Raw genomic sequence first — 258,535 nt, 5'->3', positions numbered from 1 at the left:
ATATTAAATACAACACTGATTTTGAACTTGCAAAGCATAAGAAAAATGAGCTATAGCTCTTATGGGGCAAAAGAGTGTCTGGAGAATCAGACTAGTCTGCACCCCAAAATTTTCTCTGATTTTCCCTGTCAGCCTAAGGAAAGACACCAGGCATTTCCTTTTTCTGCATAGAATTGATGGTTGTGAAAAATAACTGACATCTGTGAAGCCCTAACATGGGAGAATGATGACTTTACAGCAAATGTTTTTCCTGTGCTAGGAGGAATCTGGCCTCTACCTGTGGCCCATGAGTTCCCCTCTCCTGACAAGGGACTGCAGGGCAGCAGCAGCTCAGCAGCTGTCTTGGGGTGGCCGCAGCCCGCAGACCAGCCTGCACTGTGCTGCAAAGCTCTGCAAGATTCTCTGGAGTATCTCTACCACAAGGGCAGAATTTATTCCTCAGCTGGAGATATAAAAGAACCAACCTCTTTCCTTGCACATTGTATCACATCAAACACATCCCACCCACGAAACAACACCCACATTGTTTGGGAAGAAAATAAACTGAGAGGCATCTTCAGACTTTCGAAGAAAACGTATTGTAGCTACTCTTGTCTCTGTCTGTCTCGGGGAAATTCTGGAGGCTCAAAAGATTCGCCATGTGTCCTCTCCCAGCCTGGAAGTGAAGTGTTGCCGCAGGGAATTATTTTTTGTATAAGATTCACACCATGTGGCTGCAGTTTAAAAAGCTCCCTTTTTCCTCTCGGTCTCAAATGAGGCTTTAGCTTTATGACTTACACAATACCCAGCCTCTTCAGGTTCAAAAGCATGTTCTAAGACCTAAATTGCAGTGGAGTATAGATGAAATGTTCCTGTTTGTGGGAGCAGCCAGTGTTGAAGTGTTGAAGTTGGAACCAAACCCCTGAAATACTTGAAGAGAGTGTGATATTTTTGAGACTGAGCTGAGGGCAGCTAGAGCAGACTTGGGCTCAGGGTCAAAAACCATTCACTGAGACAGTGTGGTGGAGAGGGCAGAGCCTGGCTATCAACAGTAGGAGTGTCCAAAAATCATGAGATTATCTGTATTGTGAAAGAATCCAGTGTGTAAATTAGCTGCAAGAGGGAAACGGAGGCAGCTGTTCGGCAATGGCTAATTTAGAATCTATTTAGAACCCTAAACGATGCCGCAAAGGGGCTGTGACTTTAGCATTGCTCTTTCAAGACCTTGGATTTTGAATTACTTTTATGTGAAAGTTTTGTCTAGCGTGAAAAGTTACTGCTACTCTGAAAAAAAGAGCTTTTATTTCTCATTAGCAATTAAACCAGTTAAACCCCACTAACTGCATAGCCTTAAAAAGCTGGATTAACACTCTGGGTCTTTTAGGTTTTGATGCAGAGGGGCTGCTCTGCAAAGGAGGCTGCGAGCCCCGGGTCAGAGCAAAGCTGATGCAGCAGCTGGGTCAAGCCCATCCAGGTGAGGTCTGAACAGTCCTCTACCCTCGGCTATCGGCGGGGCCTCCGCTGCCGCTCATCACCGTTATCTTAAAAGTTATTGATCCTGGAACCAACGGGAACAGCGCTAAGTCTCCGACCCCGCAGCCTGGTACAGCACCAGGGACACGGCCAGGGCTGGCGCAGCGGGGTCCGGTGCGGAGGGGATCGCAGGGGATCCCCTCCTGGGAGGGGATCGCAGAGCCCACCCCGCCCCCCGGGGGCAGCGCTGCCCCGGCGCCCGCCGCCCACCCGGGGCTGCCCTCGGAGGGACCGCTGCAGGCTGGGCCGGGGGCCCCTCGCTGCCCGACCCAGCCGCGGGCAGAGCACCGGCCCGGCCCCCGACGCTGAGCGAGCCGCCGCCACCGCGCCGAGGAGCGGCCGGGCCCCCGCGGCGCGGAGGAGAAAGCGGAGCGGAGCGGAGCGGAGCAGGGAGCGGCGGAGCGGAGCAGGGAGCGGCGGAGCGGAGCAGGGAGCGGCGGAGCGGAGCAGGGGAGCGGAGCGGAGGAGAAGCGCAGAGGGACGCGGGGCGCGACGGAGCCCGGCCGGGGCCGCCGGTCCTCAGGGCGGGCGCTGCCGGGCCGGGGGGAGCGGACGGCGCGGACGCGGGGTGAGTGCGGACGGCCGGGGCGCGGCCCGAGCGCTGCCGACGGGGCGGGCTCTCCCCGCGGAGCCCCGGCTGAAGTTGGTTCCCGGGGACGGATTGCCTAGGGCTTCGCCACTGTGGCCACGGGAGAAGCCCCAGGACCCGCCGGCGGAGGAGGGGGAACGGGGGCGAGGGGCAGGAGCTGGAGGCCGGGGCCTGCGGCTGCATCGCCCCGGCTCGGCGGGCGCCGCTGGGCGGGGCGGGCACGGCTCCCTCGCGGCGCTGCCCTGCGGGGCCCCGGCCAGCCCAGAGCGGGGAACCCCCCGGCACCGACACGGGCGTTTGTCACAGGACCAGAGGATGGCTTGGGTGGAAGGGACCTTTAGAGGTCAACTAGTCCCTCCCCTCTGCCACGAGGGGCATCTTCAACCAGATCAGGCTGCTCAGAGCCCCGTCAAACCTGACCTTGAATGTTTCCAGCCACAGTCTCTCTGGGCAGCCTGTAATGACCCTTTATGCCGTGTATCTGAGAGGGAGGCTTTGCTCTCATAGGCGATTTAGAGCTTTAAATGTGTATTGCAGGTCTCTTCCTCCAAGCACAGGGTGATCCTGGGTAAATGAAGCGACCACTTTAAAAGTGTAATTTTATGTGGATCGAGCTGGGGAAAGCTTTGGTTTACTACGGCTTGGATATTTGTCTTCTTAGGGTTATTCCATCATTATACCACACCGTCCAGGTTTGTATTCTGTGAGTGACTCAGCTACCTGGCTTCTTCCTCACTCCTGCTTCAGGTATGATGGTGTCCAAATGTCACTTCTGATGAGGTGCTAGCACAAAGTTAGGAGTTGCTGTAATGTTGTACTTCTGGAATCCTCACCTGTCCATGTGTATGTACCTGCTTGGATGCAGGCCAGGCTTTCCAGGACAGAGTACACTGTTTTCTCACATGAGCCAGTGGACCACCTGTCACTTGTTGCAGCAGTGATGAATGTGAACCACTTTTGGGATGAGTTTTGGTCCTGCAGCAAAGAGCAGGACACAGCCAGGGACAAGGACTGCATTGCCCTCCAGTCATGAGATAATCCTGAATTTTTCAGGATACTGCAGGCAGCAATGCTTGAGACTTGAACACAGACTTCAAGGAGAATAATGCTTCCCCAGACGGACAGTCCCTTTCCTAGCAGTGAGCCTGATGTAAACCCCAAGGAAGAAACTCCCTTTGCAAAACTAAGTGGACAACTGACTTCAGAGAGGTGGGACTGAACATGAGCCAGAGTGTGCCCAGGGGGCCAAAAGGCCAAGGGATCCTGGCCTGGCTCAGGATCAGTGGCAGCAGGAGCAGGGAAGGGATTCTTACCCTGCACTCAGCACTGGGGAGGCCACCCCTGGAGTGCTGTGTCCAGCTCTGGGCCCCTCAGCTCAGGAGGGACATGGAGGGGCTGGAGCAGGGGCAGCAAAGAGCAACCAGGCTGGGGAAGGGACTGGAGCACAAGTGCTGTGAGGAGAGGCTGAGGGAGCTGGGGTTGTTGAGATTCTATGATTCTGTGATTCTGTGACTACTTTGCTGGTAATTGTAACTTCCTCCTCACAGGAACTGTTGTCAGTGGAGTGTTACATAGATTATTCCAGAAAGCCATGCCTGGGATGTGTGAGGTTTCTCAAGACAAACTTGCTTTTGTTTTCATGTTCTCCCTAAAGTCAAGACAACATCATAACAAAGGATTTAGGCTGTACATCACACATGCTTCTCAAATAGTAAAGTTAACAAATATCAAACAAATAGTCAACCTGTCGTTTTTCATGTTGCTTGTAACATTTTCTGGTTTTCCCATTTACCCCCAAATCTGGATGATCTCAGAGTAACATCCTCACCAGTCATCACTCATTCATTTTCTTCTGATGTTATCGCACTTCTGATGGGCTGGTAATTGAGCACATGTAATGCAAGCATGTGTGAGTAAATGGCAGAGAATAAGGAAATTAAAAATCAACCCCACTGCTGGTTTGCAGCTTCCTTAGAAATCTGGGAAATGTATTTCTTAAACTGAGATGTCAAAATGTAGGAAGATGTGATGGGCCTGGCTACTTTCACCATCTAACACAAAGTTAAGCATGATGGCAGTGCACTGTCCTCACCTAAATGCAGAACAAAACCCAGTGGCAAGTGTCACTGTTCTGGCATGTACACGGCAAGTGATGCAGCTGTTTGCCTGGCTAGAGCTGTCCTACATACAGCTTCAAGGGGAACCAACCTGATATCAAAAGTCAGCATAAAAATTGACTGTTTTTTCCTCTGTCTTTGGAGTAGAGATTCCTTTGTGCCCTTTGGTGAGGCACTCAGAGATGCATGTAAAGAGAGATATCCCTCAGTGTGCACACAAGCCACGATCCATCCTCTGTGCCCAGAGGCACAGTGCAGGACTCAGGTTCCTTCCTGCCCATTATTGACCCTATATGAGCACAGAGATATTGTGCAGATACTTTCCCATCTCTAAGCTCATTGAAATTGGGGTGACTAGGGGAGTTTATTCTAAACCAGGGACAGAAATAACCAGCATCGTGGCCATAAACACTGCGGTCAAAGCAATAACTGTTCAGCCACTTTGCCAAGGCTGGAGAGCTCCTAACAGGGCATATGGGGGAATGCTATTTCATAGTGCCTTACAAACATTCAGGAACCAAAGGAACAAGCATTGCACTGTGTCTGCACCCTGGAAAGTGACCCTGAAGGCAGAGGAGTAGACTAAAGCTCAGAGTGCAGCGAGAGAGAAGGGCAGACATTGGTAGGGAGCAATGCTCAGAAAGCCAGTGGCATGTAGGAAAAGCTCATGGGGCTGAGCACAGTAGGGAGGCCATAGATACTCCCTACTACCAAAAACCCAGGCACCTGAACCCATGACACCTAGTGTGTCAGGAGAACATTCTAGTGCCTCCTACCTGGCACATTTATGGGGAGTTCCTTCCTCCTGTTCATGCTCTGAAATGGTGGAGATTGGGGGCTCTGTTTCCCCAGTGACATCCAGTGATGGTTGTTATAAGCAACTGTGTCATTTCCCACCACTCTCTGCTTGAAGGCAATAAAAATTATCTTAGTTCCTCTGCCCATGTGGAGAACCACAGCACCATAATGCTGAGTCTTGAGCTAGTTCCAGATATGAACTGTAATGTCTGCAAAACTTGCACTGTCTTGGGATTTTGTTCATTTTGAATTGGCTAAGTTTACACCATATTGCAGGAAACAAAATTTCTTCTGTTTTTTACCATCTTACACAGGATAGACCTGTCTAGGTCTTCTTTCCTGCTGCTTTGTTGGTTACAGGAAATCACACTACAGAAAGACTGTTTGACCTGTCCTTGTGACTTTCTGTGATGAACATTTCACAATGCCCCCAAGCAATACTTTAGGTTTCACTGCTCTTACTATCTGCAAGGTTTTCCTTATGGCTTAGTGTTCCTTGCTGTAGTTAAATCCCTATCCCTTTCATGGTACTAGTCACAGCTATGAGGAACAGACTATTCTTTACTGTTCTGCAGGCTTTCATGCATAGAAAGACTGTTGAACCTCTCCTTCAGCCGTGTCCTTTCATACAGTTTATTCCCATACATTTTCTTTTCTGACAATTCCTGCTGCTTTCCTCTGATCTCTTCCTACATGGTCCATGTGTTCTTGGGAACAGTGCCCAAAGCTGAATGCAGGGCTGTCATTTGGCCTTGTTCAAGGTGAGCAGAAGAAGATCTATTCAAGGCCTTATTCCTAGTTACACCCTGCCAGGGTCTTTGCCATTTTGCTCAGGTGCAATGTCACTGGCTCTGCTGATGGTGCAGGTTGGTCCCACGCTATGCAGAGCTTCTCCTGAGCTGTTTATTCTCCATCCCCTGAGGTAGCTCCACTGGTTAGAGCACAGTACTAAAAACACTGAGGTTGTGCATTTGATCCCCACTTAAGAGTTGGACTTGATAATGCCTGTCCCTTCCAGCTCAGAATATTCTGTGATTCTGTGATCACACAACAGGGCAGCTGCTCCTTTCTACCTGAACTAAATACCCTGCTCTTGTTCTTAAACTCAAATTTAACCTTAATTCTGTTTTCTAGTGTTCTAGAACCCCAGAAATGTCATTCACCCAAACCATTACTGAAAGTACCAACTACTGGTCCTCCTTGTTCCCATCACAGTAGAAATTGCCAGTAGAATTGTAGAATTGCATGGTAGAATGTTTCATCCTCCTTGCTTGTAGGTAAAATCCCTATGTGTTCCCTCACACACTACCTACATCTCAAGGTCATTCAGGCAGAAGTTCTTCTCGTTTTCTTCCTGAATTGCCTGCAGGACAAAGGGTAAAATGACACAGGGTGCTTCTTTCAAGAAGTGTAAACCCTGTTTCTGCGAAAGTGCATTTTAAATTTATTTACCAGGTGAGGAAGTGCTGCAGGAAAGGTCAGTGTGCTGCCTTCCGAAGCTGTCTCACATCCTCTCTGTTGGCAATCAGGGGTACACGCTGATTCAGTGTCTATAGTTAGGCAGATCAATTGGGATCTGTCATCATAGCTTGTATTTTTAAGGCTTGATTGTTGCAAGTGCAAGTATTACCACATCAACCAATGCCTTTCAAATCCTCTACAGGCAATCCTGTAAGATCCTTTCTGGAAAAAATATAATTCTTCTTGACTTCTGGACTGGAGAAGAGGTCAGGTAAGGAATAATGGCCAAAATGTAAAAGTGAAACTTGATTTATATGGATGGCCCTGAAAAACCTTAGTGGACCACTGTGCTGATGGATAAAGTCTCATAGGAAGGGCTGAGCATGCTGAAACAAAATTAAATAAAGCATCAGTGGGAGAGCCACAGAGCACAGTGGAGTGCTGAACCAAGCAAGGACAATTTGGATGAGACTCGCAAGAAGTTTTTCTTCTTTGCGTGTCTTTCCAGCAGCTATCATTGTAGATTCCAGCTGATTTAAAAAATACCAAGGTTTGAGCACTGAGGACTCCTTGAATGCACTAGGGCTTTTCCAGAGCACTAAATATGAGCCTTATTTCCATTGCTCCACTGGATGAATGCAAATATTTTGTTGACTTAGGAATAAAGGTATTAAAACATCATTAAACACTTGAGTCTAAACATCATTAAACCTGAGTCTAAAAACAGTCTAGAGATGCTCTCTAGGAATTTGTAACAACCAGTCCCCATTCTTTCCAGTACTTCAGTATTTTGGAGACCCTGACTGATTTCCTGTCCCTGCTCCAGCTCTCCTGCCATCCACCACTGCTTCCAAGCTCCAGGCAAGGCTGATGGGCTCAAATTGGGCTTTTACAAGGTGGGATCACTCCAGGCTTCCTTTTTCGGAACTGAAAAGAAATGGGCACCATAAGAACAGCTTCTAAGACATGAGGAGAAAGTAATTTCCACAGAGGGAGCCTGAGATGATCAGCCACTCTTCAGAGTTTCTATATCAGTTAGCCCATCCAGACCAATCGTGTCGCTGCCTGTCCCAGATCCCACCTTACAGGCACCTGGACGCAGCTGGCATTACAATCTCACACCACCTTGTATTTTTTGGCACTTAAAATTCCACTGTTTTCATGGCACCAAATAATAATGGAAGATGAAAGAAAGAATTAATTGGAGATTTTGCACTGTGTGTGTTTGCATTGTGTGTGTTTGTTTATGGCTGAGGGAGTGAAGTGCTCCAGGCAGTGCTGCCTTCAAAGAACTTATGGTTACCTACTGTAGAGTCTGGTTTTGCAATGTAGTATTTACCAACATTACTGCTCCTAAATCCCAGCCTGTCTCTTTGATAGGTAATATTTAGTTATAACAGCATTTGTAACTTGGTAGTTAGCAATGAGTCAATTGCTAATCCATGGTAGCTGTGTATAAATAAAAGTAAGAGAGGAAAAATACCAATACTTCCTTGAAAGCTGAGCAGAAATAGAAGGTGGGAAGAAGGCAGCAAAAGTGTTAAACATTGCCAATATTTGCTTGCCAATTACTGTAGTTGCTTATTTAAAATGAGAAATGTTTTCTCTCCAGTTTCTCACACAGAGTGCTGTTCTCCATGTCAAAGAAACAAAATGCCTGATTTACCTGGAAACAGTCAAAATAATCGTGTCATTAGAGGTTCAGCCGTGCTGCAGGAGCCGTGCTGGAGCGAACACTGCGGTGTCAGGTGCACTTCTTCAGAAATATGAACTCTTCCCTCGTGTAGCAGCTCCCCTCACAGGCAGGAAAGAGAGATGCTCAGCTCTAAAGGGCCTGGCTGCTGCTGGGGCTGACCAGAAATTCAGGTGCAAACAGAATTTACAGACTGTACCTCTCATTTCTTCAGTGCACTATGGCATTGCCTGGTTGTTCTGCCCGGAGCTGCATCCTGATGTGATTGTGATCTGTGGATGGGCAGATTCCTGGAGCTAATTCTAAACGTATTTCATGATATTTGAACCGGGCTTTTGTCTCCAAGCTGGACACCACAGCTACTCTATTCTCCATGCTTGAGTCAATTGTCCCAAGTCTGCAAGAAATTATTTAAAACTTGCTCCCTTTTTTGAGTTCTGCTCTGAAATGTGCCTTTATAGGGGTGCCTCCTGGCTGGAGTGCCACCTCCTGTCCCAGGGGGTGCCTCCTAGCCACCTGCTGTTAGCTCACACTGGGAGCAGCTTCATTGCTGGTCGTGCTTTCAGCATGACAGAATAGACCTGGTCTGTTTACGTAGGATTGCAAATTCTATGTGCAAAAAGTGATAATCAGTTACAAAATGGATTTTCAGTAGTTTGCTAAACTTTAGCTCTGTTCTCAGCCATCCCTTTGCAGTTCCCCAGCTTCAAGGAAAGAGAATGAATCTCCTAATTCCTCTAACTTTGGTATGAACTTGAGGGAAATGTGCAACATATTAAGGGACATTTTATCTTGTTCTCCTTTTTTTTATTGTTCTATTTAGTGAAAGAGTAAATTTCTGTATTTTCATTTCAAATACCTACTTTGTACACACTATTTACCCCCCTCCAGCCCAGTTCAGGGTGCACCAAAGCCTTCTCTTTGCAGCCCAGCATCCTCAGAAAGTGCATCAGCAGTCTGTGGGAGTCGCCCCACTCTCCAGTAATGGCTGTACTCCAGAAAGGACAGAAATGTGCCAGGACTTTGTTTACCCTTGGGATTGAGCATCCCTGGCAATCTGAGTGGTCTCTGCAGCTCCTGCCTGGATCCCACACGATGGCACTCATTGCTAAGGAGCTCGTGGTGCCCCCCAGCTTCCTCCTGCCTGCCAGTGTTCTGCCTTGGCACACCCACAACTCAGTTTTTCCTCCTAGGGACCCTACCCTGCCACCTTGCCCTTCCTCTGTGAGTTTAACTGCAGAGCTGGGATGCAAAACACCTTTTCTTAAGAAGTACCTGGTTTTAAGTGAGGACCCTGAACAGTGAAGCAGTCCCAATGCTATCACCAACAACTAAAGTGTGTCTTCTTTTCACATTGCACATGATCTTTCTTCACCTTCCAGCCCCTGAGCTGAGCTTTCTGCTAAGTTAAGTAGCACTGCACTGTCTGAAATTGTCTCTCCATTTAAATGCTCTTTCCTTCTTTCTGATTAATGAAAAAGAATCTCTCCAGGTTACCAAGACATTATTACACATCTCCTTACCTCCTGGACCTTCCAGGAACTACTGAGTGTGTGGACACCGGGATCAAAAGGTCCTTCCCATGCAACTTCCTATACTGTTGGTATATACTGAGGTATATAAATGAGAGCCACAATCAGCCCAGATCAAATTTGGGATGCAGGAGGGAGGCAGCTGCAGAGGGCAGTCCTGGTTTCTGTGGCCTTGCAGTCAGGACGTTCTGTTCTGTCCCTGCTGGTTACAGAGGAGGCTCTGGTGACTGTGCTGCTTGCTGTGGTTGTATCATCATGTTTCTTCACCCCAGGGTCACTCTGTGCCTTGGTTTCTCATCATTCTCACTGCACAGCTCTATAGTTGCCCAATCCTCCCTCAGCTGCCACACCTGCCTGTTGCTCAGTGCAGGAGTGTGGACAATCCACGGGAACAGTAGTGGGGATAAACTACTGGGGACACCAGCATGGATAAACTGAGGACAGGCGTGCTCTCCTTTGCTCTGTGTGGCTCCTGACTGCTCTTTAGGAAGCCTCACCTGCAAGCATCTAAGACAACATTTTTTTGCTCCAGCTAGGCATTGTCGTCACACATGCTGTGCTGTGAAAACCTCACTCTGGTTGGCTCTGACATCATCTTCAATTTATTTCAGAAACTTTGAAGTGAAAAAAATGCCCACAGTCCATGGCCAAGAGCACCAGGTGAAGTCCAAGAAAAGATGAACCAAGGACAGTGCTGATGCAGCCAAAGCATCTGAGAGGATTCCCGTCCTGTGAAATGTGGGTGACAAACCTGCCATGCCCTGCCCGGGGGGAAAGGGCCAGAGGGCTGGCAGGGGCTGATCCACACTGTGCACACAATGCCTGCAGGCACTGAGCGCTGGCCAGGCTGGCTTGGAGACAATAGTGCTGTCTTATCTACAAGTGATAACATCACCAGTATTAAGGAAACTTCCCTGTCCGACCTTCCAGGAGCCCCCCTGGCACTCACTCTCACCACCTGAGCTGGGACTCAAGGCCCTTCACAGCTGCTCCCCCATCCTCACACAGTCAGACCTGGTTTTCTCACCGGCTCCCCCCCAGGTTTCCCATTGTTGAATCTCAGAGGTCTCGATCCTAAAAGTCATTTGATCCTGGTGCAATAGCAAAATAACAGAGCTGGTGCCTCTGAGGAGGGACCAGAGCAAAGAAACCCCTGGGCTTTTACCCTCTCACAGTCCAAGCACAGGAAAGTCTGGGGGTTGTTGGCTCTGAGTGTCACCTCCTCTGGCTGGGACAGGTCCAGGGCCCTTTGCTGTCCAGAGGGTTTGCAGTTCACAGCCTTTGGCCTTGGGCTCCTGTCCCACGGAGCACAACCTGCAGCACCACTGCAGCTGCACCCCGAGCTACTGGCACTGGATGTATTCCCCAACAACCAGGTTCTCCCAGTGCTCCCAGTGCTCCAGAGCCCTGGAGCTCTGCCCAGGCAGCTCCTCCCGTCCCTGCTCTCAGGGAACTTGCCGGGCAGCCTTTTCCTCCCCCTGGGCTCTGGTGGTTCAGGGGGTGTGTGTGCATTTGTGTTCCGCTGTCTTTAATAGGCAGTTATGTGCAGGGCCTTATACTCAATTTAATGACTGCTCAACATCTAATGTTAATTTTTCAGTGTCTGTAGTTTATGCAAATGTTTTTCTTTTTTTTTTTTTTTTTTTTTAGCAGGAAAATTATTTCCCTCTGTTCAGCATTTTTTAGTTGAGTAAAAGATAATTTAATTGAAATGCTAAATTATTGGGAGTATGTTCATTTTATCTAGATGGTAGCTTTTTCTGAGTACAGGATAAATACCTGACTTGGAACATTATTGTAAACAATTTGTTCTGAGACATCACTTAATTAATTCACTAACTCAAGATATGTTAACACATTATTTGGTTTCAGTAAGACTTTCTCCCAGTGTGGGAGTGTCCAGTTTACCAGTATGTTAAAGATTAATAATTCATTTGAACTCTAGACTAGTTCATTTCACTGAAAATGCCATGTTTCACATCAACTTGTTTTTTTCCCATGGTGATTGAGAGGTGTTGGAAGCAGTAGGACTACTAATAGGCTTGTTCATGTACAGGTGGGTGGGTGAGATGCACTTCCCTTTAGTTCATGTTGCTGGAATTATTCTAACACAGAACAAAGGCTGATAACATTATATGGAAAAGGCTCGATAACACTTTTCTCAGTAACTGAAATCAAGATTGGCTTTAGTTTTTAAGAAATACAGTCATTGTCTTTAATATTGCTAATCAGTCTGTCTGGTGGTTTTGGTTTAACTTTTCTCCTGTGTGGGATGTGCAGTCAGCCCAGTGTTCAAGTAAGAGATTTCTTAGGCTCTGTAAGATAGCTCTGAAGTGAACCATTACCGTGTCAGAGAGTTAAAGGGATGCTAAAGCTGTGGAACAAAATAAACCCAGAGAAGATAAAGGAAATTTCTCACAGAGAAACTAGATTAACTTCAGCATCCCTGTTCACTAAAGAGAAACTGGGGTATATTTATAAGTGGATTCTTTTATTTCTGGCCAAAGGGAACAACAACATAACTTCACTATGAGACAGTGCTCAGCTAGAGAGTTCAGTGCAACTCCAGATCCAAAGTGCAGTGGGATCAGTGGGAGCCTCAGCCTCTACTTCAACTCCCTTTGCACCTGCCAACTGCAGGACAACCGCTGTGGTGTCACTTCCCAAAGGGATCTGGACAATGCTGAGCCGTAACCCAACATCTGTACACATCTGTACACATAGCCAGTTGGCAGCAATTACAATGAACAATAGTATTACTGTGCACATAGTAAATATGGTGTTCTGGAGAACAGTCAAAGTTCAGGTTGTAGTGAAGGTAAGTTATGTCTCACCAATCTGTTGAAGTAATTAAGAAAAGCAGATGAGTATATGGAGTGAGTGAAGTTCAACCAGTATAATTACTTAGACTCTCAAGAGACTTTGAGTGATCTGGAAAGTACATGAATAGTGGGGTGATGACATGTGATGATGAAACGAAGGTCTTCAGAGTAATAAAGACAAGGACTGGCTGTGCAGAGTTGCAAAGAACCTTAGTTAAAAAGTGGGAGAAGAAATATAGTGCTCATAGATGTGAAAAGTGAGCTGACAGGGGAAAAAAAGCTGATATTACCAGTCAGGGTATTTGGAATTATATTAATTGGGACTGCTCTCTGGAAATGTCAGATCAGTGCCATGCAATGATTCAAAAAGCAAAGTAAATTTCAGGAATCATGAGGAAAGAAACTGAGAACACACCATTATGCTGCAGTATAAATCTGTGGTGTATCCACATCTTCAGCAACTGTTTGTGGTTCTGGTCTCTGTCTCCAAAAGAACATATCAGTGTTGGCAAAGTGTCAGGAAAAGGCAACGAGGTTGAGCTGAATGTATAGGCCATTGTCAGAGACAGGATTTGATGGACTTCAGCCACCATAAGCATTTTTATGTTCAAAAATTCTTGTACTTGCACCTTTGCTCAGTGTCACAAAAATGGTTGTTAGGAAGGGATCTTCCCCTTCCTGGAGAAAAAAAAAACAAGAAAGTAATAGTCTATGAAATAAGAGACTCATGTCCGACTGGAAAAGTACACCTCAAAAGAAAAAAGCATCTGTAAAAATCAATTTAACTCACAGAAGGTGGTTGTTTATAAAAAAATCAAGCACACCAAACTGAAAAGTGTTGTTTATGTTAGGATTTGGGAGCTTAAGAGAGGCTGTTTGACATCAAAGTGCTAATGATTCATGTGGAATATATGCTGCTCTTGCTCCACAGATTTCCAACCAACCGACTGTCCGTTCTCTGCTGGATGCACGAATCTGTACCAGTGATGACTGAGAGACGCATTTCTCCTGGAGGACTGGGAGAAGGCTGGCCTGATGATTACCTGCTTGGAGAAGTTGAGTGTCTCTCTTTGTAGCACTCATAGCACACTGCAAAGCCATTCATGGCCCACATTCAGGATGCCTTTCAAGAAGGGCTGGGCTGGCACAATGTAAGTAATTCTGGTACTCCTGGGTGGAAGTGAGTGAAAGGCCTGAAGGAAATCTGTCCTAGGATGTTTTCTTCAGGTTTGTAAAGACTTCAGGTTACACTAAGTGAATCCAAGGAAAAGTATGGAAAGCCTGTAGATTGCATGCTGTGCTATAATGTGTGCCAACACACTGAGTTCTGGTACCTAACATCTGACTTCAGCATTCAAAGACTAAATGTTGAGAGAAAACTGAATGGTCTGGAGAAATAAATAAAAACAAAGAGCTGTACTCTTCAAAAAGAAGTCTTGATTTGCAAATCTGTCAGAAATTATATCTACAGAAAGAATCCACACTGTATTGTTTTGTATCTTGAGTACTCTACTAATAAAGTGTCCCTTGTAAATACCAAAAACATGACAGTCAACTATTAGAAAGGGAAAATACTCTTGAGGGCAGCTTTATCCCAAGCAAAGGGACATTAACTACGTGCCCAGATGTTTGTGTTCTGTCTCTCACCCTTCAGTATTGATTTGCAGCTTTGCAGAAGGTTAGTTCAGAAAAAAAGACAAAGTCATCTTCAAGATGAAAATGAAACCCACCTGAGTTCTCGTCACTTAATAGTACTGCTGGCATTGTTGTCCACCAGATTGATATCTGGATGATAATGTTAACATTTTGCTTTAACAATGATGTCATTGATGTGATGTGATGGAAGATCTTGTTTCAGAGAATCCCTTGTGCTGTGTCAGCTGAAGTTTTCAACATGTTAATATTTCTTCAGTGTTGGACTGAAGTATGAAAAGTTCTGTTCCATCAAAAAAAGTGAGCATCTTTCTTCATTGTCCTAGAAAGATTACACTGGAAGGTGAAATCAGAGCAGAGGATGACTCAGTACAACCATTCAGCAGAGTTCTCTCTCCAGAGCTCAGCAAATAAGTCATTAAATTTCACTGAAACACCACTGGCTTGGGATGAAAGGACACTCTTAGGGCTGAAGATTTCCCTGTCAATCCTTCTGTCTGTTATAACTTTGGCAACAATCCTTGCAAATGTTTTTGTTATTATTACAATTTTTCTAACTAGAAAGCTCCACACACCTGCAAATTACCTCATTGGCTCCTTGGCAGTGACTGATCTTTTAGTGTCTGTCCTGGTCATGCCCATCAGTATTGCTTACACTGTCACCCACACGTGGGCCTTTGGCCAGGTGCTGTGTGATATCTGGTTGTCATCAGACATCACCTGCTGCACAGCCTCCATCCTCCACCTCTGTGTTATTGCCCTGGACAGGTACTGGGCTATCACAGACGCTCTGGAATACACCAAACGCCGCACTGCTGGCCGAGCAGCCCTCATGATTGCAGTGGTCTGGATGATTTCTGTCAGCATTTCTGTGCCCCCATTTTTCTGGAGGCAAGTGAAAGCTCACGAAGAAATTGCAAAGTGTGCTGTGAACACAGATCAAATTACCTACACAATCTATTCCACTTGTGGAGCTTTCTACATCCCTACTGTGCTCCTCCTGATATTGTATGGTAGAATTTATGCAGCAGCTCGATCCAGAATTCTGAAGCCACCCTTGTTATGTGGGAAACGTTTTACCACTGCACACCTGATCACCGGCTCTGCGGGCTCTTCTCTCTGCTCCATTAATGCCAGCCTCCAGGAAGGGCATTCCCACTCAGGGGGATCCCCCATATTTATCAATCATGTTAAAATAAAACTTGCAGACAGTGTCCTGGAAAGGAAAAGAATTTCTGCTGCAAGAGAAAGGAAAGCCACCAAAACTTTAGGCATTATTTTGGGAGCTTTCATTTTCTGCTGGCTGCCTTTTTTTGTCATGTCCCTAGTCCTACCCATTTGCCAAGATGCCTGTTGGTTTCATCCCATCCTACTGGACTTTTTTACCTGGTTGGGTTACCTGAATTCATTGATCAATCCAGTCATTTATACAGCTTTTAATGAAGAATTTAAACAGGCTTTCCAAAAACTAATACTTTTCAAAAAGTGTTCATCTTGAGGCTCTCCCCTCGTGTTACTGACCCTTGTGTAATCTCATAGCCTACCTGAAACTTTCCATGCTTTTATTCCTAAGGAACAGAGTGGTAATTGCCAGCTCTGCTGCTCCCCCGTTCTGTGCATGTAACTGGGAACTTCTCGCCAATTCAAGACTCTCTGTCTGGAATTCTGCATCCCATAACAACTTGTCCGTGGTCTCTGCAGTGATCATGTGTGTATATAAGATCAACAACACATCAAATAAGCTTTGTAACAAGGGAAGTGCAAACAAGGGAGCTGGGCTTGTGTGAGGAGGTGACACATTATCCAATTCTACCATGCTTTGTAACCTGGTGGGAGGAAATTGTGCATGTGTTTGCAGGATGTCAGTATTTCTGCTGTATATTATTAATCATGTATGTAGGCTGAGAAAGTTTCTGGAGAGCAGGATCTGATATCTACATTTTCTGTGGCCTGTATCATATCCCCATGAAGCTGATAAGAGCTGTAACTTTTTCAGAAGTTGTGTGACACAGCCTGGCTATAACCAGCAGCAGGGCAGAGAGGCATGTAAGTTATATGAATATTTCACAACTGCTGCATTTGAAGCTATGTTTTTGGTGCACTGCAGAAAGAAGACAATTTATTTGAGGCAATTTTTACACATTTTATCATTAGTAGAATAGCCAGTGCAGAAATACTACAAAATAAATAGCATGAAAATTATTGAGAAGTACCTCGATCTTATATTTTTATTTCATTTTTTTGCATGCACAAACTGAAACAAGAGAATATGGTTAGTGCCAGTGTGGAATGAAAACCTCAGAAAACATCCAGGAGCTTTGCTCCTCGGTGACAAGAAATGGGAATTTAGAGAGGAGAAAATGAAGTGACACACTAAGGAAAATTTTCTTAGTAATTAAGGTTGTTGGAGTGGATGGACCATCACTGTCTCTGGAAGACTTTAAGTAGTGGTCAAACAAACATCTGTCAGGAATCATCCTGTCAGAACCCTCTGCTGGGGCTGCAGAGGGTGGAACTTGATTTGCCAGATGGGAAGCACACATTGCTTTGAAAGTTATCCCATACTCCTTCTGACTGCCCTTCAGTCTCTCAACCTGCCCCCGTTCATCTCCACCATCCACTGCTGTGGCCATTCCAATACACTCCACCACAGCCCAGGTCCCCCACAGCTTTCAGCCCCTCCTTTGATTTGAGGCACAGCCTCACAGCTTCTCCCTGTTGCTGGTGCCTCTGCTGAGGACTGGACCACAAAGTGATGGCCTGGGACCACCTGGATGCTGCAGAGACAAGCAGAGCAGTTGCGTGGTCACAGAACTGTAGTCTTCTCCCTCACAGTATTCACCAAGGGCACTTAAGGCTGCCCTGTCTGGGACACAGCTCCTCTCCCCTCCCAGAAGGTGTGCTGATCTAGCTCTGTCCAGCTCGAGATTTTGGTGGTCCTGCTGCCTGGCCCTGCCCACACAGTTTGCTTTTAAGGTGTATCCAGAGTGCCCAGTGGCTGTGGTGGTTCTTGCCTGTGCTCGCTCCTTGGCTGTGCTGTTGCTCTGCCAGGGGACACATGAGCTGACACAGGCACAGCCACGCAGGGGAAGGCCTGAACCATTAACTGGTGTTGCCAGCTGAGCTCTCACACCTGGCACTATTCAGTCTGGTGTTACAGCAGTGTCCAACTGGGAGCTTCAGTCTCCCTCCTCCTTCTGGGTTGCCATCCCTGTGTCCAGGCCACTCAGAGCTGCTACCGTTCAGGGACAAGCCAAGATGGCACTACCAGTCCAGTCTTGCTCTGGAGGTATCTGAAATATGGAGGCATCACAAAAGGTTGGTGTAACCATTCTGCTAGAAAAATGGGATATAGTTTCATACTGGGCCTGCAACAGGGGACCAGTGTGACATGAATTCAGAGATACAATTTCAGAATCCTACAGGGCCTTGTAGAAAGAACCATTTGTGGAGACTGGAGAAAGCTCTCCTAGCTTAACATAGAACATTGCATATTCCAGAACACTGGCATCTTCTGGGTTCCTCGGGGACTTGAATAAGAGAACTAAATGTGGTTTCTGTGCCTCCCCTCCAGCAGCACCAGCACAGTGCTGGTGCCTCCTGCTTTGTACCAGTCTCTGCTGAGATCCAGTCTGGCCTTCCCACCATAGGGCTTCATGTTGCCTGAGGCAGGGCTTGTCTTCAGCCAGGTCACTTCTGAACTACTGATTCTGTTCCTACCTCATGTTTCAGGATGATGTGCTAGCAGTGAGCCCTTGGGACATGGTGCTCCTGAAAAAACTTGGCATCAAGACTCTCACTCCATTGTCTAAATAATGCTGAATTTTGGTCTGCACATCATTTAGGGACCTTCTCCACAGTGTCCTTTGGGTGGCCTCATGCCTGGTTCTAACCTTGAAATCAGAGCCTTGGAGCATCTGATGGCACATCTCATTAGAAATAGGGGGCAATGAGAGCAAGTGTGTGTGTCTTCCTTCTCAGATCTAAGGATGTACAATACATAGAATGGGAGTAATACAGGTTGGAAGGGACCTCTGGAGGTAGCTAGTCCACAATTCTGCTCAAACCATGGGCATCAGCTTTGCAAGGATAAGGATGCACAACCTGGGTAACCTGAGCCAGTGAAAAAGATTGTCATAGGTTTGGTGAAAAGATTGTCATAGGTTTGAAAAGAGATGTTGGAATTTTTTCCCAGTGTAGCCTCTCCCCTCTCCCCCAGCCTGTTTGGTGCGGGAGGGGGGAGTCAGGAGGAGGAGTCAGGAGCGGAGCGGCACCCGCTGGGCAGGGCCACGCCTCGGGAGCCCTTTTGCCCGGAGGATTGGGGTGTTTTCCCACCGACGGACAGAGCGGGAGCTGCTTTTCTTTTGGGGGCTTTTTTTTTTTTTTTTTTTTTTCCTTCTCCTCCTGCTGGGAAGTTTTTTTTCTTTTCCCTGCGGAGCAAGATGCCCTTGGGGCGTGGGGGCTGCATTATCACAGCTGCCTGAGTTCAGACTGCGCCCGTGGGACGAAGGACTCTTTCTACGAAGCCATCGGCCGCTCCCGTGGCTGCGAGCAGATATTGAGCTGCCAGGGACAATTTTGCCATCAGCCCTCCCTCCCACCCCAGTTTGCCGCGGGTTTTTTCCCCCCTGGGGAATTAGGACTTTGTTTTGTTCCTTTTGAAAGTTTTGATTGCACCATTGTTGTTTATTCAGATTTGTTACTAAAGAGCTGTTCTTTTCCTTTTCTGCACTTTCTCTTGCAGACCCTAAATTTCGAAGTTGTAATCTTGTTAGACAAAGATTTTTCTTATACCAAGTTTGAACCTCTCTTTTATCACTTATGTCTGTTGTCTCTCCGTCTCCCACCAATCACTTCCTCCAAGGTCCTGGAGAAACTGCTGTCAGGTTTGCTCACATCATTCTCTTCTCTAGGCTGAGCAAGCCTCGTTAATTCAGCTTCTCCCTCTGTGTTCCTGGGGCAAGTTCTCTAGTCTCCTGACCATTCTGGTAGCCATCCATCAACCTCACACTGCTTTAGCTATGCCTTTCTCGTACTAAGAGGCCCAAAACCGGACACAGTTTTCCAGATGTGGTCTAGCAAGGGCTGAGTAGAGCAGGATAATCACTTCCCTTGATTTATTAACTATGCTTGTGCTAATACAGCCTTCTCTGCACCAGGTCACACTGCTGGCTCCTGTTCAGCTTGCTGTCTACCGAGACACCCAGTTCCTTTCCAGCAGAGCTGCTATCCAACCAGTCTGTCCTTAGCCTGGATCATCTCAAAGGGTTCTTCCTTCCCTGGGGTAGGACTTTGCATTTGTCCTTGTTGAATTCTGAACGTTCCTGTTAGCCCAGACTGTCTAGGTCACTCTGAATAGTGGTTCTGCCCCTGAATGTATGCACTGAATCCCCCAGCTCAGTGTCAGCTGCAGACTTGAGTGCACTCCATCACTTCCTCCAGGCCATGGATAAAGACACAGGATAGGTCCTAGGACAGTCCCCTCTAGTACTCTGCCTGTTATCACCCATATAGACCCCAGCATCCCAAACTGGATTCAAGGATATTGTGTGAGTATTGAAAGCCTTGACAAACTCAAGGCTCATGTACAAACCCAGTAAATGTCTCGTACAAGGCAATCAAACTGGGCAGACATGGTTTACCCTCTGCAAATCCATGCTGACTGCTCACTTTGTTCACTGGGCTCTTGGCTCAGATCCAGACTCCCAAGGCATTACAGATGAGGGCCAGAACTTTGCCATTCTTTTTTCAGACCACGTTGCAAGAGAAAATGGCTGGACAGGATGGCACAGATACAGGAGCCCCAAAGAGGTCAGTCTGAGTGACTGTGCAGCACCTTTTCACTTAGACCACAGCCCACAGGGAAAGTGTCTCAGAGAACAAGAGAAAGAGGAGAGCACATAGTTTATGTCTGCTATGTGAGGAGTTCTGATAAATAATGTTTTGCTGATGTAACTTTAGGGCTGGCTCCAGGGGGTCGCTGAACTGAGATTTCTTCATGCTTGCAAAGTCCCAAAGCAGATGGTTCAAATGGATTAAAGACCAGTGGGCAAATGGAGGCAGAGTACGTAGAAACCCAGTTCTTAGGAAAGCCTTTAAAGAGAAAGGCCCCTTCTTCCTCTCACTGCTTTGGATTGAAGGATATTACCTCTGCTTCCATGACAGTGTTTGTGCCTGTTGTTTGGGAAGGACCTGGCATCCTCTGTTTCTTCCCACCACTCAGATGGGCATAGAATCAGAGAATCATAGAATGTTGAGGAGTTGGAATGGACTTTAAAGATATCTAGTCCCAACCCCCCTGCCATGGGCAGGGGCACCTCCCACTAGACCAGGTTGCTCAAGGCCTTATCCAACCTGAACATTGCCAGTTTTGGGACGTCCACAACCTCCTTGGGCAACCTGTTCCAGTATCTCACCACCCTCACAGTAAAGAACTTCTTCCTAATATCCAGCCTAAATTTCCCCTCATTCAATTTGTACCAATTACTCCTTGTCCTGTTGCTGCAGTTCCTGAGGCACAATCCCTCTCCCTGTATGACCCCTTCAGATACTGCAAGGTTGCTGTGAGGTCTCCGTTCAACCTTCTCTTCTCCAGGCTGAACAGCTCCAACTTTCTCAGCCTGTTTTTGTAGGGGAGGTGCTCCACCAAATTCGTGGCCTCCTCTGGACTTGCTTCAACAGTTCTGTGTCCTTCTTATGTTGGGGACAGCAGAACTGTGCCCTGTGCTCCAGGTGGGGTCTCATAAGAGTAGAGTAGAGGGGGAGAATCCCCTCCTTTGACCTGCTGGCCACGTTCCTTTGGATGTAGCCCAGCACACAGCTGGTTTCGTGGGCTGTGAGTGCACACTGCCGGCCCACATTGAGTTTCTCATCAGCGTTATCCACAAGTCTTTCTCCGCAGGGCTGCTCTCAATCACTTCCCCACCCAGCCTGTAGGTGTGTCTGGGATTGCCCTGACCCAGGTGTAGGACCTTGCACTTTGCTTTGTTGTGATGAGGTTTGCATCAGCCCACCTCTCCAGCCTGTCCAGGTCCCTCTGGATGGCATCCCTTCCCTCCAGCATGTTGACTGCACCACACAGCTCAGTGTCATCAGCAAATTTGCAGAGGGTGCACTCGATCCCACTGTCTGTGTCTCCAACAAAGATTTTGAACAGTATTGACCTCAGTACTGACCCCCGAGGGATCCACTTGTCACTGGTCTCCACGTGGACAATGAGCCGTTGACCACAACTCTTTGTGTGCAATCATCCACCCAGTTTACCCACCAAGGATCCATCCATCAAATCCATGTCTCCAATTTGGAGACAGTCAAATACTGTGTGTAAGTCCAGGTAGATAATGTCCATTGCTCTGCCCCCTCCAGCACTCTGCAGCCCCATCATAAAAGACCAAATCTGTCAGGTATGATTTTCTCTTCATAAAGCAAATCACCTCTTTGTTTTTCATGTGCCTTAGCATAGTTTCTAGGAGACTCTGCTCTATGTTCTTGCCTGGCACAGAGGTGGGACTGATTAGTTTGTAGTTCCCAGGGCCTTTTGCCTTCTCCTTTTTAAAAATGGAGGTTCTATTTTCCTTTCACCAGTCATCAGGGACTTCACCTGACTTCCACAATATCTGAAACCTTTCTACCCACTATCCTTCCCATAACTCCCAGATCATGAGCCAATCAACTTGAAATTATTCCCCTATTTGCTCCCATGGTTTAGGAATGGTGTTCTCCAATTTAGTACTCCCATTAACACCACACACCACTTCTCCCCACCTCCAAATGGAGGTACAAAAGACAAAGATCAGGACTGAGATAAGCATGATTTACTGGAAACAGTAATGAGAGAAGAAAATGAACAAAAACTCCTGGCAATAAAAAATACCGGACTGTTCTGTCTGCCACATTCACCGGATCAGAAGGAACCCCTCCTCCACTGAAGAGGGAGAGTCTCGTTTTCCCTACTCCCAGCAATGAGATGAAGTGGTGAATCACCTTGGGTCCTGGCCATGCCAAAAAATTAACTCTGTCTTGGCTGAAACCAGGGCATTATCCACCTCTTATTTTATACCATCTACGCCATACCCAGATCCTACACCCTCCAACTATATCCATATCCATATGGAGATATATTTATATAAAAATATATATTTTATATATATACATATAAATATACACAAGCACAAGTATAATTTCTATATTCAATGGCTGTCCCTCCAAGATGGCTCTTGAGTTCATTTAGTCCATAATTCCAGGTTTTTATCTGTCATAGATGTCCTCCAGGGCAGGAGGACTGGTGTGCTGTTGGCTGGTTGCAAGCTGCATCAGGAGCTCACAACTGATGAATCTGGAGAAGTCCATCCTCATTGTCCATGGTAGTTATGGCAGACAGTGGCAGTGTCATTCAGCAACCAAAATTACACAGTTCAACATTACAGACTGATCTGACCCAAAAATCCAATCCCCTTGAGGTAAACATCATGTTTCCTTGTCCCTCAGCGTCACTCACCAAGTGAACCCAGGTCCTTGAGCAAAAACAATCCCACGGATGGGTTTGCCTTTGCTTGAGGCTGGACTAGTCCAAACTGTGTTCCCTAACACATTTTTTGTATGCACCATGGGGACTTTGTCTGCAGTACATGGAAGTTTTGACTGGGCAGGGCCAGCTCAATTGGTAGAGCCTCTACTGTTAACTAACCAGGTCGCCTTCACTAAATGTAGATCCCAATGTTTGAAGTCCCACCACCCACTGCCTTCAGTGTTGTTCTGAACAGTCCATTGCACTGTTCAACTTTCCCAGAAGCTGGTGCATGACAAGGAATACAATACACCCACTCAATCCCACAGTCTCTGTCCCAGGTGTCTCTGAGGCTATTTTTGAAATGTGTCCCATTGTCTCAATTATGACTCAGTTCTCTCTGGGGGCCATGTTGGCACAGGACTTGCTTTTCAATGCCCAAGATGGTGTTCCAGGCAGTGGTGTTGAGGCACAGGGTACAAATCTCCAGCCATCCAGTGGTTGTTCCCACCACTGTCAGCATGGAGCACTTGCCTTGGTAGGTGTGCTGGAGTGTGATGGAATCAATCTGCCAGGCCTCCCCACATTTATATTTCAACCATCATCCACCATCCCACAGAGGCTTTACCCCCTTGGCCTGCTTGATCACCAGCACGTTTCACAGTTATGGATAACCTGGGAGGGAGATAGTGTTGATGGTTAAATCCAGCCCTTGATCATGAGCCCATCTGTATGTTGCATCTCTTCCCTAATGACCTGAGGCATCTTGGACCCAGCAAGCCAGAATTAATTCACCCTTATGTTGCCAGTCCAGATCCACCTGAGACACTTTAATCTTGGTAGCCCGATCCACCTGTCCATTGTGACGCTTCTCATTAGCCTGGCTCTTGGGTGCCTGTGCATCTACATGACGAACTTTTACAGCCAGCTCCTCTACGTGGGCAGCAACATCTTGCCACAGTTCAGCAGCCCAGATGGGTTTCCGTCTGCACACCCAATTAGTCTTTTTCCATTGGTCCAGCCAGCCCAACAAAGCATTTGCCACTATCAGTGAGTCAGTGTGGAAGTGGACGGTTGGCCATTTCTCTCTTTCAGTGATATCTGAAGCCAACTGGATGGCTTTCAGCTCTGCAACCTACTTGATACACCTTGTCCCTCAACAGTTGCTGTGACTCACCATGTAGGACTCCACACAGCAGCTTTCCATTTTCCACGTATCCCTACAATACGGCAGGAACCATCAGCGTGTCTTTTGAACCTGTCCACAGTCTTGGACAGTCTCTCCACAGTCGAGGTGCAGGTCAGTAGGAAGGACCTGATCTTCATATTGCCAGAGTCAGGCAGTCACATGAAGCACTTTGTTCTCTTTCTTTCCATGACATCAATGCCAATGGGTTGGCGTATGATGATGGCAAGCCCCATACCAACTTCTGCCACGTGGATGGTGTGCACTGGACCTCATCTGGATCTACAAGGACTGCTTGCTATTTGAATCCCTGTAGATTACCTCCAGCACAGCTAATTCTCTCGGGTACTGGATGCCTTTCTCCATGGTGTTCCACCTGCTTGGATGCACTACTAGGTCATCCTTTAGAGAATACCTTTCCCTCACCCTTGACAGGAGTCCCTGAGAGTTTCTGTCTTCTTCCCAATCCCTTTGTCAATGCCCTCATCCCATGACAGGGATCTCAGTTGCTGGCCTTCACTCCCATCTAGTTTCATATTATGGGCTGCAGTATCCCAGCATTGGAGCGGCCAGGTCATGACTGGTGACTGAAATCTTTTCTCAGGGATAGGGATTGGTTGATTATCTCTGGCCCTGCCTCTTCCTCCTGCTCTGAGGGCCCTTCTTCCTCTTCATCCCTCACTGAGCGAACTGATGTCTTGAATGTGTAGGAGTGAATGCTACCAGCACAGGTTGTTCCTCTGGTTCAGCTGCAGTTTGAGTGGTCCCAGTGCCTGTTGGGCTTCTTTCCTCCTCCCTCTGAGGGTGCTGTCAAATAGCAAGCAGTGTCTGACAAATAGTAGCCAGGGCCCAGCAAACTGCAGTAAGTTGTTCCTCTGGAGTTGCCATAGAATTCTCCTTGCAGATTACCTCTCATTTTACCAGGGTCCTGTGGTTTTTCAGGGGAGAATTCCTAAATCATTGGAGCAGAGAATTTATCTAAAAACTGGCCCATTTTTTTCCCACATTCCATGCCACTCACAACTATCCACCCTCATGGCAGATACCTGAATGAACTTCCTAGAAATTTCTTTCTGGACTTGAAATGTGGTGTAGACTGCACTATGGAGACCTGGCAGGCTTTGCAACAAGAACATGTTTTCCTTAACACCCAAAGGAAATTCAAAAGTCTCAAAAGCTGTTGTAACAGGCCTGAAGGAGGAAAAGGGGGTGAAAAGCTGGGGAAAATCATCCTCCCCTGTTCCCCCACAGGCTGAGTACAATTATTAATGGATTCCCAAAGGTAGTGCCCAAGGTAAGGACAGGACATCGGCATTGAATAACCCTTACATCAATACCACACAGTACAGCAATAGAACAATCCTGATCCTTCTCCTTGCTCTGAAACAGAGCATCATGGTGGTCACATGGTGTATATATGCAAATATATACAGGGTTCGTTACCGCACCCACACGAACAGACCGAGCAACATTGTGACCAGTGGCTTTGTACCTAATACAACAAATGCTAGATCATATTTGTTACCAGCACACTCTGGGCAGATCTGTTGTTGTCTCAACCCTTCAAGCCCCACACTGTGTGCCAATTAAGGCTGTCATGGTTTACCAATATTCTCCAATTTAGTACTCCCTCTAAAATAATGCTCCACTTCCCCTTCCCCTCCAATTGGAGGCACAAAAGGCAAAGGTCAGGGATTGAGGTAAGAAAAACTTATTGGAAACAGCAATGAGATAAGAGAAAGAACAACAGCAACAATATTAACAAAAGGTATAAGAAAAAGAAACTATTTACATGGAAAGCCCCCAACAATAAACAATACCAGACTATTCCATCTGCAACATTTACGCGACTAGAAGGAACCCCTTTTCCTTGGGAGAGAGTCCCTTTCCCCCACTCCAGCAATGAGGTGAGATGGTAGAGAATAACCTCTGGGTCCTGGCTACGCCCCCTCCTGGCTACTGCAAAAATTAGCCCTGTCCTGGCCAAACCCAGGATATTTGTACATATACAAATGAAGCTGGGAAGAGGGAAAGCAAGACCTTGGCAGTACAGCCCACTGGTTAGAACACACCTAGAAAGCAGAAGACAGAGGGTCAAGTTAGTTCTCTAGTAAGTAGTAGAGGGTTTATGCACAATAGCAGCTGAAACTGTGAACTTTGTCCTTCAGTATCTAGGGAGTGATTTTGTTTAAAAACAGACTTCCCATCAGAGTATGTTGGCCATTGCCTTAGGACGCTGGCATTTCCAGGAAAGAGCTGGGTTGGCATCAGTACTCAAAGTCAAGGAAAGTTCTCAGCTGAGAAAGCTGGGACAGCAAGTACATGTGCACAGGGATCTAGAGGCCAAATGTCCCCACAGAATTTCTTCTGCTGGTTCCCCTGCTCGGTGTGAAACATAAAACCATAGATCATGGTCCTGGAAGTGCCCTGGAGAGGCTGGCGAGTCTATTCCCACTGCTCTGCCTGTATCAGCTATGCTTTTGCCCTTTTCCCACCTGTCCTACTCTTGAAGATTTCCAGTGATGAACAGAATGGCAAAATACAGCATAGGAAGATGATCCACTACTCTTCTTTGGGCTTTTATGACACTGTTTATTCAAGAATAAACAAACTAGGAACTAGGCCCTTTCTTTGATTAGATTATATGCTAATTTAAAAAGGCACATGGTCTAATATTATACCATTCTTAATGTTGGTAAATATTTGATATAGTGCTTCAGGAACTCATATTGGAAAAAAACTGATATGGAACTGGCAGAGGAAAGCACTTGCTAAGGATCATAAATGAAAGCTAAGTAACACCCCATAGTCTCTGAGTTGAAAGGACAAGGCTCTCATGTCACAGAGATCAATGTCCATATTTACCATGTTTTATAATGCTCTGTGAATTGCAGTCTAGAGCATACAAATGCATTTCACAGAAGGTACACAAGGGCTGTGTGATTTCTCAGTACCTCTCCAATGAAACTCTTGCAATATTGAGCACACAGGTAAGCTAAAACACATTTTATGTTTGAATTGAAGTACATCTTATGATGTCCCAACAGATAGTTATTTTAATTATAACATGGAATTTATTGGAAACTGAAGAAATAACTAAATGTAAGTCAAAGCATGTGTGTTCACTGTAGCACCCTGCAATTAAATTCCAGTGCAGGTTATTCCTACAACCAGGGAAGAAGACAAGCGTCAGCTATGAAGAGTCACCATCACTGAAGACTGGCAGGACAATGAAAATGAAACCTGATCACTCCTCCCAGGACAAGCCTGAACCTTGCATTGTGAAAGAAAGACGGTCGTGGAAAGCCTGTGGGTTGAGGGAATCCTGCCATGCTTACCAATCTGAAAACAGTTCCCTGTGAGGGGGTTACAGAGGAACAAATGCTGTATATGTGTCTTGGTTTAATGACAATATGTTCAGGAGGTGGAATCTCCTATGAGATTCCCACTTCTCTTTTGTTTATTTCCTTCCCCAAATATTGACAAATTTTGAAGTTATAAGGAGTCTGAATAAAGATAACAATTCCACTAAAAAATAGAGAACAGAACAAAACAAAACCAAACAATAGCACAAACTATGTTACCTAGCCACTCCCCCTCCCCCTTGGTGAAAATGTGAAAAACCTGGAAGAGTGTTTCATTCAAAGAAAGAAGTCTTATGCCACTGAGACGGCAGCGTGGATCCTGATGGAGCAAAACCACGTGAGGTGACAGTGATGGAGCGGCGCTGGGACCAGATGATCATGAGCCACGTGGTGGCAGAGCCCCTACAGCCCCTACAGCTCCCAAAAGGACATTCCCAGGCCTTTGGCAGGGCTGTGGCAGCGGCTGGCAGTGGCGCTGGAACCCCTCAGGAGTTGACAGCAGTTGCCACGGTGAAAAGCGCCGGTGGCGGCTTGGCACGTTGGTGACGGATGATGGAAGACAACCACTGATGAAGCAGGTTGGTCCCCGGGGAGAAGGCTCCAGTGAGCACAAACACAGGTACCAAGAGAGACAGTTCCAGAAGTGCTGGAGGCTTTTATCCCTTTTCCCTGAGTTCTCGTGATGTTTCACTTCAGGACCACCCCACTCTTCCCAGCAGGTCCCAGTGGTGGGAGACAGTCCCTCCCTGGTGCAGCCCCGGTAGTGCAGAGGTGCCCCCCTGTGCTTTGAACTATGTGATGATATAAAAAATTCAACAAAAAAGCTTTTTTACTTAACTAGTACTATAACATTATGTTATATTTACATATATGAAGCCCTATTGATGAACAGATCACATCTTCACAAACCAACCCGGCAAAACAATCCTTTTGAAATGACTGCTTTGTAAATGTAACTAGTATATGAGGTGATGGAAATGTGTTTGCACAAGACATTTTGTAACACAGTGTCAAAAATGTCTTCCTTGACAATTATGATTTCTCCCACCCTGATAATCTAATGCAAAAAGGTATTTAGATACCATGAAGATATGATGGCTCATATTTTCCTGGCTATTGTGTAGCAGTTAATGATGGATAGACAATTTCTGCTGGTTCAAAATTTGAACTACCAGTTGTACATGGAAACTACTTCTTGGTAGTTCTTGCTTTTCCTTTGTGAGTTTACTACTCCCTCTGCTGTAAACCTTGTAAGTCCTTGAAGGAATTCAGAAATTGTCTATCCATCATTAACTGCTACACAATAGCCAGGAAAATATGAGCCATCACATCTTCAGAATATCAGGGTGACAATTAATCATAATTGTCAAGGAAGACATTTTGATTGTTGCCTGGATCCTCCTTCTTGCCATTTTTGATGGCAGGTATGATGACATTTGTCTTTTTTCAATCACCAGCATCTTTCAAATATGACAGAAATCAATCTTGAAATTATATTGGCAAACACCCTTGGCATCCTCAAATGCTCCATTCTGGCCCCGTGGGTAGACCTAATTCATCTGACATTTTTAAGATGTCTGCTCCAGGAATAGATGAAACATCCCCCAAACTCAACTGACTTTGAAGACATTATTTCCATTTCCACCTAGACTGGACGACTGAAATGAGACTTGTGTGGAAGAATCTGTAGTGGAGATGTCTCATGCATGCAAACCCTGCTCTTAGTGTGTACAAATCCTGTTTATTATTCCCAGCAACTCCAGCTGCCCATCCTGGTTGCTGTTCTTGGTGTTCTCCAAGTACGCCAGGTTATAGCTCCTGGCGTGCCAGGTTGAAGCTGCTGAAGACAGATATGAAGCCCTTCAGTCTGAGGGGAGATAGTGTTCACTGTAATGACACAGCATATGCTTTCTGACTGAGAGGAAAACAGCAGTGGTACAAACTAACAAGACATTGACCTGTCTCTGAAGTGCCTGTTTGCTTCTCAGCGCCTTTGTTACCGTACCCTGGCGTGGCTGCAGGCTCCTAGGGGAAGTAATGGTGGCACCTTGCTGATTCTAGAAAAGAGGAACAGTTGCACACACAGAATCCCAAACTCAACAAAACTTACATTGTTTGCCATCCAGAGTGCTGATAATGATAATAATGATAATGACGCTTCTTTTTTCTCCACTCTCTGTGTTTTAATAATATTCCTAAACTGTGTGGCACTCAGGACAGCCAAGGCTCCAGCTCTGTCGGTAGCTTTTCTAATATCAGGATCTTATCAAGACTCTGATGTTCTAAATACTTAAAACCCGAACACCTGGAATCAAATAATAACAGAAGAATCTCCACTTCCATTAAAAAAAAAAAATCTAATCTTACTTTGCAGAGAGAAGCAAGAACCACTGGCTTAGAAAACAGTGGACTAATTCAGCTCACTAAACAGGAAGAGAAGTATTCACTATGAGTTAGTTTTCTGCCAGTTTAATGAACTGAATAAATCCCAGAACTGGTGCAGCAGAAGCAGCACAGATGCACAAGTACTTTTAGGAGGGATGCAGAATTGCATATATCATCAGCAGCAAGCTGTTAGATCAACTCAGACACTTCACTCAAATTCACCATAGAAACAGAGCGAGTATAGAATAGCAAGAATATCTGAAGAGTTAGTTCAGGGACTTCAAGAATGGGAAGATGACTCAGGTAGACATTTTTAATAACCCCTGAGAAATCTGCTCTCTGTGAATTTGGCTAATCCCTTTTCAATCTCATGCCTCTGATGTTCATGGCCTCCTGGAGCCATCCACTTCTCACGTTACCAAGCCGTGCATAAACTGCATGAGCTGCTTTTGTTTGTTTAAAGTTACTACACCCATATGGGTCCTCTGTTGTCAGAGGACAGCTTCTGTTGCTTCCCCATATTATTCATCATTTTATGGGTGTTGTCATCTCCCCTCGCCCATCATCTCTGGTCACATCTGCCCACATTACTTATACCCTGCTCCCTTGGAACTAAAGAGCCTTTCTATCACGTACTATAATAGGATACCATTCTCCAGGTACAGGCTTCCAGCTAAGGAGATCACATCTTCCCTCCACCTTTAACCCACCCTGCTATCCATATCTGCCCACAAGCAGAGCAGTCTTCTCTAGCCCACCCTAAGCAAGGGCATACCGCCAGCAGTGCAACCTCTAGTGCGCCTCTTCCTCCACTCCCCTGTGCCTCTGCCCCCTCTTTCTGTTCCAGCCTCTGTGTCATTTTCCCCCTTCCTGGTCCCCTTTACCCTTCAGGGTGAGCTGGGCTTCCCTCCTTTGCTCCCATCTTCCCTGCCAACTGGATACCTTTTGTTCAGCACCTCCCCAGCCCAGCCATGAGCTGGAGCTGCCTCCTCACCTTGTTAAATCTTTCATTCCACTTTTCCCTTTCTGTCCTTTTGTCTGCAGCTTCCACTGCCTGCACAAAGTCCTCATAAATAAAAGCACTTAAAAAAAAAAAAAAAAAAAAAATTGCTCCTTTCTCTCAGAGCAGCCAGAGCTTCCTTAGTTTTTCTCTTTTCCTCTATGTCATTTCCTTTCCCAGGACAGAAATTTCTAAGTTTCTAACCTCATACGACTAAGTTTTTTTTTGTGGGATATCAGATTGGCAGCCCTGTTGCCACAGGCACTGTACCACCAGCTGCAGCCATGCTGCTTCTGCACCACACACAGTGAGCAGGGTGTCTCCCACTTGGATCTAGAGATCTGACATTTGTCATTCCCTGGCTTTGCATTCGCTGTCTCTTCCTCAAGCTGCAGTCCCCACTCAGCAGCTGGTTCAGTTGCTGCCTCAGGGAAGGGCTTCTTTCTCCCTCTGTATCAGCTCAGCTCAGTTTGTTCCCCCTCACCTCGTTCATCTGCTTCCACCACTCCTGCTGGGTGGGTCAGGACTTTACCTTTCACCTTGTGCTTTCCCACCAGCAGCAGTTCACTGTGCCACTGCTGCTGGCATCTGATGGCACAGGAGGCTGAGGAGTATCTCTTCCACTGAGTCCTTGAGTGAGCACTCTGCTCTTGGTTGCACTGCTGCATGATGAGGACTCGCCAAAGACTAGGGCATGGCCACAATGCTTGTCCTCTTGGCTTGGAAGGACAAGGGTTGGGTTTCCAAAACACAAAGCAGGGTGCCAGCACCACTGGCAGAAACCTCTCTCCCTAGATGTTTCCTCAGTGGCTGCTAAGCAGCCCCCCCCGGTGCCAGAGAAGACCCTGCAGAGCCTGCTGCAGCCAGCAGACACTGATGGCCACAGTGACCAGGTGAAATCCACACAGATGGCATGAAGGATACACCGAGTAGAGGGCCTGCCATGGGGAGACACATTCCTTCTTCTGTCCCTTCTCATCTCATCCACTTCTAAATGTGGTCCTCTGGAGCCCATGAGTCCATCCCAGCACCCAAAATTCCATCTTCATAATGATGGGGACTGAACTATGAACACATGCAGCTGTTTTCCCTGTGGAAAGCAATGTGGACAACAACAAGGAGATTATACCTGAGGAAGGATGCCAAACAGTACTTTCTTAACATCTCTTCAGGTTCTTCTTTAGTCAGAGGGAGGTATTGTTTTGATCCCCTGGCAGCATCTGGCAGTTTTCTTCCCCTCATGTTTCATGCTTATTTGAAACACTTGGCACCTTTGGTGCCAATAACATGCTTCGGCAATGAGTTTCACCATAAAACATATGAAAAAATATCCATGCACAGCCCCATTCCTCTTGCAACACAGCAAATCCAAGAAGCACCTGGAAGACACTAGGCTCTAATGTACCCAACTCCTGACAAGTCTGAGGCATTTGCATTTAGCACTTGCTGAAATAAATAAATACCTTTTTTTTTTATTATTCCGCTTCATTTCCCAGTTATACCCAGATATGCCATTGCTAGATGGGTATCAAGAGCTGGCATTGTTTTAGTAAACCTCCCTCATATCAGTTCAGAAATTAGAAGTAGCATCTGTAAAGTGGAGAGCCAAAAACCACTGAATGTGGTTGCACTGCAGAGCACATGGAGCACATGCCTCTGCTGCTGCACACTGGTGCACAGGTGGAGTGTCAGGAAGGCAAATACTTTCCCCAGCAAGAGTGACTATACAGCCTTCCTCAGTTTGCCTGCAAGCAAGGTCTTGTTCATTCTGTATCTTCATGTGAGCTTGGATTTTAGCTGTAACCTAGAGAATTCACTTAAGTGTTGACACTTCATTCAGAACAAGTGTATTTCAGGCTGTGCTTTGGAAACAGGATTAGAGTGATATTTAAAGTCGGTGTGACAGCAAGGACAACACTTTAGCGAAACGTTACAAGCAGGTCACCTGTCACTTGAAGCATCTTCCTTTGGTATCGTCTAAAATAAAACAATACTGGAGAGACAACTTTAGTTAAGGATACACTGGCCAAAAGGGAACAATGCCTTTGGAGCCTGTCCTGTCTTGCTGACTGGCCAGGAGGCTGTGGAACTGCTCACCAGCCTCTCACCGTGTCAGAGCACCAAGCCATGGTCCCCGCTGTCCCTCACCGTGCCACCCGGCCGGGCAGGAGTCCTTACAGCTCAGGAACACCGGGAGCAGATTTTCCCGGTTAGTGCTGGGGGCATCTCTTGTCTCTGATCCCATCTCAGCATCTCTGGGCTGCACACGCCAGACGTAGAACAAACCACAGCTAGATTGAACACCAAGTTCCAAACTTTCCAAGAGAAGGCACTGAAGGGGGAGATGCAACGACGAGATAGGGCAAAACCTCGCTCTGCCACCTGGCACGGGGCTCTGCCCTGTTCTGAGGGAGCCGGCACTGCCCGTCTCGCCACCGGCCCCCAAAGCCCCAAGGCAGTGGCAGCCCCGGGCCGGGGCTGGGGAGTGGGTTATCCAGCGGGTTCTGGACCACGAACCCACCGTGAAGCCAACCATGGGAGCGCCTCGCCTGCGCCCAACAACGCGGCGCTCACAACACCCGCCTGGCCCCGCTTTCTCCTGGAGCCCCTCAGAAAGTTCCCTCCCCGCCCGAAGCGCAGCCCGACCCCCCCAAAATGGCGGCCGGTGCCTCCCCGCCCTCCCCAGGCTCCGCTCCGCGGCCGGGCCGGCCCGCTAGCCCCCGCCCCGCTCCCGCTGACGTCAAGCACCGCCCGGCACCGCGTCCCTCCCCTCATTGTCAGCGCCCGCACCCGCCACCGAGCCCCGGAGCCCCCCGCGGGCTGCGGCTGCCCCAGCCCGGGCTGGGAGGGAGGGAGGGAGGCCCGGCCGCTCCCGCTGCCCAGGTAGGCAGAGGTGGGCGATGAGTGGGCGGGCGGGGGGTGCCGCAGACCGGCGGGGCGGGGAGGAATTTGAGGCATCCGCTTTGTCTTTGACCGCCGCCTTCCCGTCCCTTCCTGGGCGAGCGGGTGGGCGCTTGAGGGCCGGGTCGCCCGCGGGGGGACCCCACCGGCCCCGCCACTCCGCGGGCGACCCGGCCCTCAAATGCCCGCCGGGGCCTCGGCTCCCGCTCGGAAATGGAGCCGCCGTCGGGCTCCTTCCGACGGGACCGGAACAGCCGCTTTCCTGAGCGGAGAGCGGCTCGGTCCCCGCCCGGGAAGGGCACAGTCTCTCCGGGGCTGCCGCGAGCTGCCCTCTGGGAGGGTCCTAAACCTATAGCTGGGGCTTGGTGGAGTTGAGATTTTGGAGGTTTCCAGGCGCTTAACGCGATTTCTGTGGATAACCATTTTTTTCCTTGCTGCAGCCACATACTCCCTTTCCTGATCCTTATTTTTCCTGAATTCCACTTTTTTCTAGCCTGCCCACACTTATCATATAATTAATAACGTTCTTTTATATACATGCTTTTCTGACGCTCTGCCTTTGTTAATCACTTCAATCTTCTTTGCTCCCCCGTCCTGAAGGAATTAATTGATGGAGCATTGTGAAACTTTTCGTCTTCCTAGAATTCCTCAGACGTACCCCATTTGGCTTTGTCAGGTGTCCCACGTGCCATGTGAAGCCAGCAGCACAGCAGACCTTTGGTGGTTGTCCTTGGTCACCGCACTTTCATTGCAAATCTGCATCATTTTTCCCTTCTAATGCTACATCTGAAGCCTTTAAACCAATTAAACGCAAGTTAAAGTGACCATCCCAACTAATCAGCACATTCAAATTAGCTGCAGTGGGATTAAATTTTAATTGGTGCATAAGTTCTGTTAAAATCTTCACAAAAATCATGGGAAGGAGTGCTCATTGTTACCGTGTGTTTTGGGGTTGTTGCTTATTGAGTCTCTCGCTGAAATCTGCTGGGGTGGGCAAACCGTGCTCTCTGAGTGATACTACAGTGATGACAGTGGGAAGGAGCAAGTATTTTTACAGCCCTGGAGTAGTCTCAGGCATTCAGAATTTAGGGAAAAAATGTAGCAACTTACTGCATGCCTCCAGTCTCTTGGCAGAGATATGCATCTCCTGGCCTTCAGGATGGTGAGGGGAGACAGTGTTCCTCAGTGTCACAGTTTGTGTGAGTACAGACCAGCAGCTCTGTGCTCTGGTCAGGGTGTGCAGCCAGTGGCCAGCTGGCTGGTTTCGGCAGGGGCAGTGTGCTCCGTGGATGGTTTGCGTTTGTGGCACTCACAGAAGTATAATTCCTCCATTGTGTTGGCTCTGCAGTGGCGAGGATGGCAAAAAATGGTCGGCACTGCCTGCCAGGTTGTCTCCCCCACCCTGGGGCTCCAGGAGGCTTGAGGGAGTGATGATTGTGCGGGAGCCCTGAAGTGCAAGACCCTTCCTGGGCATGGGCCCCCTCACCAGGATCGCACCTGGGCTATCTAGGGCTGCTCAGGGCAGCCAGCCCTCTGTACCACTGCAGGGAGGAGGAGGAGGAGGACATGGACAGCTGTTTTCTTTTGGAGTTGTGGCTGAAAGTTCTGTGGAAAGAAGTGAATCGGGGTAAAGAGTGTGGGAGAACAGTGCAATTCAAGAGTGTCCTGGTCCCCCCGTGTCTCCTAGTCTGAGTAGCACTTCAGCCCCAACTTCCCTGTAAGCCTATAAATGGTAAAGTTTCTGCACTCCAGTACAGGGCAGCCTGACCGACTTTGACTTCCTAGGAAGTAGAAATAAGTTACAACAGCATGAGCTTTTCGCTAGCCCTCAGGCTTTTTCCGTGTTCTGAAAATTTGACACAACTGAGAATAAGTTTAACTGATTTTCATTATTTAATGTGAGCTAGGAAGTATAGGCAAAAATAACTCTTGTTGAAAAAGAGAACTCTCAAATGTAGCTATTACCAGAAATGATAATGTTTAAAAGCCTGGTATGCCTTGCAATCAAGACTACGTAATTTTGTGTATTCAAATAAGTTGGTGATTACCTCTTTGAGCATGACCTTACCAGAGTATTGTACACAGGCACTCTGAGGTTGTACTCGTTGTCCATGAAACCTTTCCTTCCCACCACAGGCTGTGGTCTGTGAGGAACCAAAGGCTTCCTTCCTCATGGAAGTTTTTCAAAAAGTGTAGTTGGCATGACTGAGCCAAATGACAAAAAGAACAATTTTGATACAATTGTTACACTAAAAAGAAGCAAATAATCTTTTTAGGAGGCCATTTGGGTTGGAAGATTGATGCGAAGGTGATGAACTGTAGATGATTCATAGCAGTGATGTGTTTTGCACTGACTAGTTCAGTGCGGGTCACAGGAGCTCTTAAAACGTGTTGGAAGGGAGAGCCCTCATTGTGATGGTTATGGTATGATTACTTACGTTTTTGCAAGTCTAAGACCTGATATACAGACTTTTTGCCTTGGGTAATGGTTGGATCCACTCATGTGAAGTAGAAAGCATGAGTGTTTCCAAATACTTGATGATAGCTGATGAGCAGGTGTTGCTTGCCAGCACTTCCTGCATTCCTGGTGCTGGTGGTTGGCTTCGTCCTTCTATTCTGTTATTCTCTGCTTTGGGCTGAATCTTTGGCAGGCTTTAGCCCTTTAATTTGATGTCCTCTTCTCTCCCTAGTCACCAAAGGTGGGATTAATCTCCGTGTCCAAGCTCAGCTGTTTGCCAGGGTAGCAGGGGCTGGCCGCCTGCTCCTGATGGCAGCTGTGGCCATTCACTGCACACACTGTGGACAGTCACATCTCTCCAGATTTGAGGGTTTAGAGCTGGTGACAGCATCAAGTTTAGTGGAAAACCCACAAACCATTTGCCTTTAATAGTCCAGATTTATGAGCTTTCATAACCACCCTGACTCTGAGACTCCAGGCATGCTATTTCCATGAAGTCAGTAGGGTTTTGGTTGATTCAGCAGCCTGAAAAACAGTGCATTTTGAGATGATCAAATATGAAGTGTGGCATTGGATAACAGCCATAAGAATATGGCAATTGAGGCTTTAATGTTTTTGTGTTTCTGGCATTGTCTTAGGTTTTGGCAGAGATGTTCCCCTTCTAAGGCCCTAATTTTGACAGATAAGGGGTTGTAAGGACCAGCTCAAGCCCTGCGTTCTTTAACCCTTGCCAGAGTGGAGTAAGCTATGCAGGTGCAACACATAGCCTTTAGCTAAGTGTGCTGTCAGCATGCACAGAAACATGAACACCATTCACAGGCGGTTTCTGTTTCCTTCTATGTAAAACAAAGCTGAGGATATTTCTGTACTTTCTTGCAGAAGTTGTACAGTGAATTTAACACTTGCATTCCTGAACATTTGAGTTTCTCTTAGAAACAAAATCCAGAAAGGTGAATGCACTATCAGAGTGACAGGCTGAAAGGAGAGAGGGTGTTTAGAAAAAGATGAATTTTAATGTTACACTCAGCACTCAGCCTGTTCTGCAGCCTTGGGCTATGAGAGTTGGAGAAGTTGTGCACATCGTGGAACCGCTTAGGATCCACACCAATAGGAAATCCACCCAGGAATGAAATGGATCATTTCTTCGCTTAGGAACAAAGTTGCCGAAATACACAGCTGTAAAGTGTAAGGACACATCAACTGGTAAGTTTGTTTCTGTGTGACAGTGCGAAGATGAGAATGGCTGTTTGCTGCTACAGCTCTTGTCTACTTGGAGGAGAGACAGGGATTTTCACATCCTATCCAGTCATGGATTTGGGAGGTGGTACATCAGTGCAGGTGGGCACTGCTGCTGGAGGAAGTGGGCTTGCCTTTCCCTTTGTTCTGACCGTTTTCTCCTCCAGGGGCCCTTTCTAGCCCTGCTCCAGCTGACACAAACTCCATGCAGCCACAGGGAGCAGTTGATCTGGATGAAAATTAACCATCAGCCTCCCTCCCGCCCCCTTTAGCCCTGCCTGATTCCTAGCCTGGCTGCTAGGGTGCTTTACTCTGGTTAAGGAAGGGAAGCATGGGACTAGAAGGAGGCAGGTGCAGTGCAGTGCCACCTGAAAATGACTATAAAACTTAAGTTTGAGGATCTGGTCCAAAGTCTGTGAGGTCACTTGTGCAGTGATAGCATCCCTTAAACATACTAAGCATCACTGTCTCCGTTCAGATCTCTGCCACCACCTTGCTTTCCTGGTGCTTTCACTTTGGACATGCTGCCTTTGCAAAATTCCTGATTGCACAGAGCGCTGCCCAGGTTTGGGCAGAGGAGTAGAGACACCGTGTTTAGAGTACTTCAGTGGAAAAGTTCCTGTATTTATTAAGTCTCAACAAGTTTGGCCCTGTTTGTCAAAGCTTCATTGGACTCAGCTAACCTCAAATGTCTTCCTTGCAAAGTAACTTCTGAGCCCTGTTCTCTGGGGTCTGATCAGCTGTATTGAACTTGGGCCAGCAAAGTGCACTGGTCTCATGTGTGTAAATACTTTGTGTGAGCTGGAAACTTCTGTGTAGCTGCTCCTCAGCCCTCTGCAGCGTAACAGCTGCCATCCTGAGCTTCTCTGGCTGTCCACAACCCAGCCACGCTTGGTGCCCGCTCTCGTCCTCCCTTGGCGGCAGGCACAGGCAGGCTCTGCTCTGTGGGCAGCTCTCACTTCTCACAGCTCCTGGGTGCTCAAGGATGAAGCAGGGGAGACATGCACTGCCAAGTAGGGGTGCTTCTTCACCCCTCACTATCTGCCCTGCTTTGGGAGGAATGTGGTTTTGCCCCTTCAAGTAACAAAAGGGAAAGTGTAGGCTTTAGTGATTTTTAATTAGTACTGGGTGGATGAGCCCCTGCATGTAAAGATTTATAGTTCTGAATTTACTTAGCTAATTGGTTTTTAAGCCATAGATTAAGTCATAGTTCGACCTACTGTACAGCTGAGGCCATAGTATCAAGCCTCACTTAGTACTGAATTAACTCATTAACTCAGTGGTTTTGAGGTTTGCAGTTTCAAGTTGCAAACTTGATGGTTGAGGGGGGTGTTGATATAAATAAGATTTTTTTTTCCACAAAACCCCATGTTACTTAGTTGGATTTGTGATTGTCTCAGAAATAGCAAGACAGATTTCATTCAGGCTCCCTGCAAACAGTGTTGTGGCCAAGACCAGGCGTGCATCCTGGAGTGTGCACCACACACCTCTGAAAAGCAGAGCAGCAGGAGATGAGAACTGAGACCTTCTTAGCCCTGGTAGGATTCAACTTTGATGGTTAATATTACAAAACCACTGGAGCTTGGGCTCATGTGTCAGGCTGTGGCTGTAGGCAGGTGATGTGAGAGGGCTGCCTGACCTTGTCACTGCACAGCAGTGCTGCGGGGCAGCCGAGGAAGGTGCCTTCTGGTGACACACATCACCCCTGCGGCAGGACAGCACCCCTCCCCTCAGAGAGCCAGGGAGCAACATGTAGCAAGGCATCCCCTCTACTCCGAGGGGGCAGGAGCAGGCGACAGCAAGCACACTGCATTGGAAGTGTAAATGCTGTGGTAAGAAAAGGTGTAGTGGGAGTGAAAGAGGGAGCACGTTGTTGCATGGCATGGTAGGACCTGTGTTTGTACTTCTCATATATGTTGCAGTGTTCTAATTGACCTCTAAAAGTGGTAGCTTCATCATAAGAAAATGTGCCTTTCTACATGACTGATCATGATGAACATCAGCTCAAGCAACTCTTTAATTAACTCAAGAATGTTTTTCTTTACCTTGGATGTTTACTTTTTACGTTTTCCTCTGTTGTCACGTGCAATGCAGATGCTTGCAGAAAGCTAGAACAGCTCTGGGCTGTGCAGCAAGGGCTCCTGGCAGTGTGGCTCTGCTGCTTGGTGTCGTCAGCCCTGCCAGCCTGTGCTGCATGCTGTACAGCTCCACACAGCTGGGAGTGACAGCTTTTGCTGCAGTGCTGCAGCAAAATTTGTCAGACTTTGTTTTCACATTTATCCTCAAAATTGCCTTGGTATAAATTGCTTTTATATACACCTTATCTGGGTTTTAAGCTCCAAGACTGGCTTTTGTCTTCCCTGGTGGATTGGTTTGAAAATTGCAGGACATGTTTCCAAAGCTGAAAAGAGGCTGCAGAGGCTCCAAGGTTGCGCCTGCTGATCATCTGATTCCACTGCAGCACTTTCAGCTGCTTGTGCCTTTGAGGTACCTATGCCTCACGTGGGAGTGCAGTGGGTTACCTTAAAGGGAAAATCTGATGAAACTGCTCCAAGAACTTGTTGTTACATGTGCTATCTTAGTGGAATTTACCAGAATAGAAAGGAGATTCCTGACCTAGGATCTGGAACAGAGCTGCAAAGACATTAATTCCTCAGGTAGCGTGAATTATTTGGAAATATGTCTGTTTTACTGAAAAACAATAATTCCTGGATGATAGTAAATAACTGCTAGTACTGCACTGTGGTGAGAATTTGAACTTGCAGCAATTGAGAATTCCTAATGAAGCTTCTCACTCTGTTGTCTGTATCCCGTTCTGCTCTTTGGAATTGTTTTTGTGCTGTTGAGTGTGATTAATGTCTTTGCATAAAGGTATCCTGTGTGACATGGTTGTTGATGTTTCTATTTGAGATTTGGCTGTAGTATATTGTAAACTGTCTGCATATGCTCTGAAATTCTCTGGATGTTGCCCTTTTGCATTGGGCAGAGTGTGGCAGTGAGAAGTTTGGAATAGGGCTTTTCCTGTAGCGTGTAACCACTGTCACAGAGGCGCTGTGAAAGGGCGAGAGAGTCTCAGCAGGGCTTTGGGGGAAGCCGTGGAATTGTGTGTGAAGGTGACTGTGACCAGCTGTGGAGGTGGAGGGCTCTTTTCCTGCAGTGATGGGAAGATGGGGGGCTCTCTGGCTATGTAGTGTCTGCAGAGCTTAGACAGCAAACGCTGTTTGATAGCTGTGCTGACAGGCTGGCTTGAGGCAGTGACACAGTAACTGCAAAGTGCAGGAAAATGGCTGTGCCCTGCTGACTGCCTTGATTGCCAGGTGGCACTCCTCGAGCTTGGGTCACCTGCCCTACATTTCCCTTCCTCAGCCCCATCCTCTGGCTTGTTTTCTCTCACTGTCTTAGAACAGAAACATACTCCCAAGTCCTTACCCACGGATCATCTCCATTCAGTTTTTCCTCTGCTGCCTACTCTTTGAGCTGATTTGCAGAGCAGGGTGGGTTGATTCATTTCGGGATTTTTTTCTTTTTTTTTTTTAGTAATCTCTGCCTGTGTGCCTCCAATGACTGCTGTGACTGCTGCAGCATGTGGCTGAGAGTGTTCAGCACAGTCCTTGTTTTGGAGCCCAGTTGTGTGTGACCTGGTGAGGCACACCACCTCTCCTCTGCAAAAGCAAGAGTGGTGTCAGCAAAGCATTGTAGCATGGCAGTGACTGAGTGTTGGGCAGATCAGAAGAAAAGGTTGTTCTTTTCTGCCCAGTGCTAGTGAGGTGGTGTCTGAAGTGTCATGAGATTCAGGTAGATCTTTCACTAGACCTTTGGGTTGCCTAAGGCCCCATCCAATTTGACTTTGAACACTTCCAAAGATGGAGCATCCGTAGCTTCTTTGGGCAGTTTGTCCCAGGGCCTCACCACCCTCAGAGGGAAGAATTTCTTCCTAATATCTAATCTAAACCTACTCTTTTGGTTTGAAATCATTGCCCCATGTCCTGTTGCTACAGTCCATGGTAAAGTCTTTCTCTGTCTTTCTTATAAACCCTCTTTCACTGAAAGGCCATAATAAGGTCTCCCCAGAGCCTTCTCTTCTCCAGGATGAACAACCCCAACTCTCTGTCTTTGCACAGGAAGTGCTGCAGTCACTGGATCCTTTTTGTGACCTGGTGTGAACCCCTGTAGTGTTTCTGAGGACTCCAGAACTCCAGATGCAGTGCTCCAGGGGGAGTCTCATGAGAGAAGAGGGGGAGAATCACCTCCCTTGGCCTGCTGGCCATTACTTTTTTGTTGCAGCCAAGGACACAGTTGGCTTTCATGTCGAATTTTTCATCCACCAGTACCACCAAGTCCGTCTCTGCGGGGCTACTTTCAATCAATTCAGCCCCCAGTGTAGCTTGATTCTGCAGATTGCCCCATTCTAGGTGCAGGAAATTGCAACGTGGCAAATTCTGACTGATCATAAAGGAAAATAATTTTCACCCTGAGATTGGTCTGATTCTGAGATTCTGGGGGAATAGGGCCCCAAGGGTTCTGGCATTTCTGACCCTGGAGATTTTCACAACTTGATGCAGTCCTCAGCAACCTGCTCCAGTCTTGGACACTAACCTATTTGGAGTGGGAGCTGGACTAGGGTTAACTTCATCCCCTTACAGGCAACCAAGATGAGACAGAAAATGTGAATTTCCTATTCCTTCCCTCCTTTGTAGAGAGGAACAGCGTGGTGGGGGAAGTGCTGTGGTCCTGTCTCAGTACAGCCACGCCAGTCCTTCCTTCCTATGAAACATCCTTCCTTCCTTCAGTCCAGAGAGTACAGGGGGAAAAAAGATAAGTAAATAACAGTGTGAGGGAGCAAGGTTAGACAGCCATGCCCGAAAAAGTGCTGCTGCCATTTGTGCCTTATGCTCTATTCTCACTCTCCACTTAAACATGCTATAAGAAAAGCACACACCCTCTTGTCTCCAATCTTCATTTAGGATGGGATTCAGATAAATTAATGCTTGGCTTTGAGGCTGCAGATTTCCTCATTAGCATCTTGTGTAATGCTTGCAGGAATACATGTGCTTTAAGAGCAGTAGAATTTGTCTGTGTTGTCCATTACCTACCAGTGGACTTAAGAGCAAATGCAGGCTGCCCTGTAGAACTGCCTCTTTCTTGTTAATACAGGGTATTTCAAGATTGTTGGTTTTCTAGCAGCATGAAATGGAGAATTTGGAACAAAGGTTTCCCTTGATAGTCATGAGTTGGACGGTAACTTTAACTCTTTCATGCTCTATGGACAAGAGGCTGGTGGGAGATGGATGAACTTTGAAGTTGGTAATGTTACTCCCCCTTGTCTGTGGGAGAAGTATGCAGGACCTTCCTGATGGAAATCCTGTCCAACACTTCTGACTTAAAACAGCTTCTTAGCTGCTTACTGAAGGAGGCAACTGGATGCTAAGGATGATCTCTCTGGGAAGTTATGGCTCTTCTGTGTCAGTGCCCTCCCTAGTCAAAGGAGACACTTTATAGAAGCAAATGGGGAATTGGTCTGGCCCATTTTTGGGAAGAGGGAGCAGAGGCCAGGTATCCCTCTGCTATCTCTTTCTGCATTAAGGAGACTCCCAACAGTTCTTGCCCAGAGCAGTGTCTGTAGCACAGGGCATGCAGCTGGTCCTTTTTGCCCTGTTTGCCTCAGTCCTGGCGCAGTGTGTGAATTGCCTGTTGTCCTTTTGAGAGTCTCAGCCTGTAAGTGAACATATCCATAAATTCATCAAGGGTTTTGAGTGGGCAGTTTTCAGTGGCACAGCTGCCCAGTGTCATGACACAATCCTGGCAGCTTGTGTTGGAGTCTTCCTATTGTCTATGGAGCATTAATTTTGAGGGTAATGTGTTTAAGTCCCCATAGCTACAAACATGCTTTCACAAAGGCAGTGTTCCTTTGAAGTTCCAGGCTGTGATCTGTTTGTAAGTGTTATTTTAGTTATTTTTTTTGATACCTGAGGATATTTTCAGCAATAAATTGAACACAAAGACTCCTGTTAGGATCTTCCAATCCACCCAGCTGTCTTCGTTGAGTAAATCACATTTGAAAGAGTGGCATAAATTCCTGAATACTTCCTTTCGTTGATTTCACACTTGCCAGTGAAAAAAAGAGCTGCAGGTTGGGAGCTCAGAGGGAAAAAAAATGCCACTTGTTATAAGGGAGTCCAAAATCACAGTTAATATTTGTGGTACAGCCAGGGGACAGGGTTAGCAACAATTTGTGTTGGGGGGGCCATGAAGGATCTGGAGATTACTTGCAGTGTGTTGGTTAGCCAGCCTTCCTTTATGCGTACAAGTGGTTGTGAGTCGCTCTACCTGAGGTCCACCTGGGTCACATGGCTTAGGGAGGAATCCCAGAGGCTTTGGTTGCGCTGCCTGTGAGTCAGTGCGTGCAGTGGGTGGGTGGGTACCCGCTGACGGCAGCGCCTCCCGCTGCACCATCGTGCCTCGTCTTGCCTGCTGGCTGCCCCGGACGCTGCTCCGCTCAGCTGCGGCTCCTGCAGAGCACCTGAGCGGCTCTGGGAGAGACGCAGAGCTGGCAGTAGCGCCTTGGTTGGGTAACAGCACCCAGCGTCTTGGTTTAGAGTGTGTAGATTTATGAATTGCAAAAGGAGCAGATAGGAGACAGTCTCCTCCCTGTCCCAGAAAGGTTTGCCTGGAGCCAGAAGTGATGCTGTTGGTGTAACCCAAGCTAGCCACCCTTCGTGCCAGAGGCATTTCAAATGGCTGACCGATTCCTCCTGGCCTCTTCCCCAGATGTTAATCCCTGCTGTTCCCCAGGCAGCTGAGCTGAGGTACGCTGCTAGTCTCTCCCCCATCTAACAAATGCTTGTCCAAAAGCTGCAGAGTGGCGCAGCTGCAATGGGCTCCAGCGTGTGCTTGAGCTACTGCAGTGCTGCTGCTGCCAGCATGCCTGCACACTGGGCATTGCAGCTCCTCCAACACACAGTTCAAGTCTAAATTCTGGTTTGCTCCAAGAACAGCAGCAGTGGCACCGGTAACCTGAATCAAATTCCCTGTATTCCTCAGGGCCCCTTGCACAAGTCTGAGTTCATATTCATTTGGCCCCGAGCATTTTGGCTGCAAGTACAGCTCAGGCCAGGCTGCTGAGCATGCCTGCAGAAGCACTGCTGTCCATCCATCCATCCATCCATCCCACAGCAGGGTCCTGAAACAGTCCCAGCAAATTCATCTCCTGCATCTGCACTAAGCACAGCAAGTGGTGGATTTGCACAGGGAGCTGTGGTGGGTGTCAGCCATTCTCGCAGATGAGTCCAGGGAAGAGCAGCATACCCTGAAGAGGGATCCCCTCCAACAAGAGCAACTCTACATAGACTCAAGGCAAAACTTTTACTGATTTGGGAAATTTCTGATGATCATGTTTTTTTCTAATGGCAGGGCTGTTCTGTTCAACGGGTGGATGGCAATGATAATGGTTTATAAAGTAAACCTACAAGAGAGCAGTTAAAACTGGTTTTATGCTTGAATACTGAATTTTGTCAGAGTAGTTAGTCCTAGAAGTCGGCTGAGAATTATTGAGTTAAAGGGCTCTTAGTAGGGTTTAATGAAAAATTAAAATTTAGACACTTATTGAAATATGAATGATCATTTTTAATTCAGGTCACATTTTATTTCCTTGTGCTACTGTGCTGTTAGTCTGAGAGTCTGTCCAGTGCCTGCTGAGCCTGCTCAGAATGAGTGTCTGTGTGAACAGAGCAGAAAGAAGTGCAGGGCAAGGTGTGCAGAGAGGACAGGGAACCTCTTCTGAAATAGAGCTAGAAGTTGCCCATTCCCAAAAGATTTTCCCTACTAGCACTAAGGATTTGGGGCAATCCTGAGCCATGGATCACCATCATCAGTGCTGCTTTGTTTGTACAGTTCTTGGCATGTCTTGGCCTGGACCTTCCCAGACATCTCCTGGGGATGGATCAGGATTTAGCAAGGTCTGTCATGTTTGGAGGCAAAGCAAGTTTAAAAGGGCAGGGGGGCTTGTTCCATGCCAGTTGGCCTTGGCACAGAGGACAGACCTAAGCTAGTCTCATGTACTGATACAGGTGTACCCTGAATGCTCTCTTTGGTCAGTGATGACAGTGCAGTCTCCAAGGGGCCATTCATCCACATGCCTTAGGCAGCAAACTGGGATCAGGTGAAAGATTTTGTGACAGTGCTGTCTACTTTCTTTTTTTATCTGTGGAGGGTGTTGGTACATTTTTATATTGAATGCACAGCTCTAGCAGCTGCATTTTTGGGGATGCAGGTACCATCCAAGGAGATGGAGTGTTCAAGCAGAGAGCTAAGCCAGGTTCTTTCCTCAAATCATACAGCGGTAGGTCTGGGTAGGACCTTGGGGTCAGGCAGCTGGACTTCCCAGCACAGGGAGCTGGGAGGGATGCCAAAGGGCTGTCCTATGCACCTTTGGTTTTTCAGCAGCTGTTTTGGTACCTGTGATGGTGGGGCATTGCAGCTCTGCTGGGTACTTGGTGCTGAGGTTGTGCTCCACCCTGCAGGTGGCTGAGCCCTCCATACAGGTAGTGAGTGGGACATGGGAGGGAGCCAGCAAGGAGCAGAACAGGCAGGTTGTGAGGAGAGCTGTGCCTCTGAGCCCCTGTGACACCACAGTTGCATCTTCAGTGCAGCACAAAGCTGCCTGCTGCTATGACTGATTCCCGGATAACACATCGATGGCTTGGTGATCCCTTTATGTGGTCATGTGCAAACCTGTAGCCAAGCCCTGAAGACAGTATTGTGCCACCAAGATCTTCAGGGAAAAAAATTACTTCACTTGCTGTGTATAAAGCTCTTCTCTTAATGTGTCCAGAGCATGACTTGCCTTTTTTGCACAAGATGGCCTTGTAGGTAGGTGGAAGAACACTTACCTCTGCTTTCTGCTGTGACTCCATCTGTTCTCTGTTTAGGTGCTTCCCTTGCCATCAAGGGACAGTTTTAGGGAGTCCTGAGGTTTCTGACTCATCATAATTCCTCTAGACATGTGTTTCCCTACTATGCTTATGGGAATCCACATGGAATGCACTATCAAAAGCATCAATAAAGTCAAGATTCCTTATGTCTTCTGCTTCTTAATTTTTTGAGTGTGATTCTTACTCAACTTTAAGAAGGGTTAAGGAAATTACCAGCACGGCCATGAATTTGAATGTTCTAGTTCTTTCTCCATTTTCACAAAATAAGATCCTCATACTTCAGACTCTATGTTTGGCTTGGTTTTAGAGGTGAGAACCTCCCTGAACTGGGATCAGTCTCCGTTATCAGAGTTTAGTCTACTTAGGATTATATGTTGCTCTTGACAATGAGCAGTCTTGTTCATTGAGGCTGGCACAAAACACCTACTTAAAAAAAATAAGATGCAAATTAGATTGTTAAATAATCTGTTGACAGCTCCGTCTTGAGTTGTGACATGAGATCAGAACATTCCCTCAGTGAAATTGTGTGTTACTGCCTCCTTGCAGGGCCTCTACCTCCAGGCAGTTGTGGAACCAAAACGCTTCTGAAGCAACAGATGCTGAACAGCACAGAAGCGAGTACAGAGCTGCCTATGTCCAGCCCACAGCACCCTTCTGAACAGCCTAGTGCAGTCAATTGGGATTGAAAATACCGAGGGCAAGAGTAGGTCACCTCAGTCACCTTATGTGTCAGCTTCAGGATTAGAGGATTTGGCAGCAGACCTGGATGATGGGTTTGCTTCGGCTTCACCCGAGCATTTTGGCTGCAGGTACAGTGCAGGCCAGGCTGCTGGCCATGCCAGCTGCCTTGGGTAGCTCTGGCACCTCTGGGAGTGTGCTGGGGCTGAATTGTGGGTGAGATGAACCCATTCTTTACTGTCACTGTTAAGCTGTGCTTTTGTGCAGTGTGGCATCCAAGGTTTTTAAATCTTGTTGAAGTCATAGCTGCTGCTTTGCCTGGCCTTCCAGAGAGGTCAAAGGCCTGTCTGTGAAGAGGCACTGCCCGTGGTTTCTATCTACCATAATTCTGGTTTCACCCAGCTGCTGACACAAGTCTTAGCAGGACGGATCCTCAAGCTGGGCTTGACTTTCCTACCCAAGGCCATTACGTTTGTCCTGGATCACACCACAAGTGTATCTAGCCCATTATTTTTGCAGTGGCCAAGAACAGGGCCCTAGGAAAGATAGCTGAAACAGGGAGAATCTGTGGTAAGTAGTTTCTGTGTGCTCTCCCAGCACCCATAGAAATTTCTAGTATTTACAGCATCCTGTGGCAGAGTCCAACAGCCTACCTGCATGTCATGAGGAGCATCTCTCCATGTTTGTTGTGTCTGCACAGAGAGAGCAATTGATCATATCCCTCTTCTCCAGACTACTCATAATTTTATAGAACTGTCACATTCCTCCTGAGTCATTTCATTTTCCAGGCTAAATAGTTCTTGTTTCTCAGGGTTTTCCTCTTCAGAAATCATACTTATGACTAGCTTTGTTGTTTATCTGTTCTAGCTGGCAGCAGAGGCTGAGGTGGCACTGGAATTGCAAACAGCCTTGGAGATGCTGGCACGCCATGGGTTGATGCAGTGGGAAATTAGCATTCTCTTCTTTTTGTGCCGCACTTCTTTACTAGAATCTCATAGTGTTAGACTTCATTTTTGACCACTGTGGAACAATGAGCTGATAATTTCCTGAATGGTTATGGTAAGTTGAAAGCTTGTTATTTTACTTGTAAAGTTAGGATACTTCTTTCTGTGTCTGTAACTTAATGCTGATCTACACTGAACATCATCTGTCATTTCCCGCATGAGACTTGGACGGTCCTTCCGTAGATCTTCAGTTATCCTTTGCCTCTATGACCCCAAGCTCATAGTGTCCTCAGCTGCTTTCACTAATGTGGTGGAGAAACACGTTGATGCAGGGTGGCAGCGAGGGCAGGTCCCCCGTTGCCGGTGTTGTGTGCGGGCACTTACTCCTTCAGGAAGGTGTGAGTTCAAAGTTGAAGTGCAAATCTGGGAAGCTTTCTGGAGGTAAACCCATTTCTCCTGAATTGCTTATGTAGGTAGGAGCTAATAAGAGCTCTGCCACTGTTTTCCTTAAGAAATGCACCTGGCAGCTGTAGGCAGTTGGAAGTCTCACTGATGGAGAAATGGTGCCTTCTTCTGCCTATGCCTGCCTTGTTTCTGTGTTGCTCACTTTCACCCTTGTTCATACTTTGTACTCCTTTGTGTTGGGACAAACATTTTTCTGTCCACTATTTCTTACCTTAATGAGGTTAGTTTTACCGCAGAGAAGTCCTGTGTGAATTCGTGGGATAGGAGTGTGTAAGTGTGCATAGCGTGAGGGAATATGCAGCTGGGAGTGAGAAGGCATCAGATCCAGCTCAGCAACACTCCAGAGCTGCAGTCAGGACAGTTTGGGACATCCCTGAACAAGTGGTAACAGACCTAGTACTTGTTTAAGTGGCTGAAGCAGAGCAAAGTGCAAGAATCCAAATTGCAACGCAAGCAAGTAAACTTGTGTTTTCATCAGAGCATGGACCTCAGCAAAGATAGCTTATAAACCTTTTTGCAAATGGGCAGCAGAAGAAAGAGGACCTGGGAGAATCTTTGACCGAGTACTGTCAAAGGGTAGACTATCTCAAAAAAACCTGAAGAGTGGCAGCTTCCTCCTGGAGCATTATTCTATATCTGAGGGCCAGAGAGCCATCACTGGAACAACAGATTTATTTCAGTGGGATGTCCAAAACAATGTTGAAAATAGGCCATGGAAAGAGCTGTGCAGGAGTGCATCAAGAGACCAGTCAGGGCTGCTGGGGAGGCTCAGCAGGGATGGGTTAGGGCTCAGTGTGATGCTCTGTAGCCTTTTTTGTCTGAATCAAATGTGCCTCTGCAGCTTTCAGAGTTGCTCCCTGGCAGCAGCTGGCAGCCTGGGCCCCTGCACCTCAGGATGATTGGCAGAACTGCTGCTTTCTTCTGAAATGCACTTAAACTGTGAGGACAGCAGCCTTGCTGGGCCAAGAGAAAATACAGCTGGGACATGGAGTACACACTCTCACGTTGGACACCACTGCTGGGACCGTGTGAGTGGGGAGGAGAGGCACATCCCACCGTTTGCACTGTTGAACAGCATGCTGGGAGATGTTAGGTACTTGTCTGCTTACTCTCCCCCCATGGCTTTGCCCTGCAGCCACATTGCTGCCTTGGTATGTTGTAGAGCTTCTTTGGGGCCTGTACGCTTCCTTTTTCCAAAACTCAGCTCTGTCCTAGCTTTGGACATCCACTGAAAGTTTGCTGAATTGCATTTCTCTGTCCAGGCTGGGCAGGCACCCATGCACAGACTGGTTGCCTGCCTGTCCTTTGATTTCTGTCCAAGGCAGAAAGCAGATGGATTGGGAGCTGCAGCAGTGCAGGACAGACAGTAACTATGGCAACTCCTCATGCTGTTCCTGTGTGTGTAAGGGAGCTGAAAAACTTTCCTTTTAGTACTTATAAACTTCATTGATTGAGTTCTTCCAGGAAGAAAGTCACAAGGGTAACCAGTTGTCTGTGCTACTGAATTGATGAGCTTATTTTTTTGAGAGGACTTTTAGAGCAATCCCCATTTCCTGCAGAGTTTGTAGGGATCCATGTGGAAACCTCTGAATGCCTGAGCCAAGATTTTTGCTAGAAAAGCTCACAGCAATCAAAGGAGTGTTCCTGCAAAGAAGCTGACTTGGATGTCCTTCTAGTACTCTGTTAGGAGAGTGGAATGTGCCCTGTATTAGATGGGGTACAGAGAAACACACAATACTCTGTCATTTTCATGCCCACAGGGATCTATTTGTTACCATGTGGCTCTTGGATATATCACGTTAGGAAGAATGTGAAGTTCAGAGCTACCTATGCCTAATGAGCAAAATTATTCAGAGATGGTTATGAGTACTTGAAGTTAATCTTATTAGATATATTCTACCAGGAAGGCCTTTCCCAGCTCTGTAAGTGTTGCTGGACAGTAAATTGTGTGTGTTTATGCTTTTGGGTATGTAGCCCATTTGCAGTGTGGCACTTGGCAGATGTGCAGTGCTAGTCCTGTTTCACCTGGACAGATGTTTGGGATGGGACAATACAGGAGCCCAAGAATATAATAAGAGCTCTGTGGATGAGAGCAATGGCTAGAAATGGGCTCCCAGGAAGGAGGATGGGGACGGGGGAAGTGTGCAACGATGCAGGTCAGAAAATTCTTACAACCTCCAAGTTTTGTCTCAGAGGGCTTGGCTTGCTGAACTAGGATTGGGTCCCTTTTCCTGTATATGACCTTGAGGGATTTTTCTTCCATGAATTTATCTAGTTGCTGCTTATGAAACCACGAGGGCTCTTAACTTCCACAACATTATGCAGCAAGGAGTTCCCCAGCATAACACCACATGCAAGCAGAAGTAGGGCGCTGAACAAAGTGAGCCCAACCAGAGATAAGCAGAAGGTAACCGGATGTGAAAACAACAGCAGGAACTGGGACTAATAGCATTGGCCTAGCCTTCAGCATGAGCATAAGAGAAGAGTGGAGGGAACAGAGTTGTGCTCAAAGGGTAAGATTTGTGGTAGCCAGATGAAGAGGTTAGAAGAGCAAACTCAGGAGTCCAGCTTATTAAAGTGACAGTGTGGAAGATAAGTCTGAGAAGAGCTTTTACTGTATGCTAAATATCTACAAATAATGCAAGTTTGAGAATCAGAGAAGATGCAGTGATGCAAGAGAGAAGAAAAGGAACAGAGGAGAGGGCACTGCAGGTCTGACTGAGGTGCCTGTCTCCTCAGCATCTTACCTGCACCAGTGGCCAAAACCAGATGTTGGGTTGGGGAGGAACATGAGAATAGCGAATATGATTTTCCCCACTGTCCACTTCCAGGGACTCCCTGAGTCATAGGACTTGGTGTTCTTCACATTCAATAATCTTTGAAATATTCTTTCATTAATTTTCTAACAGTTTTCTGGATCTTGCTTGCTCTGATCTCCTCTGAATCTTTTCAATTAGTCCGAAGCTCTTGTAAAGTTTGGTTCCTGGGGCTTTGAGCCAGCCTGTGGGTAGCTCAGGTCTAGGAGGTGCCTTCATGCTAGCACATGTTATAGGAGTGAAATGATGGTGACTGCCATGGTCCCTGAATCCTTTGCAATGCTGAGCTCGATGGGAGGGAGGGATGGAGGGTGAAGGAGGTGGGAGACGTCCGTGTCCAGTAAATATTACAAAGGCACCACTGAGATGGGGCTGCTTTTCCCATGCCATCTGCTGGATGCTGCCAAGTTTGTGACTTGCTGGAGAGATGCCTGCATAGTGTTTGTGAAATCAAATGGGACAGTAAAATGTGCATCTGAGGACAGTACAAGTGGCAGGATGGGAAGAAGAAAAACATCTTTCTCAGCTTTGATTCCAGTGCAGAATGGGGCATTTTTCTTGAAAGAGCATGAAGAAGGCAGAAGGCCTATGATTTTGATGAGGTCCCCAGCTGTCCCACCAACTCTTCTGCTTGCCTACAATATGTAAAAATGTGTTGCTGAATTCAAATATAAGCTTGTCAAAATAGTAACTTGTCTGCTGCAGGTACAAGGCATTTTTGATACCTGGCACATAGGAGTAACGTGCTGAGGGGCTTTGAAAGGATCGATCAGTTTCTGAACAAGAGCTCTGCAGTGTGGGTAACACCCTGCTTGCCATGGGGCTCCCAGGGCAAGGGTGCCACTGGCTGCAGGGCCTCGATTGGCACTTGTGCAGGTTAACATTGCTGTGTATTTGCTGGAAGGAAGATGCTGCACCTGGTCACCAAGTGCTCAGACCTGGTCTCAGTGAGCCCTTCCAGTGTGAGGCAAGCAGTGAATTCAAGGGGGAGCCAGAGTGAAGCAGCTTTAATAGAGCAAAACAAAATCTCTGCTATGCACAGTAAAGCAACAGCAACTGCTCAAACCCCAGTGCTGCTCAAAGCATCTGCTGTGAGCAACCAGATGTGCCTTTGTGCTCTGCTGCTTTTGCATTGGCCCTGACACCTCAGCGTAGAGAAATTCCTTTTATATTGCTGAGAGAAGAGCAGCACTGAGCAGTTTGCTGGATGATTGAGTGTTGACATAGGATCACTGTGACTCAGGGATGTGCCAGATCCTCTCCTACATCTGCAGAGCCTGCTGTAGTGTCTCACACTTGCTGTGGATGCTGTTTGGTGTCTTCTTGAAGGTTGTGGTTGCTGTGGTTATTTTTGGCTACTGTCTCATTATTTCAAATGTCTCTAGTCTAGCATTGTATTAGTCAATGTTCAAACCAGTTCCAGATTGCTGAGCTTTTTCTGACTTTGAGAATTTCCTCTCCCATTAGATGCAGACGTTTCTGAGACAGTTCATCCCTCAAAATAAACGCATCCCAAAAAGTCTCTTGGCATTCTACCTTTGTGTTCAGGGGCTCCCCGTCCCCATTCTGTGTGAGCAAACACCTTGTCTTCCTCCTCAGCTGTCCCAGGAGGTTGTTACGTGCCTGCACGTGGCATGCAAAGTTGATGTCACGTAGCGGACTCTGGCTGTTATTTAGTCTGTCTTGTTTTACACCCTTTTTCTTTTCTTGAATGTTTTTCTCCTGTTCCCATGACTATGTATCATTGTGTGAGGTCAAGAATAATGTGCTGAAAAGAGATCACAAAAGGCAAAATCAAATTAAGAAAAACTTTCCTTCCTTCTCTCTTTAAGTGACTGAAGGCTCTGGCCACAGTGTTGCCCTTCCTGCAGTTTGTAACACCCATGTCCTTTTTCTATATAAACGGCAGAGAAATTTTTCTTTACAAATGAAGAATGACATGCTGGACTCCTCCCAGCACATTCCACCCTAGGGCAGGGAAGAAAAGTCCCACTGATGCTCTCACCACATTGAGCTGCAATAGAAGTGTGATTCGTCAGCGTGTTACCGCATGTGAGCATGACATGTTCGCTCTCCCTTGCATATGTGTGCAACACCAGAAACCCTTCAAATAAACCTGCAGGTGTATGTGCACATGGGGGAGGATCCAGCCGACACACCTAACCTACTCTGCCGGTGGAAGAGTATGCGTTAGAACAGGAGCAGAGTTTCACCAGTGCCTTCCTAACTGCTCAGAGGAAACCCCTTGCTACCCCAGGTTTTGCTGATGTACATTCCCAGAGCTGTCCTCGTGCCTGAAGTGACTGTCAGCTACCTAATTCAATTTGAATCCATAGTTTGGAGACCTGCATTGCCTAAGGCTCCCTTTCCCCAGATGTGTGCACAGTGCAGAAATGCAGTTCCCATGGGTATTCTGAGTAATAATTTAACAGAAAATAGAACAGGGAGGATTGAAGTTCACCCCACCATTTGCGGAAATGGAGGGAGTAGTACCATCCATAAGAGCATGGAAAATAGCCCCTCTCTGCTCCTCACCTGAAACTGGACTGCCTGTGAGCTGAGGAATGCAAACCTCAGCCTCACAATGCAGGGGAGCCCAAGGACTCCAAGCTCTAATGGGACAAATTGCTTTTCTATTCTCTGATTATAACTGTGCTTGAATCTATTGATTTTCTATTGCTTATGACGAAGAATCTATGGGAAACCCTGACAACTTTAAGAGCAAACAAAGAAACTAATAAAAAGAGTCTGCAGGCCAAGCCATTAATAATTCTCATTTATCTTTATGATTGGGTAAGGCTGGAATATCTATACTGTGACTCTTTAGGTGATGAGTGCTATGGCAGGCCAGCGGCAGTGTCAGTGGGAGCTCAGACTCCCCTGACCACAGTGAGGGATGTTGCATTGTCAGAATAAAAACACAGCAAAAAGATTAAAAACCACAAAGATTAAGTGCAAAATGCGCTCGGGAGAGATATCCAAGTGTCCCAGTACAGACGTGTGGCAGCTGGCCACATTTTTATCTTGGCATAGCAGAGAGCACTGTAGGAGTGGCTGCTAACAGTTGTTCCCACATAAGCCTGCTGGTGACATCCTGAAACCAAGAGCCGTGGGTGCTGACAGGACTCTTGCCAACAATCAAACCAGAGCAAGGAAGACAATGTGTAGGGTAAGGTGCTTCCGTGCCTCTGCAGAGGAACAGCATCACGACCCTGAGGAGCTCTGGCAGAGATGATCTATGCAGATCTCATGGAGTAGTCATTTAATTGCTGCCCCTGAAATAGATGATACTTATCTCCCAATTCATGAAGTGTTTAGCTAACACAAATGTTTCTGGCTGGAGGTTTTTTGCCTCCATGCTTAGCTGTGAACTGACTGTGTATGTGTTGTGCAGGCAAGATAAAGTGGTTCCAGGGGAAGGTTATATCCAATGATGCTGTAAAGAAACATTTTCATAAAACTGTAGATAATGATGAGCAAAAGTGAGTGTGCAGAAATAATTAAATTTAAGAACATGAAGGGTAATGGAGAGTTATGCCTCTAGTAAATGTCTTGAACAGGGAATTCTCACAGCTGTTTAACAGGATGCCATGGACAAAAACCACACAGAATCAGAAGAGCTGTGAAAAGTAGTCTGTCCTAAGCACTGGGAGCAGACAATTGGTAATGCTAGTTAGGAGATCCACACACTTGTTGAGGAATATCAGAAAACTCAATGACAAATCCATGAGGAAGAATAGAATCAGAATGAGTCATTGAAATAGTGATTCCTGGTAAATTCACTGCAGTGTTTGGTACTACATTACTGCTTTGAATTGGTTAAACTGTGTGGAATTGGGGTTTGGCTCAGTGTGCTCTAATAAAGGGCCTTTTAGGTCAAACAAAATCTTTTTCCCCTAGATAATTACTGGCCACATAGTTTGCCTTGATATTTTCTTTGAATAACAGGTAATTGGAGATCTCCCAGGCTTCCTACATATCTCATCTGAAGACCATTTTTTCAGAAACTCAAATCCACAGGGACGTTATTGTGGCTCTTGGCTTCACGCAGGATTATCCTTGTTGTTGAGGTGAAATCAGGAATTTCTGAGAGTTTTAAAGAGTAAAGAAGCATGCCTGACTGCTTTTCTGAGCTTTCCCAAAACTTTCCTCAGCTTTTCTGAAACTTCCAGTTTATGTTTTTGGTGTATGGCCCTTGGAAAAAGAGAGGCATCATTCCCAAGGGGACAACTGCCAGGTGTCTGTGCCCGAGCCCATGCCTGGACTCCTGTTGTTGTCAGTGGGGAAGTTCTCCTGTAGAAAGTCCTGTTTCCCTGGTAAGGTCAGATGAAGACACCTGAGCATCTTTTTCTCTTTGAATCTAGTTCAAGAGCATTTTGTAGGTGTGTCTGTGTATTTAAGCAAAGTGAGATGCATCAGTCTTGAGTGTGTACATACACAGTCCAGTACCATGTACAAAACAATGTCATCCCTACTGTTGGACTTCCACTCAGTATTTCCTCTGGTACAGCCAAGAGGAGCTGCCTCTGAGTTGCAGCACTACATCAGCTGATGCTGGAGGTGAGATTGTTGCTTCAACCAGTGAGCCTTTTGAGTGTGTGCAGGACACAGCCCATCAGAGTCCTTGATCTCACTTTATTGGTGACTCACATGGCTGAACTCTCCCTTACATTTGCCCCTTCCACAGTTTACTTGCTCTTTGGGAAAATGATCATCCTCTTTTCTTTCTGTTGGTTGTTTTTTTGTTGTTTGTTTGTTTTGGTTTTTGTTTGTTTTGGTTTTGTTTGGGTTTATTTATTTTTGCTTTTGTTTTGGGTTCTGTTTGGGTTTTGGTGTTGTTTGTTTTCCCAAAATGCTGAACTAGAACTATGCAGAGAACTGCTTCCTTTTCAAAAAATGAGAGCATGAGAAAGAAAAATCTGAACTCCATACATCCATGTCAGATTGTTCAATACATTTACAAGCTTTATCAGATTTATTTAAATTTTTTTAATGGCCAGTCTTCGCGAGCAAAGATCAGGGGAAGGTCTTTACACCTTCCAGCCTGCGCATTGGATTTTTTAGATGAGACACAGTGTGCGCGGAACTGAGCCCACCCTTTAATCCTAAGGTTCATCTGCCGGGGCCAAGCAAGCTTGGACGGTGGCAGCGAGGTCCTCAGGACGTAGATGGATTGCCTATTAAGGGCTAACGAGCTCCATCAGCCCGGGAGTGGCCCTGACCGGATCGAACCTGGGTCTCCGCGGTGACAGCGCCGCGCCTTTACCACTAGACCACCAGGGCCTCCAGATTTATTTAACAGCTCCTGTTAAACATCTGACAGCAGTATTAATTATTAGCATTAACAATAGTCCCAGTGTTTGAATTCCTTCTGATACTTTGATATCGGTGACAGACTGGATAAGAACCATCATGAACAGCCAGAATAGTTTAGGTTGAAAGTACCCCTAAAGGTCTCTAATCTGAGCCCTAACTCAAAGCTTGACCAGCCTTAAGTGGCCACTACATCTAAGATAATATTTTACAATACCTGATTCCCCTCAATCTTATAAGTGTGCTATTTATTTTAAAACTGATTTGTTCAGGTTCTGTTTCCAAGCACTGAGGTTACTTCTGTCTATGCCAAGAAGTTAAAGGGTCTTCAACTGGGAGACATCTCATGGATCCTTCTCAATATTATTTTTTTGTAGAAAATGTTGCTTTACATCTCTTTCTTCTCCTTGTTAAGCTAATTAGATTGAGCCTCCTTCATCTCTGGCAGTAAATCGTGTCAGCTGGGAAGGTGTTGGCAAGTTCCAGGGCCATCTCTAGTAGAGCTCTGAGTCCCTCGACCTGGTTGTGCATGTGCTGACACAGCCTGGTCTGTGGTTAGCCTTCTTAGTCAGAAGAACACACTGTTGACCTCTTTTCAGCTCCTCGGGACTTCCCAGATCCCTTCCTGTGAAGCGGATTTCCAGCCATAATCCCCAGCCTGTCCTGGTGCCACAGGGACAGGACTTGGGCTGTATTTTGCTGAGGTGGCTGTCCATCCCTTTCTTCTGCCTGCCAAGGTCCCTCTGAACAGCAGCCCTGCCCTCTAGCATATCAGCCATGCTCCCCTTCACCTCCCAGTCCAGTATCATCCACAAACTTGATGAGAACATGCTGCATCCCATCATCTCTGTCGTTAATAAAGACATTGAACTTCATCAGCCCATGAGGGACATCTCAGGTAATTCATTCATACCATCAACTGTTGAGTTCAATTATCTGCATCATGTGAAAACTTGAGTGTTTCCTCCTAAATCAGGTTCTCCTCTGAGTAGCCTCTGACATACACAGAGATCAGTAACTTAGTCCCAACATCCCTCTCCTTCTCCTTACGACCCATGAGCTGGGACAACGTAGCCAGAGGGTCTAAATCCTGACCCATGGTCCACAGCCAGGTCTTCACTCAGCTTTGTCCTGTGCAAATACAAAAGCGTGTTATAAGCCGTGGTCCAGACTCTGTAGGAACCAACTTTAGGAGCATGGTTTGGTGGAGCAACAAGATAGGTGGATCACCAGCAATACCGGGTCCCATCCCAGGGATCTGTGCCCATAACCCCTTTCCTTCTTGGTGGAGTCTGTGTTGGACCACCCCAGGTCACCTCCCAGGGTGATTGTTTCTTCTTATCTGCAGAAGCTTGTTGTTTTCAGGACAAGGTCACTCTTCTGCACCCAGTTGCTCACTGAGCTTGAGCCTTTACTGGCCTCCATGGTGGGGCTTCCCCCCAAGTGTGTGAGAGCAGGGGTCCTACTCCATCCGAATGGCAGCTGATGCTGCAGGATTATTTGGAACTGAGAAGAGGGAGGAAAGGGAAGAACAGCCCCTTTGCCCACCTGCCTGTGGAGGTAGCTCTCTATTTCCCAGCCTTTGCCATAAAGTGGGCTGTGGGACTGGTACCACTGGCAGAGCTTGCTGAGCCACCATGGTCTGTTTGGTGAGGAGCCTGTTGCTTGGTAGCCAAAGTCACCCTGTCCCAGCTGGCAAGACTCTTGTGGGCCACATGCATCTCTGTCCCCTGAGCTCTGCAGAAATGACCTGTGGGAGCTGTGGCCTGAAAGCCAGTGCTGCATACCAGCTTTGGCTGGAAACCAGCCCTGCACAGCTGCTCAGCACACCAGCACTGCCCCAACGCCAGCATTGCACACTGATCTGCACACCTACACAGCCTACCAGTGCTGCGTGCCAGCTCTGTGTGGGTCTGCCTCCACCACACTCCTGCCTGTCCTCCCTTCCCAGCTGGTAGCTGATGCCAGGTTAACCATTAACTCCCAGCTCCTAGGCCTGCTTTGTTTTCAGGGCACTGCGAAGCTGCTCACCCTGGCCTTTCCTGTGCCGTGCTGGTGATGTTTCTTGTGGGGTTCTGCTGGCTCCGAGCAGCCTTTCCTGCCTGCAGGCAGCTGCACAGTGAGCCTGTGGCCCACGAGGCCTTCACAGTGTGTGGACAGCGTGAGAGAGGGTTGTCCAGGAGCAGGACGTGGCTGTGGTGGTGGGGGAGGGGACAGACACGTGGCCAAGGCTGCGCACAGGACGCCGAGGTTCCTCTCCAGGTACTCTTTGGAGTGCTCCTTTCAGGTAGGTACCTGAGGAGCGTGAGATCAACCAAATAGGTTGGTGACCCCCCCGCCCAGAGTGAGGGAGGTTCTTCAGGAGATGGGTCAAAGGGTGCCTAGTGTGCACCAGGAGTGCCTCCATGGCCTGGATGGCAGGTGCCTGTCTGCAGCACAGGCCCCTCTGCCTGTCTGGAAATGGATCATCTCCAGCCCAAGGATATGTATTAGGGCACTGCTGCCTCCCTTACTGGCCCTGTCTCCTCCCCAAATCCTGCTCATTGCTTCTTGGCACTGTGAAATAGGAAACTCCTGAGTGTTTCCTCTGCAGAGAGCTCCACAAAAATTCTGGAGGTCAAGTCCCACTCCAAGGCATCCAGCCTGAGCTGATGCAGTCACCCTTCCTTTCCTCACATTTGCAGTAGCCCTGGCACTCACTGGGGCTGTGCCTCGGGCACAGGACAGGATGGTGGTAATGCTGATTGCCAAAGGGGAACTTCATATCCTCCCAGTGGTCATTCTGATATGGCCAGGGCCCCTTCCCTGCTGCTACCTGCCAAGCACAGAGGGTCTGTTTAAAAAACATCCTACCAGCTCTGAGCTGAGCCAGGAAGAGTTCACACTGAGTACACCAAGAGTGTGCCAGTGTGTTCTAATCACTGCTTGCTCTCAGCAGCAGCAAGGAGAGGTGTAAGCAACTGCTCGTCTCCTGAGTGGGTGAGTGGGTGGCAAGCGAGGGCAATGACAGCTTTTGAAACAGGAGGGAGAAACTTGAAACTCACTGGCATAGTGTCCTTGGGATGTGACTACAACCCAGGGGAAGATTTCTGCTGAGCAGCCAAGGATGCAGGAGAAATCCTGGCAGTGATGGGCAGTGCTGAATGGCAGCAGCTCCCAATCCCTCCAACTGCAAGCCAGCATGGGGGGCTTGTCCCCTCCTCAGCGGTTACCACATGGCTGGGGCTTGCATTTTTCTGGTTCTGAAATCCTGAATCTCCTTCAGCAAGGTGTCTTCAGGAGGCTGGTGCCGTGCTGAAAAGAGAGGTGTCTGCTGCATGGGCATGTCCATGTACAGGGACATGAGTCCTGCGTGACCCTCTGCAGCCTGGGACCTTGCACATAGGCAGCCACACTGACTGTGGAGCCCTGGATGAGAATCCACTGGTAGTGCACAAACTGCCTGTGCAGACCAGCAGAGGAGGGCACTTCCTACCCTCAGATATTGGGAGCAGGCTATTTTTGGAAACCCTGTATAACCAAAGTAAATGGACTGTGAGTCTTCTCTGCAGTTTCATTTCTCTGAATTCAGCACTCAGAAATATGTTTAATTAAGAAGTTATTTGTATGAACATTTATAGTCGAACTTACATACTGAGAATATTTTATATTCTGAGCTCTTATACTGATTTCAAACATTTTTTCTTTCAGAGTGAGATTGCCTCTGTTCAAAGGAACGATAACATACCAGGAATACACAAGGTCTATACTGTTCACCCAGACTAAGCAAAGCTTTCACCTAAAAGAAATAAAATAAACATGGCAGAATTTACAGGTTACAAGGAAACCTCAAATCGGCACCTACGTTTCAAGTTGCAGAGCCTCAGTCGCCGCCTTGATGAACTGGAGGAAGCAACCAAAAATCTGCAGAAAGCAGAGGATGAACTGCTTGACCTCCAGGACAAAGTTATCCAGGCAGAAGGCAGCAACTCCAGCATGCTGGCTGACATCGAAGCCCTGCGGAAAAGAGTCCTGAAGATTGAAGGCAAGGATGAAGAAATTAGGAAGGCTGAAGAACTTTGCAGATTAATGAAAGAAAAACTTGAAGAGGAGGAGAGCCTCACTCGAGAGCTGAAGTCAGAAATTGAACACCTTCAGAGGAGAATGGCAGAGCTGGAGAAGCTGGAGGAGGCCTTCGGGAGGAGCAAGAACGACTGCACACAGCTGTGTCTTAGCCTCAACGAAGAAAAGAACTTGACCAAAAAGATATCTACAGAATTAGAAATACTTAGAGTGAAAGTGAAAGAACTGGAAGCATCTGAGGACAGGCTGGATAAAACTGAGCAGAGCTTAACGGGTGAGCTAGAAAAGCTGAAATCCTTAGCTCTGAGCTTTATCACAGAAAGAAAACATTTTAATGAAAGAGAAAAGCAGAATGAAAAAATAATCCAGGAGCTAACACAGAAACTAGAACAAAACAATAAACTAAATAGAGCAGATCAAACTAGAAATGCATCCAACTTGCTAGAAAGGTCATCCAACAATCTCCTGGACAGAAATGATTTGAGAATTGAAGATGACTTGACTTCTGCACTGCCTTCGAAGGAGACCAGGAGGAAGGGAAGTGTGGATTACCTGAAACATGTAGAAAATGAAACCAGAAATAAATCAGAAAACCAAAAGAATAAAAACCAGGAAGACAACAAAGTGAAAGATCTCACCCAAGAAATTGAGAAACTTAAAACTCAGATTAAACGTTTTGAATCTTTAGAAGAAGAACTTAAAAAAGTAAGAGCCAAAAACAATGACCTGCAAGACAGTTACTTGAGTGAACAGAATAAAAACAAACTCTTAACAGGTCAGCTAGAAGAAATAAAAATGCAAATAAAGAAACAGAAAGATCTGGAGAATGGAGAGGTTGAAAATGAAGATACAAGCTTTTCCAACAGGGGAAAACATGACCGACCTAAATACAGAGGTGTCCCAGCTGATTTGACAGCGGCCAAGCACAAGCCAAGGGAGCTCTCGCCACAGCAGCGCCGGGACAGAGCACGGAACAGAGACTTCTCTGTCAGTAATGACAGCTACAGCCATGGTGGTAAGCAGGTGCCCAGTTCCTTAATGAACAGAAAAGTGGGAAAAACATCTTGTGCATCTGCCCTTTCAGACACTGCTGTCACAGATACCAAAAGACTGGAAGATAAATCTTTAGTTTCCACTATTTCTCCTGGTCAGAAGGAAGGCAGCGTCATGCAGAACGAGGGGAAGAGATCCAAAGAGCAGCCGTCTGTCCTCAGCCGATACCCTCCTGCTGCACAGGAGCAGAAGTCTTGGAAAGCGCCTTCTAAACCTGTTGGTGACACAAGCCTGAGATCCAAGGCTGAGAAGCCATCTCAGGTGCTCCGTGGCAGCTGCCAAAATGGAGCTGACACACGGGATGAAAAGTCAAGCAAAGAAGAATCAATGGTTTCTTTGGCTGAGAAGCTGAAAACAAGCCAGGCTGAAGTCAGTGACTGCATGGGGGACACGCAGCTCACGAGGGGTAACCACACCTCTTCCAATGGCACAGCTTCGGCATACAGGTACCATCTGTCCTCCCATGTGTCAGCCTCAGACTCTGCTGGCTCTAAAGTAGAAGCATTGAACACTTTTGCTGCATCACACAGACAGCCCTTGGAGGGGAGGGCTAAAAGGGCAATAATCTCCCAGGAAAAAGAAGTCACAAACACATCACTTGAAGGTGTGAAGTTTTCAATGCTAACAAAGCGTTCCCATTGCTCCAGGAGTCAGGAAGACATCCTGCAGATTCTCACAGGTCTTGATAAAGAAGACACAGAGCAGTCTGCAAGTTCAGCAACAGATCATGTGAATATGGGTTTAAAAACTGACTCCAAGACCATCCAAAGTAACCAGGAAAAGCTTAATTCAGATGAAGAATCAGGAAGAGGCAAAAAAACAACCACTCAGTCAGATTTTGAAACAAGAAAGAAAGTCAGTTCCAAGCAGATCTCCAATTCTAGAGGAGTTTTTAGAGCATCGCTTTTTGAGAATGAGAAAAACACTGTAAATGATGAAGACTCCACCAAGTGTATAAAATCATCAGATGCCAGCACTGGAGGATTGAAATCCAGAAGGTCGTTCAGCCCGAGAGAAGCTTTGAGATCAAAAGCCATTATTAAACCTGCAATTGTTGAGAAGGATATGAAGGCAGTCATGGGAGGGACTGTTTCGGAGGCAGAGTCAGAAAAACAGAAGTCTGTTTTTAAAATGGTAACAAATAAAATGACAAGCAGCATCACAATCTTCCCTTCTGAGCCAACAGCTCCAAGGACCACTGCAGATATAGCAGGAAAGGAAAGGCATGTTACCACCAGCAACATCAGAGCAGCCTCAAATGAGCCTTCACCATCAATAACAAACAATGTCCCCACACCCTTCGAGGTATCGATTAATAAGCGTGCTCTGAAATTATCTGAGGTGGACAGAAGTGGAGAGGCAGTGCCGAGGAGTAAAGCCGAAACGGTGGTCTCCAGAAGCAGCATTATGCTAAAGACTTCTGAACTCACAGAGAGGAACAGTGAACTGCCTGCAGAGACAATCAGCTGGAAGAGCCACGGCTCTTTAGATGCAGCTTCATCTGAAACAAAGCATGTCGCTGTGAGAAGTTCCTGGAGAACGAGACAAGGCTTACAGTCCCTGGAGGACTCTCAAACTGAAGTGGAAAAAGGTGCAGCTTCCAGTACAACAAACTTGTGTAGGTCCTCAGTGGACCTCTCCGAAGTGGAAGGGAATAGTGCAAGAACAGACTCCCTGGAGCAGACCTCAGCAAGGACCCGTGCCACGGCTAATTCTTGGAGTGCCCCTGAACTGGGGTCCCGAAGGACCAAAAGTAACTTAAGTGCACCTGAACTGCTGACACGCAGGAGCTGTGCGAGCGACCCTACAGCAGCAGCTGCTTGGCACCGGACTGCGCTACCTGTAAGTGTCCTGGGTTCAACACTCTTCTCTTTCAGTTGATGAGGTTTTCCACATGGCCTGGTAGTTGTAGGAAGCGTGATTTGAAATTCTTACAGCTTAGTTCTTAAGTGCTGCCTCTCCCAGCTCCTGCTGTCTTCAGTGCAGCATCTCATATGTGAATTACCAGATTTAGCCGTACTGAAATTAGATCCATCTGCTTTGGGTCTTGTAATGCCATATGAATAACTACATAGTAGCATTTGGTCTTGCCAAGATTAGAGAAGACATAGTTATAGCTTAAGTAGGGCATGGTATGCTTTTCAGAGTGGCTTTGCATGGCATTTTTGACTTGAAATAGCAATGAAAAAATGCTGGAAGTGAGCAGATTTGAGTGGGGTTGTGCCTCAGGCAGAGCTGTAGCTCTAATGGCAGCTGTAGAGATAGAGCTCTTTTTGGTAAGAGCTGCATGGTTTCCTCACGTGAAACCAGACTCTGGTCTGGAAATGCTCCCCAGGCATCTCCTAAACAGATTGGGTGGTAGCTGGAGGCTGCTCCCTCCTTTGTCTGTGCCCATATTCTACAAGGATGGCTGTGCTCTTTTCCTGTTCCTTTGGCTGGTACCAGTGAGGGTGTCCCTCAAAGCAGTGACACGTGTAGATATCTGGTCTGGTGAGCTGTGTTTGCTGCTGGAGCCGCAGGCTCTGACAGATTTCTTCAGGTGCTCTCAAGGTCACTGTCAGATCAGATTTGCCAGCTATGTGGTGTACATTCACAGCAGCTGAAGTTTACCTCACAGAGCAACCTGAGCTCTGTGTGGTTATCCCAAGGTATCCCAAGGATTAGCTGGCTTCCAGCCTCGCCCGTGTCTCCAGGGACAGGCAGTCAGGAGAGCAGCTGCGTCGTTAATTCACGCAGGGCTGGTAAGGGTTGAGCTCAGTGTCTCTCTCTGCACCAGACTTTACAATAAACTCACCCTTGACACCACGTAGGCACAAACCTGAATTCTTGGTCATAAAGTAAGCGTGTTTTTAGCTTGTAAATGAGGAATATGAAGTTAACCTAAAAGACCATAGATACATAGGTGTACTAAATATAGCAAATGGTATGTATTTGGGCAACTTAAATTATTGCATATGCTCTTGGAAAAGAACCCTTTGGATGGTATCTTCAGGATTATAATATGCCTCATATCACAGCAGCCTGTTTCTGCTGGGATTTATGTTTCATTTAAAGATGTAGTTCTTTCTCTGGCAGAAGGCTGGGCACTGATCTGTGCTGACATTCAGCTGCCCTGTGAAGGTATCACTGTCATCTCTTTCCAGCTCCTCTATCCACAGTCTGAGATTCGCTTAACAATCTTACATGGAAAACATGAGACCTGTGCTGGTTTTTCCAAAATCCATGTTCCTCTCCTCCATTGCAGCCTTCCCTGCCTTACTGCTGATGTAGGCAAATGTCCCTAATGAAGCTACAGGAGTTATTGACAGTCCTGTGCAATACCTGTGCTGCAGAAGCAGCAGTTCTCTGGAACACTGCTTTGGGAGCTCCAGGGAGCAGGATGGGTGCTGCAGCCTGGGGACCAGCTCCCTCTGGTGCTGGAACTCTACCTCCTTGAGTTCCTTAAAGACCTGAGGCAACGCAAGACCTTGAGCAGTCATTCTGTTGGGCTTCATGGTTCAGATAGTGAAGTCGGTATTTCTCTGATCTGATGTTTGACTGATGAAAATCAGTGCAAAGGCACTGGCAGGCAGTGAGCAGATGAGCAGCAGCAATGCCAGATGAATGCATAGTTTTCTTATGCCTCTGACATTAATACAACTGGAGCTGGGCTGTGTGCTTGCACATATTAGACAAAACCTTAAAGGCAGCTTGCTGTCAAAGGAAGCCATCATATTATGGTAGGTGGCTCTCCTAGAAGAGTCTCCCTGACTGTGTCCAGGGATGTGCTGCCTCTCGCCCCTTCTCTCCCCTGCTCTGGGGACTAATGTGCAGTGCAGCTGTGGTGGGTTGACCCTGCCTGGATGCCAGGTTCCCACCAAAGCCCCTCGGTCACTCCCCTCTGTAACTGGACACAGGAGAGAAAATATGATGAAAAGTTCATGAGTGGAGATAAGGTCAGGGAGAGATCACTCGTGAATTACTGCCACAAGCAAAAAGAGACTTAATTGGAGAAATTAATTGAGTTTATCACCAATCAAAATTAGAGCAGGATAATGAGAAGTAAAACAAATCTCGAAAACACCTTCCTCCTTCCTGGACTCCCCTTCCTCCTTCCTGAACTCCACCTCCTCACCCCCAGCAATGCAAGGAGATGGGGAATAGGGGTTATAGTCAGTTTGTCACGTGTTGCTTCTGCCACTGCTCTGGGAGAGGAGTCCTTCCCCCTCTCCAGTGTGGGATCCCTGCCCTGGGCTACAGTTCTTCATGAACTGATCCAACATGGGTCACTTTTCCATGGGGTGCAGTCTTTCAGGAACAGGCTGCTTCAATGTAGGTCCCCCAGGGGGTCACAGATCCTACCAGTATATGGGCTCCTCTCCTCACAGGTCAGCAGGACCCTACTCCATAGTGGGCTTCTCACATGGTTACAGCTTCCTTTGGGATCCACCTGCATTAGGTGCTCCTCCACAGGCTGTAGGTGGATCTCAGCACTCCTGTGGACCTCCATGGGCTGCAGAGGGACAGCCTGCTTCTCCACAGTCTTCACCATGGGCTGCAGGAGAATCTCTGCTCCGGTGCCTAGAGCACCTCTTCCCCTTCCTTCTGCACTGACCTTGGTGTCTGCAGAGCTGTTTCTCACATATTCTCACCCCTCTCTTCCCTGGCCAAAATTACTTCTGTACAATGCCTTTTTGTCATTCTTAAATATGTTATCACAGAGATGCTGTTACTTTCTCTGATTGGCTCGACCTTGGCCAGTGGCATGTCCATCTTGGAGCCAGCTGGCATTGGCTCTAACAGACATGGGGGAAGCTTCTAGCAGCTTCTCACAGAAGCCAGCCCAGTAGCTCCCCCCACCTACCAAAACCTGGCCATGCAAACCCAACACAGCATCCATCTCCTTTTCACTCCTGCTGACTCCTCATAAGCTTCTACTTAAGCAGCCAGCCATATCACATCAGTGGTTTCATCTTTCCTTGGACCTCAGTAACCTTGTCCATCTATTCTGTTTTGTGATTCTGGACCCATAACTTGGGTTAAAATTACTGGACTTTTAAAAAAATCTTTGTGAAATAGTACATAAGTGAGGCCATGCCATAGCTGGTCTGGTGCCCTAAGTCTCTCCTTGCCAAAGGGACTCAAGGCAGTAGCTCACACTGCCAACCCAGGACGAGAAGCCCAGCGTTATTCCAGACCCTTCATGGTCCTTAGGTCCCAACCCTTTTTATTTTCCTTTGCACAGGATGAAAGCAAGGATTTTGTGTCCAGTTCCAGAAGGAAGCAGTACAGCTCTTCTGAGTACCTCTTACAGGCTGACATTCCAGGGAAAAGGCCAGCCACCAAGGTGGAGCTGCAGGACCCTGAATCCAACTCCCCTGCACAACCAGGTCTCCAAGCAGAGGAGCAGGTATGTGAGGGAAGGTGGTTACAAAGCAAGAAGCCAATATCTGAACTGACATCCCAGTAACATAAAGAACTTGTCCAAAAAGAAAGTATACCTTGTAGAAGAAATCCAGTCTGAAGTTAGCACTTCCCAGGGATGGAGTGGCTGCTGTATTTTCTGTTATAAACTTGTTTCAGCTAGCTTTATGGCTAAAAATATTCTCCAGGGACTAAGAGGCACTGCATCTAGTCATGCTGTGGTACATGAGTCAATCAGGGATGGAAAAATACATTTGGAGAGACAAAAGCAAAGTCTCTGCTTCAGCTGGCTGCTGGAGTGCTTCTCTGCTGCTACATACTTGCTGCTCTGCCTCCTAAAATACATCCTTCTGGACACACAAAGAAATGCAAAATGGCCCACATTATAGTGACTATGACTTATGGTCTGAAATGTGAAAAAAAGTGTGTCTTACAGCCCCTTCACAAGGGGCCTCCTTCTGAGGATATAGAGGTCCAGGCAGACTTTAATTCTCAGGTGCACAGGCATGCTTGTGTCTGCACAAAAGACTTCCTTTTTCTCCTGGCATTCCCTCTTGGCCTGTGTAGCTGCCCAGAGCAAAGTGTATCTTTCAGTTTATGGGTCACCTACAGCAGGGAATCTGTCAGACCCCAAGCCCGTTGCCAGTGTCTGGCACTGGACACCACAGTTGCTGAGTCTTGCTGTGAGAGCAGCAGGACTGCAGCAAGGCAGCTGAGTGCCCTACAGAGCACCTTATGGTGAGGGCACAGAATTAAGATCCCAGAGGTCCATGGTCCCAGCTGACCTTCGCAGACTGGCATTTGAAGAAAGATAGTGTTGGCAGCAGAGATCAGTGAACTTACACTGTCCTTGTCGGTAGCTGAGGAAAGAGGCACCCCAGCACTGCTCTTGTGTGGTCATCAAGGGGTGATACTCACAGTGGTATTCCCTGGCCCGGGGCAGTCCTGTACCTGAGACTGTGTTGTGCTTTCTTTGTCTGCACAGACTGGATAAACAGCAAATATAAAATTGGGTAAAGTCATCCCTGTAATGTACACACAATCATCTGGGTCTGGTGCCTTGCCCAGACCGCCACCAACTGTAGCAGGAGCCTGAACACCACAAAAGGTGTGCTCTGACATTAAATCAACACCAGTGCCTCTATTGTCAGGTGTTCTGCATCTCACTTGCAGGACCCACATGTTGGGTGTGGAAATGGGTACAGAGTATGCTACAGCATGAAAAAAAGCCTTGTGAGGCAGGGCTGGGTCCCTTTGCTTTGGGCTTACTCCCAGCTGGCAGAGCCTCTGTCTTCCAAACTCATCCTGTCACTGCTCTTTCCCACCCCACCATTGGACTGGGATCCTGGTGGGATTTGGGGTGGTTGCCAAAGGCATTTGCAATCCTTGTCTGCAGAGTAGAAATGCCCCGGGGAGCTGCAGGTCTGGCCGGTCTGTGAAGCTGTGGGTTGTCTCTTGCAGGGCACTTCCCGGGCCTGCCGGACATCTCGGAGATGAGCTGCATTCCCTTCTGCTCAGTGAAAACAGTGGAGCAAGAGGCAGAACAGTACCAAGCTCCCAGGCATCACACCTGTTTGTAACCTCTCCAGAGGCTTCAGCTAGTCTGAAACCATTTTTGTAATGCGATTTGAAAGGTACAGGAGCTTTACCAGTGAATTCTTTTTCTTCATTGCTGAAGAGGCAGCTGCAGAGACTTTGCTCAGGGGACTCCCTTTTCTCATCTCTGTACCTGCAATCTTAATCTTCCATATAGGATGATAAGTCTGTCTCCATATGGAAACTCTGACTACATAGCCTCTCTGAACAATGGTACCCCCTGGACAAGAGAGAATTTCTTGTTAATCACTTACATTCACACAAGATCCCAGCAGTGTCCCTGTGACTATGTCCAGCCCATGACAGCTGTCCTCCACAACTGAAAGCTTTCCGTTCCTTGAGACATTTTGCATTGTCCCTATACACCCTTGTTGGCTGGGGTAGTGGTCACATCACTACCTGTGTTCCCACCACCCTCTCTCTCTAGGTAGGAGGAGACCATTCGTCACTGGTTGCTTGTTGCTTTACACATTGAGAGGGAAGGAGAAGATGTTGTTTAGAAGCAGTTTGTTTCCTGTTGCTGTCAAGTCTCTGCAACAAGCCTTGCATGACCTACTCATCACCAGTTGAGATCCCACACCAAGAAGCCATCCAGTGAGCCAAACAAACCAGTGTTGCAGCAGCAACACTTCCTCCTGCTGGAAGTGCTGGAGTGCTATTTACCCAAAGCTTTATGTCTCTCACACTCTGCAGGCAACAGCTCTGCAGTTCATTCTCAGCAATTGAGCCATAAGAGAAAAAGAAACAAGTGCTTTTCCTCACAGACAAGCAGAATGTCCTTGTTGCTTCCCAAAACAGAGTGGAGTCAGCAGGATTGAACCCTAAGCTGATTTCCAGTATAGTTACAGCCTCCATCTGTGCTCTATCCCTATCTACTGTGCCTGGGACCCAGGTGTGATCAGAGACTGCTTCAAATATGGAGATGTGTCCCCCTGTCAGTGCTCCCAGGCCACGGAATGCAGTTGGTGTCACTGTCAGGCAGAGAGACCGTCCCTGCAGCTCCAGGAGGGGGGCAGGTGCTGGAGCAGCATCTGCCCTGAGCAGGGTTATTGCTCCTGGCTCGCACATGGCTTGGCAAGTCCCTCCTTTCCATTCCACCCCCCAGCTGGTGGGCTGGCCTGTACACAAACAGCACTGACCCCCCAGTGCTTCCTGCTGCTTGTGATTTTCTGCGGAGGGACAGGGATAATGTGCCAGAAGGAAAAGGTCCCTGATGTGTTTCAGAGGTCCTGTGGAAAGAGCTGCACCCCACACTCATTCCCATCTCCCACCTCCAGAGAAGCAGGTACCACAGCTGGGTGTCTGCACATCCCTGTGCTGCAGCTCCTCCCTGGCTGCAAAATAGCTATGAAAACACAAGAGGTGTGTTTCAGTGATATGATTATTTTTTTATAAAGATTGTTTGGAGGAAGGGAAAAGTTATTTTTGACAAAAAGTGTTTCCTTTTGCAATTTTAAAGATGTTTTTCCAAATTCGTATTTTTAACCCTTCGTTTTATTCTTTTATATGTCATGACGTGTGAGTCTCAAGTTGCCTAACAAGATAAAAAGATAATGCTTTTAAATTAGTACTGAGTGGCAACTCTAATAATCTTTAAATTATATTAAAATAAATTATATGAACCACTCTTTGTTACCATTGGTATGGCAGTGCTAGTAGAACAAGATAACAGGAAAAAAATTTAAATTCAAAATCCAAACTAAAATGAAGTGAAAATCTGAAGCTAAATTCAGATTTCTGAACTGCTTCCCCATGTGTTTATCAGGAAGGATTGGAAATCCTTGCAGATTGTGCAGTCTGAAACCACAATTTCTTTGTAACAATCCTGTGCAATGGTTGTGTCCCTCCTAAGCACCCTGCTCTACTCAGCACTCACCGTGTGTCAGGATCACTGCCATGCCCAAAATCAGATGCTGCTTGAGCAGCAGCAGCTTCCCTTGCCTCCCTGTGCTGTGCTGCCCCCACAGCAGATCCAGCCCAGCAGCCTGCCCGGCAGTGCCCAGCTCAGCACTGCTTCTCAGGGCTGCTGCCTCTTGACTCTTTACCCCTTCTTTTCATGTTCCCCTCAAAACTAAAGCTGCTGTCTCAGCAGCCCAAATGCCTCACAGTACCTGCTTGCTTAACCTGGGGGCAGCTGGGAAGCACCTTGGCATGCAGCTGCCTCTGCAGTTGTCACAGGGATTATTATTTCCCTCTGTACATTCCCAAACCTGCTGCTAAGCGGCTCTGCAGCTGTATAACCTGTACCAGTCACAGTCACTGGTTGCTGCTGGGCGTTGCTGCTGTGCCCCCAGACCGCTGGCACACTGGGGGCTCCCCTGCCCTGGGTCACTCTGCCCAGCTTGTTGTACAAACCAGCAGACAGCCTGCACTGCACTGCACAAGCATTGCTTTGGGCAGCAACTGAACGGCTTTCCTCCCAGTCCCAGCCCCATCCTGCTGCAGGGCACTGGTCCACATCCCACAGGACACCCCTACACATCTACCAGCCCTCTCCTTGTCTTCCTGATATGGATCCAACTCAGCATGGTGCTCCCAAGGCTTCATCCAAGGGAACTGGTTGCAGTCCTGGCCAGGAAATCTCTGCATCCCTGTGACACAACACACAGAATAAACACAGGTTTCCCTGTACCTTCCCACAAAACACTGGCTTATCCATCAGCTTTTCTACCCCACAATTCACCCCAGGAACCCCTGTGTCTAAATTGCAAGGAAAGAACCACCAGCAGCAACAGCTGTTGGGTTTTCCACTTGTCATCCAGGACCAGGCTTTGCTAGAACAACGAGAGGGCTTCACCTGGCTGCTCAACTGGCTTATCCCCAGCTACTGCCCCAGCAATGCAGAATTGCTGGGCACTGTCTGCTCTCCTCAAGTGTTTCTCACAAGGTGACATCTCTCCTTTCTCCAGCTGCCTCAGTCATTTGTTCAATATTTTGCAGCAGATATGGTGAACTCCTGCTCCGGACTCAGTCTCACTGCTTGTAAATACTGGACACAGATGTCACACTGGTGGTTTTTACCATAACTGAGATTAAATCTGAGAAAGAAAACCCTCTCTAGAACAGAAAGGGGCCATGCCCTCTGGTCAATGAGTGCAATAGGAGCTGATTGTATTATTAACCTTATAGCAATGACTTCAGGAAACACAATGTGTTTACTCAAATTGCACACTTTTTTTGAACAGCTGTAAAATAGAGTGTATGTGTAAATATTGCCATCACTGAAGAAGTATTTGTAATTTTAGCATATAAATATAACCGGCTTTTCAATAGGCTTGATGATGCACAAGGCCACACATCAAGCCCTTGGGTAATTCCAAAGTTGTAAATGTATTTGCTGTACAGAGGAAGTGTGTCAGTGCTTGCTGCTCCCACAGACACTGAGCTGCTGGTCCCTTTTGGAGAGCCAGTGGCTTTCCCCAGAAGGGCTGGTGCCAGCCCGAGGAGCAGCAGCTTGCTGCTTCACAGAACGGCTTCCTTCATGCCCAGGAACAGCTCTGCAGCCGCAGAGCTGCCTCTCCATGGCTCGGGGAGTGTGGGTGGGACAGCTTGGCCACGCGCCCACTGGTGCTGTGCAGTGGGCCTGGCTGTGGGGAAGCCCTGTGGCCCTCCCACAGGTGGGACCTCCAGCAAGGGGAAGGGCAGGAAGCACAGGGTGGGTGAGAGACATCTGACACAAGCACATTTCCTAACTCCGGATCGAAGCAATAGTCATGTTGGTGTCACCTCTAACGTAGCAGACCTTATCTCTGCCACCCCTGCACAGCGTTGGAGTGATCGGGGCCCTGCTCCAGGCCAGCCTCCTGAGGGCTGTGCTGTGTGCAACAGAACACGAAGCCATTGTTTGCAGATGCCTCTGATGATCAGAACCCAAGTCCCAAAGGATCATCCTCCTGGGCTGCCCCATGTGCAGTCCCAGCTCCTGCCTTGGGGAAACAGCACTCCAGGCTGCATGGAATGTATTTTTAAGAGAATAAATCTATTTTTTTGTATTTGCAAACATATATTTGGGCTAGGGCAGCTTAGTTAGAAGACGAATAATGCAGGAAATCTTTTCATAATCACAGATTCATCTAAGTTAAGCAAATTTTCCGGGGTAACATTATTGCCTTTTTCCCTAAAACAAACTTTTGTGTCCAAAATAGAGCTATCAGCACTGTTCCACCCTTTCAGAACTTGCCTGTCTCAGCATGCTGAGTAGAGGAAAGCCAGTGCTTTCCTCCCTACGCTGCCCATGCAGTGGATACTGATGGTGCTCACCTCCTTCAAGTGACACAGTGCTCCTAGTCTGCATGCCAAATGTAAACACACACTTATCTGCATGTCTCTCCTGACAAACACTGTCAGTGCTACAGTATATAACCAATAAACACTTCTCTTTTTACGTGTGTGTGATGTGGTGTTTCCAGCTGGACCCCTGCAAGTCCTGTTGCTCAGGGGTGTCGCTGCCCCTGGGTGAGGTGTTGAGGCAGCCCTGGTTGGCAGCAGGGTGTGTGTGTGTGGGTCAGTGCAAGAACTGAGCACCTTGTGCTTCATTCCATGCCTGTGTTGAGGTGCCCCTCACACACCCATTGCAGGCTGAATTCCAGGCCCAGTTCAGTGGGCAGGGCACACACAGCACAGCCAGTTGACACAGCCACTCTCCACTGTGGCTGGAGGAGCTCAACATGGCACTGCTGATAGCAAGGGTGTTACTACAGAGGGAAAGAAGCCACCACTTGGTTAGAGCTTTGTCAGTATTGATTGCAGTGAAACCAGGATCTGTTTGTCACCTGGAAGGCGCTGGAGGATACAGAGGTCAGTACAAGTACAAATCTCATGATTTCTAACTATTTCTAATGTGCAGGTACAGTTAGCACAGATACAGGTACAATTAGCACCTGTCACATTCAGGATGAGCCCCTGTGACTATAACTTGAAATACACTGAGTTGTAAGGTGGGTACCACACTTCATAGACAAAATTATTTTCCTTGTCTCTGGATTATTCTGTTTGCAAAACAGGATGTGTTTCCAGCAGCTCTATAAAATGGTTTGTTATTATGGACAGACATTTTAGGAGTCATCCATAGCTGTCTCTTCAGTTACTGCTCCCTGGGTAGAACCCATTAATGCAAGGTGAAGTCCTACAGAGATACCCTCTGTTAAATATTTGTCCAAGAAAATGAACTTCTGTCTTGGTTGAGCCCTTTCTGTCCCAGTTCACACAGGCAACTACTGAGCATCGTTAAAGAGGTGGTTGTTTAACTGTAGCTACAACACAAATGCTGCTGTGTCTGGCCTGCTAGGAGCAGCAGAGATCTGTAAACATGTTAGTTAAACATTATTTCCAAAGCTGCCAAATCTGGTGCCAAATCTGGCCTTGTGGTTCAAGGCCAGGCTCACCACTGCTACGTGGGGACACTGAAGAACGTGAACTCGACCAATGGCCACCCACCATGGCATTGCTGCTTAAAAGCCAGGAAACTTTACTTTTTCCAAGGCCTTTTTTTACTGTGATCTTTTCGATTAGTCACATCTGCTTGTTTTGGTGGGTTTAGGTGATCCTCCTGTTGCCTACAAATGGGTGTACTCTCTTGTTACTTCAGATGCAAACCTCTCTGCTTTAGTCACACCTGCGAGAAGGTTGCTGCTCTGTTTATTGGTGAGATGTTGAGCCAGACTCTGTGTTGCCCCTGCCCAGGTCATTGCTGCTCCTGCCCTGGGTTCCTGATCAGCTGTTCACAGAAGGCAAAGTGCACATTTCCCTCGGCGTCACACCCAGAGCAGTGTGTACCCACGCTGCAGAGGCAGCTGACAGCTCCCCTTCACTGTGATTCCTGACCTTGGAAAAGAGCTGTTCAACATCATTACCACCACCCCAATGCAAAGAACAAGCCTAATGCTCACAGCCCTGTAGAGAGGTGGGGAACACCCAGCGGCTCTGGAGCCAGACCCGCTGCCCTCCAGATGCCTTTAGCGTGCAAGGCTGCTGCTCACCAGCACAGGGCCTTCTGCCTGCCTGTGTCCAGCCATCGTGCTCCCAGCATCCCCGTTAGTGTCTTCAGTAAAATGATTTTCAGTCCAAGGATCTGAAACCCAGACTCGTTCCTTGCTTTTGGCAGTTGCACAGATGGACATACTCAACTGTTTTCAGTCTCTCATCACAACATTGAGACAAATAATACATCCAAATGATTCCCACTTCCAATACTGATTCCAACCACCACCTTACTTGTGCTGAAGCTTCCTGCCATCCCCTCTGCTGTCTTTTGGAATGTATTCACACCACTTGTAGGACATGGACCCTTCCTTAAAGACAGGCCATGGAAAGGGCACAGACAATTTACAGGCTAATCCCTGAATAGTTGCAGATAATCAGGAATACAAGTGTCTGTCAGAAGTAGGTGAAGATTCTTGGAGCAATGGATGGTTGCCATGAGCCTGGTGTCACAGATGCCAGGTGGGCAAAGGGTGTCATTGGCTCTGCTGCACATTAAGGCAGAGTGTCACAGCCAGCCAGTGTTACTGCACTGGGAGTCAGCCCTGTGCCAGAGTTTTCCAGGGAGGAGGAGGATATGACCTTAATGAAGGCATTTTACCTATGTGCCTACATTGAATAGCAGCTCCAATCCAGGCTAGGGATGTCCTATCGTTCCTCCCATCCCAACTAGCATTGCCTGTTGTCCTGGTCCATGAAAAGTTTGACTGACAAGCCGTGGCATTTTGGTTACATGCACTGGGGCAATTGTTGCTGTCTCCTTTAGGGAGTTAAACACAAGGAGGCGTTTGTTGGTTTCACGTACTGCAACAAGTAGGCAGCAGGATCCCAGTGGGTGCAGAGTTCACCTCGGGACTCTGAACACAGTTCAGTGCCTTCCAACTCCAGCCTGTCTCTGCTGGCAGGAAGAAAGATGGAATCCCAAACTTGCATCGCAGGCTGAGCTGTGTTTACCACAGCTGGTGACCAGCTACAGGTAATATGGTGCAGTGAGTTGCCCCTGGTTGGATGCCAGGTACCCACTAAAGCCCCTCTCTCACTCCCCTCTGCAACTGGACAGAGGACAGAAAATACAACAAAGGATTCGTGATTTGACATAAGGACCAGGAGAGGTCACTTCCTGATCACCATCACGGGCAAAACAGACTCAAAGCGGGGATATTAATTAGATTTATTACCAACAGGATCAGAGCAGGAGAGTGAGAAATAAAATAATCTTAAAAACACCTTCCCCCAACCCTCACTCCTTCCACATTGTACCTCCTCCCCTCCAGCAGTGCAGGCAGATGGGATTGGGGTTATGGTCAGTTGTTGTTTCTGCCGCTGCTCAGAGAGAGAAGCTGGAGTTCTTCCCCTGCTCCCTGTGGGGTCCCTCCCGTGGGAGACAGTCCTTCACCAACTTCTCCAGCGTGAGTCCATCCCACAGGCAAGAGTTCTTCCCAGAGTGCTGCACCATGGGTCACTTCTCCGTGGGGTGCAGTCCATCAGGAATAAGCTCCTTCCAGATGGGTCCTCCACAGGGCCACAAGTCCTACCAGAAAAACCTGCTCCAGCATGGGCTCCTCTCTCCAAGGAGAGTTTTCAGGGTTTGTTTCATCATCTGAGCAAACCCTACTGTTCTCTTTGCTATTACATAGCCCTTCAGGTCCTGGTGGTTGATGCTGGACACTACCCTGTTGCCAGCAAAAACATGAGGGTGACCCAGGTCTCCATGTCCTGCACTTGAAGAAAATAAATCCAGACCTCAGATGTCTGAAATTGGGTTCAGAGGTAGAAGTCAGGGTTCATCCATCAGGCACTAATGAGATGGGTCTTCCCATAGCCTTTAGGGCTTCCCAGGACTCACAAGCCCCTGAGTTTTGCAGGATCACAGGCACAATGACAATAGAAGGCAATTTCAACAGAATGGGTTGTCCCACATGTGTCTTCAATGGGAATTGATCCCTTCAATCGTAAAGGTGGCACCTGTCAGTGGCCCAGTAGGAAAAAACTTTCAAATCTTCAGGTTTCCATGAATTCCTCAGCAGTTACTGGCAATGATGACTGTGTGTCTCAAACACAGATCCCAACTGTGCCATGAGACATCAGCATGTCCTTTGATCAGGCCATCAGCCTGCTCTATGGTATCAGTACTTGCCTCAAAGTCTGTCAGATTCTAACAAATTCCCTGTATAAGGGCTCAGAGCACAGCCATGAGTCATTTTTCCCCGGGTAGGCAGAGCTGAGGTCAGGTCAACAGGCATTACCCCTCCAATATTTAAAGCTTTCCTTGATGGTGTAATTCCTAATTCTCTGCCTGCCTTTTATTCAAAACTAATTTGGGCCCTTGTATCAGGAACATGTCTTGTGCAGTTCCTAATCAACAGACCACTGGTAAAAATTCACCACACTGATCTGGTGGCCTGAACCCCAAACCTTGGCTTCCAGTTTTTCAACTTCTTCAGGTCCTATTGGAAAGATGCAAAAGGGTTAATGGCACACAGCTGGAGGACACCTGTGTCCTGGCCCCTATCATCCCTTTTGACAGCTCTGCCCCTTGCCTGTAGGCTTGGAGGGCAGCTGACTGTATGTGTGACTTCCCTTGGGCCCTCCCAGCCCTTGGGCCCTCCCAGCCCTTGGGCCTTTCCCGAGGGATCCTTCATCCCCTGGGTGGGCTCCATTAGCTCTGCCTCAGGGAGTTGAGGCTCTTGAGGGGTGGAGTGGGGGCTGCTTGGAGAGGTTTCCCACTAGTCTGTTGAACCCTCTTATTCTGCTGGCCCCACTGCCCACAGCAGCTCCCCCCCATGCCTGCAGGTAAGTGGGCTGTGCAGCATCTGCCCAGGTCACTGGAGGTGCAGGTGGAAGCTGATGGGGTTTGCTGATTCAGTTTAAGGTGGTTGGGGCCCACTGGCATGGCCATGGCATGCTGTTGTCCCATCTCGTACATACCAAGATCTTTCCTGTGTTCCCACCCCACTTCTTGGGCTCTTTGCCCATGATTAATTTCAGCATTTGGACAATGCGCTGGGTTGTGAACTTTGTTACTGGTGCCAGCACAATTTTAATTTTTTGTTCAACAGAGGTGTCCACTCTCTTTCTTTTCAGTTCTTTAATACCTTTATCTTCAGCTGTTTCTTCAAGCTCCCTTGTGCCTGCACAAGGCACACCCTGAGATGCACACACAGCTCCTCTGCCTTTCCCATCTTCCTTGCTTTCTTGGCATTGATGCTGTGGGGGTTGAACTTTGCCCTTTCCATTCCCAGAGGAAGATGGGCACAACGCTGCCTCTGTAACAATTCCCTGCTGGCATCCTGCTGATTTGCCAAGTAAGAAATTTGTAAGTTCAGGCTTACAAAATCAAGACAAATAATATATTCAAGCAAGATTTATTTTATAAACTGTGAAACCAAATATACCAATTAAAATTCTGCCAACACTTGAATACAGATCATAGAACCATACAATCAGCCAGGTTGGAAAGGACCTCTGAGATCATCAAGTGCAACCCTTGATCCACAACTGCCGTGGCTACCAGACCATGGCACTAAGATTCATGATGCCCAGTGGAATTCACATGGCCTGGGATAAGAATTCCCAAGATATTACAAGAGTAACCCAAAATGTGCTCTCACGAAGGCTACTGACTCTGAGGAGCTCCCTTGAGTGGATCCCAACCCCCGGGAAGGCCCCAGCCCCACCTGTTGCTCTGAGGGCTGACTCAACTGGCAGAGCTACAGCCCACTATGATCTGCATCTGTGGTCAGGTAAATTCACATTAACCCCTCTGGCCGGGGTCTGACCTTTTGCCCCACCACAGCTGCCAGGCAGGGGTGATGGGGTCAGCCTGCAGAGTCAGCACCACACACCTGATGCCAGTCACAACACAGGTCAGTGGCAGGCACTGGCTGGAGGACTCAGTTCCTGCTGGAGCGACTGCACCTGCCACAGTTCTCTGCACTCAGCTTCAACTGGAATTCTGTGTGGTGTCATCAGGATATGCAAAGGAGGTTTAAGGATATGCAATGCCTTCGGTCCCCAAAGACTCTGTTAACACACTACCCAAGCTCACAGACAGCACCAAGTCAGGCACGGCAGCCACAGCTCAAAGAAAACCCCCAAAACCCCAGATAGAACAGTCACGTTTGTATTGCGTGGTAGCCTTGACTCCACAGGGAAGGGAAGGGAAGGCCTGTTCATTCTTTTCAGACTGGAGCACGTCCAGGGAAGGGCAACAAGGCTCGGGAAAGATCTAGAAAAACAAGTCTTATGAGGAAGGGCTGAGGGAGCTGGGTTTGTTTGCTGTGGGGGAGGCTCAGGGGGGACCTCATCGCCCTCCACAATCCCTGACACGAGGCTGGGGTGAGGGGGGACCGGTCTGTTCTGCCGTGAGAGCACCACAGGAAATGGCCCTAAGCTAAGATGGGAAATTCAAATGGGATATTAAAAAAAAATTGTTTCACTGTTCCAGCAGTCAGGCATTGGAATAAGTTGCACGGGGAGGTGGAGTCACCATCCCTGAAGGTGCTCAAGAGGCACCTGGTTCTGGTGCTGGGTAATGTGGTTACACATTAAAGGGGTTACAGTGGTGGTGCTGGGTGGATGGTTGGACTGGATGACCTTTGTAGGTCTCTTTCAACATTAATGATTCTTTGACTCTGCAATAAAGCCAAGTAGGCCTGAACATGACTCCTGGAGGGAGATGGAGGCTCAGACAAGACCACCCCTTACTGTTTCCTTCATGCTCTTCTACTAGCTCCATGCTCTCAGGTGGAGCTTTTCCAAGTGCCCTCAGGCCTACCAAAATCTTACCAGCTGCAGCCATTCCCATCCCAGGCCAGATTCCAGGTCCTCCTTTAAGGAGCAGCTTGGCTATCCTTCCTCCTCAAATGGTCCAGCCACCTCCAGAACTGTGGTGAGTTGCCAATAAATGGTAATTTGTTTTCTTCAAAAGCTGCAGCATCTCAGCTGCTTCTGAAAACAGGCAGAGTCTGCACACTTCAGCCATAAGGACCTGCAGGTCACACCCAACCCAAAATCCAGGGAAGTGGTATTTTAAATCCTTACCCATTCAACAGGCACGTTACCTCTGCTGACCCAAAACGAGCACGAAGCGCTGCAGAGATCGGGAGATTCCAGTCCCTCCGGGCCAAGGGGCACACAGGAAACATTCGAGGGGGTGTGCAGGGCTTCATGAAGGCCAGCAGAGCACATGGGAGAACTGCAGCCACACTCCAAACTGCATCCTCCACCACCCACAGCTCAGAAAGCACTGGCTCCTGTTGCTGAGCAGAGATTCAGCAGTCTGATACTTACGGAGTAGCTGCAGTGACAGTAACTCACACACTTCAGACCATGCAGAAGCAGCCTGGCATTTGTCTGGAAAAAGACACCTTTGACTACAGTAAGTTCAGGACTATTTTATTTTCTAGCGGGCCTGAAGTGCTTTTAAGAGTTTCTGACACTTTGCTAGAGCACACAGGATGTCATGACAGAGACAGCACCATCATGAATCCCAACAACAAACCACCCTACAAATATGGAGACCCAATTACATCGCATATGTGTGGCACAGCACCCCAATTCTTTTCCCATCTTCAGTCAGAGTAGCCAAGAGGACCTCAGCTGCTGGTGGATTTTAAAGGTCTGTCACATCTGTCATCCTGGAACAAGTTTCCCTGGATAGTGGTGTTGATGAGCATAAGGCAGCAACTCTTGAGTTTCAAACGACTCCCTATTTACTCTCCTTCACCCCTAGACACTCCTCCTCCATGCCTTGCTGGACTTTCAAGTCCTGCCCCCCTTTAATGGCACTTTTCTAACCAACCATGACAAGTCTCTCTTGTCCCTGGAAGGCATGGCAAGAATGAGTGGTGTTGCTCAATACTAACCCTTTTCATCAAGGGCTCAAGTAGCAACAACATTTGCAAAGTCAGAGACCTGAGGAAGGTAACACTGATTTAGATGGAGATTTGGCATAAAGGGTCTCTCCAACCACTTCCAATGGGTTTAGTACTTGACACCTCTAATCTCTGTCCCCTTCACAGCCCAATACCCTGGCCACATAAGCCCTTTCTCACAGACCTCAACATGTCAGGAGAAAGCAACCAGAAGACATGGTCAGGAGGATGAATGATATAAACAAATGCTAATATTTTTTTCTCATTTTTAACTTAAAAATATCCAATTCTGAAGATTTCTTTTGTTGAAAGTATTTAATAAAACAGTATGCTTAGCATGCTCAATGATACCAACTTACTCTCTACAACAGGATGCAGATGGTGTAGCAGCCAATGGACTATTTTGAAAGGAATGTGATTTGCTGTTACTGATAGGTAAACAGTTGCCCCAAATTCTCAAAACCAGACAGGAATAGAATTGGTCAAAAATATTAGTCTTCAAAACAAAACCACAGAAAAACCACAAAGAAGTTTACATAAATTCTACACTAAGTTACTATTTGTAGCAACCAGCTTTTAGAGGGCTTTGTGCAATTACCAAATTGTAAATACACACATAGGTAGAAAAAAAACCCATCCTAAAAAACCTCCAGCTATAAGCTTGACTTTCAAAAAGTATCTGCAGAACCAAAGTCCCTCACCAGCTTCACAGTAAAGGATTCTGTTTACACTGTCCCTTCAAACAGCTCTAAGGTTTTTAGAAGGCTGCCAAGCCCAGGGCTCAGCGAGCTTCTGTAAGGCCATTCTCACACCAGCGTTGTGCAGTAACTCAGGTCCTCTCCCAGACTCTGCCGGGGACTGTGGGAGTGTCTCCATCCCAGATCCACAGCAGCAGCACCGTGGGGTTCTTGTGCTGAGGCTCCCTGCCCTCACAGGCTGGCCGCCTGCTGCGGGGGCGCAGGGGGCGCGGGCTGGCGCGGCAGGGTGTACATGGCCCCCAGGAACTGGTCTGCGATGCGCCCGGCCTCGCGTAGCCCGCTCAGCAGCGCCCCGTGCACCGTGGCGGGGTAGTTGCGGATGGTGTGCTCTCCCGCGAAGAACAGGCGTGGAACGGGCTGGGGGACAGAGGGCACGGTTAGGGGTTGCTCTTGTGCTTTCGGATCCTGCAGCAAATGATACTTTAAGGACGTTAAAAGCCCTCAAATCACAACACAATCTCCACTAACATGAAGGTGGTGCATATAATGCAGTCCCTAATGAAACTATTTTAACCCGTGTACAAATTACCAAGAAAATAAAGCTCTACTCAATAAGCAATGTTTGCAGAGCCAGAGAAGCAGAGAAGGTTCATGTCCCAGTTGTACTGAAACAGCATTTGCACGTTGTATCCGTAACTCCACAGCCAAACTGTCAAACGTATTTAGGAGGAATGGTTTCTGATCCTGGTACGTGGACTCCAGCACAGTTAGCAAACAAAAACTTTAGCAATTCATTAAAATCAGCTGTTTCTCTTTAAACTGAGACCTAAAGCAACTGCCCACAGAATCATAAAATGTAGGAGAAAAACAAGTACTCACGTATTACATTCTGCAAGGAATGTAATACACTTTATCCAAAGCTAGGTGTATTAAAGACTTGTATCATTAGAACAAGAACCCAAATAAAGCTAAAGCTACAAACCCTTTTCTGGCAGGGCTTTCAGAGTAGATGGTGCTTTCAAACTTCCATCCACTCCACATGAACTAGAGATAACTCCTGCCTTCATTGTGTTTGTCCCCCATTTGGGACAGACCTTTTGATTCCTGGTCCTCTCACTCTGGCCTTTTCCCTCTTTCAAATCACTACAACTCACTTAAAATGGTGATGGACAATAAAAATACAGAGGATGAAACACATGTATAATATTAAAAACTCTGTTCAGACATTACCACACTGACTTTCTGAATAAAAATCCTTTTTTTTTTTTTTAGCAAACAAATGACACCAGAACTCTGTGAAGGCAGAATTCATAAGTGGAAAAATAGTTTTACAGGATTTAAAAATTTATTGTAAAATGCAAGTTATCTAAACTTGTGTTTAGATATGTATGCAAATTACTCAGAGAAATCATCCTATTTTTTAACTTTTTGTAAAAATAACTGAAACATATTCTCACCTGTGGAGCACCTGGAATGGCTGGACCTGGAGTAATTGGCTGAGCCATCAAATCATAGTCATTTCCAGAGGATCCAGCTGCTACATAGGAGTATGACCCCCGGGCCCAGGGGTCGGCTCGCCAGCGGGACACCACGGTCTCTTTAGGCTGAGACAAGACAGGAACTTCAGTTGTTGAGACAGTGCAAGTTCTACGGCTTGTGCCAAATATGAATGATGCAAATTGCGGCATAAGGAACAAAGTCCTTGAGCTGATGTTAATGGTGGAACTTCACATTTATATTCAAACACACATTAAAGTAAATCTTTCATGGTGATTCCTTAATCCCTCCCAATATGTTACCAGACCCTGCTGCACATGCCTTCTCAACTGGAACTCACACTTTGTACAGCTGCACACACCCACTGTATTATAGACTATTCCCTCTGTTTCTTCTCCCATTATCAACAGGATGACAATGCACCTTCCCACTCCTTCAGCCCCAGCTGCCGCCTGCACTGACCTGGGGCACAGCACTGCTGCCAAATATGCCCTTGAGGATAGCGAGGCACCGACCAACGATGACATCATCACTGATGTTCTCCATGATCCCCGCTGCTTCTCCTGCTACTAAGGCCAACAAAATTGGCGCTGTGGGGGGGTAGGGAAGGAGAGAGAAAAAAACACTTCAATTGCTGAAACTGAACATTTCAGTCAGACAAGTTGGACTTGGCTATCCAAGATCTGCAGATAAGTCACAAGGTTAGAAACTGAACAAATCCAACAAAAGTAGTCCTAAATCTTCCAGTATCATGCCAAAATAACAAAAGGAAAATGTATTTATATATGCCATGGTACTATTTAGAATTATCAAGAGAACTGATATATTACAAAATAAATACACGCATCAGGAAGCACAGCATGCGGAAGAGGGGATTTCTTCAGTTCAGATGTCACTTATTCGGCATAGGAGCATGTTAAATCCACTGGGATTTAACACCCAACTGTGCTACATTTAAGGGAACTTAGTACCTTCCAAACAATCTAATTTAGGCGTGATTAACATCAGCAGAGCAGTATAAGTACTCCCCTCATACATATATTTAGATTTCCTTTTTACCAAAGAACATTCAATTAAATAATCTCAATGGAGTGAAAACAACGAGCAGTAGAACAATTTCCAGAAAAGCAGCAATTCTGAGAAGAATTCAGAAGTCAAATGGACAGGTATCAAATAACTCAGCAGCCATGAGATGCTGTGGTTAACAGTGGTAATGTGATTCTAGGATACACACAAAAGAGATGATGTTGTTTTCCTTCTGGCCAGCTGTGGTAAGAATAAGTTCGCATTTCCGGTAGTCATAAAGTCATGGAAAATTTTAGGTAAGTACTGAAGAACCACCAAAATAACTCAAGGGCAAGAAACAGGTATTTACAAGTGATTCAGACCTCAGCACTGTTAATGAAAACTCTCTCAGTTGATATTTCTCCTTCTGGAGGTATTCATGAACTCTTAAATTTAGCAAAGAAAATACTACAACTAGAAACAGACATCAAGCATGCTGAAATGGAAAATAAAGTCCCTGTTAAAAATTTGGCTTTAACTTTTGTATAGGTTTCCAAAGTGATCAGTGAATTTGTTCTGTCCTGGTACAGACGAAGATCTCCTGGTGTACATTTCCATCAAGTCCTTAAGGACAACTGGGTGAAGTTCAGATCCAATACACAGGTAGAAATAGCCAATAAAGTATTCTGGTTAAAAACAAAAGCCTTTGAAATTCTGATAATTACACTACTTAAGACACAATTAAGACACTTAAATAGGGACTAGAAGCAGTTTATTAAAGAAACAAGATACAGGATCGCTCCTTTAATTTAACTCAATTATTATATTATTGAGTTATATTATATTAACTCAAAGATTAAGGCCAGTCATCCAAACAATTGAAAGAAAGAACAAAAAACTGGTTTCCTATCATCCATAGGTATTGGGGATTTTTTTGGTCATTTCAGCAGCCAAGTCTTTCCTAGTTTGCCATCCCTGACACAATGAAATCCCTGAACTTATTAGCAACTATTCAATCAACATATTTTTTCTTAATGGAACAACTACATATTCAAAATGCAGCTTCCAGTGAATTTGTCACTGAAAACTTGTATCCAGACAACCCCAAAATATTTCTATGGAAATCCTTCCTTTTTTGTAAGCATTTACCTAGACCTGAAAATACTGCCACTCAGCCACCTGGTAAATTCAGAACTGTAACAGAAGGGCAGACAGGTGCAGCAGAACAATGACTATTTTGCGATGCAAATACCCAAGTGCTGCTCAGAGAAGCTTCTGGTATGACGAGCATGTGTCACTGCTCCCCAAGAAATTCTCTCCTTGAGGCAGTGATGTTTACTAAGCCTTGATACCAAACACCAAGCAGAGAATGTGGTTTAGCCAGAGATCAGAAATCACAGAGATATGATGATGAGGACCTTTCTCTATCTCATCTCCAGGAAAAACAGAAGAGTCAGGCAAGAAAACAGAGACTGAAATGTTACTGGACTTCCAGAAAACACTGAGCATTTCTGCCAGGCATTCCTCTGCCCTGTGGATAATTTCTCCATCTTCAGAGCTATGACAGTAACCCAACAGTGTGGTGGAGCAAGAGGCACCAGCAGCACGGGTCAGTTGCCCCAGGCTAGCACAGCATTCCTGAGCCCACAGGTCTTCTCAGCAGTCATTACCCTGGGCCAGACTGAAACCACTGGGAGGATTCCTGTCTGACCTGTAACAGGTCACCCAGAACAGACAGGTGCAGTCTTATTCATCTGATCCATTCCCCCACACATCTTTAAACACTTCTCAGAGACCAACTGGTCTCTGACAACCCAAGGAGTTCATGCAGCATAGGCTGCAATAATTCTATCTTCTGCTACACTTCTTATTTCTGCAGTAATAACTTCTTCAATCAGTTTACGGAGTTTCTGCCTAAAATACTACAGCTACACAAATGCAGAATATGACAGCAATAAACAGCAGCTTCTCAAGTTCAGTCAGGTCTACTTCAATATTTCAGTCTAACCACGTTAACTGCCTCCCAACTATCCACGATAAATGGTAACTGTTCTTTTGACTTCAGCCACCTGACTTGTGTTTCAGCATGGGGTTTTACTGCATTGCTGTTTTATTTCTACCTGCTCTGCCTATTTTCATGAGAAAGAAGGCTTTGATCCTAGCAGCAAAACCTTTCTGTAACATGGTCTTTCCACCTCAAACCAAAAACCTCCACGCTACTTGTTAAGTATGTAATAAAGCAATCCTAAAGCCACAAAAGCCACATGAACAGCCTTGCTATCCAAGTCTCATTACTTGTATTTCTCCAGTGAAGTCCTATCAAACATTTTTACAATTCAATACCCTAGAAAGGCATTGTCCTTGCACAGCAACTTTTTGCAGTCAAAAGAAAAATCTGGCCTGCCTATGACAGAATGGCATTAGTAGTTTTGGTTTATCTGCAGCTGGTGCTGCCACAATAGATTGCCATGAGATCTCTGCAGTAAGCATACTGGGGGTTTTACTGCCATATACGAGACGATCAAAGCAAAGGAGTATATATATAGTGAGCCCTATTAAATGAGAGATTTGTCTTGCAGATGACCAGGGGGTTTTCTTCCAAAGTTCATCTGTAGAAAAAGGTAGAGCATTTTCTAAAAAAGAGTTCTGAAATTACCTGTCAGTCTGAGACCCACGGTCTACAGTCACAGACTGTTTGCTGCTCAAAACAGGAACCAAGGTCATCCATTCAACAAACTGCAGACCCCACAGCTTGCAGGGGGGGGCACACATCGATGGGCCTGCAGCTCATGAAGCTGGAATGGCATTGCTCAGCAAAAGGAACAGAGCCATCCCAAACCCTCCAGTCTGCTCCACTGAAATCCAGGTGTTCAATACTCTAAAGGCTGCACTGTACTCCCCAACAAACTGAAGGAGGATAACTTGCAAGTATTGAGTTCTGCACTCAGCCACTTAAAGGAATATACAGATCAATAGAACCTCTCACATCCGAAAAAAGTGTAATTTATCTTGGTCAGTTCCTACACACTCTGGTGTGGAATCCTAGGCAGCAAAGTCACCTGAACCGGAAAGGACTTGAGGTCAGAGATAAAAGGAGCTCATGTATATTTATCAAATCATCCCAGATTAGATAGACAACCCCATGCAAGAGGTCTGGCTTCAGACTGCCAGTTCAACTTAAAAAACATCCAGGAAGATGATGTTTTGAAAACTAAATTGGATGCCAGTCCCTTCTGGCACCAGAAGTTCAGTGAGAGGGGAAGAGCTCAAACAATGAGCCAGAGAAAAACTCAATTTCAAATATATGTACGAACTAAGAAATGGCTTTTAATTAAGAGACGCTGCAGTGACAAATCACCTTTCCTTGGAGAACTCAACACACCCTCCTGACAAAGTAGATAATCAGGACAACACTGGAAATTGAGTGGTTCCAGAATACCAGTGGCAACTAAAGGATGATTAATGGAAGCAAACAAGGTAACACTGAGTAGGTCACAGGACAACTCCACCAAGGTGTAAGACAATAAAGTGGCTATAAAAGTGCGTTACAGTAGATAGTAATAATGCAATTTAACAGGCACAGCCTGGAATCTAGCATTAGTAAACTCACATTCACCTGTGTGCTGCCCTAATTTACTACAGAAGTGTTTGCAGTCAGTGCTGCTCTCTACTTCCATTTGCCTTCCTACAAATACTATCTTCTTATCATATCCATATGTGAACATTGACAGCATCTTAAAATGTCTTTTCTAGATCTGAAACTACACAAATGAGACACTGGCAAAAGTAGAGATGCACCACAGATACCTTTGTACAGGTTCCAAAAGAGGAAGAGTTCTCCTCTGCTTGCAGTAGTGCTCCCAACATGGCCAAACAAATTGACACTCGGATCCCAGAAGACACGATCAAAACATAACACAACCTAGAAAGAAAGAGTGTCAACAGCTAGGAGAAGCAGATGGAAGAAATAAAAATAAAGACAACTGCCTTCATTGATGTTTATATCACTGGACAGGTCAAGAAAGGGAAATCTGGTGAATATATACTGCATATACATAATAAATAGGTGTATAATAGGTGTGTGCCTACACTGCCTTCCCATAGGTTAGTGTGCTCTCATAGTTTACCAGTTTGCTGGTTAACAAGCTCCAGCAGACCTACTTCTGCAATGTACCTCTTTAAAACCTGGAAAATAGAGAAGAGGCCCTTACAGTTCTTGAGACAAATGTCATTGAACCCTAGCAAAACAGCCATGGAAAAGACATTCTTCCTCTTCCCCACCACATATTCCACCCACATTTCAGATTTTTAACCCTGAACTACAGCAGTTTCCCCAGTGACAGCTCACCTTGTTCAGGTTGCCAAATCCCATACGCTGCACTGCAGAAGTTTTCCACTCTGGAAGAGGGGGCACAAACTGAACTGCTGGAGGCTGCTGTTTCAACACTCCTAAGGGCAGAGTGCACAGCACAGCATCACACTTATAAATGAAGGTCTGGCTGGTAGATCGTGTATTTACAGCTATTACTTCACAGCCTGCAAAGGGGAGAGAAAACCAATTTAATAGGCCGGGAGGCAAAAGCCTTGGATTAAAAATTAAAGAAACTATCACATCAGAAAATATTTTGTTTATGGAGAGAGCTTTACACTAACAACTGATTAACTTACAGGCAAGTGAATGTTACTGGCCATTTAGTTCCACTGCAGAAAAGGTAATTAATACAGCATATGAAAATGGCCTTAACTGGGATAAGCCTAAACATTTATTCAGTAAATGATATTGAAATATATGCATAAATAAATGCAAGTAGAGAGTGAGCCTCTCATTGCATTGTTCTCCCAGCTCAGTTTCGCAAGCCTAATAATTTGAAGAACAACAAAAAGATACATTCCTTTCATTATATTAATTTATATTTCTAATACCAGATCCTGTGGCACTGAGCCTTAAGCAGTCCCAGGCCAATTACTCCAAACACTTTGACTGATGAAGTAAAGAAATAAGAGAATGAATGTGAACAATCAGTAAATTCAACTGAAATGGACTGAGTCAAATGAGTCATAGAAATAAGCAAAAAACCATTCAAGACAAATAGAACTCTAACAACTTCCTACAGAATTAATCCCAACAAGAACCACATCTGTTTATCTACCCCCATGTGTATAACGGAGGTTTCACACACCTGATGCTGTGTAGCGAACCTGTCGAACTGCTGTGTTTAATTTGATATCCAACCCTTCTGCCAAGGCTACAGGCACACAGGAATATCCATTCCTCACAGTCAAGTGACTGCCTGTGAATTCAAAATCATCATCCTAAAATAAAAAGGCACAAAGTTACAATGAAGTCCCCTAAATCAACAGAAAATAATCAACAACTCTACACAATGGAAAAATCTTTTCAAAATCTTTTTTTAAAGAGTCAAACAAATGTGAAATTCCTTCTGGTTATTAGTCAGGTAACAAGTATAGAAACTTTCAGCAGACTACCATTAGAGATTGGTTTGGCACTAACAAAAAGCTGTTTGGAATTTCATCGGCAAATAATAATCACGTAAGAATTCAGTATCTACACAAAAGCAGACAGCACTTAACAGTTAGAAACTATTAACATTGAGAAACTTTCACGAGAATGAAATAAAATAGCTGAAACTTTTAGTACATTGCTGAATAAATACACTGATTACCTACCTGGTCCCAGTGCTTCAGTGAAAGTGTAGAGAGGGGTGTAGCATTAGCAAATTCTAGGTTTGCAAAATGCCAGTCAAGTATTTGTCTGTCTCTTGATGACAAATAAACATCACTAGAAAAAACAAAGATAACACATTCAGTTTGCTAGAGCAGGATGTTGCAAATGCATTGCTTCTGAAAATTTCTCCTCAAACAAAAATGATTGTGTCCCTCCTTAGTGAAGAAATAAAAACATTAACAAACAACATAAGCAGATTCTGTTTCAAACATCTGGACCTCCTTCATGAAAGCTGAGGATCAAACCCCATCAAATTCAGATTTTTAAAGTAGAGTTCATACTCTAAGGGGAAGCTAGAAACTTAAATTTAAAAATAAAACAGGTTACATAAATAATGGCTTAAGTAGTATGCATGAAGACAATGACAAAAAAATGAGTAAAAATCACTCAGCACAGAATAATAATACTCTGCCAAAATAAGTAGGATTGTATGCTATCATTTCTGACAGGGATTTCAGATCTCAAAGGCCTCTTGAGGTCAGGCACTGGCTACTGTCAGGATTCCTGCTGAACCACCCTAGCTCAGAAACACCTTTTCTGCTCAGGTCACCTCTAAAAAAAGAGGAAGCTGAGTTCTAAAGCTGAGGGAGCTCAGACTCCACGTTCATACCTTCCTAAACCCTTGAGTTACCATAATTAAAGTATACCATAGCAATTTTTGAAACTCAGGGAAAAGTAGTAAAAGAACTGCTTTACTGAGTTTTTTATTTTGTATCTTTACCTTGGTGGATTTGCTTCCAGTTCTTGTAATTTCTCTTCCAGCTTTCCTTGTGTTTCTGCCAATTCATCATACTCCTAGTAAGATTAAAAGCTAACATTAAAATCAGTTGACATGATTTGAAGACATCATGTAGCATCAGACTGGATCTAATCTCAAGAGAAATTACTGTAAGATTCACAGATTTAGTGGAAGCTAAATCACGTTTGTTATTTTTTTCAACATTTAATCCAGCATATTTTTGCTCTTCTGCTGTTTGAATATACAGAACTCTGTACCACACTGTAGAAAATATTAGTCTGGTGACATTTCAGGAATTTAGACACTCAGATTTGAAGGTCCCTTACAGTCCTGATATTTTAAGGGTTCCTGTGGTATTGAAAGCTTCATATTCCACAAAATATTTCTTCTATTTTAATTTTCTCTCCTAAAATATTATAGCTAATCTTGAACATGGAGATTTCCAAAGCAGAAGTAATCATGCATAAAAGATAAAGACATGGTCTAATTCAAGCTTCTTCCTGATTTTAAAAAACTTTAGTAGAACTAGGTATAAAGGCAACTGCCATCTTCCTTCAAGGCAGAATAACTTGGAGTGTCCAACAAAAGCAACAAGAGGACAAAGCTGTTCACTGGTGACAAATTAGGAAAGCCACTACTTATGTATACACACACACACAGAGCTTCCAAATAAAGGTACATATCTTATGTTGAACAAGTATCTGAAAAATGATCTTTGGTTCTACCTGCCCTGAGATAGCAAGAGGTCCATCAACATCTATCTTAGTTACAGGGGCTGAGACCAGTTCATCACTATGTGGGTATAACCAAAACTTGTATTCTACATCCTCCATGTCACTTCTGATGGACCCTTATTAACTGGATAGTTTGCAGCAGCTGCCCAGGGCACACCTAACACCTCAGGCTACAAGCCCAGTATTAAAGAAACCCTGCGAGGCAGAGGAGTGTTCTTTTGTTTGCATGCCAGTGACTCAGCTGTAATAACTCCCCTGGGAAAGGCATTAACACCTTCACCCCCAGCCTGAGGAGTCATCTCTGCTAATGGGCCACCACGGGCTGGCATAATGGGCAGCTGCAACACCTAGGCCATCGGAGATTCCAAAAATATCCCACGACTCACAGAGTTAAATCACCCACGGTGAAAGTCTCTGCCCTGGGGGAGGTACTGGGCATTTCCACCTGAACTTAAATATATATAAACTTTGAGTTTTGGGACTTCTGGTAGGACACATTCGATCGAGAGGAGGACCAGAACTTTGGCAGAACTGTGACCATTATCTGGACCAACAGGCTTTCTTTTCCTTTTACTTTGCACCCGGAGGGACCATGTGGAGCTCAGCACAGGGGCTAACGAACACTGCTCTGTTCTTGTCCCAGGGTGCTGGGTTATATGTCTGTTCTTGTGAATTAAAACCAGTTTTTCTCTGTATCATTGTATTTATTGTTATCTTTTTATATAAACTGTAACTCTGACTTGTAATCTCTCTTGAGTTGGGTTCATTTCTCCCAACGGTTTACTTTTAAACTGGCACAGTATCATAGAAAGAACAGTTTTTAAGGTTTCCTTTTTAAGGCACATTTCTACATCAAGATATCCCCAGAGAGGGGCAACTAACTCTGCTTGTCAAGATAGAGCTCTGTACATTATAATCTTTGGATAGAAAGAAGTCTTTTATTCAAGAAACCACCTTTTTTATCTTAGAGAAAAGGTATTTCTTTTCAAATGCAGATTTCATTTCCAGATTATTGTGAGACCCAGCTGTACTAAAAGATCACACCTGACATAAAATTTCACCTTCAAAACATTAAGTGTTGTCTGACATGAGTCATTGCAGACTGTTACCCAAAACTGAGTTTTCAGCATGCTAATACTCCCCACCTAAAAGTACTCAATGCAGCCCTATCAGTGTTACAATCCAGAGTTACTACCATATTCTCTTGAAAGCACTGCTCAGAGTGAGAGATGTGGAAACATTTATACTGGCTAATTTTACCTGGCTGCTGAAGTCCTCAGAAAGCAGACTAATATGCTATACTTATGTCATCCTTTACCTTGCAAAGTGCAGTGAGATCTCTGTGTTTGCTTTTCACAAGGAACTCCGCTGTAATATCCCGAGGTGGCTTCACATCTGATGCTTCCTTGTACTGCTGATGAAGTTCTTTAATCTTCTCTTTTAAATTCACCATCTTTTCAGACAGAGCAGGAAAAGGAAGAAAGAAAGGGGAAAAAAATATGTGGAAAGGTAGATTTCAACAAGTTACTGTGTAAAATGCATATTCACCTCAAGCTATGCCATTATACTGAAGAGATTTCCTGGTTTTGGCAGATGTTACTTACATGCAATTCTACCTCCAAGAAACCATAATAAACATCACCAACCCCCAAAACAACATCGCTTAAAACCAACATTGATTTATTACTAAATATGTTGCAGACAACTTAGTATGAGAGTTGTGCACAAAAATTTTTCATTGGAAAAAATTCCACAGAGAAGAAAAGATGTCATCTACCCCAAGCAAAAGTATCGGAAGGTCTAACCCACTGTTTTGTACTACAAATTAGATTTGTAGTAAAGACAGTACACATTTTTAAATAACCTCTCAAAAGCTTCAGTCTGTACCAGCATCTCTAAAGAAAGCTATGAAACGTCACAATTTATCAAGTCTGTCCTCTTCCTTTCTTTTCTTGTATTTATGTTTTATGGTTTTCTGCCTAATCTGCCTTATGTTCCTCCTCAAGAGGAACATAAATTCAAGGGAACTAAATTCTGCCTTATGTTCCTCCTCAAGAAGGAAACACCTTTGTCCTAACAGGGCTTCTAAGCAGGTCTTAAGCAAAGATGTATTTTAAGAACAGCATTAATAGCAACTTTCTGACATTTTTCTTTGGACATTTTTGTACATTTTGGCACTTTGTCAGAAACACAGTGCTATTGTCTTGTTCTAAATGTCATCATCTGACCTTGTTAAGAAGATCTTTCAATTCTTCCTGTGTTTTCACAATTTTTTTCCAGTGTTCTATCTGTTCATCCTTCACATGCTTCTCCTGCAACCTGAAAAAGGTGAAAAGTGAAAGTCAGTTCAGCAGAAAATCCTTGTGTTAAAGAGAACTAATTATCACAATCAAATTAGTGGAATGCAATAAAAGTACAGGTAATGGGATATTCTGGTAAATATTTTTATGACAACTGGAAAATTATTACAAGTTTCTGTAAATAAAGGATATGTGACTACCTAATTGTGAGTTTGAAGTCACCTGCTATTATCAAAGGCCATTACATTTGCCATTAGCTTTCAGGTAGTGTAAGTGGGCTGTATGCACACTGAGTCAAGTATCCACTATTCATCACTGTAGCAGCGATTTTCAGGACACTTTCAAGAATAGAGGTTTGCTCTGTGGCATATTTTTCTTCAATAAACAAGAAACACATATGCAAACGAGCTCAGCTGATACCCACCAGCTGTATTAAGAGGGTAATGCTTATCCTAGGAGCATCACAGTTGTTTCAGGCATTTTTGGAAATTCATTCACAAAACAGGAAAGTCTACCACAAAGAGAAAAGTCACTTACTGTATGACAACCTCCAGAGCCTGACCTAGAGAGACAGGTTTATTATTGAGAACATTAAAATCCAGCTGATGACTGAGATAGGATGTGGCTTCCAGCAGACGGTTAAATTCTTGCTCCACCATTTCATCTTTCTCTTTGGGAACCTAGGAGACAAAAGAACAAACATTCTTAACTTATTCATAAATAATACAGTTACTGAGACTAGCCCTTGTAAAGAGAAATTTAATAACCTCCACTCTCTCAAACGGTCAGACACCAAGGTCTGTACAATACAGTGTCACCTTGTCAAAAGTTTGACCACAGGGTCAAACCACTCTGACAACAGACTTCTCTTGTAAGAGGAAACTAAACTAACTTATGGGTTCACAAAGATTTCCTTATTGGAAGGAAGATGTGTTCATCGAAGATACAAAAGCTTGCCAAAAGACCACTCTGATGGTAGGATGGCTCTACACAATCACAAGTCTTTACAGGGCTTGGCATAGCTCAGTGAAGTAGATAGGCTGTAATTTATCTTCTGGAGTGGTCAGTGTGACTAAGAACTACCAATCCAGCTTTTCTAGGACAATGAAGGAAGCAGGACTCTTCCAGAATGACAGTATTTGATTGTACTGGTGATACTCAGTTAAACAGCGTGTGCTGCCAGTGTGGAAATATCTGTTAGATGATGAGAATTCATGTGCTGGAAAGAGTAAACCTCACATCTGTTAAAGAAAGGATAGAGAGAAAACACTAATGAAGAGAAAGAGCAGCATGAGGAGGAGAAAAAAGTACCCTGGGGCTGAGGATGGTTTTGTCCAGGTGGATTTCCAGAGAAAAAGCCAAAAGTTCCAGTAATGCCTTTGCCAATTATATATTTAAGAAACAGAAGAGAAGGCGGTTGTGCAGTTGAAATTGGCAGCAGTAGCCATGTAGGAGAGGCGGTAGGCCCCAAGTGGGGGCCAGGCCTCCCTCCTTCCCCAGCCCTGGGCAGGTGTGGCACTGAAGCCCCCCTTCTCTCATGTAAGAGAGTAAAAAACCCAAAAACTTTAGAGGACTGACTGCTTGGATGAAAACCACTGCAGAAGAATTCCAGCAGAGAGATAACGAGGTGTTCAAGGCCAAAGTTGCAGCAGGAGAGCGAAGTTCGAAGGGGGGGGTCTGTTTCTCCCCCCCTTTCACTCTCTCCCTTCAGCAGGGAAAAGACTGAAAAATAAATCCCTGCTACCTTTGAAAAATTGTTGGAGTGAGGAGCCTCCCACGCTGCTCGTGGAAGAGTCTACACTGGAGTAAGTGGGTGCATGAGAAAGCCGAGACTTTATGAAGAGACCTGAGGTGAGGCAGAGTCCTGTTGAAAATCTGTGACCTTGAGAGAAACCTACACTGGAGCGAGACGGCCCGGGTGGGATGTTGGGATCCGCGTGTGGGATCCATGCTGCTGCTGGAAATTTGTGACCCTAAGAGAGATGAAACTTATGCTGGAACGAGAACGGCTCGGGTAAGATGTTGGGATCCAAGTGAGGGATCCACGCTAGACCCACGTCGGACAGGTCTATCAAGGAGTGTTCTCCCGTGGGGAGGGACCTCCACAAGAAACAGGGGTAGACTCAAAAGCCATTATCCCCTGTGACCCTGTGGTGAAGATCCATGGTAGGCAAGTGTCCCCTTGCAGTCCATGGAAGAGAAGACCTTCAGGGCCTGGGCCCCCAGCCTCCAGTCTTAGTCCAGGAGGGGGGTAGGCCCAGCCTTGGAGCCAACAAAGAGAGATAGAGAAAGAGTTCCAGCTGCGACGAAAAAGGAGTGTCATCTGAGATAACAGAAGAGCTTTAGAGCGCTGCAGAGTTATTGAAAAGACCTGGAGCTCCGAGAATGGAAAATGATACTGCTTCTTCTCCTTGGACTGATAAAAGGGGGAAGAGGTATTTCTGTAAATACATAGCACTTTTACTTAAGTAGAATTGTTGTGGATATAGTTCTTTAGTTTTATTTTGTTAATAATAAATGTTAATATTATTTTTCCCCAATCAACTCTCTTTTGTCTGCATAAACCTTCTCTCAACTTACAGTAATTGTGTGGGGGGTGAGAAAAATTGACCCAGAGCAAAACCACCACAGTTGACCACTTCTTTGTAATAAATATTGGATTTTTTTGAGCTTTCAACAGTGTTTTGGTTTCCATTTCGGCATCTCTTTGAACTCTCCCTGGAACACTGTGATACACCCACTGCTGACTTAACCTTGGCATTGCAGTACCACACCTGAACACCAGGATCTGCTTTAACAGCATGAGTCTGCACTACTGTGACCTTCTGAGTTTTTTAATGATAAAAAAGAAAAAGCTGGAAATGAAAAGGCCTGATTTAAATGACTTGGTTTCTAGAATACTTTCTTACAGTCAATCCACAGGTAAGTGATTCTGCTTCTGAAGAGAAGACCCTGCAGACAGACACGATGATGCTACAGCTTCTGTCTTACGTAAAAGCCCATCTTTGTGGGCCATGCCTTAGTGTATGCCCCCAGGAGAAGACTGTGAAAAACAGGACTTGCTACTAAGCATGGCCTTAAGGTTGAATGGAGGCCCTCCACAGAGTCTCCACAGGGCAGCAGCACCATGGAGTACACTAATAAAGATGAAATGAGCAACACAAGTCAAAACACACAGCTTTCATGGCAAAACTGCACTACATCTGACCAAATACAAATTTTCTTTTAATCACAGATGCAGATACCACAAACACCAAAATAACATTGATTCTGTGCCATTCAGTATCTGGGTGGCAGAAGAATAAAAAATTGATTATTATTCACACCACAGTTTCTCTCCCTGATCATCTGGCATAGTAAAAATGGCTTCAAATCAGATAGTTTAGTAAAACATTATAAAGTTGGCAAGGCAGCCATGCTAGGAAACAAGCAGCACACAAAGGCAATCTGATTTAATTATTGATTTTTTTTTTTTTTTTTAAACTAAGGAAGAGCAGGCTGGCTCATTATGTAGGCAACGAGACAACATTCAACACAAGGAAGTGATAAAATTCAGTCTGGAACATATATCCAGTTTTACATATCAAGCTTTGTTTACAATAGGTAAGCTGACAGATTTTGTGACGTGCCTCTTAAAAATGAGCTTCCTGTCACCACGCCAATATGGGACCGCATCTGAAGAGAAGCAACTACCTTTGAACGTGGGAGGTGATGTTACCTGTCCCACCAGCTCAGCCAAAGGAGCAGTAAGACCCTTTTCTGTGCTGAGGGATTCCTCCCCACAGCAGGGCTTGGCAGTATGCAGCCACGCTGCCAGTCTCCATCCTGACTGGGTCTCCTGGGATCAACAACACTCGAATGCAGTACAGGAAACATGAGAGTAATCAAGAAGAATATTCTTTTTCAGAAAAACACTCCCACTGGAGTAAGTGCCTAGCTGATGAGCAAGAGAAATTCCTGGTCCACAGGAACTGCCTATGCCTGAGGGGCATAGCTGGATAGAACTGATCCAGTTGCTGCATACTGGGGAACAGAAAGCATTGGGCTACAGCAAAGAAAGCTGCAGGATCAGGCTGCACACATCACAGTGTGTACTGAGCCAACCAAAGCATGGTCTGAAGTTCAGCTGACCTGTGTCTAAGTGGGTGGGTGGTGTTAACAGAGGGAGTCCCAATAGCACAGGGATACATTCATCTGCAACACTGAGGCATTCTTTGGGCAGAAACTGAAACCGTGAGACAGGGAACGCAGCAGTGCAGAGACCAGCACAGGACTGGCTTCACCACACAGGAGCAGATCTGAGCAGTACTGTAGAACTATCTCCAATGCCTTTGCTAGCTTTCCCTGAGCCTAACCTATTGACTCACGCGCAGTAAGAGGAGCTGCAGGTCCCAGGTTAGAAACAGGTTGGAGCCAAGGATCACTTTCCCAGGCCACCAGCAGGATGCCCAACATCCTCACCTGTCTTCTTCCAGAAGTTACTCTTTGTACCATGATTTCAGATCCATCAGGACACTTCTGGACAATACATGTATGAGATTCAGCACTACACTAAGATCTATCATTTCTATCTCTAACAGCATTCCTTGACATTAGAGCAGAAAGAAATAAGGCTACTTAAGTTTGTGAATCACAGCACAATAATAATAGATTATTATTGCTGCATGCATTCAACCAGCTGGCATTGGCTAGTCAAGTCTTCAAAAAGCAGCATCCAAAGTACAACAGCCAGAACAAGCTTATTTCAGGGAAAAGTAGCAGCAACAACAACAGAACCTTGAGTGCCAGCATAGCAGGTAATTGTTTCAAAGAGCGAGACAGACAAACTGTCTAAGGAAAAACAGTAATGGATTTGGGAAGAACAAACAGGAACTTGGCTTACACAAAACCTCTGGAATGTAAAGGTAAAAACTCATGTGGAAAGAGGAGGTTTTAGAAGAATATGTGCAGATATGCTAGCGTATTACTACAATGCTAGAAAGGGAGACACACTTGTTCTTCCCTCTCCTTGGAAGCCATCTCCTGCAAGACCAATAGCCTGGTAACAAATACACTTGAGATATACTTCTTTTTAAAAGGTTCATGAAAACAAGATCAGACTTACAGCTTGTCCATTTGCTTCATAAAGTGGGCATTTTTGTTTGATCTTTGCCAATTCCATATTCACTTGTTTGCTGACCACAGCCATGGGATTTCCTCCTGGAAAAGATTTTATATAGTTAACAGAAATTCCTGCAAAATTTGTCTGCAGTTACATAAAAACTCAACAGTTAAAGCTATTTCAGACATTAAAACATCAGCTCCAGCGACCTAGTGTAACACTGTCAAAGGTGTGCTCTTCACAGCAATTCCCGCAATGAGGACATGGAAAAAACCCTGCTAACCAACACATGAAGGACAGGATGTAAAAAAGCGTGATTTTACAACAGAGTCCTAGAGTGGCAGCAACCTTAGTATGACTGAGGGTTTATAGCTATAAACACACCTGCAAGCAGGGTATTTGAAAAGTCAGGGAAAGCTCTCACAGATGCACAGGAACTTCAGGAGCTTTTGCCCAAGTGTGGTGACACAGAAATGGAACCAAAAGAATTCGGTCCCTAAAAACTCAGTGGAACTCCAACAAGTGACACTAGTGAATACAATCTGTAGAAGATGAAGCTTAAACACCAACTGTACCTTGAAGCTGTGTTAACTAAACAAATTAGGAAACATCTGAGGAGATTCCACAACTGAACAATGAGAAAGGCAGAAAGTAACAACTTTAAGCATCTCAAATCCCTAAATATCAAACTGAGTACAGCAGAAGAAAGGAAAAGAATAGACACAAATGGGAAACGGTATAGAACAGAAGCAATACAGGCTTCCTCCACAAAATTAAATTTGGGAAAAGTTTTTCAGGTCTAGATTTCCAAGAGTCTCTGATTTTGCAACCCGATTGAACTCAGAGTGTTTGTTCAAAATAGAGGGGGAAGCTCTTCCACCCTAATACCTTCCGTTCTTTAGAGGTGACTGAACAAGCAGAAGACAGTTGAAGTAGGTCTAAATAAGTTCCAATTTCTAGTTCAACAACCTACTAAAAATTACAGTTCTTCCACAATTTACTATCAAATCCAGAAAAGATCGCATTACTTCAGTCTTTCACCTTCCCAAACCACAAACTCAACCCCTTCAGTAACCTTCTCTCTTCTCTTGCTGATTCAGAAATATGAAAGATGCCTTTCAAACCACCTCCATCCTCACAGGAATCTTTCTTCATAGCATATGCTGCCTCATTCAAGACAATGGGTAGATTCTTTTAGAAAGGAAACGAATGGGTTTAGAAAGTCACAAATGGGTTACCATTTATGGTTGAGGTTTGAGACCATCTAAGAAACCCTGAATGTGCACAAGTCCATGGGACCTGATGACATTCACCCGTGGGTCCTGAGGAAGCTGGCAGTGGATGCACTGGAGGGAAGGGATGCCATCCAGAGGGACCTGGACAGGCTGGAGAGGTGGGCTGATGCAAACCTCATGACAACAAAGCAAAGTGCAAGGTCCTACACCTGGGTCAGGGCAATCCCAGACACACCTACAGTGGGGAAGTGATTGAGAGCAGCCCTGCGGAGAAAGACTTGTGGATAACGCTGATGAGAAACTCAACGTGGGCCGGCAGTGTGCGCTCACAGCCCACGAAACCAGCTGTGTGCTGGGCTACATCCAAAGGAACGTGGCCAGCAGGTCAAAGGAGGGGATTCTCCCCCTCTACTCTGCTCTTGTGAGACCCCACCTGGAGCACAGGGCACAGTTCTGCTGTCCCCAACATAAGAAGGACACAGAACTGTTGAAGCAAGTCCAGAGGAGGCCACGAATTTGGTGGAGCACCTCCCCTACAAAAACAGGCTGAGAAAGTCGGAGCTGTTCAGCCTGGAGAAGAGAAGGTTGAACGGAGACCTCACAGCAACCTTGCAGTATCTGAAGGGGTCATACAGGGAGAGGGATTGTGCCTCAGGAACTGCAGCAACAGGACAAGGAGTAATTGGTACAAATTGAATGAGGGGAAATTTAGGCTGGATATTAGGAAGAAGTTCTTTACTGTGAGGGTGGTGAGATACTGGAACAGGTTGCCCAAGGAGGTTGTGGACGTCCCAAAGCCGGCAATGTTCAGGTTGGATAAGGCCTTGAGCAACCTGGTCTAGTGGGAGGTGCCCCTGCCCATGGCAGGGGGGTTGGGACTAGATATCTTTAAAGTCCATTCCAACTCTTTAACATTCTATGATTATACGAATTAAACATAAAAATAGTAGTTTTCCACTAGGCAACCTGAAATTTCTTTTTCTAGGACTGTGCCATTTAAGTCTTTTGTCTGGAACCAGATTCTGTATGCAATGTAATAAGACTAATCACAAGACAGACACCAAGTTTACGCAGTCAGTAACTCAGTTTTAGTATAGATTTTATATTATTTTATTATCTCACTGCATTATTGAAAGATATTCCACACTAAACACCTCCGCATCTTCTTAGCAGAGTAACCACAGCAATAACTGATGCCATACCATAAACCAGCAATAAATAGGAAAAAATACAGCTTGTTTGCCATTACTTTTACAATTATTTTTTAAATCACTTGGAGAAAGTACTTTTGGGGTTTAAATTCTGAAGACAGGCTCTAATCTGCATTTCCCCTCCTCCCTTGTTTTTCAGTGTAAATGAAAAAACACATGCCATCTCTTCGGGGTCACTCCCATCATACAGCCTTGCTACTTATAAAAAATGCTAACCACCAAAGAGGCTGAACTAGAACATGTACTTTATAATAGTTAAAAATACCCAGTTATTTTGGCCAGGAAAGAAAATAGCATTAAGGTTTCAAAATTGTAACATCTTGTCTTTGTTTTCCTCCCCACTCCTTTTGATTATGAAAAACTCACCCAGTCCTGTCACCACCATTGCTCCCAGATCAGCAACGTAGTTCCCTTTGCGAAAGGTGGCGACTCTTCCTCCCACTCGGTCCTTTTAAAAGCACAGTACAATAAACCTCCAGTTACAGGCAGCAAGACATCTCACTGAAATATAATCATTGAAGCTTCTACAGAATGTGGTGCAAGTGTTCTCTTAATCAAAGGTTCTGAACGTACACTGTTTCAAAAACCACTGCAAATGAACACTTGAACACAATTGGTTCGTGTAAGTTAAGGAATAAAGTGTTTAAGTTGCATTTAAAAAAGAGAAGGAACAAAAAAAGCAAATAAAAACAGGAAAAAAAAAGTGCCTAATCTGATTTGGGCAGATTTAACTCTATCTACAGTAGGATCTACTCTGATTCCAAAACCAATCCTGTATTGTCCATGAAGAAATTAAATTACGTATAAATTTCCTCCTTCTCCTACTTTCTACTATTAAAATTCAATAGCTATATAGGAAATTATTCAGCTGTGCTATCAATTAAGAAGAAAATCATGAATCAGCAGCCCATTTTGGAAGCTAGAAAAAAAATTTTTATCCTTTCACATCCTACTAAAGATGATACTTATTTCTCAACCACTTTAAACTTCATAGGAAAAAATATCACCCTTCCCTATTCTCATCCAGCTAGCAGGATGGTATCAGAGAAAAATATTGGTTACAAATGGGCAAAGATCCCAGACAGCTACCAATTAATATAAAAATGTTAAGTTTGATTTTTAGTAATTAAGTTAGCAGTTCAGAAGCATGTAAACTGATAGTCTCAAAGCTATAGAAAATGAGTAGAAATAATCAAACTATCACTCAAATCACAGAAATCATAATGCACGAAAACACCAAACTGCATTAAAAATAAAACATACAGGCTACTCAAGGAGAGTAGTCTAGAGAAAAATGGCTGAAAAATATCATGCGTTATTATAAAATAGTTTTATGCTGGATTTACGTACTGTAAATTAAGTATTTACTTAAGTATAACCAAGATGCACAGAACAAAAGCTAGGTTACAGCATGAATCTCTTAATTCCAGCTTCAAAAAAACCTCAACCAACCTCAAAACTCAAATAAGCAAACAATAAACACCTCCCGCCCCCCCATCAGACATTCAGGTGAGCAGGAGACTCCTAAACCATCAGACTGTTGCACTCTACTTTCTGCAGTGGTGTGGCACAGTCAGCAGCTCTGCTCCCCAGCCAGAAGAGCAGTAACAATATTAAGAGCCTGAAACATTAATCTTATAATAAAAATTTGAGCAGATTATTTTAATCTTTGCTATAAAAGTGTGAGAAGTCAATGTACAACCAAAAGAAGCCAGGAAGTAAAACATAAGATAAAGTCCAATTGGTCAGTGGATTTAGTTTAACTGTGTATTGAGCTATTCTCAATTTGATTAATTACAAGAAAAAACTTCAACTTAAAAAAAAAAAAAAAAAAAAAAGATATTCCACTTCTGTCTGGATATGAAGAATACCTTATTCCTGAAAGAACAAGCAGTTAATTCACATACCACAAACTGTAGCCCTATATAATTTTAAAGTCTCTGTTAAGCACACAGTAATAAGCAGGGAAAGAAATGTAGACTTAAAAGTTACAAGAAAAATATGTTGCTTGATGTTGTAAAACAATTCCAAGCAATGATTCTATTTAACAAGCAAGTTCTCAAAATACAGACTTGCATTCTGCTTTCTGATGAAAAACGAATTTCTAACCATGAAAGGAAGAAGGTTTTAAGCTTCTCCTGGTGTAAGCACACAACACTAGCACCTGAGAAAGCATCAGACAGCTCCCAGCAAGAATAGATCCACTTGCTGCCCTGTGAGACACGTTCAGGATCAGCAATCCATCCCAGATGGATGCTGCCTGGAACAGCACAGACACTTATCCACCCTGGGCACGTGTCTGGGACACAGCCCTGTGCTAGTACGAAATGTGGTTACTGGTTAAGTTGCTATATTGAAGTAAAACAGCACAGAAATTCATACTCTGGCTTCCAGAACTGTGACATCCATTCCAAAACTCTGCAACTGGCGAGCTGCTGCCAACCCAGAGACTCCAGAACCGATAATGATCACCTTTCCAGTCTTCTTGGCTAAAGAAAGGAAAAAATCAGCTACAGTGATGCTCTATATATGCAGTCCTAGATTGCAAGCAGTTATGTTAAAATTTCATTTAAGAGGCATGAAGATCAAAAAGCAGCTTCCTTCTCATCAGTAGCTCTGACAGAACAAACTATAGCAAAAAGAAAACTGAGTACTGTACTAACACTTAATTTTTTTTGATGAGATACATACAAGAAAGATGCACCAGTAGTACATCTGGGACAAGGAAGAAAACAGGAGGAAAAATACTTCTGAAGGACAACCATCTGAAGAAGAAACTGATTCTTATTAATTACTTACTGATTCTTATTAATTATGGGACAAGTATCATAGTTTCATTTCTTTCTGCCCCAGAAGAATAAAGTCTAGAAAGGGCAGAGAAGTTCACTTGCAAAATTCAAACATCACATAAGCACGTAACAGATCTAAGTACAATATTGTGTTTCTGACTTTAGTTATTCAATCGAGAAGCAAAGATAACTCATTAAACAGTGACAGTCACCAAATGATCTAAAGAAGATTTGACATAATTTCTCCTCTCAATTTATGTAAGTACATGGCTTCTCCATGCCAAAACAAAACACATTAACATCTATAGCCAGTTGGCTTTCCAGACTTTTATTTTCCTAGCACTGCAATTCTAAAAAAAAAAAAAACCCACTCAAAAATTTGTCCTGAGAAATCACAGAACAAAAAAACACAAAACTTCAACCAGAAACAATGTTCAAGTTTCTTACTTGGAAGAGGCTTCACTCTTTTGTAGATCCCAAAGTTGATCAGCCCATGCCGCTCCAGGTAGCTGTGAACTCTGTGAACGAGCACCGTGTCACCTAAAAGAATGTGTAAGGTTTTAAAATTATTCTTTATGTTAAACAACATGTATGGACTAAGGACATATTCACAGCAGTAACTCAGTCAAGTCCTGCTGAATACATCGCCTTCCGTAGCCCTGCTGCCCTAATGACCAATCCATCTTCCTGAAGGTGCCTGAGCCTAGTTTTTCTGGAAAACACAAGCTGTTTTCCATGCTGTACTGCAGTTTAAAGTCTTGCCTGAAAAGCTGCACAGGACATTAAATGCTTCTTTTAATCTAGTGGGAAAGAATACCTTTTCTGAAACTGACTGCAGAATCCTGAGATCTTGACACAGAACTGTGATGGGATTTACCAATATTAAGCTAACCCCTTACTGGAGCACTGAATTCTCATTTTTATTCTTAAAAGTACAATAATTCACTCTTTTGCAATCCCTGACAGTTGTATCTGTGTTCATTTCAGTACTATTTTCTTCTTAGTTTTTTTTTATGGCTTCCCTCTACTCTTTTCCAGCTTACTGAGATCTTATTTGAGACAGGTAGAATAGTCTCAAGAAAGCCTCAAGTATTTGCAAGCAGTAACTTCTCACTCTTTCATCACATCCAGTCTGCTCAAGTCTTAGGCAACTTTTTAATGCCTCCCAATACCCATATGATTAATAAAGTCTCACAGCTGAAAACCAACTTGAAGCTGTAGCAAACCTTAAAAGATGCATGTGAATTAACCCTGCAGGAAACTTCTGTAATAACCCACCTTTTTAGCAGCTTTTATGAATCCTGGTAGTGGTATTTCCTTACCAGACAAGTGAATTCCACCAAACCTGAATCATGAACATAATGCACTAACACAGTCTGCACATGAACACTCACGGAGCTGCATTAACAAACGACCCATCTGAAGCAGCTTTTCCCCAAATAAAAGTGAGAGAACAGCAGTACCCATGGGACAATTTTGGCAGTGAAAGATTTGACTTACTATTATAAGGTGCTTCTAATTGTTGGATAGTTGCTTCAAACGTCAGCTGAATCTTTGGGTTATCCAACCAGAGCTGCAGCTGTATTTAAACAAAAAAGATGACATGTCAGATTAAGCAATAGAAAAGAGGTGTTTTCGAGGTGTGTGTTTGCTACTAAATACTGTCAGGAGATGAAATCCTCTAATGAGTTAAACTTTGGCAGGACTACCCAAGCTGCACTGAACTTCACCTCAAAGTGTTCCTTAAGGTACAATACAGTCTACTTGAAATTCTCACACCATTTCAAGTAAGTGGAAATACACCAAGGTAGCATAAAGATGCGTGTCACTGACATCATCAGCCAGCATTGTCTTTTCGGCATCAAATTTCATATTTTCATAAAAGCTACAGCAGTAATTGTCATGTTACAAGGTTTATCTTAGACATTTAATCATTCAATCCATCTTCACCAATGTAAGACACTACCACATATACACAAATTACACATATATACTGGCCACATACACATAAAAAGCATATTTAGAAGACAGTTACAGTTCAAAAATAGAGCAGGAAGAACTGTCTGTAAAATGTTAATGTCACTTCACGCTAGGAAAAAAACCTGTTTTCCCAACAGAACTCCTACTTTGTGGTATGGAGGTAGTAGTTAATTAATAATTGTACTGTTCCATGCCTAGATCTAGGTCATACATAGCATCTCCACACCATTTTATATTCCAGAATTAGTAATTTTTGGAGGTATTTCTCTACAGTTGCACTACTTAACTTTACAGCGCCTCACAGATATTAAACAAATCATACAAGTATAATGAATAGGAAGGATTAAGAAAAAATTTCCATATAATTTGGGAGGTCACTTGAGGCAAATTTCATCTTTCGTGCAGTACTTTCTTGTACTCATTTTCCCAGTAATTTCTAACACTGCTTTTTCTAACAATTTCTGAGCGTGAAACTAACAGTTTCCCAGTGCTACGTACCACAGTGCTAAGGCTCCATTCTCAGAGGGAAGAGTGCAAAGCCCTTAATGATATTTTTATATATAAATCTCTATGTATGTATATATACAATTACTTCCACTTTTTCTACAAATTCTGATTTTTAGACCCTCTACAATCACAGAACAGCACAGGCCTTAGAAGATTTCAAAGGCTTCAAACTACAACTGCCCTGCACTGTCATGACAATAATTTATACTACATTCTGCTTTGTAGATTTTTCATCATCTGTTTTAAGTCACAGCAATTTAGCAAGAGCTTTTACTGGTTTGGGTTGGGCTTTTTAGTTAGTTGGTTGGTTGTGGGGTTTTTAATGTTATTTTGGAGTGGGAGGGATTCACATAAAAGATCAAATTACTGACTTCCCTTTGTAAAAGCTACTGTAAGCCTTCAAAACTGTATTTTTACTTACCAGATCATTCATTCAATTCTTGATTCCAGCTCAAAGTAAGAGATTGTACACTGCAGTTCCCAGCACTGCCAGAGCTCTGCTGAGCACCAGGTTCACATCAGCTGTTCCATAACCCCTGCTGTTCTCCCTGGAGGAGAGCCTCTCACAAGCCTTCCTCAAATGGGATTCCTGCTCAGGAACTTCTCCAAGTTCCTCCATAGTGAACAAGACCCACAGACCAGCAATGCTGGTTTTCCCTGCAAATACTCCTCTCCAGTAATTTCTTAGTTTCAGTGGAAGGCTTTTCTGCTTCTAACGCCTTTGTAAAAGGATTACTCATTCTTCGTTTTGAGAGAACAGTTTTTCAAACTCTTTGGCATGCTTTGGTCTGTTTTCACACATTTCATAACTTCCCAATATTTACAACTTGGGTTAGAGGGAAATTTCAAAGGAAAAGCATGAAGATGTCCACCACATATAACTTCAAGTTACTAAGCACTGAGTGCTACCAGGGTCAATACACTGGGATGCTCCTTGATCATCTTAAGTCTGTGAAAAAAAATGAGTGGTACATAAGGTGTTTTCTCCCTTAACTACAGCAATTTTCAAAATATTTCTTGCTGTCATACTGTTAATTTTTTCTAACATGACTAAGTTTTCTAAAACACACTTTTCAAAATAAAGGAGAAAGTCCTGATCCCCGTTAGTATGCTGAGGACCCTAATAGTGTTGTCACAATCTGCAAAACAGAATACTAATATTTAAGTTTTGTTAAGGTTTAAACTTCAGGCATGTTTGGCTGAACTCAAGTGAGTGAACTCCTGAATAATTATTTGAATACTGCCCCTTCATTCTTAAGTTGCATGGAAGTTTTGAACTGGGGCAGAAATGCTACAAGCATTCAGAAGTAGTTTCATTTCTTCAACACTACAATTTCTTTTATGAAATCAAAGCTGGTAAAATAACGGTTCTGGTCTGAGAATAAGCCACATGATTGGCTTGATGTCTCAGAAATACAGCAACTGAATGCTAAACAAAGTAAAAAATAAAAGCTTAGAGGTTTGCCTTAAGCAACAATGTGTTTCATTATTATTTTTAAGTAATCTACAGAAGCTTATACTTTAAGCTGAAACCAAGTAGTAGAACATTTGCACCAGCTTTCTGTTCCTTTTTAAAAACTGCATCAACTGAATCATGTAGTTTGCTATGACTGTTTTGGATACTGTAAATACACTACAGATTCTTTATGCTGCCTCACAGCACTGCTTTGATCAAGAACTGGATAGCAACTTCCTTAGCAACTTAGAGCATGACAAGATGCCAGAAATTAAACCCCACCATCTCAAAACAAAAAACAGTCTACCAACTGTTAGACATGGTAACTGACAAAAAGTCTTTGCAAGGTACACAAATGTCCTACCCTTTTTTCATCAATACTTTACAACAAACTTACGGTGCGGTTCCTGATGTACAGAAACACCTTCTGAGTCTGCTGTGGCCCACTGATTATATCAGGGAAGCAGGCAGCTTCTTGAGATGTCATACGGTCATGTGGAAGTCTACTCTGGAAAGCTGCACCCTCCACACCTACAATAAAAAGACAAGTTGTCTACAGGCACTCTAAAGGAACACCACCCTTCCTAGCCAGTGCATCCAGCCGTGAGGTGCTGTGGTGGTCAATTTCATATCATGCTTTCAATTAGTCCTCTTATTCACTTCTGTAAGACACACATGTTTCCAAGTCAACAGTTCTTTGAATTACAGGTATCATCTAGAGTTAATAAAAAAGCTGGACTATGGGGGGAATCAAAAAACAAACAAAAAACTCCCAAAAACCAAAGCCTGAAAAGTAAGTGGGGCAGGGCACATATCAATATGTTATATATAACACATATATAATATCAATAAAATGTAACTACATCAAACTACTTTTGATGCTGTCCATAATTTGTGTGGTTTCCAATTTCTAGCAGAATTGGGAAAACATTTTGGAACCTATTCAAAGCCAAATATCTTGAAGAAACAAGCAAATGTCTACTGTACCCCCTCACCTGCTTCTCAAGGTTTAATTTGCATTGACCTCCTCCAGCTAGAGAAACCCACCTTAACCTCTCTTTTTGCGCATTTGATATATTCACATCATGTAGTGCAATGAAATACAATCACACACATTTCCTGTGCCCCCTCCCAAGTGCTGTGTACACTACAACTGCAGATTTCTTACTTTTCCTTTTAAATGCTCCACATGTAAAACACTGGCGCTGAACCTTTACAGGAGAGGTTTTCTCTAGGGAAAGCCTTCATTCATACAGGCACCTGCACTTCTGTCAATTCACACACTAGCAATGAAGTAACTATAGTTCTGTACCCTGCTTTCCTCAGTCTCTGGGACGTTTTACTTCAAAGTAACAAACTAAGACACAACTGCATCAAGTGCTACTAGCATGAGTGAAGAAAGCACACCTTGCAGGCACAGTGAGCAAAATGAACTGAGATGTGAAACACAGCAAGAACAATATCAATCTCCCGTGTCCTAGGAAGCGACTTACGATCAGGACAGGCAGAGGAGAGTGCCTTCAGTCTGGAAAGATAGAAACCAATACATCCCAAGGGGAAAAAAAATCCCACAAGTAATGCAGTAAGATTAAGATTGTTTACCGAAACTGGAATTGTTCAAAGGATTATTATAAATATCAAAGAAAATACAAGCTTGCAGTGTATTACAGTAATCAAGAGAACTCTCAGAGAGTTTGAAGTTCCCCTGCAGCGGTACATGTAACTTGATCAGGAAGAGAAATTATCTTCCTCCAGTTCTGGTGCCACCACACACTCCTTTAACTTTCAAGCTTTTTACATTCCAAAGGTAATGAAAAAAAATTGAGGAAGGAAATGGTTGTGAAACTAAAAAAATTCGCTCACAAGTAAAGATCAAAAGATCTAATTGTGTGATATCTCAAGGTAAAGAAAACTGTCTGTAATCCAGGAATTTTACAAGAGGAAATTAGTAACAGAGGCTACAGAGCACTACAAGTAAAATTAACCATAGGAGAAATTGCCACACCCAGAATGCTTCTTGCACTGATATTCAGCTATGGAATAGAAACCTACAGCTCTGCTAGAACTTCAGTTTCTCCAGTAATAACCATCCCCCAGCCCCTTTGCTGTCCTTCCATCTAACACTGGCCCAAGCGTGTCAACCTCTGCATAGAAATGCATATGCTCAACTATAAATCCTGTAAAACTGAGCATGGAAATCAAACCAAAGTTACCAATTTTCTGATACTTCATTAATGTTAACAAATCTTAACTAGGGTTCTAGATCCTCAAGTGCTAGCAAAAAGCTCAGCAGCACAATTTCAGAGAATGGCCAGTTAATGACCTGAAATGCTGAATCTGACTCTGTCTTACAGACTTGTGCTAAAAGAAGTGTGCTTCTCTGGGTACCTGCTAAAAAGCCATGAATCATAAACAACCAGGGAACTCAGACATGTGGATTTAAGGCAATTCAGTATTTTCTTGAAAAGCTTTGGGATTTATTTCTTCAAACTGACCAGCCAGAGATTATGGTATTGCTAATATTTTTGTAAAGAACACCAAGGTGGGTTGTGGTGTTGTTGTTGTTTTTTTTTTTTTTTTTTTTTTTTTTTTTTTTTTTTTTTTTTTTTTTTTTTTTTTTTTTTTTTTTTTTTTTTAAGGCCACGTCTTTCATGGTAATACATGAACTTTAAAACAAAAATGTCAGAATAGGTCCAGATGAGCCACTGGTATTTAAGAAAAAAACCCGAAAAACCTAACCCACAATAGCGTTTGATACAAGAATTTAGCAAAAACATAGCTATTAAGAGCAAAGATATAATTTTTATTTGGCCAAGCGGTGGAAGATCTTGTAAGAATCAAATGTCCTTGAATTTACTTCTGCAACTACACAGCTCAAAGCTAAATGGATTTGGATTTCAGGTTGCTTAAATCCCACCCATTCCACACCTCTATTGCTTGTATTCCATGAAAGCAACACATTACAGGGAGTACCAGTTCAGAACTACACGTGCTCCTCCTTGGGGTAGGCAACTCTAACACTGAAGGAATGGCTCTGCCTGGACTCAGCTCCTCTCCACACACATTCGCACACACACTTGCCACTTCCCGACATTCAGCATCAGGAACTCATGTGCTGAAGTTTTGATTATCTTCTTCCTCACAGAAGAGATTCTGAGGGATGTTGCTCATTTAAAGACTCACTGAAACATCTGCAGATGAAAAACACTCTGAAGGAAAGTTTTCTGGCCAATGAATTGGACAATTGTTAAAGCATACTCTTATCATATATACAAAATGCAAAATATGCAGAATTTCCAATTAGCAAATGCCTGTCTATAAATGAAATAGGCAGTGCACCCTTAAGCCCATGAGCCAGCAGTTCTGATTAAGTGGTAAGATCCGTAACAGTACTTGGCTCCCTTACTTAGAACAGCAAAGGATGTACTTTTAGATGAGTATCCCGAAGTTCTGTTTTCTTCAAAAAGAGCAACTTGGATGTACAGAACAGGTTATAGAGCCTTTGACTCCTTTGCTTAACCCTAATCCTGAAGTGAGAGCAAAAGCGGCAGAGTCGGAGAAGATTTTCAGTAGCATTCCAAGTACTTAAGAGTTAAGACACCAATCCCGTGACTGAAGCAGTAAGTGCGTACTGCCAGCAGCAGTACTGAGGCCAAACGGCAAATGCAATTCACAATCAAGTCCAGTGAGCTGCAGACTACGAATGTGTCCAGTAGATAATCTCCTGGACTAACCGCTGGCACACAGTTCAAACACAAACCCTTTCAAAAGGCAAAAATAAAGGAGCAAAAAGGTACTCCATGCTACATTTCTTCAGCAAATTAGAAAAAAGGTCTTACTGTTCTAAAGCCCAGGGTTCTCTCTGTCAGTCGAGGTGGTATAAACTGGCTAGGTAAGAAATAGCGTTTTGCACGTCTGGACTCCTCTGAACATGGAGAGGAGTGGAGGGATGAGAGATCGGCCTGAGGCATTTCAACACAGGTTAGCTAGTGCCCTTTTTCACAGTTGTTATAGTCCTCAACTGAAATCTGAAAATACCCTTCACTTTTTAAACAGGTGGGTACACAACTCCTACATCTCTTGCTAAATTTGGGACAACCACACCCATGCGCACTTGCAAGCATCAATCCCTAACCTGGCGGCTCTTGCTACTCAGTGGCAAGCATCAAACGCCACCCTCACCTGATGCTTGGCCGTCTCCATACCCTCCAGAACTGTCGTCTTGAAGTCCTCCTGCTTGCCCTGTGGAAGGAAAGAGGAGAACTCAGGGACCTTACTCCATAAGTTAAACCACACTGGACATAAAGGCCTGGCAAGTTGGCGTTGTAGGTATTAAATTTCACCAACTAACTAAACCCATTTTCTGATAATCCCATCTTCTGGAACCTAGATTCAGGGCACCAAACTGTGATCTTCTAAAGTGTTATCTGTGTTACTGGGAACGCTTTAGATAAGATTTTATGGGAAATAAAGAAGTACTCAATATGTAGCATTCCTGGTGGCTAAATATTTATAATCAACTTCATTAATGGCTATGATTTAAATAATCAGATCACATTTCTTACTGCCAAGCTGGATGGATACCATCAGATTCTACAGATCTAAAGCCCTAAGACCATCAGATTCTACAGATCTAAAGCCCTAAGAATTTGATTAGCTTGCCTTTGGTGCTCCCGAGTCTCCTCATATGCAAGGGGATAGTCTGAGCCATTCTGAAAAACCTCTTACATTCAGGAGAGCCTATTCTTAATGTTTTTGTCATAAACCCTTCCTTGAAACTTGATGCCATAATATTGCTTTAAAGGTTCAGATCACTTATTTTGGCTTCAGTGCCTTTGATACACCATCAATGTTCTAACATACTAAAACTGCCTCTGAAGCCAAGTACACATCAGACCATTGATCAGTGCTGTGATCAATACCCAGCACTGAAAGACATCAGTCTTTCAACATACCCAGTGACAGAAACATGACAAAAGGCTAAGCACTCATCTGAAAGATCTGAAGAAGTCTCAGAATTACCTTAGCCTGCATGAAAGTCCTGAACAGCAGCCTTTACCAGACCGCAACACAAGCAGGAACAGAGCACGTTGAGAAAAGAGATGAGTACAGCTGCAGTGTCTGGCAGGAACAAAGCCACTACAGGTCACCTCACACACTGCTCACTTCACAGGAGACACTAGCTTTGGGTTGAGCTCATGGGCAATATTCCTCCACAGTCAAATGTTTGCCTGGCATCCTGTCACCTGCAGAGCGCTGGAAGCCACAGCACACTCCAGAGATTGCCATGTGCTGTTCAGCTGGCTGCTGCTGCACCAAGGCTCTTTCAAACCACATGCTTCAATAGTCAGCAATCCCAACCCAACCCCCACTGAAACACACTGCTGCAACAGTCACTGGAGTGCAACAGGCACTTCCTAGAGCACAACTGCTCGAGGTGCCATCTCCACACAGGTAAGAGCAAGGTCTAACCCGTGGCTAAACACACTCTTTAAAAGAGTCTGGGACAAGGTGGACAATTTTGCCAGAGTGTAGTTTGAGGCTCTTAGGGGATACACTAACTTAGAAGAATTTCATCTGAAGTACAAATTTAACCCCTAAAGTAAGACAGAAAAAGTGAACCAGATATTTGCATACTGTGATAACCTGTATTAACATCTAGAATGTCTCCACATTACACATCTGTAAAACAAAATAGGAATTGAAACAAGACAGACATTTTCACTCAGCTACAGCGGAGCAATAGTCAGTACTTGTAGATAATCAGTCGCCCAGCAGGAAAATTCAAAAACTCACAAGAGAAACTGTGACAAATAACTGTATTTTGAAAGGCCTTACAAGACCCAAAGTCAGGATTCTATGAACCAACATATCTGCAACAGCAAGATAAAATTCTCTACTTGACCTGCACTGCAAGTATTTTATTTTGCTGGGAGCATTTTAAGACCTGCTTTCATTCGAGCAGAGACTAACACAACTCAAACATTAATATTTACACTCAAATCATAGGCCATTAATTTGCAAAGTTTCACTTAGGCCTTCCATAAATTAAGAAAGTGAAAAGATGCTGACATCAGTCTGTGGAATTCTTTATCCCTGAATTAGCACTGACAAGGAGCAGAGAGGACAAAATTGCTCTCAGCTTATTTACAGAAAGAAATCTGTATTTTCCTCTTCTCATGAGTATTACTGCTTGCTTGGACACAATTCTAAATGCTACCCAGTCTGAGCACAGAAGTGTGCAAACAAGGCCTGCTAGTGAAGATTGGCTCTCTTTCCCTGGAAGAAAGTCAGGTTCTAGTTGCAAAGGAACAAATCAGCAAGCAAACTGCTGATCCACGATAACATCACACTATTGTAGCTCCACAGTACGCATGCAAGTCTCAAGGCAACAGAATAACAGACCATGAGCTGAAGAGTAGTCAGGAAGACGGTCCGCAAAGGAGTCCACTTCATACAATTATCCCATCTCAAAATAAAAAACAGCTGCACACGAATATCACAGAGTATTGAACTTATTTAAAAAACCAGACAAAGCCAGATGACAGAGACAGAGCACCACTAAGAATGACTATTCACTTGAGGTTAATCTCGATCATACTCAGTTCCTTGGAAAAGAGAAGCTAGGATTACCACAAAGTAAGAATACTGAGCACACTAAATGTCCAAGAGTTGATAAAGAATATCTTCAATAGTAATAAAAATAAAAATCCAATTTGGTGAGGAAAAACAAAAAACATCCTTAGAGGAGAAAAGCAAAAGTAGTAAGCTCCTTAATTTCAGAAGGGATACTGGCAGACAAGAACACAAATGTCATTCAGCACTGAAAGGGAATTTGGAAGCCTTTTGCTATTAGAAAGCATTTCTCGAGTAAAAAGAGAAGAGAAAATCTAAGGAAATTATATTAACCATGAAATACTGTCACACCTTTTAAAACTGCTCTGCAACAGCAGGCAGTAAATCTTGCAAATCCAGACTATAATAACGTATATAGCCTATAGCAAATCCAGACTGTAATAATGTATATAACACCTGGAATTCCCCACAGTTGAATACATCAACAGGACCTACCTCAATAAGACCAGCATTTCACTCTCACCTGAATTGTGACACTTAGTAACCTACTTCACTGTAAGCTGTCTGTGGGGACAACCTAATGCAGTGCCAGGCACTGGCACCAAGACGTTTGTGAGTTGCACAGTCAGGCTTTTCAACTCTGAAGGGCATAACCTATAACATGACACCTTTACACCTCTACTGCATTTCCTGTGTTTTTATAGGCTTTAAACACAGAAAGGGAAATTTTAAGGTCTGCAATGAGAATAAAGTAACAGTAATATACAGGCTAATTAAAATTCTGCTAAATTTTCAATGTGCAATCCTACTCTAGTATTACTGTCCAATTTAGTGTTTCTTATTCAACACGTCAATTTTTGCTTCAAAGAGACACAGAAAGAGAAAACCTCAATTATAAACACTGCTTTTATATACAGCAGACTCCATGACTCCTCCTTCTAACAGGTGCCTGAATTAGAGGTTTCAATGCACTTTAACAGCCAGCATAAGATGACCTGATGCTCTTGACACCTGCATTAATAAAGACAAAGATAGAGAAATCCACAAGTGTATATAGCTTGTATATCAGCCTTCAAAACTACAGCAACACTAGCTATGGAATGACACCTGAAAATTTGTCCTTTTCCTGCTTTTCTGCTTCATGCATATCACAGAATTTCTAGGAACAGAGAAATTATATGATGACCTGAAGTCAACTCATTTCTAGACAGTTAGATAGAGCCTGTTTGAAAAGTGATTGTATTTAGATGGCTAAATACAGTGCTTGCAGAATAACTGCTTAACAGGCTGTTGTGTGTATAGAATAGCATGACTCATCACTGCTCTTATCTTCCACATTTCTTCTTTCATGGGATAAAACCTAATTCACTGTACTTCACCAATTATGCCTCAAACAGATTTCAATAATCATTCTTAGAGGTATAAAATGGAATCTGAGAGAAATAAAAAATGTATTAATATTAGGTCTCAATGATTAAACACAAGGTCTAAGCAAAACTAAATAGTATACTTAAGATGCTTGCTTAATTACATCTATTAAAGTTCAATTTTTGATACATCAGCTACAACTGAGGGAGGAGGGTTTTTATTATTGCAAATATTTTAGTCAAGCATATCAGCTATAGTATTCCTGTATCAAGGCAGGAGCCAACAGCTGCAACAAGGAGAGGTTACAAAGGGAAAAGCCTAAGAGATAAAACACAACTGTGACTTTTAATAATTTTTCTGCAACTAAAGTTATGTATCCCCAAGCCAATATCAGTCCTATTGCCTACATTCTCAAACCTGCCAGATAAAAAGAAAATTAAGAGTGCAACTGCAGACTAGCAGTAATAAGTGATGAATCAGCAAAGATTCAACTACTAGATTTCAGCTCTGCTCCAAAACAACTAGCACATGTTATCTCATAAAATCTCGGACTCTGAACTTTGTAAAAGCACCATCTTGTAGACACCTGAGTGATGCCTCACCACCAGACCTCACGAATGATGGGAGCTGTAAACACAACAGAGGTAAGGGATAGGGTACTGCTACTACCACAGATTTTGAAAGCTGCCTCCTGACCAAAAAACTTTTAACTGTAAAGTGAAGCTCTGTCAAAGATAATGAAGAAAACACTGAAGTTCAAGTGAACAGTATTCAACCAGAACTTAAGATTAGAGTCATAGTTTAAAGCTATAGGAATCACAGTATACTAAATTTGTTTTTCTGCACGGAATCTCCCCCTATAAACTCAACTTTTTCTCTCTCAGAGTAAGTGAGTGTCGCTACATGAGCAGGTGTGGCACCAGAGAGCCAAAGAGGCTACTCTGGTCAATAAGCTTCCAAAGACAAGTCAATAAGGATCATGAGAATCTAGTACGAGTTTGGCTTCATTTGGAATTAGATTCATGCACATTCTCAACTTTTTCAGGCTGCTCTTCTGAGTTTTCCCTCTCAGGAAAATGGGGAAAGCAAATAAAACACTGTAGAACAATCATCTGAAACTAGATCAAACCCACACATGGAATTCATGATGATGCCACACCTGGCTCTGCTACATTTCTGTTAATAAACTAGGTAAGCAGTGTCAAAGGAGAAGGTCTCTCTTTACTCACCAGATGGCTCCTCTGGCTCACTTTCATTCTCTTCTTCTGCAGGAGCTGGTGGAGGTGGTGGGGGTAGTTTTTTCTCTTTCTCAGCTTTAGCATTTCTCTCTTCTTCAGAGTAATACTCATCTTCTGACAGGTTTGCAAGACTCTCATCCATCTCTCTGTACTCCACCTGCAAAAAGCACAACAGAGAATAAACACACTGAAGGTATCTGTAAGGTGGGCTACAAAAATGAACACTGCAAATAACAAAACTGCTTATAGATCAAAGAAAAGGCTTGTTACCTTATGCAGTCTTATTATAGATACCAGGTTATAAAGTGCAACAAAGCTTAACAAGTTCCATGTTTTCACCTCCACATAAAAAAATGTCTCCAGTACCCAACAGTGGGAGCTTTCTACTCACATCAAGCCCAGTTTACCTGAATTTGTTGTATCATCATTTAAAGCCCCTCTAGTTTTCTTCCCTTCCTTCATGTCCCTGTCAAACCTGGGGATAACAAGCTGCCTCTGTGTCCTCATGTTCCAACTTGACTTTATCTGCCAAACATGGGTGACCAGAACCATACACAAGATTTCTGAGGAAATCCCACCTGTGTCCTGTACAGTCTCCTGGGAATCTTGTCCTGACACAGAGGCTCACAGCTGCCTCCTTTCCAGGACAGTTACACTAGTGGCTCAACACCAGAACAATGCCCTGCTCCCACCTGTTTCTATCGCCATGCATGTTTTGTACTGCTCTCCAGTAAAAATAAATAGTATTACAGCCAAAAAGATGCTGCTCCAACTTAAAGGAACAGGGAAACCTCAAAAATAGCCTGGAAGGGATGCATCTCTTACCGTTTAATAAAACAAAGTTCCAAAATAAGAAAGGTTTGTACAATGCTATTGAATATCCCTATCTACTGGGAAGGAAAAAAGCACTTCTCAACATGCAGTCATGGGAAAAATAAAAATAAAGCAGCTAGTGACCCTCCAACATCTGAGAGGTCAGTTTCCACCACGAAATGACAAAAGCAACTCTGCATTTCTCATTAAAAGAACAAAAAATCTTTCATAGCCCAAGTTCAGTCATTAAGAAAGGGCAGTAACGGGCACAGCTCAAAACACAACTGTGTTTCTTTGGGAAGCCTTTGTACAAGAAATCCTGGATTCAGTAAAACACTAACACATACTCCATGATTTGTTCTCTTTTAAACATTTACATTCCACAATCTCCAGCACATTAGTTTTTCCCACTGTTGAGCAAATGTTGCACCACCAGGACGTTCTTCGAACTCCACTCTGAAGCAAATTACAGTGACCCTCCAGCACATCTGTACATTACCACAGGTATTTGAAGCCACATTATTTTTGCACAAAGGCCCTCAGAAGTCTCCCATCCCCCCTGAGTTCACAGAGCTTTCTAAGAACAATCAAGTCCAACAAAAAACCTAAGCTCTTCCCTAGGTTTATTTTTAACCTGGGTACCCCCCCAACTAAATTCACACCACAAACATTCACGGTAAGGCAATCTCGTACTGGGCTGAAGTGCTCATGGGGACAGAGGGTGTCACAAGAGATGAACAACCCTTTGCAGATAAGTACTGTCAGTGCAGAGAAACATCATCAACACACAACCCACACAGAGCACTAATTCCTTACTTGTTAACAGACCACTACAGAGCAGGAATGCTGCTTCTGAAGATCACAGAATGGTTTGGGATGGAAGGGACCTTCAAAATATCTCATTCCAACCCCCCTGTCATGTGCAGGGACACCTCTCACTAGACCAGTTTGCTTCAAGCCCTGTCCAACCTGGCCTTGAACACTTCTAGGGATAGGGCAGCCACAGCTTCTCTGGCCAGCACCATCCTCATAGTAAAAAATATCTTCCTTATGTCCAAGCTACAGCTACCTTCTTTCAGTTTAAAACATGCACCAGACTGACCTACCCAACAGCTCCTGTGTGCAAATGACCAGTCCAGCTATCGCATCACACAATGGCTCTGAAGAGCCACACATTCAATACCACAGCTACAGGACAAAACAATTCGGAAAAGTAATTTCAGCTTCCCTGCCAAACACCCCAGCTGTGGGCACAGCTAAGATCTTCAACATCTTCTGAAACAAGGCTTCGAAGAAAAAGTTTCACAAAAAAAAGACAGCGTTCTCATATGTTCAGAACAATAGATGAGAGTTACATATTACAGACCCAAATTACTGGAGACTCGTTACGATTGACTCAGCTCACCAAAGCCAAGAGAGGGAAGGTGAGGAACAGTGGACTGAGCGTGGCCATCACCTTCGCAACCTTGCAAAACCAGCACAGCCCCACGAACATGAGCCTCCAGAGAATCTGCATCTATATACTCCAGTGACAAGAATGTACTGATTATATGTAAGCTTATGAGCATTTGGATGCACTGTCAGGGACTTGGAGTATTTTCACTGTTCGGTATCCGATCAGGAACCCCAAAAAGTTCCTGGGTTGCTGCAAAATGCTCTCCTTTGTGACACGCACCGTGTCACACCATAGTCCACGAAGAGCTGGGACACCACGGGATCTGGACCGGCACAGCCTTCTTGCGCGCCCTCGTGTTTATCCTCCGAACTCACCCCCTGAACCCCCTCGGGCACAGCGCTCAGCCCCGCGCCGGGCCCGGTCCCGCGGGCAGCGCTGCCCCGCGCAGGCCGAGCCCGCCTCCGGCCGCGGCTCCGCGCCAGAGGGCCCGGAGCGCCCCACACCTACTTTAGCCCGCTTGCGGCGGCTGGTCCTGCGGCCCTCGGGGGTCTCGGCGATGCCGGTGGTTTCGGCGCCGGGCGCAGGGGCGGCCCCGGTGGCCGACGGCTCGGACACCCCGCCCGGGGGCGAGGCCCGCGGCGGCTCCTTCTTGCGGGGCGTGCGCTCCGCAGCCCCGCCGCTTTCGGAAGAGGAGCCCAGAGCCCCCGTGGTGGCGGGCGGGGGCACCGGCGCCTCCGGCCCGGTCTCGCCGCCCGCCGCCGTCTCCGCGCCCTTCTTGCCGCCCGCCGCCAGCATCGCCCCGGCAGACACAGGGCGGACACAGGGCCGACAAAGGGCCGGGACAACACAGGGCCGCACAAAGGGCCCGCCCCGCGCGTCACATCCGGGCCCGCGCACAGCGCCCCTGCGGCCCGCAGAGCGGAACCGCGCCTCGGCCGGGCCCGCAGCGCCCCCGCCCGGCCCGCAGCGCTGCCGCCCCCACCCCCGCCCCCACCGCCCCGGCCCGCCCCGCCCCGCCCCCACCGCCCCGGCCCGGCCCGCCCCGCACACACCGCCCCGGCCCGCCCCGCACACACCGCCCCGGCCCGGCCCGCACACTGCCCCGGCCCAGCCCGGCCCGCACACACCGCCTGGCCCGGCCCGACACACTGCCCGGCCCGGCCCGCCCGCACACACCGCCCCGGCCCGCCTGCAACACTGCCCCGGCCCGGCCCGCACACACTGCCCCGGCCCGGCCCGCACACACCGCCCCGGCCCGGCCCGCACACACCGCCCCGGCCCGGCCCGGCCCGCACACCGCCCGGCCCGGCCCGGCCCGCACACACCGCCCCGGCCCGGCCTGCCCCCACCGCCCCGGCCCGGCCCGGCCTGCCCCCACCACCCCGGTCCGGACCGCCCAGCACACACCGCCCCGGCCCGGACCGCCCAGCACACACCGCCCCGGCCCGGACCGCCCCCACCGCCCCACCCCGCCCAGCACACACCGGTCTGGCCCGCACACGCGGCTCCCCCCCCCCCCCAGCTCGCACACAGCAGCAGGACCTCCCGGCGGCCAGAGCAGCCCTGTGTGAACACATGGAAGCTATTTCATCATTGAATCACAGACTGATTCCGGTCAGAAGGGAAGCTCTGCCTGGAGCACGGACAGGCACACCTTCCACTAGACCAGGTTGCTCCAAACACCATCCAGTCTGGCCTTGAACACTTTAAGGGATGGGGCAGCCACAGCTTCCCTGGGAAACCTGTGCCAGTTGAGCCCCACTAAAGAATTTCCTCCTAATATCTGATCTAAATCTACCTTCCTTCAGCTTAAAGCCATTCCCCCTTGTCCTATCACTCCAGGCCCTTATCCCCAGTCCCTCTCCAGCTCTCCTGGAGCCCCTTTAAGCACTGGAAGGGGCTCTAAGGTCTCTCCGGAGCTGCCTTTTCTCCAGGTTGAACACCCCCAGCTCTCCCAGCCTGGCTGCAGAGCAGAGGGGCTCCACCCCTTGGAACAACTCTGGGCTCATTCCAGAAGGTCCATGTCTTATATTGGGGACCCAAGTGCCGGAGGCAGCACTGCAGGTGAGGTCTCACCTGAGCAGAGCAGAGAGGCAGAATTCCCTCCCTTGCCCTGCTGCCCAGGCTGCTGGAGATCAGCCCAGAACACAGGGGGTTTCTGGGCTACCAGCACACATTGCCAAGACATACCAAGCTTCACATCCACAAAGCATTAAAATTTTAGTCTTCCTGTCACCTTCCAAGGTCTGGGAATTTTCCTAACCATGTCCTCTCTTAAGTTTCTACCTTAAACAAGCAGAAAAAGCTGGTGAGGTAGGGAATGGGAAACTGGATCTCCAACCTTTGGGCAGGACACTGCTGATCAATGCCCACAGATGCCTTGGAGAACTGCCAGAGATGTTCTGTTCTGGGTTCCCTTGTCTCAAGTATTTGAACAGTATTTGCTAAAGATAACAGGTAATTTTCTTGCCTCTCTCCTTAAAACTGGTAATCCCTTGGAAGGACTGATGGCTGGTCCAAGCAGACCTACCTTGTCATGAAGCCGGTTTGTACTGGCTGTGTAGACACTATAGGAGTATTGAGGACCTGGAAGGCAGAAGCTGCACAAGAAGACTCAGGGGTGATTTCAACCATTCTCAGGAAGACAGGAAGCAACTGGAGGCTGTAGGTCTGCAAGGTGTAGATGATGTGTTCCAGATGTCTGCCCAGCAGGAATGTGAGCAGGCAGGTCAGCAGCACACACTGACAATTCCAGAGCTGAGAGGTGACTGGAGCAGAATGGAACTCTTGTTCAGGAGGTAGATACGAAATCTACAATCTACAAGCTACAAGAACTGCAGAGATCTACTCTAAATAGTGACAAGGAAGAAAAGGAAGTAACAGGCAATTGCTGTAAGAATGCTATCTTTGCCTGTAAGCCAAGTATTCCATGCTTCCATAGGTACTAGCATTTCCTTCACCTTCCCACTTTAGTCTCCCTTTTGTTTGTGTTTAGCCAAATTTCTGAAATAACCACAAAATTAATTTTTGTGTATAATTTTTACCTAATGGATGAGACGAATGGTTTTCTCAGAGCACATTTAACATGTTTTCCATAGCTTTAGACCAGCCAGCATCTCATCTCATTCAACACCTGACACATTTATTCTTCTGAATTTACAGGTTCAAGTTAATCTTTTTATTTTTGAGGGCCATTTATCAAATGCAGTTAACATGACAAATATAGGCTTTCCATATTTGTAAAGCCAAATCCTAAATCCGTATCTACAGTTTAGCTCTGCATTTGCTGGGGTATAAACACAATTAGAATAAGGCATACAAAGGACTTTGCAGCAACATCTTGTTGCATCTAAGACATCATCATGCCCATCATCTTATAAGGTATTTTTCCTTACGATCAGGAAAGGAAACAAAGCTAACAATGAAGGATCTAAGAATACTATGACATCTGAAACAATGGCAATTTGCTTTGATGACCTCTCTCTTTGTAGAGAGCTGAGCAAAACTTCTTAATTTACTGCAGATAGAAAACCTAATTTTTATATGGAGTATGAGCATTCAGACTGGTCCAAAACATTTGAATGCACATGCAAACTTATATTTAACTTCTATCTTTTTTTCAACAAAAGTAAATTTAATTGCATCTTTCATTAGGAAAGTCAAGCCGTTTCCACAATTACTCACTTCATTCTTCACTAACTGATGTGGGCAAACTGTTTCCTGGGCTTTTTATATATATAAGAACAATTTTTATACATAAGAACAACGACAAAGAACAAGTATTCTGGCACTGCTATTGGAACTGGATTCATATTAATGGAAAACCCTCCATGGAGTGGATGACAAACCCTCTCAGAATGAAAGCTTGGCTCTGATACACTGGCTGAGCAACTGGACACTTCCATATACACAAAAAATCTAGGCAAAGAACAAGAGAAATGGAGGACCTGAGCTGTGGGAAAGCTGTTAACCATCCCATTTCCAAGCAAAAGAGAGAACAAGAGAGAATTAGCATCTTTCTCTAACATGTGCATGCCATTCTGATTTCCTGTAACATCCTTCCACACCCCCAGCAGCACAGTGGGGAAGAGGAGCAGCCTAATCACACTATAATGCTACTAAATACCAACTAATGCTCATTTTTAAGGAAGCCATGGTACATTTCCTCAGTTGTAATTCATCCTTCTTCCCACACTTCAGAGAAAGGTTTTATTATGTAGCATTTTTCATTATGACAGACATGAATCCAAGAGAAAGGCCTGCAGTTGCATTCAGCTTTTTAAAACACAACACACTGACTGGTGAGTACAGATATCATTGTCACCCAAAGCCTCTTCACTGTGAAGAGGGTACAGAAAAAGGATCAAAAACAAGGTTCAAGGCATAGACAAACTGAAGAAAAAGGTGCTTTGAAGTCTACACTTGTTTTCCTCCCTTTAAAAGTCTATACTTGGAATAAAAGTCAAGGGAGGGGAGGGAAAGGTCTTCACCCAGTACTGTTTCTAAACTAAGTTCCACAGTTTTGTTTTTGTTAAAAAGAAGTAATTTATAATTTACTACCTGTTCAGGATTCTCAGATCTGTGGTGCTGTTGTTAACAGTGCACTTAATTGGCATTATCAATTTTTTAAAAAAAATTAAAAAGCAGCTCTGAACTTTGCTTCTGAGATAGAAGCACTGTCTCTGAACCAGCAATGATTCCTGTCACTCTTGCTTTGCATCTTTCAAGGCCTGAAGTCTTTCTAAAAGGGGTGGGTGGGAGTAATGCCACATTGAAAAGATCCAGTCAGAAACAGGGAATCCTAAATTATCTTTGTTTAGCTTGATCAAAGCAGAATATAGGTCTTTAGCCTTCCCAAGTTCCTTGGCAAATGCATCTGCTTGAAACTCAAACCGTCGGCTTAATACAGTCAAACAAAATGAAAGAACCTGTGGAGAGAAATGTATTAAAAATTATCTTAAAATTCAGCTATCTGCAAATTTCTTACAGTAAATACTACTATATCTACCTTCCCACATCCCACACATCACTGTGGCATTAGAATGATCTCACTAAGGTTTATCCAAGCCACACCTAAAACTGGGAGTCTTACTCAACATGCAGCACTAACCCTGATTATTAAAACAAGACACCCAATATGGCCCCTAGAAGCTTCAAACTTCCCCAGTCAAAACAAAATCATTATTTAAATAGGATGATACTTCAGCGTCTACGTCTTGAAAATAATTTACCTCATTGTAAGGTGAAAAAATGAACTGGAAAATAATCATCAAGCCTATCAGGGTAGGCTGGGTGTCATAGAAACCAAATGCAGTAAAGAGTTCTTTTCGGCCAATTAGCACAGCAAACAAGAAGAAGCAGAGGAAGGAATTCATCTAGGGAAAGGAAACAACATTCTTGATTAAGACGAGTCTACATAATATCACATTCCATATTTGCATAGGAATGCCACTGTAAATGATTTTTGAACTAATGTACAAAGAGGAACAAACAGCTGGTCTTTACCTGCTTTCTGAAAATGCATGCAATAAAGAACCATTATTTTCAGTCAATGAGCAAAAAAATAGGCTAAGTAATGAAGGAAGATGAAAAGGTAAGAAGAAATTGAGGAGGGAGTAGAAGATAGAACCCATCGCCTTGGAATTAAGCATAGGTTCTAAAAAGTTTGAAGGCAAACAAACTGCGTCTGTGCTGTGCTGTACTTCTTTTGGTGGAAATAATCTATGCTTCCATCTAAGCCATGCAGCCCTGGGTACAAGCACTGGCTTTTCAGAGCCAAAAGGCAGGACCAAGCCTTACCCAGTTCTCCAGAGAGGGTGGTCTGTACCTTTTCAATCTATCCAAGCGTCTGGTCTTTTTACAGTAATGTGAAAGGTGCTAGAATACTTTTTGTTATTGAAACATAGGGAACAGAATAGAGGGGTGACTGTGACAGCCAGCAAACAATACAGAAAAAGCATAAGACATGGCAGAAGAATTTGTGAAAAATTTCTGAAAGTGAGGATAAAGTCCACCTATTACAGCAAAATAGTAGTATCTAGAAAGTGGATCCAAAGACAAATTACATGAGTTAGGAAAGCAACAAAATTACTGTAACAGCTGTTAGCAGAGATTAGTGCTGATGTCAGAAGTTGGAAGGTAATTGCCTTAAAGAAAGCAAGAAGAGCCTCACTGAAGTGTTCAGCTGCACAGGTAAGAAAATGCCAATGTGGAAACAGAGATTTTCTTAAGCAGGAGTTTAACTGTGATATTTATAGCCTGAGAAACTTGTGAATAGCCTTAGAAAAAGAACAGAACAGCATTCCTGGAATGGTGCAAGCATCTCAGGAAAGACATGATGGAATTACAGAAGGTGCTTGGAGGGCAGCTAAGAGAAACAAAACAGAAAAGGCTGAGAACTTGGAGAAAAGCAGGGTGAGTGATACCTGGAACACAGATTTACACCAAAGCAATTACATATCTCTACAGAGATTACTTCATTATTCACCTCCATTTGGGCAAGCACCAAGAATGGCACAATGAAGTTATTTATCAATAATTAATGCACAAGGTGTGAGAATACAATATAAGTAAGTAAGAATGCCCTCCTGTGTCAGATTTCCTAATCCTCAATCACATTCCTTCTCAGCTCTACAAGGAATGAGGCTGATAGAAGCTCTCAGACACATTCTGTAAAGCTTTCTCAGAGGTAAAGACAAACACCTAAAAAACCTCAGGCCTGGAGTCAATATTCATCTAAGCCTATCCCTAGCACAGGGATGGAAACAGACCTTCAGAGAAGGCCCTAAGATTCAAACAGACAAGTGCTACACAGCAAAAAAAATGTGTCCCAGTTTGTCCTGGTATCACCCAGGAAAGGGTTAATTTTTACAGTAGCCAGGAGGGGGACGGCCAGGACCCAGAGGTTATTCTCTATCACCTCACATCACTGCCACTGGATATGGGGGGAAGGGAGGTTCTTCTGAGAAGAAGGTGTTCCTTCCAGTCAAGAGATTTTGGAAAGGGAGCCACCCAGTATTGTCTATTATTGTTTTGGGTTTTTCTTCTTCTTTTCTTGTACCCTCTGTCATTAGTATTGTTGCTGATACTGTTCCTTTTCTTATCTCATTGCTGTTTTCAATAAATTGTTCTTATCTTAACCTGTGATCTTTGTCTTTTGTGCCCCCAATTCTCTTCTGCAATCCAGCAGCAGGACGGAGGAGAGGAAAAACAGGGGAGTGACAGGGAGCTGTGTGTGGTTTGGAACGTGTTGGTGGGGGCACTAATTTGGGGAGTACCTTTCCTAAACCTCAACACAACTTCAGAAGGCTGCAGAGATGCATTGAAATGGCAGCAGACATGCTTTCTGACAAGCTTCCTACCAACCACATGAAGCAAGGAGGGGACTGAAAGGTGAGTGCATATTCACTGTAGAGCAAGGGGAAAAAAAAACCAAACCAACAACTTTCTGTCACAGACCATATCAACTGAATGTACACTTACAAATCTGGAAGCAAGTAGACATCTGGAAACAGCAATAATTACAACATACTCTGGAAAACACTCCAGTTTAAATAACTTACCTGGCTGATGATAATATTTTTAACAGTGTGACCTAGTTTCCAGTGACCCAATTCATGACCAAGTACAGCTAGAACTTCTTCATTTTTACATCCTTGTTTCTTATTCTGAGGGAATAACAAAGCAGAAGTAATATCAGCTATGACTGAACACAACTGAATAAATTTCTTACTTGATCACTTAAGTGTCCCTAGGTCAGGCCATTCCCTTCTAATAGCAGATACACACACAGAATTTCTTATTGAGTCTTTTTCATGAAGATACTTACAAAAATATAACCTTTTAAGTTCAAGAAGATTCCTACCATGAGGTGGTGTTCCCTTATTTCTATGTATGCAGACATGCTGATGAAAACCTGGAAGAACTCTGGAAGATTTGCCTTCCAAACTCTCTCCCACCATCCCTTGATTTCATCCTGTTTCTTTACTCAAGAAAAGCATTACAATGGAGGCAGGCATTCAGAGCTGCAGACTTCCAGAGAGAACTGAGAGCAAAGCCCTCTCCCTACTTCCTTCAACACTCAACATGTAGCCTTCCTCCCAAGGCACCACTGTTCCTCTAAAAAGGAATGACAACATCCCTGCCCTCGTCAAAAAAACCTTTGAAATGCCTTAAAGCTATCATTAGGAAGGACATCTGCACCTTCACAGGTACATCAGTAAGTCAAAAACAAGCACAAGGGCTGAAGAACCTGTTGAAATGGAACAAATGAGTCATTATAACTAGATCAGGTGAGCCCAAAATCACCCATTTCTGCAGTTTTTGCTAAACCAAATCCTGGACAAGGAGAATTCCACCACCCACATGGTGCCAAGAAACAGAAGTTGGTCTGAGCAACAATCTAGACATAGGCCAAACCTTAGCTGCACAAGCCATTTGTTTTTCTCAGAATTACTCCTTCAGGTTCTTCAGAAAGTATTCCATCAGCTTTAACCATCCCCATTCTCTCCTGAGTCCACACCAGCTGTTAGAGCAGGCTCCTGATGGAGAGGCCAATGCCAGGCCACCAACCCCTTCTTGACCAGGGTGGTGGGACAGGATGCACATGTGGAATCTGTCTTTGTATGCTCACGTGTGTTCCTCCTGCACCAAAAATTCTGTGTGCAGGAAAAAGCACACAAATGACACATTGAGAATCAAAAGCCTTTTCTGCAAAAGGAAGCTTTGGTGTGGCAGTTCCAAGAGAAGGAACACTAACTAAAACCCTGAACAGGTCCTTTATTCAAACAATTATACGGAAGGTCTAGTTTTTACATGTTTTGCTAAAGGCCCTGCGGATTTTTCGTGTCCCTTTGGTGCTCTAACAGCCCCAGAAATTCCAATTAGCAAACCAGGAATACTTTGGTGTTGAAATCATTAGGGTTTGGGTTTTAGCAACCCACTCAGAACCTTTAAAGTATATTAGAAAGCACAAGGGAGTATCTCACCAAGAAGTTTATGTAAATAACAAGATGAAAAACAAACTCACTTTGATTTTAGACTTTGTTTCTTCATTCTCACCATCTTCTCCTTCTGCTGGCTCTTTGTTCAATGCAGAATAGTCTTCCAAGAGGGTGTCAAAGAGCACTATCCGTTTATTCTTGAAGAATCCGTAGAAATAAGCATTGCTATGAGAAGAACGCTTAGAACCTGATGGGGAAAATTTACATTAAAGATCATGATCTGAATAATCCCCTGCACCAAAGCCTGTGCAGCACGACACAGACCAGACCCCTCTAAAGGAATTCCCAAAGTCCCCAAATGAACAGTAGACAAACTCAGGCAAATCATTTTGCAGACAGAAGCATATTTTAAAATCTAAGTAATGACGACTCCAATAGAGAAATGTAACACTAAAAGCAATAAAACTGTAAAGCAGTCATGAAGATCTAATATCCAAGAATAAAAGCAAATTCTATTGCAATTTCAGATTTAGACTGGAAAGAGCTTTCTGCATTGACGTTGCCTCCTGGCAAAGAACCTCTGCTAAATAATTTACAATGTGCCAGCAAAGACTGGAAACAGATGAAGATTTTACAAGAAACAAATAAGAAAAAGATGAAGAGATGAAATTACAGGTAACATTATTATTTTTGTTTGAAATAGGACATTTTTTACAGCTACCTTTAGCTAGATCAGCGCAATCATGGACTGTTTCTACCATCAATACACCTGAGGCCAAGAATCTCATCTCTTTCCATGGAATGTGGATGGTTTCAGTTGATTAAAAAGTTTTTTTTGACTATGGACAGAAGCTGTTGCAACATCAGGACTGAAAGATGTCTCTGTGAGAGCAGAGGTGGGGTTTTTTTGCAGTAAAAGGTAAGTCAAGTTGAAGGCATTTGCCTTCAACGCTCTCTATAAATGTATGAGCTGTATAAATCCTTTAGAAAAAAAAAAATCCACTGTTCCACTAGAAGCCAAGCTGTGGGATGGTCATGATGACCTTCAGCACCAAACCAAGACAAATTGACAGAGGAAGGGACTGGTCAGAGTATGAACCCTCAGTATCCAGTCCCTTCTCAGTGAAGAAATCAGAACAGCTCCAGGGTAGCAATGCTTCCTTTCATCTGCGTGTCATAAAAAACTTAATTCTCCACTAAGTGTTGGTAGAGAAGGAACCTTTGTAATCTGCCTCTTACAGAATGAACCCTGAAATTACAGGACTTGGTTGGACATGCTACCAGGAAGTCAGTTCTGGAGTGTGAAGAGCCAAGACAAAGTTCAGAAAAACACTGGCAAAAAGATGTTCACAAATCCAGTCCCCCATGTCAGAAAGGAATGATTCTGGCTCGTCGCTCTTAAGGATGCTTCCCAAAAAAACCGGGGGGGGGTTGGAGTTTCAGCAGCCTCCCTGCCAGACATGCTGGAGAAGCCAATGCAGCACACTGTACAGGAGCTGCAGTAACAACTGGCTCACAGGACTTTCACTATGGCTAAAAACTGGGATACAACCAGCAGTACATTTGAGAAAACCTCTGCACTGACTCTCAATCTTGAAAAGCTTCAACTTTGCCTGAAAAGAGAAGAGTTTCCTGTGCCCCAAGTGTATCAGCAGTTCCCAACGGCACTGAGGCAGAGCACTCGCAAGATTTGACAAGCCCAGAGTTTAGAACATCACAGCTTCCTGGGGAGATAAAGCCCTCACCAGCCTCTCTGACTGCAAAATGCTACCATTTTAGCTCTTTATGTCATCTCATACTGGTTTCACCAACTCAGAAAAAAACACCTCTGAGCCTCACAGGTGGAGCACAAAACCAAAATAAAATTTGGAAAACCCCTGAAATCAAGTTCAGACAGGAACAAAATGAGTAATACTGGAAATGTCAGATAGTAAAATGCTCTGTGAACATGGAAGCGGAGAGGAAGTGACATGGCAGCTGGCACATTCCATACTCCTCAACCTAAGAAAAAAAGACAAGAAATTCAGTACTAGAAAGTGAAAAAAATTAGTCTCAAGTTGGAGGTGTAAGTCTATCCAGCCACACCATAAGAAACCATACCTGTGAACAATTTTCGAAGAAATAGGCATTTTTGACTTTCAAGACTTTTTCAACTCTTTTACCAAGGACTTTGAGACAATTAATACTAAACTGAGACTAGGAAAAAAAGGTCTTCCCTTGGTTTTACAGTTCTAAAATTGTAATCTTGACTACTTTCCTGCTTCCATTCCTGACTGAGCCACGTACTTCCATTCTACAAGAGCCAGGTTAATGCTTCCAAACAGAAGCTGAGTTCAGGCTGTACATTCAGCTTCACTTTTCTGACATCAGGCCAAAAAACAGGAAAATGCTACAGACGTTGACAAGTACCACAGTATCTGAACAATGCAAGCAACTGCCCTACTACAGCATCCACGCTCAAAACTAAAAAACCCACAAACTCAAAATTATAAAGTCTTTTTATTCAAAAAACCCCAAAAAATCTCACCTTCAACAACATACACCTTAGTCAATGGGAAGTCAATGCTCTTTGCCATTGTTTCAATTTGTTGCTTGAGCTCTCCCTCCGGAAGTGGAATGAATTTATCAAACAAAGGTGCAATATAGTCTGCATAGATTGTAACAAGCACCTGCAAACACATGCAGATATTAAGAATGGGGCAAGGAAATGTGTGTTTAGTATTAAAGGTGGAGCGTAAGTACAAAAAGAGGGCACAATTTCAGAAAGAAAACACTTGATAAAGCAGAGTCCTGTATGAAGTAGGATCTATGGCCAGGGTCTCTATGGACTGCTTCTCCTGGTGGCAGGTCTTATGTTCTGCAGTTCAGCAGCAGATGCTGGGGCAGCTGCACAAACCACCTACAAACCTCGGCAGAACTGGTGGGAATAGTGCAGAAGGCAAGGCCACGGGCAGCTGGGAGCAGGGGGCTCATAGGTGACAGGCTGTCACTCCACACAATTCACCAATCCTGGAAAGCTCCAAAGTGTTTCATACTGAGCCGCGGAGCTGAAGGATCCAGGAGACAGCCTCACTTCTTCCAACTCCTGCTAACTTGCAAAGACACAGTCCAAAGAGACATAAGACATTTCATGTGCCCATTTTCTTTCCCTCCTTCCAGCTGTCTGCAGGGCTAAGGAATTGCCTGATGCCTCTGGGTCCACAGTGATAAACATCCTTGATCCCCAAAAAACCAAATCACCACAGTGCACCTGCATCTCTTCAAACTGGCATCAGCTGCAGCTTAGCTGAGCAAGCCAGAACTAGAATAACACTGTGTTGGGAAGGAAAGCTGAACTTCCTTTCCTCACACTCTGGACCTTCACAAAAGTGATCTGTATTTATTTATTTTAAAAGTTTAAATTCTGGTTAGCAAAAAAGGAATAAGACATGAGAAGCAAATGGACATCAACATTAACTTTGAAGTTATCTTCACATGTTTTATTTCACTGAAAACAACTACCTGGACTTTTGACAGTGTGTACACTGTTGAAAAAGTTCAATGAAATCAAACACCAGGGAAACTGACTTCTGCAAAGTCACAGCATGTGAGGATATCAATATGAAGGGCCAGTAGAAAATAAGTTATTTTTATTACTGTAACTGTTAAGGGCTTAAACTTCTGCAGATATTTTGCAGCAAGCGCAGGAGGGTATTTCATAGAGCAGAAATCAGCTCTTTAGGACAGACCAGTCTCAGACCATATAGCATGTAGGGACTAATTTTAAGTTTTTTTATCTCAGATCTTTGTGTAATGCCTTGATATCAGCAGACTGGTAGAAGGATGCAACTCTAACTCTGATTACAGAATCTTGGAGCTGGAATTTTTCCCTAAACCAAACTCTAAAGGGTAAACCTAACACCTCTTAGGGTGATTTTGCATGTCAAAGGCTGTTCAAACCAACACATTAAGGCCTGAAACCCTATAAAGCTGCAGTGAGGTGGTAAGCCTGAGAGAGCACCAGTTGTCTGGGCACGCACTTAATCCATAGACTGAAGGGACAGCAGCATGGACAGCCAGGGCTGAGGGCCTGGGAGAAGAGTGCGCCACTAGGTATTGCTACATATTCTTCCAGTACAGGAACACTGTAACTCTCCCAAGACATTTTGTTTTCTAGCTTTGTTGTGTAAAAGATAGGCCGACTCCTGTTTTATCAGGTTCTAAAGTATCTGTAATACCTCAGGACAAAATCTACACTGATAGCTCAAGGGGAAGGTGCAGGCAGAGTAAAAATAAAATACTAATTTGTGATATGAAAGTGAGAGAAAGAAATATGGCATCAGCTGAGTATGTTCTGGTTCTCACCTTGAAATTTAGTGCTTGGTACTACACACCTACACCTTTTCTTTCTAGTAAACCTGCTCAATAAAGGCTACAAAAGGGCATTCGTATAACACTTTTTACCATCTGTATTTTAAGGAAAAGATGGCAAGAATAAATACACTCAATGACAGGTATAAAGGAGGTTAAAGAAAAAAATCTTTCCGTGTACAAATGAGGGCAGGCCATTTCAGAAAATCCTGTACCTTTCATTCTGAAACCACAACTTATTTTAAAATTTCAACTTAATCCTTATATGAAAAAGCCAGTCTTTAAAGCCTTAAAGACTAAATATTTAACATATGAACTGGATATCACATAAAGAACTAATATCCAATTTTGCAAATAATAAGGCTTCGCTGGAAAAGTCTGCAAGTATGGACTGTAAATTGACAGAGAAGTAACTCAAATGCTGAGATATAGGATTTAAGAGCATGCTGCTGATCAAAGCTTGCAAGAAAAAGAACAGTTCTTTGAGAACTGTTGCCTGGACAAATCTTTCTGTAACAGTCATTTCAATACACATGACCTGGCATTTTTGACACCTAACACTGATTTTTCAGAATATGTTCAGTGACAAAATAAGGGAAGATGTCAGAGCATAAGGGCACCTGGACTGGAGAAAGCAGGAGCCAGCACAACAGATCAACAGAAACACTAAATAATTAAGTCAACAAACAAAATCTTGAAAGAACTCAAAGCTGAACCTACCACCTAAATGAGGCACTTCTGTTATTACACTGTTGTCACCAAGCTCCTCAGAACACATGCTGGTGCCAGCACTGTGCCAGTTATGGCCACACAGAAATCTGTTGACCCACAGAGGTTTTACCTCACTTACACATCAGGCGTCAGTGAAGCAAAACTACTACTAGGCAAAAAATGCACTTCAGATAATGAGATCTGTATCCCACGAAAACAGGATTATGAAAAGCCTTTGCAGTCATGATTTAAACTGAGCCACAATTCCTTTTATGTTCCCATATCTGAGAAAGTCAATACAACTATAAGATGTGCAAGTGGGAAATCAAAGTTTCCTGTGTTAACTGCAGTGGCATCCCATGTAGCATTACAATCACGTTTCTGTACAGATGTGGCCATTCAAAACCTCTGCTTTAGAGAGGAATCTTACAAATTGAAAGTCCAAGAAAACTTCAAAAATTATCTTAATCTAGGAAAAAAAAGGGAGAAAAGAAAAATAAAAAGCAACACCTCCTTGAGTCATGAATGGGAAGCTTAAGAATCACAATTCCTACCCAAGTATTCCTGAAAATTTTCTTGATAGTGCCCTCCACTTCAGCCTGGAAGTGTGAACTTGAGATGAGAATCAGGGCTTGGTTGGTCCATATTTACTGTTGGGCTAATAAGGCAGCCTTTATTACATCACTGTAATGTAGTAATTCTTTCACTTGTTAAGGTGCTTTTCTAATCTAAAAATGAATGATTATATACAACAGTACTTGTATAATGTCTGCAATGGTTTGTATATTGAGCAAAAAGGCAGTAGAGCACTATGCTGAAAGAGACAAAAAATTCAGCCTTCAGAGCTCAGAGTAACAGCAAAAAGTTGCTTATGATGTATACAAAAAGATCCTATTATATAAACCCTAAACACATCAGTTCCAATTCAGTACAAAGCAGCTCTATACCAAGCAGTACACTGAGGGCTGTGTGCAAGAGCCTCAGGGAAACAGCTGATGCAAACACCACAGTCCAAAGTATGATCTGCTTTGTCTTGCCTAACTGCCAGTAGTTATCCTTGTGTCCTTCCTATATTTAAGGAAAAATTCATCACCACATAGTGCTGTATTTCCACTACCTATCCTAAAGCTTTTTCAATGATGAAGACACTCCGGTACTGAAGAGCTAAAATATATCACATCAATGTGGACAATTAATATGAGCTGTTATTTCTGAACAAGTACAACTAAAAGCAAGACACACACTCTGTTAATGTTTGATGACGCTAAAAGTCACACGAGATTTAGACTTTTCTCCATTTCCTTTCAGTTGTGCTCAGCATGCTGAGCCATGCAAGTAAGCTGGTGTTTGGAAGAAACCCAAACATATTCTCATACTCACCAAGGAAACAACTAAGGTGAAGAGCCAGGCATAGATGAAGAAGTAGTCTCCCCCTATTTTAATAATGTAAAGCAGAAGAGATGTCACTGGCAACAGAATACACTGAGTCACAACAAACTTCTTGATAGCATCCTTAAAAAAAAATCCCAGCGTCTGAAAAGAAAGGATAAAGAATATCAGTGATATGTCAATGCAAATATTAATGTGCCACTGTGGTTAATGAACTGATCCCTTCAGATAAGACAAATGGGAAAACAGTGGAGCCAGTGTGGTAAGGAAATGAGAGTCAGTCAGAAAAGCTGGAAGAACATTTTCAACTCCTCTGCCAGTGGCTCCTTACATGCACACGGACTCAAGCCCATGCACATGCTTTCTTCCTTAGTCTGACCCAAACCCTTATTTTGTGTTGCACATTCATTAAAGGAGGAAAGAAAAATTTAAGCTTATGTGTCCCTTACTTTCTTTACCAATCTATATCCTAGACATCGAGGGATTCTTAGACAATAAGAAATACTCAAAAAAGCACAGTTACTGTAAAATGTTTTGTCTTTCACTTTACAGTTGCCTCCATTTGTCTTAACTTTCAGTTACCACTATGGTAATTGTCTTAAGTGAAAATACAGAGAAACCCTATTATAGATTTTCAGCAATACACTGGGCATTTTACTCCAAGCTTCCACTGACATGGAGTTACTACTCAAGTAGCTGTCTTGGGCTTTAAAATTAGCATAACTTTAACAGAAGCAATAGAAATTTCAAAGACCTCTACCTGAATGAATCTAATCTAGTAACGCATCAACAAATTGGGAGGGAGTGTCAACCTACCAGAAGGCAGGAGGGCTCTGCAGAGGGACCTGGATAGACTGGAGAGATGGGCTGACTCCAATGGAATGAAGTTCAACAAGGCCAAGTGCCGGGTCCTGCACTTTGGCCACAACAACCCCTGCAGCGCTAGGGCTGGGCACAGAGTGGCTGGAGAGCAGCCAGGTGGAAAGGGACCTGGGGGTGCTGATTGACAGGAAGTTGAACATGAGCCAGCAGTGTGCCCAGGTGGCCAAGAAGGCCAATGGCATCCTGGCCTGCATCAAGAACAGTGTGGCCAGCAGGAGCAGGGCAGTGATCCTTCCCCTGTACTCTGCGTTGGTGAGGCCGCACCTTGAGTATTGTGTTCAGCTCTGGGCCCCTCAGTTCAGAAAGGACATTGAGGTGCTGGAGCGGGTCCAGAGAAGAGCAACCAGGCTGGTGAAGGGACTTGAGCACAAGTCCTATGAGGAGAGGCTGAGGGAGCTGGGATTGTTTAGTCTAGAGAAGAGAAGGCTTAGAGGTGACCTCATCACTCTCTTCAGCTACCTGAAGGGAAGTTATAGCCAGGTGGGGGTTGGCCTCTTCTCCCAGGCAACCAACAACAGGACAAGGGGACATGGGCTCAAGCTCTGCCAGGGGAAGTTTAGGTTAGATGTTAGGAAGAAATTCTTTACAGAGAGGGTGATCAGGCATTGGAACGGCCTGCCCAGAGAGGTGGTGGATTCACCATCCCTGGAGGTTTTTAAAAAGAGATTGGACATGGCCCTTAGTGCCATGATATAGTAATTAGAGTTGGATCAGGGGTTGGACTTGATGATCTTGGAGGTCTTTTCCAACCCAATCTATTCTATGATTCTATGATTCTCTGCAACAGGAGCAGACACACATCTAACTCTAGAGGCTTAATATGTAAAGATCTTTCCAACAAGGCTGTACTGAAAGCATATATGACTTTAAAGTATTTACAAACAAAACAGGTTAACTACAGCCCATTTAGCTCATATTTTAATTTTAAATCTTTCTTTACTTCCAGCTCCACAGTCTTTGGAGGAGTAGAACTAGAAAACTGCATGGTGTCTTTCATCTTTGTCCAGCATATTTCCTGCTTCCTAAGGCAAATATGACCTTGAGAAAAATCCTCATTTTCAGCCAGCCACTCCTATAGAAGAAAGAGTCTATCTGAAGATCAGTCGATAATCATGCTAGAAATGCTAGAAATTTCCATGTCTGGGTTGGTACCAGGTGTGAATTTGGCTCTTCACCCTTCAGTCTGAAATGAGAGATGGAAATCTGACTGTTTGTAAGACATTTGGTACCTCAGACTGAACTGGACCTGGACTGAGACTTCAGCTCTCAGCATGAGGAGCACAGCTGTGAACAAACACTTGTAAAAGTGCCATGCAGGTAGCTCGATCAAGCACTTAACCCCCACGGTCAGTGTCAAGTCTTCCTTTTCATAGAATCATAGAATAGATTGGGTTGGAAAAGACCTCCAAGATCATCAAGTCCAACCCCTGATCCAACTCTAATTACTATATCATGGCACTAAGGGCCATGTCCAATCTCTTTTTAAAAACTTCCAGGGATGGTGAATCCACCACCTCTCTGGGCAGGCCGTTCCAATGCCTGATCACCCTCTCTGTAAAGAATTTCTTCCTAACATCTAACCTAAACTTCCCCTGGCAGAGCTTGAGCCCATGTCCCCTTGTCCTGTTGTTGGTTGCCTGGGAGAAGAGGCCAACCCCCACCTGGCTATAACTTCCCTTCAGGTAGTTGAAGAGAGTGATGAGGTCACCTCTAAGCCTTCTCTTCTCTAGACTAAACAACCCCAGCTCCCTCAGTCTCTCCTCATAGGACTTGTGCTCAAGTCCCTTCACCAGCCTGGTTGCTCTTCTCTGGACCCGCTCCAGCACCTCAATATCTTTCCTGAACTGAGGGGCCCAGAGCTGAACACAATACTCAAGGTGCGGCCTCACCAGTGCTGAGTACAGGGGAAGGATCACTTCCCTGCTCCTGCTGGCCACACTGTTCTTGATGCAGGCCAGGATGCCATTGGCCTTCTTGGCCACCTGGGCACACTGCTGGTTCATGTTCAGCTTCCTGTCGATCAGCACCCCCAGGTCCCTTTCCACCTGGCTGCTCTCCAGCCACTCTGTGCCCAGCCTGTAGCGCTGCAGGGGTTGTTGTGGCCAAAGTGCAGGACCCGGCACTTGGCCTTGTTGAACTTCATCCCATTGGAGTCAGCCCATCTCTCCAGTCTATCCAGGTCCCTCTGCAGAGCCCTCCTGCCTTCTGGTAGGTTGACACTCCCTCCCAACTTGGTGTCATCAGCAAATTTGCTGATGATGGACTCAATCCCCTCATCTAGATCATCGATAAAGATGTTAAACAGGACTGGGCCCAGCACTGATCCCTGAGGGACACCACTAGTGACCGGCTGCCAGCTGGATGCAGCCCCGTTCACCAACACTCTCTGGGCCCGGCCCTCCAACCAGTTCCTAACCCAGCACAGAGTGCCCCTGTCCAAGCCATGGGCTGCCAGCTTTTCCAGGAGTATATTATGGGAGACAGTGTCAAAGGCTTTGCTGAAGTCCAGATAGACACATCCACAGCCTTCCCTTCATCTACCAGGTGAGTCACCTGATCGTAAAAGGAGATCAGGTTGGTCAAACAGGATCTGCCTCTCCTAAACCCGTGCTGGCTGGGTCTGATCCCTTGTCCATCCCGTAGCTGCTGTGTGATTGCACACAGGATGATCTGCTCCATAACTCTGCCAGGCACCGAGGTCAGGCTGACAGGCCTGTAGTTACCAGGGTCAGCCTTGCAGCCTTTTTTATGGATTGGGGTGATATTTGCCAACTTCCAATCATGTGGGACCTTCCCAGTGAGCCAGGACTGTTGGAAGATAATGGAGAGTGGCTTGGCAAGCTCTTCTGCCAGCTCCCTCATTACCCTAGGATGGATCCCATCTGGTCCCATAGACTTGTGAGGATCCAGGTGGCTCAGTAAGTCACTAACTATTTCCTCCTGGAATACAGGGGGGCTATTTGGTTTCCTCGGGCTATTTGGTTTCCTCTCTCTGTCTACCAGCTCCAGAGGCCAGTTCCCTTGAGGGCCACCTGTCTTACTGGTAAAAACTGAGGCAAAGTAGGTGTTAAGTACCTCAGCCTTCTCCTCATCTCTATTAACTATGTTTCCCTCAGAGTCCATCAAAGAATGGAGGTTTTCTTTGCCCCTCCTTTTGTTATTAATGTATTTATAGAAGGACTTTTTGTTATCCCTAACAGAAGTGGCGAATTTAACTTCAAATTGCGCTTCTGTATCCCTGATTTTCTTTCTGCATGATCTAGCTGTCTTCCTGAATTCTTCGTAAGTAGCCAGCCCTCTCTTCCATAGTCGATAAACTCTCTTTTTATCCCTGATTTCCTTCACAATCTCCCTGTTTAACCAGGCTGGTTGTCTTCCCAGCCGGCTTGCCTTTTGGCACACCGGTATGGCCTGTTCCTGTGCACTCAAAACTTCCTGTTTGAAGCACATCCATCCCTCCTGGACTCCCTTGTTTTCAAGGGTTGTTTCCCAGGGTATGCTCTGGACTAGACTTCTGAATAGGTCAAAATCTGCCCTCCGAAGTCCAGCGTAGAGGTTTTATTGTTGTTTCTCCTTGAATCTCTGAGTATTGAAAATTCTATTATTTCATGATCACTATTTCCTAGGCGGCCTTCAACCACTACATCTCCCACCAGCTCCTCTCTGTTTGTAAACAGCAGGTCTAGCGGGGCCTTACCCCTGGTAGGTTCATTTACCAGTTGATGAAGGAAATTGTCCTCTATACACTCCAGGAAATTCCTAGACTGCCTCTTCTCTGCAGTATTGAGCTCCCAGCAGATATCTGGCAGGTTAAAGTCACCTACAAGGACAAGGGCTGACAATTTCTCATTTGATCAGGCAGTGCTTGCACTGACAACAGTGAAGCACACAGACTGTGTGCTCCAAGAAGAAAATGCTCAGAGATACACCCAGAATACTGCTTACCCTCCCTAGAGCACACAAACCACATGAACTCTGCAGGCTCTCAAGGCACTTTTAAAAGAAGCTCAAGCTGTTAAGTGCTGTATTTAGCCCTCTCCTTCTGCACAGAGGTAGGACCTGATCAAGTTAAGCTCTCCATCAATCAGCTACTCTGCCGACTGGCTATAATTCCACTGCCAGTCTCTGGACTTTTGTGTGCTGAACATAAAGGGCTTGCAGATCCTGCACCAAGATGGAACTTACTCCTCACTAAGGTAGGAGAAGCAACCAAGGTGCAGGCCTGATGCAATTACTCAGGATTGACATGAGAGACAAGAGTAAGAGATGGCTTTTGATATGTTTAAGGATTCTGAATGTCAAAAGAATGTCTAATCTAGGCCAGAAGCAAGAACAAGGACTTTGCCAGACTTTACAATCTTTGAGGACTGCAGAACTTAAGTGATAAAGAACAATCCAAATACATTAAACAGATATTTCCCCTGAAGAAAAGATTGGTTGACTCATGCTCTGGAAACATGGGAACATTCCTTCCTCCCTTGCTATGAGTAGATGCTAGCCTGTCAGTGTGCTCACTGCAGAGTCTGTAGAAGAGAAGGGGATCCCCAGGACTGTGCCTCAGAACCACCCAGGACATGAATGGCCATGGACACCCTCATTCTGACAACGACCATTTCCTCACTGGTAAGAGAAAAAAGTTATCACATGGGTTTTTAGAAGCACAAGATTTTTTTACGAGACTAGAGTGCTGAATGGAGTATAAAAGAGTTGTGAGTTTATCATGAGCTCAAGGTTTATGAGTGATTAGAAAAATCTTCAGATTTGCTTCCCAAAGCCTGGAGCAGAGCAGCTGCCCTTGGCCCAGTATCCAAATATCAGAGGTGGGGCAGACACACGGCCAAACCAGCCTTGTTGTTTTCTGGGAATACACACAGAGAACACAGCAAAACTCTGCAGTAGGAATTTTCATAGTTGGGCTTCCCTACTTAACGGTATGCCACTAAATAATTGATGTGGACCAAAATAATACTGGATGTGTCAGGACCTACACATTTCTGTTTTAAAGGGTGCAAACTGGATCACTGCATTTAGAGCTTTTTTATCACTTTTTTTCTTGGTTGTTTATAAAAAGGAATATGAAACATCCATTTATCAATTTACCAGGAATATAAGAGTTTAGAAACTTCTTTAGGTCTTATCTTGCTCAATCTTCCTGCCTCCATGGAGACTGGAAGATGAAACTGGCAAATGCCAGAGCATATCTACTGATATCAAAATGAGCCAAACAGATTTATCTCACATCTGCTACCCATCCATATTTCATTCTATTGCAAAAAAACCCAAAACCAACCAAACAACAACTTCCTAGGAAACTTAGAACAGAAAGTACTGTAGACAAGACCAGCTCGGTCCAAAGCGGAAAGCGTATCTTATGCTCTGGCATGAAATGGCTAATGATGTGTCCCAGACTGAGGTTCTTCTCCCAGAAAGAATACTTGATCTCATGAGAAACTGATACTGACACAGTTTAGTAAAGGCTGATATAAGAAATCAGCAGGTGAAACAAAATGAGGAGGAAAGTAATCCTCTGTTTTCTTTCACTTGGTCAGTGTCCATAAATCAGGAGTGACCCTATCAAGCAGTGACGCAGACTTCTAAAGGTGGGCATATGAAGGGCAAAGAATAGTCCATCCAAAATTGAATGGGTGAGGTATGAAACATTCTTTGTCCCACCCCCAGAACACACACTGAGAGGCACAGGCTCACAGAAGTGCTGCAGCATGGGCACTCCTGCAACAGCCACAAACCGTCACTGCTCTGATTTTTATGCAGTGCAAGTAGAAGAAATGTTCTTCAAACCAATGATCTTCAGTACACATATGGACAGACCAGTCCATCTAACCAACCTGAAGCCACTGGGTCAGTACAAGTGCTCTCTGCAATACCTGTTGATTGAAGCCATGTTTCTCTTCTATGACAAATGTATTGTATAAACTCCATGGGAGACCAGTCACAGCACTGAAGAGTGTTGCAAGCAGCAGAAATATCAATGACTGAACAATCTAAAACAAACAAACAAACAAACAAATCCACCTGGTATTTACTGACCCGTAACATAAATATTCTGGGTGTTAAAAATGGATTTTAGGTCAGTGGTTTAACTGAAACTGGTTAGAAGATGAAGCTAGATAAATTCACAGACATAATTTGTGATGATTAGATTACTGCTCACTGGAATAGCTTACAAAGGATTTGGGACATGAATTTGGATACATGCCTCATCCACAGCACAAAGACAACATAAGCAGCAACCTCAAATTTCTTACCCTTTTACTGTGGAGGAAGATTTTACTAATCTAGGATTAGTAAAAAGACAACACCCAAATAAAGAGCACCCAAAAGCCTGACCCACCACATTGTTTGACTCAAGTAGCTACAAGACTTGTAGGTTTTTAATATACAAGGTTATTTTAATTAGTAAGCTAATTTAAAAGTTCATATACTGTTACCAGTTTTCAGACTTACACCATCACTGTGTGCACCAGAAAGTATCTGATATTTTTACCATAATATGGGGTAGCTAAATCCCACTTTTAACTAAATGCCAACTTCAAAATAAAAATTATTACTGCAGCATGGAACAAATGTTCTCATAGAAATATAAAGCCTGCTTACCTCATATTCTTGTCCAAATCCAGCATGACCAGAGATCTGACCAGACAGTTTCCAGAGAAAAGGAATTCCTCCACAGAGGAGAATCATCTTGAAAACAAAACCACATACCAAAGATACAGTGTGAAACAGACTGTCATCCTAATCTACTAAAATTTCAGCATGATAAGGATCTTTTAAGGGTGAATAAGACAAGTTTTATAATTAGGCTTTTTGTCTCCCTCTGATCTTAACAGTGATAACGTGAGCCTGGCATATCTGGCTGAAATAAAGCATACTGGTAATTCTAACACAGCATCTCCCCTTCAGTTACCTTGCTGGGTTAATGAATCATACTTCAGCCTATTAAAGGCAAAAGCTTGCAAAAAATGACATCCAGTTTCATCAGCTTTGGTCACAACAGCCTCTTTTAAGTTCAGGCAGTTCCGAAAGCCAATAGAGGATGCAGTTTAAGATCTGAGAAAGTGGCAAACCCAGACAGCAAAGGCCACCTCACTTGAACTGGAACGTGTTAATTCCCAGGATAGATTCTGAGAAACAGAAAGACACAGCTCAGGATCACAGATAGGAGCAACAATTCACCATCACAGACACATAGAGAAGAAGCTGTACACAGCCTACACATGAGGGCTATCCATCGAAAAGCCCTCTAAGATCATTGAGTCCAGCTGTTACCCGGCACTGCCAAGCCCACCACTAACTCATGTCCCCAGGTCCCACATTCACACATCCCTCCAGGGATAGTGATTCCACTTCTGCCCTGGGCAGACTGTGCCAGGGCTTGAAAACCCCTTCCATGGATAAACCTCCTCTGAAGGGGATTTAATTTGAGGCTGTTTCCTCTTGTTCTCTGTTCCAATACTTGACCACCCTTTCAATATATATAATATCCGGTATAAGAAATATAATATCCAATCTAAACCTCTCCTGTCACAAGTTAAGGCCATTTTGCCTGGTCCAGTTGGTCGTGGGAGAAAGACACCAGCTCATGTTCAGCTGCTGTCAACAGGCAGCCCCAGGTCCTTTCCCAAAGGGCAGCTTTCCAGACTCTGCCTCCAGCCTGGAGCACTGCCTGGGGCTGTTGTGACCCAAGGGCAGGACCTGGGAGCTGAAAACTGTTCTGAAAACTGCTTATTCAGGCCAGTGTTCAATTAATTAGCTGGGGGCTTTAACTCACACATTCCATGTTTTTTTCCTTGGCTTTTGAACATCAGCATCACTATGACACAATCAGTTCAATAATGGCAGCAGCAGTTTGAGACACATCTATTTTCTAGATGTCTATCACCATCACAGCTGAAACAGTAGAAAAACATACACACTAAGATGCTTGTTGACTTAGTAACTGGCTTTGGCTGCTGTTTAGAAAGCACCGGCATAGTCTGGATTTTGAGGCTCAGGTGTGGAAGACAGCTGGATGCACTAATTTCCTTAACAAATCAATCAGCTGCCAAAAATATTGTAGACCTGTTATTACAGAAACAGGGACAGAACAGAAAGAAAAGGTCAGGAGAGAAAGCAAAAGCTGTGCTTTTCCTACACAGGCAGGCACAATTACAGAATGGTTTGGGTGGGAAGAGACCTCATTCCAACCCCCCTGCCGTAGGCAGGGACACCTTCCACTAGACCAGGTTGCTCCAAGCCCCCTCCAACCTAGCCTTGAACACTTTCAGGGATGGGGCAGCCACAGCTTCTTCATGGACCACTGACCCAAGAAACCCACGAACTCAAAAGAAGAGAAGGACTGAGAATTAGCATGAGAATAATTTAACCAACAGAAAGCAGAATACTAACTAATACTAATAATAAACTAACTAATACTAATACTAATAAAAGAACTATGTAACTTGTAGCCAATGAACTTCCACTTTGTTTCCCAATATGTATAAATGGCATAAAGTTTTGATGATCAAGGAGCCAGCCTTCTATGGGTTACCACCAGCTCCCAGCAACCCCAACTCTCTTAGCCTGTCTTTAAAGGAGAGGTGCTCGAGCCCTCTGAGCATTTCTGTGGCCTCCTCTGGACCCACTCTGGAGATCTGTGTCTTTCAGGCACTGGAGACCCCAGAGCTGGAGGCAGCACTGCAGCTGGGATCTCACCTGAGCGGAGCAGAGGGGCAGAATCACCCTGTTGCCCACACTGCTGTGGATCAGCACAGGACACAATTGGCTCTTTGGGCTGTAATTTCATGTTGCCAGCTCAAGTCCAATTTTTCATCCACCAAGTCCCTCTGCACAGGGCTGCTCTCAATCCACTCATCCCCCAGTCTGCGCTGGTGCTGGGGAATGCCCTGACCCACGTGCAGCACTTTGCACTTGGCCTCGCTGAACTCCATGTTTGTACAACCCCACTCCTCCAGCCTCTCAAGGTCATCCTGGACAGCAACCATCCCTCCTGCCCATCAGCTCCCCACTGCTCCTGGTGTTAGTGCAAACCTGCCCAGTGAAGATATTAAACAGCATTCACCCTAGGATGGACCCTCGAGAACCACCACTGGTTTCCACTTGGAAACTGAGCTTTCTCTCTTTGGATGCAGTGATCCAGCCAGTTCTTTATTCATCTAACAGTCCACCTGGCAAATCCAATTTTGTGGCTACAACGTTGTGGAGGACCATAACAGCAATAGGCCTGGATGAAGATAAGCACAGATTGCTGACTTGGCTCTTTGAATAGCACGGCATTAAATTCAGTGGAAAAAGAACTGCATTCCAATCATGTATATTTCCCTTAAAAACAACAAAGGAACCTGTTTTGGCTAGAGCTCTTGAAATTAAGATAAAGCCCCAGAACCTTTTGACTCATTGCATTTGCTCAGTGGTACCACCTCACCTTGCCCACCCAACCACTGCTAGATAGCAGCTTTGATTTACAAATGAAATACTGCCTCTAAAGTTGCTCAGAAACACAGAAGCTTTTCAAACTCACATAAGAATTGCCGCAAGTTTTATTCAGCATACCAAAAATCCCAATAAAAAGAAAGTAATAGGCTGCACTGACACAATATCCTTACAAGTTCATACAAAAGGAAACAACGTACAGGTTGGGCTGCAAAAGGAGATCAGGAAATGTGAAAGTTAAGAGGTGCCACAAGTCTTAAGTACTGGGTTTGCATCATCATTCTACAGTTACATGACTGACTACTTTACAATCTTATTTTCATTATCTTTTGTGACTGTTGTTTTTGCTTCCTTAAGTTTATCATGACAGAGGATCACACTTCAATTTTGCTTTGCAATGCTAAGCACTCCAAGACCTTTTTGACCCAGTTGTGCTACTGATGAGTAATGCATTTCAGCAGCGAGTTAGAAGTCTCTAAGACTCTTAAGACTGTTTGAAAATCACATAAACATATACTTTGCTCTCACTCAATGGTTCTAGTTTTTTCATATATGTGAACATTACTTGCCCAGTGTAATTCTTATATTACTTGCATCCTTCCAAACACAGGGAAAGGTCTGTATTTTAACAATTTAAAATAGCTCTCATGCTGCTTAATTATTTGGCAATGGAAACCATAATATAATAATAAAATAATAAAATGTAGGGTAATGTTGTAGTTGTGCAGTATGACTCAACACTGCAGAAAGAAATTATGTGCTGTCCGAATAATTATTTCTTATATGGTAAATACAGCCACAAACAAGGAATACAGAAATGTCAGTGCGTGCCATAAGATGCCAGAATGCCCGTGGTGCAGCTGCATGGGATCATTAAAAACCAAAGTGTTTCACAGTTCAAAGACATGAAAAATATCATATGAAAGGTACTTACAGTGCCCTCAACCTCTGAATAGAGGCCTGACCAAAAGCTGAAAGTACTTTTGTCCAGCTGATAGAGACGAGATTTTTCAAACGTTTCTGAATCCATGATCTGTCCCAGTTCTTGTGGTACATGAGTTGTTGTTCTATATACCCGTCTCTGAAAAATTGAAGAAACTAAAGTCTATATCTAGTATTTTTAAGGAGACAAGATTTCAAAGTAACACCTAATATGATCCAGTGGGCCACCACGGAAAGTTTAAAAAAACCACAACAAACTAACACACAAAATAACAAATATTCCTAAATGCCTGTTTTCTATCAAGTTTCAAATACAAAACTGAAGCATAAGTATTAACGTTACAACCAGGAATTGAGTTGCTGGCTTATTAGCTTATTTAGAATAGTTCAAACGCAGATTACACAAACTGATTTTTCCACAGGATGTGACTTACTGCACCACAGTAACGACTAAGCAGAATATGAAACCAAACACCAGATCCTCCAATGCAAACGATAAGACTTCACCGGAACACAGATCTACAGCATGGCTGCACAAACGAGGTGCTATTTCATTCTCAGTACAGAACTTGCCACTTGAAAAATTTAAAGAATAAAAGTCTTTTCCCTCTGCTGCCTTATCTTGTTTCAGTATACTTACTCCTTCTCAAAGGGGTACTCTCGGTCACTTCAAAACACATTCTCCCTCTCTACCCGGGGCACCAGGCTGCAGTGTCCCCGATCACAGGGCTCACCGGAGCTGGCAGCACCGCTCCCCGACCTCTGCAGCGGGCCCCGCGTTCTGGGCGCTGGGAACACCCTGGTGTGCGGCTGCTGCTGAACCTGCCAGGGCTCACCCTGCTCTGCCCCACGGGCAGGATGGGGGTGGAGATCCTGCTGGCAGCCAAGACCTGACAGAAGAGACACTCCGTGCTATATAATGATATACTCTGCGATAACAAAAGGGGGGTGGGATGTGCCTTCTAGGGTGGCTATCACTAGGAGGCCGCTCAGGCATCGCCTTCTCCTGGAGGTGGCGAGCGACGGCAGCGCTTGCGGGGTTCCCCCCGCTCTGTCCTTCACCTGTCGTTACTTCAAACCACCCGATTCCTCATTTTTGCTCTTCTCGCTCTCTCAGCTGTTCTGAGGACGAGAATAGAGCTGCTGGGGATGCTGGGCCGCCGGTGACCCCACCGCACGGACACAACCCACCGCTGTGAGCATCCCCACCACCCGCTGAGGACGCAGCCGGGACAGGGCCGAGCCCTGCCCAGGCCGGCGACAGGCCCCGCGTCGCTCGGCCCCGGCCCCCCTTCCACGTGAGGCCGGGCCGGAGCCGGCACAGCCCTGGCCCACCGGCGCCCGTCCCCGCTGGAGCCCCGCCGACCTGCCGGTGAGCCAGGAAGGCCTCCCAGAGGTAGACGGCCCAGGAAAAGAGCAGCACGGAGCAGAAGATACGGCGCTCGGCCGGCAGCTCTGCCCACAGCTCCCCGGACAGCGCCATTGCCGCCTCCCCCGCCCTGCGCTGCGGCGCCGCCTGCCGGCCGGAGGAGCCGCCGGGGGGCGGGGCGGCCCTGAGGGGCGGGCGCGGCTGGGCTGGGCTGGACTGGACTCGGGTGGGCTGGGCTCGGGTGGGCTGGGCTGGACTGGACTCGGGTGGGCTGGACTCGGGTGGGCTGGGCTCGGGTGGGCTGGGCTGGACTGGACTCGGGTGGGCTGGACTCGGGTGGGCTGGGCTGGGCTGGCTCAGCTCAGCTTGTCCACTCCAGTCAGGAGCCCACAGGGCTGGGTCAGCCTGGCAAGGATCAGGGTGTCAATGAACCAGATGTTTAAATTATTTTTCTTAAGTTACCCAGATCGTACACAATAATACATAGATTGTCCAAATCCTTTTACAGTAACACTAAGAAAAGTACAAAAATTAACACTGACTACTCTAGTACTCACTGATTTTCTTTCCCGTGCACATTGCAGGCAGCCCCTTGGTTGACTTCCAACAGCTGCTTTTTCTCTCTGTGCAGTGCAGTATCATCGACTCTAATTCTACTGTGGTAAGCTCTGTTAAGTCATTCCTAAAATAAAGCAGGGTGGCACACCACATCTTCCATAAAGTCATTTGTTTGGCTGCTTGCTCTCCCATTGCAGACAGATACTGCTGCAGGGATATTCCCAGAATGTGGGTTCCTTCCTTTTTAAAAAACAGGGAAGAATTCAAGGGATTTGCTGCTCCTGGTCAAGCCACAGAGAACCTGCCACAGAGGCAAGCAGCTGCTATGGACCACCCCTGGGGGTGAGCTGAGGCAGCAGTTAACTTGGCACACAATAGTGACTGACTCACGTGAAGGACCATGAACTGGGCTTCCCAGTACAAGAGAGACATGGAGCTACTGGAGTGAAGGGTCATGAAGGTAATGAAGGGACTGCAACATCTATGATATGAGGGAAGGGTGACTCCTCAGTGTTATACAACACTTTAAGCATTTCTTGTAATGGTTTTTGCCTAACTCAGTTTATTCTGAAGGTAAGCACATCTCTTTTCCTGAGTCAGAATAAACCAAAAATGTTTTGGGAAATAAAAAGCTACAAACCTACCAGGAATCAAGGGTTTATTTGGAGCCAAAACACCTGCTTAATATTTGGTCTCTGTAATGTTCCGTGAAGACAGCACAGTGCTGCTGAAATCCAGCTCACCCAGCAGCACTGGGGACACACATGCCACGCAGAGCACAGTGACTGTGAAACAGAGTGACACATTACTAGGGGAGTTAATGAATGCTCCTGTTTTGCCAGGTTTTGATATGGCATTTTAGTATCAATCATCTAGTTTCTACCAGTTCAAAGTATAACAGAACCTCTTTGTGTATTTTTAATCATTAACTTTTAATAAAATAATGCCAACTTCATTTTCTCATTTTCTATCAGTTACCTTTGTTAACTATTTGGCAGATTGGCCTGCAAAACATATTGAAGCCCAGCGTTTTCTCAAGCCGATATGTTCCCGCAGAAGAAATACTGCCAGGGCAGATGAGGCAGTGCTGCTCCTAGTCAGGCCTGCTACTGGCTGCCACTTTTCTGCTTTCACAGAAGCAGTTCTAGAAATTCATCCAAGGTGGCCATGCTAGAGCACTCCCTGGCACTGCACTGCATCTCAAATAATCCCATTCCTACTTCAGTCTCTACACTTGTAAATCTTAAGATAATTTCAAGAAGAGCAACACCTCTCCTGTCCCACCTTCCCCTCTCCAAACTCACAGGGAATACTGTTGTGGGGAGTCAGGAGAGCAGAAGGGATGAAAGGTACCAACTGTAACCTTTAGAGGGGAAGACCAAGTTTAGCACCTCACAGGGCAAGACAAAGGCAAGGTGGTTTAATTTCAGACTCGCCTGCTCTCTGTCATAACCATGCTCAGATTCTTGACAAGACATGGGAGGATTAACTGGAAACTGAATTTCTCTCAAATAATTCAAGGTAGTCAAGATGCAGAATTTGCAAAATAAATGTCACAAGGCTTTTCCAGCAGCATAAAATTTAAAGATCTTGCACGAGCAAAGGCAAACAGAAAACAAGAGGTAAGAAAAACCATGGAACTAACCCGTTGGCTCTGCTGAGCCCTACCAGAAGGACACAAGTCAGCCTGGAAGATCTCTCTGTAAAGGTATTTACAGTTTTTTACTAACCATGAGAACATGGCAGGGTAGCCAATTGGGGAATTTAGGCACATACAACCAATAAACATGTTGTCCAATAAAATCCACACATTAAAAGGTAGCTATTTTAAAAATGGAAGCAATGTTCTCTGATTATGAACATGCACCTGTGTTTCCTGAGTCTTCTGCTGTTCACAGTACTTCTTTTTTTTAGGAAGGCAATATGAAGGTGTTCCTTTACTGTGGAACAAAAAATTTCTCTGGTATGTTTGAAAGCAAGAAGCTGGAAATATTACATCTTAACTGTAAGACAAGTTCTGGCAGCACTTGGAAAGGAAAATGATGGCCTACCTCATGGCATGAAAACAGAAATAGACAGTAAAAACTCTTCAGACCATTACCCTTTTGTGGCCTCCTTTCCTGGTGTCCACCTGTGACAGGTAATTAGATCAGCCAAGCCCAAGAAGAAACTGGGATAAAGATGTGGATTCAAGCTGTACAGTTTTAATGCTGTGAAACCTTTTGTCTCGCTAAGACAGAAGTGCCTTTTTTAGATGACAAACAAGTGGAGTTCAAAGACTGAAATACACTGTTGGTCTGTGAACTGGAAAAGATATAATTTTTGTAACAATGAAGGAGCTGATTGACCAGTGTTGCACTGGTATCTTTCAACAAAAATATCAACACCTTGAGTCCACTTAGTAAAAGTCCTGGCAGTGCACAGCATGCCACATCACTACAGGAAAATGCCTCCAAGACGCTTTTGTGCAGCCCCTGAGGAAAACCCACTCACCATTTTCTATACGCAACGCCTGGACTGAGGAGCGTCGCATGACTTGTCTCCACATCTGGCAGACAGAAATGACATTTGTCTCTCTCTACTTCTGTGGTATATTCCAGCCTATGGAAATAGCAGTAATGAACAGCAGCAACCTACTCAATGGGCTCTGTAACACCACGTGTGCAACAGGTACCACCCTGCCCTGTGTGCAGTGGCGGTGATTCACACGCATGCGGCAACTCATTTGGTAAGAGCAGAATTATCTCTGAGGAAATGAAAGTTTCACACACAACTTGTTCCATGGGATTACAGAATTGTCACAGAATTCATGTGTAATGTGCAAAATTGTTTATGTATCAAGTGGCAGGACTAAATTTTTAACAGAAAAGCTGGAACTCTGAAGAAGTTTAACACAGCTTAAGCACAGTAGGACTACATAAGTGTAATTTTGTATGATTTTGTAGAGTTCTTTGGTGGCAAGCAGAGCTTATATGAAGAGCATACAAGAAATGCAAACTCGGTCACAGAATTAAAATGAAGCATGTTCCTTATTTTTGGACAATTTCTGTGGTCCCAGAATCCTTCCAATTATAAAAAGAATTCACAACTAGGTTTTATTCACTGTCAAAAAAGCTAACTGGGGAACCCAAAATGTGCACTGATACCTTCATAAGACACAACTTGCTTGGAATTCTGGCACACTCGTCACACACTCAGGTGGTGACATACAGTCTCAGAAGCACCTTCTACCTTTAAAGTAACAAAGATTTTCTTGTCCCTAATTTGCAAAGTCCTTTCTGCCTGTACTAATTATAATTCTTTCAAATCTGAAAAAAGGACAGAGAATGTTGTAAAATAAAAGTAATACTTTACTTTTCTGTATCTATTTCATCAGTCTGATAAATTATCTACAAATGCATAAAACTTAAGCAACATTTTCCAATGCACTCAGAATGGTCCCAAACTCAATTACAAGCACATTAAAGAGTTACTGTACAGTAAACAAATGGGTGAAAAACTGTAATTTATTGAAACTCATAACTCAAAAAATATAAGATGCTGTAGTGTACAATATGTTACACAAAGCACCCTAGGGTGCACATTCAAGTCAAGTAATAACTCCATCGCCCCCCAAACCCTGGTACCCCAGTACTTGTTCCATATACAATCATGCACATTTACTCTTCAAGAGGAAGCCCCCAGTATTCTGATGTGTTAAATAGCACCAAAATCAGCATTGTTCATTGAAAAAATTGGGGAGCTAAATTAACTTGGCCAATACTTTTGACAGATATTATACATTCATGGAATTAAACAGTCTAAACTAACCTAAAAGTGTGTACTGTAACAATTACTGTTCTAATTTGAAGTTCTCCCCATATAGCAGTAGTGGAGGCAATCTGCTCTAAGTTAAGCTACTTACGTACTTCCTACACACAGCTCATCTGCCTTTTTTGTTGGAAATAAGTCTATGAGAGGTGTGGAAAACTTGGATCGTTCAAGAACAACTACTGGTCGTAAGTAATGCAGCTGTTTTAAGGCGAGGTCTCCACAGTCCGTTAGGGCCTTATCCAGGATTGCCCTCAGATTTTCTAAAGAAGGGGCAGATGAGGACTCTGACAGCAAGGGCTGGATCTCTGTTAATTGCCCAGGATTATTGGAGGTTATGGTTACATTTTCATCATTTACAAAGCTGTTTACTGGTGTATCTCCCTGACTGTCTTCCTCTTTTTTCATGGTTTCATCTATTGGCAACTGCTCAGAAGACTCCCACTCTAATACCTCATCACAATCATCATCATCATCATCATCATAATCTTTTCCCTCACTTTCCTGAATAAATTTTAAAAATGAAGACTCGAATCCCATTGGTTTATATGTCTTTAAATCAAATGGTTTGGACACTGGAGGCTTCTGAAATTTGTCTTTTGTAGCACAAAGTACATTTCTTTTTCCATTCAGATTAATTGCACTATGCTGACATCCTTCTGGGTCTTTCTCTTTTGGCAACTCTAACTGTAAACTGGAGAAACAAGGGCTATTCTCTCTTTCGCTGTTTTCAGAAAAATCTTCAGTTTTAGACACAGCTGTCTCCCTGACATCAGGCTCTTCAAAACAGGTGTTCTTTGAACTGTGGTTATATTTTAAAGTGCCTGAATGCACAAAGGCACTAGCATCAAAACTCACACTACTAGGTGGACTTTGTTTTTGGTCTTCATTGTTCACTTTTGGAGGATCACAGGCAGGGTTTGGAACAAGAGGTTTGTCACTTTCCTGCACAGGCTCAGGATTAGCTGATTTATCCTCATTAACTTCTACATCTTTTCTATCCAAGTCTGAAGCTGTGTCAGAGCAAGACTGCTTTTCAGTCATGATGCCACATTTAACACAAAGAACAAGTTTCTGAAGGCGTTGCTCTATGTACATGTTGGTCATCTGGTGTGTGCGCTTATAGTGCCTCACTATGCTGCTTTCCAGTTTGACAACAGACAGGCACCCCTGGACCATGCAGGGATACTGGGTCTGGTTAGACTTCTCTTTGCACATTTGTAGGGCTTCCTCTTTTGTTTTGAAACTCAGCAAATGTTTTTCTCTACTTTTGCTAATTCTTTTAGCTTTTTCTTTTAATTGCTTGCCATTCTGCTTGCTTGTGTCAAAGCTGTCTTTCAAATAATTTTGCTCATTTTTATCTTTATCTTCATTATCTTCCTCCTCTTTCCGATTTCCAAAGAGACTATCATAATATTCACTGTGTCTGAAATACACGTGTTGAGAATAGTGACTGTAATTTGTGAAAATTCGATTGCAGCCATTAAGGTCACAATGGATTTCAAAATCTTTGTTTAATTTTTCTTCATTGGCATGTTCTTCTATTAGATGCTGTTTAAGCTTATTAAATGTATAAAATACAGCAGGGCAGTGCGCTTGGTTACAAGCAAATCTTGCAGACTCAGCTTCAGAAAGCAGTTTTTGATCCTCTAAGATTTCATTGTGGAAGTCACTACAATGCTTAGCAAGAGCTTTAGAACACAGAAAACGCTTACCACAGTCTTTGTGTTTGCATGCAAATATTTTTTTACATTTGACAAGTTCCCTCTTCGTTCTTGCTTTGTCTTTTTCTAAGCAGAGCTGTTCCTTATTGTACTGGTGAACGGTTCTGTAATGGCGTATCAAACCTTTCTGGTTTGTAAATGCCGAGTTGCAGCTTTTATGTATACAATGAAATGGTTTGTGGTACTTATGCAATATGTAACATAAGTTTCCTTTAGCAACTGTTCTTTTGCTTCCTCTTCCCTGTCTTGCTTCCAGTTCTTCCCTATGAGTGTCCAGAGAAGCTATGTTAGATGATTTTCTTGTTACATTATTGTCTGTCTCTTCACTCGACTCCAAGTCTGTCTCAGAACAGCAGTCATCCTTCTTTGGGAGACACAGCTGTTCAGAGTGGTCTGAATGCTCAGGGAACCCAACATTGTTTGCACAGGCAGGTGCTGGAGCAGTGCCGTTCTTATGCATGTCCTCTGTACATAAACCTACATGATTAAGTTTTTCGTTAGGACACACCTTGTGAGCCACCCTCTCACAGCCAATCTGATGTTTGTTTCTATAGTGAATTCGAAGGTGTGTTTTTCTTGTAAATGACCTTTGGCAAATATGACACTTAAATGGTGAATACCGATGCTGGAACATATTTAGCTGAAGAACCATTTCCTTTGAATAGTTATGCTTTCTAACATAATGCATTAAGAGAGCTTCTCTGGTCACAAACTCACATGTACATCCTTGACATTCACAGAAAAACGGTTTAGCTGCCAGTTGAGTAAGGTACTGGCTGGGTAAATTACCTTGTTGCTCTTGAAGCTGAAATTCTGAGGTAGTTTCATCAACTAACTCAGGGCACTTGGCATCCCTAGATGAATAGCCTCCAAAAGGTTTGTGTCTCGAAGAATTTTGAATGTTAGCATTTTTTAAGCTTAGATGTTTCAAACCTAACATTAGTTCCAACATGTTATCTTCAATATTTGATTCTTTAGAACTGTCATAAAAAGACATTTCTGGGGAAGAAGGACAAGTTTCCTCCCTCAGATCATTGCTTCCTTTAGCATCTACAGCACAACATACGCTTTCTGGAGAGTCAGCATTCGTATCGGAATTATGACCTAACTCTGTATTAATGTCTGTAGGGGATTTACTGTCCTGAGCATCACTCAACAGATCGAGGAAGTATTTAGTTTTCATCTCCATATTTCTTTTACCTTTAAAGTTGTATGGATGGGCCCTTCGAAGGTGTTTCTGCATGCTCCTGGAATTTTTGTGGATGGAACAGCAGCCTTCAAAACCACAGGAAAGGGTTTTTTCATCAAAGCAAACTGCCACATTTGAACAACGTTGTTTCACATTTGCTGGATGGAAGACTCCTTCCTGGGACACGACTAAACCTGGAACTGACTGGCTGCGAGCCACTGTTTCAAGCAGCAGAGGAGACGCCCGACCTTGGCTTACTGATGCATCTGCTCTGTGCTCCCCACAATGCAGGCTGTAATTACTTTCACTGTTTAGATCTTCACTGTCAGAGAGAGATTCTTCCTTGACCTGTGGAATTTCCTGCGAGCCTGAGGGATCCAAGTTATCATTGAGATTGGAATTCTCAGATTGTTCAAGCAGCTGAGACTCTGGGAGATAACTGCATTTGTCTTCTGAAACTGACCTTTCAAGGTTCAGCATTTGCTTCCCTTCCCCATTTGACACTTGGATATTATGTGCTGCGAGGTGATTCTGAAATTCAGTTTTTGAATAATAAAACTTTTTGCAACCAAAGAAGTTGCAGGTGTATGATGCATCTCTAAAGTGCTGCGCCTCATGATGGTAAAGCTGCCCTAAATCACTGAAAACAATATTACAGCCATTTAGCTCACATTTATAACGAAGGTCATCGTGTGTTTGTTTGTGATTGAGAAGCTCATTAACTGACCCAAACCTGGCATAGCAGTCCATGGACACACACATGTATGGCTGAGGCCCACAGTGCACGCGCTCGTGCTCCCGCAGGTGGAAGGACGTCATGAAGTGCCGGCGGCAGAAAGCACACTTCTCCCTCCTGTTTTTCATATCCAAGTAGTGTTTTGCATTCTCATCATTGTTTTGATGTTCAGCTTTCAGATGTACACTTAAGTATTTAAACTGTTTGAATACTCTAGAACAATCTGTTCCAGGACATGGGTAGATGTCTCTGTCTTGCAGCTGGCAATTTTCCAGTTGGCTGAATGTCACATATTCATGTGTGTCATTGTCAAAGCTTTCAGGGAACTGTGACTGGTGTGACTCTTCCTGAAATGCTGGGGGTGGACTGCCAGAAGCTGTTGTCTTTTGTGGTGATCTCTCTTTTTTCAGAATTATTTTCTTTTTAGGTCTATGTGTTCTACTAGGTGGCATTTTAACATGTTCCATTACATGTGGTACAAAAAATTCCTTTCTCTTGAACTTTTTTGTGCATACAGGACATGTATAAACACCATCTTCCATATGCATCTTAGAATGATGCAGTATTCTGGCCTCTATACACTCCCTTTTGCAGAGCACACAAAAAAACTTGTATTGAAGCCATCTCTGGTATCTTTCTGAAGAACCAATTGGTTTTTTTACTCTTGCTTTTTCCTTAGGGTGGTTCATTGTGTCTTTCCCATCGTAATATTTGTGTTCTTTTGCCTCATCATAGTCACTAAAGAAAGTTTCTAACATGTCAGTTTCATTGAGTGACATATAACCACCTGTCTCATCTTCGGAATCAGAAGCTACCTTCCCTAACAGTTTAAGGCAATGCCGCTTTAAAGTCTTCCAGTCCCAAAATTCAGGATCAAATGGCCAATAGGCTTTCAAAGCTAATAGCAGCTCACAGCGGAGTGAATTTGGAACCACTGCGTTTTCTTCATCAAATTTTTGATCTGGTTGCATATAGAGCTCTTCCAATGCATTAAATCCACTCAAAGTTGGCTCAAGTAAAAATTCTGTGAGCTGACAGGCTCTTCTAACTTCAAGGTCTTCTGGTAAAAGGCATGCAATTGTTTTACACACTGATGTCTTCATTTCATCGCTTCCACTGGATCTGATCTGAAGGGCTCTCACACATAACAAAACAGACACAGCAAGTCCCGCTTCTTCTGCCTGTTACAAAAAAAAAAACCAAACAACACAACAGAAAAACACAAACAACAAATGGTCACAAAACAAATGTTACTTTTCTTTAATAAGTACATTCTTTCTAGGAAAAAAAAAGCATGCAATGAGAGCATCCAGCAGACTACAGCTCATTCTGAATGCATTTAGGCTTCTGAGCATCAAGTGCCTGGAGTCACTGAGCACCCTCTAGAGAGCTGTAGTTTATCTTATGTGAGGAACCTCTCTTGCTTTTCAAGCGATGGGAGCCACTGCACACTTAATGCACTCTGGAAGAGTCACACAAACTAATTAAGGCACTAGATGTTGCAAAATATCTTTCTAACTCCTCTCTTAACTGAGTGACTCTCAACCGTAAGTCAGATGACTGACAGAGAATGGTGTAAACCTTCTATGTACATCCCTCCTGCACCATCCACATGGGATATTAATTCAGAACATAGGGTACTGTGTAATAAGGAAATTTACATAAATTCACTCCCTGAAACTAAAGAACCTTCCAAGCAGTACAGTAGCAGAAATGATTCCCGATGAAGATAACTAGTGTTTCACTTCCAAACAGTTTCTGAGGTGTCTGTGCAACTCTGAGGTGCTGCTCAATAGTATCAGGAAGATACTTTCATTAATCACATGCTGATTTAAAAAATTACATATTCCAAATTTTACCTGGACAAAATCAAAAGTTACCTTGTTCCAAGGGCCTATTTTTCAGCATAAAGAATCTGAATGCATACAACAACTATTTAGCCTTTTTAGTAAAGATAAGTAAGAGTGACAATACTTATTCATAACTTAGGAGAGCTGACATGTGGTTACCACAACCACACCTGCACCAGCTCAGACTGTAATCATCCAAAAGAACTAACAAGTTAACAGAATTAGCAAGCCCTTATACTCAGCATTCACTGCCCACCATACATCAAGCCATGCTTCTTTAATTCAGAAAAAAATTAAAAGGTTTAGCAGGAAACAAAGAAAAACCTGGTATATGGTTACCAAGATATTATGATTTTTATAGAAAGTGCACACTCATGCATGTCTTAAAGTAGAAACGGGCCAACTTTAGAGAAATCAGGACCAAACATGTCTCTGTGCAATCCCTGGTGGAATGCACCTCTGCCAAACAGAGTTCTGGGCTATATGATCTGTCAAAAGGACAATCATGCAATCCTTCTCGTCCTACTCTGACTCTAAACCAGGGCTCTGGCACTCACTCTGCTCTTGTCAGCTCACACTCTGTAACTCTTTTGGGTCACAGTATTGACTCCAGCCAGTGAAGGAGATTCACAGGCAACCAAACTTGAAACTGGAAAGAAATGTAATTGAAAAAAGGAATCTTGTATGTTTAATCCGTCTTAAGCCTAAATTAACCCCTGACCATGTCAGAATGCAAAAAGCATGCTGGGTTGGCCTCCTGAGATCAATTAAAGTCTTTCTGTTAGTACTTAAATGGGGATGATGAGTTTATAAAAACTGCTGTCAAGTATTTTTTGCACCTTTCTGTGACTTTCTAGAGAGAAGCATCAGAAGAGAAAGTAAAAGTCCAAATGTGATTTTATCACAAATTTTGAGGAAGATGCATTTTCTTAGAATACAAAAATACGAGACATTCAAGTCAAGTCTCCATCTCTTAGAGATACTGCAGAAAATTCTTGCGTGCCTCGCTTCTGAGCAGGCAGCAGACCAAAACACAGTTGTGCTTTGTTTGCAAAATCCTACCATATGTACTTTCAAAGCAACACACCTAACCCTCCACACTGATTGAAGATCACTTCACAGGATCAGGCTGACACAAAACTACAATGGCAGGTGTTTTCCAGAGATTTTTCTTAGTATACTATTAGGCACGTATTCAGAAAGCATGAATAATGAAATGTTATATTTCTTATCAGTTCAGTAGAATTACTAAGAAAATAATATATTCATGTAAACAGCCCTGGCTGTGTCCAAAGACTCGGGACTGTAGCTTACTTACTTCTGATTGTATAACTCTTATCAAGAAAAATAAATGCTGTAGTGTTTTGGCAATGATGCCAAACTGACGACATCTCTCCAAAAAGGAATCTAAAGAAGGATCTATTCTTCTTTGCAGCTTGCTCCAGAAAAGTGTCAGTTCCCTGCAAGGAGTTGAAAGCAGAAAGTAAGAACATTGCAGATGCACACAATTTGTGCAGTCACACACTTCAGTTCAGAGCTAACTCCAGGAAAAATTTAAGTGTTATTCAAGGACAGCACACATTCAATCAGGTCCTGTTCTCTGAGCAACACTGAAGAGAACTATTCCTAAACAAGCACAGGATCAAAACAAAACGTATCTTCTAATACTGGGGAAAGACTCATATCTCATTTAACGCAGGCATCTAGAGCGGCACGGACCTCATTTCTAGACAAGAAGAACAGTCCCACGCTTGTAGAACTTTTACTTTTCACACAGAAATTTAAAAAGGGTAATATGAATCATAATGGAAAGTAGCCACTTCTCTTCCACTAGGCAAGTAGCTTAGCTGCTGACACCTGCAGCCAGGTGACGTGGCTGCCACTAAAAGGGCAGCCCTCCCACAGACTGCCCTTTGCAAAGTATCACATAAGGGATCTGTAAGCTGAAGGCCATCTGCTGTCTGTGAGCAGTTATGTATTTTGCTACTTGTACCATGAGAGCACAAAGCTTTTCTGTTAAGCAATTTATTATGATCAAAGTAGCACAGCCAATGGAGGATGTAACCTGTCACTTGCTGTTGCTCTGCCACCATGTGGAGCGCCCAAAAGTAGTAGAGCCATAAGACCTCTATCTCTTACATCACTTGAAAAAAACTTTCCTTCTCCTCCTTTGGTACAGCAAACTTTACCTTTCCTAACTTACTCACTGTGTGCATCAACTACACACACGGGCTTCCAGCTGCAAGGTCAGTCACAGCCTCATGACCCAACCATCAAGAACACACATCCAGGCAAACTTTAAACCAAACACTGGTGAGGTTCTTCCTCTGTATTACTGCAATCCTACTCTTTAATGCTAAGCCTAAAGAAAGGGAATGGGGTCTATCCTGGATCAGATCTGGGATATCATTTTACTGCACAAAAATGGACAATGTTTACTGGTAACACTTTTTGTGGATCTTGTTTGGAGTTTTTTATCTGCATTATTGAAAGACCTTGAGATGCAATTAACACCCTTTCATAACAAGGAAGGGACAGCTGAGAAGCCAAACAGGCCTAAAAGTAATTACCATACAAGCATTACAACCCAGGATAATTTTAAATCCTAAAACAGAACTAGAGAGGAAAAAAAAAAGGTAGAGACCCATGATATCAGTAATGTCTTCTACTGCCCTTTAGCCCCCAAAAGCTGACAAAATGTAAAATTTAATTAAACATCAAAATGACAGATATGGAAGAACTGTATTAAGGGAAGCACAGGCAAAAAAAGCATAGAATATATATATAAAAGTATTAAAAAAAAATTTAACTCAGTACTATCATAATAGAAAAAAATGAACTTGAAATATAGTTTATCAAGACATCATTCATTTTATATGTCTATTTATTACAGAGCAGTAAGTTTTCAGTGTTTGCCCTGTTCTTCTTCTCATACCACCCTTTCTTTCTGCAAAGCTAAAGCATCTTGCTGGAAGAGATCAAGGATAGTGATGAAGAAGTGTTCCTCAGGTAATCTTCACACATATGGAAAGATAAAAACGGACAACTCCAAGTACTTGGGCAGTGCAGAGAACAGAAAGATCTTTAGACAGACTGATATCCAATAGTACTTAGAAGTTAAAAAAAAATAAACTTAACAGCATATCACACCAGAGAGAGGTTTTTGAAGTTCTGCTCAGCTACAGTTCACACCTAAGGCCACTTGTGTTAGTGGCAAAGATAGATTATTTTATGGGTTGATAAACTGCCTGGTTCCCTGGACACTGGCAATCAGCTCACTCAGAACCACTGCCCCGAGCAGCACTACTTCTGTGACAAAGTTCCAAACACAGCAGGTACCTCCAGTCTTAAGAGCAGCCTTACATACTGGTTTATGAATCTCAGCAAGAACCAGTGCAAAATTTTCCAATTTTGGTGAGGAATAACATATACAAACCTAAGTTTGCTTTCATCTTCAGCTGTGAAATAAAGCCTGACACCAAGAGCTAACTCGCATATCAAGATGGTTTGCTGATCTCCTGGAGGTACAAGCTTGAGGCTCCAGGATGATCTGAGCCAAGCTAATGTCGTGGTTTTGCCCTGGCTCAATTTACTTTTATACACCCTATACAATTACTATCAGTTGAGAGAAGGTTTATGTAGACAAAAAGAGACTGAATTGAAAAAAAAAGTATGAGTGTTTATTATTAACAAACTAAAACTAAAGAATTATATTTACAACAATTCTACTTAAGTAAAAGGTATTATGTATTTACAGAAGATACTTCTCCCCCCACCTCCCTTTATATCAGTCCAAGGAGGAGAAGCAGTCTTTTTCTGTTCTCAGAATTCCAGCTCTCTCTCTCTCTCTAGTAACTCTGCAGCACTTTCGTCGCAGCTGGAACTTCTTTATCTCTCTCTGTGTTAGCCTTCAGGGCTGGGCCTACCCCCCTCCTGGGTTAAAACTGAAGGCTGGAGGTTACCCAGGTCCTGAAGGGTCTCCTTCCATAGGCTTGCAAGGGGACACTTGCTTACTATGGATTTTCTTCCACAGAGTTACAGGGGATAATGGTTTGAGTTCACCCCTGTTTCCCTATGGAGGTCCCTCCCCATGGGAGAACAGTCCTTGATTGACTTCTCAGCATGGGTCTAGTCTGGATCCTACGCATGGATCCCAATATCCTTACCCGAGCCGTTCCTGCTCCAGCGTAAGGCTCTCTCATTCCCCTCAGGGTCATAAATCTTCAACATCCCTACCCGAGCTGTTTTCTGCTCCAGCGTAGGTTCTCTCAGGATCACAAATCTCCAGCACCAGCAGCATGGATCCCACACATGGATCCCAACATCCCTACCCGAACCGTTTTCTGTTCCAGCGTAGGTCGTCATCCCCCTCAGGGTCATAAATCTTCAACAGGATTCTGCCTCATCTGAGCCGCTTTTACTCCAGCATAAGGCTTTCTCTCTGTTAAAGTCACAAATCTCTGGTGCATCCACAAGCTCCTCTGTGAGCCGCACGGGGGGTTTCTTCACCCCAACAAATTTTCACAAGTGGCAGGGTTTTATTTTTCAGTCTTTACCCTGCTGAAGGGAGGGAGAGCGAAAGGGAGAAAAAGCAGCTCTCCCCCCTTCGAACTTTTCCTTTCTCTCCTGTTGCAGCTTCAGCTGCCAGCTTCAACCTTGGAAGTCCTGTTATCTCATGGCTGGAATTCTTCTGCAGCGGTTTCTCATCTAAGCAGTTTGTCTTTTAAACCTTTTTTTTTCTTCACTCTCTCACAAGAGAGAAGGGAGGCTTCAGTGCTGCACCTGCCCCCCCCCCAGGCCCAAGCCGGGGAGGAGGGGGCCTTGGCCCTCCTCGGGCCCGCTACCCTTCTACATGGCTGCTGTTCCTAATTTCAACTGCGCAACCCCCTTTCTCTTCCGTTTTCTTAAAGATGTAATTAGCAAAGGCATCACTGAACTTTTTGATTGGTTTTTTGTCCGGAAATCACCTGGACAAAACCATCCTCAGCCCCAGGGATGGGCTGGTGGGCAAAACCACGACAGCTAAGCTACTCAAACAGCTTCACCTCTCCAACTATGCAAGAATCATAATCAGAGGTTTGTGCTGAGACGGGGAGTTAACACTGCACCATCAGGGAAATGGTGAGGCAACTGAAGACAGGAGGGAAAGGAGGTAGATTTTACCTTCCTAGACAGAGTGATATTACAGCTGAAGAGGTTTACCACCTTCCAGAAGCCCCAATGTCACACTTCTCCTGTGGAACTTGTCTGACCACTAGGTAATCAGCATTACTCTGCAGAAAGGTATGCAGTTTTGGCTGGGTAAAATGATGTGCTTACTGCAGGTTTGAAGGGCCAGAATCAGGACAAGAGATAAGGTAACCTTGTGAGTTGTCAAGAATGGACCTTTTGCTTTTTAGCAACAGCAAACTGTCAGGACTTGCTTAAGTATTTGAGTATGGTACCAAAGCTTTAGCTTTATCCACTATGCAATTCCCAATGAGAAAGTGACTAACACATCCTCCTTTTTCACCTGCAGTTCACAGCTGTCAACAGGTCTTTTCCTTTGTCTGATCTGCTGACCCAAATCCGTAACAGCACAAAGGGAAGCTGACCTGCAGATGACTCTGTAACAGATGGTCTCAGTTTTTCTTACTCTCTGCTCTCTTCTCAAAGATTTTTGGTAAATGTTTTAGTTATCTCTCAGTTCTGATCTATCAAATTACATAATGCACCAGAAGTACACTCTGAAAGGTGATTAAAGCTTAAATCATTTATTGACACCATTTGCGTGTATTAACACCATTACGCAGGCTTATGACTAAATACACAAAAAGTTATATTTTCTTATTAGCAATCAAAAACCAAAAGGTGGTAATGACATTGCTAGAAAAATTTTAAGTAGAGTCTAAATCATCTGCAAATCAAGCAGAGTACAGTAACCATTCAACAACAATCCCGTTTGAACCAGATAAGACCTTCTTTGAAGTGACTTAAGCAAGTGTTGCCCCTTAAAAACAGCAGTTGGTCACAGAAAAGATAATATATTCAATTTAACTCATTGTTTATGTATTGTATACGTTTATGTATTAAATTTACCTCATTAAATGTATATTTATGCTGTATTTAAGCCTCTATAATGGCTCGCAAGCACCTGCTACCATGTCATTCCTCCACATTAGTTTTAGCTGCAGGATAATACCAAATATCTAGTGAGTCCGTCTTCACATTTTCTGCCTTTCCAGCCTGCTCTGGTATGTCATGCTTTTGATGGAGCTTAATTTACCTATGCAGGTAAAGCAACATTACTTTATCTTTTTTCCAGGGTACTGATCCAAATCAGCCCTGCAATGATTTCAGTGAATGCCAGAATTTGTACAGAGCACAGCTCCTCATCTCTGTGAGCCTTAATACTCACTAAATCTGTAACGTGGAAGATCATGCCTCATCAGTTAAACTGGCTGATCTAACAAAAGCAATCCTCTAAATTAAAAGTTTTATGTCTTATCAGCCACTTGAATTCATCTACCTTGTAGCTAAATAACGGCTTAATCCACATCTGTGGATCCCCAGGGACACAGGTGAAGGTCAGTGAAAAGGCCAAGGCCACTTCATTGAACCACGTTGCACCATCAGACCAGCAAGGCATCCTGACTTTCAAGCAATGGTATTTTTTAAATAGACTTATAAAGTCTCAAAGTGAGAAGCAATCTGGTGGTCAAGAATTATTACACCAGTTTCACAAGACAGGAGTCTATCAGAAGGTGACTTCTTCCATCTGTGCTCCAGCATCCTGGAAGCTTTTCTCTCCAGTGGGTCCAGATAGCATCATTTGTGTGCAATGCTGTTGTGTAAGGACTGCTACATACAGTATTAGAACTTGAATTTATACATCTATACAATGTCAGTGTTTCTGTTAGACAGAAGACTTCCTTCTCCTTTTTCCACTCTGGGGAAGGCACCTGGAACTTGAGAAGTCTGTTGGGACAGCAGCAGCAGGGGCACCTGTGGTATGCATGGACAGAGCAGCACAGGCTGACCCAGCACCTTTTCTCTCAAGAACGACTAACAACAACATAGACATAATAACAAGACCTCAGCATGAGTGACACAAACCTGCTAACACCTTCTGTAAGCAGGGACAAACTTATGTTACTGGACTGTGCTAACATCTGTATCTTCAAGCCTTCACTGCCTGTCACCTAGGCTAGCCAGCTTTAAAGTACCTACTCATGCTACAGCTGTGCCGTATTTTGTGCAGTGTTAACCTGAGGCAGGACCCACCCAGGGTAAGACTGACAAGGAGATGAGAAATCTATAGCTTTAAATTAGAGCTACGAGACCTGAAAATTTCATTCAAATTCTAATTACTTTCAGTTCAGACTTCATACTGCAAGCAAAAAAATCTACCCACATTTGTCCTCACAAAAAAGAGGTGTTATTCTGTAACAATAAATGCTCCATCCTCAAGCCTGTTCTCCAGTCCCAACAGCCCAACAACAGGAAGTCTGACCCTCTTTGCTTGCATCCTAGGGATAAAGCTTTTAGAATGAATAAGTCTTCTTGGACAACAGCAAGCAAAGCAACTCACCCTAGAAGAATGTTAGTTGTTTGTTTCTTTCTTTAAAAAGAGAACATGAGGTGGATCCTAGCCTTGTATCTCTTTGGACATGACTCTTCTAATCTCATCTTTAATGACAAAATTCGATAGGGAATTCTAGAGAAAAACGTTCTCTAGAACTTCAAGGGTGGTGAACTACCCCCTCTTAGCCTTCCACAAGTTCATTTCTCTCTACATGGTATGCTTTTGCTCAAAAAGACACCTCTGGCCTAAAGCAGAAGCAATATTTATGTAAATACTTCTGGCCTTCTTGTGCGGATGACTGGATGTCGTGGGTTCAGGTAGTTGGGTTTTGGTAGCAGGGGGGGCTACAAGGGTGGCTTCCGTTAGAAGCTGCCAGAAGCTTCCCCTGCTCCCATGGAGCCAATGCCAGCTGCTCCAGGATGGACTCCCTGCCACTGGCCAAGGCTGAGCCAATTAGCAAGCACGTAACACCTCTGGGATAACATATTTCAGAACAGAGGAGTATTGGGCAGAAGAAATTCCAGCCCAGGAAGAGTGGAGGGAGAACACGGGATAACAACGCAGACACCAAGGGCCGTGCAAGCAGGAGCGGGAGGGGCACCCCCTCCTCCCTTGGGAGCAGTGGAAGGACTTAGAGGTGAGGCCTCTGCAGCCCGTGAAGAACCATCAGGGTGAAGAGACCCCTCTGCAGCCCATGGAGGAGCCCATGGTGGAGCAAGTGGATGCAGGAAGGAGGTTGTGACCCCGTGGGAGGCCCAGGATGGAGCAGGGTCCTGCAGGAGACCTGTGGCCCATGGAGAGGGAAGCCCAGGCTGGAGAAGTTTTTCCCAGGTAGGACTCGTGGCCCTGTGGGGGACCCACATTGGGTACAGCTAATCTGTGAAGGAGTGACCTATGGAGGAGGGACCCACAGGACAGCAGGGTGGGAAGAGCTGCTGCCCGAGAGAAGGACTCACACTGGAGAGGTCCATCAGGGACTGTCTCCCATGGGAGGGACCCCACAGGAACAGGGGAAGGACTCAGAGCTGTGGCCCCCCTGTAGCCCGTGATGAAGACCACGGTGAAGCAGGCTGTTGCCCTGCAGACCATGGAGGACCATCGGGGTGCAGAGACCTGATTGCACCCGATGGGAAACAACACCTGACTGCAACCCCCCTTTTCTGTCCCCCTGCACTGCTGGGGGGAAGGAGGGAGAGCCGAGAAGGAAGCAAGGGTGGGGGGAAGGTGTTTTTAAGACTGTTTTATTTCTCACTCTTTGACTCTTATCCTGTTAGTAATAAATCTAAGTATTATCCCCACTCTGACTTGTTTTGCCTGTGATCAGTAAGTGACTTCTCCCAGCCCTTATCTCTACTCATGAATTCCTTTGTTGTTTTTTTTCCCCCTCCTCTGTCTAGTTGCAGAGGGAGAGTGAGGGAGAGACTTTTAGTAGGTATTTGGAATCTGGCCAGGGTCAACTCACTACACTGGACCAGGCTGAACTGTCAATCATCCTGCAGACACTGAAGTGTTGTAAAAACTTCTTAATGGTTTTAAAATGTGGAGTGAGTAGATGAACAACACCACAGCTATCTGAATCTAATTTCCCAAGATATTCTCAGTATGTGTGCCTATCTAAAGCTTTATCCAAATCAGGATTTTAAATGGAAGAAAACTACAGATTTAGCCATGCCTTGAAAGCCATAACTATATAACTATAAATTCATTTTGTAAAGGGCAGAAACCACCTCCTCTTCTTTGGCTTTACAATTTTACTGCTGCTGAAGGGAAGCACAAAAGCTTCTGTAATCTCCAGCCAGTTAAGAGGGCAGAGTTTTATAGTTACAATGTGGTCAAGATCTAGTACTACAATTGTCAGTTAGATATGGTATTTCAACTCAGAGAGCACTGACTCAGCACCACTGACAGATCTACTACCCTGCCAAAGTGGTACCATTCATACCAACAGTGTGAGTGCCGTTTCACTTTTAAATGGTTCAAACGTTACTTTTGTCTAACTGCTCTATTACCGTAGCAATTATTTATTTTGTCTCAAGTTATCTAGAAAGCACTTCAGTCTGATACACTTCCCAACTTAAGGATATATCCCCTTCCTCCAAGTACTGGACTCTTGCACTGAAGCCAGTGAGGAACAGTAGCAGCAATACTTCTACTTACCAAGAGCAATACACATTTGCTGTTTGAAGCTGATGAGTAAGATATGTTGTACAAAGAATAAATGCAGTGTTTTCTTGTCCCTCAGATTCCAGATTACAAATGATGTCCAATACCTCTTTGCAGTCCACCTTTGCAATCTTAAAGAAAAAAAATTAAAAGAAAAAGCACTTTATTCTCACTATGTTTACAAAAGAAATGTGTCTTTACTGTATCAAAGGAAATGATCTCACAAACACACAAACAAAACATTATACCTCCTTTTAATACCCAGAGATCGTGCCACATGTTCCAGCTACAGAATGAGCATGAGAAGTTTACACATTTGTTCTGGCCTCTTCTCAGTTCTCTTCGGGACAAACTTTCCATTTTGGGCGGCATAGTAAAATACTTGCCCGCGGCAATCATCTGCCTAAGACTTCCCATACCCTTCCTCTGCAGTACTTGCAGGCACTCTGGTGTTACTTTTGAAAATTAGAACCCAGGTCCGAAAAGGTCAAGAGTTACGAAAAAAAAGCCAGTCTTTTTCTCTTTGTCTGTGGGTAGTGACTCTGAACAACCACACTCCAAAGCAAAATGTTAAAAACAGAAGTGTTTAGATGAGTGTGCTGGGTTAGGCAGAGGTAATTTTCTTCCCAGTGGCTGGTATGGGGGTTGCATTTGGGATTTGTGCTGGACACAGGGTTGATAACATAGAGATGATATACAGATGTTTTTGTTATTGCTGAGCAGTGCATACACAGAGCTGAGGCTTTTTCTCCTTTTTGTAGTGGCAAGGAAGCTGGAAGTGAAAGGGAAGTTGGGAGGGGACACAGCCAGCACAGGTGACCCCCAACTGACCAAAGGGATATTCCAGACCATATGACATCATGCTCATTAGATAAAGTGGGGGGTGGGGGGGGGGGAAGAGGAAGGGTGGGACATTTGGAATGACAATGTTTGTCATCTCAAGTCTCTGTTATACGTGATGGGCCCCTGCTCTCCCAGAACCCCTCTCTGCTGAACCCCTCCCTGCCCACAGGAAGCAGTGAATTAATTCCTAGTTTTGCTTTGCTTTTGCTTCACCTATTAAACTGCCTTTATCTCAAACTACAAAGTTTTGCACTTTTACCCTTCTGATTCTCTCCCTGATACTGCTGGTGGGGGAGTGAGCGAGCAGCTGTGAGGGGCTTGGGGTCTGGCTGGGGTTATACCATGACAAGGAAACACAAATCCCTTGGAAGTTTTGGAAAGCCTACTTAAGGCAATACGTATCTGTGTATCAAACCAGGAGGTTAGCTTGGTCATAAGCCGCAAACAGTAATTATGAAGAGCTTTTACTATTAAGACAACACTATTTTTAATATATTTTTCCACTGACTCTATTCCACTTCACAGAACAGTCTGGACTCTAGCAACACCTGCTTTTAACAGCTGTTCATATTATAAACATTTAAAACCTCTTGTTCATCATTAAAAATAACAACTTAGAATGAACAATAGGAAGTTAAACTAATTCTCACAGACATCTCATTCAGCAGGAAGAGCAGAAGCAGCACTATTACCCCAGTTTCTCATTCAGGCCTGACACTGAAATTCATTGAGCAGTATCAACATCTTCTAGGGTCCACTGACTTTTGCTGTTTGACTTGAGACCCAGGACTGACCTTTTGCAGTAGACATTTCTAGAGCAGTTCACAAGCTGCAAGGGCTTGCAGATGTGTCATTTTTGCATTTGATAAAGTAATATACAGCAGATTATTTTTTGGGGGGATGGGGTTGTCACTGACTCACCTCTGGCAATACAGAAACCTCGAAGACTGATTTAAGAGACAATGCTTTGTTGTCTAAGGGGACAGACATCATTGCTCCTTGTATGTCAAGAGATAATAAGCCCAGACAGTATCTGCAAAGCAATTGCCACCTCTACCAGGCTGGGGAGGGTGGAAACGCAAGCCCATACCAATGGGTGCATGACAGAACAGTGAGGGTGTTCATCTGTGCTCAGGAGAGAACAGGTTGTTGGAGCTAACAGGATGCTGCTGTGTGCCATCTCACCCAAACATTCCCTGCCACTAGTACCTTTCCTGTGCTGCCATCAACCTTTGGTACCTACAGGTACACCGGCCTGGAAGTTTGAGTGGAAAGTCTAGGTGAATACGTGACTGATAGCTGGGCAGCTCCAGCCTGCTCATAATATTCTACCATCTCTATCCACTCAGCTATTCCTATTCTTTACAATTTCCATCAGCATGTTTTACAAAGTAAATCTGGAATGCAAAGCTAAGTAACACAAAGTTTTGTCTATGATAATTTGCACAATTATACACTGTCATCTTCTCAATACTACAGTAAATATTCTTAAATAATGCAGAAGCTGCCTGCAAGATGTAAGTCTGATCATCCAAATCTTTGGTTTTAGAAAAATAAAAATTGTCAGTGCCTGTAAATAGAGGACATGTTTCCTTCACAGATCTGAAGACAACATGGAAGGCTACCTGTGAGTTACTTGGCCAGACATCACTTGACAGAGACCATACTCATCACCAATTCGATTACAAGGACAATCACTGAACAACATCATCTCTGTTTTAAAACCTACAAAGTTACACCCTACTTATTTCTAATGCTACAGAATTATAAACCCCACATTTTTAATAACCATCAGTTACTCCTCACTTAGACTTACACTATAGCAAGACCTGGAACTTCTGCTGTGCACTGGATCAGCAGGACCAACACCAGCTCCAGCACACACTCGGCCTGGTGCTAGGAGTAGCCTACACAGGACATCAGAGCTGCTCTCCTCACACAGAAATTAGTGTTCCTTTTGGACAAACACATTCAGGACATTAACTACTGAGTAAGCAAAAAGGTAATTTGTTTCAAGTCCTGTTTTTTGGTCAGTGATGATCCACCTTGTTTCAGATCTTGAGGTTTTTGCTTTTTATTTGTGGAGTTTTTCTTGGATTTTTTGGTGTTTTTTTTTTTTTTTTTTAAATATTAAAGACAAAAAGTCCAAATGCACAGCTTGAAATCATCCAACAATATCCAGTCAATTAAGTGACAAACCAGATACATATTAAAGAATCTTTACTAAACCTGCAATGCTGACCATCTTTATTCTGTTACAAACCCAACAACTCAATGAAACTTATGAGACTACAGAATGAACACTGCCAAGTTATGTTAAATTAGAATTGTTGAAAAATGCTGTCATCCTCCCTGTGTTCTGTTTAAAAAGGATGGCAGTTTTCTCCTCAAAGTTACTCCACAGAACATACAACCATGTAAGTCTCTGTCCTCCATGTCATTTTATTTTGAAGAAAAAGTTCCAACACTACAATGATACTTCATTTTTTATGTAATCATAAAAATTTCCTACACTAAGCTAAACCGCCTACCATTTTGTAGTAGGAATCATGTTAATACTCCTTATTTGGAGAGGGCCTCCAAAAGATGACTGTTCACAATTGAATTTTTTATGAATGGGATAAAGGGCACTTGCTTAAATTCAGATTCCCTGAAGTGCTTTACTCTCAGACTTTGGAACAGTCTTTCCCAAAGGAAGCCGAAACCAAAGAAACCCTCCTTTGACAATAGGAGATGGCTATATGAAGATCATATGACCTACCAAAGACGTTAACATTCAGCAGAGATGACACTCAATTTGGCTTTAATTTTAATTGGTTGTTGCATTTGAAAACACTGTTTTATTGTTATATGTGGCTGGCACTTGCCTTGCAGAGAAAACCACCTTAGACTGTGGAACATTTGGGGTTTCATGCTTTTGCAATAGTAATAAGCGTTATTAGTTAATTAAGTAACTACTGTGCAAGAGAACTGCTTTAATAATGATTTTAATTTATCCCATAAAATTCAAGCCAAACATTGGAATTGGTCAACCTGACATCAGCCCTGAATTATGCTACTTTCTACATTTTCACAGAGCAGAACAAGACTCTAATAAACAAACAATTCTATAGGTTTATTCCTTGTTACATGTATGCCTCGGGATCAATTCAAGATGCCAGGAGGTACCAGAAATGTGAGGGACAACTTTATACACAGTGTATCCACACACATCCACAGAGTTATAACCACGCATGCACATGTGTGTATGTATCTCTACAGATGTGTGCACATACAGATATATATATACACACATATGTGTATACGTATGTTATTGCTTATAGACATAGATATAAATAGTTTACCAGCCTTAACTTACTGGAACTCAGTAATTTACCTTCCACACCTGACTTAGTCACCCCCAAGTCCTCTGGGGGTGACTCTGGCAAAGAGATGATCATACATTGTCTATTCTTCCAATATAAAATTCTTTCTCTCTAATCCTCCCCCAGCTATCTTCACTCCTATTCAACCCTTCTCTAACATTTACTTTTTTAGCCAAGTCCTGCTCCTCTATCTACCCCATCCTACTCTGAACTTCAAATTTCACTTAACTCTTGTTTCTTTCATTACCGTTTGTTCCCTCTTTCCCCTGGTGGTTTTTGGTCATTGCCATCTCTCATTCCCTAACAGCTGCCACTCTTTGAACTCTTCATCTTTCACCTTTTCCCATCCTTTTTCCCCACTTGTCATTAGATCTGACAATTTTCTACCTGAGGAAGATCGTAGGTAACATGAATGTGTAATGGAATTCTTGTCTCTGAGGACAAAAGTGTGAACAAAAGTGTTTTAGAAGTCTCGCACTCCCGAAATCCCGTAAGAGTGCCAACTGCACAACACCTGTGACTGAGCATGCAAAGAAACATGCCATGCAATCCAGTTATTTACAACTTTCTGGCACTGGAACACCACTAACTTTACACTTTTCGCAGCACTAGCTACAGGTCCAGTTAAGTCAATAAACTACTGTTTTAAGATACTCCTTTGATGCTTACTGGCTTCACTTCCCCATAAAATGTTTAATTCAGAAATTACCATAACTTGATTCAATTCATCAATCTGTGTTTCAACTTTTATACTGGACTGGCAAGAAAAGACTGTTCTGAGTATCAAGGTAAAACAGCTACAGATACACTTCGCAAACCTTAAATTAAACTAAAAAGGAAACAATTTAATATGATTTCTCTGCCATTCCTCTGAAACAGCCAATCCAGTCAGAGAATATGCTGCAAGTTACCCGTAAACTCTAAAACCTCCAGCATGCAGATCGTGTCTGCAGTGAGCTGTTAAACACATTCCCTGCTCCTACAACACACAGAAGGGAATCTGGCTCAAAGTGCAGACTGAAGAGAGACCTATGCAAATATCTGTATTTCAAAAGAAGTATTTTTAAACAAATGTTAATTAGGGTATTTAACACGTACAAGAACACTCTGACACTCATGCAGGAAATGCAGACAGAGTTGCCTTTACTTTTTAATTTTTTTTTTTAATATCTCAGGCTTCCCCCAGTTTCACTGAAGTTTATTTAAAATGTCCAACATTTACAACTACACCAAGTGCATACAAGTCTAACAAGTGAGACTGATCCCATAACAGGGGTGTGATGTCAAGAGGCAACAGAGGCAAGAATCAGTTGTGTAACCACAATTACTATGGCAATGCATGAACACAAATCATTGCTATGATTGTTACTGTAACAGGAAGACTAATTGCTAAAAACAAGTTTAGAGGTTCAGGAAGAACAACTCTAAAGGGGATTTTGTTTGCTTTGTGATTTTTTTTTTCTTAAAACTTTTTTTTCTTAGGTCAGAACAACTAGAAGAAAAGCAATTGCTCTGGTACCATTGCTTTGGGTCAGAAAAGACAGCTTTCCAGTTATATTTTTCTTACTACTGGAACTGAAGTTACAAGTTTTATTTTAAGATTTCAAACATCTAACCTAATGCAAGCATACATACACACATACTATCCACACATTTTATCCACAGCAGCAGTTCATACAAACGTTCTTGCCTACTGCAATCTGCAATAGATCATTCTTCTTTTGGAACCCTGTTGCAACAGTTTCACTCTTCAGCTTCAGTTTTTAGTATTACAGACATAAATTCTAAAATGCTTGATAAATATACATTAAAAAGGGACTACGGATTACTAACCTCCTTAATGGAGTCTTCATTAGGCAGCATTGAACACACACATGTGATGTAGGCTTGGCGAAAAGATGAAACATTTGCAATTTCTGGAGAATCTGCACACAATTTTGACAAGAAAGTGGCTTGGGGGATGCAGTTTGACTTCATCAAATGTTTTATTCGCATCTGCAGAAAGGAAGGCCCTTCTCGTGTAATCAATTTATTAGCTAGGAAAAGAAAAAAGCCTTTGAGAATAGACCAATTTACAGGTGACACTTAACTGAAATTGTCTCACTGCATTCACACTTCTTTACAAATTTGTCTAAGTATGGTCAGTGTTCTTAGGAAACTCTAGGCAGGATTGGAAGTGACAGCAACAGAGTATCTTCTCCCAAACTGTGCAGGAAAAGAAGGCTGGGCTATGGAAAACAGATGCACGCACCATCCCCTACCTCCCTCCAAAGACAGCTCCATTAAGGCAGTAAGGACGTGTATGCCACAGCAATGGCTAAAGGATCACACCAGACAGGTATCAGGAGTTTAACTGAGATTCAGAATCTTCACCTTTTAATTGTAACTTCATATTCCAAAGAACCACAAACATTCAAACCAACCATTAAATGCTTTTCAACCAGAGAGTTTTCCACCCAAGTTGTTAAAACCCCATATAATGCAAAAATATACAGAATTGAGAGTGAAAATGTTATCTTCGCAGTACTTTTGAAGAATTGTGTTTAAGACATGCTAGGCTTATGCTCTAGATCAACCAAATACAACTAATCATTATGAGACTTGATAACTAATTCAAAATTCAATAGCAAAAATGTAACTTCAGATTATTTTTGTAAGTAGTTAGCAAAATGTACTTATTTGGATTAAAAACCTCACAGATTTAGTTTCATTCTCTTCCCAGTTGTTTACCATACAAAAAAGTTCAGTTAAAAAAGACCTGTAAATCCTGCTCCTCATAGGACTACCCGAAATTAAATCATATGACCATAAGCATCAGCCAAATGCTCCCTGAACTCTGGCATGTTTGGTGTTGTAATAATTTTCTTGGGGAGCCCATTCCAGTGCCCAACCACTCCCTGGGTGAAGAGCCTTTTCCTAATGCCCAACCTGTGCTGCCCCAGACACAGCTTCATTCCATGTCCTTGTGTCCTCTTGCTGGCCACCAGAGACAGGAGATCAGCACCTCGTCCTCCACAGCCCCCTTGAGGAAGGTGCAGAGTGTGATGGAGTCACGCTTCAGCATTCTATTCTCCACGCTCAACAGGCCAAGTGACCTCAGCTGCTCCTCACAAGGAGGAGCCTCAAGGCCTCTCTGTGCCTTGGCCACAATCCTCTGGACAAATCTATTAATCTGATGTCCTTCTTGTATTGAAGCACTCAAAACTGCCCTGAGGACTAGAGGTGAGTGCACCCTAGTGCAAAGCAGAGTAGGACAGTCACTCCCTCATCCAGCCGGCAATGCTGTGCCTGATGCACCCCAGGACGCAGTCAAGCCCTCTCTGGCTACCAGGCACACTGCTTACTCATATTCAAGTTGCAATCAACCCAAAGCTGAAGATTGCTTTCCACAGGGCTGCTCTCCATCCCCTAGTTTGTCCACATAACCAGCATTACCATGTCCCAGGTGAAGAATCCAGCACTTGTTAAATTTCATATGGTTGGTGATTGTCCAGCTCTCTGGTCTATCCAGATCTCTCTGTAAGGCTTCTCTACCCTTGAGGGAGACCACAGATCCTCCTAATGTAATATCATCAGCAAACTTACTTAATGTACATTCAACTCTTGCACCAAGATAATTTACAAAAACATTAAAGAGCATTGCAATTAAAATTGAGCCCCGGGACCCCTCCCCCCCCCCCCGTGACTGGTCTCTAGCCAGACTTAACCTCATTTACTATAACCCTTTGCACCCGACCCATCAGCTCACTGGGTGATGGACTTGACAAGCTGTGTGTTGGACATTTAATCCAGGATTGCTGTGAGACAGCATCCAAAGCTTTCATAGAGCGTACTTTGCTGATGAAATTGTATGCTTCCAAACAGCTGTAGTGCTATTTCCAGCTTAACATAAACACCTACAGAAAGGCTTGATGTGAATCTCCAGATTTGTACATATTTCAAAAGATCCTTGAGAATGAAAAGAGATGATTCAACATGTTCTTACACTACATGCAGTAATACATATCAACCAAGGAACAAATGTTCTGATGAACTGTAGAATAACAATGGAAATTCTTGAGACATCCTGATAAAACACATACTAGAATGGTGTTCTGCAGCAACTATAGTCAACCAGTTACCAGTGGAGCCTGCAATAGCCTCTGGATTAGTTAAAAAAAAAGTTTGCCTTAGACTAACAACTTAGTGAAAATATTTTTACGCAATGGCTCTTCCACTACACTGGCACCTTATTATTACTATGCAAGATGGGTAGCTAAGAAACCAATAGTATAACATTTCTGAAAGAGTGGATTGTATGTAACACAGAACAAGGAAGTTTTCAAGCTTTATGCATTTAAATTATTGTCCAAACAGAAAAAGAGCATGTTCCAACAGACAACACACTAATTGGTAGGAGGTTTATAATGTGCACCTAAACAGAAAACTCATTTCAGGAGTCAGGCACATACCACATGCCTGCAGTGAGACTTACTTGCATTCTGCAGAAGTCTGCTTAGTGGCCCATTAGAGGTAATTTTAAGATTCAAGCCTATGGTAATGGTTTCTATTATTCACACAAAAAACCTCTGAGCATTAAACTTTTGACCCAGCTGACACTTCACATTGAAGTAACTTCACGAGATAAAGCAAAAAGAACTGCCTGACCAAGAGACAGCCTGCATTAACATCTCCAGATCTCCAGTTGCTAGGAAACAAGCATCCTCTCTTCATTAAAAATTGCATCTGTATGACACCACACTTGAAAATTTCTCAAGGAAAGCTAACAGTGTTTCAAAATGGATCCTATTTGATGTAAGAGGCTGCTACCACAACATGATGGCCAGAAGACCACTGCTGAGGGAGAAGTCCCCAAAGGAAGGCTTACCCAACATCAGATCGCTCACCTCTCCTGGTGGAGTCTGCTATTCATGGGCCTGGCAGGAATGGGGTTTAGTGCCCACAAGCAATTCAAAGCAATTCTGTAGCCCCTGTTTCTACAGCTCTCAGTTCACAGATTAATATTTTTTTTTTCAGGTCCATTGGAAGAATAAAAGAAAATATATTCTCTTTACCTACTACTCTAAGAATGATTTAGATTCCCCTTGTTTACACAGTTAGAGATGCACTCAGCAACCACTTAAATGAAGTTGTCCTGACATGTCAGAGCGAGCAAGTCAAGACATGGACGGTGTTTTAAGAGTACCTGCAGTCCGCCAGAGAAATTAAACACTTTCAGGTTAACAGTAACATTTTTATCTTCCAGCACAAATGAGAGAAACTTGCTGATGAAGGTGAACAGGAGAGAGGGTTCCAACTTGCTGCAAATTTTGGGAGCAGCCAGTAAGCACGTCCTCCCCAAGGGTGGAAGGTCTGTGCCCCTGGGACAATTCTTTAACACCTAAGGCAGTGTGTAATGAACTCTGCAATGGAGGTAAATGACAAATCGAGCTCCTCTGTCCTGCAGATGGTAAGTGATGAAGGCAGGAGTGAAATTCAGAAATAAGTCACTACTTGGTACTTAGCTTTCCTCTAAAGCGTCTGTTTTTTTCCAGTAGCCTGCTTGCAACAACCTCCCTTTTCTGAAAAAGGAACAGAAACTCATTTTGCTGTCTATTCCTCAGAGAACCTAATTCTGCACTCAATCCTAAATCTGTTACATTTCCATATATGTCCATGAACAGACTTTCTTGTTCCTTCTCTTCCTAGATCTCCTGCTGTTGTCTGTTCTGTCAGTGTTCTACCAAACATCAAGACTAAATCAGCTTGCTATAAAAATCAGTGCAGACACCCTGCAACCCTTCCCTCTTCAAAACCCTTTAGTCAAAGGGCAGTGCAGTTCCAAACTCTATTTATACCCAAAGAGCTTTTATCCCAGAACCAAAAAGTAAGGATAAGAGATTCCCCTCTCACCTAAAACACTTGTAGTAAAAGACAGATTTAAATAACAACACAATATTGTGAATACAACCTTTATAAAGCATGGATGGCACTAGAGCATGAAAAGACTGATCACTATGATAAATGTTCACGAGAAACAGCATCTTGGGTGAGCATTTCTGCTGGAAGTACCTCTGGAACAGGACAACAACGAGCTGAAGAGCAGTAACATATGTTAAGTATGCACAACTGACATTAAGGTCTGTGTATTTTACAATAGCAGTGTGGTAGACAGTTCTGCCAGCTTTCCTACAAACCAGTTCTGGTCAGAGACATACCAAGGTGTTGGTGTTCATCTGCTGCACATAGCAACAAGCTCACCCCAACCTCCTTCATCCTGAAGGATACTGTTTGTTAAGACAAAAAAAAAATAAAAAAGAAAGAAAAAAAGTCTTGGAATATTAAAACTAGTTGCTTGAGGCACAGAACAACTGTGGGATGTCGTACCTGCTGAAGAGCATCAATTATGGTCACATTGGGATCCCTCTATCATTCAGTCATCCAAAAAAACTAAGCAGCAAGGATTTTATGGTCCTTTCTTCAAACAGATATTAATGCCCCAAATGACCATCCTGAGCATGCTGACAGTGAAAATCAAGGAACTATCACCCTAGCACATCAAAGTGAAATTTATTAACAGCCATACAAGCAGCAGACAGAATCTATGAAACCTGAGCTGGAACAAATTTAGTAAATCATATTTACAGTTGATGTCAGCTCCTTTTCCCGGCCAGTGCATAAAAAAAAATAAATTAAGAACAATAAACAAGACAGATAGGAGCATGACACACCTTCGGGATTGTTCATTCAAGAAAGTATCTGATGATTACTAACATGAACCACCACTTCACAAAACACAGCTCCATCTAGGCACATTGAGCCGAGACATCTGTTTTACCAGTGTCCAACGGCACAAAAACCAGGAATTTTTTTCAGGCACACACCACAAAAACCCAAAAAGTATGAAATACAACCTATTCAAAGAAATTAAACTTTAGATGACTGAAATAGGACCCACTTACAACAAAACTTCAGAAGATACTCTGCAAAGCTGCTGTTGTACTGAAGGATAAAAGGGTAGTTTGACTAAAATAACTGAAAGCCCATTGCACTGGAGCTCCTTCTGCAATCCTTACTCCCCAGGCATAACAGCAGAGCTACCATCCCTGCTGGGACCTGCAGAAAGTACATTTTGATTCCTGCTACTTCTATCAAATGGAGCTGGTAGTCAGTAGAGAACAACAGATCAAAGAAGTGACAAAAGTCAGAAGGAAGACAAACCTGCTAACTCATCAGTGACATATGATCTCCTACTACAGAAGCAAGCATTTGCTTGTTATGATTCTGAAGGCAAAAAAGGATTAAGTTAATCCAGTAGACATCTAGAGATAGCTGTTTAATACCAGCTTCAACCATGTTCTATACAAGGCCAAGAGAGTAATTCCAGCTACCCAGAGAGACTTTCTGCAAGCCAAATGAAATCATAGCACCATCTGACTGCCTAGCACAGAGGAAGCAAGGGACTGAACAAAGAAATGGAAGTAAACCAAAACCAAGACTTTACTAATCATAACATCTTCATGGATCAGTTAATATTTCAGCAATAACTTCTGTGGTCACTGAATTACATTTGTCTTATGATATCAAGAGGATAAACCAGTTACATTGGAAGCACAATCTAGGAGTCAAAAGATTTTCCATGCCATAATATGCCATAATGGCCTTGGGAGCAGGATTTCTTTAAATTTTCATTTTGTCTTGCACCAAAGCATAGGGTAAAAGTTTGGCACCTAAGTCTTGCCTTCTGAGAAAAAAGTAAACTTTACATATGGCCTCAATCTATTTAGAATCATAGGATATCTTGAGGTGGAAGGGACCCTTAAGGATTATCAGTCCAACTCCCTGCTCCTTGCAGGACTACTTCTCTTTTCCTGCACCACTTTAAAGTTCTAAGACTCACAATATGCACTATTTAGATTTCTTTCAAGTATTATTGGATAGCTGGCAACAACTACAGGAGACCGAATTCCATGCCCTTCATTGTCTTTCCCAGCCTTATGTTCTCTCCTACAACTCCCTCAAATCTTCAGTACCTCACCAAGAGGCAGATAAGAACAAAACTCACCAAATAAAAACCCTTCCATACCCTATAATGTAAGAGCACCAAATTAACTACTAAAGAATTACTTCACAGTGTTTATAGCTATTAAATATCCCCAGCTCCCCGGTTCCCTATTTTCCCATTTGCATTACTAATAATGCTACTGCTCCCATCTACCACTTTCATAGTATTTGAACCAGGCCAGAAGAGCAGAGCAGGACGTGACAGCACTCTCATGTGGTGCTCTCACTCTCTTCCTACATTTCAGGTACCATATGAGCTCTGCTTCCGTTTACTGTTCCCTGCATTGTCAGTTGAAGACAGTCAACCAACATCTAAACCATCCTGCTTGGCTGCTAAGAGTACATGTTCAAACAGCTCAAAAAGATCTAGTTATGTCTAAGCAGCTACGCTGCATGCCCACAGGCTACAGGGATTACACTTTTCTTAGTTTATCTGCTCTTCAATTTCCTGAAACCAAGCAAAAAACTAAAGCAATGTTTCCAAGATTGTCATAAATGCAAGACACTTGGTAAGAAGCAACAGTTTGGCAGATCTTTGACTTCTGAGAAGTGCCCTTTACTTAAAATGTCTACCGCTTCACCTTATGATTTAGTTGAGAAATGTGCTTTTGCAAGATTGGTTTCACATGGGATTCCAGAGTCACATTCAGACTGTTTAAGCATGCCTGTGGACTATTCCAGACTACCTGAAAATGCACCTGTACAGAAGAGCTTCAATGAATGTCCTGTTGCCTCTGCTGGGATCCATCAGTGAGGACAACTCTTCTGAACATCTATTAATAATGGCCAGTCTTCGCGAGCAAAGATCCGGGGAAGGTCTTTACACCTTCCAGCCTGCGCATTGGATTTTTTAGGTGAGACACAGTGTGCGCGGAAACTCAAATAAAAAGCAAAAGGACTGAACAAGCTATTCCATCTTATTCCTGCAGAAGTCAACAGGTAGTCTGACCCATACTGAGGTGGCCCTGTGCAGGAACAAGGACACACAGCAGTAATCAGTAATACAGCCACTGCTAAAACCAGCCACATGGGGAAAAAGCAAATTAAGTCTATAATGGAGTCCGCACAGACACATATGAGGACACCACTCCTACTGGAATTCACACCGGTCCTCCAGAACAGCTGTTGGCTCGCCACATGCAAAGGTTACTAACCCTTAACCCCCACTGGTACACTGCTTTCAAAGTTAGGAATTCTTCAACAGCTGAAGAACAGTTTTCAGGAATATGGACCAATTCTGAAATGGAAGTCCTTTTGAGCAGAAATACACCAGGAGCAGCTGTCCAAATGGATGGTCTATCAACACTGCCAATGAAAAACTCTAGGGTAGGGTGTTAATATGGAATGCAATTCTTTTTCAAGACATGCTGTTTGGAACTGTCCTAGTTTGGGCCAAGGATGGGAGGTGGGGGAGCCTGGAGCTGTGTGGGCATGTCTAGGTTGTCATTCTATACCACCCAGGTCATCCCTCAGGGGCAGAAGTGAGGGGTTCTCACTCCAGGAAGAGGGGGGCGTAGCTTTGGGTGGAAGAAAAAGAGAACCACTGCTGGTTTTGTTCCATTCTTCTGGGGGAGCAAGTGGTGAGTGGAATGGTACGGTGGCTCCAGTCCTATCAGGGGATTTGTTCGACATTGTTTTTCACTGTCTTGGACTTGTGGAAGAAGAGTTGTTTGCCATTGTTTCTTTTTTCATTGTCCCAGGCTTGGTGCAAAGACACTGGTGCAGACACTTCTGTCCACCATTTTCTTCTTTGTCTTGAGAGCTGCATGGCTTAGGCTGCCTTGTGGTCTCCTTGAGTAAGACTCAGTGAGAATTTCTGCATGTTATCACCCTCTTTCATATACTGTTGTTATTAGCATTGCTGCTGTCACTATTTGTTTTCTTATCTCATTGCTGTTTTCAAGTTGTTCTTATTTCAACTCAGAATCCCTGCCTTTGTCTCAATCTCACAGGTGGGGTGCATGGGGGTATGGAAGGGAGCAGCTGAGGAAAGTTTAATTTTTCCAGTTGGTTTTAAACCAAAATAGGAGTCCAAATGTTTCTGCCATACTATTAATACCTGAAGTGAAGGCTAGCAGAGACTGAAGTCCACCCTTGGCTGCTCTTTTTTTAATCCTTCTTTTAGCATATGGAAGCAACATATCCTCTCAAAAACCGTAACATGTTTCTCAATTAATAAAAAGTACAATAAAGAGAGGCTAGCCAAAGCCAGAAAGGATTCTACTAAAGAAGAAACCTTGACTTAAAATCCCTTTTTGTTCTTTAATTTTTAAGAAAATATTTTAAACTGTTCTTCCCTTCTATGTTATTTTTAACTTTAGATTACCAGAGGCAAACTGCAGTCCAGTGTACTGTTAATGGAACAGATAAAACACCTGAAAGTATTTAATGGTACCGCTAACAGATATGAAAAAAAATTCAGCGAGTAAAGGAAGACTTTAAGAAAACAGACATTCAAAAGACATTACATAAAGTGACACTAAAAATCTCCTTTTCTTCACCTCTCAACACTTTCTGATTCAAGATCTTATTTCAATAATCTAAATACAATGAGATTTCCAGCCCAGACCTAAAAATACTTCACACTGCCCTTCCACATAAATCTTTAATGCCTCTCAGAAGCGTGGACACACACAATTCCTTCCTGTGAAACATTCAGGAAAACATTTCAAACTACAGAGTTATGAGGAACAAACTACATCAGGGACAAAAATGTCTGTATTTTTATGATGGAAAAAGAAATAATTATTTTTAAAAAAGGAGTGTTGAAATATTCAAGCTGATGGATAGTACAGCCCAAGCACAGATGCATCGGCTGCACACATTATTCAAAATGCCAGTGAGACAGTTTCATCATAGATGTTATTTAGCAACATACAAATACTACTGCAAAATACAATTTGAAATGCAACTGTCTTCTGACTTCAAATCACTGGTTACCCACCTGAACTAAATAAAGTAATTTCTTAACAACCACAGAGCTCTAAAAATCACACTCTTACCTTCCTCAGTTTCTACTGGTTGCTGAGATAGAATTTTAAGAAGAACTGGATTTTTCCATACTCCTTCCCTTGTGATATCCACCAATATCTGGAGGTTGTTATTCCCAAATTCCAGTAAAGCATCATGTGAATCCTATAAAATGTTAAAAAAAGTCATTAAAAGTCTTTGCTAAAAATTAGGCCAATGTAATTTTACATTATGTGTCCTAAGTTTCACACCATTTCTCTCTGCCATTACTGTTTTGACATGTTTGCATTGGAATTTTAATAGTCCAGAGTCCTTTCACTTCTTTAATCCTACAATGAAACTTCCCAGTTTCAGCCTACTGAGTGATTGAAATGGCTTAACTCAAAAAGCCTATTCTCCAGTTGTAACTCTTTGCAATTTTTATGTTTCTCCATGTACATGTCTATAAAAATTACAGGAATTATTGTATAAAAGACAAAGAATGATTTTTTTAAAAGTATTTAGTGCTATTGAAGAACCTGTAATGAAGGCTAAATAGTTTGCAAAGTGAATAACAAAGTGCCGGGAGTATAACGTTGTATATTTAGTGTTAACACTAAATTTGAGCCAGTCGATTCACTTCTCCCAGAATTATGAAAGCTGCCATTCACGAGTTGAAAAAAAAAAAGGGGGGGGAAGCAATGCAATGGGAGATTTCATCATTAAGATGAATACATCCTTCTACTGGATACAGAGATGCTATTTCCTTAGAAACTTATTTATGTTCAGTGCATTTCCAATCCTAACAGTTTTGATGCTATGAAGGCTGACCCAGAGACCCTCCACACTCAGCAGGTCTCCAGCTGAACTCCACCCACCAAACTTCTATACATACTGCTCAGGGTGATCAGAGCCCTACCACTTTGAATTCTGGAAATCTAAAGAGTGAAGAAGAAAGGAAAAAAAAGGACATTACACACGGAAAGAAGTCTAATGCAGAAAAGAAAGCAACTGGAAATAGATTCCAGTTATTTCATGTCCCTAGTAGGGAAACCGATCTGGGGTGACTTGAAGTTAAAGAATTAAAATATCACCATGCAGAGTTTCCTAACACTGACAAATTGAAGTCAACTAATTGTAAGCAATTTGTGGATACACTTTTAGTAAAAATGCTTCTCACAACAGATCTCAAGTTCAATATGTCGCAATGCCCCCTACTTCTGGTGAGCTGTGTTTCAAGTTGTCTGCACTTTTAACACTATTATTAAACTCAGGTTATCTTTCAACAGCCTCTGTTGTATCCTGCAGAGATACTGGAATCAATTCTACGTTCTGAGTTGTCAGAATTAAATGGAGTTAATGCTATGACCACTGGGAATACCAGAGTAACCAAAGAGATCATGGGCTCTCAAAACACAGCAGTGAACTGCTTTGCACACTCCAACATACGAGACGTTTTTCAAGTTCCTGAGTTACCTCCTACAACCAAGGGAATCTGCTATGAAGATGTCCAAGATTTTCCTATTAACCATTCACAGTAAAAGGCATCTTTGCATTTAATGATTAGATGTCCCTTAATAAATCAGATATTGATGTTCAATATCCAATATCAGATGCTAATTTCAGAACATCCTCACTTTTTTAATATAACAATCTATTTCATTTATTATACTGCAGTGAACTGTACTCCATAAATCTCTGCACAGGAGAACCTGGATTTAATTCTTGGGCAAAGCATTGCCCCGCTAAGGAATGAAGCTTTACTCCCAGCAAAAGATTCACGAGGTGAAAATTACATTCTTGCAGTGAAGGGTTTATTTACACTGATCCACACCCATGTCAATTTTTTTAAAGGACTCCTTTCTAGCTATGAAATCATCCTATCAGACATGCTACTTAATAAATCCCAAATTAAGGTGAAGCACAGTCAACACAGAATTCTTCCCTCCTCACTCCCTGATTCCAAGTGTCTGCTCCAAGCATCCCATAGCATACTTGTGTACTGTATGTAATAAACTCAAGTATTAGTGTACCACTGAAGCCTATGTCCAGAAGCAAGTTTATACAGATCCACTCATTCCTTGGACAGTCAGTTTCTACAATAGAAAATCATGTGTGTGGACCTCTTCAGAGAGCCTGAGCATGACTTTGCTGCACTCGTTCACCAAGCTGAGAACACAGGTGAAGTTAGAAGAACATCATTCCCAGCAAGTACCAAGTGAAGATTTCAACAATCCAAAGTGGACCATGAAAAGATGTATATCCTCCTGCAAAGCTCATCATAGCAGCCACATCACTGCTTATTCATCTAGCATACAACAAATTGTGAAATTCTAGAGGGTGAGCAAGAACACTGGGCAGTGTTCTGCAACACAGGTGTTAAGTATCTGCAGGAAATCTCAGAAGCAGCACAGGGAAGTCAAGAAAAAGTAATGCATATTTTGTATGTTTCTTTGTAAGCTGATAAAGTATCACCAAATGTATCCCTGATTCCAGAAATGGGTATTAATGTACTCCATACCTAGCCTAATCTTCCTACATTAGTCATGACATTAAAGTAACATAATAATGTCCTGACTCACCTTTAAACAAACAGCATTTCCAGCATTAACTGGTCTTTAAGGTAATAATAGGCCAGAGGGGAAGGGGAACAAAGCAAGTTATCAGTTGTCATTGTTAAAAGTCCTATCTAACAATTCACCACCTTCAGTGGCTAATCAGACTCCATAAGGTTTGGTGCTTGAGCAGGAGGGACCTGGATGTGGGATATTGCAGAGAAGCCGCTAAGCCTTGCCTTCAGATTATCACCACTTGCTGCTTGCACACCTGGACACCAGTCACACCACAGACTTGGAGGATATAACAAGGCTCTAGGGCCAAGCTGAAGGACATGTGCATCCATCTGATTTTCTTCACTTCACTGAGGAAACAGAAGGCCAAGGAAAGTGAAAGAACAGCTCAACAGGACAGGACACCAAGTAACAGAGGACACTGAAGAGGCTGAGGAATTCAGCAACTTTGCTCAAGTCTTCCTGTTAAGATCTGCATCTGGCCTTCCTGGTCCCTGTCACCAGTGGCAGAGCTGGAAGCAGGGAAGAAGCATGAATCGGCACAATAGAGATGTTAAGACAATCACATTGCCATTCATAGTACCAAACAGAAGCCAAGGGTGTCAATGGAGATTATGGATGTTACTGCAAGTCCTGTACAAGGCTCTGTAAGGTCACAGCCACTGCAGGAAGGTTTCTGGTGACTTAAGAAAGCACCAAGAGTGAGAAACCCTGGGGAACCACAGGCCAGTTAGCAAAAGAGGTCCCCAGAAAGAATATGGGACAAATTCTCCTGGAAACCACATCCAGTAGCCTGACTACCTTCTGTCATAACAGGCTGCAGATTACATTAGTCACACTTAGAAAATTTAAAAACAAATTGTTAAAATAAGGAAAAGTGGACAAAATGCAGGTGAGAAACCAGCTAACAGCTCAGCTTGGAAGGTTTGTGACAAACTGTCCAAAACCCAAGAGACAGCTGACTCCTAGTAGTGCTTCTCAGGGGTCAACAGTGAGCTGATACTTTTAACACCATTATTGTCTGAATAATGGGACAAAGACATTCTCTGCCAGCCCACAGGCCATACAGAACTGGGAGAGCAACTGACAATGGAGGGCAGAGCAGTCATTAAGACATTCAACAGGCTGAAGAACTTCACTGACAGGGACTCACTGAAGCTCAACACAAGCAAATGCCAAGAGTTGTACCTGGCACAACTCCAAGTATCAGTACAGGCTAGTGATCAGCTGGCTAGGTTCCAGTTTGGCACCACAGGTCTCTAGGGCCTGTAATTTAAGTGTAGGTCAGCAGTGAGCCCTTACTGCAAACGTTAGCTGTGCTGAACAGTCTCAAACAGAATATAACCAGGAGGTTCATGAAGGGTTTATTCCCTTTAGGCACTTTTCAAACTCCACTGGAGCATAACACACAGCTTGCCCTGTATGACATATTTACCATAACGGAGCACGTCCAGCAAAGACCACCATCTTCAGAAGAGAGGCTGAAGAGGATCTAAGACCTCTCTTTATCTTCATTATATCCCCCAGAAGGGAGTTGGAGCTAGACTCTGTCTAACGAAGGAGTGAAATGAAGGGAAATACTCTAACTTTGAAAGGTCTACCCGAAGTCTGTGCATCTTCCATTTCTTAAAGACACTTAACACTTAGTGGGGCAGGACCCTAAGCAACCTGATTCAAGACAGCCCTTACTCTTAGTGAAGAGGTGAACCGGTAACTGAGCTTCCTTCCAGCTCCAGCTACCTCATGACTCTGCCACATAGACACCTTCAGGGGACTGCACATTCAAAGCAGTCACTAGACCTACTGAATGGAAGTCAGTGCTTCTGCCCTGCACTAGTAATTCTCTGACTGCAAGAACAAAATCAAACCAAGATCAGAAGTGAGCCAAAAGGCACACATTAGGAATTCTTTTCAAATGCAGAACTGTAGTGCAGACTTCTAAGGAACACCACAATTAAAAAGTCTCATAGCTGAATGCAACAATCAAGCGGTTTTGATAACTTAACCATCTCACTTTCCTTAGTATTACCCAAGATTTTCAGCAAATATTTCCCCAAGGTTGATTTTATTTTTAGATAACTGCTGTAACTGTGCTCCAATTCTTAGCTCCTAGCAGACTTGCTAACTGAAACCAAATGTTAAAGACCAAACTACTCCTAAAAATGATTATAAAGAAAGTAAAACTAGTGAGTGAGCTATCAGTGAGACCACCTCAAAAACCAGTTCCTGATATTGGTAGAAGAGTTGGTGCTAACTAGAAGATGCAAAGACAGCAAAGTATGATGACTTATTTCTGGCCTTGAGCCTGAAACATCACTCACAAGGTCACAGGGAAAAAAAAGTCTTTCTGGAGGTCACAGTTGGACCCTCAAGATGCAAGTGACTTTACATGTTCTTGACCAGAGCTCAAACTGCTGTTAGCCAACAGCATTGAGAGACTGACACATGAGCTACAACATATTAAGGTCTCAGGCTGTGTTTAACCATTTGAGAACATCACTTAAGCAATCCTTATGTTCACAGAGCTGTTCCTCCTCTCAAGTCTTTGCTTCCTGTCCAAGCTGGGACAGTAAACCAAACTCACCAGAGCGAGCCTCAGGGGATGAGTGGGATTTTTTGTTTTATTAAAATTAAAGCATGATCACTTCACACTGAGCTAAATGGCATGCCAATAGAATCGGGTAGGTGAATGATACACTTAAGTGCTTAACTCAGTGCTGTTGCCAAAAGATGCTCAAATGTAGCCTCAGGACAGCTTTAAAAATGTCAGTGGAAAATAAACTGATCTAAACCTATATCCATGAAATATCTAACAACAGTCCAGTTTCCGTAAGTGGCAGTTATGATCCTATAGGAAGTCTATGTATATTATTTTATCCTCAGATCTGGATGATTAAACAAACAGTTACAGGTGTGCAGGTAGTAGGGATACTGGATCTTACCTACAAAACCAATAGAATCTCATTCTGACAACCTCTACTTTTGGCCTTTTCCAACTACATGGCACACAGAATTAAGTCTTTTCAATACAACAGGCTGTCACTGTGCATTCTCCTCCCTCACACTAACATTAGAGCATTAACCTCTACCAGTCTCAAGAGTAGGTCATATTAAAGACTAAGTCCGAAAAAAACCATCAGCATTTAAGAGCCTATGCATTCAAACCTCACCTAGAAGACTGAACTCAGTGAGCTTTACTGAGCTCTATAAAGGCATCCAGTACAGGTGTTATGCCTTGGGGAGGGATGGAACTATCAATCAAAGTACAGACAAGCTAGAAGCCACTGCCTCAGAAACAGCCAGAGCAGCCCACTTATCTGCCATCACCACCAGAATGATGTAGCTGGGAAAAAAAAAAAAGGAAATCATACAACTTGGACATGGGTCAGGTACTACTACTGAAAAGACTACTGTCCATCAGATTATAGCATTCTGTGATCCAGATATCCAACGAGACAAGACAATGTCTTCTCAATAGCATCTCTTCCCTATTCTGGGGGCTTCAGGACACAATACAGAGCCAGCAGAGCCCAGCCCAATTATGAGGATCATTCCCATTTTAGGGCTGAAAGAACCTTAGAAGGTGAGAAAGAAGGGGCTTATTATAAAACTGAACTGATTTGCTGAGTCAGCACTGTGTTTGAGATTCAGGGTATCAATACCAAAATAACCAACATACGTAGCATAAGTAACTAACTACTGCCAGTACACTCCCCTTCCATTATAGACGCTTAGCTGAACCTACTGAAGAATAAAAGGCTAATATTAATAGGAATATTTGTGAAAATCTATTTTGAATACACCAAAAAATCTCTGAATAAATCTAATGCAATATTTAAGAACACAGATCTCATTAAGTTAGGACAACACCATAAACAGGCCCTAAGGAATAGGACATAAAACATTTCACTCCAAATGAAGGATAACACAATAAGAACCTATGGACAATGTTCAAAAGAAAAGACAATCCTTGGAACAGATTACTGAAGACACTAAGATTTTTCAATCCCAGCAATTTAAAGCAATCAGCACCTCCTACAATACCACAGAAGTTTTTGGTTTATGATCGGCCTCAAATCACAACTTTTCTAAAGAAAGCATTCATGCTCTTTTGTAAAGCTTGAAGGGAACCCGGTACCACAATCCGTATTCAATAATCACAACAACACATCTCTATTCTCACTAAGGTCATCTTTGAATGTGTAGTTTTATCTTCCTCAACTGACCAGACTATATCCATTCCCATAGTATCCCTCCACTGAGTTCCTCCCCCACATTAACTGAGTTTACTTGTATCAAGAGCCCTGTTTTAATTCTGCCCCAATCTTTTCATTCATATTTTACAGCATTTCCCCAGCTGCATCTGCATCCTTTTGCTCGCTGCCACTGTATAAATCTCTGCTAAGAATTCTGCCATACAATCTCACATCTTGTTTTCATTTTGCACAGGCTTCCTCTGGTCTTGATTACAGGTAAGGAAAACTGGACTCAGGGGGACTGCAGGACGTAACTGTTGTTATTTAGGATAACAGAACAAACAGCTTCAGGACACCAAATAGAGCTTTTGATAGCGTTTTGTATATTAAGCTGGACAGCAGTGACACTCCACTTTCAGTCCCCACATCTTGATGCTTTGAAATGCAAGCCCTTACCTTTCACACTTCTGGACTGAAAATTTATTTCAAGTTTCATCAACTCTCACAACCTGTGTAGATCATTACGGAGCAACAATTATTGCAGGCAGATCTGAAAAATACTTCTGTTCCACATTAGGAGTTATAGTCCTCAGAAGCCACACTTGTCCCTTTTGTTAGGAAAGCAATAAGCACATTTACATCCATCAGTCTGGGGCACATACATAACTTTGCAGTGCCTTGCTACTGGATTTGCCTGAAGATTTGCACATTAACACAGTCACAGGCTTTAAACCTACAAGACAGCCTACGAGTGCTTCATGTCTGAAGGTTTCTCTTGCTCTCTGTATGACTGCATATTCTTTCTCTGGTGACAAATGAGTTCCTATTATATTCAGGACAAGATACAAATGTTCTCATTCTCTTATTTCTGCCAGAGTGCTACTTCAAAATCTCATTAAAAGCACCTCTTTGTGAAAGTCCACAAATCTCTTCAGCAAGGTTTCAGAACACCATGCCTAATCAGCTAATTATCTGAACCATAAGGACATTAGGTGAGTGCTAAACTTGGAAGTTATAGCTTCAAAAGATCACTACAAAAGTCAGGTATATATTACTACATCTGGCAGTGGCCTTAGTTCTAAAGGTTGATATGAGAGATCTGGGTTTGCGTCACCCTTTGTAGAATCCCAGAAGGGGCTCGTGTATGTCTCCAACACCAGCAGCTGGATGCCATGGACTCAACCGAGGATTGCTGGTAGTAACACCTTGGGACAGAGCACGATGTGGCTGGAGAAGGGGCCACGCAGAGATTAGGGCAGCACTTTTCATGGACAAATATCCTTGTTCTAGTTCCTGGAGATAAGTGCAACACACAAGTGCAGGAATGAGGCCAAGAAGTGGGGATGGACTGCAGGGGAGAGATCAAGACCACCCAAGATCCCCAAAGCCTCTGACCCCTTTCCAGAAAGGCCAGAAAAAACTGACTGCACATGCTAAATAACTTGCATACAAAGTGAGAAACCTAACTTCAGGACAGGGAAACCTACCAATAAAAAGGTACCCACAACAAGCCTGGGTGGCTCTACCAAACTGCTCCTCTCAGTTTAAAGTGACAGGCTTATTCATCTCCAAGTCTACTGAAGAGTTTCCACACCTGCTATTTCCTTGACTGCAGGTGAAAGTAAAGTAGAAGCTCCTTTAGAGCCTGCATCTTCAGAGCTACTGCAGCAGGAACCAAGCCTGAAGGACTAAGGAAATCCCCAGTCACAAGGGTATAAGGTCTTATGATTAAGTACAAGGACAGTTGCAAGGTCTAAATTCACTTGAACGTACTTCCTGCCAAAGTCTTCACTTCAGTAACTTATAACCGATATTAGCTTCCAACTTCAGCAGTCACAGTTAAAGCCAGCACACAGCAGCAACAGAACAGTCCATGGTCCTGGAAGGGTCTATCAATATGAACACAGAAATACCACTCCTGCCTTTAAGCTCCAGCAAGGAACACAAGTTCTTGCAGACAGCTAGGTACTACCTCCAGACTAAAACCCTGAAAACATCTCTTCCTCCTACACAGTCTACAGCAGCCATCTTGATTCGAGGGTAGAAACACAGTAGTATGAGCTTGTTTCAGCAACACCTCAGAAGAAACACTTCTAGGAACCGCCTGGACTAAAGACCTGTCCAGCTATTTCCATCCCTCTCAAATCAGGCACAGACACTAATTTGCCACTTAGACCTCTACAAAAGCTCTTTTGTTATCTTCAGAGTAATGCTTCAGAGCTGTTACATCACTCAATCTAACTCAGTCACTCAGTCCTTCTCTCACATAAACCACTAGATCAAGATTTGCTACAGTGTTCTTGTTGCAGTTGCCATTGACTATAGTTATAAACCTGCTGTTGGTCCTGAGGCTCCCAATACTGTAGCTGCAGTTAGTCTTTTGCTCAGAAATTCCTGCTGCAATAAGTAGCAGCAATGCAGGACAGGTGGAATTCAAGGGAAGGGTAGAAGACAAGGAACAGAACAGCAGCTGTTTTGGGGGATTTTTTAATATGTAAATGCAAAAAAGAAATTCAGAACACTTACCTGAATGGATTGATGGAATCCTAACCACACCTCATGTGGCAATTCACTTTCAGGAATTGAAAGCAGTAGCTCAAAACAACTCCTGGAAAAGCAAAAGGCAAGTAAACAAGCTACCTGAACACATTCTCTTGTTACATTAAATAACACTTGTGGTACATATTACTTACCATTCAGATAAGAAACAATAGTAATACAAACTTGTTTGACTACACAAATCAATTAACAGGCCAGAAACAGACTGAGAATCAGGCACGATTCATAAGTGCTTTTTTTTACTATGTACAATCTTGTTAATTTAAGATTGTAGCTACTCTTATAGAAGACAGTCTCTTCAATGTGGTTTGGAACACACAGCATCACAGAATTTCTACTCTTTCCTCTCAAAGAAAACATAATAACCGTTCTGAATAAGACTCAATGGACTCCAGCATAGTCTCTTGGCTTAGAGAGAGAATGAAAGCCAGTTTCACCTAACTTGACATTTCTATACTGATACATGTAAGAAAATAAAACTAAAGAACAGTTTGAAAGAAGACACATGCACCAGCACAGAAACGGACCTAAATAACAGAAGCCTAACAGTACCATTAAAGAGGCAGACTGACAAGTTATGTCAAGAAGAGCATCAGCACAGACTCCTAGAAATACCTTACAGAGTCTTTGATACCAACTAGGGGAGCATTCCAACACCTATGGCATGAACTGCAACCAGCCATGGTAGGACTGTTGCCTATACTGTTCTCAGATAGGGACTAATCTAACCTTGTATGGGACATGTGGATTACCTAAAACCCTACTGTTGCACAGAACAATTTGTCCTTATGTGCTGGTTCTAAAAACCAGCAGGGAAATTAAACTCCAAATAAGCCACTCCTCTTCCCCCACACCTTTCAGTAAGAAAGGGAAAAGAAAGGAGAGATTATTAGTTGAAATAACAATTTACTAAAAAGCCCAATAGCAGTATGAACAGCAAAAGAATACAGAAGAGAAGGTGTTTTAGGCACAAGAGGGTATTCATCACCAGGAACAAAAAAAAAAGCACTTCCCGAAGGCAGCGCCCATGCAGTCTCCAGAGGAAGGCAATAGGGCAGCTGTCACTGCTGCAGCACGTGCTATTTGGGAAACAAAAGCAACAGGACAAGAGAGCACCCGTAGATTAATGTTCCCCCCTCACCCCCAGCCCAAAGTCAACAGAAAGCAGGGACAAACAAACCCTGAAAGCTAGTTCGTCCAAATATGGATCCTGCAGCTGCTGGCTAAACTCAGTTCTCCGCAGCTGCCTACGCTCCTTGCCTTCAACTCTCCGCCCCGCTGTGCGTGTTGGGGGCAAACGTCTCTGCCGGGATGCTGACGCTGCACCACCCAGCCCTCCTGGTTCAGCCCTGCCTCGGAGCTGTCCACTTCAGCACCACGACGCCGTAGTCGCACTTAGGAGAGAAAACCGGAGGGAGAGCCAGCGGGCAGCACAAGGGAACAAGTTCGACGAGGTTTTAAGGGCACCGTCCACTCCGCTCTGCCGAGCGAGGAAAGATGGCAAACTGCCGATTGCCGGCGCTCTGCTCTCCCTGCGAAACCATGTCCCCAGGAAGGCGTGGAGGTATCGAATAAGCACCGTGGTCACACCCACACAGCGCTAAAAACTCCACCCCTTTTCTCTGTTATCAGGACACCCAATGCAACTGCAAGTGTTAACTATAACACTCTGCCTAGAGATTCACATGATCTGCACACAGCAAAGTATAAGGAAAGAAAATATAAGGAAAGAAAACTGGTCTAGGACTCCACACATAACACATGCACCGAATTAGTGATATAAGCTACATCTACACTATTAGATAGTTTCAACTCACGCTACTTTTTCTTTAAAACCTCCTTTCCCAAATATTAAATAGAAGAATGACAGGGTAACACATTCAACCTTGCCATAGATAGATAGAATAGCTGAGTTTGGGAAGTAAAAAAACATGGCCATAAAGCAAATATGAGTTTCAAAGCTGCTTAGTACCCAAAAAGAATGACTTCCTTCTTCCTCCTGACTTCTGATAGATATATTGAACAGTCACCTGCCAAATGCTACGCCTTACCAGTTTTTAGCTAGATTCAGCAGATATATACATAAACAACACCAAATGGACAAATACTGAATATCTGGCCATCCTTTTCACATCTCAGAAGTTTGAATTCACTGCCCAATCCTTTTCCTTTAAATAGAGTTTAGACCTGCAAAAGATCTAAACACTTCCATTAGACTGACAGAAAATACACAGCCTTCATCACTGTCATTCCCTCATTATTCACAAACATCTCAGGCATTACTATTCTGATGAAAAAGCTGGCAAGAGGATCACCAGATATTACAATTGTCATAGGTCTCAATTTAATGAAATAATAAGGACTTTCTTTTGCCTAGTACTCAAGCTTGGCAATATAAGCTAATTCACTATCAAAACCAACTTTACAAAGTCTCACAGCACCTGAACTCTATTTTATTAAAAACCTCTGAACTAAAACAAAAGAAACCAAAATAGGAAAAACACTAGGTATGTGTCCAGTTTTCATGCAAGTCATAGAAAGATTTTTTACACCCAGTACAACATTTGCAAACTTCACAGTCAACGTGCTTGTGAAAAGTCTTTTGATACACACCTCACTTTCAAACTTGGTCAACCAATCCCACCTACTTCCACTGTCTTAATTCCTGGAATTACTTTTTCTAGAATATTAGTTTTTCATATATATTATATTGGTTATATAAAGTAACAGACTTAAACAAAATTATAAAGCCAGCGTTTACTCATCAGTTTCCTATACTGCACTGGTAAGGTGCTACTTAGTGAAAAAATCTGCAACTACATTTTCAAAGCATTGTGTATACACAGTGAGATGACACTCCAGGAAGACAAGGGGACTTCATTTATGCCTCCAGTTACCATCTGCTGAAGCAACCCAGGACTGATCTGAACCAAGAGCCAAAAATTCTTTTGTTGTGGTCCTTGAGTCTGCCTTAGGATCCCAACACCAAGCACTCTGGTTTAGAAATCAATTAATGGGAAATCTGGAGCTTCAGGCATATAGTCACCACATAAAACAACTTACTGCACAATCATAAAAGCAATATCCAAGATATCCCAATCACAATTTTTTTGGCAGAAAAATAACTAGAATTTTAAGTCAGTTGACTAAGCCTTTGTTTTAAGAATTCAGTCAAACACATAGCTGCATAAAGCCTAGCCAGCCTTCCCTACTGCCAAGCAGGACAAAGGGTTCTTAATTCTTTCTTTTGGTCCTTGCTACACAATACATCAAAACACACCTCCATCCCTGAAATCCCATTTCCTTCTTTATTGTAATGCAAATAAACAGAATTTATGTGTCATGGTTAGGCCACAAATCAAAACATCAGGATCACTTCATGAAGCCAAGCCTTTCTACTCCACTCTATCATACCACCACAATGCCTACCTATACAGAACTCAATTCTAAACTTTAATTACAATTTTTTAATGGGGGTTTGAATGTTTAAATTATTTTAAAAAAAATTATTCATCTTAAACAGTCAACTTGAAAATATCTTTCAGGAAAAGATCTCCTAGATTTGAATTTCTTTACTTTAGAAGAAATAACTCTAGGCAAGAATTAACATATTATTTGCATAAAATTTTTCTGTAATCACTTTATACCTCATTCACAGAAATTTTTTAAATTAATTTTTAAAAGCTTTTAGAACTGTGCTCATCTTTAGATCATATTAAACACTTTTTCTATCCTAACCTTCTTAGAAACACAAAGATGACTAATTACACATTGGATGATCAACAGGAATAGTTTATGTGTTGCCAGGAATGGCAATTAAGTACCTTCCCAATCACGTTCAAGAAAAATATTCCTGTCCCCACATCTCCACCCCAATCAGTTGTCAAATCGGAAATCTACAAGAGCAACTTCCCCTTTTTTTCCTAAGGTTAGACAGTGGGCCAACAAGGTCTCACACTACATCAGTATCATGTTTCCTCTAGGGGGTCCCTGTCCTTTTATCACATCAGATGTCCTGTGAATGCACAAGGGGCCTGGGCAGGCAGCAGGGGAAGTCACAGTGTACTCAGTTTGCTGTTACTGGTTCACTGGTGAGAAGGATGTCAGATGCAGGAAGTTCTTTCCTTCTTCTCCAGGAAGAATGCTGGAAGGGAAGGAGGAGTTCAACAGGAAGTAGAGCACTTCTCCTTTAGAACAGGAAGCTTGCTTATTTTATTTCTCATCAAGGTTCAAGTCTGAAATGCACAAGTGTGTACAACAGCTGCTGGCTAACCCAACTGTCTCCCCAGAAATCACAGTTACGTGGAAATAGGATGCTTTCCTGTCCCTAACCAGGTAACAGTCTTCCTCTCTCATGGAACTTAATTTTTATGTTTAATTCCCTGCTCTAACTTCTCTGTCCCTTCCCTGGAAACTCTTATGAAAAAGAAAAACATGTGGGAGTTAATTCAGAGAAGCCATTTACCTCACCCTATCTTCAACCTCACTCCTTGTATTTCTCATTCTTTAGATTCCTTTCAAATGTGAACATCACAAGAACAGGGGAGATTCCAGCAAGTCAGCCTCTCTACTGTTCTCCTCCACAAGGTTTTCTGAATATACAAGTAACAGCAAACAATGTCCTCACACTGAAAGCTGAAAGAAACCGTATGAGCAGAAGCAGAATATTCCAATCCTTCTAAACAAGAGAAAAGCAATTTTTATACAGAACTGGGATTTATGCCGCAAAGTAATAGTGGCAAAACATATAGAAGGTACCCTAGGTACAGATGACCTGCACATATACTAAAAGAATAAACTTTTAAAGTGACATGAGAAGAAAACAATAGAATAAACATGCTAATTAATGATAATATGAAGACAAGAATACTCTATCCATAAGGGAGCAGTCTGCAAAAGCAATAAAGATATTTTGCCAAAAATACATATATTATGTACCAGCTAATGATTCAGCAGTTAAAATTCCTAAGTTTTCTTATTAAGACATTAAGACATACATTTCCAGATTTCCCATATTTTCCCCTTCTTGACAGAAGGTTTAAAAAAACCCCAAACCACTCGTAGTTCACATATTTCTCATAACTAAAAAAAAAAAATAAAATTCAAGGCATCATATGGAGCTTTCTGGTTCTGAGTTGTTGATTTATATTGCAAGTTAGTCCATTACAAATAAAGCATCTGACCAAGGAGTTCACTGCAAAAATCCTTCTTGAAAAGAATACCTGAGTTCAGACCACTAAGCAAGTAAGAATTTGATAACAAAGAAAAAACAGCTCACTGAAAAACTGTCACAGAATCACTTTTATTTTCTGTGATGATCTTCATATGCAAAGTTCTAGATTTTCCTTCACTCTCCTCGAATGAAACCTAATTAGCAATGAATGACCAGCACGTCACAATGACGAGCATGTAATCTTACCCTTCTCAGGTCATAACTGATTACAGTCCAGTGCATATGGAAGCCCTCACGGTACACTCTTCAATCACAAACATGTGCTTTGCACTTAAAACATACTTGAGGAACTACAAGTTATCCAAACTCAGTTGCCGGAGTGTAAAATGGTTCCCTACTCTGTTCCAGGAACTGCTGTGCTTTAAGTCCTGCCTGCCCATATGTGTCAGAGCTCAGGTTGAAGTACTATAGTCTGGTTTGCCCTCCTGCAACACAACCCAGGCTGCCACGGACACAAACCAGCCTGTTCTTTCAGCAACCAACACGTTCAGAACGGCCCTGCGCTAAAGGGGACTTGACACACAAAACTGCAATGGATACACATTTATTAATCCATGTATGAAGGTCTAATATTAAAGCTTCTGTTTAATACACACTACACTAAGCTTTTTCTACAGAAAATAGTAACTTTCAGAATGTTCTAAGAAAGAACAGAACCTTCCTAATACCTACCTGATTATTAAAATAGGGAAGAACAAAGTCTTAGAACTTGTTCATGGTAATTAATTATATGTTCACGTACATTTGCGGTATGATAAAAAAATGAACTAAAGACATTTACTAGATAATAAATCACAAGTACAGTTGTCAAATCAAGCATTAAACTTAAACTTATTTCAACTTTAATATTAAACTTATTTCAACAACTTGCCCTTAACTTATAAACTACAGTTCTTTAAAAAAAAAAAAAAATTAATATACCAACTCAAAACTTACAGCACTAGCCTGCCAAGTACCAAAAGAACATCTTCACATTCTGTAGTCAAGTAAGGTCTTGCATTAGCAAAGCTTTGGATGGAGAGTCGATACACTTCCAAAAAAGGTAAAATATGTTCTGATGCACCACGACTGCCAGCATACTGGAGTAGTGTCTGAAAGAAAATGAGTTATCATTAGAAGTTCTCATAACACACTTTTGTTTAAAAATATCAATATGCAATATCAAACACATACAGTGGAAGAATTCTGGAAGTGAGAATTTTTACCCTGAAGGAGAATTTAAAGTGGCAGCTTTTCACCTCAACAGAAGTTCTCCCTTTTTTCAAATATATTTTAATTTATTTTACTATTTTGATAAATCAGAGTTTCTACTGGGGAGAAAGTTATACGCAATTGGCAGAAATGGGAACTGTTAAAAACTGAGGGAGAAGTTCTGCACTCAGCTCCTTTTGTACAACTACCATGGAGACAGAGACACATAAGTAACACTAGAATCTTCATTACTAGTGAGAATACAGAAAAATAGGAAGAAGCTTAAGATTAAGAACATTACTCCAGATGTAGTATTTTAAAGATACACGCGTTACCCACACAGCAAACATGAAGCCATGAGAAGGGGATACAAAACCCAGACCAGACCATTACATAGTCATTTTTCAAAGGCAAAATTACTCTAAACGTTACTCCTTGACTGCAGTAATTGCATGTTATCCAGGCACAGTACTGAAGCAGCAATGTAAAATCTAGCCAGTTTAAGAGAAATCACATCAGCACAGTGACTACAGAAGTATCTCCCAACTTTTTTAAAACTTACCTCCACTACCCTACTATGCTCTGACAGGCTCTAAAGCACAATTTGAGAACAAGTATGGCACTGAGCTGAGGACACCTTAGCTCTACTCACAGTTTGCTTCACAAATAACAGCCCTTCCCTTACACCTCCAGAGCAGCGATGCTTGTGTTCATAGCAGTTCTTAGCCTCTCCCACGTGGTACCCTTCCTAGACCAAAAAAGCTACTAATCTTGATTAAGGCCAGCTGCAAAGACAACAAAAAATAATGAATGAAAGAACTGCTTTTTGGAAACCTTAGGGACAAGACTGCATGGGAAAAAAGTTCAGTGATCCACCCTACAGTCCAATACAAGCCAAATTGTCCTAAGAGGAGGGTGATGGTCATACCAGTTTTCAAATCACTTCAAGCTGGGACTCTGACACAACTAATTTATTTTAACACCTTAAACAAAAACATGATTGTATCAGATGGTGACTGGATAGAGGACACTGCTGAACAAACCCTACAATGAGCTTAATAAAACCAAATGCAGTCATTACAATGGCTAGAAACTTCTAAGACAAAACCTACCTTCCAGGACAGCAAAAAGTGTCCAGTTAGACATTATTTTGTAGCCTATCCAGTGTTATGTCAGTAATCTAACTATCCAATACCAGTCTTAGCCTAAAAATAATTCAGACATCCACTAGGCCAGTACAACCATGTGTTATATTTAAGAAAAAAAATCTATTAAAAATACCATCTAAGAATCAGTAAAAATCAATGTGTTTTGTGGATTGTTCTCCAAGAATTAGGTAATATAACTCCTGGGCAAATGGAAGCCACAAATTTAACAAAAAACCCACACAACATTAATAAAGACATAAGGAGGGTGGGGAAAAAGGAAGATTATGTTTAAACACAGTACAAAGATAGTTAGTGCAGAAGTGAATGATTAGGAATACCAGTCATCATGCTTATCTAACAGATTAACGAAGGATTTGAAAATATAGCTCAAATCATATATGGCTTTATAGCCACATGACATTCAAAGGCTGTCAAGTTGTAATTCCCCAGACATATCAAGTGATGACTATCACAAATCAACTGTTTGGTGAACCCAGCAGTAACGTTACCATTATAGCAACTACAGGAAAAGATCAAACGTATAAGTGTCTGCACTTATCTAAAAATACATCCATTAAAACCAATCTATTTAAAAAGTCAAATTCAGCACTCAATTATTTTGACAAACATTTTGATCATAAACTACTTGGTCTGTGCAAAAGATAAAACATGGTAGAATATTTCCTAAGATTAAATACGTGTACTAGAAAACACCACACCCTTGCTCAAGCGCAATCACAGCACCAGGATTAAAGTCTTAAAGCCAACATTAGCAATTCACTGAGTAACCATTTATGAGAAACTTCTCCCCAAATACATAAACAATGGTTTCAGTGCACAAGATAGATTCAAGGCCACAGACTTATTAACAGCTTGAACTTCAAGGATCTGCAGTTTTGAACATACTGCCATCAGTATACTAACAAATAAGCCAAATGCAGTATCTGCATTACAGAGGCTCTTCAAAGCTCTTCTGCTCTTTCAGAAGCAAAATTAGTTTAGTCACCCACTACAGATTTCTCCTGGCAGTCTATATAAAATATATAATTGAAAAATTATTAACTTGTCACAATTAGATAATGCACGTGTTTAAAGAATAGTCAAGTAATAATTTAGAGGCAATAACTACCTTACAGCCCAGTTTCCTGAAGAGAGTATTCAAATATTTAAAGTCTGGTTAACACATGCCCATTTACACTTTGTCCTGTCCTCCTCTTCACTGTCCTCTCCTGACTCCAATAATGCATCTCATCGACAACTGGAGTGAGAAGTGCAGAGACCACATCCACCTAATGCATAACCTCCAGACCAGCCCAGGCTCTCAGCACTGCACACACATTCTCATGTTCCGCAATGTTGGTGCACCTGCTTTGCTGCACTTCCTCAGAAGCATCATTTTTTTGCTCAGACCCAATTTAAACATGAAGATCTCCAAGTTTCCTGACCTGCTATTACAGTTTTAGGCCTCTCTTTAAGAAAAACACTTCCTTCTCTTCTTAAGCATATCCAATTGCAATCAGCAGTCCTCAATGCACCCCCTTTAAGAATTTCAGAAAGTCAACAGCAGATGCGATGCTTTAATGTCCCACAACACCTGCTTCACTGATAACTGTTCTTCATATTTATGATTGCACAGCCTCAGACGCCCTCCAGGTCATTCTACCTCGCTGTTTGGGTAGAGTTCACCAACAGATATGTTCTTCCCAAGGTGAATGTGCAAAGCATTCATGCCCTGTACAACATAAAGCTGCAGAGTCAACCCATTATATAGGCTTTGAAAGTTTCTTTGTTGTACTACTGTGGACAACAGTCCTACTCCCCTGCTCAAAAACAGGCATCTTCAAGGAAATTGTGTCATCCATCGTCATTCCCAGGAAAAGCTACTGGAAAGCTGCACACAGCAGCACAAGTTTACATGTAGTAGAAGAGCATCCATATAGCTCAAAGCATAGGAAAGTCACTGATTCTGTTCACAGTTTTTTGTGTCTCACGGCCACGGTAACTTTCACAGCAAAACCAAGCACCTGCAGGCCCCTTCCTCAGCTGTACTCACAGGATGGCAAACCTACAACTTTTCAGCTCCCCTTATGCCATCTACTTTCCAAAACCAAATTTAAGCACAGCTAAATTCAGCTGCTCTCTAGGCACACTCTGCTGTGGCTTAACAGACTTTTGAGAAGATATCAGTGGTAGTCTCTAAGTCATAAATATAAAACTAAGCTGAGCCTCCTGAATTTCACTTAGGGGCAGAGCTTAAGTTACTAAATTATCACAAACATTCCTAGTCAGAAGGAGAAACCAAGACTTAAAATTACATCCTACTCACAGTGGTCTAAATGCACAATGACATCACAAATTCATCCTCTGCTGAAGTCGCTGCAGGACAGACCAGCAGTTCCATGTCTCCCACTGTATCTCCTGGTGTATGGGCAGGACAACCCACACTATCCCAGACTGATGGTAAACCAAAACTAATCTTTTTAATTTTTATCTGTGCTATCACAGTGTTCTAAAATGAGACTACAAAAATAGCACAAGAACCTAGAGGGTTACATTTTTTGTGGCAGAGGGTTTGGGTTTGAATTTGTTTGCCTTTTTTTTTAGGTAATAGAACTATCTTTCACCAAACTCCACTGATCAAGTACCTCTAAAGTTTCTTCTGTACCAAACTAATCTGGGCAACTAGACATGTACAAACACTGATCCTCTTGACAACCACTCCTAAGTGTTGGCTTAGTATTTGTGTCAATGTTCTGATGCAGTGAACAACGCTGGGGAAAATTTCAGCAAAATCTGAAACGTGGAAAGAGTCACATACACTGTACTGGGCTCTGTGTCAATGCAGGATCACACATCTTCACTGATGCTGAACTTTTGACACATACAGCAGCATGCAGCAGCACCCTGCAGTTTAAGAAGCAAGAGTTTTGAAACCTAATAAATACACTTATTTTGTTGTTTCAGTAAGTGATGACCTAAACATCCGCCCAGCATGGTAGGGTAAAGCACACAGCCTATGGATGCAAAAATGGAAGACTGTGAAGGGTAACACCACTTCTACATAATCTGTAACACATCAATAAACAGTTTTTTCTGATTTTGCGATTCGCCAGTCAAATACTGTGACTTTATTAGCTGAGATGTCATTAAACTAGCTCAGAAAACAAATTTTTTATTTTTTACTTTAAAACACAGTCTCTTTAGCCTCAGCAGGGACAACTCTCCAACCCAGCAGTCTAACAACAAACCTTAGAGCTCACGGTAAATGACGATATCAAGGAAGCAAAAATTAATTAACCATTAACTTATTTAAGAACAAGTTATCTCCATCACTGTGGTTTTAATCAAGCTCATGTCTTCTACAGAAAGTTAAGGCCTCGATTAAGAAAATGCTGATCTTAGGTTGTGTTACATTAAGCAAGTATTCAGACAAGATCCCCGAACACAGTTCACTCAGTGATTTAAGGTAACAGCAGGCCCTCCCCAGCAAGCGCTGCTTACCCGATGGTAGACCTTAACCAAGGCGGAACACAGAGATTTGAGCCTGGGGCAAGTGTAACACAGACACGAGGAGGTCTCGGAACCGAGCCAAGGCCGCACCGAGAAAATGCAGTGCGGCCCGCCCGGCCCAGAGACCCCGCCGAGGCCACGGGATGTCCCGGCCCAAAGCGCTGCCGAAGCCCGAAGGCCCCGGGCTGGCGGTCCACGGGGGGCCCTCGGCAGGGCCCGCATGGTCCCGCTCAGCAGCCTCCCACGGAGCCGCGAGCCCCGCAAGCTCCGGAGGAGCGAGCGGAGACCCCGGACGGGAGCTCCGGGCCTGCCCGGCCGCGCCCGCGCCGCGGCCCGCGCCGCTCGGCCCCTACCTGGCAGAAGCCCCGGCAGTAGGCCCGAGACGAGGCCTCCGACACCTCCTGTTCGCGCAGCTCCACCTGCAGCTGGCGGAGACGGGTGCGGAGCGCGGGCACCCCCCGCGCCACCTCGGGCCGCGCCGCCGCCTCAGCCTCCGCGTCCGCCATCCGCGCCCGGCCGCGCCGCGCGTACGCACCGCTCACGTGACCGCCGCATGACCTCATCGCCCCGGGACGGGCTCACGTGACGCGTGCACGTGACGTGTCGCTCTCCGCGCGGACCGCGCACTGGGGGCGGAGTGGGCGCGTCCCCGCGAGCTGCGTCACGTGACGCGCCGGGAGCGCGCGGTCCCCGCGGGGGGCGGCGGGAACCGTGAGGGGAGGCGAGGAGCCAAAGGCTTGAGTGAGACTGGAGCTACTGTAACCTCCGGTTAACAACAAACACACGGACTGCCGTGTTAACCTTCGGTTAACAGCACAGTGTGGAAAGCAGAACACTCGCGACTCGAGGGCAGCCCCAGAGGGGCTGGTGCCCAGACACGAGAACGGGGAGGATGGTAAATAGCTTTTACCAAGAACCTGCAGCATGACACGAGATGCTGGGCCCATGGTTCAGGAAGCTCTGCAATGTCCTGAGCCCTCTGGGTGACGAGCTGACCAAGCAGAGATTGTGAAAGCTCGCAGGAAGTCATCAGTGCTCATCAGACTTGCTTTTATCCCATCTCACTGTACAGGGAATTCCTGAATGCCGCACCGAAGTAGAGGCTGAAGTGGTGTGCAGTCTGTCAGAAATCTACTGAGAGGCATTTTGCCTGCCTTCATATGTCTTAGGAATGAGGGGAGGTGAAGCCCTAGTGCTTTCTGCAGGAAAAAAGAGACAAGCAAATAAAGCGTTTTCCTTTCATTTTAGGCTGAGTAGCTCAAAGGTGTGCTAGTTCCTTTTTCAGATTGAGAATTTAGGTCAGGGAGGCCCTGGGCCTGTTTATGAGCATGTAGTTGGGGTTTCTATCCTCCAATGAGATGAAAATCTCTTTTTTTTCTTTTCATGCTCTGCCTGATTGGGCATGAACAGTCTAAGCACTTCTATGTCCACATAATAAATTACCTGGGTTTTCCACCTCAGCCTGCAAGGCAAATGAGAAAAGGAGAGGAATGGCAAAGTCAGGAAGACCTTGGGGTGAATTGAATGGACTCATCTGGGAAGCTTTCCCTAGCTGCAAGCACATTGTATGATTTCAGCTCATAGCTTTGTGGTATGGAGCAAGTGGAGTACTTAAGATCCAGAGAGATAGGTGAAAAATAAGATGTGAGTTAGGAACAGTGAAACTATCCTCTTGCAGATTTAAAGCGAAAGGGGGCCTTAAGAGGTGTCCTAGGAAGGAGAGAAGAGATATGAAACAAGAGCCTGGAACTCCTGGGCCATAGATCTACCCCTGAGCTTTTGCACATCCCCATTATTCTACAAGTTAAATGGTTCAGTAGTTTTCTTGTTGGGAGAGGGTGTTTCCAATACCAGTCTGGGTTGCATGATAGGATGAACAGCAGCCTGTATGAGAATCTTCTGGGGAGGGCTCTTGTACCCCCTCCAGATTGGCCCATTCCCTTTTCCAAAACCTAGGAAAGTCCCCTCCTTGAACCAGACATTATATGGGGCCTTGGATATAAGGAAAAACTTTTGAACTGTGAGGACAACCAAGCAGTGGAGTAGGGTGCGGAAAAACCTGTTCTGTCTTTGCTGTTGGAGGTGTCTTCGTGGCAGATCCACAAAGCCAACAAAGAACAACCAGGGCATCATACCAGCTGGTAGGGCTGGCTGGCTTTTGCTGGCCCTGAGGACAAACTCTCTAACACTGTAATCTCAGTATTAGGAAGTAGGCATTACTTTATTTCAGCACTGGGTGGAGCATGGGGGAATCTCACCTCCTAACATGCACACTCAATTATCAAAACTTTTAACTATTTATAAATTTTAGACAAAGGTTTTAGAGTTACATAGTTCTCTTATTAATTAGTATTCTATCTTCTATTGGTTAATAATTCTCTTGCTTCTTATGCTAATTAGTCCATATGCTCAGTTTCTCTCTTTTTTGGGTCAGTGGGTTTTTTCGGTCGGTGGTCTGTGAGTCAGTGGTCACAGTTTCAACCTGTCAGAATTACCTTTTACCCACTTGGAGCTGATTTCAGCACAATTACTGAGTTGGTTTTATTAGTTTCTTCCTTATCTGGGGAGTCTAGCCAAATGTCCCTGTGGTCCATAAATTCTGCATTACCTGTAAAGCTTTGTTAGCCTCCCTCAACAGGTCTGAAATCACTGAAGTATGTAATGCCCTAAACTTTAATTTGTTTTTCTAACACATGGACATCACTTAGAGCTTGCTTGTTAGCTGCTATCTGTTTCATGGATTAAATTTCCCCTCTTGTTGATTAGGTTTGAAAGTTACAAAGATCAAAGAACATCCTTTCTTAAGAAATTTTTTTCATATTTCACATTTTGCAACAATTAGGCAGGACCTTGTTTCACCTGTAACTCTCTGAGAAAATTGTTAACTATTTCTGACTCTTGAGATCAGAAGAGTCAGCATCAGCAAGACTAATTGCTATTTGTTGCAAGTAAAGATTTTCAACAGACCAGTGGGTAACGTTAGTCCTCGGTTTCTCTCTTATGCCGTGCTGAGGGGACCCCAGCAGTCTGCCAGGCACACTTGACTGAGCACATCAGACTCTCTGTTAATGGTAGGCCACCTTTCCCTGCTGCCAGGCCCTGCACAGTCCAGCAGCTCCCCTGCCCTCAGGCTCTGAGGGGAAGCAGCCAACTGTGTGATCCTGCAGCACAGATGTCACAGGGAGCAGCTGCAGTGAGGAGCTGAGCTGGGAGCCACTATCTGTGGCTTTGAGCCTCATCTTTCTTCCAGCAGCTATTAGGAAAGGAGAGAGGGGAACAGATCCTTGTAAAAGGATCTTCAGCTCCTCCTCTCTAGGGCCTTTTAAACACCTCTCCTCTGCCCGGGCTGGGTCCCGCTTCCCACTGAATGGCAGCAGGAATCGGGGCAGGGGCTGGGACTGGGACAGAACCAGAGGAAGGGGCTCGGCAGCGCTCCCTCGCCCAGCGGGGCCCCGCCCGGGGCACACGGATGGGAAAATGCAGCAGGAGAGATGTTCGGAAGGGGCTGCGAGGGCACCTGGAGGCTGGACATTGCAGGGAAGACTGTGGCAGTTGACACATTGGAGTGTACATGGACTGCCTTGGGCTGGGAACCAGCTCCTTTTCAAACTGGGAACCTGTCAGAGGTGGGAACCCCCAGGATCCATACTGGAACCAATGTTGTTTAACGTTGTCTTCGTTAGCAATCTAGATGATGGGACCAAGTTTCCTCTGATGATGCCAAACTGAGTGGGGAAGTGGAGATTTGGAAGGGAGAACCACCCTGCAGGAACACCTGGATAGACGGGAAGAGTGAGTTTATGAATATGAAGTTCAGCGAAGACAAATGGGAGGTCTTGCACCTGGGAAAACATAATCCAGGAGTGCAGCACAGGGTGGGATCAGCCTGGCTGGAGAGCAGCTCTGTGGAAGGGGCCCTGGGGTGCAGGTGGACACTAAGCTCAGTGTGAGTGACCACAGCCGAGAGCCAGCAGGATGCTGGGCTGCATCAGCAAGGGCATCATCAACAGAGAGAAGTCATTGTCTCACTCTGTTCAGCACTTGTCAGGCCACACCTGGAATACTCTGCAGAGTTTTTGGTCCCCACTTCCCAAGAGGGAACTGGAGGGGCTGGAGGAGGTCCAGGGAAGTGCCACAAAGAGGATCCAAGGGCTGGGAAGCTGCTGTATGAGGAAAGGCTGCAACACCTGGGTTTGTTCAGTCTTGAGAGAAGAAGGCTTAGGGAATGAACGCAAGAGAAACAAGTGATGTGCAATACAATTGCTTACCACCCTCTGACCAATGCCCAACCCATCCCTGAGCAGTGATTGATGGCTCCCTGTCAGGTCCCCCCAGATCCTGTAATCAGGGTGTGACTGCTTCCATGAAGGATACCTGGGGTTTGCTGTTCACCTGAACTCTTCTGTTTCTCACAGTCCCCTTCCCAGCATCTGTCCTGCTGTATTCTACTGCTACCCCTGGGGCTGGCAGCCCAGCTCTTCTCAGGCATGGCCAGCCTACACAAAGGATGAAAGATAATGGAAGCAAACATTCATGGTTAATTTTTTATAAGAGGCCTAGAATCAGACTGGGCCAAAATACTTCTGTTGTCTTTTTGCAGTTGATAGTACTGGTGACAAACCAGTTTTAAAGAAATATCCATTAGTTGGGGGTATTGAGAAAGATCTGGGCATTGTTGAGCTACAGTCTTTTGAAAACGTCTTGGCACCAGCACGTTCTGTGGGCTCAGCTCATGCTCTGTGTGCTCAGCTATCTGGACTGTTCTCACCTCAAAGCTGGAAAATGATACTTTACATCAGTGGAAATGGTGTAATTTCCTTAAGTAAATCAGAGATTTTAGAGAGCCTTTTTCACTGAGGGCTGAATAACTGAACATGTAGAATAACCTGATTGTACCACAACAGGTAATGTGTCTTGCTAACCACTCAAGGAATTATCCTGGTCACAGAGGTGGAGTGGAGTTCAGTGCTGCGTGAGCGTGACCAGGTTGTTATTCTATACCCACCACGTCATCACTGTGAAGTGTGGTTTCAGCAGGAAAACCCAGGCACCCCACTGGAAGTTGGCCATTTTGCCTCCCTCTGGGAAGGTGTCAGCATCAACCCCTGCAGATACAGTTCCTCTGCCACCCCACCAATCCACCTTCCATTTTTCCCAGAACATTCCTATGGGACAGCAGTGAAGACGTCAATGGATCATAGTGCTGAACTGACCACCAGCAAGGAGGCTGCCAGTGTGGAACGCACTGGTGGTGGGGGCAACTCCCACCCAGTCAAGCCTGTTGAGCTGAGTGGAAAGGAGCCCTGCTGAACCCAGCTGAACTGAGCCAAAAGGACCACATCAGAGTGGTAGGAAAAAGGCAGCCTTGACCCGTGGGGTGACCCCAAAGCACAACGGAGCATCAGAAGCAGCGCCAGAGGCACCCACGCTGAGCCCAGTGGAGTGGCTGTGTGGCACTACTCAGACAACCTAGCTTTCAGGGGAGTTGTTTATCACTGATTTTTTGGCTGGGGGGTAGGAAGCATTAGCCACAGGAGCTTCCCCATCATCTTGCCATTGTTTTCAATGACCACAAGGGTGGCACGTGGGAAGAATCGCCATATTGTCTGGGTATAAGTGGATGTGACCTACAAGGAGCTGCCTGTTCACCAAGTTCACCCCCTTTCCAGTGGCAAACACCTTTTTGTGGGTAAAATATCTTCTCTTTTTTTATACTTTTGCTATTAATACCGCTGTCGTTATTGTGCATGTTGTATTCCATTGCTTTGTGCTTTTAGTAAACTGTTATCTCATCCCATAGTCCCTGCTTTTATCCTTCCCTTACTGAACAGGGTAGGGGAAGGGTGGTGGCTTATTTGGAGTCACAAAACAGTTTAAATTTTCCACTCTAATCTTTTCTTCAAGCTTTGTATAGGTACCAAGGTTAACTTTTTAATTCCACTTTAGCCTTATTATAAAAACACAAAACTGGAGAGTCCAAAGAAATGGAATTATCTGTTTACTGTGACAACTCTGTCCATCAAAGGTCAAGATTGGCACTAACCAAAAGCTTGTCTTTTGTGAAACCTTATGTAGTTTCTGTTTGCAAGGTGAATGAATAGTGAGGTAGGAAGAGATGAGGAGGTCAGGAACCACAAATCAGTTTGAATGGTGTGACTAAGTTTGAAAAAAGTGTGTAACTGTATATTAAGTAGTTCCATGCATGTCAACCTCCCTGTAGCCTGAAAAATCCCTGCGCTAGGTGTGAAAAATAGAAGGGGTGGAGGAGAACGGAATGAAGTAGGAGGAGAAGGAGGATTTCTTTGGGTTGAATCTTGGTCTTTTGGAGGTTTCTGTGGACAGAAAATGCCTGGTGACTTCTAGAAATGGACTTGGGCAGGAGAAATCCCCAAGCCAACACACTCACACCTTGTTTTTTCGCCCAATCCTCTTCACGCCTCTCTATGTAAACTGATTCGGTCTTGGATTTCTTCTTCTGTACAGGGGTGACTGCTACTGGCATGGGTTGCTCCTCTGGTTCAGCTGCAGCTTGAGTGGCCACAGCACCTGTTGGTATGCTTTCCTTCTCCTCCATCTGAGAGTGCTGTTTAGTATTGCGTTGTGCCTGATAAATAGTAGCCAGGGCACACCACACTGCAATAAGTTGCTCCTCTCTGGAACTGCCACAGCATTTCTCTTCCAAAGAGTCTGCTGCTTTATCAGGATCCTATAGTTGACAGTGGTGAATGTCCAAACCATTGGAGCAGAACAGTCCTTTAAAAGCTGCCCCATTTTCTCCCACATTCCATGCCCCTGCGGGCTACTGCAAAAATTTAACCCTGTCCAGCCCGCCTTCCTGCAAAGGTGACCAGAAGCCTCAGGCTGTGATTCCTGGGCAGTGAGCGCGGCGGGATGAGCCGGATGAGCTGGATGAGCCGGAGCGGCGGGATGAGCCGGAGCGGCGGGATGAGCCGGAGCGGCGGGATGAGCCGGATGAGCGGGATGAGCCGGAGCGGCGGGATGAGCCGGATGAGCTGGATGAGCCGGAGCGGCGGGATGAGCGGGATGAGCTGGATGAGCGGGATGAGCGGGATGAGCGGGATGAGCGGGATGAGCGGGATGAGCGGGATGAGCGGGATGAGCGGGATGAGCGGGATGAGCCGGAGCGCCCGCGCTGTGCTGGCAGCGGCCGCCGGGGGCGCTGTTACAGGGGGTGGGCGGGGGTCCCGCCCCTCTGCTGGCCTTGGCCACGCCCCCTCCCGTTGTTCTGGCAACGCCGCGCGCGCCCGGGCGCGAGTGGCTGAGGGCGCTGCCCGGGAGGGACCGCGAGTGACACGGGGACAGCGGTGACACAGGGACAGCCCTCGGTCCGCCAGCCCGGCGGTAGGCGGGGAGCTTCACCCTCGGGAGTCTTGGGGAGGCCGCGAAGCTTCTGCGAAGGCTGGAGCAGCTCTGCCGTGGCGGCCGGCTGGGAGAACTGGGGTTGTGCAGCTTGGAGGAGGCTCCTGGGAGACCACAGAGCCCCTTCCTGTGTCTGAACGGGCTCCAAGAGAGCTGGGGAGGGACTTGGGACAGGAGCCTCCCGGGACAGAACGAGGGGGCACGGTCTCACACTGACAGAGGGTAGGGTTCGATGGGATATGGGGAAGAAGTTTTTTCCTGTCGGGGTGGGGAGGCCCTGGCACAGGTTGCCCAGGGAAACTGTGGCTGCCCCATCCCTGGAAGTGTCCAAGGCCAGGTTGGACGGGGCTTGGAGCAACCTGGACTAGTGGAAGATGTCCCTGTCCATGGGATGGGCTTGAAGGTCCCTTGCAGCACAGACCATTCTGTGATTCAAGGAAGGCCCTTTTCTAACTGAAATGTTGTATCTCCTCTTGACTGCCAGCTTGTAGCTGCCAGTTCTCTGGAAGCAGGCCTGGCAGCCACCTGTTATCAATAGGATGTGTGTGACATGTTTGCAGAGAGGAAGGCTGTAAACCCATCTTTAAGACCAAGGTAAACAACCCCAAAGGACTGAGTAAAAGCCAAAGGAATTGGTTGTGTTGTCAATTATTTACTGGCTGTTGAAGTGACATCAGGCAAGAGGTCAGTTTCAACCTTTCTAGGTTTCGTTTGAGTAGAAAATAATTGTGTTATCTCCAGCGTATGCTCTCTGATGCATCTCCATGTGTTCTCACCTCTTCATTGTGTATCAGGATATATTAACTGAAGGCAGAATCATTACAACACAGCAGTAAAATATATTAAGAGTCACAGCCAGATTTCTCACTCTACTGTTGACTTTCCTGGTAACCGTAAACAAGGCACACAATCCAGTTGGCTCCACTTTTCCTCTCTGAGGAGAAGGTTAACCTTTTTTTCTCATTTTCAAAATAGCCTTAGATGGTTATGCCCATGCCAAGTAGGGTTCCTTTTTTTGCTTTTCTCTTCTGCCACCATTCTCCCACAATTTTTATGAACTATTTTGTCACCGTTCTCCATTCAGGAGGTTGGAAGGAATTCTAACTGTTGATTTTATGGTTCTTTGAAGGCTCACTTAGCACACTTTTTGAGTGAAGGAAAGAAGAAAACTAGGTCTTCTAAGAAGAGTAAAATGCTCACTTCGGATGGGTATGCAGAAATGTCTGCTGATGCCGTGCTACTACCATGTTATCAGCAGAAGTGTGTTGGAAAAATGCCTGTCAAGGACTCCACAAGAAAGGCACAATCAGACAGGTAGAGAACAGAAGCATAAACCCCCAATTATATGTTAATTACTATAGAAATGAAGTTGTAAGATTTGCACTTGGAGCTAGAAATTTCTGAATTCTTGGTCATAGCACTAACGACTTGTAATAACAGACTGTCTCCTTGCTAGATGTAAATTTAGTAAATTGGTCTGCTACCTGTTAAAGTGCAGGCTAACAGGCTGATATTTGTAATGGCAGGCATATTGTATGGCTTTCCTTTGCAAAAGAAATTGCCCATCTTCTTTGCTCACAGCAGTCTAGATACATGCTGAGTCTGACACATATTTTTTAACTATATTTCAAAGTATGTTGATGATTTACATGATGATGATGATGATGCAGTAAGATTATGTAATGAACAAGAAAGAAGTTAATGCATCCATCCTTTTTACCCTAACCCTGCTGCTGAATTCTCCTGGATTCCCACTGACCCCAAGGAGAAACACAGTGCCCAAGCTGATGGAAAGAGCAGTGGACTGAAAAAGGCTATTTTCACATTTCTTGCTAGTTCCTCCTTGAGACTTCATAGATTCTTATACCTTTTAGGCATAGTGTGTTTGTCTTTGTAGTTTGCATGCACTAAATCTAGCATGTATTGCTTTAATGCCATCATAACAGATTTGAAGTTGGGGTCAAACCCCACTAGATAATTACTCAGTTCAGTTCATCTCAGAAGAAGCAATGTTGATTCTTTGAATCATATTCTTTGAAGTTAGAATGATACTTACGTTCACTTAAATATTACATTTTGCCAATTAAAGTGAATATTCTGCTATTATGCTAGTCCCTCTTCTTGCACATTTAGTACAAATCAAAGTTTTATTCTCTTCTTGTTTCAGAGAACCTACAACATCTCCAAAGGCCTGGAGAAATGTAGATACAGGTTCAGCTGAGGAAGTCAGAGGCCTACCTGATATAGTTGGTAAAATTGTTTTCCCTTAATGTCAGCTATTTAAATTTGCATTCAGAGACACTATACATGTAGCAGTTTTAGCTGAACAAGGTATAAAATCAAGCTCAGAAATGACCTGACGCATTTTGATGATTTGTAGGTAATTTTGAAGCTGAAGAGTCTGCTCCTAGGAAAAAAAAAAGGTTGTGAAATTGTCAGTCAATCACAGCTAAATTCCAGTTCTGATGTAAGCAGATCTCATTCTTGAAATGATACAACTTTTTTTCATCATACCTGAGTCTAGTTGATAGCTTCCATGCTTTTATCCTGAAAATCATAAGTTAATAAAAGAAGTTTTCAAATATGCTCAAGTATTTTTAATCTCCATTTGCAAAGATTTCCTTTCCTACGCTGCACACTGTAGGAGCTGTGCAAACTGCAACAGTCATAGTGTGGATTTAGGGATTTATTGTTTGTGGATCCCATATTCTGCAGCAAGAGTTCCAGGCTCCATCATCCTCGTTTCTTTCTTGGCAGTTCCTGAGGAAAAAAGCAGCGAGGCCTTGAAATGTCTGCCAGAACGGCTGCAAAAGCGTCACGATCAAGCAGTGACCAAAATGCAGCAGGAGCTGGACTACACTGGTAGAGTAAGGCAGGATTTTTTAATCTAGATAGTCTAGCGTGCTATTCTAAGGTCAGGGCCCAATATTCAAGCGATCACACTGGGTTCCTTCTCTTTTTAGGAGATGGAAGCCTCTGTTTTGGAGCTTCAAAAAAGCCTTCAACTAAATGTGACGAAATCCGATAAAAAAAGTAAACTTCTGTTTGAAAAGATTATGTCTGACACGGCTCTAGAAGGTTTCTCGTTTGAAGTAAGGCAGCTCAGAGCATTGGCTCACCTTCAGTTATTTGTACCTGCTCTGTGTGACAGGTTCTCATGGCTCACTGGAGTCTAAAGATCTGTTTTCTTTTTTCAATTTTTCTTTTTTTTTACATTTACTTTTCAGAGAGATTGAGAGTAAATTCTTATTGCAGGGTTTGGAAAAACTGTGGAATATGATTCACCAGGAATCCTTGAACAGAAAGAAGTGGATTAGGACAATGGATGAATCCCTAAAGGAGATTGAAAGGAGACAAACCTCTAAAGTGAGATGCAGACTTAATAACTTTTACTTAAGGATAAAATTATTATTTGCTGATAGTGCTGGATGCAGACCAAAGAATAGCTTGTTTCCATAGGAGTCAGAGGTCTGCCAGTAGCTCTATTGTGTGGTGATTGCTTTCTTTTCACCAATAGACTATTCAGTCATTTTATATCCGCATAATCAGAAGAAAATACTTTTTTTCCAGTTTCAAGGTGTTTCTTTCTTGCTTAATTAACTGTACTAAAGGTGAGATGCTTTTATTTTCCTGAAAGGGTTTTTTAGGTCAACCTGTCATCTGATCTGTTATTTTTTGGGAATAGCTGAGAAAGAGCACAGGCATGACCTAGCTCAGTTTTAGTTGGGGTAGGCTGGGTATCAGTAGCAGATTTATTGCATATGTGTAGGCTTCAGGCTGACTTGTAAAAGTCATTGGACATCACAGTAAATGTTTGGATAAATAAATAGATACCCCTTAAGGAGGTCCTTGCTGCGTTGTTCTCGTAGGCAAACAAAAGCTGTTTGTTCTGTGCCAGTTTGTCCTCTTTGTAATGCAGACATAGTGATAGGTCCAAGAGTATCACCAGTAACTTTATGTTTGTTTAGTTATGAAAAAGGCCAGAGATGGTGACATTTCCCTAAATTTTGTGTTTGCGTAAAACAGGGACTGGTGGATTCACTCCAGATGTTTGAAAGGAAGTTGGTTTGATTTTTAAATTCATATTGCAGCTTGTCGTCAGAGTGCTCAGTTATCACAGATATGAAAGAAAAAGCAGATGAGTAGTAACAAAGTGGAAAGTTTTAGTTACTTTTTAATGAATGATTTAAAAAAATCAGTCTTTAAGATATTTAAGATTAATATTTTCAGGTTTATTTCTCAATCTATCAACCAGTTGAATTTATTTTAATGGAAAAAATTGTTTTGTTCATATAATTTTTTAACTTGGGAAACTGACATCTTTTTTAGTTGTTGGTTTTCTTTATTTTATTGCACAGATAGCAGATATACTGAAAAAGTATACAGTGAAACTGGAGGAAATTTCCTTCTTCTTGGCAGCTGATGTTCACAAGCTCATCAATGACGAGGCCATGGTAAATGTTTTATCTGGGGCAAGATAGCAATCTGAATATTCCCAGAATGTCTTTTTTTTCCCAACTGAAATTCATTTTTTCTACTTATCAATCACTGACATATAAAAGAAGTTTCTATTTTGCAGGATATTCTTTATCATTTGTATTCTTTTCTCCCTCATTTTACGTGGAAGAGACAATTTATATTTTTTTATGTTGTATGCTGATAAAAGACTCCTGATTTTATTTTTTAATATGCAGAATATAAACCGAGCACTGTTGGGTAATAGGAGGGCAACTGCCAAGCTGCTCTTTAATCTAATGAAATCAGAGCTTGAGAAGGAAAAGTCTCATCAATTGAAATGGCAAGAGAGAGTCAAGGACTGGAAGCTCATCCAAAAGAACCGTGTAATTCAGAGTTTCAGGTCAGAAATTTAACAATCATATTTTGGAGAATGAGTAACACAAAGTGACTAGTGTTCATTTGTGTTTTCTATAAACAGTAATATTTTATCATTTTTTCATTAAACATATGATACATATCACATAGGACATCACATATATCACATTTTCATTATACATATCATTTTTCCATCCTACAGAGAATTTATGGCAAGTGAAGAAATACAGAATCCTTCCACTGTGAAAACAGAAATGGAAAATATGATAAAGGAGCAGATTGTACTTAGTGAGCGGAGACTGGGGGTTTTGCAGCACATTGGGTATGGCAAAAGAGAAACAATTCTTTCTGCAGTTAATAGGGGACTTGGCTACAAAATGCACTTTGCTTTCTGCCAGTGTGTGATTGTACAGTTCAGAAGTAGGCAGGTCCTAAACTTTTTTTGGTAAAACTCTTTTTAATGGAAAAAATGCATTCTTCGTTTCGTTCAGTGCACCAGCTACACTAAGTAGGGGATGATCAAGAGCTAGAAATGCAGGAGTGCAAAAGTAAATCTTAACTAATATTTGAAACATGGTATAAATAAACAGACAAGAATGGGTAGAGAACTAGAAGTTAGTGCTTTAGTCAAGGCATTGTTTCTGCACGGGATTTCATTTGTGTAATAAATTAAGGGAGAATCTGGGTAGAAAGCTAACTGTCTATGTTTGAATATCCATCCTGACAACAAGCATTTTTGGATGCAATGCATTACAATATTTACAGCTTTTCTTTTACAATGAATATAGGAACAACTTAGTTCCTTGTCAGTCAGTTGTTCAGTGGCCTTGAACAACAGCTGTCTCCTTGGTTTATAAAGTGGAGTGGTATGGAAACTGATTCATAATTTTATCTTTTAACAACTGACTGGTTTATATGTTAAGTATCTTAACTCTCGTTTCCTATTTTGATAGCACCTTGATGCCTCCTATGCACATGAAATCTGAGATAAATGAATGGTACAGAACTCTGGAGAATTTAAACCAAAGTTTAGGTAAGTTTGGAAATCGTAAAAACAATCTGGAATTCAAGCAATTCTTTCTTTTTTTTTCCAGGCAGTAACAAAGCAGGCAGTTGCTTTGAAAGTGCATGTTTGCTCTTTTCTTTGTTTCATGTGTTTTTACATACCTTCTCAAGTTGCTTTGAGTGGGCAATAGGACCCAAAGAAGTTGTCTGTGGCATTACCTCCCTTTGGCCAGCACAGGTATTTGTGCATGGTGAGATCTAGCTGGAACTGTCTTGGTTAGAATTAATCCAGGGGAGATAGAAGGTTAATTTTGAATGGATCAGTTCTTAATCATACAAAAATACTCCTTTTTACCTCTTGGAGAAGGAGAGGGAAAATTTTGGAGATGTTTCCTTTGTCTGAGTCCTATAGAGTGCCTTCCCCCTGTGTGTCTGCCTTCTTTTATTCCAGAGCACATCCTGTCATGATATTTGTAGCCTGTGTAGTAGCAAAGAAGTTGATAGCACTTGTAAATAACTTGCTACTTTTAAGCATAATGTTAAACAGATTTGTATTAAACCATCTTATATGATTGACTGGTTGTGTCGCACAAGTGTGCAGACCTGCTGGGATCTGTTCCTATGCTGAGATTCAGCACAGGGCTTCTGTCACCTTTCCATTTCACACTGCACTGTGAAATACAGAAGAGTGTGGTCTTCTCTATATCCTTCAGACACCCACAGTATGGAGTGCGTGAAGAAAATGCGCATCAAGTATGAGCTGGTCCAGGGCAAATGTCGGGAGAAAGTGCAGGTCTGCAAGGTGAGTGTCACAGCTTTGGGAGTTCTTGGAAGGATTGTTGATAGCTGTGTACAGTGTCAGTACAGTAAAAAATATTTGAGGATCCACCAAATGTTGAGATAATAAGTGAAATTACTTTTTAATGTCTGTCTTATTCTGTTAGAGAAGTTGCTTGAAGTGTCTTATTTTGAGAAAGAAATTCCACCTCTCTGCCTCAGTTTCTTTCCTTATGTTCAATAGAATTGTACTATTTACAGAATGTGAGATCTGGGGGGTTGAGTCTTTCTCTGTCCATCACAAGCAGAACCACAAGAAATTGTTTAGCCATACTCTCTAAAAGCCACACAGTATTTGTTATATGCATGTCAGTAACTTGGCTTTTTGTGTGTTTAGATGAGCCTGTTGGATATGAATGTTTGCACGGTAAAAGATGTTGAACTTGTGCATTCTGACATGCTTCAGATGGCTGAGAAACTAGAACGTAGGTTTGAAGAAGAACTGGAGCGTATGGATGTACGTTTATCACGTATATTTTTACTACTCCCTGGGATTAGTTTGTTCTTCCTGCACTCCCACCTGCAGTGCCATCTGCATCTGAGGCTACTGATGTCACACTAAAATGAGATCCATAGTGCAAGTGAACACCACAAAGAAAAGAAGCTTGGTGTGATTCCAGGAGAAGAGTTCATAACGATTTGGTTTTTATTTGTTATATAAATATATTTATATGATAATTTATATTTGTAATATAAATATATATGTCAGGGATGAATTATGTATAGCCCAACCTGCCTAGAGGCAGAGGAATAGATCTAAACGATCTCCCAAATTCCTTTCAATCTGATTTTTTATGATTCTGTACAAGAAAATGACTGGGCAGTCATTCCTAAAATGATAGATGGCAGAACTTGGATATTCTGTACTTTACAGTACCAGAAGAATAAACAGAAGCTTTGATACTCTTAGCTTGTAGAATAAAAGTCCACATTTTTATACAGTTTACTGGGATGTTTTTTTCCTCTCACTATGTTGAATACTGGCAGTGTACTTCCCAGCAGACTTTTGTCATGTTACATATCCTCTTATTCATTCATTTCACCTTCCAGCAGTTTCAAAATAACTTAGTCACTTTAATTTTTTTCTTTAGAGAGACTTTAAGGAGATGGCTAAACAGCATGAGCGGTGTTGTCAAGGCTTGTACAGCTATTTTCAGGAGGCCATGGCCCTCTGGGATTTCCATAAACTTCAACTGTCCCAGCAGGAAGGTCAACTTCAGAAGAAAGTAGATGAATGCAGATGGGAACAGGATACTATTATACAGGTATAGACATAAATCAAGGATGTGGTATGACGCAAAGAAAGGACTTCTTAATGCAAAGAGCCCCCTGAAATTCAAAATTAAATGAAAAACTTAATCTTTGACTTTTATACTGGACTTTCTACGTGTCAGTTTCATTCTGTCAGGCGCATCTTTGCTAACTGCTGTCCACACTGAGTGGACAGTCATATCATATTCTTGATATAGCAACAGTGGTAAAGATTGTATTTTCATTGTGAAGTGCTATCATAAAATCTTGTGCAGGTATGGAGTCTTGTTTGGATGTCAAGTTCTCGTAACAAGCGACTTAGGGTGACAATGTCAGACATGTTAATTACGTAGGAAAGGTCTTCATAGGCAATGAGTTTTACTAAGGTAGCTTCTCTTCTTGTTGTAAAATATATGTACATAATCCATAATCAAATTAATTGAATCCTAAATAGTTAAGGAGATTTTAGTATATACTAAATGATTTTTACTTGTATTCTTTATGTGGCCTTAGATGAGAAAAGTTGATCTGGATATAGTTTTGGAAAAAATGAAAATGGCAAGCTGTGAAGAAGAGCTTAAGAAATATATGGAGAAGGCCCTTTCTTCTTTAGATCATATTAGAACTAGGTATGAATTTTTTTAGTGTAAACTTAAAAAATAAAGTATACTTTAATGTTGTCTGTACTACTTAGGTCTTGTTTCTGTTGTAGTGTGAAGGTGTGGAAAAACACTGCTTGTTACTTCATGAAATACTGTAAAATGAAATAATGTACATAATAATAATGGCCAGTCTTCACGAGTGAAGATCCGGGGAAGGTCTTTCCACCTTCCAGCCTGCGCATTGGATTTTTTAGGTGAGACACAGTGTGCGCGGAACTGAGCCCACCCTTTAATCCTAAGGTTCATCTGCCGGGGCCAAGCGAGCTTGGACGGTGGCAGCGAGGTCCTTAGGACGTAGGTGGGTTCGATTCCCGGTCAGGGCCACTCCCGGGCAGGTGGGGCTCGTTAGCCCTTAAATAATGTACATACTGAACAAGGTTAAGGCAAATAATACTCATGTTTTATGAGCAGCACTAAGGAAGACTGGTATCACTCAAAAATTATACCAGATCAGTATGTTATGTAGTATACCATGCATCCATGCCTTATTCAGAAGTTAAAAGTAATAGTTCAGATTCTTGAATTACAGGAATCAGAAATTAGTCTGCACCATCACCTGTGGTCTCACATTTGATCTTGGTCAAAATATTGCATGGACTAGAATTCACTAAGAACTTTAAGTTAGCCCAAATATTTATTTTGGTAATATTTTTGTTACCTGTCTCATGATTAGGCATTTGCAATTATAAAAGTCATATAAAAATTGGCACATACCAATCCCCTGGCTTAGCAGCAGGAGTGAAGATTAAATAGCCTGAGAGGAAGCTGCTGTATTCCCACACCCAGGAGGTCGAGGCATGCTAGAAGAATGATGTGGACCTGAGGGGCCGATGCACGCACCTCACAGTGGGATTGTGGTTAGAGTTATGGGGTTGGTACTCTTAATGCTCATTAGAATGATTAAAAAAACCCCAAAGGTAATGGACCAAGTTAAAATACAATGTGAGGTTGCAGAAGGCAATGTAACCTATTGTTATGATCTGGTTATTAAAATTATTAGAAATGCCTCTGCCCAAATTAAGATTCAAACAAGATCATATGCCAAAGTCAATAGTATGGATTTTATTTAGCGGTAAATATGAGGCAGAGAAAGATAGATAGAAAGAAATAGAAAAAAGGAGGGAGGAGAAAGAGAGTGATAGAGATTAAAATACAAAATATATCACCAATCATGAAACCCAGCAGTGTCCCATGGGTCTTGCTCTTCTGGTCTTCTCAGGGATGAGAGTCCCACAAAACTTAGAGTCCAGTGGATTAATATACATTCAGGGGATGCCAATCACCTCCCTTGGGGTGGGGAAGCTTTGCAGTCTCTTGTGACAGGCTCTGGATTTGTTGCCTCACTTGGATCACGTGCAGTCCTCTGGTTGTGGAAAGCATCAGGAATGAGTTGGGGGGGTCGCTTTGGGAGTCTTTGATGGTTTGTGACCCCTTCTCAGCTGCCTCTCACATGAATGTCCCATGTGTGCATGGTCTTCCCAGTGTGGGCAGATTTTGCCATCACGTGCCCAAAACCCTTCTCTTCCACCTGCTGAGCCTTGTTTACTTCTCCTCCGACCCGAGATAACTGGACAATAGTTTTATCTCAAGTTCTTGTCACAGTCCAAATTCCGGTCAGGAGGCGTGTTTGGAAGTGGAAGGTCCTTTGGTGGTTGCAGACAGGCAGTTGCTTCCTTGCAGTTTAACAAGAAGTTTCCTTTTGATTTTTAATGATGTTTAAGACATTAACAACATTTCAGTCTATCACACCTATCTGAATATTTGAACACTGTATTAGGTCTGGCTGAGCTGGCGTTCATTTCCCCATAGCAGCCCTCAGAGTGCTGTGCTTGGCATTGGTAGCTAGAAGGGATTTAATAACACACCAGTGTTTTGGCTGGAGGCCCTGGTGGTCTAGTGGTAAAGGCGCGGCGCTATCACCACCGAGACCCAGGTTCGATTCCGGTCAGGGCCACTCCCGGGCAGGTGGAGCTCGTTAGCCCTTAAAGGCAACCCACCTACGTCCTAAGGACCTCACTGCCACTGTCCAAGCTCGCTTGGCCCCGGCAGATGAACCTTAGGATTAAAGGGTGGGCTCAGTTCCGCGCACACTGTGTCTCACCTAAAAAATCCAATGCGCAGGCTGGAAGGTGGAAAGACCTTCCTCGGATCTTCACTCGTGAAGACTGGCCATTATTTATTAGTGTTTTGGCTACTGCTGAGGAGTGCTGGCACAGCATTCTCCCCTCTCCAGTCCAGGGGGAGATCCTGGAAGGGGGCACAAGTGGGCCAGCTGACCCAAGGATATTCCATACCATGTGATGCCAGCTCAGATGCTAAGGAAAGGAGGAGGAAGGGGGGCATTAGTTGCTTACAATGTTTGCCTGCATAGCAGCCACTCCATGTGCTGAAGCCCTGCTTTCTGGGAACAACACTTGCTAATGGGAAGTAGAGAATAAACCTTGTTATTTTCCTCTTCACTTGTGCATGTGCAAACTTTTGCTTTTGCTTTAGTGAAGTGCCTTATCTCAACCTTCGGGTTGTCTTCCATGTTATTCTCTCTCCTATCCGGCTGGGAAAGGCACCTGGTATCCAGCCAAGGTCAACCCATCACAAATATGTACATAAATTCCCCATAATTATCTTTGTTTAGGAGACAAAGCGAATGTAAATGAAAATAGGTGTGAACATTGATTTTTTTTTTTCTTGAACCAAGACTCAGCTTGAACCAAGACTCAGCTTGAACCATTAGTTTTTATTTCCAATGAAAACAAACCAGAAGAGCTCATTCAAAGCTGAGCACCAATACAGAACAGATATGGAAGACAGTAATTTGACCTCTCATTTCTAATATTCCTTACATAAGCACAGATTTTGAATGGTTTCCCATCCAAAAGGAAAGATGTGAAAGGCTTTGTTGTGAATATTTCCTAATTTTTGTGCATTTATATGTTTGTAATGAACTAATCTCTACTAATAAGCCAGGATGTGATTGTATTTGGTATAAACATATCAAGTGCAACATTTAGCCTAAAGGTTTTATGAGATTGGTGAGAAAGTTAAATTTGGATTTAAAGGCACCATAATCAAATTTATTTTATTTCTGTACATTCTTGAATCTCTTAAGGAGTAACCTTAAATTTGACAGGAATGAGACACTCAACCAAGCTGTAATGGATGAAGTAATGGCTTACCCAAAAGCTGTTTTGCGGGAGTTGATTTCTTACAGCACATCCATCAGCCAGCATTTTAATGTAAAGGAAATCTTCAAACAGGTAAAAATTTTGTCTTGTTACAAACTGCATTTCAGCAAATTCATTTGGCTTTTAAACAGAAAACTACAGGGAAACAAACTTATATTAGTGAATTTGAGTGCTACAGGTTCTTTAGACAATAAGTGATCTATTCAAGACTATCATAACTTACTGAAATAGATATATTTTGAGAAGGGATATGGATTTCTTATAAGCAGGTAAATCTGTATTTTAAAATGGTATTTTTTTTTGCTTTTAGAACTTGCAAGGCAAGATAGCCCCTACAGTTCAAGATCAAAGTAATACCTCAATGGTACAAACACGTATTTTTGCTTGCTTTTTTTTTCAATCTTTGGATTGTATCCAGTAAATATTGTATCTCTTTGGACTGTAACCAGTAAATCTGTGCTCTAACTGTAAATGACTAGTTGAGGCTTCAGAAGCTGAACATGTAGTGAAGCAGCAAGCTGAGAGCATTGTGCAAGGAAATGAAAGAGAGGAAAATTGTAGAATATCCTGAGTTGGGAGGGACCCACAAAGATCATCCAAGTCCAACTCCTGGCCCTGCACAGACACCCCAACGAAATCATGTGCCTGAGAACATTGTCCAAACGGTCCTGGGGGCTGTGACCACTGCCCTGGGAAGCCTGTTCAGTGCCCAAATGCCCTCTGGGGGAAGAACCTTTTCCTGAGATCCAGCTAAGCTTCCTCTGACATAGATCCATCCATTCCCTCGGCTCTTGGCCCTGCTCACACGGAGCAGAGATCGGAGCTGCCCCTCCACACCCCTTGCAGCTGCAGACCCCAATGAGCTCTGAACTCAGTCTCCTCCAGCTGAACAAGGCAAACTACCTCAGCCATTCCTCATAAGGCTTCCCCTCTAGTCCCTTCCCCATCTGTGTCTCTGTCCTTTGGACACTCCCTAATAGGTTTAGATCTTTTATTGTAGCATCCAAAATTGCCTCCAGGACTCGAGGTGAGGCCGCACCAGCACAGAGCAGAGTGGGACAATCGGCTCTCTCAACCAGTGCTGGAAGAGATAGACAGTTGTCAACGATCAGATGGAGAAACAAACCCAGCTGAGCATGAGGAGATCTTGGCACAGGAAACTGAAGAAACAGAGGAAGATGGAGAGAGCATTCCTCATAAAAGTGAAGAAACCGAACATGCAGAACAAGGGGTAAGCGTTACAGAAGTTAAGTGAACAAGAGAATAAAATTGAAGGTGAAGGCAGTCTTGCCCAAAATAAGGAGGAATAGGAAGTCTTTTTACTGAGGATGAATAGAAAGTCTTTGTTTGCTCAGTTTGTACACAAAGCCAATAGGGTTTTAGATCCTTCTTATGGACAAATAGAGTGTATAAAACTGTTTACAAGCACTGCTTTTACCCTTGTAAAAACCCTTTGCATAGATTTTTTTTTTTTTAAATCTTTCTTTCATCAGTGTTCTTAAGCCATGGTGAATGTTTTAAGCTATTTGTACCTAAGTATTGTTTTTTCAGGTCTTTAATTCCATTAATTTATTAACATATCAAAACCCATCTAAAACATTGATGACTTTGCCTATTGAGTCTTCCCAGCTTATATAAATATTGCTTTACACTGTATAAATGTTGTCCAAATTGAGAATGAAAATGTTATTCTTAATATCCTTAGGATTCTTACATTAGCTTGTGATGTGTTGATTCTATGCTGATACCTTTAAAGGTAACAGACGATGATTTCCAACTGTTCACTAGGCAGTGTTCAATAGCAGCAAGGCAAAAAGTGCTGAAATTGCCATGGAGAAATTTTCCACTGTTAGTGGAAACATTTACACTGTCCTTGGAGTTGAAGAGGCAGGAAAGACTGATATAACAGAGAATTATTTTACAAAATATGAAAAGGAAGAATCACTTCCTATGTACCTGAAATATATTCTTCTCAAAGAAGCTGTGTTTGTCAAGCTGAAGAAAAAGTGAGTAGAAAACAACTTCTTTATGTAATAGACAAATTTCAGCTGTTTCGAAGAAACATTATACTGAAGAGGCCAAAATTATCTAATTATTAGTATATAATCAGATATTTTAATTATAAAATTATAATTGTATACTTATTATGTTATTCCTCTTTTTAAAATTGATACAAATATAAGAAAATGTTTATATTACATTGTATCAATCCTTCCAAGGTACCACACAAGCACTTACCTTTACAGAACATTCATATTTTATGGAAATTTATTAAGTGAGAAAACAAATTACAGAAACACAAGTAAAACTTCCAAATTCCCTGCAGAGCCATGAAGGTAAAATGCCTGGTACTCAGTAGTATGCAGCTAGCTCAAAAACTTAACCAATATTGTGCAAATGGTACTGAAAGCATATCTTCCTATAGTCAGAAGTGAAATTCGTAGAATTAATGTATTTAATAAATTCTTATTTATTATTTAGTGTTCCTCACTGTAATATTTCTTTTTCAATCATAGGATTCGCCTCTGCTTTTTTGAACACTTGGAGAAATGGTTTGCAGAATCCTTGTCCAACTCCCATGTCTTTGTGGCTGCCAAGAAAGAGGAGCTGAATTCAATACTTCTGCTGCATCGTCAGTTGCATCAACAAAAGCAGGAGGAGATACAGACAAATATGTACAACGTTCGAGCTGGTACTGATTTTTTTTTTACTCTGAGCATTGTATGCCTTTGTTTAGAGATGATCATAAGTGGACCTAAACTGTCTCAGCATTAGTTGACTCAGTTGTAAAGAACAGCTGAGCAAGGAAGCAGTTGAGTATCTACAAATTCCCAGTATAATATGTTACTCATATATTTTCAGAATGATATTTCTATACCTCTTCCTGGGTTGTGCTATGTTATGTTTGGAAAAATAGACGGGAATGCCTTGATCAACAACTGGATTGTACAAGATGAAGAACGCTGTATTGTCAATGTTTGTAAATTCTCATTCGCCTTGAAATTATTTAACAAGGGTTTTTATTGTACAAAAAATAATTCTACAAGTGTTGCAGAGAAAGAATTAGCGAGTTGAGAGAGCTGAAATGCCAGGACCAGGCTTCTGGAAACATGAGAGGAAGGATTTAGCTCTATGAAATATCACTGAGTAACTACAGAGCAGTCACTAATCAAAACTTTTTTTGCATGAGAGTTGTCTGGTTTTTATGGTGAGAAAAAAGTATTTTATACAGATTTGTTGGTCTTTAACATATAAAGTAAAAAATTCTCTCTTAGGAGAACAGGCAAATCATTTTTCAATTTCCCTTTTTCCACAAAGAGGACAGGTGCTTTTTCTGGCTGCTTTCTTGAGGCAATTGGCTGGCTCTTGATTTATCCAACTACCATTCCAGAAGGGAGACCAAAATTGATGGTTTTTTCCCCTTACAAACCCAAGGAGAATGTATTTTCCATTAAAAAAAAACCACAACACTTTACTTTTGTTACAAGACTAAGAACAGAGAGATAATGAAGACGTCAGCAATGAACAAAAATAAAGGAAAAAGAATGCTAAGAGCAAAAAAGAGACTTTGTGTTTTGAATGGATTAGAAGCTGCTAAGGATATATGTTTAACACAGGAGAAAGTCAAAGAAACCAAATAGAATGTATTTTATTTGTATGGTTTAGCTACTGTGAGGTCTGGCTCTGTTTATTTTGCTGCTGCTGTTGGTCGTAGGTTCACTGGGCATTGTGATAGTCCACAGCAAACAGAGAATAATATCCACATTGTCAAACTTCTTTTCTTCTCAGGGGAACTGTCACTTCACAAAGAGCGTCTTGAATGCCACTGTGCGGGGCTGGGAGAAGGCCTGAAAAAGGAGAAAGCTGAATTTCTCAAATTTTTGGATCAGCTAAATAACCTCAACACAAACTTAGGCTCCCAAATCCGTAACTTGGAGTATGACTTCCTCCATGCTCCTAAGACTGAGCAGTAAGTGTGGCACAGGTGTTTCTGGCTGTAAATCCCACAGTTAAATACTCCTGATTGCTGTCTGAGATGTTTCTGGTTTGCCTTCTGAACCTGTTTTATACATCATTATTCTTCAATGAAGACTACTTTATAAAACTTGAAAAGATGTAAAGAATTTAAATTCTCTCTCCCTGAAAAAATTAAAATCAGGGCTGAACATGTGGAAATTTTCATCTCTTTTCAAAGTGCTGGCAGTCTTTAAATAGAAAAGATGTTTCATCTGTTTAGATTTTATCCACTTTACTGAACCTGCACAGTAATAGTAATTGACTAATTGATTTTGAAGAAAATTTCTCAGTAGCATCAGCTGTTGCTGAAACCTTCCATGTGTTCATTCAGACCATCCTAGCTTTCAGAATTCACTTAATCACTTTTGAATTCTGACATTTGTTCGTGTCTTTACAGCCAGCAGTCACTAAAACATCATGTGTGTTTGTCTTCTGACATGATGTCCCTGTCTTTTATTATTTGCTGTTAGGTCAGCTTCTTTCAGCAACAATCTGCAACCACAGCTCCACAATCATCTGGAATCAATTGGGCTTACTGTGAGGAGTTACCAACACCATCTGGAGGAAGCTTTAGGGAAACTTAAGTGTTCAAATGTAGATTTTCTCAAAACTTGCAGGTATAGAAATACGGAAGTTTTGTTTATAAATAGTGACCTATTTCTGGGCATTGGTGTTTGTTGCATAGGCGGAACACTAAAATTTAAGTTTGTTTTGTTATTCATCTAGTTTGCTATTTAAAAAAAAATATTCTGTTAAACCACTATTATACTGTTTTCATGACATTTGTGTTGATATCTACATTTTAGGGCTGCTTAGCTAAAATAGTCTTGGAGAAAAAGAACAGGCACAGCTTCTACTTTTGTTTTCAGATTATTTTCAGAGGGAGGTAACTTCTCTTCTGAAGAGGTAAAGTTTTTCAACAGATATCTTCAGAATGAAAGTAAGCAAATTGACTCTTTGGAAAGTTTAATCAAAACAGATGTGCAGAAAATGGAATCAAGCTGCTTGGAGCAGGTATGCAGAGTTTCATTCTTTGAAATGATATTTTCTCTTAATATAGCTGATTTGCAGTCAGCCTGCTTTTAAGTTGTAACAGTAAGACTGTTTTCTTTGGCAATTACATGATGAAAAAAAGAAATAAAAATGGCAGGTTCTATTATATAAGTTTTAAAAAGTGAAAAATTACCTAGTCCTGTCTCTTGTTTCTGGCATTCTTAAAGGCTACTGCACTTATCAAGCAGTCTGAAAAGAAATTTGCTGATGTCTCTGTGAGTCGAGCCTTTATGGAGAAGGTTCAGCGATCTTTGAGATGGCTACAACAGCAAATCAAATCAGAGGTACAAACAGAAACATCAGGACTTTCCTTAAACTCCATATAATAATTTTATTCTATTGAAGAGATTTTGGCTGAATTCAGAGTGGACAAACATTAAGTAACTTGTTGTGTTAATTCAAAACCTATTTTCTGGCACTGTCAGCTTAAAACTTTTATGTTTACTGCTGCAGCTGTGCTGGAACACTATGGCCCTGCAGCACATTGAGTATGTACATCTGAATTGACCAGCATTTTTGTGTGGTACAGTGAAGGGCATCAGGTGTTGCTTTTGTGAATTACTGTTTTCATCTTCTCCTCTGAGTACCAGGGACTTTTACCTGTTTTTTTTATCAGTGATTCTAGTGGTTTGAAGGTGGAGGCTCTGAAAATCCCCTGAATGGGGATTTTACTTCCCTACTATCTGCTTCTGCTTTAGGTAGCAAATTCCAATTTGCAGTCAGTGACATTGAAGTCTTACCTGGAGAAGCTCCAGCAGAAGAGACATGCTTGTGCTCATCCTGCTGCAGATAAAGAAGTAAGTTATAAACAGCACAAAATGGTATTTAATTTGAATTGTTAATAATTGTTATTAATTTGACTCACTGTGCATGATTGCATAAGCTAATATTTTTAAGGTAGACTTGTGTTTCTTCACATTTGGGGGGTAGGCAGAAACACAGAATTTTTGCTCAGGAAGGTCCCACACCTCTTTTCCTCTTTACCAGACCAAAACCTCAACCTCTATGAGATCTCATTACTTCCATTTCTGTGTACATAAGCTGGTGACAGAACAGAGGCTAATGATGTTTGCTAGAGTCAGCATGTTTGAAAAGGCCAAAATATCGAGTTTAATAAATACTATCTGTATTACCATATCTTTCAGGCTTCAGCTTCTGAAGAGTTGTATGATTTTGCTAAAGAGGTGTTGAAAGAGCTGAAAAAGAGAAGCCAGTATCTTGACTGCTTCTTAGAAAAAACAATGATCCCACATGCCAATGTAAGTATCAGCATTCTCTATATTTTATTTAATGTTGAGAGAATTTCTCAGCGTAGATGTTTTAAAAGTTTTTCAGAATCTGTGCTTTGAATTTTCAAATGAAAAAAGAATCTGCATTATGCCAAGCTGTCCAAGACACTAACATTAGGACGTTTTATTAAGAGGTTGAGTAAATCAGCAGTCAGCACCAAGTTTACAAAACACAGTGAGTTGCTCAGTTCTTGAGTTTGTTTTCAAGGCATAGCACTATTCACAGATACATATTTAATGGATTTCTTTAAATAATTAAAAAAAATTAAACATGTCCTGAAGAGATTTTGTTTTTATCAAATGGGTTGTGTTTTCATTCTTGCTTTTGTGGAAAGTCTGTCTTTATTTTGTAATCTCAGTGGATCATTGTTTTGAGAGTATACCTTTAAATACTGTTGATGATTATTTTGAGAACCTACGCTTAACTGCTGTGAAGTGTTTTAGAGTTGTAAAACTGTAACAACGTTGCTACTAGAATGACAGAAAAATTTATTTCAGCCTGTGAAGCAAAAGAGTGTCTGTTTGGAAGATCTGCTTTAGTAGTCAGTTACTGTGTGGAATGCTTTCACTAACTGCCTGCTACAGTCAAGAGGGCTTCATTTTTCTTCCCATTTCAGGAGGACTTTACCACTCTTGCCATGGATGGGATGTTACAAGATTCCATTGCTCCTGCTGTTCAAACGGAGAATCTCAGAGATAAGAGCAAAAGGACGGTAATGGGGCTGGATCCTGAAAAATTCCCGTTGTTAATTCCAAGCAAAATGGATACTTCAGCACTTCATGATTTGGCAATAAGTGTTATCCAAAATTTAGCTGGGTGAGTACTTGTTTGCCTAAAGGTATTTTTCTGTCCTTGTCTTAATTTATATTTTCTTTGCTCCATATATCACTTCTCTCCATGAGGCTCATGATACACTTCAAGGGGCTTCACAACAGTGCTTTAAAATTTATATTCAAGAAGCATATAAAGGTTTTCCTGAATTCATATTTTGCAGAATACCTAGTATATCCAGAACTATTGGATAGACTGTTAGTAGGTAGTACTACTACATACTTTCTGATCAGTCTGAATTTAAAAGTCATTCTAGCTGACACTGATTTCTTTTTAAAAACAAGATCTCTAACAGCAAAAGATATCCCCTTTTGAGTAATAAGTGACATCTATTTTATAGAACAATGATAAATTTTAGATGTAATGATTTAATTTTTACTTTAAAGGTGATCACCTCAAAAGGGGATTCCATGCTATATAGTCAACTGAAAACCATGCTTTGAAGAGTATGAAAAGTTTTTGATTTGCAAATAGTATTTTAATGCCGTTTTGCTTGTAGAAATTCCAAAATTTCAGGTAAAGAGTTAGTGAGTCCCATTAAAGTACTTCAATATACACTGCCGGTTGTAAAAGTAACCCTGACTATTAAATATGATCTCAGAAATTTAACCACACTTAGCTCATGGTAGGGATGGAGAACTTGCCAAGGTCTCTATATAATGTAGTATGTAGTATAGAACATAAACTAACGGGATATTCAGCAGCCCCTTATCTCCCTTTTTTGTTTTAGATTTGACCCGTCCAAACAATCTCCAGCCTTAAATCAAGAGGAAAATGATCACTCTCGTTCATTAGGACCAGGTGTGCCTGTATTTCTTTTAATATATTCTGTTCATCTAAACTGTAGTCCCTATCATTTTACTGCACAAGTCTAGCATGTTCCGGATCAGTGGCTTCCCCGCTAGTTCTGAGTGGTGCATTCCAGCTTTTTTCTTGGACATCTTTACTTTGCAATAGTAAGATGATTTTTGGCTCTTAAACCAATGAAAGCTGCAGAATGAGATAGTGTTATAAAGGGTATCTCTGTTTGTGATAGCAAAAGGGAAAAGTGATAAAGAATTGGAACAGAGGTCATGAAAATATGTAGGGAATCAGGGATACTTCTCAAAGTGTGTTATCAGCCACTTGAATGTGAGCACAGAGGTAATCCCAGGTGCTAACTATGCAGTGTTCTGATTTCCCCATCTCTCTTCTGCAGAGGTTGACTTCTCCAGCCATTTTCAAAGGTATTCTCTGTCTCTTCCAGATTTCAAAGTCCCTATCACAGCCAAGACTATGAATGTAGCCCGTTCATTCTCCTTATTCATGTTGTTCACATTCTCCTACCTTCACGTTGTTTTATATCTCCTCCTGTGTGTCCGTTTTCTGTGACATCCCCAGAACATAACCTTTATTGCTGTTACCACTTGTGGGTTACTTCAGTTACGATTGTTCCTGTAGTTGTGCCCTACGTATTGTAAGGAAAACAAGAACACAAAATTTATGTCCATATAAAAAATACTTCAATTGGCATTTATACAATATTCTTCATCTTTCCTTGTTAACTAAAAGCCATTCTTCCTCCAATAAAGAAGAAGGTATCCAACACAGCTCAGATCTCCAAGAAATCATCTTGGGATGAAATGAAGCCAAAAAAAAGGTGAGACCCCTGAAAGGAGGAATTCCACTTAAAATATTCCTATGCAGAAATTTAAGTAAACTTTGTGCCCTGCCTGTTCATTGAAAGATCTTAATGCTTTTTTGTAGGAACCTTTTTTCCATCTGTGATTGTCATTTGGGATCTCTGTTTATGTCCACATGATCAGCTTTGTTTTGTTGTTTGTTTTTTTTTTCCAGATTGTGGCTGGAAAAACATTTTTCTTTTTCTCCTTCATCTGCTACTGTTTTAGATTCTGAAGTTGTTGAACTACAGACTAACTCTTAAATCAATGTGGCTTAATTTTTGGGTGTGGCGTCTAAATAGTTTGTCTTCAGTGTAGTCCACAGATCAATGACATGAGCTACTGTAACAGTGAAAACAACAGAAAAGTTTAGAACAGCTGAGAGTTTAGAAGAGAATCCTGAGAATCTTTTTCTATCAAAAAATTATTTTCATATTGTGACTCAGGAATGGTATTCTGAATCTATTTAGTGTTCCCACTGAAACACTCCAAACTGTGCACCATTCACTCACTTCCCTCTCCTCCTCCCCTTGTGGTGGGCTGGCAAGGACAATGAGATAAGAAAACAAACGGCAACAATATGAATAACAAAGTATACAAGAAAGGCGAAGGATTCACAGGTGATGCTCACCACAAGGAAAGCCCCGACAATACCCCTTTCCCTGCCCCTGGCAATCACAGGAGGTGGTACAGAATAACCTCCAGGTCCTGGCCATGCCGCCTCCTGGCTACTGCAAAAATTAACCCTGTCCTGACCAGAACCAGGACACACATAATACTAGTTTTAGAGTTATATTTTTATGATTTTTTTCTTCAGTCCCTCCCCAATCATCAGCCAGAGAAGCAAAACACTTGTGGATAGTATCAAATTAATGTTTTCCCTTCCTAGCGAAAAGAAAAGCTCCAAATCCATTGTCAAGGACAAGAGATACCAATTATTTGAAAAGAAGCCTACAATGTCTGAGTAAGTCATGTATTTGCAGAAAAAGAAGTTAATCTGAAAAAACCCTCTGTCTAATCTATGTATGTATGTATGTATGTATGTATGTATGTATGTATCTATCTATCTATCTATCTATCTATCTATCATTGTGACCTATAGAGTTCACGATTGAATTTTGAGATATTCAGCCTTGATATTTATTGGTCAAAGTGCTTACAGAACAGTTCCTTTTTGTAACATCCTAATAATGAAAATAAAAGGTCATCTGTTTTATTCTGTTTAATGTCTGAAATGGGAGGTCTCATTGGAGCCCATTTTGCACATTTACAAAAAGGGGGTGGGGAATGTGAAATAGCCTGTCTTTCCATTATTTTCACATCTGAGAAGACCAATAAATCTTATATGCTACATTCTTGTAGTCAATATTCCATTGTTAGAAATAAACATGGAGTAAACAGGTCCCATTCCCCTTCTCTAGGAAAATTATATCTGGGCAGCTGTACTCTACAGAACTGACATATTTTGTATGTGCCATGCAAAGCTATTCAAATTAACGCTTAAGATGTTTAAGCACTTGTGAATTTTTTTCCCTATTGTGTTTTAAAATAATTCCAGTAAACAGCTAGACCCGCCTTCAAATATTTCTGGTTTATCTACAATGCATGGCCAGCTCTTAAGGTAAGTTAGGCACAGAAAGTTGGCTAGGATTGCTTTTTGATGTGGCAGTGCTCTCTAGTGATCATTTACAATAGCTCCAAGTCCTGACTGCTTCTGAAGAGAACCAGTGCTGATGTGGGGGAGGGATCTTAGGCATTCTGAATATTTGTTTTTGTATACTCTGAAAAATGTATTAAAATTAACCTCAATGTAATATTTGAATAACAGTGAATATTACCAATGTGATCATTTTACAGTGTGATAGTATTTAAATTTTTTTTAAAATTTTGTTGGTTTTCAGTACTTTTAAGGGGATTATTATGAATATTCTCTGGACGGGTAGCAAAACCTTGCTTGGCCTTGGTGAGGTAAGAAAACCTTGTGTTCTTACATCACTGTTGCTTTCATAGGTCCCCTTCTGTGTCAGAGAAATAATTTGATTCTTTTCAATATTTTTCAGACCATCCAAAAATTTCCCTTCCTTTTCCTGCTGTTACATACTTAGATGTGAGTCATTTGAATGCGTTTTCTGGTTTTTTGTGCTCTTCTGTAGGATTTTTATGGAGTAAAGACAGCTCAGATGGGAATACCTAAAGATCTTCCAGAGACTTTTGAAGATTGGGCAGAAATGCTCAGACAGAAACTATTGTCGTACAAAAGGCAGGCAGATGATTACTACCATTTCTGTCTTAGAGGTAAATTCATTCATTTAAGACTTTTAATTTCTTGTGTATGTAGTTTTTTGATATGTAAGCTGAAAACTGCAGTGGCCAAGAATTAGGTCTTTGTCTTAATCCATCACACTCAGTGGAAAAAACTCCAGTTGATTTTACTGGAACTTGAGCCAATATTCTTTTAAAGTATTCTCAACTACAAAAATCATAGCAGAAGGGTGCTTGAGTAAGTTGAAAGACCTGTATAGGTCATATCTTTAAGCAAGTGTATGTTTCTCAAAGCATTGGACCTAAGGAAAGGAATGGTAGAGAGAGAATCTCTGAGAGAAAATTCCAGGCTATTTGACCCTTGCAGTGTGTATTCAACTGGACTGAGTGGGGTTTTTTTCCTTGCAATTAATAGTTCTGTGTCACACCCCCTATTTTTTCCCAAAAGAATTCCAGGATCAGCTGAAGTGGTTTGAGGAGGAGCTCTCTTCTGTCTCCCAGTTGGCAGTGGATAGTCTTTTAAAAGAACATGAGCAGAAACTCAGCACTTCCACTGGTCAGATTCAGCACCTCTTCAACAGACAGCTGGAGGAGTGGGAGAAGGTGAAGGTATCTATCATGGATCTATTTGAATGCTTCCAGTGTAAGCAATGCTAAATGCATCTGATGAAATTTTCTTTTTCTCATTCTTACTGTTTGCTTCATCAGTCCCTGCTGAGCTGAGGTGCAGTTTCTGTGTTTACAGTTAGTCTGGGTAATTCTCCTGGAAACTTTGTATTCCTTGAACTCAGTCCGTTTTCTCCCTTCTTCCAGCACTGGTCTGCCTTTTTCTTATCTTGTTAGCTCTGCCTGTAACCTTACACTTGGACTGTCAACTCTGCAAGGGCTGTGACCTTGTGGTAGGGCCATACAGGTCCCACTGTATGGGTGCACTCCTTTGTAGGAACTATGATATATGGATAATGAAATACTATTATTTACTATTATTCATAAAAGAGGCATGTTTTTTCCAGTAATGTCAGAACTCAGAACAGAATCATAATGGAGATCATGCAGAAGATGCTACAGTAATTTCAGGTTTTGTTGCTCTGAGTATGAAGTTAAATTTAGGAAAAAATTACAAATGTAGAGATATAAAAAGTATCTTCTTTACCACTTGGTAGGAGAGATGATTATTTACTGAAAACAAACCCTGAAATAGCTCTGTTTTCTTTGTCTTTCTGAATACTTTTATATAAAATGTTTTGCTTTTACTTCTTCCTTACTATGACTCAAAGTACATTATTTACTGAAGGCATTTCTTTCTTATGTATTTGCTTAAAGACTGTGCACCAGAGAAAATTACATTACTCCCTGGGACACCCAAACAACTCTCTTCAGCTGGAGGCTTTGTGCCAAAAGGAAATAAAAAGACAAAAAGCTCAAACTGATGGTGTTCATCTCAACACAAAGATGCTGCAGGTAATTGTAAAGCCCTTGCTTACTGTCAACTTAAATGTTGCATTTGGAAAGGAGAATGCATTTTGGGTACATTTTTCCTCCCCATCTAAAGGAAACTTGAAAACGTTTTCAGTTTGAGGCAATCCTGGTCATATATCATTTGACTTTTAAGTTTTGTATTATCAGCGTTAGATCAATATTGCCATGAGTACATATGCACTCATACATGTGTATAGATTTATTGTGGACCTGGCTGATCTTTCGGATCATTCATAGAGCATACTGGCTAAGAGCTTAACTGTAGGTAGGAGTGTTAGCTGCAGGGGTGACATCCTCTGGTTAATTCTCTTATTTGCAGACAACAGATGCCTGGAAGGGTTTTCTTCTCTGCGCATTTCATTAGTGCAAATAATTGACACTTTTCCACACAAGATTAAAAACTGGAATAAGCAGAATTTTTTTTTTTTTATTTTCTTCTCTCAGGAAACTTACTCCAAATTCTACACTGTCTGCACAGCATAGATATTTTTAATTCCAAAGTAACAGCTCCTTCTACTCATAACTCTGCATACAGACACAGAAACACAAATACCCTCTTTTAGGATAAGACCTGCCCAAAGCGCTTCCACCCAAAGTGCTCTTTGCTCTGGGAAGAAGGATGCATTTACAGACAGCTGTGTTTCTCAGGTTTAACACAAATATATAACTAATGGGTACCCATGCACAGAACTCTACAGTTTTGTGAACTTTAAACGATCAGGCAGTGTTAAGAATACTGCAGAGAGATGCTTTGAGACCCTTTTATGTGCAACTTCAAGCTTTGTTATGTGCACCTGCTGCAAAATGTCAAGGTTGGATACTTGTGTAGTTCTTTTGGAGCCAAATTAAAAGGACAGGAGATCAAATCATCAAAAGAATTTCTCTCACTTGTCTCCAATATGCTAACAGGACTGTGCTACTGAGTGTGCTCAGAGCTTTTTTTCTGCACTGGCTGCCCTCACTGAAAAGCTGCTCTTGGAATTAGATGAAACCATCACTGCTGGTGACATACAAGTAGCAGGTAAGTAAAGAAGAAATTGCTTGTTCAGGCCTTCTTTTCCTTTTCAAAGACTGCAGCAGACTGCCCCTAGGAAGAAGAGGCTTTTATATGCTGTAATATTTTAAATGGAAAGATTTGTATAATAAAGCACACAAAGCTATTTCTTGAAAGTGTAGAGTATCAAGCTGCATATAGTTACTCCAAAACAATCACGTTTCTGCCGTTGTTTTGCTTTTGCTGAGTAGATCTTCTGTTATCTCCCAGAAACTGAAATACCTAGAGAGAAGATGTCGACTTTAATCCATCGTAAGCAAGCTGGACTTCCTCTAGAAACCTCTAAAGTTCAACAGTTAATCAAACAAGGGAGGAGGTAATATTTGAAGATACTGAACACTGTTCTGTCTAATTTCTCTTCTCTAAATTGATAACAGGCACTGTCCTCATAGTTTTTTGCTGCACTTGATGAAGCTGCTGAACACTTACTGTAAGGCTCAGATACATGCAGGTACTCCAAAGATATCAGGCAGTGGAAGGATTTAGGAGAATTTATTTTCAAAAGTTAAGAACACTTAACATATCAGCACAAAACTGTACCGGGCCTAGGAAAAGACATGCCTCCTCTTCTTCTCAGGCTTTTTATTGTCCCCAGCACCCCCAGCCTTCAAATGTGTATGTGACAGCTTATCTTTTCTCATACCAGGAAGAGCTTCTCTGGAATGCAGAAAGAGAAGCGTTTAAAACTGTCACTGGGAAAGATGCCTCTTTCTGGGCAGGAAGGCTTTCTTAAATGAAAAATTTGGTAAAATCTTCTGGAAGGGTTTTCTACACTTACACTCTGCTCATCCTTCGTGATGTCATTGAACTAGTTATGGGGCAGTTTGGGTGGGTGGCGATTTTAAAGAAAGAATAGCAATGGATCCAAATAAAAGTGAGTTACATATTGTATTGCAAAACAATACAATGTCATGGCTATTACTATGCCACTTGCTAGCCACTAGTTATCAGTTCAGCACTTTCAGATCTATGAATATACTGTGTATTGTCATTCAGAAGATAGGAACTCAATACTGTGTAGACATCCTGAAGTTTTAAAAGAAAAGGTGGTTGTGCTAAACAAATTTTTAGTGTAAACCTTTTGTGGAGATTAAAAAAAAATAAAATTGATCCTTTGCACTTTAGCACAAGTAACAATAATTAGTATGATACATTCTCTTTTCTAAGTTTCTGTCTCTTGTGTTTTTTGGTTGGTTGGCTTGTTTTTTTAAAGAACTTGGCCAGGAATACCTAAGACTACTCTTCATGAAACTCCAGACTATGTTCTTTGCAGAGGAACTGCATCAGTTTCAACAGCTTGGACTACCCTGGGCCAACTTGCAGTGTTGGATGCAAGACAAGCTGCATACAAGGTGGGTCTGTGAGTGGGGCTGCTGCTGTTGGGAGGTAGTTTTTTTAAGAAGAAAATTACAGAATCTTATCTATGTGTAAGTTTTAACATACACAGTGTTTTCAGATTTTAAAGTGATATTATCCATGTGTAGAAGTCCTCTCATGTGTCCATTTCTTCGTGATATTGTCAGAAGCAGACAGGGTTGGTTTCTCAGGGAACCGTCTCATTCAGAGGTATGACATCACTTGTTGCAACAGAGAAGCATGGATAGTGTCAGAAACAGGGCACTGTATTCAACAGATCATAGTTACAAAAGCAGCTTCTGCTCCAATGCTGCTTCAGTGCTGCTTTCACTCACCTTTCTTTCTAAAGCCTACAGTTTAGCCTTAGATCACAACGGCTGATTTTTCAATAACAGGTAAAGGTCTATAAAATACTTCATACCTATCTTATATCCAGAATTATCACAAATCACTGTTTTCACCATAAAAATGATCACTCCTTCTTCACTGGGGCTGCTAGAAGAATGAACATGTTGCAGATATCTCTGACCCTCTGACTGGCACTGACGATCACTTGCAAAGCCGCAGTGCTTGTCAGTTAGAAGAATATTCTAATGTTAAATCATTTGGAAAGAAATGGTCAGTATTTATGCCTCTGACATGGATTAGTGAACTGAATTAACTTTTAAAAAATACATATTTTTAATAGGGAAATGTAAAATACAGTGTCGACAATGGCAAATGTCATCAAAACTATCAATTTGCATGAGTGTTTTATGTATCTGGTCCTGGAGCCCAAGCTCCTGGATGCAGAACAGCTTTGAAGGAACCTTTTATGTTGGATACAAAGGGTTGGATACATGTCACAGAAATATTTTCCTGCGTGTGTGTTGCATTAAAAATACAGTATTTTGTGTTTTGAAGCATGGACACTTTAATACAGGGCCTTTGAAGTTTTCATAGTAGACTACAAGTTTCTGTTTAGATGAAATACCTTTAGCAGCTTGGTAATAATTCAGGTCATCCTTCTGGGTTAAGAAGTTCCAGCAAGAGCCCAAGTGCATCCCATGTTGGAGATGCGTGCTTGGGTCTCGAGGGTAGGCAATGTTCTAATCTTGGGAGCTAATGGAAGTGAGATGAAGACCTTGCACTTCTGCAAAATTTAAATATTGCTGATAATTTAGTTCCAGAAGTCTTTAAAAGGAGCACAGAAGGGACACGGTGAATAATTAATTATTCATATATTGTCAAAGGTAGAAAATAAGTGGCCTCTATGCAGTCTTCTGGCACAGTGGATCAGGACCTGGATTTAGGCAAAGTAAATTTATATTTTGTCACTACCAATTTTGTCCTTAATTGTTTTTTCTACAGAAATACAAATGTAAGCTTGAGCAGCTGTTTGCCCAGATCAAAGAAGAAAGTGCAGCTCAGCTGCTGGCAATTCAGCGTTGGGAAGATTGGTGGGAACAATCCATCCAAAAGATAAAGCAGCTCTACCTCTGAGATCAGTCAATTCTTGCTGAATCTTTCTTTGTTGGTGTAAATTGACAAGTTTGTACTAATGTCATCAGTGTTACAGAGTTAGTCCAATACAGTTTTTTCTTTTATCCTACTAATCTGCTGCATTGAAAGAAGCTAATTTTTACCTTTTTGCATTGTGTTACCACTATTGTTTCCTCATATGTAATTTTAAGACAATTCATATACTCATCTTTACAATTTACATAATCTCTTGGTTTGGCTACAGTATCATCTGTTACTATTTGCTTATGAGTATTTGTGCACACAAATCCTTTGTGCAGGGGATCTTAATGCATATGTATTAGCTGAGTTTGTTTTGTTGCAATTTTGTTACTTTGAGTTGGTTTGGTCCGAAAACTTTGCAAGGCATGGATGAAAACTATCCCCAACCCTTGTATCAAGGCCTCTGTGCCCGAGCACCTCTGCATGGAGATCTCTGATTGGAGATGGCCAACCTGAAAAAGAAATACATTAGGTTGTCTTGGTTCAACAAGCCTTGCCTTGCCAAGCCTGCCTCTCCCATGGCTTTCCTTGCCACTCCTGCTTCTCCCATGTGTCGCTGACCATTACCCACCCCTTCTTTCATTGCCATCCCTTGCCTGCCCCTACCTTACCTTACCTTGCCTTGCCTTACCCCTCTCTTGCCTCTCCCTTGCTCTTCCTTTCCTTGCATTGCCTTCTTTACCCTTCCTTTGCCCCTCTCTTTCCTTCCCTTGTCTCTCTGCTGCCTTGCCCCTCTCTTGCACCTTCCATTCCCCTCTCTTGCCTTGCATTGACTTGCCCCTCCAGTGCCCCTCCCATGCCTCTCTTTTTCCCCTCCCTACCTTGGCTTTGCCCTGCCTTGCCTTGCCCCTCCAGTGCCCCTCCCATGCCTCTCTTTTTCCCCTCCCTACCTTGGCTTTGCCCTGCCTTGCCTTGCCCCTCCATTGCCTCTTCCCTTGCCTTGCCCTCCCATGCCTTGCCCCTCCCTTGTCCCTTCCCATTCTTTTCATTTTCTTGCCCCTGCCTTGCCCCTCTCTTTCCCCTCCTTTGACCCTCTGTGGCCTTGCAATGACTTGGCCCTCCTATGCTGCTCCATTGCCTTTCCCTTTCTGCTTCCTTGCTTTGGCCCTCCTTGCCCTTGCCTTGGCCCTTTCTTGCCTTGCTTTACCTTGCCTTGCCTTGCTCCTCTCTTTCCTCTCCCATGTTTTGCCCCTATCTTGGCCCTCCCACACCTTGCCCCTCCACTGCCTCTCTGTTGCCCCTCCCTTTCCTTGCCTTCCCTTGCTCCTCTCTTTCCCCTCCATTTCCGCTTTCTTGCCTTGTATTGACTTGCTCCTCCTATGCCCTTTCCTTCCCTCTCCCTTTTCCCTCCCTTGCCTTGCTTTTCCTTGCCTTGACTTGCTTTACCTTACTCCTCCTTTGCCTTACCCCTCCCTTGCCTTGCTTTGCCCCTGCCTTGTCTTGCCATACCTCACCTTGTGTCTTGCCTTGCCTTTCCTTTTCTTGCCTTTCCTCACCTTGCCTTTCCTCACCTTGCCTTGCCTTTCCTTGCTCCTCCCTTTCCTTATTTTGCCTTGCTTCTCCCTTGACCTTCCTTGCCTTGCCCCTCCTTGTGTTATGATCTAGTTGGTGAGAGGTGCCTCTGCCCAAATTAGGCTGCAAATGAGACCATGTGCCAAAGCCAGTAATACAAATCTTATTTAAGAGTAAATATGAGGTAGAGAGATAGAAAGAAATAGAAAAGAGTAGGAGGAGAGAGACAGAGGGAGACAGATCCTTCTTCACCCTGGGCTTCTTGGTGGTGGGGGTCCCAAGGATTATTCAAAACTTTTCACTATTTATACATTTTAGCAAACAAAGGAAGTAATGCTTATTGGCCACACAGTTCTCCTATTGGTTAAATGATTCCCTTGCTTCTAATGCTATTTAGTTGGCATGCTCAGGCTTCTGAGTCGATGGGTTTCTTGGGTTGGTGGTCACAATCTCCCCGTGGCGGAATTACCTTTTACCCAGTGGGAGCTGATTTCAGTGTAGTAGTTGAGACGGCTTTCCTAGTGTCCCATAAATTCTGCACTCCTTGTGTGCATTATCAGTGATCTCCTTCTCTCCCCAAGCTCCATCAGCTTGCCCCTAAGTCTGAGGCAACACTCGGATAACAGTACCACCTTTATTATTTCTTAGCTCACATTCCCACTGTGGGTGGCTTATCAATGGAGGTGTATTTGGGAGGCTTGAGTGGTCGTTAGCGGTTGCAGATGCCAGCTGTCCCATTACTCGGGGTCATCTTTGTTTGACCAATGATATGCATACGAGCACTTTGCAACAGTGGCAATTTGCAACAATTTTTTCTGGATGCATTACCCAGAACGTACTAACCAGATCTTGCCTCTGCCAGGTGTGGAGTTAGTGCCACCCTGTCACTCCATTCTGTGCTTATCTCATGGCAGAGTCCCTCGGTGGCCTTAACAGTGTTTGAGACAGGCAGCTGTACACTGTAAGTCCTTACACCTTGCCTGTCCTTTCTACTCCCTTGCCTTACCTTGCTCTTCCCTTGTCTTGCCCCTCCATTGTCTTGTCTCTCAGTTGTCTCGCCTTGGCCCTTCTTTGCCTTGTCTTGCTTTGCCTACCCTTGCCTTTCCTTGCCTACCCCTCCCATGCCTTCCCTTGCTTCTCCTACTTCTTCCTTGTGTTGCCTACTCTTGCCCACCCCTTCCTTTCATTGCCGTGCCTTGCCTGCCCCTCCCCATCTTTGTTTTGCCCTTCCCTTGCCTTGCCTTGTCCCTCTCTTGCCTTCCTTTGCCCGCCTCTCTTCTCTTGCATTACCTTACCTGTCTCTCCCTTTCTTTGCCGTGCTTTACCTACTGCTGCCTTGCTTTGCCTTGCATACATATCCCTTGCCTTGCCTACTGTCACAGGTTTACCTGTTCTAAAAAACCAGACAGGGAGTTTTTCTTTCCCTTGCATCACTGTAAGGGGATGATCGTTAGAACTGTTAGAACTGGGGAGCTGCGGTAAGCCTGGAGGGCTCGGGAGAGTTTAGCGGGGGGGTTCGAGGGTTCCCGAAGGGCGGAGCGCGGCGATTGAAACTCTCCCGGGGGAGGGGAGAAAGGGGGGGCTCTTCCAGCGATATGGCTTAAATGCACAGGCGCGCCGGCCATGAGGGAACTGCAACCCCCATGAGGCTTTGCGCAGCACCGCCATTCCTTCTGCAGCCACAGCGCCCCCTGCCGGCCCGGCGAACCGAGGGCAGGAAAGGGGGTGCTGGTGCCCCCCCCTTCGAGCCCCAGAGACCCCCAAAACTCATCACACAGAGACGCCATAGGGAGGGGGGGTCAGAGGGTCCCCTAAAGTCCAGTAATGGGGTTCAGAGGGTCCCCCAGCTCCCAGGGAAGGGGTCTTATGGGTGCCACCCGAAGTCTAGGGGGTCGATGTACCACATTCAGGTAATGGGGGCCCAGCGCCCCCAGTGTAGCCCAGTGACCTCCCACTGCCCCCCAGTATGGCAGGGACCCCAGAGAGGGGAGACCCCAAATACACACGGGACTCCCAGCAGCCCAAACAGGGGGACCCCCAGAATCCCAAAGTGGAGAGACCAGAGAGGAGGAGCTCCTGGCTGGGGATTTTTGGGCTGAATCTTGGTGTTTTGGAGGTTTTTATGGTCCCAGGATGCCCGGTGAGTTCTTGAGATGGACTTGGGCAGGAGGAACCCCCAAGGAAACGCACTCAGCCATTGTTTCCCCCCAGCAGGATTTGTCCTTCCCAAAGCTTGGGCAGATGGAGGAGGAGAAACCTGTGGGCCCCCCAGGCAGGTGAGGAGGAAGTCAGTGCCCCTTTGGCCCTGTCTTGTGGTGCCTGTGGGGGCCAAATCTGGGGGAGATGTCTTAGACCTTCCTTCTGGGCCGGAGGCAAATCCCCTGCCTGTCCTTCCTTCCTGCCCCAGACCCCGAGCTGAGGACGGAGAGCACGGAGGACAAATCCCCCCGGCAGAGCCTGGTGGGAGAGGCCGTTTTGAAGGGCTCCCCGGCGCAGGAAGGCAGCGGGGAGGAAAAGGCCCGGAGATGCCCCCGGAGGAGGGGCTGCAAAGCCAGCCCAGGGAGTTCTGAGGAGGAAAGACCCGTCCTGTGCCAGGAAGGCGGCCAGAGCTTGAGCCAGAGCTCTGAGCTGGTGGTCCCTGAGCAGCCTCCCAGCAGGGAGAAGCCCTTCAGGTGCTTGGAATGTGGGAAGAGCTTCAGGAAGAGTACCTGCCTCCTCAGGCACCAGCACATCCACACTGGGGAATGGCCCTACACATGTAGGGAATGTGGAAAGAGCTTCAGACACAGCTTCACCCTTATCCAACACCAGCACATCCACACTGGGGAACGGCCCTTTAAGTGTGGGGAATGTGGAAAGAGCTTCATGACTAGCTCCAACCTCCGCACCCACCAGCGCATCCACACTGGGGAACGGCCCTACAAGCGCTTGGAATGTGGGAAGAGGTTCCAGACCAGCTCCAGTCTCCTCAGGCATGAGCAGACACACACTATGGAGAGGCCCTTCCGCTGCACCGACTGCGGGAAGGGCTTCAAAGAGAACGACACCCTCGTCACCCACCGACACATTCACACTGGGGAGAGGCCCTTCAAGTGTGGGGAGTGTAGGAAGAAATTCACCCAGAGCTCCAACTTGACCAAACACCAGTGGACCCACCAATAAGGAAAGACCTACGAGTGCCCCAACTGCAGGAAGAGCTTCAGCCGCAACGGGATTAATGGACTCTGAGGGCAGTGACATTGGCCAGCTCCCTGTGCCCAGATGGCTCTGGTGAGGGAGCACTGCCATGGTGGGCACAGCATCCCAGAATGATGGAATACCAGAACAGTTTGGGTTGGAAGGGATCTTTCAAGGCCATCTAGTCCAGGGTCCCTGCCATGAGCAGGAACACCTTTCGCTAGACCAGGTTCCAAATGTCACTCTGAGTGGGGGCCATGGGCCAGTGCCCGCTGCCAGCAGCAGCAACCCGGGCAGGGCAAGGATCCCTCGCTGGGCTTTGGGCTCTCCAACGGCCCAGGGCAGTGCCCTGGGGATGGGAACCCAGAGTGCTTGGAGCTTCAAAGCCTTAAACATCAGCCCCTGCAGCTCCAAAACCTTCTCCCCACATGCTGCCTCCAGCAATTCCCAAGGCTCTCATGGCCAAGGGGGCATCCCTTGGGATTTGGCCTCCCTGCGGCCTGATCCCGGCTCTGGGCCCAGGAGTGCCTTTGGCTGCAGCAGGAAGGGCAGCAGGAGGTTTTCTGCCTGCTTTGGGGCAGCTGCAGGGGCCGCTCATGTCACCCCCCCTCTGTGCTGGGGACAGCTTTGCTCTTGGGGACACCGCTCTGCCCCAGCCCAGCAGCACCAGCAGTGCCCAGGGCCGGCACCTTCCCAAGGTGGGACCCCTCTGTGCACAGGGACCCCCAGCCCGGGGGGGCCGTGCCAGCACCCCCAGACAATGTAGTTACAGAAGGACAACAAAACAACAACACATTAAACCTCGATAAATAATGTATTTACATTATAAGAATCTTAAAAGGAACAATAGTGTTCTTTATAAAAGTAAGAATCTTCTTAATAAAAACAACTATCTTCTAAATAAAACATCTTCTTAATACAAAGACTATCTTCTTAAAAACACCTCCCTTCTTAAAAAAAAGTTCTTCTAAATAAAACCACAATCTTACTAAAAGACTATCTTCTTTATAAAAACAACTTCTTAATAAAAAATTAAATCTTCCTAATTAAAATCTATCTTCTTATTTTAAAAAATCTTTTTCTGAGAAAAACAATTATCTTCTCTTGAAAACAACTACCTTCTCTCTAAAAGGAACTATTTTCCTAAAGAATCAAAACCAGAAAATGTATGTAGAGAAAAACAGGAAACAAGGTGGAGAACATTTGTACAAGTGGTCTTCACCGGGAGGAGGGTGCACATCCTGCTGGGATTGATCACAAGATCCAGACTGCAGGCAGAGTCAGGACTGAAGGATGTCACAGGGAGCAGGTGGGGACACTCCACAGGGAGCAGGGTGAAGGGTGTTCCTCCAAAAAAAGTTGGTCAGGGCAGAGGGAGCGCTCGGAGCTGCTGACCCTTTGCTGGCAGCAGGGGAATGGCTGCGCTGTGCTCGTCGCTGGGCACTGGCACTTCCACATGGAACACGGGACAGCTCTGGCAGCTGGGATGTCACAGGAGCTGTGGGGCCACTCCACAGGGGGGGATGGGGATCATGGAATGATGGAATCCTTGAATGGACTGGCTTGGGAGGGACCCTACAAATCACCTTGTTCCAACCTGATCAGGTTGCTCAGGGCCCCGTCCAACCTGGCCTTGAATGTTCCCAGGGATGGGGCATCCACAGCCCCTCTGCACAGCCCCTGCCAGGGCCTCACCACCCTCACAGGAAACAATACAGCCCTAACATCCAATCTAACCCTCCTCTCTAGTAGTTTGAGCCCATTCCCCCTTGTCCTGTCACTGCAGTTCCTGACCAAGAGTCCCCCTCCGGCTTCCTTGGAGGCCCCTTCACCCACGGGAAGGTTTCTCCGAGGTCTCCACACAACCTTCTCTTCTCCAGGCTGGACAGCCCCAGCTTTCCCAGCCTGTCTGCAGAGGGGAGGTGCTCGAGTCCCCTGAGCCCCTTGGGGGCCTCCTCTGGCCTCGCTCCAACAGTTCCTGGCCTTGTTGTGTCAGGACCCCAGAGCTGGAGGCCGCACTGCAGGTGGGGTGTGCTGAGAGCAGAGCAGAGCGACAGAACCCCCCCTGCCCTGCTGCCCCCAGGGCTGGGGATGAGCCCAGGACAGGGGGGTTTCTGGGCTGAGAGGGCACGATCTGTGGGCCTGGATAACAATGGTAACCTGTGAGATGTCTTACACAAGGACAACAAAATGCCAACATATAAGGCATATATATAAAATTTATTTTTTATTATAAAAATTTTCTTTTAAAAACAGTATTGTTCTTTAAAAAAACAAGTCTTAATGACAATAATCTTCTTATTAAAAGCAACTATCTTCTAAATAAAAAACTATATTCTTATAAAAACCTATCTTCATAAAAAACCTATTTCAAAATAAAACAATTATTTTCTTTATAAAACCAACAATCTTATTAAAATACCAAAAATATAAAACATATGTACAAAACCAGGAACAACATTGTCCCAGTTTAAATGAGACAAGGGTCTTTTGCTGAGGATGAATTAGGAGGAAAAGACCCAAACTTCTCTTTCCAATTATAAATCCAAAATTAAGAGGCTCCGATTGAAGGAAAACAAATTATGGAAAAGGGAAAATAACAGCCCTTTATTAAAAGGTATGTGTGTATTAACAGGAACACGGGAAAAATAAAAAAAAACCCCAAGTGAAATAACTAAGTAATACTCCTATACCCACCAATAATCCCCTTTAAGAACAAAACCGATAAACCGGCAAAAAGAAAATAGTTCAATTTCTTGCACCCTTTGGTGCAGTTCCAACCACAGTCAGCAGGGGGCGCCGTCGGGTCACTGGAGATGCAAAATTTGTAATGTCCTGTACCATTCACCAGGTGGCGCTGTTGGGTCACTGAAGGTGTCAAAAACTTGTAGTGTCCTATTGTAGTCACCAGGTGGCGCTGTTGGATCACGGGAGGAGTAGAACTTGTAATGTCCAGTGCCCGTCACCAGGTGGCGCTGTTGGATCCTTGGCTGCCACCGGGAGGGGGGAAGGGGAAGACAACAGCAATAAAACAGAAAGTTCTCCCAATGGAAGAAAACTCACAAACTTCAGCTGATTAGGGTCCGTTGTAAACAGGGCTTGCAGTCAGCCGGAGGTGAGCCAAGAGCAGCAGCCAGAAACTCCCCTCCGACAGGAAAAAAAAAAAAAAAAAAGGAGCCCGGCAGTGTCTGCAGCCCGCAGCAGCCTCTCCCCCCGGCAGCGAGAGAGAGCCAGAGTCTCCTCCCCCCCCAGCCTCCACCCCCTTCCAGTCACACATCAGCCAACTCCCCCCTTCGTTGTCAGGGCAACTAATCTCCATCATTAAGGGCTTCTTTTGTTCAACTAATTGGCCCATCACAGAGCACACACACACGGCAGGAGGAAAGGAAAGAAAAATTCCTTGCTAAAGAATACGAACTATGACAAACATGTAAAACATATATCTAACGTGGCCCATTCCATGGCCGGCCTGTCCGTCGGTCCTGGAAGAAAAGCAAGGGCACGATCAGTGCAGTCGGGCCCTGCTGGGTGTTCCCTGTGCCCCCAGCCTGGCACACGCTGGGCACAGTGGGACTCTGGCACCAGGCCTGAGCCTGGCTGGGGATGGGAGCCGGGTCCCAGGCATTGGCACATGGTTTGTATGGCCCAAAGCAGGCGCAGGGCAGGCCGGGGGTGGGGGTTATGCCACCAGAATCCCGGGCACGGGGCACCGTGTCCCTGAGCGGGGCCACCCAGCCCAGCCCCAGCCTGGTGGCAGTGACCCCGTGTCCCTGGGGCAGGGCATGGCCAGGACGGGCCTGTCCTGCTTCTGGGGGTTTTCATCCCAGCACCATGTCCTCCTCCTCATCTTCCTGCTCAAGATCCATCTCCTCCTCTGTGTCCTCCTCCAGATCTGTCTCCATCTCTTCCTGCACATCCTCTTCCAGATCCATCTCCATCCTTTCCTCACTATCCAATCCCATATCAGATTTCCATCTCCTCTCCCGTGTCTCTCTCAGCTGCATCAGGAGGCACAATCTCAGAATGGGGTCCCTGTCCCACACCATCCCCACAGAGCTCCAGCCCCCCGGGCAGTCGAGGGGTGCCCACCTGCATGGAACGGCCCCGTACCTTCCTCAGGACAAGAGGGAGCATCCTGCTGGGATGGGGGACTGCTGGGGATTGAAGGGAGCAGGGCAGGACAGTGTGCTGGGAGCAGGAGGAAGGGTGGTCTCTGAGCAGGGGGAAGGGCTGTCTCAGAGCACAGCCAGGGTTGGTCAGGGCAGAGGCTGCACTGGGAGCTGCACAAAGGTGTGATGGCAGCAGGGGAATGGCTGCGCTGTGCTCGGTGCTGGGTGCTGGCCATTCCACATGGAACACGGGCACAGCTCTGGCAGCTGGGATGTCACAGGAGTTGTGGGGATGGGGACCAGAGAATGATGGAATCCTCTAATGATTTGCCTTGGAAGGGACCCTAAAAATCATCTCCTTCCAGCCTGAGCAACCTCCCACCACCCCAGATTGCTGAGGGCTCCGTCCAACCGGTCCTTCAACATTCCCAGGGATGGAGCCTCTCAGGCGCTGCCTGTGCCAGTCTCCTCCAGCCTCCCTGGAAGAAAACATCTCCCTCAGATCCAACCTAAATCGCCCTCCTTCAGTTCAAGCCGTGCCCCCTTGTCCTCTCCCCACAGGCCCTGCTGAACACTCTGTCCCAGCTTTCCTCTGGGCCCCTTCAGCTCCTGCCCGGCCACACTGAGGCCTCCCCGGGGCCTTCTCTTCTCCCGCCTCAGCAACCCCAACTCTGGCAGCCTTTCCTCAGGGCACAGGGGCTCCAGCCCTCGCAGCACCTCGCAGGCCTCCTCTGCACTCTCTCAGCAGCTCCATGTGCTGCCTGTGCTGAGCACTCAGTGCTGGAGGCTGCGATGAGCCCTGCAGGGGCTGCAGCTTCCTGGGGAACAGTGGGGAATGGGGGGTTACCCCTGCAGAGGAAGCAAACTCACTTTTGTGCTTAGAGAAAGGGAGGCAGATGCTGCTGGTTCTTTCTGGAGTGTGCAGGGACGTGTCAGGAGCAGGTCCTGTCTGTCCCTGTCCCAGTACACAGCCCAGAGCAGCTCCATGGGGTGCCTGGGCTGGGCCACAGGTCCATCCCCCAGCTCAGCTCAGAGATCCCTGTGTTCCAACAAGCACAGGTTCCAAAGCAAACCCTCAGAAGAGGCTCTCCTCATAAAGGCCATGTCCTCATAAACCCCATAAACGTTGCTGCCTAAAAGGCTGAAGAGGAAAAAAGACTCCAGGCCCAACGAGGCAGGAGGTCAGAGGAGCAGCAGAGGTTTCCATGAGCCTCCAGGCTCCAGGAATACAAACCCACCCACGTCCCTTCCAACGCAGGGGTTACAGTTTTTATAATGATTTCCACCCAATGGCCGTCCCGTCTCCTCCCCGGTTCTGCCCCGCTCTGCCCCAGGAACGCCCGTGGGGAATTGAGTCTGGGGGAGTTTGGAGCTTTGAGCCGCTGCAACTACAACTCCCGGCGTGCCCCACGCGGTAAAGGGGGCGGGACGGGGGCGCAGTGTTGGCTGCCGGGCAAAGATGGCGGAGGCGCTGGTGAGACCTGGCGGGGGCTGCGGCGGGGCTGGGGATGCGCTCGGGGGCTGCGGGGAGCGCGGCTGTGGGCGGGAAGGCTGCTCTCGGGGAGTCGCGGAAGGGATTTGGTGTCCTGAGGGCGCTCAGAGGGGAGGGTGAAGGTGCCTGAAGGGGTTTAGGAGGTACCTCAAAGGGCTGGGGGCCTCGGAACCCTCCCGGGGAAGGATGGGGGGAGGGGGAGGGGCCTGGTAAACGCCATGGCTGCACTGCGCAGGCGCCGGCGGAGTTTCCACGAAGGAACTTCAACTCCCATAAGGTTTCGCGCGGCGCCGCCATTGCCGCTCGTGCCACAGCGCCCCCTGTCGGCTGGGCGGACCGACTGCAGGGAAAGGGAATCTTAATGACCCCCCGAACCTCAGAGATCCCCAAAACTCAACACACAGAGACCCCACAGGGGGGGGATCCAGGGGGTCCCCAGAAGCCAATTAGTGGGGTTCAAGGGGTCTCCCAGCCCTCAGGGGAGGGGTCCTAGGGGTGCCACCCACAGTCTTGTGGGGGTGCCCCCCCAGTGTCCCCAGTATAGCCCAGTGACCTCCCAGTGGCTCTCAATATGGCCCAGTAACCCCCTCCCAGTGACCACGCAGTGTTTCCCAGTGATCTCCCACTACCCCTCACTATTGCCAATGATCCTGCAGTGAGAACCCAGTAACCCCCAGTAAGGCCCAGTAACCTCCCAGTGTCCCCCATGTGTCCTGGTAATCCCTCAGTAATCACCCAGTCACTCCCAGTGCCCTCCCAACATCCTTCAATAAACCCCCAGTTCCTCCCAGTGCCCCCTGGGTCCCCGCAATGTGTCCCAATATCTCCCAGTAATCACCCAGTGCCCCCCAAAGCCCCCCCCAAGTGTCCCCAATATGTCCCCAGAGGCCCTTGGGCTTTCTGTGAGTGTGGGGGAACGGGGACATTTTGGGGGTCAGAGGGTGCAGGCGGGCCTTCTGGGGGAAGATGGAGAGTTGTGGACATCAGGGATGGGGTTTGGGTACAGTGGGGAAGGGTTTGGGGACAGTGGAATGGGGGGTGTCAAGGGGGGAATTGGGGCCATGGGAAGGCCCTGGGGACACTAAAGACACTAGGGGGTTCTCGGGGTGCCAAGTGAGAAAGGTGCCAAGCAGGAAGGTCTTGGGGACACCAGGGAGGTCTCAGGACTCACCTGCTTGTGGTGCTGCCCCTCTTGTTCCCCCAGGCCCCAATAAGGCCCCTCAAATGTCCCCTAACCCCCATTTTTCCTTTAATCACCTCCCTCTCCAGGATGCCTTTTACCCCCCAATGCCCCCAAGACCCCCCAGATCCCAATCCACCCACCCCCCACCCCCCAAAGAGGGATCACCTGGCACCCTGGGACAGGAACACAGTGGGCTGGACTGGGGGCACTGGACTGTACTGGGAGATCCCTAATCCCCAAAGCCCTTCCCCTGGGCATCCGTGCCACGGTCTGGGAACCACGGCGGGGTCGGATCAAGGGGTGCACTTGATGATCTGGGAGGTCTTTTCCAAGCCGGTTGATTCTGGAATTCTCTGGTTGCCATTGCCAGGGCAGCACATGCTGGAGGCTCTGTCCAAAGGGATAGATGTGTCTGTGCAGACAGAGAGACAAGGTCAGTCTGCAAAGATGTGGGGTTAGAAAAGCAGGAGAAGTTGTGGGGTGGTTCTGGCAGGAGAAAGAAGCCCCCAGGCCAGTGCAAGCAGGCCCCCCTGGGCTTGCACATCATCTGCCCTCCCTGCAGGTTCCTGTGCTGGAGAGCAGGCCCTGAGAAGAAGTGGAAGGCAGAGGTGGTGCTGAGGCAGGAGAGCCCCGTGCTGGGGAAGAGGCTGAGCTGGGAGTGCCCAGCAGCGAGAAGGTGCTGTGTGCATGCCCTGTGTGCCAGGTGAGCTGGGGCTTTGCTGCAGAGCTGCGGGCACTGATTGGAGCGGCTGCAGCTGCTGAGCTGGTGGCACCCAGGAACACAAAGTGTGCCCAGCCACGGAGCCTGCAGGGAGAAGCAGGGACAGGGTCAGGGCCACTGTCAGCCCGGGGCTGGCTGGGCAGACACAGCAGGTTTGGGGTCCCCCTGGGAGCTGCCGAGGGTGGAGGGCGGAGCGGGCGATGCCGGAGCTGGGGGACCCCCAGCAGGCTGGAGGGGGGAGCATGGAGAGGGAGGAGCCCCAGGACCCCCGGGAGCCTGAAACGGGGGGAGCGGAGAAGGGGAAGCCTGGAGACTGGGGACCCCTGGGATCCCCAGGACAACGAGGTGGAGAACCTGGAGAGGGGGAATGTCTGGGAAGGTGACACCCCAAAGATGAGAGTCAAAGGAGAAGGGACCCTTGGGACCCCCAACACTCCAAGTATCCCTAAGTTTGGAGACCCCCAAATCCCAGAGCTGAGAGACCAGAGAGGGGAAACACCTGGGAGAGTTTTTTTGGCATGAATCTTCATATTTTTAGGATGATCCTGAACTTTTTGTAATGTGAGGAGAGGTGTCCATCCCACTATTTCTGAGGGATTTTTTTCCTGAATGTTGGTGGTTTGGGTTTTTTTTGGGCTGAATCGTGATATTTTGGAGGTTTTTATGGTTTCAGGATGCCCCATGAGTTCTAGAGATGGACTTGGGCAGGAGGAACCCCCAAATCAACGCGCTCAGCCCTTGTTTCCCCCCAGCAGGATTTGTCCTTCCCAAAGCTTGGGTGGATGGAGGAGGAGGCTGAAAGGAAGAGGAAGTTGCCGTGGGCCCCCCAGGCAGATCAGGAGGAAGTCAGTGCCCCTTTGGCCCTGTCGTGTCGTGTATCTATTGAGCAGCCTCCCAGCAGGGACAAGCCCTTCAGGTGCTTGGAATGTGGGAAGCGCTTCAGCTGCAACTTCAACCTGATCCGACACCAGCACGTCCACACTGGGGCACGACCCTACACGTGTAGGGAATGTGGGAAGAGCTTCTGTGACAGCTCCTCCCTGATCAAACACCAGCACATCCACACTGGGGAAAGACCCTTCAAGTGTGGGGAGTGTGGGAAGAGCTTCAGTGACAGTTCCACCCTCCGCACCCACCAGCTCATCCACACTGGGGAACGGCCCTACAAGTGCTTGGAATGTGGGAAGAGGTTTCAGACCAGCTCAACTCTCCTCCTGCACCAGCGGGCACACACAGGGGAGAGGCCCTTCCGCTGCACCGACTGCGGGAAGGGCTTCAACCTGAACTCCGCCCTCATCAAACACCGGCGCATCCACACATGGGAGAGGCCCTACAAGTGTGGGGAGTGTGGGAAGAGCTTCACCCAGAGCTCTGACTTGACCAGACACCAACAGACCCACCGGTAAGAGAAGCCCTTCGAGTGCCCCGACTGCAGGAAGAGCTTTGACCACTGCTCTCACCCCAAGTGACCCCCCTGATGGTGAGGCAACCCCTGGAGTCCAGTGACTGTCAGTCCATCTCTTTCTACCAGAAAGGGCCAGTCCCCTTTGCCAGGGAAAGGTTCTGCCAACACAACCCTTCTTGGGGGGTGTGTGGAGATTCCTGCCTTGGCTGGGACCCCCCAAGGTCAATGCTGGAGGTTGAGGGCAGAGATCTCCCCACGAGCATTGTTCTGGGGGAGTTCAATCCATCTCTAATTAATAATTCTTGCTTGAGTGGAATTGCTTCAACAATTGCTTTAGTGTAGAACACTGTCCTATCTTATGCTGTCCTACTGGTAGTTTTAGTGTTTCTATTGTGCAGTAAATAATTCTGATGAAGATCTTTTGTCTGATCATTTGTAACCCTAAATAATTAATTTCTTTCAATAGATCTGATTTGCCATGATTAAAACCTGGGGGACAAAAGTGGTTCAGTCCCACCTCTGTAATTCCTCTAAACTGTTGACATAACACAGCGGCCCCCACCACCCCACAGTAATTTGGGAGCTCAGGGGCACCACCCCCCTTTCCCAGGCCCCCTGTGCCCAAAGACCCCCACGGGACCATCAGACCTGCCAGACCATACCCTTTTCCACCCTTCTCCCTGTTCCTCCCACTTTTCCATGGTCCCCTGTTATAATCTGCTTAAATATTGCAGAAAGAACTTCAGATTTGAATATTGCCTTAAGCAAAACTAAAACTCACAGAAGTTATCTGTTGATACCAAAACCTGATTTTGTTGATTGCAAAGAGATACAAAGAGAAAGGAAAAAATACAAAAAGTTTGGAAACTGCTAAGATTACTCCTAGAAGCAGAGAAAAGATGCCACTGAAAAGTACCTTTTCCCACTGAACTGGTGTGTGTGGCAGAGGAGAAGCAGTTTCTGCCTTTTTTTCTCTGTCCCTGCAGCTTTTGGATGTTGTCTCTGTAGCTGCAGGGGGTCTGACAGCTTTAGTTCTCTGCAATGCACCTTGTGTGGTTTCACCGCTCACACCCCTGTCCCAGGCCGTGCAGGGTCTCAGCTCAGCCAAAGCTTTGGACCCTCAGAAATATGGTCAGGGTAGAAGGATAAGGTAGAACTCCCACATGTGGCACGGTGGTCTCAGCTCTCTCCAGACCAGCACAGTTCCTGTCTCCGGTGGCAGGCAGGCAGCACGCAGTGGCAGAGAAAAGGTGAGGGCAGGTGGGCAGAGATTCTCAGCTACAGTCACCAGCTCTCTCTCCCTTTCCTCTCCCTGATTTTCCAAAATTTGTCCTCAACTTTTATAGTGTTCAAAGGAGGTTAAACGTGGTTTCTTGGCACGTAGCCAGTTCAGATGTTGGAGGAGATATGATAACCATAAAAAATGGCAGGATCTTTTGGCTGGAAAAGTGATGTAGGAAGTCCTGGTAGGAACTTCTGGCAGAGAACTGTCAGAGAATGTTTGATAGGAAGTTTTTGACAGGCAGAAACAATTTTTGGCATTTCTATATTACCTATGTTACAGGTGGTTGCCCTGGTAAGGGACGTAACAGGGAATGCATAATGGTTGCCATGGCAACCAACCCTAATGATGGGAATGAATGATGGTTGCCATTGTAACTGTCCATAGGAAATGGAATGCATAATGGTTGCCATGGTAACTGACCTTTGCATTGGGATAATATGATAGTTGCCATGTGTTGTGGTTCACAATCAGAATGCATAATGGTTGCCGTATTAACCGACCCTAGCAATGTAAAGGCTCAATGGTTGCCATGGTAACCCACATAACTATTTGAATGCATAATGGTTGCCATGGTAACTGGTGTATCAAGGAGAATGCATAATGGTTACCATGGTAACCGAGGTATCAGTGCGACTGCAAAATGTTTACCGTGGTAACCAAGGTATCAGTGGGACTGCATAATGGTTGCCATGGTAACTGACCATAACAATAAAAATACGTAAGAGTTTCCATGGTAAGCGACAAAACAGTGGGAAATGCACAATGGTTGCCATGGTAACCGCTTTTAAGAATGAGAATGCATAATGGTTGCCATGGAAACTGATGTCACAGTGGGAATGGATAATGGTTGCCATGTTAATGGACGTCACAATGAAAATGCACAATGGTTGCCATGGCTACTGATGTCACAATGAGAATGCATAATAACAATAACTTCTTAACCACTTGTAACAATGGGAATGCATAATGGTTGCCATGGTGTGAGGGGGGTACTTTTGATTCAGTTGATCAGTGGAGCATAGAGGGGTGAGAAAGTGATTATATTAAGATGTGAAACCAACCAGAATATTGTACAATGTGACTTTATTGCACAAGTTGATTGTAGGGCCCACTGTGCCTTTAGCAAAGTTAACAGGATGTCCCCCATTATCAGAGCTGAGTTCCTCCTTGTCTTGGCTCCACTCTGCAAGAGAGATACAAATCCCCTTGAAACACAATGGTACGGGTCATCCATAGGGCTGAGGAAGGTGATGGAGAGGAAGATGATGTGGGCAGGGGTCGTTGGCCCCTTGCCCTACAGTGGGGCACACCCAGACTGTTGCCATGAGGTGATGAACGGGTGCTGTTTGGCTGCCACTCAAGCACCGCCTTCTGCTGTGTCCTGGCCCTACGTAGTGTAATGTAGAGCTGATGGAATGGGGTGTCAGCACTGCTGGGTGGAGCGATGCTCATCCTTCCATCCACGCTGTGCTGCTCCGCGGGGACACCCGCCCAGCACGGGCACCGACCAGCCCTGCAGAGCCTGGTAGGCCTGGCCTGTCTGTGCAGGTGAGCACAGTTCATTGATAGGAAGCAACAGGGAAAGCAAATGTTTTATAACTTTTTTTTTGTGTGTGTCCCTTTAATTCCCTTTTTACTAGCTAATCCTGTAATAAAAGCTGTTCATAGTATTATATGCATGGCAACTGATAATGTAGTGATTTTGTATTTTTCAACTTTTGATTCTTTTTACCAGTAATGTTTTTAAATTTTATTCTCACTTCAATAAAAGATTTTTTTTAATATTTGAATGACTGTTGTACTTGTCTTTATTCAAGGCACGGGTTCAAACGAACAGAAGGGACTGGCAAGAGGATTCAGGGGCTTCTGGGTGGGCTGGAAGAGACCAGGATGGGGTTTGTGGGGTCCTGGGTGCTCTCTGGGAGGTTTTGGGGGTCTTGATCCCCCCAGGTCTCCCAAGAGATGCCACAGGACACCATCCACTCCCACATATCCCAGCTCTCTCCCATGTGGTCCCCCAGCCCTTTTCCCTGTACCCCAGTGTACTCTGAGTCCCTCCCAGTGCCATTCCAGTCCCTCCCAATGCCATCCAAATCCCTACCAATGTCCTCCAAGCCCTCTCCCCTCTGTTCTAGTGCTTCCCAGCTCATCCCAGTGTCTCCCCTATCTCTCCCAGTGCCCCCAGCGTGTCCATCTTGCTGGTACCGTCGAGCTCCCAGCCTGGCCCCAGCCCCTGCTCAGCTCCGTGATGGATTTCTACCCTGCCCGGTGCAGGTGAGGTGGTTCCAGGATGGGCAGGAGCTGCTGGAGCACGTGGTGGCCACCGACGTGGTCCCCAACGGGGACTGGACCTACCAGATGCTGGTGATGCTGGAAATCCCCCCCCGGCACGGGGTCACCTACACCTGCCAGGTGAAGCACGTCAGCCTGGAGCACCCCCTCAGCCAGCACTGGGGTACGGCCCGGCCCCCCAACACCGGGGGACACTGGCAGGGGGGTCGGGGGTCTGGGGGAGCACTGGGGACACTGGGAGGCACTTTGGGGGGCAATGGAGAGGCTGAGGAGGAGGTTGGGGGGTCCTGGGAGGGCTGAGAGGGGCTGTGGGGAGTCCTGGGGGCGACTGGGAGGGAATTTGGGGGAGCCTGGGTGGGATGGGAGAGAGGTTGGGGGGGGCTTGGGGAGACTGGGAAGGGGTTGGGGAAGTGCTGGGAGGGCTGGGAAGGGACTGGGAGGGGTTCAGGGGGGTCCTGGGGGTGATGGGAGGGGGGTTGGAGGGTCCTAAAGGGGATGGGAGGGGATTTGTGGGATCCTGGAGGGGCTGGGAAGGGACAGGCAGGAGGTTTCAGGGGGTCCTGGGTGGGCTGAGGGAGACCAGGACAAGGTTTTTGGGGGGGTCCCAGGTGGTCTCTGGGAGGTTTTGGGGGTCCTGACCCCCCCGGCTTCCCCCAGAGATGCCACAGGACACCGTCCGCAGCAAGATCTTGGTGGGGGTCGGGGGCTTCATGTTGGGTTTCGTCTTCCTGGTGCTGGGGCTCAGCTTCTACCTGCGGGAGAAGGTAAAGGGGGGTCCCTAGGGGTCGTCTCCCTTCCCCCGCCCCAGAGCGTGTGTGCCCCCCTGACCCTCAGCCCGCTGTCACCCCCTTTTCTCTTCCCACAGAGCTCCTGACCCAGTGGTGGCCGCAGCCCCTCCCCGTGGCCTCGGGCCCAGCCGGGACCCCCCAATCCATCCCCGCCTGGAGTTTGGGGGGGTCGTGTGTCCCCCCCAGCCCTGCTTTTGCTCTCACACCAACCACCTGCTCCCAGTGCTCCCAGTAAAGCTTCCCAGTTCTCTGCAGTCCTGGTGTTGAAGGGCAGGTGCCCTCCCAAAGGCCCCTCAGAATCAGCTTATGCAAATTGTACAATGGTTGGCACCCATTGTCTTTCTGCTTCAAGGAGTGTGTATTTTTCTGCCATGTCTGGTTCAATGTTTGTGCAGCTTAAGGGCTCAAACTGTGTCTGCTTTGTTTAAAGAAAAAGAGGGAAGTGTAGGGATTTTTAGTGCTAACATAGAGGATATGCTGCAGCTGTGAGAACATAGCCTGATGTTGCAATTCTGAAAACATAACCTGTTGTTCTGATGGCCTTCTGATGGTACCAGGATGTGAAAGATCTACCAAGAGAAACAGTAGCAAAACTAGATATAGAAAACAGGGTCCCAGTACCGGCTATCAGAGTGGGAAAGGACATAAAGAATGTTAAAGAAATAGAGCTGATAGAAGAGTATTGTTAGAAAACTGGATAAAAGACTGCTGCTTGAATCCAATAAACGGCACTCTCTGATCATATTGGTGTGCTGAGTCGTCTGTGCTCGCATGAAATCCCCCAGGCAGGTGCCCTCCCAAAGGCCCCCAAACATCCCAAACATCCCCAGTGATGTCACCACTGTCCCTGTGATGTCATTGGTGTTCCCAGGGGTTGTCCCTGTGCCCCCAATGATGTCACCAGTGCCCTGTGATGTCACCAGTGACCGATAATATCACTGGTGTCTCTGTGATGTCACCCCTGGCCTTGTGAACTCATCGATGTCCCCTGTGATGTCAAAGATGTCCCCGTTGATGTCACTGCTGTCTCTGTGGTGTCATCACTGTTCCTGTGATGTCAACAATGTCCCCAATGATGTCACTGCTCTCCCTGCGGTGTCACAACTGTTCCCAGCAGTGGCACCTTGTCCCCGTGATGTCACTGATGTCCCTGTGATCTCACAGACCCCTGTGACATCACTGTTATGTCTGTGACATCACAGCTATCCTTTCATTGTCACGAGTCACCTGTGACATCACTGGTCTTTAATGATGTCACTGCTGTCCCTGTGATGTAACCACTCTCCCCAGCAGTGGCACCGATGTCCCTGTGATGTCACTGATGTCAGTGTGACATCACAGCCTTATCCTTGTTGTCAACCATCCACTGTGATGTCACTGGTCCCCAGTGATGCCACCCATCTTCCTGTGATGTCACTGCTCTCCATGCGATGCAACAACTGTCCCCACTGGTGGCACCATGTCCCCGTGATGTCACAGATGTCTCTGTGATGTCACCAGACCCCTTTGATGTCACCAATGACCCTGGTGATATCACTGGTCTCTCTGCAATGTCACCTCTTTCCTTGTGAAGTCACCAATGTCCCCAGTGATGTCACTGATGTCCTTGGGAGATCACGGCTTTCCCTTTGTATTCACCAGTCTTCTGTGATGTCACTGGTCCACAATCATGTCACTGCTGTCTCTGTAATGTCACCACTGTCCCCTGTGATGTCACCAATGTCCCCTGTGTTATCATTGGTGTCTCTGTGTTGTTATCCAGGTCCCCTGTAATGTCATTGATGTCCTTGTGACATCATGGCTTTCCCTTTATTGTCACCAGTCCCCAGTGATATTTCTGGTCCCCAATGACCCCGTTGCTGTCTCTGTGATGTCACCACTGTCCCAAACGGTAGCCCCATGTCCCCCTGATGTCACCTATCTCACTGTGATGTCACTGATGTCCCTGTGACATCACAGCTTTCCCATTGCTGTAAGCAGTCCCCTGTGACATCACTGGCCTCCAATGATGTCACTGCTGTCCCAGTGATATCACCACTGTCCCCAACAGTGCCACCATGTCCCTGTGATGTGACCAATGTCCCTGTGATGTCACCAGACCCCTTTGATATCACCAATGTCCCTGTGAAATCACTGCTGTACCTCTGTTGTCACTCTGATGTCACTGGTCTCCAGTGATGTCCCTGTTGTCTCAGTGATGTCACCACTGTCCCCTGTGATGTCACCAATGTCCCCTGTGATGTCACTGATGTCTCTGTGAGGTCACCATGGTCCCCTGTGATGTCACCAATAGCCCTGTGACATCACGGCTTTCCCTTTGTTGTCAACAGTGCCCTGTGATGCCACCAGTCCCCAATGATGTCAATTATGTCCCTGTGATGTCACCACGATCCCCTGTAATGCCACTAGTGTCACTGACAATGTCACTGGTGTCTCTGTGATGTTCCATCTGTCTTTGTGAAGTCACCAATAATCCCAGTGATGTCTCCCTTGTCAGTGGGATGTCACCACTATCCCCTGTGATGTCACCAGTGACACTGATAATGTCACTGGTGTCTGTGATGTCACCCCTGGCATTGTGAAGTCATCGTTTTCCCCTGTGATGTCACAGATGTCCTCATTGATGTCACTGGTGTCTCTGTGGTGTCATCACTGTCCCCTGTGATGTCAACAATGTCCCCAATGATGTCCTGCTGTCTCTGTGATGTCACCACTGTGAGGAGCACCAATGTCCCTGTCATGTCACCAATGGCAGTGATGCCCCTGTGACATCACAGGTGTCCCTTTCTTGTCAACAGTCACCTGTGAGGTCACTGGTCCCCAGTAATATCACCAATGTCCCTCTGATGTCACCGTTATCCCCTGTGATGCCACCAGTGTCACTGATAATGTCACTGGTGTCTCTATGGTGTCACACCTGGCCTTGTGATGGCATTGATGTCCCCTGTCATGTCACATGTC

The 258,535-nt window shown here is 44.3% G+C and overlaps 7 protein-coding genes across 20 annotated transcripts; 4 read left to right on the top strand and 3 right to left on the bottom strand.

The window, feature by feature from the left end:
• The first annotated feature begins 1,956 nt into the window (after nt 1-1,956).
• HTR1D (5-hydroxytryptamine receptor 1D) lies at nt 1,957-16,389 on the top strand. Of its 5 annotated transcripts, XM_050326216.1 has the most exons (5): nt 1,992-2,080; nt 6,680-6,748; nt 8,090-8,225; nt 10,314-10,440; nt 13,456-16,389. In XM_050326216.1, the coding sequence occupies exon 5, from the start codon at nt 14,539-14,541 to the stop codon at nt 15,673-15,675; it is 1,137 nt and encodes a 378-aa protein (XP_050182173.1). In that variant the 5' UTR covers nt 1,992-2,080; nt 6,680-6,748; nt 8,090-8,225; nt 10,314-10,440; nt 13,456-14,538; the 3' UTR covers nt 15,676-16,389. The 5 variants fall into 5 exon arrangements, with proteins under 5 accessions (XP_050182172.1, XP_050182173.1, XP_050182175.1 ...); XM_050326215.1 differs by lacking the exons at nt 6,680-6,748; nt 8,090-8,225 and having other exon boundaries at nt 1,957-2,080; XM_050326218.1 differs by lacking the exons at nt 1,992-2,080; nt 8,090-8,225.
• A 16,986-nt stretch (nt 16,390-33,375) lies between these two features.
• Nucleotides 33,376-72,858, top strand: LUZP1 (leucine zipper protein 1). 4 transcript variants are annotated; one of them, XM_050326129.1, is made up of 4 exons: nt 33,376-33,502; nt 60,051-63,317; nt 66,700-66,864; nt 68,340-72,858. In XM_050326129.1, the coding sequence occupies exons 2-4, from the start codon at nt 60,159-60,161 to the stop codon at nt 68,373-68,375; spliced, it is 3,360 nt and encodes a 1,119-aa protein (XP_050182086.1). In that variant the 5' UTR covers nt 33,376-33,502; nt 60,051-60,158; the 3' UTR covers nt 68,376-72,858. The 4 variants fall into 4 exon arrangements, with proteins under 4 accessions (XP_050182086.1, XP_050182087.1, XP_050182085.1 ...); XM_050326130.1 differs by lacking the exon at nt 33,376-33,502 and adding an exon at nt 39,705-39,871; XM_050326128.1 differs by lacking the exon at nt 33,376-33,502 and adding an exon at nt 47,705-47,881.
• Nucleotides 72,859-77,802: 4,944 nt separating this feature from the next.
• Nucleotides 77,803-121,604, bottom strand: KDM1A (lysine demethylase 1A). Of its 3 annotated transcripts, none has more exons than XM_050326166.1 (20): nt 121,249-121,604; nt 116,501-116,666; nt 111,510-111,569; nt 107,725-107,858; nt 104,885-104,963; nt 103,832-103,924; nt 102,978-103,084; nt 100,962-101,043; nt 98,153-98,247; nt 93,586-93,728; nt 92,977-93,067; nt 92,067-92,201; nt 89,997-90,070; nt 89,218-89,329; nt 88,710-88,842; nt 87,878-88,065; nt 87,337-87,451; nt 82,987-83,114; nt 82,485-82,631; nt 77,803-81,444 (listed from the first exon to the last, which is right to left on the bottom strand). In XM_050326166.1, exons 2-20 carry the CDS (start codon nt 116,649-116,651, stop codon nt 81,259-81,261), a joined length of 2,253 nt encoding a protein of 750 aa, XP_050182123.1. In that variant the 5' UTR covers nt 116,652-116,666; nt 121,249-121,604; the 3' UTR covers nt 77,803-81,258. The 3 variants fall into 3 exon arrangements, with proteins under 3 accessions (XP_050182123.1, XP_050182121.1, XP_050182122.1); XM_050326164.1 differs by lacking the exon at nt 121,249-121,604 and adding an exon at nt 119,226-119,568; XM_050326165.1 differs by lacking the exons at nt 111,510-111,569; nt 121,249-121,604 and adding an exon at nt 119,226-119,568.
• A 1,309-nt stretch (nt 121,605-122,913) lies between these two features.
• ZMPSTE24 (zinc metallopeptidase STE24) lies at nt 122,914-146,884 on the bottom strand. The gene is made up of 10 exons (XM_050326207.1): nt 146,751-146,884; nt 145,377-145,523; nt 141,608-141,694; nt 140,878-140,994; nt 134,102-134,254; nt 130,188-130,329; nt 127,747-127,907; nt 126,281-126,385; nt 123,950-124,093; nt 122,914-123,646 (listed from the first exon to the last, which is right to left on the bottom strand). Exons 1-10 carry the CDS (start codon nt 146,865-146,867, stop codon nt 123,422-123,424), a joined length of 1,398 nt encoding a protein of 465 aa, XP_050182164.1. The 5' UTR covers nt 146,868-146,884; the 3' UTR covers nt 122,914-123,421.
• A 3,913-nt stretch (nt 146,885-150,797) lies between these two features.
• RLF (RLF zinc finger) lies at nt 150,798-202,517 on the bottom strand. Its single transcript, XM_050326278.1, has 8 exons — nt 202,308-202,517; nt 197,042-197,196; nt 190,840-190,921; nt 181,601-181,733; nt 172,389-172,591; nt 166,342-166,478; nt 157,939-158,080; nt 150,798-155,951 (listed from the first exon to the last, which is right to left on the bottom strand). The coding sequence occupies exons 1-8, from the start codon at nt 202,515-202,517 to the stop codon at nt 151,212-151,214; spliced, it is 5,802 nt and encodes a 1,933-aa protein (XP_050182235.1). The 3' UTR covers nt 150,798-151,211.
• Nucleotides 202,518-209,529: 7,012 nt separating this feature from the next.
• On the top strand, nt 209,530-241,372 carry CCDC180 (coiled-coil domain containing 180). 5 transcript variants are annotated; one of them, XM_050326282.1, is made up of 34 exons: nt 209,537-209,556; nt 210,464-210,648; nt 211,502-211,584; nt 212,590-212,700; nt 213,693-213,788; nt 214,029-214,192; nt 214,370-214,489; nt 215,121-215,200; nt 215,886-215,974; nt 216,347-216,466; nt 217,101-217,274; nt 217,774-217,889; nt 221,050-221,176; nt 222,105-222,335; nt 222,893-223,110; nt 223,621-223,796; nt 224,894-225,074; nt 225,592-225,738; nt 225,991-226,135; nt 226,342-226,458; nt 226,873-226,971; nt 227,320-227,433; nt 228,081-228,280; nt 229,026-229,096; nt 229,847-229,934; nt 230,846-230,920; nt 231,858-231,924; nt 232,110-232,251; nt 232,667-232,827; nt 233,542-233,679; nt 234,607-234,718; nt 234,962-235,067; nt 235,965-236,103; nt 237,458-238,077. In XM_050326282.1, the coding sequence occupies exons 4-34, from the start codon at nt 212,611-212,613 to the stop codon at nt 237,587-237,589; spliced, it is 4,035 nt and encodes a 1,344-aa protein (XP_050182239.1). In that variant the 5' UTR covers nt 209,537-209,556; nt 210,464-210,648; nt 211,502-211,584; nt 212,590-212,610; the 3' UTR covers nt 237,590-238,077. The 5 variants fall into 5 exon arrangements, 4 of the variants coding, with proteins under 4 accessions (XP_050182238.1, XP_050182239.1, XP_050182237.1 ...); XM_050326281.1 differs by having other exon boundaries at nt 209,530-210,648; XR_007630143.1 differs by lacking the exons at nt 209,537-209,556; nt 210,464-210,648; nt 211,502-211,584 and adding exons at nt 212,093-212,426; nt 241,337-241,372 and having other exon boundaries at nt 237,458-237,666.
• A 159-nt stretch (nt 241,373-241,531) lies between these two features.
• Nucleotides 241,532-251,389, top strand: LOC126645550 (zinc finger protein 629-like; the record flags this gene model as incomplete). The annotated part of the gene is made up of 2 exons (XM_050326089.1): nt 241,532-242,278; nt 250,695-251,389. Coding segments are annotated over 2 exons (1,263 nt in total), but the record flags the coding sequence as incomplete, so codon positions are not given.
• Nucleotides 251,390-258,535: the final 7,146 nt, after the last annotated feature.

The sequence above is a fragment of the Myiozetetes cayanensis genome, unplaced genomic scaffold, assembly GCF_022539395.1.
Source record: "Myiozetetes cayanensis isolate MyiCay16 unplaced genomic scaffold, myiCay2020 scf31, whole genome shotgun sequence".
NCBI classification, from domain to species: Eukaryota; Metazoa; Chordata; class Aves; order Passeriformes; family Tyrannidae; genus Myiozetetes; species Myiozetetes cayanensis.
The sequence above is the reverse complement of the archived record's forward strand: the minus strand, read 5'-3'. Positions and strand labels throughout refer to the sequence as shown.

Excerpts from the sequence above, each read along its gene's own strand:
- RLF (XM_050326278.1), bottom strand. The coding sequence starts at position 202,517 with ATGAGGTCATGCGGCGGTCACGTGAGCGGTGCGTACGCGCGGCGCGGC. Across the intron at positions 197,197-202,307 it reads ACTGCCGGGGCTTCTGCCAG|ACACTACTCCAGTATGCTGG; the intron begins GTAGGGGCCGAG and ends ATTTTCTTTCAG. Across the intron at positions 172,592-181,600 it reads ACCAGTAGAAACTGAGGAAG|CTAATAAATTGATTACACGA; the intron begins GTAAGAGTGTGA and ends TTCTTTTCCTAG.
- KDM1A (XM_050326164.1), bottom strand. The coding sequence starts at position 119,513 with ATGCTGGCGGCGGGCGGCAAGAAGGGCGCGGAGACGGCGGCGGGCGGC. Across the intron at positions 101,044-102,977 it reads TCACAGTTCTGGAAGCCAGA|GACCGAGTGGGAGGAAGAGT; the intron begins GTATGAATTTCT and ends TGCTTTTAAAAG. Across the intron at positions 93,729-98,152 it reads ATGAAGCAAATGGACAAGCT|GTTCCCAAAGAGAAAGATGA; the intron begins GTAAGTCTGATC and ends TTTGTCTCCTAG.
- HTR1D (XM_050326215.1), top strand. The coding sequence starts at position 14,539 with ATGACTCAGTACAACCATTCAGCAGAGTTCTCTCTCCAGAGCTCAGCA.
- CCDC180 (XM_050326280.1), top strand. The coding sequence starts at position 212,301 with ATGGAAGCCTCTGTTTTGGAGCTTCAAAAAAGCCTTCAACTAAATGTG. Across the intron at positions 217,275-217,773 it reads AACAGGATACTATTATACAG|ATGAGAAAAGTTGATCTGGA; the intron begins GTATAGACATAA and ends ATGTGGCCTTAG. Across the intron at positions 232,828-233,541 it reads AGGAGTGGGAGAAGGTGAAG|ACTGTGCACCAGAGAAAATT; the intron begins GTATCTATCATG and ends ATTTGCTTAAAG.
- ZMPSTE24 (XM_050326207.1), bottom strand. The coding sequence starts at position 146,867 with ATGGCGCTGTCCGGGGAGCTGTGGGCAGAGCTGCCGGCCGAGCGCCGT. Across the intron at positions 141,695-145,376 it reads ATTCAGAGGTTGAGGGCACT|ATGATTCTCCTCTGTGGAGG; the intron begins GTAAGTACCTTT and ends TTTGTTTTCAAG. Across the intron at positions 140,995-141,607 it reads GATTTGGACAAGAATATGAG|ATTGTTCAGTCATTGATATT; the intron begins GTAAGCAGGCTT and ends TGTTTGTTTTAG.
- LUZP1 (XM_050326129.1), top strand. The coding sequence starts at position 60,159 with ATGGCAGAATTTACAGGTTACAAGGAAACCTCAAATCGGCACCTACGT. Across the intron at positions 63,318-66,699 it reads GGCACCGGACTGCGCTACCT|GATGAAAGCAAGGATTTTGT; the intron begins GTAAGTGTCCTG and ends TCCTTTGCACAG. Across the intron at positions 66,865-68,339 it reads GTCTCCAAGCAGAGGAGCAG|GGCACTTCCCGGGCCTGCCG; the intron begins GTATGTGAGGGA and ends TGTCTCTTGCAG.